The sequence below is a fragment of the Salmo salar genome, chromosome ssa01 (assembly GCF_905237065.1).
Source record: "Salmo salar chromosome ssa01, Ssal_v3.1, whole genome shotgun sequence".
NCBI classification, from domain to species: domain Eukaryota; kingdom Metazoa; phylum Chordata; class Actinopteri; order Salmoniformes; family Salmonidae; genus Salmo; species Salmo salar.
In genome coordinates this window covers 126,452,559-126,740,916 of record NC_059442.1, presented here as the reverse complement: position 1 = coordinate 126,740,916, position 288,358 = coordinate 126,452,559, and the positions used below count along the sequence as shown (strand labels likewise).

Genomic DNA, 288,358 nt, shown 5'->3' with positions numbered 1-288,358 from the left:
GGAGATATCCCTCCAGTGGTGTGGAGGCTGTGCTTTGGCAAAGTGGGTGGGGTTATATCCTACCTGTTTGGCCCTGTCCGGGGGTTTCATCGGATGGGGCCACAGTGTCTCCTGACCCCTCCTGTCTCAGCCTCCAGTATTTATGCTGCAGTAGTTTATGTGTCGGGGGGCTAGGGTCAGTCTGTCACATCTGGAGTATTTCTCTTGTCTTTTCCGGTGTCCTGTGTGAATTTAAATATGCTCCCTCTAATTCTCTCTCTCTCTCTCTCTCTCTCTCTCTCGGAGGACCTGAGCCCTAGGACCATGCCTCAGGACTACCTGGCTTGATGACTCCTTGCTGTCCCCAGTTCACCTGGCCGTGCTGCTGCTCCAGTTCCAACTGTTCTGCCTGCAGCTATGGAACCCTGACCTGTTCACCGGACGTGCTACCTGTCCCAGACCTGCTGTTTTCAACTCTCTAGGAGACAGCAGGAGCAGTAGAGATACTCTCAAAGATCGGCTATGAAAAAGCCAACTGACACTTACTCTTGTGTTACTGACTTGTTGCACCCTTGACAACTACTATGATTATTATTATTTGACAATGCTGGTCATTTATGAACATTTGAACATCTAGGCCATGTGCTGTTATAATCTCCACCCGGCACAGCCAGAAGAGGACTGGCCACCCCTCATAGCCTGGTTCCTCTCTAGGTTTCTTCCTAGGTTTTGGCCTTTCTAGGGAGTTTTTCCTAGCCACCGTGCTTCTACACCTGCATTGCTTGCTGTTTGGGGTTTTGGGCTGGGTTTCTGTACAGCACTTTGTGATATCAGCTGATGTAAGAAGGGCTATATAAATACATTTGATTTGATTTGACATGATAATACACAAACACAGAGCTAGGCCCTTAAAATGTAGTGTTGACATGATGATGCACACACGGCACTAGACCTTTGCTCAAGAATACACCTGTACTGTCATTACACTATGATACACAAAACACATGGAGCTAGAAAGACCAGCATTTCACACCCCATCACTAAGCTGGAACACACCCTTACTGAGGGCTGCCATACTTGGACCAGCAGTGAAGAGTGTGGCGCTGCTTACAGAGAACAATGAACACTCAGAGGAGAAACGTGCCAGAGACCTACTTTTGGCAGAGTGACCACCTGCCTGTACGATGGAGTTTAGAGTGGACTTTGTTATTGGGGAGGTCAATAATTGAGGAAGCCAAGACAGCAAAAAAATTCAAACATTTGACACTGGAATTCCTTGTTTTGAGAGGAAGCATCAAGAGGATGTACTGAGGATTTGATTCATTTAAAAACACATAACATTCAAGATATGGGGACATTAGACTACAATCAGACTTGAAGTAATAGGTCAAAGTGCTTTTAGTGAGGGGTGTAAGAAAAGTCGTGACGACATTTGAAGTTGAAGAGTGTGGGAAAGAAGATTGTTGCTTATCTGGCCAAAAGTATGTTTTAACTGAATGCGCAGGAAGAGATGTGTGTGCGACTTACGTTCTCCTGGAAGACGAAGACGCTGAGTAGAGCGGTAACCTGTTCTGCAGACAGATCGTTGAACAGGCCGTTGAACACCATCTCAGTCAGTAGAAGTTCATCAGCACTGGATCAAACACAGGTCTCAGACCAGTCAGTGTTTTTTAATAACATGTTGATATAGATAACTGTTCTAAGAACAGCTGAACACCATCTCAGTCATCAGCAGACAGGGGTTAATGCAACAAAAAGAATCCCATGAGAAACTAAAGCTGATCGCAGATGGATTGTCTGGGGCCAAGTTGACGTCAAATTTCATGTAAGAAAGTCATGACCATCATTTATTTTTTGTGTGTATGAAACTGCGAGTTTGGCCAATTCCAGACCTCCACAGGAACATTTTTATATACATTTTTTTAACCTTTATTTAACCTTTATTTAACTAGGCAAGTCAGTTAAGAACAAATTCTTATTTTTAATGACAGCCTAGGAACGGTGGGTTAACTGCCTTGTTCAGGGACAGAACGACAGATTTGTACCATGTCAGCTTGGGGATTCGAACTTGCAACCTTTCGGTTACTAGTCAGACGCTCTAACCAATTGGTAGTTACAGTCTTGTCCCATCGCTGCAACTCTCTCGTACGTCCTCAGAAACACAACCCAGCCAAGTCGCACTGCTTCATGACACAATGCCCGCTTAACCCAGGAGCCAGCCGCAAAAACACCGTACACTTGGCGACCGAGTCAGCGTGCATGCGCCCGGCCCGCTACAGGAGTTGCTAGAGCGTGATGGGACAAGGACATCCCGGCCGGTCAAACCCTCCCCTAACCTGGACAACGCTGGGTCAATTGTGCGGTGCCCCATGGGTCTCCTGGTCGTGGCCGGCTGCGACAGAGCCTGGATATCTAGTGACACAGCTAGCACTGCCTTAGACCACTGCGTCACTCAGGAGGCCCCAGATAATGTTTATATAATTTAATCTCCAGATAATCGATGTCCCGAATTCAAAAAGCAATAGTAACAGTATTCAAATTAGGGAGCCAGATGAACGGCTCTTTAAAATATGCAATTCGGTTACCGACGTTCAAAAATGACTCATGGTTTGTGAACAACCAGTGTTGCCAACTCATTTTCAGGGTAAGTTGCTAGAGGCAGGTTGATTTGTTGCTAAATGACGTTGTGATGTCATTGCGTAATAACGTAAAACTGCGTCATTACGTAGAATACACAGTAACGTTACTCAAATTGACTGGCCATCTCGGCGAAAAATATGATTTGACATTTGTTCAGGTACAGTCTCCCACTCTTATCTGTACAATTTTGATTGAGACATGTTGATTGCTGTAAGTTCTGTTCAAGATCAAACATTCGTGACCAACTATATTAATTGGGTTTGGCTCGTCGAACCCGTACTACTGCAGTATTGATTTGCAATTTGCTGAAATTGCTGCTGCACGAGCTGAGCGCCTGCTGCTGACGTCACTCAATGCACTTTTGCATCCAGGCACGTGTGTTGTGACAGTGTGTGACAGAGAAAATCGGTTGTGTGTCATTTAGAGGGGAAAATGCGTGCATTTTAGCGTTTGAGTCACTTTTCAAAAGTTGCTAAAAGTTCAAAATACATTTTTAAAAGTAGATAAATTTGTTGCTAGGTGCTGTTTGACAAAAAAGTTGCCAGGGTAGTCTGAAAAGTTACTAAATCGGCATCACTGCGAACAACCCGTCACTACTGTTGCACAGCTGCTCCACCATGCTTGAAACTGCTTTCTAACTGCAGTTGTAAAACGATGCCACTCGTGCAATTGAAGGACTAAAAAAATTACATGGTAGCAATGGAAAACTGGGATCCCTTTTTAACAAACACCAAAACTGCTTTCAAACGCGTTTTCCCACGATTGAATTAAGAATTGTGCATTGACTGCTTGTCATAACAAATTCCCTCTCTATGGCTCTCGCAATTTGAAAGCGCCTGCATAGAACACACATCAACAAGCCGACTAGGTAACTCTACTACGAGGTTGTCTGCTTCTGTTTTAATAACATTACATGGCAAAAATAGTAGCTTGAACGCCAAGGTGGTGCGCAGAATAGACTATTTAATTCACTTCATCTGAACATCGGAGTGTCAGCAACAATCCTGCAAGTCAGTTCATTTAACAGCTTAACAGAGAAAATAAAATGTTTGAGAATACATTTGGGGATACAGTAAATGCCAATATATGATATTTATGCATCTAACTTTCTCACTCATTATTATTCAGGATTATCCATAATCACGGTAGCGTCCACATTAATGTAGAACTGAGTATAAACATTATATTCCTATTTACAATAAAAGTGACTCCAAAATGACAATTCTTTATTTACCATTCATTTCTATTGGGCACAAAATAATCTGGAACAACCAAAACGAAGAGCAAACGCATCCAACAAATGTGTTGAGTCAAAAGCGTGATGTAGTCATTGTGTGCTAGGAATATGGGACCAAATTAGAGGTTGACCGATTATGATTTTTCAACGTCGATATGATACGGATTATTAGAGGCCCAAAAACCAGCCGATACCGATTAAATCGGGCTTTTTTTCCCTCTTTTTTTTTGCAATGGCGACAATTACAACAATACTGAATGAACACTTATTTTAACTTAATATATATTTTTTCGCAAATGCGCTTTTGTTAAATCATCCCCCGTTTGGCGAAGTTGGCTGTCTTTGTTAGGAAGAAATAGTCTTCACAGTTCGCAACGAGCCAGGCGGCCCAAACTGCTGCATATACCCTGACTCTGTTGCAGAGGTGACACATTTTCCCTAGTTAAAAGAAATTCATGTTAGCAGGCAATATTAACTAAATATGCAGGTTTAAAAATATATACTTGCGTACTGATTTTAAGAAAAACATATGTTTATGGTTAGGTACAAGTTGGAGCAAGGACAGTCCTTTTTCGCGAATGCGCACCGCATCGATTACATGCAACGCAGGACAGGCTAGATAAACTAGTAATATCATCAACCATGTGTAGTTAACTAGTGATTATGATTGATTGTTTTTTATAAGATAAGTTTAATGCTAGCTAGCAACTTCTACTAAGTTAATCATAAGACACTTAAAATGCATCAGTGATTTAGTTTCCTGCAACTTTCTGACACACAAGAATGCCCCGGTATGTGTGTGCGGTGCGGTGCATGTCTACACTGTGTAGCTGTTAGCAATTACGCTAACTATAACCACCTGGTAGAGATGTTAAGGCTTTCCCAAAAACATTCAATTAAATGTAAACTACAAAGTAGCCTATGCCTACCTGGCAGAATATGATTATTTGCATTAGTCGAGTGACCATTTGCTTTGCAAACTCTGCAATCACATCGCTAACCAAACAATGGTCTCTTACTGGTGTACACTTGAATTAAAAAGGGTAACTCCACAAAATTCTTATATTTTTTCCCAGACCTGAAAAGTAGTCTCTTGATGTGTTTTAAGCATTGCTGTGGATTTTTTTTCTATATAAAAAAAATATTGAGAGAGAAAACATGGAGAAGCAAAAAAAATAAAACCAATTTTATAGGGCCCTATTTGGGTAAAGTGTTACTGGTGGCTTTTCCTTACCTGCTGATCTCACAGGCCACCCGGCCCTTCATTTCGATGACATCCGAGGAAGAGGCGAACCCGAGACGCCTCAGGACGCGCTTCCTGCACTTGAGCTCGTCCATCTGCAGCACGGTTCGAGCCTTCTTCAGCTCCCGCTTGGCCCCTTTGATATCCCCCGCAATCTGACATAGACACAGGATAACATGACACTTAAAACCCATTGCGCCCTAGTAAGGAACCATATGAAGAAAATATGACATCTCAGTGCTAACAACCAGACCATAGACCGCTTTCAAGGAAACAAATATGTACATTTGTCATTAGGCTGAACAATCCATTTAAAATGTACCATTTTATTCATATCATAAGATTTGTCGTGCATGACTGAAGCTGCAAACTGTGGCATTCAGCTCAGCCATAGCCAAGACTGACAGCCGAGACGGAGATAGTGTTGGTTAACAGTCTTGGTCTGTTACAGGCAGTTGTTTTCCTCTCGGCCACACACACTGCCCAACTGTCCCTGCTTAAAACCATTATCCAATTACAGGCTCACCCAACACCATTATATCATGCTGCAGGGAGAGTGACTGACAACACGAGGCAACACCAGTATTAGGCAACCTCAGTTGGCACAGCTCTAGAGTAAGATTTTTTTTTTTTTTAACATATGTTGTGGAGTATACAGGTTACGAGATGTGGGCTCCGAGTGATATCACTTAGTAATGTAAAAGTGTGTGTACGGTACAGATGGGTTTTGAAAAATCTGGATATTCGAAATAGGCCTACATGTTTTTTTTTCCAATGTACGTTTTTAACCGGAGCATTGCAGCTTTGATTAACCAACATTTAAATTTGTCATTTAGCAGATGCTTTTATTCGAAGAGATTCAGGGTGTTCACACTATGTCCCTTAGACAATTTTTGTGAACTCAGTGCGGTACGCTTCATTTTTTTGTGCAGTGTGAACACTCCAAAGGAACTCAGACCTCTCAAAAGTGCCCCGAAGCGAACCAAACTGCGACCAATCTCGAGAGATGGTCCGAGTTCAGTTTGCTTGAATTCCGTGGTCCGGTTCCCTTTTTTAAGGACAATGTGAACACAAAGCTCCCTAGGTTCACTTGTCATTATTCCCACACCACACACTAGACTGCAATAACACCATTGGTGCCATAAATGAGAAGATGAGCAGGTTCGTGGGAAAAAAAGCTTTGGATATTGATTAGCGATTGTCAAGGATGCACAGAAAGAAAGTTTTGGGTTCAGATTATTTGTTTGCAATATGTGATCTATAGGCTAAGAGAGCGTCATAAGTTGTTCATTCAATTGTGGGGTTTGAATAGTGTGCAAAGACAACATATTTGGCGAGAATTACAACATAGGGTACAAAATCAATTCTAGGGGCAGTAGCCTACATTGGGTGTACAATTTTCTATTACAGCATTAACTAATCTGCAGTTATTCTTCTGTTATTTATTCAGTTACCAATAATATTAAATGTTAATATTATCTTCTGATGACAATTATGTATAATCTTTTAACTAAATGCAATCTATCAGCTTCCAAATGCAAGTGGGCATATCTAGCTGTCCAATAACACATTGATGGAATGGCAGAGTGCATTGAGTGAATGTTAGAAAAATATCTTGGTTTCTTCTAAACAAAGCAATGTGAATGCAAAGAGGACTCGGACCACGAAATAGGTGAAGTGAACTGGCAAAAGAGTTGAGTCCTCATTCAAAGGCAAGGGCAGTGTGTCTACAAAGAGAACTTTGCTTTTTCTATTTTTTTTCACCTCAGTTCACTTTAAAGGGGACTGAGATCAGTACTTATAAAGAGGCCTGTGTGTGAAAACAGTCTTACAGTAGTTAATGCATATATTTTCATACCCCCCAATATACTGGTCCCCCATGGGAGTCGAACCCACAGCCGTGGTGTTACAAGCGCCATGCTCTACCAACCGAGCCAGACAGGACCCATACACATAAACAACAAGCTACACACGTGAAGGACACCGGTCGGCTACCAGTCTTTCTCTGGGGCACACGTCATAAAATCTACATTGAAAGGTATGTTGTTTTATTCAATTGAAATGTCATGGTATATCCTTGTAGTATGTAACAAAGTCAAACTGATATTTCGATAAAAAAAAAAAAAGCCTGTGTTAAAACAGGCATTTCATTTTTTGGGGTGTAAAAATGAACACCCACAAGTTTCCAATACTAAACGTCCGTTCGGACATTCAAATAACCATGCACATCCCTAGAGTAAGGTTATGCCTATGCATTTTATTCAAGCCCAAGTCACCCAGAAAAAACACAATAGAACCAGCTTTGTGTTACTAGTGAAAGTGTACGTCTGTCCGTCTTTCCTTCTGTAGCTGGCCGATCAGTTGTGCAGTGGCCCAATCCCAGAGGCCAGGCCGAGGATTGGAGATCTTTTTCGAGCAGGTATAAATCTCACGTCATGCCTAATCAAACATGGTGTGTGTGTAATCTGGTTTATAGGGCTTTATCCCTTCCCATGCGCAGACATGCAATACATCCCACACACAGAGATAACAGAGGTCACGACCTAGGTCAGTTGTAGGAGCAGGGAATGGAAAATATAAATAACCAACCCAGCACAGTACAGGTCGGGACTTAAAAGATTCACCCATTTTGAATGCCATATTGCTTTTGTACATCTCTGAGCAATGTTCAATCGATTCCAGGGTCATTTCTTGTGTATCTGAGTAATTGCCATTCAAGCAGGCAGAAATCCGCCTGGTATTACGTAGCACTGTGATAAAGTCGCTCTCACTACATCGGAAGTTAATAGGAATACGAGTTTTGGATCATGAAAACGTCTATCATACATGTCAGATTTCAATACTGGCCGGAGGTTGTCTTCTCTGGAATGAGGGCCCAACACATTTCTCCTATTTGTCTAACTCTTCGGTCCAGGGTGCATTGCATGGTGCCTTAGCATTGCCGCTGTGAACATCAGACTCCACTCTGCGAGTAGCTATGTAGCTACCCAGCAAGCCCATAGACAGCATTACATGGGTTTTGTAGTCGACTTGAGCCGCAACAGATTTCCACATGTTGCTATCAACATTATGACAAATTGAAACATTTGTTCACAAAAAATATTGTTTTCACATGTTATTTAACACTGTACATTACAGGAATGGGTGGTTCTGAATATGTTTTTCATTTAAAGCTGCAATATGTAACTTTTTGGGCTTCCCAACCAAATTCACATAGAAAGGTGTTATAAATCTCATTGAAACAAGTCTAAGAAGCAGATCTGTTCTGTGTGTGCTATTTCTATGATTCCCATTCTTAAGTTTTGTTTTTGTGTCTGACTTTCGGTTTTGTACATCAGCTTCAAACATGTGAAAATACAATATTTCTGGTTATGAAAAATATATTTCCCAGCGGTTTACATGGTACAATGATTCTATATGCCGGTACTATATTTGGTTGTTTTGTCAAACTGAAATTAGGCGAATTCTTAATTTTTGCAAACAGGAAATAGCGGAGCAATTACTCCATAGTGCTTCTTCAACACTCATCCTCTCACAGGTACTTGGCCACGCAAATATTAATTTTTCTCCGATTTTCATAAATATCTCCCTCCTTGGCATTTCAGAGCTAGCCAATTAAAAGAGGCACAGTCGATTGGTGCTGAATGTTCTGCCAAAATTAGATGAATGAATGAGAGCGATCTCATTTCCATCGGATATTGTACTTTACCACACCCTATGCCTGTTTCTGTCAGTAAACGACCGTTTCCAGCTTAGACGGACAGGAAGAGACCAAAAACAATTGTTCTGATTTAGGCTAGATCTACGTAAGTGACAGAAAAAAACAAGCCTTGGGGTGTGGGCGCTTGTAGGATTTAGTACAGAACCTTTGATTTACGTCGACAGAAAAAAACCTGTTCAAAATCATTCAAATATTTTTCGTTAAAGTGAATGTTTCTTGAACCCCAACCTATCCACAAAACATAATACTCATCATAGCCCCACTGACAAGCATATCAATCATTACTTACTGACAGAACATATGGCAATACACTGGGCAGAGTGGCCCTACAGGACATGAACCAACCATCCCAAATACCACCACCCCGCCCATCCTCACCAGGGCTTTCCTCTCGCAGAGGGAGTAGACGGCCTCCAGGCTGGGGTCAGAGTGCATGGGGTGGGAGTACATCCTGTGTTCGAATGCCTCCACCTTCTGGATGACCTTCTTTAGGCCCGGGTCCTTAATGCCCATGTCATCGATGGGGTCCAGAAGGGGAACGCCGTCCGGGAACCTCTTCTGCACCTCCTGTGTGGTGGAGACGGGACCAGAGAATGATCCATGAGAAAGCCTTTGATCACCGTTAACAAATAGATTTATTCTATCTACAGTACCAGTCAAAAATGTGGACACCTACACCTTTTTATTTTTACTATTGTCTACATTGTAAAATCAAAACTCAAAACTATGAAATAACATTAGGAATCATGTCGTAACCAAAATGTTTATGATAAATGTTTCTCATGGTGTTGTGTCCTCCAGGAATGCAAACTGGTGAGGGCCCAAAAAGGTGACCATTTGTTTTGCACAGATTTTTAATTTTTTTAAATATTGGTGTAAACTGCAAGAAAATGTGCCTATTTTCCAGAGTTGGGTTGTCACAATACCAACATTTTACTAATGATGTGATACCAGGCCAAGTATCACGATACCGAGAAGTATTTTGATACCACAGGGTTCTCACCTGTATGGATTTGAGCATGCTCTGTCTGTTGTCATAAGGCCGCAGGTCTTTGGGGCTGTAGAGACGAACTGAACTGATGGAGGTCAGGAGGTGGAGCATCACAGGAACCACCTGATCAGAAGCAATACAAATTATAAAGTATATTATGCATACAGTTACTATACAAACATATATGTATCTATTGACTTAGTATCAAACATTGTAGCTATCATCATTGACTGAGGCAAGAGATCCTGAACACTAACTAATGGGGTTTTAAATGCATATACAGAACTAAGATGCAATCCTGTCTGCCACTATGTCTACAAGTCTATGGGACCTGTATATTGGCACAAACTGCAGAACACCTGATTCAACTTGTCAACCTCTCCATTTAAATCAAATTTGATCCCCTAGTCTGTACTTTTTAATGCCAGAAAGGCCACTGGATATTGGTCTGCAGATCCCTCCAGTCCACACACTGCCAGATAGACGACACAGGCTACAGAGGAGCTAGAAGAGCTTGGGGAGAGAGGGACTTTGCCGTACTTTGACAGTGAAGGGGAAGATATGAGGGAGAGAGTGGGGAGAGAAAGAGAGGCTTTGCTTTGACAGAGGGATTGATCGTAACGCGTTTAACAGGAGCGAGCCCAGAAGGCAGGGCCAGGCAGCATTTCAGCTAGAGTTTAAAGGCTCCTCTGAGATATGGAAGAATAATACGAGACAAGAGACAGGCAGGCAGCTAAAGTCATCTAGACAGAGCTCACAGAGGAGTTTAGGACAGGAGGTCTGCACTAAATAACAAGACAGACTAAAAGGACTAGTGCAAAATGGAGGAAATGTGCACAGGCAGCAAAATAAGCAGCAGTTTTAATGCATGGTTCTTGGCAAACTTGGGTTCAAATACTATTTGAAGTCTTTCAAATACTTTGTGCGTTCAATTTAGCCTGCCTGGAGTGCCAGGCGGGCGAGTGTTGTAGTTGAGAGTTCTCTATTTGGTTCCATTGCAACAGGCAAGCTCAATCATGCACAGATACAGCATTTGAAATTATTCAAACCGTATTAGAACCCAGGTCTGGTGGTATTTGGGTAGAAAACAGCCAATATAGTGAGAAGGTGAGACAGAGAGAGCAAGGGGGATATGGGATATATATGAGAGAGGGAGAGAGAAAGAGGGATGAAATCAGATTTTTAAAAAGTCTCTGTGCCCATATGAAGATAAACTAAGACAGAGAGTGAGTGTGTGTGTGTGTGTCTGGATATGAACCTAAACTGAGAGAAGTCTCAGTTTAAAATGGTGTTTATATTATATGGAGGGTTACAAAACCAAAGGAAAATAAATAAATGTTTTAAACGAGGGGCATCGATCCCGACAACACCATTCACGGTGTTTCAATGTGAGCATGAAGATACTGTAAGACAACTAATGACATAGCATATAAGCTAATTTCTCTTGAAAACATAGATATAATATGTGTTCCATTTCATTACGTGGTTGTTGCTTTAAGTTAAAGGGAAGCTCCAGGAGAAAGCACAGCAGCCGTTTCACCATTAACGACTTGGCCATGTTTGATTTCCTTCAGTCTCAAGGACAGTTACAGTGTTGTAACCCATCCATTAAATGACTTGTGTGTGGTCTACATTCTAGAAAGAACCACTTCAATGTTGGATTCCATCCTGCGGCAGACCACCAAAATCAGGAGTACATAGTGTCCAGTGGTATTATTGTATCCCAGCATTCCATTGGCTATGTCTGAATTAGCAACCCATCAGGTCTTTTGACTCTGTGTGAGGCCATATAGGGTCAAAAGTAGTGCACTAGGGCAGTGATTCCCTCCTTCCATCATTGGGGAACATCCCACGCCTTTTCCCCCCCTGCAATTCTATACATTTCACCATGGGGTGGATTAGTTTTTTTTGTTGTTGCCATTTTAAAGCCAATTTCCTGCAATTCTACACATTTTGCCATGTCTAATGTGATGTCGGAGTGACTCAAACATTACAATATCTATGGGCAAAAAAAAAAAAAAATAGCTAAAAAAACTTGAAGCTGACATGGGCTAGATCTGGGCATTTTTGACAAGTTATAACTAGCATTGCAATTCCCAATAAAGGTCTACAATACCCAATTTCAAAATTCTACTAAATTCTACTTGTATTCTACTATTACAACTTAAGAGTAAGTTGAAAGCCTGAGTTCCCTAAAAAAAATTACAAAATAATTTAAAAAAGGAACCACCGCAATAGGGAACCATTTCTGACAGAGCCACGTCGTCCCCCATCATATGTACCCACCTGCATTTCACCCTTCTCCCCAGCGGCAGCAGGTTTGGCAGCCTCTGTAGCTGTGTTCTTCACACTCTCCTTACTGCAGTGGACCAGCACCTCTACCACGTATAGAGGGTCTGCATCACCCGTAATGGCCTGGAGGGAAACAATCACATACCCTCAACATGGGTGCGACACTTAAGCATTATTGGGTAACCTGAAGGACAACAAATGCATAAACACAGAGCCCCAAAACACATGCTATAAAAACACAAGCTATATCTACATTGTATTTAGTTTTAATATAAAACAAAGGTTGTGTTTTCACAGATCCTTTCTGATAACATTCAACATATCAAAATTACCTTGACATTTGACTTCTTTGAGAAATTAACAACCACGCCCCACCCAAAGTCAGCATCTTCATTTTTGACCTGGAAAATAGTTCAACATTATAGGCACGTCTGTATGTACAACAAACACTCATATTGTTTCTTATCTCAGAAAAACTACGTTGAAAAAAATAATAAATAAATCATTTTTTATCTGCGTAAGCCCTTTTGAACAGCACATGAAGACTAAAGAACGGTGGTGTACATTTTGTCTTTGGGCTGTGCTACATAGTAAGTATTTGAGTTGGTGGTATGAGTGGTATTTGGGTCTCTAACCTTGACCAGTCTTCCAGGCTGGAGGAAGGGAAGGCAGTATTTTGGTTTGTGGATGAACTCCTCTATCTCCTTGCTCAGTTTGGCCAGCTGTTGGCGGATCTTATAGTAGGTCACCACACTCTCCTCGTTGGGGATCTCTATGGCGTTGTACATCTCTTCCAGCTTCGCCATATCTGTGGACATCAGAAGAAAGGCAGTCATACACAGAGAAATAGAATTACTAGAATGGGAACGCACATCATTAGATTGGGGATTCCCGTTCTGGTAATTCCGGTCACACGGTATGGAACGAAGAGCTAAAAATAGCAGCTCACACCGTTGAATGATATACACAAACATTCTAATAAATATATGCCATCGCTAAAATTACTGTGTGTCGCAAGTTCGCGGAATCGCGGTGATTCTGCCCAAAGTTTTATTTTAAAATAGAGCTCACGGGGTCATTTTTGTTGTTTGGCAAGGATAGGGGATTTTGAATCAGAATCTGCTATTCTTGATACTATACAGACATCAAAACGTCTTACCTGCCTGTGACTAAGAGTTACTTTTTGGCACTCCGTTTACCTGCCTCTGTGTCAATTCCAAGGTGCACTGCTAATCAGATTCTTTACATACAATTTGACAATTGACACTATTCTCACCCATCAGACTACTGTCAATTTAAGCTCGTTTTTAGGCTAACTATTATTATAGATGTGTGTGAAATTAGTTTTGATATAGTTTAGGTGTCGTTTCAAGCCGACTGCCAGTGAATGACTTGCTGTGAATGACGGGCAGGGGGAGAAATGACATGTTCTCTTAAACTGCTTGTAACATTATTTTTGTCATATTAAGATTCAAACAATGACAGTGTTTTAAACAGACGTGTTCAGGAAAAGTCAAGAACGGGCGGGAGACATGACTTAAAATGGTAGAGTAATTAAAAAAAGTAAATTTGGCTTGAGTCGACATGACACTCTCCTAAAGTTAAGAGGATCAATAATACACCAGCAACATCAAAACAGGTCTTTATAAAGCTTTACTTGTACTATATTTGGCCAAACCAAATCAACAGAACAGTCTACCGAATGAATCTGATCTATTCTCTTGAATAAAGCACGACTAGTGAGGGGGAATTCCCAACCAGTGGAGAGGTTGAGAACCAAATACAGGACTGGAGTAGGTAGGCCTGTATTCTGTACTCACTCTCTACGACCCCGGGTACAGCCCTGTAGTGCTGAAACTGGTAGAAAGACTTCTCCAGCATGTACTCCGGGTTGATCTCCTCCACTCGCAGCAGGTTGAGAACCATGTTGTAGGTGAGATGAAAGGCACTGTTCAGAGGGTCTGCCGAGCCCTGGGGAGAGAAAGGAGAAGACAGGAGAGAGGTGGTTAGGTTTAGACAGATCGAACGTATTCAGCAGGGTAGCTCAGGTGGAGCAGGGGAGAGGACGATGGTCATTCAGCTGATTATTCAAAAAGACACACTGTCACGTCATAAGGAAAGCTAAGTAACTCAGTGAATGTATGGGACCCAAGTTATGCTTTTCAATGAAGAACATTGGAATTTCAGATTACTTCAATTGAGTGAATTGAAATGGAGTGTTTGGATAACCCTGTCATAAAGACAGCTGAGCAACTCATGGAACAGTTTAAACTTAACAGACCTTGAATCAGTCAAAAACATTGTCATCACATCTTACTCTGACAAGTCCTATAGTTAGGGACTGAAACATAAACATGGAGTTTGGAGCTCCCATTAAAATCAACACAAGCTGATGGTGAGTGACTAAATGAACCAAATTGTGAAATCACATTACGACAGAAAAGATATCCATTATCCAAGGAAATGTTTGAGACCACTTGACTACGAAGCCAAGGGCAGTTGGAGTTTCTTAGAATCTTTCGCAATCAAAACCTATCCTTCAGTTGTGTTTTCCAGAAAGCGATTACAACAGTACAGTAAGAAGATAAATGATATCTACACAAGAGCAGCCAGATGTCTCATTAAAATACATTTCTGCCATTAATCTGTCATGTGTTAGCCAATAATTTCCACAAACACATGAAGTTGCCAGCCAAATAGAAAAAGTAGCCAGCCAGGACCCCCCGGGCAGTAAGCCCCCCCCAAGTGTGTTAAAGAATTGTTTGCTACAACTATTTTTGGTGGCCTCTGGTACCTTCTAATGCCTTGATTCCATCCGAAATACAGAGCAAAATTATTGAATACTTTTGAGTTGACCTCAGACTGGACACATTTTTTGTAGTATTGTTTACAATTTCAAATAGTGACAATGTATGAATTCAGTGTATTGTTAGCTTTTTTGGATTTGTCTTGGCCTATATGATAAGGACTATTTTCTAAGTAAGAAAAAAAGTAAACTTTTTTTTTTTTTTGATTTAACCTGTCGTCTCTTGAAATTAAAGCATTTTACCGCAAGGTATGAATTGCCACAATGTTTGTTCTTCAAATTATGCATTTTATTAAAACAGAATAGCCCAAACTATATTCAAAAAATAAAAAGTTACAATTGAAAAAATACAATTGTGTGATGGCCACTTTTTCTAATGGAAAAATGGGTCTCTAAAATAAACAGAGCAGATTTTCAATTAAGTTCTGGGTCCATACATGTTAAGAGATAGAACGACATCAGTTAAATTAGTGAAAGAATTTCAACTAGTGTGCGCAACTTTGGGAATGGCAGAATGTCATTTATAAAAAATAAAAAATATATATATATTTTTAAATGTAAGAATCTTGTAAGAGTTTGCTGACTTCCCCAGGCTTTGAGCTTCCTTTCAAGAGGCGTTTTCTCAACTATCTGCAATACTGGTATGTTTGAAGAACGAAGCAGGTGTTAATCATGAGCTTCGCTACACAGAAAGCAGCAGTTGACTACTCCGACACAGATTAAATGAATTAGATAGATCAATTATCTTTGAAAATACCATATAACAAATATTTGCTTTTAACACAATTCAATCCATTTTCTTTTATCATGTTTTGGACCAGAGTGAGGCTATTGCTCTACTTGCCTAACAATTTATCTGCGGATAATCGCCAAAAAGCCTACCAGTATGCAAATTAGGGAACCAAATAAATGGCTCTCTTACCAATGCGATTCGGTAGACTACTGACAAGTCACTCACTTTAACGTCACTGCCTGGCAAGTCCTGATGGACTTCAGATCGAAAATACAAAACGAGATCTTAGGTTGACTTGTCCCGATGCGATACCATGGACATGTAAACTAAGTTAAATGATTTATAAATGGCAAGGATATGACATCGACCTCCGTCAGTTCGACACCTTTTACAAACTAGTCAAGCTTGCTGTTCGTCCAAGTACAGCAATAGCCTACGCACCAGCACTTGGTGGCTGCATATGAAATACACGAAAGAAAATAAATGAATGTGCCAGAAAATAGGCTAAGTGGATTTCGACTCATCGTTCAAACATTATATGGGACGTGCAAATTGACTCACAGACGAAGGAGCATCATGCTCTCCCCCTCCGTGTAAAGAAATTAGACTTCAACCACCACAGCGTCAACACACACACCCAGGTACCAGGAGGAACAGACAGCAGACTGTCAAACCATCAGTGTTTCCCCGTCATCGCTCACTTTGTGACTGACAGGCGCCTGTCCCATCTATAAATCACATATCGCTCATTCTCGCAGGAGAGGGCTCTGCAGATTTATTTTCTAACATGAATTAACTAGGCTACTTTTCAATTCGCATCACTTATTTTAGCAGGAGGTGGCTCAGTTGAGTTATTTTCTGACTTGCGAATTGTAAAACAAAAAAGCCTACTTAATTTAAGATGAAAAAGTATCCGGCCGAAAATGATTGTGTAACCGGCTGTATAGCCGACAGTGGAAAGGAGGAAAACACTGGTTAAGACCAAGATTAACTGCCCTTTTGTCTGTGAAAGATGGTGTTGTGCAAGCCTTAATGGGCCTCAACCCAGGACCAACGACACAAGGGACCAGGAAGAGATGGAGGACAGACTGTACCCCAGAGAGAACCTCTAAACTACAGGACCACCTAAATGGAAAGAAAGGTTTGCGCTTTGGGGTTTCAGGCTTGCAAGCCAGTTAACCAAACCAAGGGTCCAGAGGGTCCCTGATTGTATTAAGACTCCAAAGACTTGAGGTTTGAACGTGAGAGTCAGTTAATCAAACCAAGAGCCGATAGATCCTGATTATATCAAGACTAAGGACTCCCTATAGGTTAGGAGAAGTGTTTGGCTGCAGCTGAGTGAGTGTGTCCTTGCAAATGACCTAAAGGTCAGGAATGAGCTACAGTTTCGGAGAAGTGTTTTTCTACACAGGCATGTCTATCTGTCCTTGTCTCGCTCTCTGTGTGTGTGCGTGCGTGTAAATGACCCGAGGGTCGGGAAGTAGCTCTGTGACCCAGTAGAGAACCCCAAAACGACCGACTCACTCCATTACTGCGGCTCAGGAGAATATTAGGGTTCTTGGCTCAGGTTGTGCTTGTAAACCCCTGCCCTCTCTACCCCCGCTCTGTGCAATCATTCATAGAGCCTGTACGTCACTCGGACAGTGTGTGGAGGGGAGGACTGCGTCGTTTTAAAAACACTAGGGGAGATGTCTTGGCCCGAGAACCATTGTGAGATCATCCCAGCAGGGGGTTAGGATTAGTGCAAGATTCAAGAGTAACTGATCTGGTGCTGAAAGTGTTTTACAACTGGACTACTAGGTGTTCTGGGACTCATATAGTGTACATACTAAGACGCGTTATATAACCTCTAAAAAATAAAAATAAAAGATATCAGATCAATGCCAACACTGCAGGCATCCCAATCATCCATGCGTGTATTGACATACTGTACACACACGGAGAAAAGCTATGAGGATGATCCTTCTGGATGAAAACGGCACACATACAGCTGTTATTCAAAGCCCCAGTGTGCAGTCTGTGTTTATTCAGTACCTTAAGCAGCTGTTTCCCAACTGCAGGGCTCATCTTCTCATCCGCCATGAAGATGACGATACCCCTCTCATCCATCCCTCTCCTGCCAGCTCGACCGGACATCTGGATGTACTCACCAGACGTGATCTAACAGAGAGAGAGGGAGAGCACAGCACATTAATATTGTCACTAATAATAGTCACAGCTGTCAAAACACACATGCTTGCTCGCTCACAGGCACACAAATAGCAGCCACGTCAATATTCACACATGCATGGACATCTTTTGCGTGGGAGAAGTAGTTCAGAAATGTGGAGCTAGTACCAATGACAGACGGTAAATTATTTGGCCTAATCGTCATTAGAAATGTGTACGGAATCAGATTCATTTACTCAAATAAGGCCGATTCTCTTTTAGATGTCAAATGCATTCCTCTGAAACAGAGATTGGAGGTTTGTTCCTAAAGCTAGACTGTTTAGTGTAGATGAAGGGGAGGAAACATACTAAAGAAGGATTTGTATGCCTTGAGACAATTGAGACATGGATTGTGTGTGCGCCATTCAGAGGGTGAATGGGCAAGACAAAAGATTTAAGTGGGGGTATGGTAGTAGGTGCCAGGAGCACCGGTTTGTGTCAAGAACTGCACCGCTGCTGGGTTGTTTAAACGCAACAGTTTTCCATGTGGGGCGGCAGGTAGCCTAGAGGTTAGAGCGTTGGGCGAGTAACCGAAAGGTTGCTGGATTGAATCCCAGAGCTGACGAGGTAAAAATCTGTTCTGCCCCTGAACAAGGCAGTTAACCCACTGTTCCCCGGTAAGCTGTCATCATTGTAAATAAGAATTTGTTCTTAACTGACTTGCTTAGTTAAGTAAAGGTTAAATACATTAATAAAATATAATAATCAGCAATGGTCCGCCACCGAAAGGACATCAAGCCAACTTGACAACTGTGGGAAGCATTGGACATAACATGGGCCAGCATCCCTGTGGAACAGGTAACCTGGAATGCATTTACATTAACAGGTGTGCTTTGTTAAAAGTTAGAGGAACTGCTTTCCTTCTTAATGCGTTTGAGCCAATCAGTTGTCGGGGTGGTATACAGAAGACAGCCCTATTTGGTAAAAGACCAAGTCCATATTATGGCAAGAAGAGCTCAAATTAGCAAAGAGAAACAACAGGCCATAATTACTTTAACACATGAAGGTCAATCAATACAGAACATTTCAAGAACTTTAAAAATTTCTTCAAGTGCAGTTGCAAAAACCATCAAGCGGTATGATGAAACTGGCTCTCATGAGGACCGCCACAGGAAAGGAAGACCCAGAGTTACCTCTGCTGCAGAGAATAAGTTCATTAGAGCTAACTCCACCTCAGAAATTGCAGCCCAAATAAATTCTTCAGAGTTCAAGTAACACACATCAACTGTTCAAAGGAGACTGGGTGAATCAGGCTTCATGGTCGAATTGTTGCAAAGAAACCACTACTAAAGGACACCAATTAGAAGAGACTTGCTTGGGCCAAGAAACACGAGCGATGGACATTTGACCGGTGGAAATCTGGCCTTTTGTATGCTTAGCCCACATTTTTGGTTTCAATCGCCGTGTCTTTGTGAGATGCAGAGTAGGTGAAGGGATGATATCCGTATCTGTGATTACCACCGTGAAGCATGGAGGTGGTGTGATGGTGCTTTCCTGGTGACAGTCTGATTTATTTAGAATTCAAGGCACACGTAACCAGCATGGCTACCACAGCATTCTGCAGAGATACGCCATCCCATCTGGTTTGCGCTTAGCGTGACTATCATTCGTTTTCTTCAACAGGACAATGACCCAACACACCTCCAGGCTGCGTAAGGGCTATTTGACCAAGAAGGATCACCTTCCAACAGGACAACGACCCTAAGCACACAGCAAAGACAACTCAGGAGTGGTGTCCTTGAGTGGCCCAGCCAGAGCCCAGACTTAAACCCGATCAAACATCTCTGGAGGGACTGAAAAATAGATGCAGCAACGCTCCCCATCCAACCTGACAGAGCTTGAGAGGATCTGCAGAGAATAAAGTACTGAGTAAAGGGTCTGAACGCTTATGCAAATCGGTTTTTTTTTTATTATACATTTGCGGGGTATTGTGTGTACATTAAGGGAAAAAAACAATACATTTTAGAATAAGGCTGTAATGTAACAAAATGTGGAAAAAGTAAAAGGGTCTGAATACTTTCCGAATGCATTGGTGTGTGTGTGTGTGTGTGTGTGTGTGTGTGTGTGTGTGTGTGTGTGTGTGTGTGTGTGTGTAATTATTCATATAAAAAAATGTAAACCGGTTATTATGGTAATTTTATTTTCATGACGGTCATCATCCATAACCGTAGGTTATACGGTAATTGTGCCAGCACTAGTTGCAACGTGCACTAACACCTCTTCAGAACATTAACATGGAGAAGAGCTGCAACGGCTTGATTTGCCACTTGGTTTATAAACCCTCTGCTTTACTAAAGCTGCCTGCCACACATGGCCCTGATTAAAATCGCCAGATTCCATTTGGTCTCGGACTTCTAAACATTACTGGCTCTGCCACGAACGAGCTAATCCAAACACTTCCTTTTATGCCTTTGTCAAGCAGATTCAATTCTAATCTCTTGGGCATTGTTGGTGCTCGACAACATTTGGTCCCGAGTTTAACACTGGCACGGGGCTCTACTCTCTCCTTATATCTCTGAGAGACTCACGCGCACACACCATGACAGAGCCAGAAGAGAGCTAAGAGGGGGCAGTCACCCCATGAAGGGGCCCTGGATCTCTCCCTTTTGCTTTGTGATGGAGGGAGAGGAGGAAGGAAGGCCTTGACTGCATGCGTGGTGTTCTGGCATCAGCTCTCCCACACCAGATGTTCCTCGTAAGCCTCTTGGACAACTGTTTCCTTTCTCTCTCTCCCGCCCTCTATCTAGCGAGCAATCGCTCTCCTCTCTCTCTCTCCCCATCCCCGAGCCAAAGGGGTAATAATCTAGCCTTTTTATTCCCAACAGCTTGATTCACGACCAGCCCTGTGTCCCCCAGCTCCTCACAAACAATACGTGGCCGTTTATCTTTTGTCAGAGCTTCCCTGGCTCCCGCCGTGGCTTTATAAAGGTGTCACACAAACACGCAGCGGAAATGATGAGGAAGCCTCAAAATGAAAAAGTCAGAGAGCGCTCTGCACTACATCAAGTTAACCCTGGGTTCATCTGTCGGTCTGGTTGCAACATAACAGGGATTACCCAGCTTGAGACACGTGTACTGTGTTTATCTAAACCTAATGATGGCTATTAATCATTCCAGGGAGTGATGAAACTAGGGCTGTGGCGGAAATTAAATTGTCAGCCGGTGATTGTCAAGCAAATAACTGTCTCAAACACATTTAGCATCCCCTGGCTTCCACGTATAGCCTACAAGCCACTGATTCAGACCTTTGAAACATCTACATTTTAAAAAGTCTAATAAATTAAATCCATCACAATAAATCCATAATTTATTTTAGACAGATCTAAAGAAACATGATATGAAGAAAATGTAGTCTACTTCAGAAGAACAGACTCTGCGTTGTCAGGTCCTGATCTGGCTATGGGCTACACTAATTTAGCAGACAAGATGTGCTTAGAATTCTGTGGCATTATTTTATAGTATGAAGAATACAATTGAATATAGCTCAATAAAACAGGATATTTTCTCCAAAGTATTTGAGGGAGTGCGCACATGCGGCTATTTTGTGTTGAGCGATTAACTTCTTTGGGATTGGGGGGCAGTATTGAGTAGCTTGGATGAATAAGGTGCCCAGAGTAAACTGCCTGCTACTCAGGCCCAAAAGCTAGAATATGCATATAATTAGTAGATTTGGATAGAAAACACTGAAGTTTCTAAAACTGTTTAAATGACGTCTGAGTATAACAGAACTCATATGGCAGGCATAAACCTGAGAAAAAATCCAACCAGGAAGTCGGAAATCTGAGGTTTATAGTTTTTCAAGTGATTGCCTATCCAATATACAGTGTCTATGGGGTCATATTGCACTTCCTAAGGCTTCCACTAGATGTCAACAGTCTTTAGAACCTTGTTTCAGGCTTCTACTGTGAAGGGGGAGAGAATAAGAGCTGTTTGAACCAGGTGTCTGGCAGAATGCCTTGAGCTAAGTCACGCGCGCGGTCGTGAGAGCGAGCTGCGTTCCCTTTCATTTCTAAAGACAAAGGAATTATCCGGTTGGAATATTATTGAAGATTTATGATAAAAACATCCTAAAGATTGATTCTATACATCGTTTGACATCTTTCTACAAACTGTAATGGAACGTTTTTGGACTTTTCGTCTGGGCTTTGTGCTCGCGCCTTGCGCATTTGGATTAGTGTACTAGACGCGCGAACAAAAAGGAGGTATTTGGACATAAATATGGACTTTATTGAACAAAACGAACATTTATTGTGGAACTGGGATTCCTGGGAGTGCATTCCGATGAAGATTATCAAAGGTAAGTGAATATTTATAATGCTATTTCTGACTTTTGTTGACTCCACAACATGGCGGGTATCTGTATGGCTTGTTTTGGTGGCTGAGCGCTGTACTCAGATTATCGCATGGTGTGCTTTTGCCGTAAAGCTTTTTTGAAATCTGACACAGCAGTTGCATTAAGGAGAAGTCCATCTTCAATTCTATGTAAAACATTTGTATCTTTCATCAACATTTATGATGAGTATTTCTGTAAATTGATGTGGCTCACTGCAAAATCACTGGATGTTTTAGAGGCAAAACTTACTGAACATAACGCGCCAATGTAAACTGAGATTTTTGGATACAAATATGAACTTTATCGAACAAAACATACATGTATTGTGTAACATGAAGTCCCATGAGTGCCATCTGATGAAGATCAAAGGTTAGTGATTAATTTTCTCTCCATTTCTGCTTTTTGTGACTCCTCTCTTTGGCTGGAAAATGGCTGTATGTTTTTGTGACGGCGCTGACCTAACATATGGTGTGCTTTCGCTGTAAAGCCTTTTTGAAATCGGACACTGTGGTTGGATTAACAAGAGGTTTCTTTAAAATGGTGTATAATACTTGTATGTTTGAGGAATTTTAATTATGGAGATTTCTGTTTGAATTTGTTGCCCTGCACTTTCACTGGCTGTTGTCAAATCAATCCCGTTAACGGGATTTGAGCCCTACGAAGTTTTAACCTGTTGGGTCTAGGGGGCAGCATTTGCACGTCTGGATAAAAAAAATGTACCCGATTTAATCTGGTTACTAATCCTACCCAGTAACTAGAATATGCATATACTTATTATATATGGATAGAAAACACTCTAAAGTTTCTAAAACTGTTTGAATGGTGTCTGTGAGTATAACAGAACTCATTTGGCAGGCAAAACCCTGAGACATTTTCTGACAGGAAGTGGATACCTGATGTGTTGTATTGACTTTAAACCTATCCCATTGAAAAACACAGGGGCTTAGGAATATTTTGGCACTTCCTATTGCTTCCACTAGATGTCACCAGCCTTTACAAAGTGTTTTGAGTCTTCTGGAGGGAGATCTGACCGAACAAGAGCCATGGAACGATGATGTCCCATTAGACACCTGGCGCGCGAGTTCATGTTGGGTACCCTCGTTCCAATACGTTATAAAAGAGTATGCATTCGTCCACCTTGAATATTATTCATGTTCTGGTTAAAAAAGGCCCTAATGATTTATGCTATACAACGTTTGACATGTTTGAACGAACGGAAATATATTTTTTCCCCTCGTTCATGACGAGAAGTCCGGCTGGCTTACATCATGTGCTAACGAGACGGAGATTTTTGGACATAAATGATGAGCTTTTTTGAACAAAACTACATTCGTTATGGACCTGTGATACCTGGAAGTGACATCTGATGAAGAGAATCAAAGGTAATGGATTATTTACATAGTATTTTCGATTTTAGATCTCCCCAACATGACGTCTAGTCTGTATCGCAACGCGTATTTTTCTGGGCGCAGTGCTCAGATTATTGCAAAGTGTGATTTCCCAGTAAGGTTATTTTTAAATCTGGCAAGTTGATTGCGTTCAAGAGATGTAAATCTATAATTCTTTAAATGACAATATAATATTTTACCAATGTTTTCTAATTTTAATTATTTAATTTGTGATGCTGACTTGACTGCCGGTTATTGGAGGGAAACGATTTCCTCAACATCAATGCCATAGTAAAACGCTGTTTTTGGATATAAATATGAACTTGATAGAACTAAAAATGCATGCATTGTCTAACATAATGTCCTAGGAGTGTCATCTGATGGAGATTGTAAAAGGTTAGTGCATCATTTTAGCTGGTTTTATGGTTTTGGTGACCCTGTCTTTGACTTGACAAAACATTACACACAACTCTTGTAAATGTACTGTCCTAACATACTCTAAATTTATGCTTTCGCCGTAAAACCTTTTTGAAATTGTAAAACGTGGTTAGATTAAGGAGATGTTTATCTTTCAAATGGTGTAAAATAGTTGTATTTTTGAAAAATTTGAATTTTGACATTTATTTGGATTCAAATTTGCCGCTCTTGAAATGCACCTGCTGTTGATGGAGTGCACCACGGGTGGCACGCTAGCGTCCCACCTAGCCCCAAGAGGTTAACAAAGAAACAGGTTCTCCTTTAGGCTTAATTTGGAGTTACTCCCGGCTGGGCACACCGAAGCACAACTCTTACATGGCTCTCAGTCACGTGACCGAGTCTCTCTCACAGGCTACAAGTGAAGTCACACCGCTCCTCCGCACACTCCACTGGCTTCCAGTTGAAGCTCGCATCTGCTACAAGACCTTCAGGCTCTGATCAGTCCCTACACCCAAAGAAGGGCACTGCGTTCATCCACCTCTGGCCTGCTCGCCTCCCTACCTCTGCGGAAGCACAGCTCCCGCTCAGCCCAGTCAAAACTGTTCGCTGCTCTGGCACCCCAATGGTGGAACAAGCTCCCTCACGACGCCAGGACAGCGGAGTCAATCACCACCTTCCGGAGACACCTGAAACCCCACCTCTTTAAGGAATACCTGGGATAGGATTAAGTAATCCTTCTCTGGTCTGATGAAACCAAGATTGAACTCTTTCGCCTAAAGTGTCACGTCTGGAGGAAACCTGGCACCATCCCTATGGTGAAGCATGGCGGTGGCAGCATCTTGCTGTGGGTATGTTTTTCAGCAGCAGGGACTGGGAGAATAGTCAGGATCGAGGGAAAAATTAACGGAGCAAAGTACAGAGAGATCCTTGATGAAAACCTGCTCCAGAGCGCTCAGGACCTCAGACTGGGGCGAAGGTTCACCTTCCAACAGGACAACGACCCTAAGCACACAGCCAAGACAACGCAGGAGTGGCTTCGGGACAAGTCTCTGAATATCCTTGAGTGGCCCAGCCAGAACCCGGACTTGAACACGATTTAACGTCTCTGGAGAGACCTGAAAATAGCTGTGCAGCAATGCTCCCCATCCAACCTGACAGCGCTTGAGATGATCTGCAGAGAAGAACAGGAGAAACTCCCCAAATACAGGTGTGCCAAGCTTGTAGCGTCACACCCAAGAATAATTGAAGCTGTAATTGCTGCCAAAGGTACTTCAACAAAGTACTGAGGGTCTGAATGTGATCCGTTTATTTATTTTTCTAAATTAGAAAAAAAGAGCAGTTTTTGCTTTGTCATTATGGGGTATTGTGTGTAGATTGATGAGGAAAAAAAACAATTAACAACAACTTTAGAATAAGGCTGTAACCTAACAAAAAGTGGAAAAAGTTAAGGGCACTTTCCACACACACTGTGTGAAATTTGTTTTGATTTAGAATGAACTATTATCATACACCTTTCTCAAAATGGGGGCAGGGGAAAAAAATACATGTCATCTATGCACTTAAATAGCGATTGGACGACGCTTTTCCTGTGGTTCAATTTCATGCCAGCCAGGTAGGCTATACCCGTTGCAAAGAGAACCAATGTGATTAACATTAGGAAAGTTGAGAAATATAATAGACCTAGCCTATAGAAAGCTCATGGGATCCTCCTCTTTTTAATAGAGGCCATCACTCTGTTTTCTCCCGCAATTCCAAAGCCTACAGAAATGTTCCACAACATGAGCTCATGGGCTCTCATGAAGTGTTTGATTAGATTTTCGATAGCATTTGCATTGATGTCAGAGTGATTAGAAGGACAATAGAGTGCTGAGTCCCAGGCAGTTAGCAAGTTTGGTAGGCTACTAATGACCAACAGCAGCATCAGAGCTTTTTTTTTTTAACCTTTACTTAACTAGGCAAGTCAGTTAAGAACAAATTCTTATTTACAGTGACGGCCTAGGAACAGCGGGTTAACTGCCTTGTTCAGGGGCAGAATGACAGATTTTTACCTTGTCAGCTCGGGGATTCGCTCTAGCAACCTGGCGGTTACTGGACCAACGCTCTAACCACTAGGCTTCCTGCCGCCCCTTATTACCGTGACTAAACGGTCACGTGGAATTTGACTGCCATCATGACCTCCGGTGTGGCGGTAATAAGGTCACCGTAACAGCCCTAGATGAAACTGTGTAATGAATAAAATGCCCCCATGAGTCAGTCAGTCAGTCACTAACATAATGATATGACCCTGTCTTTACTAACGTGACACAATCACAGTCCTGGGTTTAGCCAAGTCAAACAGGTGGGATTGAGAACTTTGGAAGATCAACTGGACACTTCATTGACTGGAAGGGGAATACTATGACCGTACAGTGGGCTATGTTCCTCCATGAACTAAGATTATCAATAGAGATGTGCATCGTTCCCTTTCAAAACCATTTGATACATATCTACATACACGGGCTCCGACTCGATACAGGAACAATACGTTTTAGTTTGAAACGATCCAGTGTAATTCGGTTTGATTAGAAGAACGAATTGATGAGATTAGGTTCGATATGATTCAACGCGCTAACATTTTCCATTCTACATTAAAATCTGCTACTGATGGAGATGAGTTGCCCCAATTAGCATGTAGGCTATAACCAGATGAGAGTTGTCTCCCCGGCGGTAGCTAAGGTTACTTTCATTCAGGTAAAACAATTTAACAGCGTATTTGATTCCAAAACATTACTTAGCAAATAACATTGTTGTCACTCAACTAATAAAGCCTAATATTGCGCAACCATTTAACAAACATTTGTATACAAGATACGGAATAGGCCAACCTCATTGGTCAGCGAGAGAAGCTGCTCACAGCGCGCAGTTTGACTAGGCCTGGGGTTGTTTGGCATGCAAAATGATTTGTAGATCAACAAGTGTCAACACAATTACATGCTTAGTTCCACACTGAAGGAGAGGATGCAGTTGAGGTATTTCCCGAAGGTATAGTAATATGTGCAAAACATTACAGTGAACTAGCGATTAAAACGTTTGAATCGATTTCTTAACCGATGGCTTGTGGTCCCGAGGACAGATGCACTCATAACCCTCATAACCGGGACCGATGTATATCTGTGAATCTTTAAATCCCTAATGATAAAGTAGTAGCTAAGTAAGTAACAGTAGGCTTTTTAAAAAAAGGAGTATTACCCAGCGGAAGTCTTTGCCATCAAACTTGCGTGCGTTGGTGAACAGGACAGTGCGGGCGGGCATGTTGATGCCCATGGCAAAGGTCTCTGTGGCGAACAAGGCCTGTGGAGAGAGGATAATATCACATTCAGCATACTTACTCCTATTGAAACACAAAGCAAGGCCTTCGGGTTATAGCCTTTTCACACTACAGAGCTGAGATGAGCAGAGCTGTACTGGCCTTGTGATGCATCCATAATAGTTGCTGGAACGACGATATCCGAGCCAGCACAGAATGGTGAGTGACAACGCTTGGTATAATTCAAAGAGAGATCCATGTGAGCTCCAGACAGGCCTACCTTGAGTAGCCCCTCAGAGAACAGGATCTCGATGGTTTCCTTTAGGATGGGGAGCAGTCCTCCGTGATGAATCCCTATACCTCTCTTCAATAGAGGCAGGACGTGCTCCACCTGGAAACGCATAGCAAGAATAATAAGACATTTGATTAATAACACATTTCTTGTCAATGATAGCACCAAGATATGCCAAAGATAGCAGAACAAAGCCAAAGCTGGCACAGTCTACAATAGAAATCAAAGTGAAGCCATACAACAATCAAGTAAGATCAAATGTATACAAAAGCTGCTCACACTAGAATGAGGCAGCAATCCATCTCAAGGACAATAGAAAGAATGTGCCTGTCCTCCTCTGACCCTAGCAGAGCCACGATCCCACATGGTCGTGACCGTGAACAAGCCTGCGGAGCCGGCTTTCATAGCATAGCAGCCTTCTCCTGACATCTGTACTACTCTACAAAATAACGACCACCGCTGAATCTAACGAAACTACACTATGAGAAATAACCGCAGAGAAGAACAAATCCAATACAGCCTGAACTTACGGCATTAAGGGAAACGAAAATACTGTGTGTGCGCGTGCGTGTAATCAAAGCCACCAGAAGGAGCCACACAAAGAGAGTGTGGAAACTTTTACAGTGCCCTCTTAAAAAGCTACTTTTAGAACCTCCAAAATAAACTGAGGAAAAAAATGAAATGTCCCTTTTTCAGGACCCTGTCTTTCAAAGATAATTCGTAAAAATCCAAATAACTTCACAGATCTTCATTGTAAAGGGTTTAAACACCGTTTCCCATGCTTGTTCAATGAACCATAAACAATTAATGAACATGCACCCTTGGAACGGTCGTTAAGACACTAACAGCTTACAGACGGTAGGCAATTAAGGTCACAGTTATGAAAACTTAGGGCACTAAAGAGGCCTTTCTACTGACTCTGAAGAACACCAAAAGATAGCTGCCCAGGGTCCCTGCTCATCTGCGTGAATGTGCCTTAGGCATGCTTCAAAGAGGCATGAGGACTGCAGTTGTGGCCAGGGCAATAAATTGCAATGTCCGTACTGTGAGACGCCTAAGACAGCACTACAGGGAGACAGGACAGACAGCTGATCATCCTCGCAGTGGCAGACCACGTGTAACACCTTCACAGGATCGGTACAACCAAACATCACACCTGCGGGACTGGTACAGGATGGCAACAACTGCCCGAGTTACACCAGGAATGTACAATCCCTCCATCAGTGCTCAGACTGTCAGCAATAGGCTGAGAGAGGCTGGACTGAGGGCTTGTAGGCCTGTTGTAAGGCAGGTCCTCACCACAAAACCACCGTCGCTGGACCAGACAGGACTGGAAAAAGTGCTCTTCACTGACGAGTCGTGGTTTTGTCTCAACAGGGGTGATGGTCAGATTCGCATTTACCGTCGAAGGAATGAGCGTTACACCGAGGCTTGTAATCTGGAGCGGGATCGATTTGGAGGTGGAGGGTCCGTCATGGTCTGGGGCAGTGTGTCACAGCATCATCAGACTGAGCTTGTTGTCATTGCAGGCAATCTCAACACTGTGCGTAACAGGGAAAACATCCTCCTCCCTCATGTGGTACCCTTGCTGCAGGCTCATCCTGACATGACCCTCCAGCATGACAATGCCACCAGCCATACTGTTCGTTCTGTGCGTGATTTCCTGCAAGACAGGAATGTCAGTGTTCTGCCACGGCCAGCGAAGAGCCCGGATCTCAATCCTATTGAGCACGTCTGGGACCTGTCGGATCGGAGGGTGAGGGCTAGGGCCATTCCCCCCAGAAATGTCCGGGAACTTGCAGGTGCCTTGATGGAAGAGTGAGGTAACATCTCACAGCAAGAACTGGCAAATCTGGTGCAGTCCATGAGGAGATGCACTGCAGTACTTAGTATCTGGTGTGGCCACCAGCTGCATTGACTGTTACTTTTGATTTTGACCCCCCCTTTGTTCAGGGACACATTATTCCATTTGTTAGTCACATGTCTGTGGAACTTGTTCAGTTTATGTCTCAATCTTGTTATGTTCATACAAATATTTACACATGTTAAGTTTGCTGAAAATAAACGCAGTTGACAGTGGGAGGACTTTTTTTTGCTGAGTTTCTCACCATTTCGGAACAAGCGCTCACATTCAGGCTGCTCTTTGCTGTGTCTTAAGTGGTGGAGTTATGATATCCACAGACAACCATAAACATCGCGACCGAATTTTCAGACTTCTTTATTAGTGCCGTTCAACGCGATGGAGATGCATTCCTGGTGCCTCTATTGACATTGTGTTGTACGTATAAAATGATTGTGTTGCGTGTATGAAATAGTGACGCTTCACAGCATTTCAAAGCTTAGCGTGATGAGAGCGTCATTTTAGAGAATTTGGCAGTACGTCCAACTGGCCTCACAACAGCAAACCCCGTGTACCCACGCCAGCCCAGGACCTCCACACCTGGCTTCTTCACCTGCAGGATCGTCTGAGACTAGCCACCAGGACAGGTGGTGAAACTGACAAGTATTTACGTCTGTAATAAAGCCTTTTTGTGGGGAAAAACTCCCCAGTGGGTAGGCCTGGCTCCTAAGTAGGTGGGCGTACACCCTCCCAGGCCCATCCATGGCTGTGCCGCTGCCCAGTCATGAGAAATCCATAGATCAGGGCCTAAAGAATTTATTTCAATTGACTTATTTCCTTGTATGAACTATAACTCAGTAAAATAGTTGAAATTGTTGCGTTTATATTTTTGTTCAGTATATTTTCAAATCAATCAATGAGAAGTACTCACCTGAGGCAGCTTCTTGTCATCGTCAGACAGACAGTCTATGGCATTGTTGAACACCTCCTCCACCAGCTTCTTCTCCTCATCTGGAAAAACAAACGAACAGATTTACATATTCATTCACACATTTAGTTAAATCAGACTTGTGCCTTCTGCCACCTGACCGATGGAAGAGTCACTCAAATGCTAAAAGTTATCCTTCTGTCAGAGCAGAGAGTGTGTTTTGTTCTGTCTGAGGCCAATGTTGAATACTTTGTAGAAATACAGAAAAGCACTCATGCTTGATATGGATCCAACGTCATTGGTAGACAAAGTTGTTTGGATGTGATAAGAGTGCGTTTTAGCTTCTCAACCGTCAGCCAACCACAATGCAATGGTGTAATAGAAATCAACTGAGAAAGAGATGCAGAATTCAGCCCCATTCTGTGTGAATCATGCAGGCTTTGTAGGTCTGATGCAGATCTGATTATCATTTCCATATATTCCACACCACAAAGACTAAGCCACAGGTGTCAAAATCATTCCACGGAGGGCTGTCTGCACTTGTACCCTTGTACTTAATTGACCAACCAAGGACACTCATTTGTAGGAACTCCCCTCACCTGGTTGCCTAGGTGTTAATTGGACAGGAAATAAACAAGCAGACACTCTGCCCTCAATGGAACGAGTTTGGTGTAAGCTAATGTGCATCAGAGTGTGCCTCTCCTCACCCTCCACCCAGCTGCCTGTCACAGATGTAGGCCTAACCAGGGCTGGCTCTCTAGTTGAGTAATGGTTTCTCAGGTTATTGCTAGAGGTCGACCGATTAATTACGGCCGATTTCAAGTTTTCATAACCGTCTGTAAATCGGCCTTTTTGGATGCTAATTGTGGCCAATTACATTGTAATCGATGAGGAAACTACGTGGCAGGCTGACCACCTGTTACGTGAGTGCAGCGTCAAAAGGACCCTGTGGCTGCAATGAGCCAAGGTAAGTTGCTAGCTAGCATTAAACTTATCTTATAAAAAAAACAATCAATCTTCACATAATCACTAGTTAACTACACATGGTTGATGATATTACTAGGTTAACTAGCTTGTCCTGCGTTACATATAAATCAATGCGGTGCATGTTAATTGATCATCGAACCACAGCCTAATTCAACTTCACCAAACGGATGATGATTTAACAAAAAGCGCATTCGCAAAAAAAGCACATTCGTTGCACAAATATACCTAACCATAAACATCAATGCCTTTCTTAAAATCAATACAGAAGTATATTATTTTAAACCTGCATATTTAGTTATAATAAATGCATGTTAGCAGGCAATATTAACTAGGGAAATTGTGTCACTTCTCTTGCATTCAATGCAAGCAGAGTAAGGGTATATGCAACAGTTTGGGCCGCCTGGCTCATTGCGAACTGTGTTTCTTCCTAACAAAGACCATAATTAATTTGCCAGAATTTTACATAATTATGACATAACATTGAAGGTTGTGCAATGTAACAGCAATATTTAGACTTAGGGTTGCCACCCGATCGACAAAATATGGAACGGTTCCGTATTTCACTGAAAGAATAAACGTTTTGTTTCGAAATTATAGTTTCCAGATTTGACCATATTAATGACCAAAAAGCTTGTATTTCTGTGTGTTTATTATAATTAAGTCTATGATTTGATATTTGATAGAGCAGTCTGACTGAGCGGTGGTAGGCAGGAGCAGGCTCGTAAGCATTCATTCAAACAGCACTTTGCGAGCAGCTCTTAGCAATGCTTGAGGCACAGCGCCGTTTATGACTTCAAGCCAATAATTCCCAAGATTAGGCTGGCAATACTAAAGTGCCTATAAGAACATCCAATAGTCAAAGGTATATGAATTACAAATGGTATAGAGAGAAATAGTCCTATAATAACTACAACCTAAACTTTTTAACTGGGAATATTGAACCACCAGCTTTCTCATGTTCTGAAACGTTAGCTTTTTTACATGGCACATATTGCACTTTTACTTTCTTCTCCAACACTGTGTTTTCCATTATTTAAAACAAATTGAACATGTTTCATTATTTATTTGAGACTAAATAGATTTTATATATTATCTTAAGTTAAAATAATAGGGTTCATTGTTCATTCAGTATTGTTGTAATTGTCATTATTACAAAGACATATAAAAAAAAAATCAGCCGATTAATCGGTATTGGCTTTTTTGGTCCTCCAATAAATCGGTATTGGCATTGAAAAATCCTAATCGGTCGACCTCTAGTTATTGCTGCAAGTGGCCATAGTAAGGCTGTGCCACGGTCCACTGCTCCCCGAGAAGGCGTACACTGCAGAGTGAGGACAGTCCCAGGGCAGCAGTAAAAACACATGGACAGAACAAGAGAGAAAACAAACAAACCACAGCCTACAGGCAGGCCACTGGCTTACGTCAGCTCTCTGGCACTGGGCCCAAACGTAAACACTTTAAATACACACACACACGTAGGCCTACACATACACACAAACTAGTTTCCATCACATAGAGAAACTCATCTCAAGAGTAATTTAATATACACATGGATACCGTTTTGGCTCGGAGATCTCATAACAGAAACAGTCACATGTTAAACTCTAAACACAACCACATAACTGCCATGCGACTACGGGCACAAGAGGCGCCTGAGTAGTGTGTAACGTAGAGCTAGCGGTGTCAGCATGACCACACCAGCAATCCATAGTAACCAGGTCAGCACCAGAAAATAATTATCATTTATTATAAAGCCCACCTGTCTGATATACTATTTATATAACAGTGTGACTTCATCAGATGATAACCATTATATACTGAACACAAATATAAACCGCAACATGTAAAGTGTTGGTCCCATGTTTCATGAGCTGAAATAAATCACCTCCGAAATGTTCCATTTCTCACATTTTGTGCACAAATTTGTTGCCAAGATAATCCATCTACCTGACAGGTGTGGCATATCAAGAAGCTGATTAAACAGCATGATCATTACACAGGTGCACCTTGTGCTGGGGACAGTTGAAGGCCACTAAAATGTGCAGTTTTGTCACAACACAATGCCACAGATGTCAAGTTGAGAGCGTGTGCAATTGGTATGCTGAATGCAGGAATGTCCACCAGAGCTGTTGTCAGAGAATTGAATGTTCATTTCTCTACCATAAGATGCATCCAACGTTTTATAGAATTTGGCAGTACGTCCAACCAGCTTCACAACCACGCCAGCCCATACTTTACATTAGCGGCAGGGATATAGAATTTTTTTTCTCTCCGGTGCAAAGTAAGACAACAGACGGTAACCTATGATTAAAAAAGCAAGCTATTTCATATTCATGAAATGCATGACTGATATTTTGATGTGCAACCTGGCTCCTCAGAGAATTTGACGACATCTTCGTGCATATTGGGCTAAAGGCTATAATATGGATAAGGTCCTACAAAAACTTTACAGCGCTACTTGATGCAGGCATATCCACTGCAAATGGCGCGCCCTGCACGGGTCTGACTACAGCCTACTCCGGTTGTAAAGTGGTGCTATGAACTCAATATAAAAAGGTGAAAAATAGATAATATACTCACAGAAAGCTGTAAGTCGCCTAACTAAAACAATGTTATTTGCTTTAAAAATATATATGTTTTCCTACAATAGCATTTTGAGCAACGGTTATATGCTTGTGTGTCTCAGAATGCATCTCCACCACCTCTGTACGCACAGCGGGGAGAGAGAGCGAAAGTCCGCAGCTGACAGCGAAACAAGCACAGGCAAATACTTTCATAGCCTATGCAATATGTTGATTCGTGCTATTATTGTTGACCAAATAATGGTTTTAGAACAATCTACCGGAATATTGTGTCGCAAAAAACACAGAAAAATCACAGACGGGTAAGAGAGGAAGAAAATGTTGGTAATTTTCAGGTTTATCGTCCAAGCTCTAGTCCAGAGCCAAGCGGCCCGATCCAGTGTCACACAGCTGCCTTGCATGCAGAGTAAGCCATGCAGGCACCATAAGCCGCATAGTAAGCCATGACTGACAGTTCCATAAACACAGCCTAGAAACAAAAGATTAAACCCCAGTCAGTTTATTAAAGGAAGACAGCGAGAGAGATGGAGAGAGAGAGAGAGACAGAGATGGAGTCAGGAGGGGGAGCGGAACATGGCTCCAATTAGGCTACTACCACCCTCTTACACCACAGAGACATAATAGCTAGCCTAAACCTGAAGACTGGCCAGCAGCAGGGCTGCTGCTTATTAAAAAGAAAAATGCTCATGTATTAAGTAATGTGATAAAACAGGCTTTAGGTTCAGAAGAGAGCAAGACGGAGCACCAAAGTATTTGACTTTCCATAACATAGCCACTTCACTCAAACGAGAGCACTAGCACCGTCTAGATAGGTCTTGAGGAATTCTCAGAAAATCTTCAGTATAAATCACACACCGTGTAGTCAAATAGTTTGTTTGTGTAAATGGAATATCTTACACAAGATGTGTCAGTGTGTTGCAAAGCAAAAACCAAACCAAGTGAGCGAGAAACGCACAACGTCAAAAATATTTGCTCGGGAACTGGAGCGCATGCTGAAGTGAACTCCATTACAAACAGAATCCTCCTGTGGTCAGGATGGGGGGGGGATAGAAATCTCTGTTGCCAAGGGCCTGGCTCCAGTCAAGCCAAGATAAATCTGCTCCATCTTTAGCAATACACTGTCATCTCTCCTCCCTCCAGAGACCGACTGGGCAGTATCGCCATAAGTGGATCAGCGAACATCTACAAACAGCTGAGGAAGTACAACACCCATATTCATATCAACTCGATGGAGAGATCGTTCACATAATCCCCAGTGGAAAGAGAGCATTGTGTTCTTGGACGTTAACTGACTTCATCGAGAGCGCACACAAAAGCGTGTAGATTCGCCAGCTATGCAGGGCGGACTCTGACACGTGTGTTCTTCACAGTTAGGCCTAACCAATTAAATCTGCAGCCCAGATTCATCCTGCTGCTCAGGGTCATCTTGCAACGAAACAGCACAGGCTGCATAACCTACTGGCACAGAGTGTGTAGTCAAGTATTGGGTGGCAAACCTATGGCAGCGTCTGAAGTGGCACCCTATTCCCTATATAATGCACTACTTTTGGTGGCTGTCTGAAGTGGCACCCTATTCCCTATATAATGCACTCCTTTTAGTGGCTGTCTGAGGTTGCACCCTATTCCCTATATAATGCACTACCTTCAGTGGCTATGTCTGAAATGGCACTATATAGGGAATAGGGTGCTATATTGACAGATGCTATGCATTTCTGAGTGGCATGTGCGTTCACATCAGTGGATTTAGTTAGCATCATCAGTCACCCCCAAGGAGAGAGAACATTGAGATGTGTAGTTAATAAAAAACATAACATTGAATGACTTGAGTGATGCCGATGATTAAAAACACCCGTAGCAAACTTCATGACTTATAACTGCCCCACCTTTCGAGGGAGTACATGGTTGGATTCATTAGGCACCAAACGGGAGAAAACCGACTGAAACAGGGAGGATTCTACCTGAACTTCTCCAATAAGGAACACCCTTTTCCGTTGAAAAGCGCTTTGCTACGGTGTGCCCTAATGAATTTCCATTAGGGCACGGTGTTACCCATATCACTCATTGAAGGAGTAGCTACCGCTATTGAAGTCAAGCTTGGACACCTGCAGGGAGTATCGTTAAAGTTAGGCTATTAAACTGTAGATCATTATGTCGATAACCATACCTGTGTTGAAGTCGAGCTTGGACACCTGCAGGGCATAGGCCTCACACTCCTTCTTACTGAAGCTAAAGATGATGACGGGCTGGAAGTTCCGCTCCATGATCATTTTAACAATCTTAAACACGTTGGACGGCCCTAAAGAGAAACAACCACGTTGGGGAAAAAAGCAACCATTTTGAAACCCTAATTTAGATGACACTGAATCTCCTGACAAAACCACTCACATAAATACTTCCGCTATTCTAAAATAGCATCATGGTTTATCGGTCTTAGTCACACACACACCTCGTGTCCCTCCTTTGCGCCCCTTGGGGTCCCATTTGCTCCCTCCGCTGCTGCCTCCAGAGTCACCAGTGTCTCTCAGCACCTGCATGGCCGTGTTGAAGTTGTCCTCCCTGAACTCTCCCTGGAGGAGACAAGTCAAGCAAAGGATCAACAGCCAACCTTAACCCTACAGTACACCAGGCAGACAAACTGGCCTCATTTCACATTCTGTAACAAACTGACTAAGATCTAACCACAACTCAGGTGGGTCTTGTGTGGTGAAGGATAAAACATGCTTGTAAATAAGTGTTATTCCCAGTACCCTTGGTAGTGAGATTGTTGTGTGTTTAGTACCTAATGAGCGTCAACTCTCGCCACATTTTATTTGTTGAAAATGTGAAATATGTCAGTGATGCGGGATGCATTCTAATCACGAGTCTGGAATCTTGGGATATTATGCACCTGGACCCATTACTCAACACATCAGTTATTCCTGGAAGTGTGACTGGTCCGCACTCTAAGCTACTAATTGTATGTGTAGCCTAATACCATGTTTAGTCACTGACCGACATTGTAAACCAAACCTAAATAATGAAATGAGAGGATTTCTGTTTGTTCCCGGCACAGTAAAGCATCTGTGCTGGGTTTCCAATCAGCATGGTAGCACTAAGATTATTTCAATTCTACTGAAACTAAATTGACTAAAGATTATCTTAGTGCTATGATGCTTTTTGGAAACCCAGCCCTGGTCAACAGAATGAGGCAAGCAATGCTCAACACAGCACTAGATTATCTTTATGGCTACATCTATAAAATTATTGTACAAGGAACCGAATGAAGTATATTTCCACTGACAGGCTGTGCATTATCTCGGTGTGTGTGTGTGTAGTAAATGCAGAATGTAATGTATTATCATCCTAGTCAAGACTGAGGAAACCTCTAGCTGTGTGTATTTCCTTACGTTCTCATCCACAACAAGGTGAAGTCCGTCGCCACCTGCTGGGAAGATGTAGTGCTGCAGGGGGGTGGGCCGGAAGTCAGTGTACACCACGTGACAGGGCTGCATGGGGACAGGAGGAAGTCAACAGCATGAGCACCAAATGACAATCCCTGAAATTCTTTAAACCATCTCATTAAAACAATTACGCTTGATGCATGTCTATACAGTTAAAACACAAATACGCTTACAGGAGACAAGAACAAGTTAATTGTATGAGCACCTGATGCTTGAGACACATGTAAGCAGACAAGGGACATTTTTGGCTGTGTTTTCTCAGCCTTCATGGCCCTGCCTTTCTGCTGACTGAAGTTGATCTGGCAATGGAAGGAGACTGGACAGCAGCTGATCACTAGACAGGGCATGGGGTAAGGGAAATGCATTGTAGGGTAGTCCCAACCAGGTCTTGATGAACCTGGGACCCTTAAACCGTCATCCCGACACCTTAGCCCAAGCGATTCAAACCCCTTGACGAGGTCTCTAGTTGTTGGGTTAAGGTCGCTCCATGGTTGCCCACACACATCGATAAAAGTAAACATTTTTTTTCTTTACCTGTTTGTGGAGGTGGCAGATCCATTCGGCGAACTGCTTGGCGTTTGGGATGGTGGCGGACAGGAAGACATAGTGGACGTTGTCAGGAAGCAGGATGATGGTCTCCTCCCAGACCACGCCACGCTCGGCATCTCTCATGTAATGGATCTCATCAAAGATGACCCAGGCCACCTCCCTCATGACCTCTGACCCTCGGTACAACATGCTCCTCAGGATCTGAAACACAGAAACAAATGAAAATGTCAACATATTCGATCATTTTCAAACTAGACATAGTAGTAACACTAGAGAAAAATGTAAGTACAAGTTAGTCATATTCTAGCTCAGCCCACAAGACACAGTGGAGATTGTTGGCGAAAATAATGTAATTATAACAGGAAGCTGTAACGTCATACTTCGGTAGTCATAATGAGGCAGGAGGCAGTGGGGTTGATGGTGACATCACCGGTCATCAGGCCAACATCCTGGAACTCTTCGTACATCTCTCTGTACTTCTGGTTACTCAGGGCTTTGATGGGGCTGGTGAAGATGACCCTCTGCTTCTCCCTCAGAGCTAGAGCTATGGCATACCTGGATGAGGAAGGGAGAGGGAGGGAAAGTGAGTAAGAGGCTTTTTCTGGTGGGGGCGAAGCCAATGGCGCAGTCACCGACCTAACATTTTAGAGGTCCTCCTGTTGGCTGCAGTGACAATTTAGCTGTTTTAAAGCTAATTTCATGCAATTCTACACATTTTGCAATTGCTTATGCTATATAAGCGGAACATTAGAACAAAAGCGATGGGGGGCTATGACAAAAATACCCCTGAATGCATCATTTTGATTCTCCCCGACTTTAAAATTGTATTTAGTGATTGTCAATTCTCAAAGATGATCTTACAAAAAAATGCATTCATACTTAATATCTTGTTTTAGTTGTTTAAGTTCACACTGAAAATACCGTTTTGGATGGAAAAATGTTCTTAAAAACCCTGCTGAAAAACAATCCAGTATTTCACTCATCACAAACACGCAAAACATCTGAACACACTCGTACTCTATTCCCACCATCTTGCTAACCCGATACATACTGTGCTGCACAGTACATTGCAGCTCGGCTTAGATCAGCCAAACTCAGTAGTGTTAAAACTGAAAGGGTATCAGCATATCAAACTCACTCTGCACAGACAGTCTTTCCTGCAGAGGTGTGGGCAGACACAAGCACTGACTGGTTGTTATCGATACACAGAATGGCCTCACGTTGGAAGGGATCCAGAATGAAGGGGTACTCCTGCAAAAAGAGATCAGTTTGATGTTAGCAGGAACACAGATGGGTGGACTGGAGTCATTTGACAAGGCAATGCTGAAGGCCATGAGTTTCAGACTACGCTCTCAAAGTATCCCTATCCAATCAGTGGACTGATGTACCGTTACAGTACCTTGGCTGCTTTCCCCACACGAGGCTTAAGCTGTGTGTAATCCTCATTGGCTGGTAGGGCCACCTGTTCAGGTAAAGAAAGCAGATTTTCCATAAAGGGAACCAAGTTGTAAAATTCAAATATGAAACCTAGGTAGGCCTATATTTGAATTTTAAAAAATGAAGTCATTAAATTCATATTTCAAAAGTCCTGTGAGCGCCCTTACCTCGTGGTTGCATCCTTCCACTGTCTCAACCGGCTCCACCCTCACTTTGGGCATGCAGTCGGCAAGACTGAAAATGGGAGTTTCACATTCATCAGTATTCAATCCATTAACCAACCATGAGAATAATTCACATTCCTTTGCAGATCATATAGTCATGAAGCTAATTGTGTTTATAACAAGACAATAACACCAGACAATAATACTAATCTTGCCTCGCCGTATTGTTCTTTTTCCTAAGGAGTGTGGCAGTCGGTAGAGATGAAAGATAGCGAGTGTGCAGAAATAGCAGTGGGCTGGATTAGAACCCGTGCTGCAGCGGTAGCTATATTTAATCCAGAGGTAGCCGTTGATCATGACTCAGTTCCATTACACATAAGATCAATGGACGGACGAAGGCGTATTCTGTAAAAGGGGGGGGGGGTTTAAGAGCCGCAACACTCGGTCTTAACATTAACACGCATCACTTGCGATAAAGTTTTGGAAGCATAAGGGTCTTATCTTATTGAAAAAAATAAAATAAAAAGTTCAATTGATACACACATTGGTAGGGTTTCCATGTTACAGCATTATTTTACAGAAAACAGACAAAAGATAAGAGTGGATTACATTTGCTAATTAGCTATGTGTCCAAACACCTATGTGCAAATAGAATTGATTAACTACTCATGGTGTAATCATAACGGCATACAGGAACGCAAGTCCTTTTGTTCACCTGAGCTAGAATTCCTTACAATCAAATGCCGACCGCATTATCTCCCAAGAGACTTCTCTTCGATTGTAGTCACAGCCGTGTATATCCCCCCCAAGCAGATACCTCGACGGCCCTAAAATAACTTAACTGGACTACTTAAACTGGAAACCATATATCCTGAGGCTGCATTTATTGTAACTGGGGATTTTAACATCGACGTATACGCTGACTCTGAGTGAGTTTATTAGGAAGTGCATTTGAGATTTTGTACCCACTGTGACTACTAAAACCTTCCCTAACCCGAAACCGTGGATTAATGGCAGCATTCAAGCAAAACTGAAAGCGCAAACCACCGCATTAAATCATGGCAAGGGGACTGGAAACATGAACGAATACAAACAGTGTAGCTATTCCCTCTGCAAGGCAATCAAACAAGCAAAGCGTCAGTAGAGACAAAGTAGAGTCCCACTTCAACATCTCAAACACGAGAAGTATGTGGCAGGGTCTACAGACAATCACGGATTACAAAAAGAAAACCAGGCCCGTCGCAGACATCGACCTCTTGCTCCCAGACAAATTAAACAACTTCTTTGTGCGCTTTGAGTACAACACAGTGCCAATGACACGGCCTGCTACCAAATACTGTGGGCTCTCCTTCTCCGTGGCCGACGTGAGTAAGACATTTAAGCGTTTTAATCCTCGCTAGGCTGCCGGCCCAGACGGCATCCCTAGCCGCGTCCTCAGAGCATGTGCAAACCAGCTGGCTGGTGTGTTTACGGACATATTCAATCAATCAGTATCCCAGTCTGCTGTCCCCAAATGCTTCAAGATGGCCACCATTGTTCCTATTGCCAAGAAAGCAAACGTAACTGAACTAAATGACTAACACACCGTAGCACTCACTCCTGTCATGAAGTGCTTTGAGAGACTAGTCAAGGATCATATCAACTCCACCTTACCTGATACCCTAGATCCACTCCAATTTGCTTACCACAATCGCCATCACACTGCCCTATCCCATCTGAACAAGAGGAATACCTACGTAAGAATTCTGTTCATTGACTACAACTCAGCATTCAACACCATAGTACCCTCCAAGCTCATCATTAAGCTTGAGACCTTGGGTCTCAACCCCGCCCTTTGCAATTGGGTCCTGGACATTCTGACGGGCCGCCCCCAGGTGGTGAAGGTAGGAAACAACATCTCCACCCCGCTGATCCTCAACACGGGGGCCCCACAAGGGTGCGTTCTCAGCCCTCTCCTGTACTCCCTGTTCACCTATGATTGCGTGGCCATGCACGCCTCCAACTCAATCATCAAGTTTGCAGACGACACTACAGCGGTAGGCTTGATTACCACCAACGACGAGACAGCCTACAGGGATGAGGTGAGGGCCCTCGGAGTGTGGTGTCAGGAAAATAATCTCTCACTCAACGGCAACAAAAAAAATTATCGTGGACTTAAGGAAACTGCAGAGGGAGCACCCCCCTATCCACATCGACGGGACAGTAGTGGAGAAGGTGTTAATAATGTTTACATATGAGATGAGTAATGTATTTTATACCACTTATTACATCTTGCCTATGCCGCACAGCCATCGCGCATCCATATTATATGTACATATTCTTATTCCATCCCCTTACACTGTGTGTATAAGGTAGTCATTGTGAATTTGTTATATTACTTGTTAGATATCACTGCACTGTCGGAACTAGAAGTACAAGCATTTCACTACACTCGCATGAACATCTGCTAACCATGTGTACATGACCAATAAAATTGGATTTTAAGACGTACACCACAAAACATGTTGTCACCAAAAAAATACTGTCGGCTGCAACTGTTAAAACCATTGAATTGTTAGGTACTACTCCACCGTTGGAACTATGAACACAAGCATTTGGCTACACCCACAATAAAATATGCTAAAAATGTGTATGTGACCAATAAAATGTTATTTGATCAGGTTACAGTAAGTGTGTATTTTGCATTTGTGAAATTATTTTTATGTGATATGAAAGGTATTTATGTTTCAAGAATCGTACCATTTAAACAGAACATGTAAGGTCCTTGGACTAAGGAGTAAAGTTTGGCTCCATTAGTCCAATATTGGGCTAAGACCACCCTAGCCCAAAAATCTAGCCTTGTTTAAAGTCAATCTTACTTGATCTCCTCTGTAGAAAGAGTCTCCAGCTTGGACCTCTTCCCAAACACCACCTCATCTGTCCCGTTGTTGTCTGCTTCCCGCTTACTCTTGGCTGCATAGAACTCATCCTTTCCTCCTTTGCCATTTTTACTGGTCGATTTCCTAGTGGAAGGGAATATTTTATGGTACTGTTACTTTAAGACAGAAACAAGTAGACTTACAGCCCCATATGTTGGTAGGTATTATTCCTCTGCCATTTCTGGCTGATATTTGAATATTTAAATGTAATGGCATCTAGCTAAGGAACATAGACCTGCCCATCAAAATTATCAGATATGAAATCAAGGACAATACCACCACTTAAAAAATATTCAAATAGCTAAATCACTACATATGACTATGGAGAGTATGGAGGGCCAAATAAAATAAATAGTTGACACACTGTACTGCATCCTACATGACTAACATAGTTCACATTTTCAACAAATAAAATGTTGCGAGAGCTTATTCTCATCAGCTAGGTAATAAACACACAACAATCTAACTACCAAGGGTCTGGGATGAAACAAACACAATGCCGGTGTAAACGTGGGCAATGTGCTGTAGCTAGCTAGATACTGTAGCATTACCATTGAGGTCTAACGTTTAGCCCCGATTCCTGCCTGCGCGTGTTCTCATTTTATAGTTGTTTAGTTCAAGTAGTGACATAGACATCTCCCTAACTGAGTTAACACCCATAACATACATACCCCTTTTCAGGTACCGCTAGTTTCTTTTTAGTTGAAGTTGTTTGTTCTTCATCAAACACGCTGAACAAATCGTCACCAAAGGCATCCGCCATGATTGCAAGAGGAAAGCACACAAATCCCACAATGCAAATGTATCAGTAATATCACTTCCTGTACAGCATCCGGAAACGATCAAGTCATAACACGGGAAAAAATATTTTAGACTCGTTTTACTATTCATAAAACTAGCCACAGCATTATCAAAGACAGTACAGTATGACGATAGGATAAAACTGCTTCTCCAACAAAAATCCCCTTTCACACTTTTCGGTCATCGGGTGTCTCACGCCGAACTGCGCATGTGCAGGCTGTCAAATCAAAGGCACTCCTTCGATATAATGTTGTTTTTGACGATAATAAAAACGTGTCAGTTTGTCACTCTCGCAAGATTGGAGTAATAACATGTTAAGCAATTTAATACATTGGCTTATATCTAGGTTTTGCCTTTAGATTTCGAGAAAATTAACAACTCAGGAACAATTTTTGCTTCTCTCATTGACTTCTCAAACCCCGGTCAGATCTGTTTGTCTGTTTCGCAAGCTTTCTCAAAAGTCTCGCAATGTGCGCATCTGGTTTTCTTCTTCTATGATATAACTGCAGTCCGCAAACCAATGTTAGAAGTGCATGCCGCCACCTACTGTGTTGGAGTGTGTGGTCAATCACTGTTTACAACATTTCTAAATCCTCCTACCTAACTCAGTACACCTGAGAAAATAAAAAACAGTCCAACTAACTTGTAATAGAGCCTTCCCCATCCCCCAAATCCCTTCCAAACCCCCCTCCCCCAACCCCATTCAACCCCAATGACCGCACACTTCAATCTTCCATCACTTCAGCATACTTACAACAATAGAACAACACATGCTCCACCGTTTCATCGACCATACACTCCATACGCAACCCATTCATATGCTTGCCAACCAGATGTAATGACGAGTTCAATGTACAATGTCCTAAGCGCAATCAAGCAAACACCAACTCTTCCTTCCTAATCTTACCTTTGAATCTTGGTCCACCAACATTTCTTTGGAGGGCATATGAATGCCGGCCCTTGTGCTCGGAGTCCCGTCTCTTCTGCCGCACATCTATCAAAATGGCTCTGATCTTACATTTGGCCTCATCTCTACCCAGTGGAACATTAATATCAATCATATCTCATTTCAAAGCTCTTTTGGCTAACTGGTCTACAATTTCATTCCCTTCCACACCTAAAAGTGCTGGCACCCAGAAGAATCTCACTACTACACCCATTTTCTCAATTCTCCATAATAACATTAATACCTCCAATAGAAGGTCACTCCTATTAGATTTACCAGATGATAAACTATTCAATATAGACAGAGAATCTGAGCATACTATAATTCTAACAGGTTGTAAATCCTCCGCCCATTGGAGGGCAACTATTATCGCCGACAGTTCAACTGAGTATACTGACAGTTCATCTGTTAGTCTTCTACATATCTGCACATCAAATTCAGGAACGTATATGCCTGCTCCTGTGTGCCCACTATCTGGGTCCTGGGATCCATCTGTGAAAAGCAGTAAAAAAAAGCATAAAAACTTCTACCGATGTAATTGTCAACCAGTTTCCCTATATCACTGACTTCTGACCAATCTTTCCTCTTCTCTACCAAGGTTAGATGAACAACAGGATCTGGTAGCAACCATGGAGGAACATCCCCTATCACCACAGAAGGGCCAAGCTCTAACTCCCTCAAACCATTCTCATCAGCAAGCTTTCCAACTGTCCAACCAAAACCACTGCCTTGTCTACTAGTATATTCCCAACAGTCATCTAGAACAGTAGCAGTGGGATGCTCAACCTAACAGCTTTTCAATCTAACCCAACAAGCTAATGACAATGTTTTACACCGTATATCCAAAGGCCTCTCACCTGCCTCCACTAGTAAGGCACATACAGATGTTGATTTAAATACACCAATACATATCCTCATTTATATTTAACCTTTAATTAACAAGGCAAGTCAGTTACGAATAAATTCTTATTTACAATGACGGCCTACCCCGGCCAAATCCTAACCCGGAAGACGCTGGGCCAATTGTGTGCCACCCTATGGGATGCCCAATCACAGCCAGTTGTGATACAGTCTGGAATCAAACCAGGGTCTGTAGTGACGCCTCTAGCACTGAGATGCGGTGCCTTAGGCCGCTGCGCCACTCGGGAGCCCTTAAAAGCTATATACTGGATTTTGTACAGCTTCTGTTCCATAAACTATACACCCATAATCAATTGTGATCCTGATTGGAGCTCTATTAATATCTATCAACGATTGTCTGTCAGCACCGCATTCATAACCAGAGACTGAGCGCATACACTGCATTCAGAAAGTATTCACACCCCTTGACTTTTTCCACATTTTGGTACGTTACAGCCTTGTTCTAAAATGGATTAAATCATTTAATCCCCTCATCAATCTACACACAAGACCCAATAATGACAAAGCAAATACAGATTTTTTGAAATTTTTGCAAATGTATTAAAAATAAAAACGGAAATATCAAATTTACATAAGTATTCAGACCCTTTACTCAGTACTTTGTTGAAGCATGTTTGGCAGCAATTACAGACTCGAGTCTTCTTGGGTATGACGCTACAAGCTTGGCACACCTGTCACGACTTCCATCGAAGTCGGTCCCTCTCCTTGTTCGGGCGGCGTTTGGTGGCCGACGTCACCGGCCTTCTAGCCACCGCCGATCCACTTTTCATTTTCCATTTGTTTTGTCTTTGATTTCAATCCCACAATTACTGTTTCATTAGTTAACCCTCTGTTCCCTGTTGTCTGTACCATCTACATCACAGATACAACCTGTACTCAGGGGTAGACCAAAATCGATGACTTGCTCTCTCATAATCAGTCGCATTGACCCCAAAACGCATTTGGAAAGAGGAGAATGTTAGCTTTCTAATGAGACCAACATACAAGGTGTGTCACCAAACCATGTTTTTGAGAAAAACACAGTCAAAGTTTGCATTTACTTTAAAGACATTTCTTCAAATAATTAATAACAACTTAATACAAAATGAAATACATGAAATCCATTGGCATGAGTGTCCATGTTCTTCTTTCTCTCACTCACTAATGCTCATTTATATACTAACTCAAGCACACATGCACGCACGCACGCACACACACACACACACACACACACACACACACACACACACACACACACAAGCTACATATAAATAACATCTTGCTCTAACTATAGAGTCTGCATCGTTGTTGCGCATACACGTGCACGTATATGTATATGTGCACACGTACACTACCAGTCAAAAGTTTTAGAACACTGTCACGTCCTGACCATAGAGTGCTCTTATTTTCTATGGTAGAGTAGGTCAGGGCGTGACTGGGGGTTTTATCTAGTTAATTTTTTCTATGTTGTGTTCTAGTTTCTTTTTTCTATGTTGGGGTTTTTGTATGATTCTCAATTAGAGGCAGCTGTTCATCATTGTCTGTAATTGGGGATCATATTTAAGTAGTTGTTTTTCCCACTTGTGTTTGTGGGAGATAATTGTTTGAGTTAATGCATGTTGCACCGCTGTCGTCACGGTTTGTGTTTTGTTTATAGTTTATTGTTTGTATTGCAAAGTTTCACATTTAAATAAAAGATGTGGAACGATACTCACGCTGCGCCTTGGTCCGTTCCTACACACAAGCGTGACAAACACCTACTCATTCAATGGTTTTTCTTTATTTTCACTATTTTCTAGTAGAACAATAAAGGGTGGCTACTTTGAAGAATCTCAAATTGTAAATATATTTAGATTTGTTTAACACTTTTATGGTTACTACATGATTCCATATGTGTTATTTCATAGTGTTGATGTCTTCACTATTATTCTGCAATGTAGAAAATAGTAAAAATAAATAAAAACCCTTGAATGAGTAGGTGTTCTAAAACTTTGGACCGGTAGTGTATATGTGCAGGTATATACAGTACGTGCATACATTTGTACACATACAGTACATTTGTACATATACAAAAAAGAGAATGTATTGGCTACATTCAATTATTTTCACACATGCTTGTGCAAAGCTGTCATTATGGCAAAGGGTGGCTACTTTGAAGAATTTCAAATATAAAATATATTTTGATTTGCTTAACACTTTTTGGGTTATTACATGATTCCATATGTGTTATTTCGTAGTTATTCTACAATGTAGAAAATAGTGAAAAATAAAGAAAAACCCTGGAATGAGTATGTGTGTCCAAACTTTTAGCTGGTACTGTATGACAGCGAAACACTCTCTCACACTGCACATGTTCACGCCGTGATACGTTCGAGGACTACATGTGATGTCCACGAATATATCATGGTTGTGGCCCATAGTTTATCATGGTCGTGGCCCATAGGCTTGCACGGATAAACAATGAATAAATTACCATGTTAAATAACATCTTCTATAAATCCATGTCACAGAGAATGTGTACAGGCTATACTCAAACAAATGTTTTCCGTCTGACACGTCCCTGGGCACAGCACACAAAACATGAAGATGTGCCCAAGTAACCCTCTGACAAAACCAGGACCTGAATTTTTATGACAGTCTGGGAGGAGATCCCTCAGGAGACCATCCGCCACCTCATCAGGAGCACGCCCAGGCATTGTAGGGAGGTCATACAGGCACGTGGAGGCCACACACACTACTGAGCCTCATTTTGACTTGTTTTAAGGACATTACATCAAAGTTGGATCAGCCTGTAGTGTGGTTTTCCACTTTAATTTTGAGTGTGACTCCAAATCCAGACCTCCATGGGTTGATAAATTGGATTTCCATTGATTATTTCTGTGTGATTATGTTGTCAGCACATTCAACTATGTAAAGAAAAAAGTATTTAATAAGATTATTTCTTTCATTCAGATCTAGGATGTGTTGTTTAAGTGTTCCCTTTATTTTTTTGAGCAGTGTATATAGCTAGTTAGCTAGTTTGCAATTCATTCATGATTTCAGAATCGGGGAGGGTTTTGATAGTGCTGCGAAAGCCTGATGTGATGTGTTACAAGTTAGCATTCATCGAACCGATGTGAAAGTGCGCCGTTGCTAGATTTCATCCTACGTTTGTAAGATTAAAAACTATATTTGTACTCCGAATTTGGCAATAATACATACAGATATGAAACCAAAGACATTGTTTTGTCAACCCTTTGATGTGTACGACCACGTATTTGTGATCATTGTTGAGTGGTCCATGCAGCTTATGATCTCAAATATGTGTTTGGAACAGTAGCAACAGAACATATGATGCAACAAACTCTTCTAAACACCATTGTTGTCTGAACAGCATCTAAATATTTTTTTGTACTGATGGAAAACAAAGGTCTTGAACTTTATTCCTCAGTTATAGCTTTTATTGTAAAAGATAAATGCAAACTTCATCATCCAAGCATCACACGGAACACATCCAGAGCCAAACTCATTCCATAAACCAGTCTAAATAACAGGTTGTGCTGACAACAAACAAAACATATGTTAGCAACCTAACAGCTAGACTAGTTTACAATGTACCACATCTCTGGTGAGCACAAGAGACTAATGTAATGTTGTTTAGAAAATAAATGCGTGTCAGCTAAGCTAACAGCAGCTACATTCTTTATTATGGCAGCCATGTTTGTTTATGTTTGACTTGGCACAAACTTCCTAATCCCAGAATGCCATTTACAATAAGATGCAAATAAACAAAGTCAAAGATGGCTGCGCTCATTGCCTGAAAAATATTAACTTAGTTTAGCCACTTTTAAGCACATTACAAATCGTCAATGTACTTGTTACAGTGTATACAAAAACCGGAGCACATGACTTGACTAGTCGTTTACCGTTTTTGACAAATTGTTCTATTCATTTTAACTATATGGTCAGAACACATCAGCCCCTTTCAGGTCCAAAATGTCCCCTTTCAGGTCAGAAATTCAAAAATGGGTGGACTGGCAGCCATTTTGAGTGTCGCCATAGCAGTAAAGCAGGAAGTATAACTCTATTTCCATGGCTCTGAAGTGATCTGTCCTCCATCGTCAGGTGTTCCATCTGGAGGACAGAAAAGACGGGCTATGTGCTGGAGAAGGACTGAATACAGCCAGAAGATCCTGGAGGAAGGAGGAGGAGGTCAACATCAACGTCACTCTGAAAGGAGGGAAGAAGATGCATCACCAGGTGAGATGGGGTACTATGACAGACAGGGGTGAGATTTCTGGGTAAGAGGGGCCTTGTTATAGTACCTGCTGAATTGGGTCTCAGGGTCAGATAGCCAAGTAACTGATTTGTCTCTGAAAACACTATGGAAATGGGAGGCAGGTAGCCTAGCTGTTAAGAGTGTTGAGCTAGTAACCAAAAGGTTGCTGGTTTGAATCCCTGAGCCAACTAGGTGAAAAATCGGTCAATGTGCCCTTGAGCAAGTTACTTAACCCTAATTGCTTCTGTAATGTCACTCTGGATAAAAGCATCTGGTAAATGTAGAAATGCCTTGTTATTTCCTGTACTCAATCATTGTGCTATCCTATTCTACACTGCTGTAAATAATTCAGAACTGATCCATGATCTAGAACAGGAACCAATACGTAACTCATGGTGTTATGTGTGTTCTTCAGGAGTTCATAGTGAAAGTCTCAAGCTCTGTTGGAGCCTGGGTCCTGACCTAGTCCACTTTAGCTGTTATGGGGGATTTTCCGGCGCATGTGTCGTTTTGTCTCGGAGTGTTGAGCACAATCAATGTGGGCTTGGGGGGGAGGCCATTGTGTGTGTGTGTGACTGGGCCATTGTGGGCTTGAGGGAGACCGTTGTCTAGTCCTGTGGGTGTCCTTGGACATGCACCTGCATTATGAATGAATGTCTGTATTATTATTTGTATCATTGCTATGGTTACGCCACCAATATAATCTATGCCCTGCATTATGTGCCAAGAAGGGGAGGAGAAACCAAGTAAAGATGGTCGAAGACAGACTAGAAGTAAGATCAGGAAACAATAGTGGATGAGAATCATATACGTAAAGAGGAGTGACTGTGTATGTTGTGTCAGACTGAAACTGTACATAAAGAGATCTCTGAGTCTGGGACCGGCAGTTGCTCCATGGACCAGCTCGGCTTATTACTTTGTAATAAAGTCTATATTGAACTCACAAGCTCCGGTGTCTAAGAGATATTTTTAAGAAGTATTTCCACGACACTGTCGGAACCACCACGGCAAAAATGTATTGAATCCATTTTAGAATAAGGCTGTAACGTAACAAAATGTGGAAAAAGGGAAGGGGTCTGAATACTTCTCTGTAGCTGGTATAGCGTGGCGCTTGCAATGCCAAGATAGTGGGTTTGATTCCCAGGACCAGACGTATGGAAAACGTATGTACACATGACTGTAAGTCACTTTGGATAAAAGCGACTGCTAAATAGCATTGACAGATTGATTTATGTCTCCCTACTTAGGTTCAGACTGGTAGCTCGACACTGTCGTCCAAGGACCACAGGCAGCTAGCTGTGTTTACAGTGCCCTCTGCTGGAGTTAGGAAGGTACTGGGGTTTATTTCTCTAGTGCAGTGATGAACTGAGACACTGCTATGAATGAAAAAAGTGAAACAACAATTGCCTACATTACCCTGTCTCTATTTTAGATTGTGCTGTCCACAAACATAGCGGAAACTGGAGTCACCATACCTGATGTTGTGTTCGTTATTGATACCAGAAAGACCAAAGAAAACAGGTACCATGAGAGCAGCCAGATGAATTCCCTGGTGATGTTTGTCAGCAAGGCCAGTGCCCTCCAATGGCAAGACAGGGCAGGACACGTACGGAACGGGTTCTGCTTCCGACCTCTACCCCAAATCCAGTTCAGGTTCTCTCTGTGAACCACAGAACAAGTTACCCTCTACAGCCTTATTGAGGTCAGCAGCTCCACAAGTAACAGCCTGATTGTGAATGTTCCTTATAACAGGTTTCTGGCCTTCATGGATTTCTCCATACCAGAAATACTGAGGGTTCACTGGAGGATCTGTGACTTCATATCGTGGTACAGTAACAATTATTTTTAATCAGAGGCGCACAATTAAAAAAAACACACAAAGTAACCACAGACCCATACTCAAAAATAGCTACTTACACATGGGTATAGAATAATGACTGTCTTACCACTTAAACACAAACACATGATCTCACCCCAAACGACTTCCGTTTACGATTCTGTCCCCTCTACAGCAGTGTGAGTACGGCTCTCCATAGGAGTTCCTGTGCAGAGCCCTGGATGCGCCCCAGCCCCAGTCAGTGAGTAACGCTGTGTTCCTGTTCCAGGGGATTGGGGCGTGCTCCTCCCTCAGCCCTCTGGGTTGCCACCCTGCCCATGAATGGCAAGATGCTCATCTTCGGCACCATCTCGGGCTGCCTGGAACCAATTGTAAGTTACGTCCATCAACGGTGACATAAATTATGTCTGAATTGCAAAATGAGCAGTTATATGTTGTTACTTTCTCTGCAATACTGTGATATCTATAAAAATATGAAATTGTGTGTTGGAACTCATATCGGTAAAAACTGTATAGCTCAGGGTATAAAAGGTGCTCTTTGAACAGGGTAGTCTCCAGTGTATTCTCCATACTGAATGTAATTGTATATTCCAGGCAACTATAGAGGCAGCCATCTCGGAGAAGCTTCCCTTTGCCACACCCATGAACCAGAAGGATCTGATCACCTGGCCATCTACAACGCTTACTTGGAGAGGTAGCACTTTTAATAACAGTATGAATGACCAAAATCAGAGGCAGGCACATGTTGATTAGGGCACACGGTAGCAAAACATTTTGCAACGGCGGATGAAAACAAGCGTGTCTTACTCGACAGGTTCACTCAGTACCTCTACATTTCAATCCGTTTTCTTCCATTTTGTGCCTAATGAACAGGACCCTGTTTTCTCTAATATAGTAATATAGTCTAACTGAATGAGTGGATTGTTTCTATGCCCTTCCAACTGTTCAGCCAGCATCTCGGTTCCTTATAACATATAATATATGCCATTTAGCAGACGCTTTTATCCAAACAATTGTCTTGCTAACAGGTGGAAGATCATACGCAGGTGGAAGAACATACGCAGTGAGAGATATTGAGCCGAGACAACCTACTACAGGAAACACTTCCTGAATCGCACTGCCCTTATCACCATAAAGGTACTCTACTCAATCAATATATCAAATCAATCAAATTTATTTTATAAACCCCTTTTTACATCAGCAGATGTCACTAAGTGCTATACAGATACTCATTCCTAAAACCCCAGAGAGCAAGCAATGCAGAAGTAGAGTGGCTAGGAAAAACTCCCTGAAAGGCAGGAATCTAGGAAGAAACCTAGAGAGGAACCAAGGTGGCCAGTCCTTTTCTGGCTGTACACGGTGGAGATTTGAGGACAGATCATTATTCAAGACGTTAAAACGTTCATAGATTACCAGCAGGGTCAAATAATAACCAGTTCAACACCTCAGGAGTTAATGTCAATTGGCTTTATATAGGCAGGCATTCAAAGTTTCAAAGTGTCTCTCCGTGCAGCAGCAGGTAGGGAGGGGGGTCGAACAGCACGTCTACTCTACTCTATTCTCTCTCACACAAACCTGTGCATGTTTTTCTCATCTTGTATCTTACATCATCATGTATCTTGTAACAATGAGCATGTTTGTAACTGATACGGTATACAGTGTAAGTAGTGATCTGACCTTTAGAGTGGTTAGTCAGAACTTTACCAGAGATGGAGTCTAGTCTTGGTTTGGCTCTTGGTGGCTCCAGTCTTGACTCCGTCTCTGAAATTCACCTGGATCTCCTCCCCATCAGTACATCAAACAGGAGCTGATGAGGATGATGGACCAGGTCGTATTCTCTTCTTCCTCCGAGTCTGGTTGAGGACCAGCTTCCCGGGACCGGTCTGACCCGACGGGGCCCCAGGCTCCCCTCACCCCTTTGGGTAAGGCTCAGATCTGTGTACTGAACGCGGTGGTGACGGGAGGGCTGTGTGACAGTGTGGGGCGGATCCTCTACACGCCCTCTGTGGATGCGCTGGACCGGGTGGCCTGTTCTGTGGAAACCTCCCAGGGGAAGGCCCACGTCCACCCCTCCTCCTTCAACCACTACCTACTCTTCCAGGAGAAGGTCAGTTGGATAGAGATAACACTATCGCTCTTACTCTCTCTGTTTCTTTATCTCTCTGTATATCTATTAATAGACCATCAATACACTTTTTGTATCTGTCTCTATGGTGGGTCCATCTTACTCAGGGAGGCACTGAGGTAGAAGATGCCCTTAAGATTTAGGATCAGATTACCAAACTCCCTCAATCCTATCCATAATCATTTAGGAAGTGAAAAATCGGACCCTGTATCAGTGGTTAGGGGCAACCTCTAACTACTCCTAGGGAGGCCCCAATAAATTGAAGTACTAAATGTGTTTCCTAATCGGATGTAAAAGACTTGATGTTTTAATGTCATTTGGACTCGTCCTCTGATCTACCTGTGGGACACAACCCTGATATCTCCATTCCCCATGCTACTGTTTGGAGGGGACATCAACGTGCAGAACCGTGAACGACTCATATCTCTGGTCGAATGGATCCACTTCCAGGTCAGAGTTCATCTCTGAGCCAGCTGTATTAAATGTGTATTATTATACTGTACGTGTCATGCATGACTAGAGGGCTGTTACTGGAGACTTACATTTCCCTCACTAACTTTAAACATCAGCTATCTGAGCAGCTAACCGATCGCTGCAACTGTACATAGTCCATCTGTAAATAGCTCACCCAATCTACCTACCTCATCCCCATATTGTTTTTATTTACTTTGCTGCTCTTTTGCACACCAGTATCACTACTTACACATCATCATCTACTCATCATTATCTGCTCATCTATCTCCAGTGTTAATCTGCTAAATTGTAATTACTTGTAATTACTATGGCCTATTTATTGCCATACCTCCCAATGCCATTTGCACACACTGTATATAGACTTTCTTTTTTTTCTATTGTGTTGACTGTACGCTTGTTTATTCCATGTAACTCTGTGTTGTTGTTTCTGTCGCACTGCTTTGCTTTATCTTGGCCAGGTCGCAGTTGTAAATGAGAACTTTTTCTCAACTAGCTTACCTGGTTAAATAAAGGTGAAATAAAATAAAAAATAAAACAAAACAGCAGAGACAATAGGATAGACAAAGATAAAGAAAATCAAACTATTGTAGCCAATTTCCCAGACCCAGATTAAGCCTACTTCTGAACTGAAAATGAGTGTTCAAAAGAGAATCTCCATTGTAAGTGTTCTTTAGTCCAATACTAGGCTTAACCTGGGTCCAAGAAACTGACCCTTGTAGTTGTTGAGCATACTGTAGCAAGCAAGGCTCTGTTTGATCTCGGCTCCTCCCTGTCCCCTCCCCCAGGCCCCAGTGAGGATTGGAGTGATCTTTAAACACCTGAGGAAGCTCTTAGACTCACTACTGGAGAAGATGCCGGAGAACCCAAGGATGAATCTAGAAAGTTATATTCTACCCTTTCTCTGTCTTTCCCCTTCCTTTTTAATCTTGTATCCTTTTCTCATTTTTTCATTTCAAATGCTGTATTTTTGTGTGTGTGTGTGTGTGTGTGTGTGTGTGTGTGTGTGTGTGTGTGTGTGTGTGTGTGTGTTCATGAAATGAAACATTTAGCTCTGTGTTTAGCACTGTGTAGTGGCTAATGGTATTATTTACTCTCTTTGTCTCTGAACTGTAGATGAGAAGACCATGCAGTTGATTAAAGAACTGATCAAGATGTTGTACGTCTCCTGACCCCTGTGACTTCTCATTGGAGACCTCAGTTATAGAGATGTCCCTGAGACAATATTGGGTGGATAGATGGATGACCTAAGGATAAGCGGGTGGTGGTGATTGTATAACAAAATGTAAATTATGAAACCAAATAGCATATTTCTTATCCAATGATGACTGTTGCCAAACATTAAATAAAACTATCATTGGTGTTCATGTTGAATATACGTTTTAGGAAAAAATGATTTATTCATGGCTCCCTCGCTCGGAATGTAACAGACATCCTTTGGTGAGTGTTTCATGTTTTTGTTTTCCAAAAGACAGAAACAGAAGCGCAATAGCTTTGTGTTTGCTTCTAGTAAACATCCTTGAAATATTCCTGCAATTATGCCACTGGTGCTGCCCAAACATTATTTCTTTAAGAATAGAATAGAACTTCTCCAAACAATAACGAACGAGAACAGCTGTGCCCAGTGCTGTAACCCAAGACTTTCTCTGTCTGTGACACAAACAAACAACATTGCTTTAATGACTATCAAGGGATCTACCCCCCCTAGCTAGCTTCATGTATTATGATGTAATTTACTTGACTTGACATTTAGAAACCACAGAAAAGAAGTGGCCATGCACACAGAGGGTATACAAATCTATTTCGATTTTACTCTGCACACTCTAAGAAAAAAGTGTTTCCTGAAAAGGGTTCTTCAGCTGTCCCCATAGGATAACCCTTTTTGGTTCCAGGTATAACCCTTTTGGGTTTCATGTTGAGCCCTCTGTGAAAAAGGTTCTGCATTGAACCCAAAAGGGTTCTCCTATGGGGACATCCGAATAACCCTTTTAGGTTCGAAGGTGCTAAGTGTACTGTGTACACATGCGAGTTCTGGCAGTGTGGTTACGTTTACACTTTGATTTTCTGAATTTATAATAAAGCTCTTTAGGGCCATGTTCATTAGGCACCAAATGGAAGAAAACGGACTGAAACAGGGAGGGATTACCTTGACTTCTAAAATATAAAACGCTTCAAACATTTTGAAAAATGTTCCCTTGTGTGCGCTAATGAACACAACCCAGGTTAGATACCTCTGCTTTAATAAAGTGCGGTCCCTCTGACCCCTCCATGACAACTTGCGTGACAAAACACATCAATATTTATGAACACCGACTGACCTCACACAGTGACTGGTCTCACTTGAAAATAATATTTAATCTCAATAAGATCACCATGCTAAACAAAGGACACATTTTTAAAAACATGGGGGTGACTCCATCATGATCTTCTCCTCCCCTGTGTGACAAAACACTCCCACACATCACAGTTAAGAAACAATTGTTATGCCGTTTTAACCACCAGTTGGCGTTTCGGACAGTAGTGTGTTAAAAAATTATTTTGTGTCATTTCCAATTTCTGCTGATTCTATCACTGTGTTTTCTCAGGCCTTACCCACTTCTGTATTTGTGTGGCTGAGGCTCGCTCAAAACACAAAGGCCCAAATATGGACATTAATGTCTTTCAAGGATATGATGTGTATACTTGGTTTACTGCAATATTAGCTCTTAAGGGGACAAATTTAATTGAATGATTTGGGTGTTATCTGTCAGAGATCTGTCTCACTTTCTATGCATTTAAAAACAAAACACATGGTTTATTTGTGAATGACAGACTCTGACTCTCCACAGCTACATGCCATGCCACACTGAGCAGAAAACAGGAAGAGATCTTCAGTTGAAAACAGCAAAATACCCATCTCAAAGAGTTTGCCAGACAGCTGAACACTTTGCATCCATATTAGGGGCTCTATTTTAACAAACCTGACGCAATGTCAAATCTTAGCACCGGCAGTAGTGTTATATGTTCAGGAGTGTGTCAGAAATATTTGTGCTATTTTCAGAACCGGAATTATGGGCGCATTAGCTGGCGGTGGTGCAAAAAGGCTGGGTTTTGATGAATAAACAAGTTATTGATGTGTCGAGGCTTGGCCCCTCACTGGCCATCAGAATGTGCTCCATGGCTAAATATGTGGCTGCTTCTAGTTGTGCATTTAAGGTCTGTTAGTCCGTTATAGCCTAGTTTGTTAAATAGCCTGCACCATATTTGCTAAATATGTTGAACATGTTTTCAGTCCACATTGTTGTAATTGCATTGCTTCAATATGGAAATACATTGTTAAACATAGGCTATAGCATGCACACTGATATAGGGGCTAGGTCTACTGTAAATTACAGTCTGGACATGGACATACTGTGCCAAACTGTCACGTCCTGACCATTGTAGGAGGTCATTTGCCATAGTGGAGTGGTCAGGGCGTGACAGGTGGTTGTTTTGGGTGGTTTTGGGGTTTTCTGTTTCTAGGTGAGATCGTGCTAGAATTCTATTTCTATGTTTCGTTTTCCATGTTTTGGCCGGGTATGGTTTCCAATCAGAGGCAGGTGTCTTTCGTTGTCTCTGATTGGAAGCCATACTTAGACAGCCTGTTTTCTTTTGGGGTTTGTGGGTAGTTGTTTCCGTTTAGTGTACCTGACGGGACTGTTGTTGGTCGTTTTGTTGTTTTGTTGTTAAAGTGTATTCATTAAAGACAAAGAATGAGCACTAAGAATGAGCACTATACACGCTGCGCCTTGGTCTCCATTCAACGACCCCTATGACACAAACGTTATCAATAAGCAAGATTAAATTCACTAGGCTATTGATAAGGCCTAAAAATACATTGTATAATTCTAATCAAATTCTAAGAAAAATGAAACAACTTGTTTTAATTAAATAGGCTATATCTAAATACAGTTCCAGGCACCTTAAATTGCTTCCTGTGGATGTCTAATACACACAAGGCAACTTAGACTATGGAGGGTTTTACGCACATCCAAACTTTTCACAGGAGCTTGATAAGGATCCAATATAAAGAGAAAGGGGGATTGTCCAGTCACCGTTATACTGCTCATGAATGTAATGTGTTATAAACATCATGGAACCATCTGACAGATCATATTTGCACTTCTCCAGAAATAGCAGACGAAGTTGCATCACATTCGAGAATCTTTCCAATAAATGTGTTTTTTAATCAAATTAAAACGAAAAACAATCAATCAATAAATTAACAACAATATTACGAAATAGGATCGGGTCAGAAGCATGATATCATAAATCGCTTCTCGCATTCCATGGTACTGTGTACACACTTATGCCTAAATGTCTTTATGCATAGGCTCCTGTTAATTGTAACATTGCCGATGAGGCAGATTATCAAAACAAGTGTCTGTTAATATGGCATTATATGAGGACAATAGTTTGGAGGAGCATGTCTTTGGTAATCGGATGACAGGCGCTCATTGAAAATTGGGATGGATCAGAGGAGGCTGGTGGAAGGAGCTATAGGAGGATGGGCTCATTGTAATGGCTGGAATGGAATAGTTGTATTAATGTTTCTAAATACCAGATTCACTGGCATCTTTCTCCTTCCATGAGCACTGTGCGTCCTGGCTGAATGGGCTGAGCTTCAGCTCTAAAAATCCTTGCCATTATCAACTGTGTTTCTGTTAAAACCTGCATTTTATGAGTCTTAAAACTTCGCAGGTTGAAATGAGTTGTCATGAATCTTACCCTGGAGGCAGAACTGAGCTATTTCCACGAGATGTGCAAGCTGCAAAGTCAAAATTGGCTATATTGTGAAAATTCATAAAAACAAACATTTTAATTTAAGGTGAGGGTTAGGCATTAGGGTTAGCAGTGAGGTTAAGGTTAGGGTTAGGTTTAAAATCAGATTTGATGACTTTCTGTGCCAGCTAGTGATCACTCTGCAGAGCTGTCTCCAGGGCAAGATTTATGACAATAAATGCAAGCCTGCTAAAACTTCCCATTAGTGATGCATGAAATTGACACTTTCACACTTGTTTTGAAGGACACACCTCAAACATTGCCACACCTCCCACCACAGCGCAAGAGAGCTAATGTTATATAGGTACGGTGCTGAATCTGACATTAGGACTACAAAAGAAATGCCAGTGCGGCAGTTTTTACGTAACAAAATTGCAAAATAAAGTGCGTTTGACACAGCCAAAAATAGATCCCTAGACGTCAAGCGTGTCAGGTTCCTGTGCACCCACTCATTTGTTCCTCAATTTGATTGTATGAGGTGTCATGACGTTGCCCTGTTGGTGAGGTTTATGACCCCCATAAATACCTTTTCCCCTTTTCTCTCTCTACTCTACAGATTGGACTCTTAGAAAGCCCTTTGTTAACATGGAGAGAGTGGTAACATCAAAAAGTTGGGGAACGGAACCATATTTCGGTAATCCAACCAGTTGAAAATATCTGTTGGTACTTAAAGAATATGATGTCAGATCAGTTGTCGTCTGAGACATAATTACTGCTTATAGGACGACATAAACTGTATCTTGGAAAGTCGACACATTCTAGTTATCAGATTCACATGGAATTGTTGTGCAATTTAAATGTTTAAATATGAAACTTTGTGAAACGATGAAATGTAATTTTAGCTTCTAAATGAGAGAATTGTTTTAATAAGTGAACTATGCTCACTCAGTGGCCCCGCCCAAGTGAACAGACATTGGTTGTGAACAATGAAACACGCCCTTCTCTCCACCACTACAAAAGCCCATTGATGAAAGTCAACCTTGGGTTCCCGATGACGTGAGGACTGCTGTCCATACGTTTAAAAGGGCTAATATCAACTACAGAACTAAGCCAACCTCAGCGTGAGCTCTGGTTGCGAATGGTTGAACGACTACAACCTAACGAAATTAACATTGTGTTCCCGAGGACGTGAGGACTGATGTCCATACGTTTAAAAGGGCTAATTTCAACGTGGAGGTGACAATTGACACACTGGAAGGATGAATTTCGACTATACCAGCCAGAATATAGCATGAGCTTATAGTATGGTAACTTGGTATGAACTTTGAACTCTTATTCACTAAAGAAGTGATACATCCTAGACGTCGAGTTAGCAGCAGCAGCTGTAAACGTGGGCTAGGAAAGGACGGACAATCTCTTCAGAAAGACAGGGTACTACAACGTATCCGTTCTACCACACGACGACGGTACTACAACGTATCCGTTCTACCACAATACATATTCTTCAAAGGACAAGGGAGATCTCTGCTGGGCAACCCAGCCTTCCATCTTCGACCAATCTATCGAAGCGCAGCTCAGAGTAAATATTTCTTGCATTTTCCTTTTCCAAATGGGCGGTTATCTAGAATGCATAAGATTCTGTATTTACGATAGCATAGCTTCATAAGGTCCGATAGAGACCCAATCTTTTTGTTCCTCAGTCTTCCCGTGCTTTCATTCAAACCCAACCCCCTTTCTTTGTGTAACCAGCCGTCATATCAGTTCCGGCCGCTAGGGACGTTTTCTTGTATGACATAATTAGTTATCAATGTATGATCCATCCTGTGTATATGTAATTCTGTGTGATTATTTAGGTATTTAGTAAATAAATAATTAAACCAAATGTTGTATTGCTGATTCAACTTGTTAGCCAGGGTTCGTGAAGATAACCAAGAATTTTACGACATTCAGAAGAGACTGAATAAGGTGACGATTAATAATTGACTGCTATTGATGTAAAAAATGAACAGGTCTTTATGGGTTTATTCGGAAGACAACAGCTCTATAAACATTCTTCCGTGGTGCCCCGACTTCCTAGTTAATTACATTTACATGATTAGTTTAATCAGGTAATATTAATTACAGAGAAACGATTTTATAAATAGCATGTCATATATCACTTAATCCGTAGCAAAGACACGACAGGGGAAAAACCAAGAGTACTTGAAGGTACCCACCCCTCATAACAAGCAAGTCTGTCAGGGTTTCAAAACATAATTTATGAATGTGCAAAATCAAATCAAAATATAAATGTAATATGCGCCGAATACAACAGGTGTTGACCTTACTGTGAAATGCTTACTAATGGAGCCAACTAAAGGAAAAATAGTAACAAAATAAAATAACAATAAGGAGGCTATACACAAGGGGTGCCGATGTGTAGCCCGTGCTTCCTAGCTAGATATGTAGCTTGTGTGTGTGTGTGTGCGTGCGTGCGTGCGTGCGTAATTAATTAATTAATTAATTAATTAATTAATTAATTGAGTGAGTGAGTGAGTGAGTGAGTGAGTGAGTGAGTGAGTGAGTGATTGTGTTAGGGTGTGTTACATAAATGCATGAAATGGCCGTCTATAAAGTTATTACATACCTTTATATCAAATATGACACATTTACAATACTAACAAAAGTGTGTGTGTGTGTGTGTGTGTGTGTGTGTGTGTGTGTGTGTGTGTGTGTGTGTGTGTGTGTGTGCACTTGATTTCCTACATTATCAAGACCCCAATGTCCTAACATTTCACCTTAATTTCCTGAAAAGGTAGGAAAACAATAACTTTTCAGGTCCTGAATTTGTTCTAATGATATTTTAAGCTTAAGGGTTAGGTTTAGTGTTTTGGGGTTAGGTATAGGTTTAGGGTTTTGGGGGTTAGGGTTAGGTTAAGGGTTAGGTTTAGGGGTTAGGGAAAATAGGATATTTTTACACTCCAAAAAGTCCTGACATTTCACGAAAACACGGCTGTGTGTGTGTGTGTGTGTGTGTGTGTGTGTGTGTGTGTGTGTGTGTGTGTGTGTGTGTGTGTGTGTGTGTGTGTGGCATCAATATGCACGTGTGTGTTTTGTGTGAGTGTCAGTGTGTGTCGTTAGAGTCCAGTGAGTGTCCATCGAGCCTGTGCAAAAGACTAATTTTATTGATCGTATACACATATTTAGCAGATGTTATTACGGGTGTAGTGAAATGCTTGTGTTCCTAGCTCCAACATTGCAGTAATATCTAACAAGACACAACAATGCACACGAAAAAAGTAAAATAATGGAATTAAGAAATATAGAAATATTAGGAGGAGCAATGTCGGAGTCCGGAGTATAAATATACTGCATGTATACAGTGCATTCAGAAAGTATTCAGGCCCTTGACTTTTTCCACATTTTGTTACGTTACAGCCTTTTTCTAAAATTGATTCAAATTGTTTTCCCCCTCATCAATCTACGCACAATACCCCATAATGACAAAGCAAAAACAGGTTTTTAGAAATTGATGCAAATGTATTTTTAAAAAACAACTGAAATATCCCATTTACATAAGTATTCAGACCCTTTTGTCACGTCTACTCCAGCTCTGCCTCTCTGGCACTCATTGTCGCCAGTTTACTTATTATTACGCACACCTGCCACCATCGTTATGCGCACCTGCGCCTCATGAGACTCACCTGGACTCCATCACTTCTATGATTACCTCCCCTATATCTGTCACTCCCTTTGGTTCCTTCCCCAGGCAGTATTAGTTGTGTTTCTCATGTCCAGACGCTACTCCTGTTTTGTATTGTTCCATGTTTTTTGTATTATTAAATTCACCCCCTGTACTTGCTTCCTGACTCCGAGAGTCTAAGTTACACCTTTACTCAGTACTTTGTTGATGCACTTTTGGCAACAATTACAGCCTCGAGTCTTCTTGGGTATGACGCTACAAGCTTGGCACACCTGTATTTGGGGAGTTTCTCCCATTCTTCTCTGCAGATCCTCTCAAGCTCTGTCAAGTTGGATGGGGAGCGTCATTGCACAGCCATTTTCAGGTCTCTCCAGAGATGTTTGATTGGGTTCAAGTCCGGGCTCTGGCTGGGCCTCTCAAGGACATTCAGAGACATGTCCCGAAGCCACTCCTGCGTTGTCTTGGCTGTGTGCTTAGGGTTGTTGTCCTTTTGGAAGGTGAACCTTGGCCCCAGTCTGAGGTCCTGAGCGCTCTGGAGAAGTTTTGGTGCACCTGTACTGACCTCTCTTTCTGGATGATAACAGGGTGAACAGGCTGTGGCTCGGGTGGCTGAGGTCCTTTTTTGGCCTTCCTGTGACACCAGGTGTGGTGTGACAATACAAATATTCAGGTAGACATTTGATTAACTGTTCAGCAGTCATGGCTTGGGGGTAGAAGCTGTTAAGGAGCCTTCTGGTCCAAGACTTGGCGTTCTGGTACCACTTGCCATGCAGTAGCAGAGAGAACAATCTATGACTTGGGTGGCTGGAGTCTTTGACAGTTTTTAAGGCCTTCCTCTAACACCGCCTGGTATAGAGGTCATGGATGGCAGGAAGCTCGTTCCCAGTGATGTACTGGGCCGTACGGACTATCCTCTCTAGCGCTTTGCCAAGCAGTCACCATACCAGGTCACCACCTGCAACCAGTCAGGATGCTCTCAATGGTGCATCCTGACTGGTTGCAGAACTTTTGGAGGATCTGAGGTCCCATGCCAAATCTTTTCAGCCTCCTGAGAGGGAGGCAGTCTCTTCACGACTGTGTTGGTGTGTTTGGACCATGATAGATCCAAGGAACTTGAAGATCTCGACCCGCTCCACTACAGCCCCGGCGATATGTGTGTCCTCCACGATGTGCAATAATACCACTTGAGAGCAATGTTACCTCTAGACTATTCACTTGTCTATGCAACCTTAATCTGACGTTTATTAGTTTGTCTCCACAAGATCTGTTGGCAATCACCAACACGAAACTAGCCTGCGTCACAAAGTACAGTGTCCCAATACAGACCGTGAGATTACCATAGACCACAACCAGAAACAACTACGTTGTAACGGCTATCAAATGGAGTAGAACAAGGCGCAGGTGGTTAATGCGCATCATGTATTTATTTTACCGAGAACACATAAACAGAAACCGACAGCCACACAGTTCTGTCAGGTAAGCAATACAAAACAGAAATTAACCACCCACAAAACCCAAAGGAAAATACGCTACCTAAGTATGGCTCCCAATCAGCGACAACGATGTACAGCTGTCCCTGATTGAGAGCCATAGCAGGCCAAAACAAAAGAAATACAAAACATAGAAAAAAGGACATAGAATGCCCACCCTAGTCACACCCTGGCCTAACCAAAATAGAGAACAAAACCCTCTCTATGGCCAGGGCGTGATAGTACCCCCCCCCCAAAGGTGCGGAATCCGGCCGCAAAACCTGACTCTAAAGGGGAGGGTTCGGGTGCGCCTTCTTACGGCGGCGGCTCTGGTGCGGGACGTGGACCCCGCTCCACCTCTTTGGCTTGGCCCACTTAGGTGGTGCCTCTGGAGTGGGGACCCTCACCGCCGACCCCGGACTGGGGACCCTCGCAGCGGGCCCCAGACAGGCGGGCGACTCTGGCGGCGCCGGTCGGGCGGGCGACTCTGGCGGCGCCGGACAGGCGGGCGACTCTGGCGGCGCCGGACAGGCGGGCGACTCTGGCGCAGGCACAGGACTCACCAGGCTGGGGAGACATGCAGGAGGCCTGGCTCTGGGAGCAGGCACAGGACTCACCAGGCTGGGGAGACTTGCAGGAGGCCTGACTCTGGGAGCAGGCACAGGACTCACAAGGCTGGCGAGACATGCAGGAGGCCTGGCTCTGGGAGCAGGCACAGGATAGACCGGGTCTTGAAGACGCACTGGAGGTCTGGAGCGCACGGCCTGCACAACCCGTCCTGGCTGAGTTGTTACTGTAGCCCGGCACGGGCGGAGTGCTGGCACAGGGCGAACTGGGCTGTGCTGAGGACTGATGGCTGCCGTGCGTAGAGCAGGCGCAGGGTAGCCTGGGCCTAGGAGACGCACTGGTGGCCAGATGTGCTGCGCCGGCGCACTTCTCCCTGGCTGGATGCCCACTCTAGCACGGCACTTGCGGGGGGCTGGTATCGACCGCACCGGACTGTGCGTGCGGATGGGCAAGACCGTGCGCACTTCCGCATAGCACGGTGCTCTCCACGCCAAACGCTCCCCATAATAAGCACGAGGAGTTGGCTCAGGTCTATTGCCTGACTTACCCCAACTCCCCATGTGCCCCCCCCAAAAAAAAATTCTGGGGCTGCCTCTCAGGTTCCCGTAGCTCCCTTAACTTGTCCTCCCAGAACCGACGTTCCGACTCCCATGTCCATCCTTCTCCCCGATGCTCCAATCCACGCTGCTTGGTCTTCTTGTGGTGGGTGGTTCTGTAACGGCTGTCAAATGGAGTAGACCAAGGCGCAGCGTGGTTAGTGCTCATCATGTATTTATTTTACAGAGAACACATAAACAGAGAAACAGAAACCGACAGCCAAACAGTTCTGTCAGGTAAGCAATACAAAACAGAAATTAACCACCCACAAAACCCAAAGGAAAACAGGCTACCTAAGTATGGCTCCCAATCAGCGACAATGATGTACAGCTGTCCCTGATTGAGAGCCATACCAGGCAAAAACAAAGAAATACAAAACATAGAAAAAAGGACATAGAATGCCCACCCTAGTCACACCCTGGCCTAACCAAAATAGAGAACAAAACCCTCTCTATGGCCAGGGCGTGACATACGTGCTACACAGACGGTTGTTAAATAAATTAAGTGACTGTCACAAAAATATTTATTGATCCACAACAAATATTTAGATGAACTAATACATAAGTCATTCTGACTTTATCAAGCAACTTTAAGACTTTTAGATCATGCACCTGTTTTGTTCTATATTCATGTACAAATCAACAAACACAATTAGCCTTCTTGTATTGAAAAGCTGCAATATGCTTTGGACAGTCTGGTGTCATGTCTGGTGTCAAAGCTCTTCTCTGTCCACCCCAATGGTGGAACCAGCTTCCCCCTGAAGCTAGGAGAGCAGTGTCCCTGCCCATCTACTGGAAACATCTGAAACCCTAGGTCTTCAAAGAATATCTTAAATAATCCCACAGCACCAACCCCTCCCCCATCCCAACAAAATCCCTTTCGTAATCTATGTCACTTGTTACATTCACTTCAATCAGTGTAGATGAAGGGGAGGAGAAAGGTTAAAGAAGGATTTGTAAGCTTTGAGACAATTGAGATATGGATTGTGTATATGTGCCATTCAGGGAGTGAATCGGCAAGACAAAAGATTTGAGTTCCTTTGAACAGGCTATGGTAGTTGGTGCCAGGCGCACCAGTTTGAGTGTGACAAGAACAGCAACGATGCTGGGTTTTTCACGCTCAACAGTTTCACATGTGTATCAAGAATGGTCCACCACACAAAGGACATCAGGCCAACTTGACACAACTGTGGAAAGCATTGGAGTCAACATGGGCCAGCATCCCTGTGGAACGCTTTCAACACCAGGAAGAGTAGCTGCTGAATGTGAACTTTAAAAAGAAAGTTAGCAAAAACAGATAAGATCTTGCTACCATGGAAAGTTAAATGCCTGACTATTTGTGGAAAAAATCACCCTGATTAATTCTTTAGTCATATTCCAGTTTACCTATTTGCTTATGGCCCTGCCTACACCGAACTATTTGTTTTTTAAATGATATGAGCAAAACATATTTCACTTCATTTGGAATGGCAAGCCAGACAACATTTTACTTGCTTATTTATACATTGCTCAAAAAAATAAAGGGAACACTTAAACAACACAATGTAACTCCAAGTCAATCACACTTCTGTGAAATCAAACTGTCCACTTAGGAAGCAACACTGATTGACAATACATTTCACATGCTATTGTGCAAATGGAATAGACAACAGGTGGAAATTATAGACAATTAGCAAGACACCCCCAATAAAGGAGTGGTTCTGCAGGTGGGGACCACAGACCACTTCTCAGTTCCTATGCTTCCTGGCTGATGTTTTGGTCACTTTTGAATGCTGGCGGTGCTTTCACTCTAGTGGTAGCATGAGACGGAGTCTACAACCCACACAAGTGGCTCAGGTATTGCAGCTCATCCAGGATGGCACATCAATGCGAGCTGTGGCAAGAAGGTTTGCTGTGTCTGTCAGCGTAGTGTCCAGAGCATGGAGGCGCTACCAGGAGACAGGCCAGTACATCAGGAGACGTGGAGGAGGCCGTAGGAGGGCAACAACCCAGCAGCAGGACCGCTACCTCCGCCTTTGTGCAAGGAGGAGTAGGAGAAGCACTGCCAGAGCCCTGCAAAATGACCTCCAGCAGGCCACAAATGTGCATGTGTCTGCTCAAACGGTCAGAAACAGACTCCATGAGGGTGGTATGAGGGCCCGACGTCCACAGGTGGGGGTTGTGCTTACAGCCCAACACCGTGCAGGACGTTTGGCATTTGCCAGCGAACACCAAGATTGGCAAATTCGCCACTGGCGCCCTGTGCTCTTCACAGATGAAAGCAGGTTCACACAGCACATGTGACAGACGTGACAGAGTCTGGAGACGCCGTGGAGAACGTTCTGCTGCCTGCAACATCCTCCAGCATGACCGGTTTGGCGGTGGGTCAGTCATGGTGTGGGGTGGCATTTCTTTGGGGGGCCGCACAGCCCTCCATGTGCTCGCCAGAGGTAGCCTGACTGCCATTAGGTACCGAGATGAGATCCTCAGACCAGATTATTTCTTTCATTCAGATCTAGGATGTGTTGTTTAAGTGTTCCCTTTATTTTTTTGAGCAGTATATAATGAATATGAGTTTGGGGGGCAAAAATTATTACATTTTAAAGCAATGAACCTTTGACTAACGGCATCAGTCATACAAAAGTTATACCCAAACTGGTTCTCCAGTAGATTAATAAGAATATCTCACCCCTTCCTCAAAAATTGACATTTTCCCTGTATACAGATTACAACCTCTCACTTTCAGTTAATTGAAAATGGAGCACAATGACCCTGAGCTGCCGAGGAGAGCCCCAGATAACAACATGGGCTACACATTCAGTCTCTACTGAGGACATCTGTAAGCCATTCAAACGTGTTAACCTTCGCAAGGCTGCCGGCCCAGATAACATGTCTAGCAGTGCCCTCAGAGCATATGCAGACCAGCCAGCTGTTGTATTCTCTGACATTTTCAATCTTTCCCTAGCTGAGGCCTCTATCACCCACCTGCCTGAAGATGTCCACTATCATCCCTATGCCCAAGAAAGGGAAAGTAACTGAACTGAATTACTACCGACCAGTAGCACTCATTATCGTCATCATGAAGTGCTTCGACAGGCTGGTCAAAGACCATATCACCTCCTCCCTCCCTCCCACCTCCTCTTCAACTCGCCTACTGCCCTGACAGATCCATGGACGACGCAATCGCCATTGCACTGCACACTGCTCTTACCCACCTGGACAAAAGGAATGCATATGTGAGGATGCTGTTCATCAACTACAGCTCATCCTTCAATACCATAGTTTCCTATTAGCTCATTACAAAGCTCACGGCCCTGGGTCTGAACTCCTCCCTATGTCCCGGCTTCCTGACGGCCGCTCCCAAGTGGTGAAGGTAGGCAACATTACCTCCTCGACACTGATCCTCAACACGCGGGCCCCACAAGGATGCGTCCTCAGTCCCCTCCTGTATTCTCTGTATACCCATGACTGCGTGGCCTCACACAGTTCCAACTCCATCATCAAGTTCGCTGACAACACCAACAATGACGAGACAGCTTACAGGGAGGCGGTAGGCACTCTGGCGGCATGGTGCCGGGTAAACAACATCTCCCTCAACATTAGCAAAGAAAAAAAGCTGATTGTGGACTTCAGGACGAACCAGGCTGGACACTCCCTCATCCTCCTCAACGGGGACACCGAAGAGACGGTCAATAACTTCAAATTCCTAGGCCTACACATCTCAGAAGCTGAAATGGTCTAGCGTAGAAAGCACGACAGCGACTCTTCAACCTCAGGATGCTGAAGAAATTTGGCCTGTCCCCCTCAACCACCACAAGCGATGCCCTGTTCTCCCCGCTTCAATCACAGACACAGCCAGGACAGGAGCACCATGGCAATAACTGAAAGACTGGCCAATAGTTTCTACCCTCAGACCATCAGGCTGCTGAATAGCCACCACTAGACAGCTACATGCTCCCCCTCCCTACTCCCCCTATGGACATTCCCACACCCTCAATTCTCATTTACCTAACCTGCTGCTCCATGTTACAACAAATATTATGGTTAAACTGAAATATACTAATTGATACAAATTTAAATGATTTATAGAAAAAAAAGGAATGATCTTTGTTATCGTAATTTCCGGACTATTAACCGCACCTGAGTATAAGCCGCACCCACTGAATTAAAAAATAAATAATATTTTGAACATAAATAAGCCGCACATGTCTATAAGCCGCAGGTGCCTACCGGTACATTGAAACAAATGAACTTTACACAGGCTTTAACGAAACACGGCTTGTAACAAAAATAAATAGGCTTTAACGAAACACGGCTTGTAACAAAAATAAATAGGCTTTAACGAAACACGGCTTGTAACAAAAAATTAAAAATTAGCAGTAAGCTTTAGTTGTCTTTTTGCACTGAGTCAATTCCTCACGCTGCTGTTTCCAATGTCTTATCATCGACTCATTAAGACCAAGCTCCCGTGCAGCAGCTCTATTTCCTTTTCCAACAGCCAGATCAATCGCCTTCAACTTGAAAGCTGCATCATATGCATTTCTCCGTGTCTTTCCCATGATAAGGGTGACAAAATGACTACCGTAATCAGAATGATGGGAAGTTTGAGAGCGCTCGATTTAATCTAAACAGTAAACAAAAAAGTTGTTTGACCTTAACCCGTTCGGCAATTTCATTGGTCTAATGAAAGCTTCATGCCGCCAAAAAACTGAGCACGTCACAGAATGTGTATTTTTTGGAGAAAAAAAAAATTTGAAAGCGGGAAAAATCCATATATTAGCCGCGTCATTGTTTAAGCCGCGAGGTTCAAAGCCTGGGAAAAAAGTTGCGGCTTATAGTCAGGAATTTACGGTAATTATATTATGAATAGGAAAGGTGGAGTTATTTCACATATGCAGCTAACAAAAATGTTTGCGCCATCCAAAATTACAACCAACTGATTGCAGCATTACTGCAAAAAATTAAGGAGGCAAGTGGAAGAAGGTAGGGAACTTCCAAAAAACATTCCTTACACCAGTATACTTCAACTGGTGACTATCCGGGAGAATAAAGAAAAAGGAGCACTCTGTTTTTGCGTAAATCATATAGATTTATTGATGAAACAAACAAAAAATAAGCTAACATTTCGTCATGAATCGCCTTCATCAGAGCCTTGAGCAGGAAATGTGTGGGAGGCACCTACTGTATATGCCCTCGTAGGGGAGTGTCCCTGCTCATCATGTCAATCAAACATGTCAATAATGTCAGTACAATAGTAGTAGCAGGTTATTCAAACAAGAGTATGATCATCATTCAAGATTCCTACACACACATTCGGGAAATTGTTTTGTTTGCCCTTTATTAAAGACCAAAATTGGCCAAAACAATCCTCATAAATATAAAAATATTCCTGTTTCATTTGAGGACCAAAATGTTGACAGCAGCCCCATACAGGTTCCAAAATAGTTGAGAAGAGATTTTCAATGTGCCAATTCCAACAGATACAAAAAAACAACGCTTGATTCAAACATTTTTCCAATTATTCCAATTCCATTATTGTACAAAATTCTTGCCACCAACAGAATGTTATGTCTATGGGGCCTACAACCATCTCAGCTCTGCAGAGTTTGCTTCGAAGAGACAGAATCATTAGATCACTTATTCTAGTATTGCCCCTGTGTAGCTTGTTTCTGGTCACAGGTTCAGGAATGGCAGAAAAATCTCAACATTTACCTCAAATTAACCCTACAAATAGCACTGTTGGGAGATTTGGAAATCAATAGTAAATCTATCAACAACATAATACTTTTAGTAAAAATATTCATCTTTAACTTACAATCTGTAGATACTATGCGATTAGAAAATTCTGAACCTTTGTGAAACATCACAGCACAGTTGAAAAATATATGGCACATGGAAATCATAAGAGGGCAATTTATGGAAATAGCTGGGATGGACTGAGAGTAGCTGAGGGGTGGGTTTAAAGCTCATGTTTAAAAGCTCATGTTCTATAATATTTATGACTAAAAACACAATATATAATGTATACCGTATGCGTTTGGGTACCTTCTATCCAAATGTGATGTATGTCAACTATGTAACTACTGTGAAGAAAAGAAAGAGAGATGTGCCATGTATGAAAGATGTGTGTACAGTAGATGTACATTTAAGCTTTATTTTGGTCCAATTATTTTGGTCCTCCGAAGAGGGGAGGTGGTGGATGGGCCAATAAAAAAATTAAAAATAATAACAAATAAAGTGATTACTTTTATTTTTGCTTTAACAATATTTCCTGGTTTAGACTGTACAAAACGAAATATATTACCAATTGATATATATTGTATATGAGCTATGACACTTAATCTTACTGTTTATAACACAGCTATAAAACCACAATGATGACATAATCAAACATGCTGTACTAACGTCAGCGTTGGTGGTATTTCTTAATTAGTTTGTCAGGTGTCACTGTTGAATGCACAAAGCACAAAGTCCACTCTTTATATCCATCATTGAAGGGATCCACACTCAGCATTCCACCAGGCAGTCAATATCAATATCCATAGATAACTGGAAATGAATAGTAAAAAATTAAAAATACAAATAATAATAAAACCATGGTTTTAGGTGGGCTCCAACTTAATGTGATGGCAATGGTCATTTGACCGAAGCTGTAATACTGAAGAATACACTACTTACCAGTGTGCTAGTATTGTATGACACTGTAGGCTCGATCTGGATCTAATGCAGTTGAGTTGATCAAATCACCTACAGCAGAGGAAGTCAAAACACAAATAAATAAACAAACAGACAGTGGCATGTCATTAAAAGGAAAACAAAGAACAGTTTATTAATATTTTCAATGATGGATTATATCTGACAACTTTGTCATAATATCTATATATCTCAGTAAGTTTTTAACATATACCTCTGGTATTGGTTGGATTAGGCAATGGTCTCCTGATTTTCACAAAACAGACAAAATAGAAATCGACACGACATGATGAAAATTATTATGAAAAATAATATTTTTGTGGTAAAGGGGAAAATCATCATCTGCTGTGTGTGTGTTGTTCCCCTTTCAATATATTATTGGTCCCCCCCCTCCAAAAAAAACATTTATTGATAAAATCGCTCTCACCTGGTGATAGATGGAGCTATTTGGGTGGCTGATGGTGCTACGGGGACCCTCTGACTGCTGTAGAAGTTCTCATACAGAATAGGAGCTGAGAAGTGAGGACAGAGCAGGTCAGGGGGTGAGTAGTGAGTACAACTACAATAAACAACTAGACTGTCAAGGAGGGGGACCCGGACACACATAACAAGGCTAATGCCTACATAAAAGCATCAAGGATGACACAAAAAAAGTCTGATTTTCATTGTAGCCCTTGGATGACCTATAATGTATTGTATGTGCCTGTTGTTTTCTTTGGATGACAAATGCAATCTGTGAAGAGTGAGGAACTGTACCTGGTGGTTTGTCCCCAGTCCGTCTGAGGTTCACAAAGTGTTCAATGTCCTCCTGTATGTCACAATGTTCAAGAGACTTCCTCACTTCCTCATATAGCTGAACACGCAGACAAACAAGTTAGAAACAAGCAATATGGAAGGTCACTTACAGCCACAATCCTTCATGCTATTCTTTGGGTATCATTTACTAAAAAATTAACATTGAATACCAGTAACTACTGCAGATTGCATCTTGATGAGTCGCTAGGAAATAAAGCATTTGAAGTGTGACTTTACCTCATCGCTGGTGACACACTGCTGGGAGAGCTGGTTGAGATGAGTCCACACCATGTTCCTTAGAGTGTTGATCCTCTCAACTTCCTGCTTCTCAAATACCTGGATGTAACAGAGCACTAAATGATATACAGTGACTTCAAAAAGTATTCATTCCCCCACGTTTTGTTGTTCCAGCCTGAATTCAAGATGGATTAAATATGTTTTTTCTCACCGATCTACACGCAATACCCCTAACGACAAAGTGTAAACATGTTTTTATAAATGTTAGCAAATTTATTGAAAATAAAATACATAAATATCTCGTTTACATAAGTATTTACAAGCCTGAGACAATACTTGGTAGAAGCCCCTTTGGCAGCGATTACAGCAGTGAGTCTTTCTGGGTAAGTCTCTAAGAGCTTTCCACACCTGGATTGTTCAACATTTGCCCATTATTCTTTAAAAAATTCTTCAAGCACGGTCAAATTGGTTGTTGATCATTGCTAGACAACCATTTTCAGGTCTTGCCATACATTTTCAGGTAGATTTAAGTCAAAACTGTAACTCATCTTCTTGGTAAGCAACTCCAGTGTAGATTTGGCCTTGTGTTTTAGGTTATTGTCCTGCTAGAAGGGGAATTCATCTCCCAGTGTCTGGTGGAAAGCAGACTGAACCAGGTTTTCCTCTAGGATTTTGCCTGTGCTTAGCTCCATTCCATTTCATTTTTATCCTGAAAAACTCCCCAGTCCTTAAAGATTACAAGCGTACCCATAACATGATGCAGCCACCACTATGCTTGAAAATATAGAGTGGTACTCAGTACTGTGTTGTATTGGATTTTCCCCAAACATAACACTTTGTATTCAGAACAAAAAGTGAATTGCATAACCACATTTTTTTGCAGTATTACTTTAGTGCCTTGTTATAAAGAGGATACATGTTTTGGAAACTTTTTATTCTGTACAGCAGGGTTTCCCAAACTCGGTCCTTGGGACTCCAAGGGTTGCACGTTTTGATTTTTGCCCTAGCACTATACAGCTGATTCAAATAATCATCTAATCATTAAGCATTGATAATTTGAATCAGCTGTGTAGAGTTAGGGCCGAGTTTAGGAAACACTGCTGTACAGGCTTCCTTTTTTCCCCTCAGTCAATTAGGTTAGTATTGTGGAGTAACTACAATGTTGTTGATCCATCCTCAGTTTTCTCCTATCACAGTCAATAAACTCTGTAACTGTTGCCATTGGCCTCATGGTGAAATCCCTGAGCGGTTTCCTTCTTGTCCGGCATAGTAAAAATATTACAAATAATATACAAGTAATACAGTATTTAACTAACAAACCAACAAAATACTATGATGCTTTCTGGCCCTTACCTCACATGCTTTGACATGCTCTTTCTGCCAGTCCTCCCTGATTTTCTCCAGCGCAGTCACATTCTGCATGTATAGCCTGTCTGGGATTCCAATCAGAGAATATACATCTTTGGAGACCATACTATCAGTGCATAACCTAGATGATGATTTGTGGTTTTCCCTGTTTATGGTGGATACGAGCCAAAAGGATAATAGGTTGTCATTCTTACCAGCTACCTCTGCATTCATTTTTGCTTGATTTGTTCTTGCAAATAGCTGAAAGTGATAAAGAAGAAAAACACTGAGGACATATTCGGTACTTTATGTAACCCTTCCTTGTGTTCAGGTCGTTACTTTAGTTATTTTTGTTTAAGTATACAGTAAAAGTACGACGTCTTTTTGAAAAATGTCCACTTCATAAACAGTACAAGATAGATAGCCTTGTTCATCCTGTGGTCAATGTAGGCCTAATTCTTGTGGTCTAATTCCTGTGGTCAAAATAGGCCTGCTGTTTCCTTAGCTCAAAAGATTCTCATAGCTCACTCAGCTAATTTAGTGTCACTAGCGTTTTTGTTTATTTTTAAAGCCCCCAAGCAGTCTTTTCAATGACATGTTTAAATCATCACTATATGTCTAATAAATCCCTGTGTGTATTTATTTCATGAAAATAACACAAAATATACTTTTTATCATTTATTTCCCTGAGCCTCCTTTTGGCATTGAAATGCTCAGTCTGATTGTGTGGGAGTGTTGATACAAATGTAAATACAATATATTTACATACCGAGCCCTGTTTGGAGGATAGGATCGTCTAGACTCTAGACTAGAGCCTACCCCACTTATCCCTTCAAAGTAGGAGGATACATGTAAGGGATAATTAATGTGGGGCTATGCGTTCTATGGAAAATAATGAATGACGAATCGTATTAAACAATGCCAATAAGGTTTTTTAATTTGACTTTAGCTTTCAAAAGCAGTCCAAACATAGAACATGTAAGAATTAAATACAGCCATTGAATTCTACCGTGTTGATATACCGTGCGTTATAGGAAAATAATGCACGGTCTAGAATGCCCTTCAAGCCAATCACAAACGAGTATTCAACAATGCATTGGTATAAATGCAAATAAAAAATGACTGCTCATTGGTCAGAATAATCAGATCAGATTGTGATGACATGCTGTGGGACAAAAATTCCATCCCACCTGTGGAGGCTGAAATTTCAAATGTTTTTTTTTCTTTCAAAAAGCACTAAGAGCATGATCATTATTTTCACAATTTTAGTGTTATTTCGACCCCATAGTGTTGAAAAATTGTTTAAAAAAAAACAGGAAAACCACAATTTTGACTGCACTGTCTGTCACGTCCTGACCTTAGAAAGCTGTTATTTTCTATGGTAGAGTAGGTCAGGGCGTGACAGGGGAGTTTTTCTATGTTGTCAGGTTCTAGTTTTGTATTTCTCTGTTGGGTTTTGTTTGGGATGATCTCCAATTAGAGGCAGCTGGTCCTCGTTGTTTCTAATTGGAGATCATACATAAGTAGGTTTTCTTTTCCACCTGGGTTTGTGGGAGATTGTTTCTGAGTTAGTGTATGTGTCTACTCTGCGTCACGGTTTGTTGTTTTTGTTCGTTCAGTTTATTGTGTATGTATTGCAAAGTTTCACAGTGAAAATCAAATGTGGAACGACACACACGCTGCACTTTGGTCCGCTCCTTCCTACGACAACTGTCACTTTCATGTTTTTTTGTTGTTGTTTTTTTAATACAGTGAATAAGTTATGATGGGGGAGATAGAGGAGAAGGACATATAATGGAAAGTGGTGCAGTCAGGGTTTGAAACTTTGCCTCTGGGACAATGTGTGGTCCGTTTCTCTGAAGCTTACCTTTTCCTGCTGCTTGGCGTTACTGGTGCTTGCATTTCGGTTCATGTTCTGTTCTGCTTCCTCTTTGTCTCGACACTTTTGCTCATATGTCTTCTTTGACTGGTTAACAACATGGAATTATATTTACATTTTAGTCATTTAGCAGACGCTCTTATCCAGAGCGACTTACAATGCATACATTTCATACATTTTTTTTTTCGTGAAATAACAGGGGAAGTGGGGTTACACGTGTGAATGTGTGAAAACGCTTGACTGACTATGCTATTCTTCACTGAATGACTGATAACATGAAAGTCTCTAAAACATTCATGTCATTTGTTTGAAGTCAACGACCACAGTGTTGGTTCTGTCAATTGCTGCTACCTTAGGACAAAAAATAACTGAGGTCTGATATGATGGTGTTAAAGAACTTGAGTGCTGAAGTCTCACAAATCATAGAACCCATTTAACAACCTGTGTTCATACCGCAGCAATATTCCCCACCACCAAGCAGAGAACAGGATAACACGACAACGCATTATAAAGCACAAGGCCCCACGCAGCAGCACTGGCCAGCTCGTGGTCTAAGACGGATGAGAGAAACCGTCCAGTTACATCAACAGCGATATGAACCACAGGTAAAGTATCCCAGCCGAGATACAAACCAAGGGTGAGAAAACAGCACAGTTCCAGCAGAGATATGCACCACAGCGATACTATGCAACCCCAAACCGTGTCCGTATGAGAAGGTGCTTCCACTGTCATCAGAGCAGATCAGAGGAGTACTGCCAGCACTGCTACAGATGTGGGAGCAGCGACCACTTCCTGGCAGGTTGTCGGTTTAGAAAAACAAGGCCAACCAAAGAGGTTCCTATAAAACGAAGACAGGTTGCCCCTGTGGAACAGGGAGTAATCAGTCACACAGACACGTCCCAACACTGTACAACCTGTGGAATGAGAGAAAAGGGCCATGCACTGAAACAGTGCTCATCCTGTAAGAAAGCACTCTACTGTTCGAGAGAATGGCAAAATGAACACTGGGCTGAACACCGAAAATACTGCACACGGAGACGAATGTAACAAAATAATACTTCTGCTAAGGTAAACCCACCTTCTACTGTAACTGCCTTAGTAGGAAAACAGTGCCTTGTTGAACGCTGTCTACAGGGTCAGAGAACTCAAGCCTTGTGGGACACTGGGTCTCAGGTGTGTATCATTGATGAACTGTGGAAAGATGAAAACCTACCTGGTGTTACGCCGAGAAATGTTTCAGATATAATTGACTCACCTGACTCACTGCAGATGATAGCTGCCAATGGAATGAATATGCCTTATGTAAGTTGGATAGAAGTGACTTTCAAACTGGCATCAGAGGCGACATCCCAGCGCTCGCGATGAAGGGCTTTAAACGTGATTGAGCAAATCATCAACAACAGTGAACAGTCAGCAGGCACATGCACAAAACAGTTAAATGAGACGGTGAGAATGGCCTTTCCTAGTCTAATGAAAAACAACGTCCAGCCGTTAATAGAGTTGGCGCTAGCGAGTGCTGCATCGTCATACAAGTACCTGGTGAAAACCACAAAAGAGAAGATCGACATACCAAAAGGCACCTCTGTTCAGGTTCAATGTCGAGTGCAGACAAAGCCTGTTAAAGAGGACACCACACTGATCTTTGAGCCTGCTGTAAACCCTCAGTGGGCAGAATGACTTCTGTGAGACTCTAGTAAAGCTAAGAAAAGACGCATCTCCACATGTCTTCATTGATGTTCAGAACGTCACAGACCACGACATCATGTTAACAGGGCAACTGTAAAGTCAGTCTATCCCGCCACCATGCTGGAAAACTGTAATCAACCCCCCCCCCCATCCCCCATTGTCAACAGAGTTCAAACAGAGTGAAAATACTGAAGACTTATGGGATCTTCCTGTTGATCTGAGCCACCTCAACACACAGCAGCAACAAATCATTCACCAACTATTGAGAGAGGAATCAAGCTCATTTTCCAAATCAGACAGTGACATCGGCTGCAATGACAATCTGAATCTACGCATTTAATTAAATTACAGTGATCCTGTTGCACGAACCTACCTGTCTGTGCCGAAGCCATTATAAAGAGAGATGAAAGACTACTTGCATGACCTGATAGCACAGGGTTGGGTGGAGAAGTCCAACTCTCCTTACTCTTCCCCAGTCGTATGTGTAAGGAAAAAGGACGGTAGCTTACAACTGTGCATAGACTACAGGGAGCTGAACAGGAAGACTCACCCTGACCGCCAGCCAATACCCAGAGTACAGGATATCATGGACAGCCTTGGAGGACATTCCTGATTTTCACTCTTGGATCAGGGAAAAGCATATCACCAAGGGTTCATTGCAAAGGAAAGCAAGCCCATGACAGCCTTTGTGACCCCCTGGGGATTGTATGAGTGGGTTCGGATTCCGTTTGGACTCATGAATGCACCAGCAGCCTTCCAGCGCTGTATGGAGGAATGTTTGGATGGCTTGAAAGATGAGATCTGTATCCTGTATCTGGACGACACCCTTGTCTTCAGCAAGACCTTTGAGAACCATATCAACATATTTCGAAAAGTACTACAGAGCCTAAGAGAATATGGGATAAAGCTGAAGCCCAGAAAGTGTGAGATATTCACAGCGGAGGGATCGCTCTTTAGGGAGAATAGTGTCTGCCAAGGGAAGCAAAATCGATCCTGCTGATACTGCAGCAGTCAGAGCTCTGAAGGACAAAAGACCAAGTACAGTAGAAGGGCTCAGAGGAACCATGGGGCTGCTGAGCTACTATAGGCAATACATCAAAGACTTCTCACGCATTGCTAGCCCGCTCTACAACCTGCTCACAATGTCTCCTGAAGAAGTTACAGGTACACGCAAAGCAAAAAAATGGCAGACAAAGGGGAAAACAAGGGGATTTCACTCTCACAAATCAATGACGTGGACAGATACGCATCAACAGTTAACGGAGCGGCTGATAGATCGCTTAGTACAGCCTCCTGTACACGGTTTCCCAGACTTCTCAAAGCCGTTTATCCTTCACACAGACGTGTCAAACAAAGGTTAAGGAGCTGTGTTGTATCAGAAACAAGACAAAAAACTGAGTATGATAGCCTATGCATCTCAGACCTTGACTGCACCTGAGAAAAACTACCATCTCCACTCAGGAAAATGTGAGTTTCTAGCCCTGTACTGGTCAATCACAGTAAAGTTCCGCGACTACTTGTACTATGCACCGACCTTTACAGCCTAGAGTGACAACAATCCCCTTACCTACATCTGATCGACCGCCAAGCTGAACGCAACAGAGTGCAGATGGGTTGCAGAACTCGCCAATTTCCATTTCACTATCAGATATTGTCCAGGCAAAGAGAACATTGGCGCTGACAGTTTGTCCAGAATGCCAATAGACATCGAAACACTGATGAGAGAATGTTCAGAGGAGTTGAAATCGGACTCATTAGGAGCAACTCAAACATATCCTGGTCAATGGCAGTCTCCGCTGTGTATGCAGCAACAACAGAAACCAGATCCATCACGCCTTTCTCAAAAGCAGAGATACCGACAGGCACAAAGAGAAGGTGAGAGTATCGACCCAGTGATGGAACACAAACTGTCAAGTTCAAAACCAAAAGGGCAAGAACTGAAAACATTCAACATGAAAAGCAGATGTCTTCTTCAAGAGTGAGACAAGCTCAACTTGGATGAGAGTGGTATCCTCCATCGCAAGACACTATGGGGTATTGTGTGTAGGCCAGTGACAAAAAAAATCTCAGTTTAATCCATTTTAAATTCAGGCTGTAACACAACAACATGTGGAACAAGTCGAGGGGTGTGAATACTTTCTGAAGGCACTGTATGTAATAATAAAATGTACTAACTTATAATAACTTCCCATTCATTCGAGATGCCCCAGTACATATAATGTAACTTCCTATTTATTTGAGAGGATCCCCCCCTTATTAACTTCTCATGGCTGTTGATGAATTTCCCACTTTTTAGAGGAAGGATTACTTGTTTCACATTTTGGTAACATGATGACTGAAACTAGACATGACTTTAGATAACAGATGGGATGATAACTGGTGGTTTGATTAATAATATAGGAAAGTTTTCCAGCTTACCTCCATGGTTTTCTTGAACTGTGTGGCCCTCTGTTTGTGTAGGACATCCATCTGTTGTTCTGCCTGCAAATAAGAAGTGTCAAAGATATTATATGGTACCCAAGACAATAGAGATGATATATCCATGATTTGCAATTACAGTGTGCATTATCACATCCATGCAGGACGCTTTGATATAAGCAGTTATAAGTGGTTGATCACTATAAACGCATTCACTATTAAGCAGAGTGCACTGTATTAGCAATGCATTATTAGGTCTATAAGTAATGAAAGATTTAAAAAATGTCCTACATTTATTTCAGGGGTTTAAGTAGTTGATAGAATGCAACGGTACCTTTTTCCTTGTCTCTTTCTGTCTCTCCCTGAAGTCCTCCAGTTTTTTTGCCTCATCCCTCATTGTTTGTGCCAGTTGTAGGTGTGACAAACTCACATGTTCAGTCTCTATGTTGTAAAAGAGGGTTTGAGTGAATGAGTCAATTATGTGGACGACACAACACACATCACATGGAAATACCAACTCATAGCACGGTCATCATCGTATATCATCAGGCACATTGTTGTGACTGCAACACTTACGCAGTTTGAACACATCCAGCGATCTCTTCAGTGTGCTAAACAAACACACAAATAACGTAAAATGATGAAATGTAATTTATGCAAAACAACCTGACCTCACATAACAAAGAATCATTAAGAATGAAGAAAATTAGCTGTTTGATGAATCGGTTTAAGATCCCCTCCCCCCTTCCCCCTCCCACCTTACCGGAAAAGGCCTTAACCACAAAACCATTTGAAGCATGTGACCAAACTGAAACAGGATGGACACTCAAACCACTGGCAGAATCCTTCTCAACAGAAAAAGGCCCCAACAGTAATTCAATCGTGTAACACAAATGCACTAATAACGCTCATGCATTAATGCATACTTTTATCTCGCTGTGTAGTGCTGCATGGTCAATGAGCCGTTGAAGCGTGCAGACCATCTTACAACGCGCCAAAAAATGGGTTTGGTCAACTTCAGACAGTGCTGTCAGTGGGCAGATCCACAGCCTTCTAGTGTGCCATCTGAAGGCTGCATGCCAGGCAATATCAACAACCCAAACATTAAAAAAAAAAAAAAAATTATAACTGTTTTTGCTTCGTCATTATCGGGTATTGTCTATAGATTGACGAGGAAAACAAATATTTAATCCATTTTTAGAATAAAGGCTTTATTGTGGAAAAAGGCGTCTGAAAACTTTCTGAATTCACTGTAAGTTTGCATTTACTTGTCTTGTTTGAGACAGACTGGCACCAGGGTAATAACAAGGCTATTAAACATGTTATGTGATGCTTTTAAGGGCTTCAACAAAGCCCATTACAAGGGCATCTCTACCTTCAATAGCAGGCCTTTCAAATTATGTCTGTATACATTTTTACAGTGTCTGACTGATGGCAAGCAATATCGACTAGAGCATGAATAACATCGGCAACAACAGACTGACTTACTTCATCTCATTGCACCCACACATCTTCTTGGAGAGGCCCAGTAGCTCTTTGGCATACTTCTCCTCTATGGATGCTCTGAAAGATGACCAAACACATCTCTTCAGAGGTGCATTCAACAAGGTAAACCGTTCACAAATGTTATCTACAATATGTGCATGAGAGAACATTCGGCTATAGTGTGAAGATTTGCACCACAGAAGGTGTCCATGAGATAAAGAAAATTTAAATATAGACAACTTTCACCATAACTGCTTTTTTTCCCTACATATGACTGCAATATATTTGCAAAACCACACTTTATATCTTTCAATATGACAGTGTTATAATGGGCTGTGTCCTGATTGCACAGTCTGTATTGTGCTTTGATTAATGATTACACAGTACAGTATACCAGGGAGAAAGAAGGAATTAATTTTGTCCCCCTACACCAAACACGATCACGACACGCAGATTAAAATATCAAAACAAACTCTGAACCAATTACATTAATTTGGGAACAGGTCGAAAAGCATTAAACATTTATGGCAATTTAGCTAGTTAGCTTGCACTTGCTAGCTAATTTGTCCTATTTAGCTAGCTTGCTGTTGCTAGCTAATTTGATAGCTGTTGCTAGCTAAACATTGAGTTGTTATTTTACCTGAAATGAACAAGGTCCTCTACTCCAACAATTAATCCACACATAAAACGGTCAACCGAATCGTTCCTAGTCATCTCTCCTCCTTCCAGGCTTTTTCATCTTTGAACTTATATGGTGATTGGCATCTACACTTTCATAGCATTACCACGAAAACCGGCAAAACAGTTCGTCTTTCAATCACCCATGTGGGTTTAACCAATGAGGAGATGGCAAGTGGGTACCTGCTTCTATAAACCAATGAGGAGATGGGAGAGGCAGGACTTACAGCACAATCTGGGTGAGAAATAGAAAGGAGTTCTATTTTAGCCTTTGGCAACGCAGACGCTCGTTGACGCGCGCGAGCAGTGTGGGTGCAATAATTGAATAACATAGATTTCAAAATGTATTTTGCAACGCTCACAGTGTGGTCAGCCTATAACACGGGACACGTCAGGGAGTGTTTTTTGTGTGTCAGTGTAAATAACGTCGGGTCCGGGAGCCGCAACAGGTTCCCCTGCCTCCGCCAGCTCGTCAGGCTCCCCTGCCTCCGCCAGCTCGTCAGGCTCCCCTGCCTCCACCGGCTCGTCAGGCTCCCCTGCCTCCGCCGGCTCGTCAGGCTCCCCTGCCTCCGCCGGCTCGTCAGGCTCCCCTGCCTCCGCCGGCTCGTCAGGCTCCCCTGCCTCCGCCGGCTCGTCAGGCTCCTCTGCTTCCACCGGCTCGTCAGGCTCTCATGCCTCCGCCGGCTCGTCAGGCTCCCCTGCCTCCACCGGCTCGTCAGGCTCCCCTGCCTCCGCCAGCTCGTCAGGCTCCTCTGCTTCCACCGGCTCGTCAGGCTCTCATGCCTCAGCCAGATTGCCAGGCTCCCCTGCCTCAGCCAGTCTGGCAGGTTCCCGCGCCCCAGCTGGCTCAACAGGCTCCCGCGCCTCAGCAGGGGTGACTGGTCCACTCCTGATCCTCGGGTTCGTCCCCTTTGTCGGCGTCCTGCGGCTGGAGCCGCACGTCGGGGAGGGGGTACTGTCACGTATACTCCCTCTCCGGCCTCTAGGTCATCAGGCTGCTGATTATCCCGCACATCTATCACCATCGTCAGGCGCACCAGCGCCTCATGACACTCACCTGGATTCCATCACCTCCTTGATTATCTTCCCTATATCTGTCTCTCCCCTTGGTTCTTTCCTCAGGTGTTATTGACTCTGTTTCATGTCGGTGCGTTGTTTGCGTTTCGTGTTAATTGTTTTGTTTGTTTGTTTATTTATTAAAACACTCACTCCCTGTACTTGCTTCCCGACTCTCAGGGCACTCGTTACAGAGACAATAAAATCAAACATAGAAATTATTCATAATATGAACTTTGATGAACTATGCTGTAACAGTTGGTCAGGAAAGGTTTCTATTTAGATTAGGAGGAAATTCTCCCCCTTCAAATCTTGTGGTGTATTACATAGTAACGAGGTACTATCTAGAACCTTAAAGGGTTCTTTGGCTATCCCCATAGGATAACCCCTTGAAGAACCCTTTGTGGTTGCAGGTAGAACCCTTCTCTACAGAGGGTTCCACCTAGAACCCCAAATAGTTCTACTTGGAACCACTTCATCTTGGGCCTAACAACACACGTGCCAATATATCCTCCAAAACCGGCTTCTCTGGCATTACCACTTAAATGACTTTCTTATCTTACTTCTGTATCGTGGAACGAATCCTCATGCCCTTTGAAAAGGTCGGCCCACAACAAAACATTGCTGATTTTCAGTGAAAATAAACAAACAACAACAAGAACAACATGGCAGCAGAACCTGTGGGCGCTGTCACCTATAACAGAATGATAGCATTCATAGTCTCTTTTTCATAGTATATTCTCTGTAGTACACTGTTGATAAAATAGAAAAAAAACAAACACCATTGTGTCGTAAAACCGTGAAAAGTAGTGCACCTATGCTGATATCTGGTGTTCGGAGGGTGTTTAAACGTAGACCCAAGTGTTATGATACACTGATTGAATTTCTAAACGGAAGTACTCTGAAGTGGTTCTTTAATCTGAATAATTGTGTTTTAAGTGAGTGTTGTAAAAACACTTTTTTTCACATCCTGACCATAGTAAGTTGTTATTTTCTATGGTAGAGTAGGTCAGGGCGTGACAGGGGGTTTTTCTAGTTTAGTTTTTCTATGTTGTTATGTTCTAGTTTTGTACTTCTATGTTGGGCTTTGTTTGAGATGATCTCCAATTAGAGGCAGCTGGTCATCATTGTCTCTAATTGGAGGTCATATTTAAGTTGCTGTTTGTCCCACCTGGGTTTGTGGGAGATTCATTTTGAGTAGTGTATGTTTCACCTCTGCGTCACGGTTTGTTGTTTTGTCATTCAGTTTATTTATGCATTGCATAGTTTCACAGTATAAATAAAATGTGGAACGACACAGGCTGCACTTTGGTCCGCTCATTCCTACGACAGCCGTGACACTTTTTGATGTTTCAGTGCATGTAAAAGGCAGCATCAACACATAAAAAGTATGTTTTGACAGACTGTCTCGCATCCAATCTGATGGTTTTAAATTGCAAATGGTTTATAGCATAAATATTGATTGATGATGATTTTCAGTCAATATTTGATTGATGATGTTCAGTCAATATTTTAATCAACATTTTAAAGAAGACACTGGGAACTGAATACTTTTCCTAGGATAGACCGTGGCACTAATTATAGGCTACTTTGCTAGGACCCATTGTAAGATGATAAATATTGTTACAATCAAAATGTTTAGGGCAATCTAAGTTATAGCAGAGGTACCATGAAGTAATGTGTAAAATGGGCCTTCATCACTGGTATTCATGTGAGGTGGATGTGAACCCAGGTCCTGCTTGTCAAAACACTGTCTTAATGCTCTCAGCCAGTCTTCAGGAATAAACGGTTGTGCTGAACCACCCTTGTTATACTGAGCACATGTGGCCCGATTCAGACTTGAGATAAGTAGACCTAGCATGGACTCCATAAAACATGGATTCAAGTAATGTTGAATCAACTTATCTCAAGTCTGAATAGGGCCTAGGAAGATTTTTTTGGGGGGGCGAAATTCCATCTTTATTATGGCGTGAAAGTTGGAAAGGCAGAAGCAGGAATTGAACCCTCAAACCTCCAATTTCTTTGGATTTTACCCACTCAACCACAGTCACTTACCGTATGATGAACTTGGGCCCCCTATTTAAAGGCAAAGGTTTAGATTAAAGGCAAAATGTGAACTTCAAACTCTCACACCATGATCTGTTTCACCTGTTTTGTGCTTGTCTCCACCCCCCCACCAGGTGTCGCCCATTTTCCCCTGTGCATTTATACCTGTGTTTTCTGTTTGTCTGTTGCCAGTTCATCTTGTCTCGTCAAGCCTACCAGCGTGTTTTTTTTCACATACTCCTGTTCTCTCTAGTCCCTGTTTTCTAGTTCTTCCGGGTTTTGATCATTCTGCCTGCCCTGACCCTGCCTGCCATTCTGTACCTTACTGACTCTGGCTTGTTTACTGACCTCTGCCTACCCTGAGCCTGCCTGCTGTTCTGTACCTTACTGACTCTGCCTACCCTGAACCTGCCTGCTGTTCTGTACCTTACTGACTCGGCCCTGGATTACTGACCTCAGCCTGCCCTTGACCTGTAGATTGCCTGCCCTCTGTTTTGTTATTAAACATCTGTGATTCAAACTGTCTGCATCTGGGTCTTATCCTGAGTCCTGATACAGACATTGTGCTGCCGTACTGTTCAGAATTCTCCCAGTTAGAGGCATGGAGGTGGAGAGGGGGCATTCGTGGAAGATGTGCCCTCCAGCAAACTCTATGGTCGAGTAAAAAAAACTGCCATGTTTGTTGGTCGTTCACGAACTCAGGTGAAAGCACACCAGATGCTCAGATTAAACTCTCCATAACAATCCAAGGAAGTATGTGTCAATGAAAATGTGAGTACAAAATGTTATCACATTAAGGAAGGAAACAGAAAAGTAATTCACTCAATAAAAACATGGGTTTTGTGTAGAATTTCAGCCACTAATGCTTAGTAGTCAAAGTCGAACAGCAATTTTGATGAATTGATCAGTTTTCATGATGCCACATGTCATTGTTTGCAGTTTTGCATCTTTCGTGCACTTGTTTTAAATTTAGGCAGGCTTTTCAGTTAATACTGCTGGCTTGTTTGCCTGGTAACTTTATGAGCTTTGTCTATTATTTGATGTATGACCCACATGTTATGTGCTACAGTAAATAGCCACAGCAAATTTAGCCTGCTCTAGCATTGGCCTACCCCATTCATAGATGCTAACTGCTTTAGCGCCGATTGACGATCCTTACCAAAGCCAGTGAAGACAAGAATCACAAACTAATGCCAACTGAATTGTCAGCTGTCAATCATATCATCATCTCAACTCTACTGTCATTCAATCCATGTGAACAACTTTCCATGACATGTACCATCATCTGAACAGAAAGACTCTGGTCTGAGACATTAAGGTAATGGATGACTTGAGCCCTGGGCTGAAGGTTTGTACAAGGTTTGTTTAAGTGCTACTGCTCACATAAGCAGTCATTGCATGTCTTTTTCCCCATTGATATACAATATAATTCTATATTTCTGAAGAATATTAATATGATAAATAGCTTCGAAGATCTTTGAACTGTCTTTATGAATATAAAAATATGAAAGACCTGTTCAAGTTGTCATTTGATCGTTTGCAAAGAAAATAAAACATTTGAAGCTTCAGAATCATGTCTTGAATAAGTAATTTTGTACTATTTAATTATCGTTCTGGACTAACGTATTCATTTGTTCTTTCACAAAACAATCTTGTGTCCTATGTTAAAGTGGAATGTACATTTGACCTTTTGGAATTACTGTAGAGTTTGTCAACATGCCATATAAGAGCAGTGAATAAACACTTAGAAAAGGGATAACCATTTACAGTATTTGGAAACTAATTCTGCACTAGACAGTAGGCTTAGGTGGTATATCGTATATACCGTATACTGAGGTATTTGGAAATAGCCATTGGATTGTTTTTCAATACTGTTTAAACTATTTATTTGAAGTTTTTCAATACATTTGTATATTTTAAAAGTTTTTAACCGGAGAAAAGTAGGCTGGCTACACCGAGAAAAGTATTGGAGAAAAGTAGCTACACATCAGTCAGAGCTAGGGTGACCACATGTCCCGGATTGTGTGGGACAGTCCCACATTTTGTCCCTTTGTCCCGCAACAAAAACAATTATGTGCCACATTTTATCAACAAATGAAAACACCACTAATTTAGACAAAAGGTCGATTTGTTCCGTATTTCATTCAGACTTCCTATTAATTCGATGACAATTTACATTCCAACCTCTCTTTTGTGGTCACTTTGCGCTTATGACATGATATTACATCATAAGGATGTGGTGTTGTGTCACGCCCTGATCTGAGAGAGACGTTTTTCTCTGTTTAGTTAGGTCAGGGTGTGATATGGGGTGGGCATTCTATGAATTTTATTTCTATGTTTTGGCCAGGTATGGTTTCCAATCAGAGGCAGCTGTCTATCGTTGTCTCTGATTGGGAACCATACTTAAGCAGCTCTTTTTCCCTCCTTGAGTTGTGGGATCTTGTTTTTGGGTAGCTGCCTTTGAGCAGCCCCAGAATGTCACGTTTATTCTGTTTATTGTTTTGTTCGGTTTCACTTCTAAATAAAGGATGTGGAATTACCGGCACGCTGCGCCTTGGCTTATTTATGACTGGGAGTTCGAGGACAGTGATTGTGACATGCTGGTGATAAATACTTCTCCAATCATTGTTGAGATCTGATATTAACATAGACCAATGTCATATCGTCAACCAATCACATTTGTCAAATCCTTTTAGGCTAAATTCCAGCTAAACTTGGAGAGGACAGTTAACTACCGGTACTTACAAAAACTGCATCTAACGAAAAGCTTCAAAAAGTAAGTAAATAGCCATATTAGACTGAATGATAAGATAATTTCATCAAACCCTCAATGCTCATTAGTTGCTCATTCAACATATTTGCTGATACTTCACTCAAGCCCGTTTTAAAAGTCTCCCTAACTAAGACCAACCAGAAATGTTTCCTTGGCCACATATTCCCAGATTGTCATAAAACTGCCAGTCTCTCATTTATGGATCACAACATTTTGTGGGAGGCTTGCTCGTTGCAGCGGGAGGGAGATTTTTGTGTATGTGAAAAACATATTCAGGTGTAGGCTACACTATACTGCAAATGTCCCACTAAATCTTCCCGTTGTCCCGCATTAGGGTATTTTAAATGTGGTCACCCTAGTCAGAACGCTGTCTGCTGACAGAAAGCCCGTTTGTGAATTCTCATCCGAGTGGAAAGTGCAACTGAAGCACAAAATTAGTCTGATGCCGAGCAGAAATTACAGGAAGCATTCTAGATCTTCGTTTATAAAACGCAGCAAGATATTTCTTATGAGTAACAAAAAAAATCTTTCGTGAAATATGCAAAATTCTGCATTAATGCGACCCCTAATTTATAGTGTTCGCTTTCTTAATTGTTTGAGAAGTCAAAGCCTTTTGGGTGAGTTATCTGTACAGCTGCCACTGCTCGATTTCCTTGCGTTTTTTCTCCTCTCCGTTCTTGGCCTGTCTGCTCTGAGCAGAGTACAGTGTGTACACATGCTGCTTCAGAGTCAGTACTGTTCTTCCTTCAGACAAGCATGTGTCAAAAGTTTGTTCATTTGCACAATGTCTCTCATTCACATTCGCTTGTAAATGTCCAAACTCACCATAAAATAACATTCGGTAGCTCTTACCTATATATTGATAACTTTATGAGCTGGATTGACTGTCTTTGCAATTAGTTTACTTTCATTTGTGCTTGTTAGCATATTTAGCTATCAGCCTCCAAGGAAATTCGCAATTACTTGTGCTAATTTCGTTAGCATTCTGGTACTAGACGATTAATGGGCTTTTTTGCATTCTTGACTCCACTTACTAAGCCAGTAATACTCTAAATCCCAGTATGAGCGAAGGACTGTATAACCTTATGAATATCTGGATACCACACAACCCTACTAGACAGGATTTGAAACACCACAATAGTGTTTTAGAAGTTTTAGAGAAAGGAAACGACACCAAAAGAGATGTAATCTAATTCTTTACCACATAGGACTAGAAACGCCATAATTTCAACCTTTTCCGGGATAGTGCTCCCAGGCCATGGCAAGGTGTTGCACAACTCTTGATTATGTGGTGCTACAACATGCCACGTCATACTCCATAACACCTCAGGATGAATGTTTCAGTACCCTCACAACCATGTTTCAATAGCAGCAAAATGAAGATTTTCTTTAAGGTGGTGGCAGTTCAGTTGGGCACTAGTTAGTGTTACAAAGCACTTCATTTGTAACAGTGTAATCTGAGGATTCAATGCATGGTTTCTATTGGACGATATCTTACATGATTTCTCACCTGGCTTTCATGAAGTCTTCTATCTCCTTGCATGTCTTCTTGCCATTGTTGAGGTGCTGGATGATACGGTCATAACCCCCAGTGTCGGTGAAATCCCCGTTCTGGCAATTTGGGGAATGTGGAAAAGCAATACATAATCACGGAACACCATGGAGTGCCTCTCACACCCTCCCAGTAGTAGTCATTCCAACCCCAATACACCTCACTGCATTGCCTTTTAATAGTCTATCAAAAAGGAAACAACTCATTCCAAAAATTCAGAGAGAAGACCCCCAAGTGCTCCAACCAAAATTATCCATAATGTAAAAGGTCCCCAATAGGCTACAGCACACAAGACATCAAACAATGGAAACAATAAAGAAAAGAGTAATGAAGCAATATAAGTATTTTGTGAGCCTGAATAAATTGGTGTTTTGTGTGCTAAACTGCAGTTGAAGTTACCTGTAATGTATGTCTGCATGAGAGAATGACATAATAATTTTAACCACATGTGATTTGAGAGGTACAGTAGGCCTACAGATGTAGAATATTTAAATTTGAGCCAGTTCGCTACAGCAGGAAAATAATCCTGCAGCAAGAGCATATGCGAATTATAAAGGGGATTACAATTAATGGACAGTTTGTCAGTTTACGTATGGTAAAATCAAATGAGATGAAATGACCAACTACAGAAGACTTTTTAAACCTCAAATACATTACAAGTTTTACATTTCCTGCATTGATATAGCCTACACTGTAGCGGTATACTCCTAAACCCTGCCATTCTGATTTGCATCTAGACATTACGTTTTCAAAAGGACCAGAACCAAATCCATGCAGTATGTAATATTCTAAAAAAGTTAAATTACGAAACAAATAGACATAGCTAGACCTGTTCCATTATTGTGTAGGCGTATGTTGTTTACAACCTTATAAATGAAAGAACACATTTGCAAAACGTATTACATGAAAATCATATTTAGATCTCTAAAAACAAATAGCTCTGCAATCACATTTGTACTCACCCAAAAGCAATCCTTAAAGTGAAGTTCTCTCATTGTAGACAAGAATAACGGCAGTAGAACTCTTCAAATTCCGCAGCTTGTTACCGTGCGAGCGACTGACGAACTTCTCAATGGAGGGTGCGTTTACGACTCATACCGCAACGGAGCACTAAACTCCTTCTCTGGGTCCTGACGACCGGGGAGAGACTCCTACCGACCTACGAGCACAATAGATTCTGTTGGATTTGGTGCCACTTGGTGGTCACATGCAGATGAGCAGGAAGGACCTCTATGAGTCTGCCAATTCATGTTATATTGGCTCTTGGTTCTTATTTTATCTGTATTTATACCATTCTCTTGTAAATATGCTTTTAATAGATATGATGAAATCGAGATATATCTGGATAACAGTCAAACATCCTCATTTACAAGCTGACATACAGAAGTGATACAAACTACTGTAATAATAAAAACATTTCAACAAAATGTTGTCCCTTTAAATGGCTTTTATTGATTACTTATTATAGCAAACCCAATAAGACAAACACACACATACGGCTACATCTGAAGCACTCAACAAGCATAACATACATTGGGTTTTCAAACACAGCACAAGAAGAAGTAAACAGAAACTTAAAGCTTAAAATATACACAATGTTGTCTTGGTCGGTCACTTAAAAAATGTGGGTCTCTTCCTTTAAAAATGTTTCAATAACAATATAAAAAATGGTGGGAAAGTTAACAACAAAAACAGAATGTATGGTTGTGGATGGTAAATCCCAGGCAGCCAGAGGCCTCCCTCTTATATCGCCTTCACAGCGTCGTCTATCTCAGAGATTTGATCCTTCAGCTGGTTCCACTGCTCTGGGTTTAGTGAGATACCTGGGCACGGAACAGAGGAAAGTTGGACAGAGGAAAGTAAACTGACCTAGGTTCAGTTAATGAATCCAGAAAAGTAGCATCACTGGGCTTAATGTCAAACATGACATCTGGGTACCACTGTGTGCAGTGTGTCTCGGTATAGAGGTGGAAAAATACACATAGAAATTATGATTACACTTAACATTTGTTATCCTTTTAAAATGTTTGTAAAGGGCTTATGGAGCTGATAAATCATTAATAAAACAGTTTTAACTCATTCTTTGAAGCACCGAAACAACGATAAAACTATTTCAAACAATGATTCATCATTCCAAATCCATATGTGTGTTTGCAGAGTGACAGCATGACGGTGGGCTCAGGGGCCAGGGTCCTGCTGTGACAGATCTTACTTACCTTTCCTGCCCGGCTTCATCTCTCCCTCCTGGTCCATCCAGTACTCACGGATGTCAATCAGACACTTCCCTTTGAATTCACGAACACTCACATACCTCATCTTCCCAATCTGAAATTAAAAACAAAGATGCACGTGAAGACAACCATATCGCAGACCTTCCAACTTTGAACCATTTTTACGAGTATCAGCGCAACGGCGGCCCCCACCAGCCCCCATGCGCGCAACACCCACACTCCTAAAATCATAGGCAAATGCACTCTTTTCTTATTGACCTAATAATGATATTGGCAGAAGACTGTCTCAGCAGGAACGATAGCCTACAAGGTGTCCGTATTACCGCCACATTGGCAGTCAGGAGTCACGACCTCAGTCAAATTCCATGTGACCGTTGTGACACCGTAGAACTCGCTCGGATGCCTCTGATGGTCATTAGTAGAATACCAAACGTGCTAACGGCCAGTTGCTAATGGCCTGGTACTCAGCAATCCATTGTCCCTGTAATCACTCTGGCATCAATGCAAATGCGACCGGAAAATCCTATCAAACTCTTCATGAGAGCCTTGGCTTTCAAAGTTGGAGCGGAATAGGATCACCTGTGGCGCAGGTAGAGCCAGCTCCTCATAGCTGGTTGATGCAATGGTCCTGTTGTGCAACATATCTATAAGGCTATGCCATGCAATTGAGTGACAAAAGAGTTTTGCTGGCCTCTATTAAAAAGAGGGTGCCATCAGCTTTCGATAGGACAGGACAATATTTATTTCTCAACTTTCCATATGCTAAGCACTTTACAACCGGAGTAGCCTACCTGGCTGAGAAAAGCATCCTCCATTTGTTATTGAAGTGCATAAGGGTGACATGTATTTTTTTCCCCCCTGCCCCTGTTCCAACAAGTGCATGACAATGGTCCATTCTAAATCAAAACTAACTTCACAGATATTATTTGGTATATGTAAAGACAGGATTAAATTGAGAATTGTCTTAATGGTGAGAATATTATCACTTGTGATTGATGCACAGCGCAATTTTTGGGGGGGCGACTTTAAAAAAAAGAAAATCAGTCTCATTCATCATGTAGCCTAGACCATAGGCCTAGATGTTTTGTATCACAACTGAAGTGGCCAAGTAACTCTAAACGTATCCTATAGGCCTAGGACCCCTGGAACATGGTTGGAGAGCCCATAGCCTACAGAGCCTAGTGAAACATGTGTTCTTATAAACCCTGTCATTGCGCAATCCAGTTTGAAAACAGAGTTCCGACAGGCCACTATTTAATAAAAGCATATCCCAGCTTTCTCGTGCTGCTTTATTTATTGCTAAATTCGTACAAATTAAGCACATTAATCTGCTTTACAAACAGTGTAGCCTATTAGGCATATTAAAAAAATTACATTCGCTATGCGAGTGCAGGTTATGGACATATTTTTTTTGTGGGCAATTCTAACTAAAAAATAATTCCACACATACTGTGTATTGGGCTCCCGAGTGGCGCAGTGGCCAAAGACACTGCACCTCAAGAGGTGTCTGCAGTACAAGAGGTGTCACTGCCATACCTGGTTCAAATCCAGGCTGTATAACACCTGGCCGTGATTGGGAATCCCATAGGGCGGCACGCATTTGTTCCATATATTATTATTTTGTAAATATTTTATTTAACCTTTATTTAACTAGGCAAGTCAGTTAAGAACAAATTCTTATTTACAATGACGGCCTACACCGGCCTAACCCGGACGAAGCTGGGCCAATTGTGCACCGCCCTATGGGACTCCCAATCACAGCCAGTTGTTATACAGCCTGGATTTGAACCAGGGTGTCTGAAGTGTCATCTCAAGCACTAAGATGCAGTGCCTTAGACCGCTGCGCAACTCAGGAGCCCGTAAAGACCAGATTGTTATGTAAAGACCAGATTCAATTGAGAAAATTGCGTGTGAATATTATCAAGTGCTTGCCAAATTGTGAATGGGACTGACGAAGTGTGTGCAGCCTGCACAAGAAACAGAGCAGAGCAGTTCCCTTTCCTGAAACCTTTTTTTTTTTATCATAAATTTGTTGCATCATGCAGCCTTGGAATGTATTACAAATCCAAACATATAGCCTAACGTTTGTATCACAACAAAAGTTTCATAAAAAAAACTAAATTAAGCACATATGAGCACAATGAAGCACCTGTTTGTTAACCGCTCAACACAGAATAGCCACGTGCGCACACTCCCTCAGAAATCATTTGGGGGGGGGGAAATATCCTTTCTATTTTATTCAGCTATGTTCATTGTATTTTTCTTATTATAAAATATAAAGTAATGCCACAGGAATTATAAGCAAATCGTGTCTGCTAAATGAACTAGTGTAGCCCACAGCATGGCCAGATCAGGACCTAACATAAATGACAACTCAAGAATATGCTATTCTGTTCTTCTAAATTAGGCTACATTTTTTTCATATCATAAAGTTTCTTTATCCCTGCCTAAAATAAAGATTGGATTTACTGTGATGGTGTAGGCTATATTACATGGATCTATTAGACTTGTTTTTTTTAATTGATGTAGGCTTGATGTTCCAAAAGGTTTGCATCGGTGGCTCGTAGGCTATGCGTGGAAGCCGGAGAAGCTAAACATGTTTATGTTAGTTAACGGTCAACTGCCGTGAGACGGGCAGTTATTTGAATGACAAATCACCGGCTGACAAAATTTCATGACCGCCCCAGCCCTGGGCTACACTCTTAGGAAAAAAAGGTTCCAAAAGAGTTCTTCAGCTGTACCCATAGGAAAAGACAACTAGTTTCAAAGAGTCATCTTTTCCAACATGCTGAAACTTTAAAGTCACTTGTTGTGATTTCAGTTGACGAACAACTTTGTTTGCCTCTAACTCCTCTAGCTCCACAATGAAATAGGCTGCAGGCCAGGCAGCAGGCTGTTAGCCAGCCTGCCAGTTTAGTGGAGTCTGCCACTAGCACAGTCAGCGTAGTCAGCTCAGCTTTCCCCATTGAGACTGTGTCTGTGCCTTGATCTAGGTTGGGCAAAATTAAAGATGGCGGTGTTCGCTTTAGCAATCTCACTAGTATAAAGACCTCCTCCATTCCTGCCATTATTGAAAGAGATTGTGATACCTCACATCTCAAAATAGGACTACTTAATGTTAGATCCCTCACTTCAAAGGCAGTTATAGTCAATGAACTAATCACTGATCATGATCTTGATGTGATTGGCCTGACTGAAACATGGCTTAAGCCTGATGAATTTACTGTGTTAAATGAGGCCTCACCCCCTGGTTACACTAGTGACCATATCCCCCGCGCATCCCGCAAAGGCGGAAGTGTTGCTAACATTTATGATAGCAAATTTAAATTTACCCCCAAAAAAACAACAACGACGTTTTCGTCTTTTGAGCTTCTAGTCATGAAATCTATGCAGCCTACTCACTCACTTTTTATAGCTACTGTTAACAGGCCTCCTGGGCCATATGCAGCGTTCCTCACGGAGTTCCCTGAATTCCTATCGGACCTTGTAGTCATCGCAGATAATATTCAAATTTTTGGTGACTTTAATATTCACATGGAAAAGTCCACAGACCCACTCCAAAAGGCTTTCAGAGCCATCATCGGCTCAGTGGGTTTTGTCCAACATGTCTCTGGACCTACTCACTGCCACAGTCATACTCTGGACCTAGTTTTGTCCCATGGAATAAATGTTGTGGATCTTAATGTTTTTCCTCATAATCCTGGACTATCGGACTAGCATTTTATTACGTTCGCAATCGCAACAAATAATCTGCTCAGACCCCAACCAAGAAGTATTAAAAGTCGTGCTATAAATTCTCAGACAACCCAAAGATTCCTTGATGCCCTTCCAGACTCCCTCTGCCTACCCAAGGACATCAGAGGACAAAAATCAGTTAACCACCTAACCGAGGAACTCAATTTAACCTTGTGCAATACCCTAGATGCAGTTGCACCCCTAAAAACATTTGTCATAAGAAACTAGCTCCCTGGTATACAGAAAATACACGAGCTCTGAAGCAAGCTTGCAGAAAATTGGAACGGAAATGGCGCCACACCAAACTGGAAGTCTTCCGACTAGCTTGGAAAGACAGTACCGTGCAGTATCGAAGAGCCCTCACTGCTGCTCGATCATCCTATTTTTCCAACATAATTGAGGAAAATAAGAACAATCCGAAATTTCTTTTTGATACTGTCGCAAAGCTAACTAAAAAGCAGCATTCCCCAGGAGAGGATGGCTCTCACTTCAGCAGTGATGAATTCATGAACTTCTTTGAGGAAAAGATCATGATCATTAGAAAGCAAATTACGGACTCCTCTTTAAATCTGCGTATTCCTCCAAAGCTCCGTTGTCCCGAGTCTGCACAACCCTGCCAGGACCTAGGATCAAGGGAGACACTAAAGTGTTTTAGTACTATATCTCTTGACACAATGATGAAAATAATCATGGCCTCTAAACCTTCAAGCTGCATACCGGACCCTATTCCAAATAAACTACTGAAAGAGCTGCTTTCTGTGCTTGGCCCTCCTATGTTGAACATAATAAACGGCTCTCTATCCACCAGATGTGTACCAAACTCACTAAAAGTGGCAGTAATAAAGCCTCTCTTGAAAAAGCCAAATCTTGACCCAGAAATTATAAAAAACTAATCGGCCTATATCGAATCTTCCATTCCTCTCAAAAAAAATTGAAAAAGCTGTTGCGCAGCAACTCACTGCCTTCCTGAAGACAAACAATGTACACGAAACGCTTCAGTCTGGTTTTAGACCCCATCATAGCACTGAGACTGCACTTGTGAAGGTGGTAAATGACCTTTTAATGACGTCAGACCGAGGTTCTGCGTCTGTCCTCGTGCTCCTAGATCTTAGTGCTGCTTTTGATACCATCGATTAGCACATTCTTTTGGAGAGATTGGAAACCCAAATTGGTCTACATGGACAAGTTCTGGCCTGGTTTAGGTCTTATCTGTCGGAAAGATATCAGTTTGTCTCTGTGAATGGTTTGTCCTCTGTCAAATCAACTGTAAATTTCGGTGTTCCTCAAGGTTCCGTTTTAGGACCACTATTGTTTTCACTATATATTTTACCTCTTGGGAATGTCATTCGAAAACATAATGTTAAATTTCACTGCTATGCGGATGACACACAGCTGTACATTTCAATGAAACATGGTGAAGCCCCAAAATTGCCCTCGCTAGAAGCCTGTCTCTCAGACATAAGGAAGTGGATGGCTGCAAACTTTCTACTCTTAAACTCGGACAAAACAGAGATGCTTGTTCTAGGTCCCAAGAAAAAAAGAGATCTTCTGTTGAATCTGACAATTAATCTGGATGGTTGTACAGTCGTCTCAAATAAAACTGAAGGACCTCGGCGTTACTCTGGACCCTGATCTCTCTTTTGAAGAACATATCAAGACTGTTTCAAGGACAGCTTTTTTCCATCTACGAAACATTGCAAAAATCAGAAACTTTCTGTCCAAAAATGACGCAGAAAAATTAATCCATGCCTTTGTTACTTCTAGGTTGGACTACTGCAATGCTCTACTTTCCGGCTACCCGGATAAAGCACTAAATCAACTTCAGTTAGTGCTAAATAAGGCTGCTAGAATCCTGACTAGAACCAAAAAATTTGATCATATTACTCCAGTGCTAGCCTCCCTACACTGGCTTCCTGTTAAGGCAAGGGCTGATTTCAAGGTTTTACTGCTAACCTACAAAGCATTACATGGGCTTGCTCCTACCTATCTTTCCGATTTGGTCCTGCCGTACATACCTACACGTACGCTACGGTCACAAGACGCGGGCCTCCTAATTGTTCCTAGAATTTCTAAGCAAACAGCTGGAGGCAGGGCTTTCACCTATAGAGATCCATTTTTATGGAATAGTCTGCCTACTCATGTGAGAGACGCAGACTCAGTCTCATACTTTAAGTCTTTACTGAAGACATATCTCTTCAGTAGGTCCTATGATTAAGTGTAGTCTGGCCCAGGGGTGTGAAGGTGAACGGAAAGGCTGGAGCAACGAACCGCCCTTGCTGTCTCTGCCTGGCCGGTTTCCCCTCTTTCCACTGGGATTCTCTGCCTCTACCCCTATTACGGGGGCTGAGTCACTGGCTTACTGGTGTTCTTCCATGCCGTCCCTGGGAGGGGTGCGTCACTTGAGTGGGTTGAGTCACTGACGTGGTCTTCCTGTCTGGGTTGGCGCCCCCCGTGGGGCTGTGCCGTGGCGGAGATCTTTGTGGGCTATACTCGGCCTTGTCCCGGGATGGTATGTTGGTGGTTGGAGATATCCCTCCAGTGGTGTGGAGGCTGTGCTTTGGCAAAGTGGGTGGGGTTATATCCTACCTGTTTGGCCCTGTCCGGGGGTTTCATCGGATGGGGCCACAGTGTCTGCTGACCCCTCCTGTCTCAGCCTCCAGTATTTATGCTGCAGTAGTTTATGTGTCGGGGGGCTAGGGTCAGTCTGTCACATCTGGAGTATTTCTCTTGTCTTTTCCGGTGTCCTGTGTGAATTTAAATATGCTCTCTTTCTTTTTCTTTCTTTCTTTCTTTCTTTCTTTCTTTCTTTCTTTCTTTCTTTCTTTCTTTCTTTCTCTCTCTCACGGAGGACCTGAGCCCTAGGACCATGCCTCAGGACTACCTGGCTTGATGACTCCTTGCTGTCCCCAGTTCACCTGGCCGTGCTGCTGCTCCAGTTCCAACTGTTCTGCCTGCAGCTATGGAACCCTGACCTGTTCACCGGACGTGCTACCTGTTCCAGACCTGTTGTCCCAGACCTGCTAGAACCCTGACCTATTCACTGGACGTGCTACCTGTCCCAGACCTGCTGTTTTCAACTCTCTAGAGACAGCAGGAGCGGTAGAGATACTCTCAAAGATCGGCTATGAAAAAGCCAACTGACACTTACTCTTGTGTTACTGACTTGTTGCACCCTCGACAACTACTATGATTATTATTATTTGACAATGCTGGTCATTTATGAACATTTGAACATCTAGGCCATGTGCTGTTATAATCTCCACCCGGCACAGCCAGAAGAGGACTGGCCACCCCTCATAGCCTGGTTCCTCTCTAGGTTTCTTCCTAGGTTTTGGCCTTTCTAGGGAGTTTTTCCTAGCCACCGTGCTTCTACACCTGCATTGCTTGCTGTTTGGGGTTTTAGGCTGGGTTTCTCTACAGCACTTTGTGATATCAGCTGATGTAAGAAGGGCTATATAAATACATTTGATGAATGGTTTGTACAGTGGCAGGTTTTGTGTTAGATGCTAAGTTGCAACCATCAGGTCTACTCTGTCTAGCAACCCATCAAATTTGTCCTATCTTTGACCTCAATTGATCAGCTTCAATTCCACAGAGGGGAATTCCTTTGTACGGCTCTTGAAGAATCCATGTGGATGGGTTGAAGATTCTTGATATAGCTCTCCTGTTGCATCAGTATTGTCCCATCAACTGTAATAAACTCTATGCCAACATAACAAAAATGATCATGCTCCTCACGGCCTACCTGGAAAACAGCTTTGAGGTTTGGAATCACAGTTGTAGCAAAGGTCTGTGAGCCACCCCAGATAAAGTCATCAACATGACAGGCAAGTACTCCAGTCACATTGCAGTCTTGATCAAGCCAATAGAAGACTTCAGGATCCACTTGTGACATTTTTCCACCTGTATTCAGCATTGTTGCTTTGACTTTGTTGTACCAGTAGAGTGATGCATCTGCCAGGCCATACACACACTTTTAGTTTCCACAGTGTTCCTTCGCTCTTAGCTTCATGCGGAGGTCGGATATGAATGTCCCTTGACAGCTCTGTTCCCTGCAAAAATGCAGATTTGTTGTCTATGATAGGACAAATTCTATGGGTTGCTTGACAGAGTAGACCTGATGGTTGCAACTTTGCATCTAACCCAAAACACGCCACTGTACAAACCATTCATGAGGCAAAGTTGTTCGTCAACTGAAATCACAACAAGTGACTTTAAAGTTTCATCATGTTGGAAAAGATGACTCTTTGAAACTAGTTGTCTTCAGTGATGCTTCCCTAGGGAACCTTACACATGGAGGCACACAACTAGTTTCAAAGAGTCATCTTTTCCAACATGATGAAACTTTAAAGTCACTTGTTGTGATTTCAGTTGACGAACAACTTTGCCTCATGAATGGTTTGTACAGTGGCGTGTTTTGTGTTAGATGACAAGTTGTTTTGTGTTAGATGCACAGTTACAACCATCAGGTCGACTGTCTCTGGAATTAAGTTTCCATTTTTTCTGGCAGATCACTGTCATCAGCAATCTGAGTGACTCTGAGGCGTATGTCAGTGAGTCTTTTGGGAGTTCTTTAGCAGCCAGCTCCTCAAAACCTCTAGATTTGCTTTAGGCACTATTCCAGTTAAGGATTCTTTAAGGGTACACACCCACCTTGTTGAGACACATTTTTGGCCAATGTCTTTGACTTCCTCAAACACTAAATTTTTCCTCCAATTACTGAGCTCATCTAGCTTAGCTGAGTCAAATGACACGTCCTTTGTTTCAAGTACATCATCATTTTGAATGTCATTCTATTTTTCTCGATTTTCCATTGGTTCAATTCTGAGATGATCTACAAGTGACAGGTCAGCTGACCCTGTTGTACCAGAAAGTGTAGCTGGTTCAGAGTACTGCAAGTTGTACCAGTTCTGGTGTTTTCCTTTTGCTTTTCCTGCTCGTCCAATGACGGTTGCTGTATGTGGAATACCACTTTCTCTGTCCATGTATTTAACAGCTTGTCCAGTTTTCTGATTAGAACAAACAACCATGTTGTCTTAACCTCTATGGGCTGCGTCCCACCCGTGGTGCACTCCATCAACAGCAGGTGCATTTCAAGAGCGGCAAATTTGAATCCAAATAAATGTCAAAATTCAAATTTTTCAAACATACAACTATTTTACACCCTTTGAAAGATAAACATCTCCTTAATCTAACCACGTTTTACGATTTCAAAAAGGTTTTACGGCGAAAGCATAAATTTAGAGTATGTTAGGACAGTACATTTACAAGAGTTGTGTGTAATGTTTTGTCAATTCAAAGACAGGGTCACCAAAACCATAAAACCAGCTAAAATGATGCACTAACCTTTTACAATCTCCATCAGATGACACTCCTAGGACATTATGTTAGACAATGCATGCATTTTTAGTTCTATCAAGTTCATATTTATATCCAAAAACAGCGTTTTACTATGGCATTGATGTTGAGGAAATCGTTTCCCTCCAATAACCGGCAGTCAAGTCAGCATCACAAATTAAATAATTAAAATTAGAAAACATTGGTAAAATATTATATTGTCATTTAAAGAATTATAGATTTACATCTCTTGAACGCAATCAACTTGCCAGATTTAAAAATAATCTTACTGGGAAATCACACTTTGCAATAATCTGAGCACTGCGCCCAGAAAAATACGCGTTGCGAATCAGACTAGTCGTCATGTTGGGGAGATCTAAAATCGAAAATACTATGTAAATAATCCATTACCTTTGATTCTCTTCATCAGATGTCACTTCCAGGTATCACAGGTCCATAACGAATGTAGTTTTGTTCAAAAAAGCTCATCATTTATGTCCAAAAATCTCCGTCTTGTTAGCACATGATCTAAGCCCGCCGGACTTCACTTCATGAACGAGGGGAAAAAATATATTTACGTTCGTTCAAACATGTCAAACGTTGTATAGCATAAATCATTAGGGCCTTTTTTAACCAGAACATGAATAATATTCAAGGTGGACGAATGCATACTCTTTTATAACGTATTGGAACGAGGGTACCCAACATGAACTCGCGCGCCAGGTGTCTAATGGGCCATCATCGTTCCATGGCTCTTGTTCGGTCAGATCTCCCTCCAGAAGACTCAAAACACTTTGTAAAGGCTGGTGACATCTAGTGGAAGCAATAGGAAGTGCCAAAATATTCCTCAGCCCCTGTGTTTTTCAATGGCATAGGTTTAAAGGTAATACAACACATCAGGTATCCACTTCCTGTCAGAAAATGTCTCAGGGTTTTGCCTGCCAAATGAGTTCTGTTATACTCACAGACACCATTCAAACAGTTTTAGAAACTTTAGAGTGTTTTCTATCCATATATAATAAGTATATGCATATTCTAGTTACTGGGTAGGATTAGTAACCAGATTAAATCGGGTACATTTTTTTATCCAGCCGTGCAAATACTGCCCCCTAGCCCTAACAGGTTAACACATGTGGCTGTTATTGAATGGTTTCCTCATTTGAACGCTCAACAGTATTATCTGTGGCATGGTTGAAGGTCTCTGCTCAATTTCCTGTGTCAGTTTCAGTGTCCATATCATTGGATGCGTCATCTGGTAGGTTTGTGTCTGTTACTGTGTCCTTTTCATTAGGAGACTGATTCTCAGCAACAGCCCCTCTATCTTGTTGATCATTTACTTTCCGCAATCTTGAGTGATGCACCCTGACCATGGTGCCTCTGTGCCTCACAAATGACAGTCAACTTGTTTGTAGTACACTTTGTTTCCAGTTTCGTACTTCTCATCGGTGGGTCATAGCTGTTTACGCAGAGCCCTGCGAATTCTTTCTGAGCACTCTGCTTCAGTGAACGCTTTTCTCGCTGCATGTAGTGCTGAAAGGTGCTGTCCCACCCATGCACTCACACTGGTCCCTTCTAGTGCTGGTGGCTTGTCAACCAGTACAGAGGGAAGATTAGGGTTCTGCCCGAACACTAGTTGGTATGGGCTGTAATCATGAACATTGTGCAGCGAGTTTTTTGCCATCAAAGCCCAATCTATGGCTGTTTTCCAGTCACATTCATTGCCTTGCTTCACTTTCAACATGATCTCTGTGAGTGTTTGATTGTGTCTCTCCAGAAGTCCATTGCTCCATGGACTGTATGCAGCAGTTGTCTTTACTTCCATGTTGAAGTTCTCTGCCATTTCTCTTATTTCATTATTATTGAATTCTCCTCCATTGTCACTGTACAATTTCTGGGGCGGGCCATGCACACTTACCCAGGAATGCATGAAGTGCCTGACGATGTCACTGGGTTTCTTTGTATTCACAATGCTTCCAGCGCTGAAGCATGTGAAGTGGTTGATTATGTGAAGGTACCACACACTTGGTCCTAGCTCATGTAGATCTACAGCCACTGTTTCATTGTACTTGGAAGCCAGTGGCTAACCAACAGCTGGTTTGGGCTTAGGTTTACTGTATTTTTGACATGTCTCACAACTGTTAAATATCTGCTGTAGAATGGAAATACTCTCATCATCATTATTCCCTGAACCGCTGAGTAATTTCTGAAGTCTGTCAACTGTAGAATGTCCAAACTGTTTGTGAAGCTTTAACAATACTTTGTGTTTTTCTTTTGTGTTTATGTTCTCTGTGACTGTCAGAATCTCCATGTGCTCTGTGTCCATTAGAATCTCATTTTTACATGGACTCTCTGTGATGTCTTTGTCTAAAATGTTCACACAATAGTGGCCTGAGGTAGTAAGTTCAAGAGTCACTGGTTGTTTAAACATCACTGCCTTGTCATTTTTTATGTCTAGTACAGCCCCTGCCTTCTTGAGGGAAGCTTTGCTTAATAGTAAGGGGATATCTGTAGGGACCACCTCTGTTTCAATGTGACACTTAGTCTGACCAATGTTTGCTGGTATCTTAACTCTCTTGGTAGAATGGACGATTCTCCCATCTCCAAATTTCAAAGCGCTGTTGCTTGGTGTGTCAATCATATTTTGTACTTCTTTCATATTTAGTTCACTGACATGGCTATCAAGCCATTTTGCACCACACACTGTCCGTGTACATGCAGTATCAATCACAGCAGATCCTAAGGATTCAACTATAAAAATCTCAGTATCAGAAGCAGATTCGTTTGAAAACACTGCTCTATCTCTGTGTTCACATTTTCCTCTGTTAGTTTAACTTGTTCATTTTTATGAGGACAGTCTTTAACCCAATGGTAAGTACTTTGACAAATAGCACATTTTGATCTCCTTCCATATTTGTCCAGTGGATTTGTGCCGGGCAATGGCACCCTCTTCTGGTTGTCTTGAGAACGTGACTTGTTGGCCCCCTTTTCTCTGCTGCTCAGTGTAATATGCTGCGTTACTCACTTGCATTCCATCTGTTATTGGCGCGACAGACATCAATAACATTATTATTTAGTGCCGACCTCATTTACGCAAAAGTCAGCACAGTACAAGCAGTCAAAGCCAACTGTTTTTCTCTACCATCTAGCCAGGCAGTATCTAGCAACTTGAAAGCTAACACTGCATCCGGGAGAACCATGTCGTACTTGCGCATCCTATTGTACCTCTGTCCGAAATCCATGATGTAGTCCGTCATTGCAACCAAAATATCTCCCGTAACACTGTCAAAGTTTGAATATGCCTCGTAGGCACGGTCTTTCTCTTCTTTAAGAAATACAGAATCCAGTGCTCTGATCAAAGTTCCCATACCGTCATCCTTGTTCAAATCCTCAACGGATATTTCCAGTGCTGTATCTCTCGCTCTTCCCTCGAGCGATAATACCACCGCAAGTGCTTGCTTTTTCGCGTCCAGATTAGTAACCCGTGTCCAGATTCCAAGTTCATTTTCCCAACTTTCGTACGACCTCTTCTCGTCGAAGCGAGGTGGCGCATTGTAGTTATTCAACATCCTCTGCTACCAATGTTAACTCGAAATGACACAACGACAAGGTTCCAGTTTAACAAAGTTTACTATACCGTATGAACACACTACAAGGTAGCCATCGCACACCAGGCTAGGTCCATCAACAGCAAGCCTTCCCGCGCAGGCGCACTCTTGACAGAGTGGTAGCCCCGTAATAACAGAAATATAGGGATACTTAAAACATGAACTTAACAAATAGTACTGCGACTACGGGGCGGACGGAGCGGAGAGCTAGAGATGTTTCTCCTTGCCCGTCCTCCAATTGTCTCAGCTCCAACTTCAGACAGTTGAGTCAAAAACCACAACGTGCAAACTAGAAGCCTATTTTTTGTGTTTTAGGGTCATTTTTCATACCAGCATGCTTTGACCTCAAATTTCATCCATGGTATGCAAAAGGTCTGATATCGACATGCAACTAATGTTGCATCTTTTGTACTGGGGATGGACTGACACGGTGTCCTTCTGTGCTGGAGTCTGGTCGAGCAGCAACACAGAGCTCGGATCTCCTTACCTGAAACTTGTTGTCATCCTTGTCCTTGTTGCCGCTTCCCTTGGAGGTTCCACCAGGTTTGGAACTCTCCCCCCCTTTCGGTTTCTTAGCGGCTGGTTTCTCTGGTGCTGCTTGCTTTCTCTTCTTGGCCTACAACAGGGGTTCATTTCGACACATATAAAAATTGACTTTCTCTTCTGAGAGTACAAAAGGCAACCTCTGATTATAATACGAACTGTAGCAGGTTAACGTTTTTTGTCATGAATCTTGTTCTGGAGGCAGCTCTGCAGTGGTCACTAGCTGGCAAGGCCACAAAGTCATGAAATCTGAATTTAAACTTTACCCAAGCTTTAACCCTAACCACACTGCTCACCCTAACACCTAACCATAACCTTAAATTATGACCAAAAGGCACATTTTTGTTTTCATGAATTTTTACAATATAGCCCTTTTTTTTTTACTTTGCAGATGGCCCATCTAGCGGATATCGCTCAGTTCTGCCTCAAGGACAGGACTCATCCCAATAAACGTCAACCTGCTTTGTGCTCCCGAGTGGCGCAGCGGGATAAGGCACTGCATCTCAGTGTGAGAGGCGTCATTACAGATACCCTAGTTTGAATCCAGGCTATATCACAACAGGCCGTGATTGGGAGTCACATAGGGCGACGCACAATTGGCCCAGCGTCGTCCGTGTTTGGCCGGCATTGTAAATAAGAATTTGTTCTTAACTGACTTGCCTAGTTAAATAAAGGATTAATTTAAAAAATCTAACATATGCAGCTATACAAAAACACAGCTTTGAATCTACGTACACTACCGTTTGAAAGTATGGGGTGACTTAGAAATGTCCTTGTTCTTGAAAGAAAAGCACATTTTTTTTTGCTATTAAAATAACATCAAATTGATCAGAAATACAGTGTAGACATTGTTAATGTTGTAAATGACTATTGTAGCTGGAAACAGCTGATTTTTGATGGAATATCTACATATGCGTAGAGGCCATTATCAGCAACCATCACTCCTGTGTTCCAATGACACAGTGTTAGCTAATCCAAGTTTATCATTTTAAAAGGCTAGTTGATCATTAGAAAACCCTTTTGCAATTATGTTAGCACAGCTGAAAACAGTTGTTCTCATTAAAGAGGCAATAAAACTGGCATTCTTTAGACTAGTTGAGTATCTGGAGCATGAGCATTTGTGGGTTCGATTACAGGCTCAAAATGTCCAGAAACAAAGTACTTTCTTCTGAAACTCGTCAGTCTATTCTTGTTCTGAGAAATGAAAGCTATTCCATGTGAGAAATTGCCACGAAACTGAAGATCTCGTACAATGCTGTGTACTACTCTCTTCACAGAACAGCGCAAACTAGCTCTAACCAGAATAGAAAGAGGATTACAAGAGGCCCCGGTGCAAGAGGACAAGTACATTAGTGTCTAGTTTGAGAAACAGACGCCTTACAAGTCCTCAACTAACAGCTTCATTAAATAGTACCCGCAAAACACCAGTCTTAACGTCAACAGTAAAGAGGTGACTCCGGGACGCTGGCCTTCTAGTCAGAGATCCTCTGTCCAGTGTCTGTGTTCTTTTGCCCATCTTAATCTTTTATTTTTTATTGGCCAGTCTGAGATATGGATTTTTCTTCGCAACTCTGCCTAGAAGGCCAGCATCCCGGAGTCGCCTCTTCGCTGTTGACGTTGAGACTAGTGCTTTCCAGTTACTATTTAATGAAGCTGCCAGTTGAGGACTTGTGAGGCGTCTGTTTCTCAAACTAGACACTCTAATGTACTTGTCCTCTTGCTCAGTTGTGCACCGGGGCCTCCCACACCTCTTTCTATTCTGGTTAGAGCCAGTTTGCACTGTTCTGTGAAGAGAGTAGTACACAGCGTTGTACGAGATCTTCAGTTTCGTGGCAATTTCTCGCATGGAATAGCCTTCATTTCTCAGAACAAGAATAGACTGACGAGTTTCAGAAGAAAGTACTTTGTTTCTGGCCATTTTGAGCCTGTAATCGAACCCACAAATGCTGATACTCCAGATACTCAACTAGCCTAAAGAATGCCAGTTTTAGTGCTTCTTTAATGAGAACAACAGTTTTCAGCTGTGCTAACATAATTGCAAAAGGGTTTTATAATGATCATCTAGCCTTTGGATTAGCTAACAGAATGTGCCATTGGAACACAGGAGTGATGGTTGCTGATAATGGGCCTCTGTAAGCCTATGTAGATATTCCATTAAAAAACAGCCGTTTCCAGCTACAATAGTCATTTACAACATTAACAATGTCTACACTGTATTTCTGATCAATTTCATGCTATTTTAATTGACTCTTTTTTTTGCTTTTCTTTCAAAAACAAGGACATTTGTAAGTGAACCCAAACTTTTGAACGGTAGTGTATATCTGAGCATTTTGAAATATTTGTGTCCTTTTCAGTTCTTTTGACGAAAACACAATGTCTTTACTTTGTGGCTTTGGATACAACACAGGAGCAGGGGGTGTCTGTTTACCTTGGTCTCAGTCTCACTGTCTGAGTCACTGGCACTGGCACTGCCAGAAGTAGATGACAGAACTTCCTTTGACTTGGGCATCCTGGAAAAAGATGATGCAATGACTGAATGAATACCATATTTTCGTAAGACTTCAATGCACAACGTTATCAAAATAAATCTACATTCCGAAGTGCATGAATATGTTCTATTGCAGTGTAACCTCTGATAATCTGCTTTATTATGTCTGTTTGTTACTGTGTGCAATGCATTATACAATAATTAGCAGATTAATGATAATCAGTGACCTAGTCTATAATGCACTCTTAGAAAAAAGGTGCTAAGTGGAACCATACAGGGTTCTTCGGTTTGTCCCCATAGGGGAACCCTTTTTAGTGCTGGGTAGAACCCTAGCTAGAACCCTCTAAGTACGGTTCCTCAAAGAGCCCCCTGTATATGGTTCTACCTAGAACAATAACCATTTTGTAATCTAAAGGTTCTTCCTAGAACCGTCTATGAATGATTCCACCAGCTTTACTAGCCTTTAAAATGGTATTATTTAGGACAAAACATTACATTTATCATCAGGCCTTTCTTTGAGGACGTAGTCAAAGATTTGTATAACTTAACCAAGATAAACCACACCCTGTCGTTTCAAATGGGAACAAATGAGCCATAGTGGGCAGAACAAGCAAGGAGATTGGCAGAGTCAAGCACGAGCTAGCGAAATCCTATTGGCGCATTCTAGCATGCATTTGCATATTTCCGTTGGGGAACGCCTACTCTGTAAAGTGCATGTGTGTAATAACTCAATTTTCCTTTGAACTCCTTCTAAACAACCCAACTTCGGCAAAGGATAAAGTCTACAAAACTTTGTCCACTCTGTTCGTAACAGATTGTAGTTTTGGGGACCGAAAACTGTATTGAGATCAAATGCTTAATCGATGAGTAAATTAACAGAATGTCGGCCAAAATCCCTCTCGTTCCATCACTGCCGGCCCCTGGCTTCTTCTTGCTACTATATTTGACGGTGAGTGGAAACGCCAACCGGGTGCTTCACATTTATACATCCGGTGAAATATCTGTCTTATTGTTCTATCCGTGGCCTAGTTATACTCTGACACAGTGGTGTCAGGAATCTCCTGGTTTACAGGCCACATCAGGCCTTCAGGTCACATTATGCGGGTTTGCAAAGTGATGTGTAATTCCTATTGGAATCCAGCCGGAGTTAGCATATCCAGTAAGTGGAATTGTTAATCAATTGCAACCTGCATTCAGAATGACTGCCAGGGTAGGGAAAACTGAATACTGAGACTACCTCAATCATCTAAACTGGAACAACCATCTAAGTAACGGGTGCAATAAAACCAACAGATTGGATTAGTTTAGAAAACGGTATGTTATTTATCTTTGTGTAGCATAAAATGTATTAGCCAATCATGTAGGGAGATTTTCAGAATTGTTTGTTTTACTGTAAAATATGTTTTTGCATGCAAAACATATTTTACAGTAAAACAAACAATTCTGAAAATCTCCCTACATGCTGGGAAACATAGATGGTTCTATGTAGAACCCTTCATGCCTTCCAAAAAAACATCCAAGAACCCTTTCTTCCAAAAACGGTTCTTAGGATGTTAAATGTTTCAGATAGAACACTTTGCCTAACAAAGCATCCTTGTCTTCCAAAAGGGGGTCTCATCAAAATGGTTATTGATTGAACCCTATCCCTCCGCAATGAACCCTTTACTACAGGTAGATAGATAGATGATGCAAAACAACTGATGTCGATATATACAGAAATCTATAACATTTCCACTGGACATTTTCCTACCTAAAAAAATTGTTACACGGTTCCCTCACGCTGATCCAGATGTAGTCCACGTGACCACCGAATATGTAAGTTCAAGTAATTTTATGTTTATTATTTCCATTTGCAATCTAGGACTGATTCGCTCGAATTATTGCACAGCTCGTCGAGCTGCTGTAGAAAATAGCACGCGCATACTCTGGTTAGGTAGGCCTGAATTAACCAATAATCCAACAATGTATCACGATCAATCGAGTTTGTAAAGTTCTTGCAGCACGGTTACAATGTTGCATTTAGGTTTGCACCATTGTTTGCTGCAGGTAGGAAATCTACATAGTAACAACAATACAGTACTTACGTGCAATATTTCACTGTATTGAGCTCGAGTGTCGTGAACGCGGATACTGTGAAGGCGCGAGATTAAGGCCTGCAAATCAATAATTTGTTGTCTTGTCAGAACCTGCGCTGTTTACCAAATCTTCCTTTCAAATGAACTGGACGAAGTAAAATCAGCACGAGGCTTTCTTCCTGTTCATGTGATCTAGAAATCAGTGGCGCAAATTTACTGCAGCTTCGATGCATCCGGAGGTAAACGGTAGTTGTGGGAAATGGTGTTCCCTGATTGTGCTCCTGCTTACAGTTAAAGGCGCTGCATGGTCAATTAGATGTTTTTATTTTACAAGGCAGTTAAGAACAAAATCTTATTTACAATGACGGTCTAGGAATAGAGGCAGAACGACAGAATTTTACCATGTCAGCTCAGGGATTCGATCTAGCAACCTTTCAGTTACTGGCCCAACGCTCTAACCACCAGGTTAGCTGCCGCCCCATGTGTCTGCATTTACTGTGATATGGCCTCTGCATAAATCAGGGCATTCATGCTTCTTGCGATTCTCCGATCAGCGCAGAGCTGTCGTAAAGGAAGTTGACAAGGAAGTGAGTGTGTGTTTATACAGGACCTGCCGCACTCACCTACCGTCAACCAATCATGTCAATGGAGAGCTATTCGGAGACCTCCGCATTGTTACAACATTTGAGACGGTACAGAGCTAAATTTGGCCTCTGCGTGCTACATGTACAGTCTTTATGCCATTACATAAAAAGTATGTCTACAGAAAGTCTCTGCACTGTCAGAAAGGATACATTTGGTAACAGTTAAAAAAAAAAAAGCATACATTTTGGCAATCACTATGAAAGTAATAGGGCCTGAATTATTCTATCAATGACCTTGTAATAGACTTGTAGTAGCAGCACATAATAAATAATAATTTGGTGGGTGCTTATATTTATCAAATTTCACACACGTATAATATACATGTGTGAATTGAAAATGTTTTTTTTGCATATTCCAACTCGCTCCTACGACACATTCAGAGAGTGAGGTCACAGCCAGAGTCAGCAATTATCATTGGCGACCCTGGAGCAATTAGGGTTAAATGCCTTGCTCAAGGGCACATCAACAGAATTTTCACCTTATCAGCTCTGGGGTTTGAACTAGCGACCTTTCGGTTAGTGACCCAAAGTTCTAACTGCTAGGCTACCTGCCATGTTCTGTGAAGTATAGTATATAATGTGATACAGTATACTGTGTGATAGCCTTATATTCACTAAAAACACATTTCCTTTGCATCAGTTCATTATAAAACTAAAGGTAAAAAAATTCTAGCATTTAAAAAAAATTATTCATAAGCAGAAGCATGTTTGCTCCACCTCTAATGTGAAACGGCGCAGGTCCTAATCCAGGCACTTGTCATCTCCCATCTGGATTACTGCAACTCCCTGTTGGCGGGGCTCCCTGCCTGTGCCATTAAACCCCTACAACTCATCCAGAACGCCGCAGCCCGTCTGGTGTTCAACCTTCCCAAGTTCTCTCATGTCACCCCGCTCCTCCGCATCTGCTACATGACCATGGTGCTTGCCTACGGAGCTGTGAGGGGAACGGCACCTCCGTACCTTCAGGCTCTGATCAGGCCCTACACCCAAACAAGGGCACTGCGTTCATCCACCTCTGGCCTGCTGGTCCCCCTACCTCTGCTGAAGCACAGTTCCCGCTCAGCCCAGTCAAAACTGTTCGCTGCTCTGGCACCCCAATGGTGGAACAAGCTCCCTCACGATGCCAGGACAGCGGAGTCAATCACCACCTTCCGTAGACACCTGAAACCCCACCTCTTTAAGGAATACCTGGGATAGGATAAAGCAATCCTTCTAACCCCCCCCCCTCCCCCCCCAAAAAAGATATAGATGTACTATTGTAAGTGGTTGTTCCACTGGATATCATAAGGTGAATCCACCAATTTGTAAGTCGCTCTGGATAAGAGTGTCTGCTAAATGACGTAAATGTAAATGTAAACAACCTCTAAAATCTTCCTTGATACACTGTTTAGGATGTGTCATAAAGTACACGTAGTTGACCTTAAGGAAAGATAAGATGATTCTGCTAAGTGCCTTGGAACAATGGTTTATTGGGCCTCTGGGTTCAACCAAGGGTCATATTCTTTAGGCACCAAATGGAAAGAAAACAAACTGAAACAGGGAGGGACTACCTGAACTTGTCCAATAAGAAACTCTTGTTTTCATTTTCTGTTGCAAAACGTTTTGCTACAGTGTGCATCAATGAATATGACACAGGAGTCAGCTGACAACAGGTGCACTCATTGCAGACACTGTAGAACTGTACAGTACTTCCCCACATCTGATAGGCACGCCCACAATACAGGACAAACCATAACATGTTAGTCACTGCTATTACTGTTGTGACCAGGGATATGAGAACACTCATGATAGGAGGGAAATTATGTCCACATCAGTTCTGAATTTGGTGCAAGTGCAGGCCTTTGAAACATATGTAATATTGTTTGAAAACCCATAAGCAGTGAGTGCCCTGGCCTGAAATAAACCTAAACAAAATTACATATTTGGGGAACTAGCCTAGGGTCAAATATGCTCTGTAATGTTCATTAGAAACAACCTGCCAATCAATATTGCACAATCTAGCCTTATCAATCATCGTTTGACATTTTATCAATTGAGGTATGTTCCAATCACAGGTGAACTGTTTCATAAGACATGGACAGATGCTCCTGTCCTGTGTTGTTATTCCGTCTATCAATGAGTACATCGAGCAAACCAATTCATTTTAACAACTGTTTTACGTAAGTGTGCAAGCTTTCTCCCAGTGATATCAATCAAATAACATGTTGTGTCCTAACCCAGCATGCTATTGATTGCAGGTGTGGTGTTTCTAACATACGCAGCGTCACTTTTGACAGATTATGTTGACAGATTTTATGGACTGTCGCTTGCTGCGGTGGAAAGTGTACTGTGCCAATCAACTTTCAAGTGGAGACCAAGAGAATATCCCTAATTTACATTTTCCAATATTCCATTTAATTTGGTAACTGTCTAGTATTTTATGAATCAATATTTCAGATATTTATGAGTATCTTTTTGTTCCACAAAATAATATAAAATAGTGTAACTATCTATAGTCCTTAATTCATCTTTACTTGGGTAATTGGGCACCCATGGTCAGTGAGGGCCAAAGGAATATCCAGAATTAGTTTATGGATAGTGTAATGTATGATTTTTTCTAGGCCCACCCCACAAACTTCCAAGTGAATTAGCCTACAATGATAATCAGCTGCCTATTTGATTGCAAAGTAATCTTTGAGGAAACACAGCACACAACATTGTAATAAAAAAGAGGACTGAGCATAACTGTAAAACAGCAGCTGATTAGGAGGCGAGACTTGCACAAGGGATCCACAATTTACGTCACCAAGGCTATATAACGAAGTTAACTTCTGACTTTAGCAGAAACCTCACTGCTGACTGATAAGCCTTACAGAGCTTCATAAATTCAGATACTCAATCGACTCTGTACCACAAGCACAACATAACTCTGGAAGAGCTCAACAAAGAAACAGAACGCAAGTCCAATCAATATGACCGGAAAAGGTACTTCATATTTCTGCCATTTCATTTTGTACAAATGAGACATTATCCTATGCTAAACTGACCGACTAAACGATTACTTTCTTTTCTCTCCAGATCTAACTGCCGTTCTGGACTGTGCGCATCAGCTGCGTAAAGTTGGAGACGGCCTCACTAGTGACGTCCTGGACTGGAGATCCAAATTGTTGGAAATATTGACAACCCATTACAAGAACATAATCAAAGTGAAGTGAGGAACTTCAACCCACTCACTGAAGATCACGGAAACAAGAAGACGGAATACTAACTCGTGCCTGAGGGCAACGGTTTTGTTAACCATGCTGTGGGCAGGATGGAGGGTTCCAGTTCACCCTCTGTGATTCAGGGGTGCATTTGCAGCCACCTAAGGTGAAGTCAAGAGGATACTCTGCCTGGACCTGGCCCACAATCAATGCCAAGGTGGCTGGTGCTCCCCACGAAGTCATGGAGAGACTGAACAGTGAACCTGTGACATTGTAATGGCAAAACCAGTGGACCACCATGTGTTGTTTGACATTTGGCCAGTGGTGGAAAAAGTACCCAATTATCATACTTGAGTAAAAGTAAAGATACCTTAAAAGAAAATGACTCTAGTAAAAGTGAAAGTCACCCAGTGAAATACTACTTGAGTAAAACTTCAAAAGTATTTGGTTTTAAATATACTTAAGTATCAAAAGTAAATGGAATTGCTCAAATGTAAAATAGTATCAAAAGTAAAAGTATAAATAATTTAGAATTCATTATATTAAGCAAACCGATTTTGTTTTTTAAATGTACAGATAGCCAGCGGCACACTCTAACACTCAGACATAATTTACAAACTAAGCATTTGTGTTTATTGAGTCTGCCAGATCAGAGGCACTAGGGATGACCAGGGATGTTCTCTTGATAAGTGTGTGAATTGAACCATTTTCCTGTCCTGCTAAGCATGCAAAATGTACTTCTGGGTGTATGGAGTAAAAAAAACATCATTTTCTTTAGGAATGTAGTAAGGTAAAAGTTGTCAAAAATATAATTAGCAAAGCAGATACCCCAAAAAACAACTTTCAAGTATTTTTACACCACTGCATTTGGCAGACCTGTGGCCAGTCATATGGACGAGCCGACTCAAAAAGGAGGTCCAGAGCCAAAAAAAACTATCATACAAAGTGTGATGAAACAAATTATTATCTGTTGTTGGGGACAAGTGTCCTATCATGTTCAACTACATGGAGACCAGAGTGGCCTTCAAAGTGCTTTAATGTGTTGTGTTATGTGAGGCCAGAGGCCTAGGAGTTATTTTTGCTTCCATTAATTACTACATGTGCCACTAAAAGCTGTGTTCAAAAACTGCATCTTGTGAAGTTAGTTATCCATTGTTAGTGTTTTTGATTTTCATGTTAAAAGAAGAAGAAAAAAAGTCAGACAACAGTCCTTTTTACACTTTGTTGTAGTACAATCAATCTGGAGGCGTCTGTTTTGAGTACTGGTAATTCATTCAAGGAATTATCATACAAAGGCGGCAGATAAAGACAGGGGCGCTACACAGTGCTAAATTCAGGCACTTAAAAGATCCATCCTTTATTGTGTGGTAAAAAAAAAAAAAAAAAGCTTACAGAAGATCCCTTTCATTACGCTGTACATTAACTGATCAAATTTGATATTATAGTCAGTTCCTCTCAGGAAATCCATACTATATAATCATCCCCATCCAATCCCTCCACCATACTTTGTCTGTACACCCTCCAGATGAGTCAAATGCTCAAGGTAGAAGTTAACCCTAACCACAGATCTAGGATCAGATAACCCTTCCCCCTGTCCTAACCTTTAGGCAGATCAAATAGAAATCTGACCCTGTATCAGTAGTTAGGGCCAACTCCTAGTGATGAATAGTACAACCAACTAGCAGGCATTAAAGAGAAAATAAAAAAGCCCAAACCATGAATGAAGACCAACTAAATATGAATGTAATCATGTGAATTATATTAAAGCAATAGAAATTGTCTCAGTAGAAAATAAAATACACATATTATGGCATAAAATCAAAAGCGTTAAGATTATACTGCCAGAGAGGGACACATATAAAATACAATTAGCCCGTTTTAGATATTTCTTCTACCCAGTCATATGCCACAATATCTTTTTTTTTCTCAATACACTAACTAAATGACATAGATATTTAGCCAATTTGAGAGAATTTATTTCTTGGAAACTGTACCTCTTCAAAACATGACTTTGCACACATGTACACCCGAAACCAGTTTGCCTGCAAAGAGGAGACGTGCAATGTCTGGAATAGGATGATAGAGTTGCAGAGAATAGTCTCCCATCTGAAACGGATGGTAAGCACAAGCTACGATTCTTTAGTACATGGAGAGGGGGACATAAAGTAAAACTGAACAGGAATAAAGCATGCACTGGTTGGTACCCTGAACAAAATAAATGGTGCTCGGAATTCAACTTCAATGTTTTTTCTGTTTGTTTTTACAAATAGTAAACTCTTCTATATCCCGTGTTGAATGTGCAAAATGGTTTGGAGATGGTTAACATTTATTAACAACAAACAGACGTGAGATCTATAGGCCCGTGAGATCTATAGGTCATGTCTAAAAACCTCCTCAAAGTGACTAAACGCAAAAGAAAAGACAAAAAGAATTACTTATGTTCTGTATGGTCATATCAGCTCATCATGGTAGGTCTGGGCCATGATGGTCAAGCAAAACCTGGCGGTTTTAAAAGTTCCTCCTAAAAGGAAGGACACAGACCTGGGTGGATGCCAGCTACTGACGCAAGTGCTTAAAGTTACACTAGGTCTCACAGTGAACAGAAAGGCCACAACCCAAATGGCACCCCATTTCCTATGTAGTGCCTACTTTTGATCAGAGCCATTAGGGCCCTGCTCAAAAAGTGCCCTATATTAGGGAACAGGGTGCCATTTGGGACGAACCCACAGGGTACTTGATGTCAACCAACTGGCCAGGAGATAACAGGACAGTGACTCCGAGAGGTCAGGGGTCACAGCACTGCCAATACAGAGGGAGAGCCGTGCTTTATGATCTTCATCGTCGTCTTCATCACTGCCAACACCATCATCATCATCCTCGTTGTCGTCATATCAGAACATGGGAGATCTGAGAGCTCTGAGCCCCAGAGGTCTGTAGTGTTTTTTAAAGTTCCGTCTCACGTTGGTTTCCGGTAGGGCTTCATTTGGTGAAGGCGGCAACCACAGCCCACAGCAGCTCGTTAGCGTTGGCCTTGGTGCTCTCCGCCTCTGGCTCCAGGTCTAGCAGCAGACGTACCCTCTTCATGGCCAGGTCATACTGTTCGTCCAGCAGCGGGGCGAAGGCGTTCTCTAGCACGTCTGACGAGTGGGCCAGGAAGATCAGGGCCAGCACGCGCTTGTCGAAGCGCCCCGGATCGTTCACCCACTTGTCCAGGACGGACTCCTGGACCTTCTTGACCAGCCGCTGTTTAATGGTGTCGTTGGTCAGTGGGTGTGTGGTCATGTCGAAGAGGAGGAAGTTCTGTTTCTCTGTGGTCAGAACGCCTTTCTCGACCAGGTTCTTGGCCAGACGTTCACGGACATTCCTCAGCTGGTAGTGCAGCTTCAATGGGTTCCACGTCTCACCTGGACAACAAAACAAATTACGGGTAATTTCTGTACAATTTTACTTGGAAACCTAATAGGCTAGCTATTGTTTAAAAATAATATCAAGACAAACACATTTCATTTCAAACAGGACTGGGATGGGGAGGGGGCACCGTGTGGTAATATCAAATAATCATGATGATAATAAAGAACAAAACACTAAGAACGGAAGACAGGCAGATATAGCACAAAAAATACAGTAGTTTAAAATAGGGGGAGTAATGGCTTCTCACCGCTCAGCAGCTCTATCCAGCTCTGGACTGTCTCTGGGGGCTGGGTGTCTTTGACATGCTTCAGAGCCTCGTCCAGCAACATGTCTCCTGTAGGGGCGGCTGACTTACAGATAACCTGACAAAATAGATATCAGTTTTTATTTTTTTTTAAAGGTTGATTTCACACACACAACAAAACCTTACTGTAACATTGGGATACACACACATAAGTATAAACTGCTAGAGTTGGCAGACTCTACTGGTCTACCACATTACAATACCACACACAAACGGCAGGTAGCCTAGCGGTTAAAACCATGGATGATGAAAGCATTCCACTGGGATGCTGGCCTATGTTGACTCCAAAGCTTCCCACAGTTGTGTCAGGTTGGCTGGATGTCCTTTGGGTGGTGGACCATTCTTGATACACACGGGAAACGGTTGAGCATGAAAAACCCAGCCGCATTGCAGTTCTTGACACAAACCTGGTACCTTCTACCATACCCCGTACAAAAGGCACTTAAAATCCTTTGTCTTGCCCATTCACCCTCTGAATGGCACACATACAAAATCTGTGTCAAAATTTTCTCAAGGCTTAAAAATCCTTCTTTAACCCATCTCCTCACCTTTATCTACACTGATTGAAGTGGATTTAACATATGATTTCCATAATGGATCATAGCTTTCACCTGGATTCACCTGGTTAGTCTTGGAAAGAGCAAGTGTTCTTAATGTTATGTACAATCAGTGTATAAGCAAGTGGGTTTGTAGGCTGTTGACACTTGAGAGAGAGAGGTGGAAGAGGATGTTCTGTGTGAAACAGACAGCTGTGGAGACGGCACGTTGGAAGAAGATAAGGAGTGTGTTAGACTGGCGAAAAAGGAAATAAGAGAAGTAAGGTTCCGGTGGAATCTTGTAAAACCAAGTATAGTTCTGCCTCGTTTTTAGTCCGAGTGAGGGTTTTGGACTGATGGAGTTTCCCGGGACATCTGATCAACATCTCAATACAAATCATGGATGCATTGGGTAATGTGGCATCAGTTAGGGTAACAAGAAGGTACGGTCCCTTCACATAGTATTCACGCCCCTTTACTTTTTCCACATTTTGTTGTGTTACAGCCTGAATTTGACATGGATTTTTAACAAATTGTGTCACTTATCTACACACAATAGCCCATACATTTTCAATTGGAATTTTGTTTGTAGATTTTCTTAAAAAAAAAAAAAATTAAGCACTTTTGGTGGTGATTACAGCTGGGAGACTTTTGGGGTAAGTCTAAGAGCTTTGCACACCTGGATTGTACAATATTTGCCCATTATTGTTAAAATTATTCAAGATCTGTTGTTGATCATTGCTCTGGGGGTGTGAATTCTTATGTAAATGGAATATTTCTGTATTTCATTTTCAATAAATGTGATAACATTCCTAAAAACATGTTTTCCCATTGTCATTAGTGTGTAGATGGGTGATTAAACAAATCTATTTAATACATTTTGAATTCAGACTGTAACACAACAAAAATGTGGAATGAGTCAAGGGCCAAGAACACTTCCTGAATGTACTGTAGCTGCTTAACTAACAAACCCTTGACCTGCCCATTCTGGTGTGCTGGTGTAGGAGTGGATAGGTATGGGGAGTGGCCGGTCTGCGAGACACTGTCAAAGACTATTAAATAACTCTGCATTTTATTGAATAAAAGACAATGATGTCAGATGAAACTACTTAGGAAAGAATAGTGATAAATAAATTTAAAAATGAACTGAAATGTACGACTAAATCAAATCTAATTTTATTTGTCACATGCGCCGAATACAACAGGTGTAGACCTTCCCGTGAAAAGCTTACTTACAAGTCCTTAACCAACAATGTGGTTCAAGAAATAAGAGTTAAGAAAATATTTACTAAATAAACTAAAGTAATTTTTTTTTAAAGTAACAATAAAAGCACATAACAATAATGAGGCTATGTACAGGGTGTACCGGTACTGAGTCAATGTGCGGGTGCACAGGTTAGTCAAGGTAGTTTGTACATGTAGGTAGGGGTAAAGTGACTATGCATAGATAATAAACAGTGAGGAGCAGCAGTGTAAAAACCAAGGGGTGGGGTGGGTTAACGTAAATAGTCTGGGTGGCCATTTTACTAATTGTTCAGCAGTCTTATAGATTGGGGGTAGAAGCTGTTAAGGAGCCTTTTGGACCTAGACTTGGCGGTACGGTACCGCTTGCAGAGAGAGCAGTTTATGACTCGGGTGACTGGAGTCTTTGACAATTTTTGGGGCCTTCCTCTGACACCGCCTAGTATATAGGTCCTGGATGACAGGAAGTTTGGCCCCAGTGATGTACCGGGCCGTACGCACTCCCCTCTGTAGCGCCTTACGGTCGGATGCCGAGCAATTGCCATACCAGGCGGTGACGCTACCGGTCAGGATGCTCTCGATGGTGCAGCTGTAGAACTTTGAGGATCTGGGGACCCATGCCAAATCTTTTTAGTCTCCTGTCTGGGAGAAGGTGTTGTCATGCCCTCTTCACGACTGTCTTGGTGTGTTTGGACCATGATAGTTTGTTGGTGATGTGGACACCAAGGAACTTGAAAAACTCAACATGCTCTACTACAGCCCCGTCGATGTTAATGGGGGCCTGTTCAGCACGCCTTTACCTGTCGTCCACGATAATCTCCTTTGTCTTGCTCACATTGAGGGAGAAGTTGTTTTCCTGGCACCACACTGCCAGGTCTCTGACCTCCCTATGGGCTGTCTCATCATTGTCGGTGATCAGGCCTACCACTTGTGTCGTCAGCAAACTTAATGATGGTGTTGGAGTCGTGCTTAGCCACGCAGTCGTGGGTGAACAGGGAGTAAAGGAGGGGACTAAGCGCACACCCGAGGGCCCCCGGTGTTGAGGATCAGCGTGGCAGATGTGTTGTTGCCTACCCTTACCACCCTGGTGGAGGCCCGTCAGGAAGTCCAGCATCGACTTGCAGAGGGAGGTGTTTAGTCCCAGGGTCCTTAGCGTAGTGAAGAGCTTTGTGGGCACTACGGTGTTCAACGCTGAGCTGTAGTCTATGAACAGCATTCTCACATAGGTGTTCCTTTTGTCCAGGTAGGAAAGGGCAGTGTGGAGTGCGATTGAGATTGCATCATCTGTGGATCTGTTGGGGCAGTATGCGAATTAGAGTGGGTCTAGGGTTTCCGGGATGATGGTGTTAATGTGAGCCATGACCAGCCTTTCAAAAGCACTTCATGGCTACCGATGTGAGTGCTACGGGGCGGAGGCCATTGAGGCAGGTTACCGTCGCTCTCTTGGGCACAGGGACCATGGTGGTCTACTTGAAACGTGGATATTACAGACTCGGTCAGCGACAGATTGAAAATGTCAGTGAAGACACGCCAGTTGGTCCGTGCATGCTCCGAGTACACGCCCTGGTAATACATCTGGCCCCACGGCCTTGTAAATGTTGACCTGTTTAAGAGGTCTTGCTCACATCAGCTACGGAGCACGTGATCACAGAGTTATCCGGAACAGCTGGTGATCTCATGCATGCTTCAGTGTTGCTTGCCTCGAAGCGAGCATACAATGCATTTAGCTCGTCTGGTAGGCTCGCGCCACTGGGCAGCTCGTGGCTGGGTTTCTCATTATAGTTTGCAAGCACTGCCACATCCTACGAGCGTCAGAGCCGGTGTAGTAGGATTCAATCTTTGTCCTGTATTGATGCTTTGCCTGTTCGATGGTTCGTCTGAGGGCATAGCGGGATTTCTTATAAGCATCCGGATTAGTGTCCCGCTCCTTGAAGGCGGCAGCTCTAGCCTTTACCTCGGTGCGGATGTGGCCTGTAATCCATGGCTTCTAGTTTGGATATGTACGTAAGGTCACTGTCAGGACGATGTCGTCAATGCACTTATTGATGAAGCCGGTGACTGAGGTGGTATACTCCTCAATGCCATTGGATGAATCCCAGAACATATTCCAGTCTGCGCTAGCAAAACAGCCCTGTAGCGTAGCATCCACGTCCATATAGAGCGAGTCACTGGTGCTTCATGCTTTTGTTTTTGCTTGTAAGCAGGAATCAAGAGGATAGAATTATGGTCAGATTTGCCAAATGGGGGGCGAGGGAGATCTTTGTACATGTCTCTGTGTGTGGAGTAAAGGTGATCTACAGTTTCCCCCCCCTTCGGTTTGCACATGTGACATGCTGGTAGAAATGAGGTAAACCGGGTTTAAGTTTTCATGCATTAAAGTCCCCGGCCACTAGGAGCACCACTTCTGGATGAGCATTTTCTTGTATGCTTTATGGGCTTATACAGCTCGTTGAGTGCGGTCTTAGTGCCAGCATCAGTTTGTGGTGGTAAATAGACAGCTATGAATGATATAGATAAACTCTTGGTAGATAGTGTGGTCTACAGCTTATCATGAGGTACTCTACCGCAGGCGAGTAATACGTTGAGACTTCTTTAATATTAGACATTGTGCATCAGCTGTTATTGACAAATAGACACACAACTCCACCCTGTCTTACCAGACGTAGCTGCTCTGTCCTGCCGCAACTTTATGTACAAAATAAGTTAAACAAATAGCACAGTTGGGTAGGAGTCCGTAAAACGGTAGCCATCCCTTCCAGCGCCATTATCAATGTAGACCAATAAGTGTACTTCAACAACCTATTTAATACCAATGTTTGTACCTTATTTTTACGGTTGCTTTTATAATTATTTATGTTTATGACTTTTTTATTATGGTTTTGTCTCTTTTCCCAGCCATAGGCAAGAGATGGGTTGGTGGGGTTGTGGGGGAGAGGGTAGATGGAAAATTGGGTGAGGGGTGAGGTTAAAAGTGGGTGGGTAATTAAAAAAAATCCTGTAGGATGAATTACTATTACGTCACTGTGCGGGAATAATTGTGAAAACATAATAGCATTTTTTTGTTTTTGTTTTATTTGGGGGTTTGTGTGTACGTGGAGCCGAAGAAATGTGCTTTGTTCCTCAAAAAGATATCAGAATGTAATGTGCCGTGTGTGGCTCTTCAATGCAAGGCGCCAATCAAGGGGGATTATCTCTGGGGTGGTGCTGGAAGTGAATGCAGATGTCGACTGACCAGTATAGTGGATGGAGTGAAGAAGTTTACTCCTTCCATACTAGAGGTCGACCGATTAATCGGAATGGCCGATTAATTAGGGACGATTTCATGTTTTCATAACAATCGATAATCGTTATTGTTGGCCACCGATCTGCCAAATGTTTTATTTTTTATTTTATAAATATTTTTTAACTAGGCAAGTCAGTTAAGAACACATTCTTATTTTCAATGACGGCCTAGGAACGGTGGGTTAACTGCCTTGTTCAGGGGCATAACGACAGATTTTTACCTTGTCAGCTCGGGGATTCAATCTTGCAACCTTACGATTAACTAGTCCAACGCTCTAACCACCTGCTTTACATTGCACTCCACGAGGAGCCTGCCTGTTACACGAATGCAGTAAGAAGCCAAGGTAAGTTGCTAGCTAGCATTAAACTTATCTTATAAAAAACAATCAATCATAATCACTAGTTAACTACACATGGTTGATGATATTACTAGTTTATCTAGCCTATCCTGCATTGCATATAATCGATGCGGTGCGCATTCGCGAAAAAGGACTGTCTTTGCTCCAACTTGTACCTAACCATAAACATCAATGTCTTTCTTAAAATCAATACACAAGTATATATTTTTAAACCTGCATATTTAGTTAATATTGCCTGCTAACATGAATTTATTTTAACTAGGGAAAATGTGTCACCTCTGCAACAGAGTCAGGGTATATGCAGCAGTTTGGGCCGCCTGGCTCGTTGCGAACTGTGTGAATACTATTTCTTCCTAACAAAGACATCCAACTTCGCCAAACGGGGGATGATTTAACAAAAGCGCATTTGCGAAAAAAGCACAATCGTTGCACGACTGTACCTAACCATAAACATCAAAGCCTTTCTTAAAATCAATACACAGAAGTATATATTTTTAAACCTGCATATTTAGCTAAAAGAAATCCAGGTTAGCAGGCAATATTAACCAGGTGAAATTGTGTCACTTATCTTCTGTTCATTGCACGCAGAGTCAGGGTATATGCAACGGTTTTGGCCGCCTGGCTCGTTGCGAACTAATTTGCCCGAATTTTACGTAATTATGACATAACATTGAAGGTTGTGCAATGTAACAGGAATATTTAGACTTATGGATGCCACCCGTTAGATAAAATACGGAACGGTTCCGTATTTCACTGAAAGAATAAACGTGATAGTTTCCAGATTCTACCATATTAATGACCTAAGGCTCGTGTTTCTGTGTGTTATGTTATAATTAAGTCTATGATTTGATAGAGCAGTTTGACTGAGCGATGGTAGGCACCAGCAGGCTCGTAAGCATTCATTCAAAACAGCACTTTCATGCGTTTTGCCAGCAGCTCTTCGCAATGCATTGCGCTGTTTATGAGTTCAAGCCTATCAACTGCCAAGATTAGGCTGGTGTAACCGATATGAAATGGCTTGCTAGTTAGCGGGTGCGCACTAATAGCGTTTCAAACGTCACTCGCTCTGAGACTTGGAGTAGTTGTTTCCCTTGCTCTACATGGGTAACGCTGCTTCGAGGGTGGCTGTTGTCGATGTGTTCCTGGTTTGAGCCCAGGTAGGAGCGAGGAGAGGGACGGAAGCTATACTGTTACACTGGCAATACTAAAGTGCCTATAAGAACATCCAATAGTCAAAGGTATATAAAATACAAATCGTATAGAGAGAAATAGTCCTAGAATTCCTATAATAACTACAACCTAAAACTTCTTACCTGGGAATATTGAAGACTCATGTTAAAAGGAACCACCAGCTTTCATATGTTCTCATGTTCTGAGCAAGGAACTTAAACGTTAGCTTTCTTACATGGCACATAATGCACTTTTACTTTCTTCTCCAACACTTTGTTTTGCATTATTTAAACCAAATTGAACATGTTTCATTATTTATTTGAGGCTAAATTGATTTTATTGATGTATTATATTAAGTTAAAATAAGTGTTCATTCAGTATTGTTGTAATTGTCATTATTACAAATAAATAAAAATCGTCCAATTAATCGGTATCGGCTTTTTTTGGTCCTCCAATAATTGGTATCGGCGTTGAAAAATCATAAATCGGTCGACCTCTATTCCATACTATTGTTCTTTGATGAACAGTCTCTCCCTTCACATATAAAGTTAGGCTTTATGAGATATTCTGTAAGAGCTTTCGTGCCAAATTGCTTCAAGTATGATAAATGCAAAATATTTGGTCATGTGGTAAGTGTATGCAGATGGGAAGAGTATTGTATGCCAGAGGTGAAATGTGGTGATGAATATGCTTCCGTTCAGCCAGGGGCCATCCCCAAACTGTTTCCACAAAGTTGGAAGCACAGAATCATCTAGATTCTGGAATGTCATTATATGCTGTAGCGTTAAGATTTCCCTTCACTGGAACTAAGGGGCCTCGCTGAACCATGAAAAACAGCCCCAGACCATTATTCCTCCTCCACCAAACTTTACAGTTGGCACTATGCATTCGGACAGGTAGCGTTCTTACCCTAGAGAACACGTTCCCAATGCTCCAGAGTCCAATGGTGGCGAGCTTTACACCACTCCAGCCAACGTTTGGCATTGCGCATGGTGATCTTAAGCTTGTGGCTGCTCGGCCATGGAAACCTATTTCTTGAAGCGCCCGATGAACAGTTATTGTGCTGACGTTACTTCCAGAAGCAGTTTGGAACTTGGTAATGAGTGTTGCAACTGAAGACAGACAATTTTTACGCGCTGTGCGGTTCAGCACTCGGCGGTCCCGTTCTGTTAGCTTGTGTGGCCTATCACTTCACGGCAGAGCCATTGTTGCTCCTAGATGTTTCCACTTCACAATAACAGCACTTACAGTTGACCAGGGCAGCCATTTAACGAACTGACTTGTTCGAAAGGTGGCATCCTATGACGGTGCCACGTTGAAAAAGTCACTGAGCTCTTCAGTAAGGCCATTCTACTGCCAATATTTGTCTATGGAGATTGCATGGCCGTGTGCTCGATTTTATACACCTGTCAGCAAAGGGTTTGGCTGAAATAGCCGAATCCAATCATCTGAAGGGATGTCCACATACTTTTGTATATATAGTGTATTACATGTTAAAAAGGTGGACTTTGTATAATGTATTGCAATGGTCATAAACTGTACAGCGGAGATGTGGAGAAGGAGAAGGAATCTGAGAAAATGTGCATCATTGTGAGTGCGGCTGAATGTTTTTGGACATTGTGATTTCAGAACTGAGGCCTTCGAAGGAATCCTGCTGAAGACTGTTCCACCCTCACAAGACCCTGAGCCTGTGTAGGGTTTGTGTGTTTTGGATTGGACTGTGACTGAAGGAGTTGGATGGGTTTTGTTTGAAGAAATGGCCCACCACCCCCTTTTCCCGCAATGGATAAAAGAAATAAACAAAAAAATGACTACTCCGTACAGCAGGTGGCGGCAATACACCGTATAGGTTGTAGTCTGCCAATAAGACTCAAATAATAAGAAAAAGACGCAAGCACAGTTAGAACAATGAGCCAGAACAATGAGCCAGATCTTTCACTGGATGCGAAGCATCCGGTTGGCATTACCGCTGACGAGAGGAAACCCAGTGGCAAAAGATGGAGCGAGATGGATTTTGGCCGACATTCTGGAAATGTTCTCATCGACGAAACATCTGATCTCAATACAGTTCTCTGTTAACAAAACTAGAATCTATTACAAAGAGAGTGGACTAAGTTTCATGGACTACTGCCTTTGCCGAAGTAAAAAATAAAATAAATGGTGTTGTTTAGAAGGAGTGCAAGGGCGAATTGAGTTATTGCACACGCGCACTTCAGAGTAGGCATTGCCTAACAGAAATATACAAATACTCGCTAGCTCATGCTTTGCTATGCCCACTTCCTTGCTTGTTCTGCTTTTTAATGATTCATACTCCCTTTGGAAACAACAGGCTGTGGTGGGGAGCAATGGCAGAAGCATTGTGTGATTCTGGGGCGCGAGTAAAATTGGTGAGAATGAGTGTGGACGACGGTGAAGAGTGCAGTAAAAAGGCCTCAAGTTGGAAATGAGCAGAAGTTTGTTGGAGTGCGATTCACCAGCATGTTTTTTTTTGGGTGACCCGTTTGCGGTCTCAGAGATCGTGAAGGACGAATTGGGAAAAGTGGAATTGGTCAGAGTGACCAGGCGCGGTATGATGTTGATTTTGTGTGTGTCAAAAGAACAAAAGCTCTATCGACCTATGATGTGGAAAGCCATGATTTTCTGAGTAGAGCACTGATTAAAAAGGTGTCATCTCGGGTGTCTCGTTGGATAGAGGCTTCATGGTTTAGGGAGAACATTCCAGGAGTGGTAGGCGCATGTCGCTTGACCCGAATGATAGACCGGTAGAAGGTGGAAAGTCTATCGGCTTTACTGTCGTTTGATGAAGTGATTCTCCCGACTCAAGTAAAACTTAGGTATGTGAGATATGCGGTGAGACCGTATGTACAAAAACCACTGCAGTGTTACAATTGTAAAAGGTTTGCAGAAGGAATTACATGTCATTGGTGAAGAGTCTGAGAAAGCATGGTGCTGCAATTGTGGTGGGAACCACATTCCCAAGTTCCTGGAGTGCCCTGTAAGGGTGAAGAAGGTCGCAGTATCTAGGATCAGGGCATGCTCCAGAAGGTCTCCTTTGTGGAGGCAGTACAAATAGCTGAAGGAGCGAGTGGAGATTAAATGGTTGTGGATGCCCCACAGCCTGTAGTGAGATGGTGTTCATCAGAGGGATCCTGAAATACTAATAGTGAAGAAAGTGGACTGTTGCATTTTTGCACAATTGATAAATTGCACTGGACAAACTAATATATATAAAAAAATATATGAAACTAGGCATCATTGTTTAGGTGGCAAAAATATTTTGGGATCTCCAGGACCCCAGGACTGAAACGGTGCAGGGAATGTTGAATGTAGATGTTCCCCCGTCTCAGGCTCCCGGGCCTGTGTAGGGATCTGAGTAGACATTTGAGTCTGACTGAAGGAGTACATTTTTTTTCCTTTTAGAATACTAGGAGTATGTTTTATTTTCACCTATTATTTCTGTTTGAAAGTTTCTCAGTTTTCAACCTATCCAGTAGGTGGCGGCATGCACATCTAATACTTGTTTGCGAATCACCATAATACCATGGAAGAAGATGACAGGCTGTGGTCTATCTTGGGTTAGTTAAAATCTATATTTGACACAAGTGTGGTAACCAAGTTAATCAGTGTGTATTACTCACCTTTCTGGCCAGTAGGCTTTTCCTCCTCATGCCACACGCCTCTAGCTGCAGTCTCCCTCTCAAAGCCAGTTCGATGAGCATACAACCTCGGAGACCAGAAGAAATGCAGTCATTCCAGAATGAAGTGTAGCCCTGTTGGAGGAAAAAAAAAAAGTCAAGCATTTGGTGAATGCTTCACATGACGGCACGTCCTGGTTAAATTAAGCAAACATCCTGCTGATGACAGAAGTGACACGCACAAAGTGACACGTTTGAAAACCTTTATACCACGTCAAAACAACTGGGAACGCGGAAATCTCCAACTTCGAAGAGTTCAAGACAACTGGGAACTCGGGAAAAAACGAGCTTCGAATGGAAAACAATAGTTTTAAACGGTCATCCAACTCGGAAATTCGGGCATTTTTCTAGGGTTCCGACTTCCCGACCACTGACGTTATGATTTTACCTCGTTCCCGCCCCCAAGTTCCCAGTTGTATTGAAAGCACTATTAGTTTGCTATGTTGAATAGACATATGACATGACGGTAAAGCTAGCTAGCTAACGTAGGAAAAGCGCATTAGCTTAGCTAGCTATGTTAGCACATAACGTAAGCTGGTTGGAACGTAAATAAACAGCTACTGTAGCTAGCTAACGTTATAGCAACATGCTAACGACGATAACACCATACCTCTCGATCTTTCAATCCCAATAGCAACACTTCTTCCATCAACGTCAGTCGAGTTTCTTTGGAGTCTCCTTTCTCATCCTCTTCCTCTTGACGTGGCTCGTAGTCCTCATCATCAGACCCCCTCTCCTTATCGGCAGCTGCATTGCGAGAGGCCTCGGTCCTCCTCTGCACCAGGCCCGAACTTCGCTGTGTTAGGGAAGTCATACTCTGGATGCACGTCCCAACAACAGGTAAATACAAATTATTTGGTATCTCCTGAAGGTTTTAGTGTTTCCGATGCATAAATAAAACCCAGTCGATCGTAAAATTGGGTGTATATTGAATGAATATTCGAATAACTACAACAGCAAACCTGCAACAGATTTCCACTTCAATACTTTCCACTTCCTGACCCAATATGGCGACACGTGATGAATGGATACACGTGATGACGTCAGATGAGGATGTGCCTCTAGCTTTCTCTCTCTCTCTCTCTCTCTCTCTTCCACACACACACAAGGCATAAACATGGTTGAGTGGGCATACTAAAGTCCATAGACTATTGTAGGTTGTAATACATGATGTTGATTGTACAGGCAGTAGGTCCTTGTTTTTCATGTTGTGATGCAAACTCCATTGTCTTCTGAGCTCTCAACATTCTGCAAAACATGTATTACTGATGCATTCACCCATGTCTTTTTATTTTAGTTCCATTCGTGCTGTCTAATTGAGAAGCACTGTCTGATGAGAGAAGACTTGTCATAATCCCTCCACAGTAAACAAGATTCATTCAGCCGATTCTGTTGCAAAACGTTTCTTAAACGGAAGCAAACGGAACGAAGTGGGGAGGGACCTACCTGAATTTGACTTCCATTTTGTTCTGAAACGGTAAAGGGCTTTCTGTAACGAATACACCCTTGCTATTTCTCCATGCATGACAGCTCTTATCGTGGATGCTTTCACCTCTGGCCTACATAGGCAACTTAAAGTAAGATTAAATTGACCCAAACATATAGATTAGATGACCTAACCCTTTTAGATGGGTTCACTTACAAGGTTTTAAATGATGGGGGGGAAAAAACTATGATCTTCTTCTTCCCAAACCACTTCTTCTGTGACAAACCACTCTACTCAGAGACAAAGATCAGTGTCTTTGTTCATGTGTCTGTTTACCATATGAACAGCAGAAAGAAGAGTTCAAACCAGATAGCTTTGATGATAACAGTCCTTTATTGTCTGAGTCTGACCGTGGCTCCCCATCGCTGCTTGCTGGTCTCGCAATTCTTATTCTTGCTGTTTCAACTCCTCTTAAGTGTATTCCGGCTGAAATGAATAGGGCTGTATGTCCCTATGTAAAAAAAACAAAAAAAACATCCAAAACATGTTTGTCCTCCGTCAGGCTATAGTCTTAACAAAGCCAGATTAAATGTGTCAACCTAAATGTCCTGCAATAGCTCTATTGAACAAGGACAATTATAGCTACTTGCTGCTAGGAAGCGTGATTGTGCAATCGGCAAAACAAAAAGGCCACAATAATTGCTACAAAACATGACCCCATACATTTTTTTGATCAGACAACAGGCTCAATCAACCAATGACATCAACCAATGTGTGTGTGTGTGTGGCCTGCAAATCTGGAACAGCATTGATCTTTATTGCTCCCTGTTGGGGAACACGAACCTTCATGTTTTCTTCTTTGGGAAATAACAGGACGAAATACACATTCAGTCTGCCCGCTGTGAGTCATCTGTGTGTAATACACAATTCATACCGCAAGATGGCAGACTAAAAGCAAGTAATAAGATGACACCTTTTCAATTACTTGCTGTACTGTACTGATACTGGTAGCACTGTTGTTGTAGAAGCTGTTAGTAGTTGTAGTCAGCATTTATCTTTTCAACTGTTTGTCTTCTACTAGCCAGAAAAACGAACATGTGAAATTAAACTTTTGACATACCAATCTAAAAAGGAAATGTATTTGATTTTCATTACAAAAAACAACCCTGGAAATTGCTCCCTTTATAAATCCCATTTATTTCCCCTGCAAACAGAGATGTCTTAGTCTTAATAATGTCAGTTTGGGAACTTCAGGGAATCAACAAGTAGCAACGTATATGACACATGTCCTCGGGTGGCACAGTGGTCTAAGGCACTGCATCTTGAGGTGTCACGACAGACACCCTGGTACAAATCCAGGCTGTATCACAACCGGCTGTGATTGGGAGTCCCATAGGGCGGCGCACAATTGGCCCGGTGTCGTCGGGTTTCGCCGGTGTAGGCCGTCATTGTAAATAAGAATTTGTTCTTAACTGACTTTCCTAGTTAAATAAAGGTAAAAACATTTATAAATGGCCCTTGATTCCCATTGTGAGCAGAAAAGCTGCCCTTTCATGCTCACAGTAAAATGAGATAGCTTCAGCACTCTTGTGAGAAAACGGTAGAGAAGCTTCGGCCCAGTATTAGAGTACACTCTCAATTCCCAGCGTTCAGATTCAGAAAGAATTTCTGGAAAGGAAAACTGTGTTTTAGGGACATGAGGATGATGACTATGAATGTTTATTTTTCTTTTTGTGTACAGCAAATTCTCCAGCGTTAAATCAACACAGAATGTTAGAACACTGAAGGCGTGGACCCATATAGACGTTGGAACAGTATTGAATTAACACACTGCTTGGTGTAAAGCCCAATTTCCCAGAGTGCCATGCCTTTCGAGTGAATTGTAGAGTTACCACCCATGACTGTATTTGTTAGTGACAGAGATGGTTATTGCATTCATCTATTTTCAGTCCTAGGGACTTCACCAAGTGAAATCCTGAGCTAATATATCATCATTAAAATGTAATTGTTTAACACTATACAATATGCATTTCTTAAGTCAGGGGTATTCAACTCTTACCCTACGAGGGATGGAACCTGCTGGTATTCTGTTCTACCTAATTAATTGCACACACCTGGTGTCCCAGGGGAACAATGAAAAAATGCAGTGGAACTGGCTTCAATGTCCAGAGTTGAGTTTGAAGGTCGTAAGGCCTTATTTTTGAGGGCCTACACTCTAAACATAACAATTCACTCTAAGTGTTGAATTAACCCTCATTGGTCTAAAATAACCCCAGTGTTTCCATCATGCTCTATTGCAGGTTAATTTTAACAATTGATTATTTTAATGTCTATGTTTTTGCATGTACATTGATTGATGAATTAATCTTATGATTCTCAAATATAAATTACATACATTTTCTAAACTAATCCAATATGTTACTTGTACTTATTGCTCCCGTTACTGAAATGGTTGTTCCAGTTTAGATGCTTTAGGTAGTCTAATAATTCAGTTTTACCAACCCAGGCACTCATTCTGAATCCACGTGATTAAAAATATATGTTAGATATCCCCACTCCGGCTGGATTTCACTTGGAATTAACATCACTTTGCAAGCCAGCTTAATGTCACAGGTTGTGTCAATAACCTGAAATGTTGGTTGTTTGGGTTACCCAAACATGAGTAAATGTAACCATCAATTGAGGTTTTATTCACTTTCATGCTGCGTTGACCAAGCAGCTGTTTTTAAAAATGTAATCCAAAGATTATTTTCAGGAGGCGTGGCTTATTAGAGGAATGGCTTTTATATAGTTACCTTTGGCCACCCGTGAGAGTAAATGTCAATCCTGTTAAGTTTGTACACTGCAATGTTACATTTCACTTGAATATTATTGCACATTACACATATATTTACATATTGCAACAAAGTGGTTAGTATCACATTGGAATTTGCATAGGCTTTTAAGGAACACATACACTTCTGTAAAAGGTCATTTTATTTGGCTATTCCAAAATGTATCATAGTTTAAAATCTTCTACAAGTTCAAATTCATCATTCATTAAAAATGCCAAATAATAAACAATTCAAACACTAAGTAATCAATTCAAATTAGGCAAAGACAAATGGTCATCCAATAAAACAAAAGCAATCAATTAACAAAAAATGATCTGAAAGAAATGTCAGTCCATCCAGTCAGTCAATTAGTCAGTCAGTCCACAATGTGTCTTTGTGATGGGGGAGGGGAATGGGTGGGTTCTGGGCTGGCAGTAGCTAAAAGAAATTGGCAGTTGTGGTAGTTCGGTGCTGTGTCCAGGGTTGGTGCTGGCGTGGGGCCGGGACTGGAAGTTGTGCTGGGACCGGGACTGGAGTCCAAGGGTTGTTGCTGAGTCTGGTGCTAGGGACAAAAAACAGGAACCGGGAACTGGGGCTGCTGCAGGTGCTTGGTCGGGATCTGGGTCTGTACAGGGGAGGAAGGACAACCTGAGGAACAAGCAGACACACCTGGAAGCACAAGACCCGGAGGTCAGTGGTGGTACTCCCCTGTGGTATGCTCGCTCCAGGCATAGGTCTAGAGCTTTAGTCCTTCCTCCGCGCCTCTTTTGGTGTGGTGATGAATGGTTCCTGGTCCTGGTGTGGTTCTGTGTGGCAGAAGTGTAGAGGGAGGAAGGGGGAAAGGGATGTAGAGGGAGAAGGGGGATGGGGGTGGGTATGTCCATAGGCCTGGGCTGGTTGGTGTTGGGGCAGCAGCGATGCGGCAGCAAGGCTGGACGCTGGAAGCTGGAAGATAGAGGGAGCAAACAGGGCCCAGACTCACCTGGCCAAGGAGCACTCACAAATAGTTGGTAGGTGTGTTCAGTGGGTGTGCCTCCATAGGGGCAGCTCTCTATATGTACAATGAGCCATCTATAGATGGATTCCCTTGAGGGGAGGCAACCATGAACAGCCGTCTAGAGAAAATCCTTCTGTTTGGAGTGTGTTGTTATGGTCTTGATGATGGATTTTTGGGGGGAGGTTGGTGTTGGCCATGTCTTTGCATATTTGGATGAGGGCATCTAGTGGGTTGTTTGTGTTAGCTGGTTCTTGGCTGTTCCTTGATCTTGGTATGCCTCCCAACTGACTGCCTGGTGAAACCCTGCACTGTCTTGGTGATGGTATGGGGGATGCTGGGAGGGGTGAAGGTGGTTTGGAGGGTTCGAGAAGTCTGGACTGAGGCAGCCTGGTTTGATGCTGTGCGGGCTCAGGGGCCGAGAGGGATAAGGGGTGTGGATCTGGGTTGCTAAGGAGCAGGTGGAAGAGTCAGGGGCAGTACGGGGTATGGTAGGAGGGTCAGGGGCCATTGGTGGTGGGAGTGAGGATTCAGGACAGTAAGGGATAGGGAGGAGCGATCAGAGGGCATCTCAGTTTGGGTTCTGGGGTAGTCTTCTGGTCTCTTGTTGGTCTTTTCTATTTGGTAAATTTTGTCCAATTTGGGTCATCGTCGTCATCTAAGAACTGGAGTTGTGTGGTCAGGGGTTCTTCCGGTTGTATGACCTCTCTCGAAACCAGCGCCTCTTTGACCAGGGGTTTGGAGGGGGCTAGGAAGGGATTTGTTGGGAGTGTAACGGTGGAGGGGCCAGCAGGGGTGGGGGCTGTGTCTGGGGCGTCTAGTGTGGTGACAGGGATGAGGGCCATTTTTTAGACATATTGGGTGGTTGGTTGGGTGTTGCCTGTGGATAGGTCTGGGTCTTCGTTGTTGTTGTCTGATGGAGGGAGTTGGGGAATGGTGGGTTTGGGATTTGGGTTGATGACGTTGATGTTGGCACTTGCTCTGCCGGCGTAGGAACTGGGGAAGGTTCTGATGAAATGGCCCCCTTTCCCTCACAGGTTGCAGGGGCGTGTGGAGGTACAGTCTGAGGTAGGGTGGTTGTCTTTACAGATCTTGCAGATGATGGCTGTGTAGGCTGCGGCCAGAAGGCCCAGTTGGCCGCAGTTCCTTCACAGTTTGGGCATGGAGCCTCTGTTTCCCAGCGTGATGGTGCTAGGGAGGTGTTCATTCCGCCCACTCCGGTTGCATCTGGTCATAACAGTACCAGCCATTTTCTTGCCCCAGTCCAGACGTTGTCTTTGTCCAGGACCCTCCTAGCCACTGACTTGAGGTGGCAAACCTGCTTAACCAAACTTGTATTTTGTAGTCCTGAATGCATTCGTTGTGAAACTGTACTGTAACTATCTTGGATTCTGGGGGGGTATGCTCGGGGTTTGTTTAACAGGAATGTATCTTTGCACTTTCTGAATGATCAAAACTGTTCTAGTAACTGGGGGGGGGGGGGGGGTCTTGAAACTGGCTTCAAATGATTCCTGTGGCCCTGGGGGTTTCACCAGGCAGTTTAGGTCAGATGGCACAAAGCCCATATCTCTCTGGAGAACTGCCCTGCTGACCTCCAGGCGGGTCATGGTTTCAGGTCTGACGGTTGTTGTTGCTGCTCCCCGGCGATTAGCGGCTCCGTCCTCAGCAGCCTCCTCATTGGGGATTAGCGCCAGCCTCACCGTGTTGTAGCGGCACATCACTCCTGGGTTCATCCCGGTCATCTTGTTCAGGTAGGTGGTGCTGGTTTTTGGGTCTGCTCCGGTCCTGCAGAGGAAGGAAGGACAAACCTCAGAGCGGGCAGACAAACCTGAAAGCCCATGACCCGTAGGTCAATGGAGGGACTCCTCTGTGGTCTGCTTGCTCCAGGCTTAGGTTGGCGTCTTTGGTCCTTCCTCCTCGCCTCTGGTTCTGGTGGTTGGCAGTCTGCTGGTCCTGGTCTGGTTGGTGGTGGCCTGAGGAGGGTAGATGGAAGAAAAAAGAAAGGCAGGGGAGGAGGGCTGCAGGTCAAGGGTAGAGGGCTCGCCTCGGCAGCACTGTACTCGCCTCAAGGCCTGCAGTCCGTCGTCTCCCCTCAGGTAGCTAGTTTGTTGCTGGGTCTGGATTCTGGGGCGGTTCCGGGTGATCGCTGGACTGGGGAGTAAGTTGCGGTCAAGCCACTGTTACCCTTCCATCTTCCCCAGTACTTCAGGCTTTCCCGGACTTTCCCGCTGGACCAGAAAGGCAGTGCCAGCTGTGGTCAAGCCACTGTTACTGTTGCTGCCTCCTGGTGCATGCAAAGGAAATGATAGAAGAGAAAGAGAGTAGAGAAAGGGATACAACCAAAGAAAATCTCCACCATGCAGTGTTGTGTATAATGACGAAAAACCAGCGTCAGCTTACAATTCTGTAAGCTTTATTAAAGCTACAAAAGTATTGGTGTTCACCCATTACATGGGATAACAATTCAACAGAACATTTTAATTAGTGACATTTACTCTCACGGGTGGCCAAAAAAACCACTTAAGCTACGCCCCTACTAAGCCAAGCCTCCAGTCTTCTCATCTGACCCGCTGGGTCATATCTCAATAACCCAGCATCAACAAACCAACCTTGCTCTTTTTTTAAAAACAACCCAACTAAGTGGCCCAATGCCTGCAACATGGCAGTTTTTTAAAATAAAAAACAACAATAGAAACAACCATGAATAAAAGTACTTTTTCTTGTAAAGCATCCAATCTGTAAATGCCATTTAAAATGTGTACGAATGATTTAACAAAAGTTAAACATTTTTAAAACATGAAAACATATAAAAAAGTCACTTTGTTAAAAAGCTGTCTTCAGTCGTTTGTACAGGAATGGGCTGAGTCCTTATCAAACTCGCCTCCTCCTGCTCTTCCGAATCAATAACCATCCTGTCTTTCAGGGGCCATTGGAGGTCCCTCCCCTAGGTGCATCGCCCTAGGCGCCACAGCGCTGTCAGGCCGTGGCCGCCGAGACCTTGGGTCAGACAAACAACCCAGTATTTTTTTAGTGTAAGCCCTCAAAACAAGAACTGAAAATAGATGAATGCAACAGTCATGTCTCTGTCACTAACAAATTCAGTCATGGGTGGTAACTCTACATTTCACTTGAAAGGCAACACACTCTGGGAAATATGCAAATAAAGCTTTACACTAAGCAGGGTCTTAAGTCCAACACTTCAGTGTATATACGGGTCCACATTTTCAGTGTTCATTTAACACTGAGGAATTTGCTGTATGAGAAAGAGTTGGCTAAAACATTCAGATGTTTATTTTAACTAGGCAAGTCAGTTAAGAACAAATTCTTATTTACAATGACAGCCTACCCCAGCCAAACCCAGACAACACTGGGCCAATTGTGCACGGCCCTATGGGACTCCCAATCACGGCCAGATGTGATGCAGCCTGGATTTGAACCAGGGATTGCAGTGACACCTCTTGCACTGAGAAGCAGTGCCTTAGACTGCTGTGCCACTCAGGAGCAGAGATGTACCTCTGTTCATTTAAAAATCTCATAAGAAACCACTTCTAAGATCCTATCATCACGCCTTAGTTTAGTTCCTAGACTGTTTCACCCACGTCTGCAGTCAGAGTCAAAGCTGAAGCAAAGCTCAGCTGTGTTGTACAACGGGGAGGCCCAATGGCTGAGAGAAGCCTCAGAAGCTCTCAAAGAAATTATCCCCAAAAGGTATTGAACTATGTCCAGTTTAGACAAAACGCCTCCTGTAGACTATCTCAGCCAAGCGCATGCAGCTCGTCTCTCTGACCATGTAAGTAACATATTTGCACACTATCCAAGATGACAAGATACACAAGCAATGCTCTCTGGAGAGAATCTGTTTTATGTAAGAGTAGCTGTCTATGTCCCAAAGGGCAGCCTATTCCCTATATTTTAACCAAGCCCCATAGGGTTCTTTTCAAAAGTAGTGCACTATATAGGGAATAGGGTGACATTTGAGACACAGAATCTGACTCCTAGCTTTATCTTCACACACAAAAAAAGCCAACTGTTGTAAACTGAAATTGTTGCCAGTTTTCTATATTTGCAGCAGGTATTAATCAGAGGAGGCTGATGGGAGCAGCTGTAGGAGGATGGGCTCATTGTAATGGCTGGAATGGAATTAATGGAACTGTTTCAAACACATACAATGAACCTGTCCTCCTATACAATGAACCTGTCCTCCTATACAATGAACCTGTCCTCCTATACAATGAACCTGTCCTCCTATACAATGAACCTGTCCTCCTATACAATGTACCTGTCCTCCTATACAATTAACCTGCCCTCCTATAATCTTAACTTCAATTTCAAATATTTAAAATGTTGCTTTATTTATTTCCATCGTGATTGTTTTCTCAGCGTAAAAGGATACATGGATATGACATTGGATATTTTGTGACACAACATTTCCCCTAATTAAACTAATCCTAATGAACAACTTCCCTTAAAATATTTACAATATTTTCTGTTTGAGATCTCTTCCCCAAAACAAACTCTCAGAAAATATATATCATCGTTTACAATCTATTTTTGAATTAGATAATAACAAGGTCCTAGGTGTTCTTCTCCAAAACGATTGTTTGGCTTGTATGTATGACTCAATAAAAGCGAAGCACAATTTTTCACTTGCTGAACCAGAGTTCCATAGCCTGACAAGAGCCTTAAAATCACTCCCTGTGGTTTTAAGAGAGCCACACTCTGGCCCATATTTGGGCCATTTCCTGTCTCTTGAGTAGGCGAGAGGGGGTGACCTGGACCCCCAGACCCAACACCCAGAGCCCAGGGCTCAGGGCACGCAGTGCACCCCTCTTTTAAGTCAACACCCCCACACTGAGAAACAGGGGAGCCATTTTCCAGAACAGAAGAACAGAACCCAACTGCAGATAGGAAATATCTGAATAGTTCACACAGATCACTGAGGTCACAGGATATGTCTTACAAATAATTAATGGGTGTTAGAAAAATGCCATCTTTAAAAGGTAATTATATTGCTAAATTTTAAAAGCACAGTGAGGAGATCTAAGTGAATAGAGGACTGACAAAAAGCAGAATCACAGTTTATGGTCTGTGGAACTCTCCAATGACTTCACAAAGACGTTTCTTGCTCCCTGTTACAGTAATAGAGATGTGGGCTATTCTCTAGTAAAGGTGCATGGAAACATCTGAGATCGGAGATGAGAGAATTAGTGCCCAATATATCCATATCCAGGAGTTAGTTTCTCTCTACAGGATTCAGTTACTTGGCTGATCTTGCAGAACGTTGGTCTGGTGGTGTGAACCTGACGCGCGCAGTGAAACAGAAGCCTGTTGGTTTTCTGCTGCTGTGGCTCAATCATGGTCCTATTATGGTAAGAGTCGAGGACGCATTATTGTTATTATGAGTCCACGTTCCGGATGGACTTAATAAGGCCCTGCCATCGCTTCACTAACGTGGCACTAAAACACTAGACACATGAGAAAACTAGGAGAATAAGAGAGAGAGGGAGGTGGGGGAGAGTAGATTGAGTTGAATTTAAAGAATGAGAAAGATGTAGAGAGAGAGAGAGAGGAGAAGAACGAGGAACGAAAGAAAGTGATGGCACGTTTCAACATCTGCTCTTTGCCTTGACAATGGTAGGAAGTGGTGTTCTGTAGCTTCCCATCGGTAGAGTGTACTGTACCATACCAATAACGTTATGGGGAATTTGTGAGGGAGAGACAACAATAACACTGATGCAATCTCTACTTATGGCCATTCAGTAAGAGGAAGTCACTTAGTCAATCGGTGTTTGTTAGAATGTTATGTCATTGTGACTTTTCATATCGGTGTTAAGTGTTACATTCATTAAGGCGATACTGATTGCCCATAAATATGATTTTCATCTTCTCCCATGCTTAGCTAGAGCATGATTTTCTCCAGGGTTGGGGTCAATTCCATTTCAAAAGCAAATTCCTTAATGTCATTTCCACATTTTTCACATTGAAAATCATTGAAGAGAATTGGAATATGAATTTCAGTGTACTTCCTGAAATGACTGGAATTTAAATGGAATTGACCCTAACCATGGTTTTCTCCATAGCATTCAAGCCTTTAATGGCATGTAGTTCTTAAAAATTCTAAAGACTGGAACAAATTCTCAAGGCAAAAGAAAACGTATGCTACACCTTGGAATATCTCCAGAATATCGACTGTTTGTTTTATTCTCACTTGGGGAGGAGGGGTAGTCTTATTGTTCAGCGTAAGTAGGCTACTGTGCGGCTTGCAGCTTGCTGCCAAACACTGAACAGTGAACTACATGATCCTCCCTTTCCTCCACCCCCAGGGGATCTGCTCAGGAAACACTTAACAATAGAACCCCACTGCCTCATAACCCTTCTGAAACCCTTCCCACTCCGCTTTGAAGAAAACACAGTGAGGGGGAGAAACCTACAGATAGTCCCCTGTGTGCCAGCATCCAGTCACTTCATAGGAAGTCACGTGTTCTACTCTCTATTACCTCTACTATAAGGTTGCTTCCCGACTTTCTAGCCTTCTCCCAGATTTTAGTGTAAGCATTGACTGGAGGGAGGTGGGAGTTTCCATCTTTGCTAAATCCATGACAGTGAGTGTGCAAATGTGTCTCAAACACAGAGAGGGAGAGAAGGCTAGCACTCAGTCCCTTTATAAACTGCAATAGAGCATGCTGGGAATATGATAATGATGAGCGTGATTTTACAGACCAGTTTGACCGGCTAGCTAGATCATGCTGGACCAGTATACACAAAGTTACTGAGGGGTTCGTTGTCAGGAGTGAGGGCAATACAGCATGTGTAACACATTTTTTTGGGGGGGCATATCAGGAAGGGTTCTTTACTGCTGTGATGGTTGTGAAGAATCATCCTGTTCTTTCCCTCTCCACCATGTTTTCCTTTTATCAATTAAATGCTACACCGTTAAAAAGTTCCTGGAAATTTACGAGACACTACTGGTTGCAGTGAAAGTATGGTAAATTAAGGTGTTATTGCTGTAAAAGGACAGTATGCTGCTGAATGCTGGTTACTTGAAAATATGCCTCACTTGAGATTCTGGACTCACGACCTCTTGGTTGATAATAACCGGAAATTCCTCTTACGCCAACATGTCTGTGGGCATGACAGCGATTGCATAGTGACTATGCATAGATAATAAACAGTGAGTAGCAGCAGTTTACAAAACAAATGGAATGGGGGATCTGCAAACCACTCCCGTTGTTGTCATTTTTCCCAGCATGCTCTATTGCAGTTAGATCTTTAGAATTGCTTGTTTCAATAGCTGTGTTTTTGCATGTTCATTGATTGATGGATTAATGTCACGTTCGTCCGAAGGATGAGACCAAAGCGCAGCGTGGGTATCGTTCCACATCTTTTATTTTAATGTGAAACTTTGCAAAACAAACAATAAACTACAAACAAAACACAAACCGTGACGAAAGCGGTGCAACAGGCACTAACTCAAAATAATCTCCCACAAACACAGGTGGGAAAAACAACTACTTAAATATGATTCCCAATTAGAGACAACGATGACCAGCTGCCTCTAATTGGGGATCATACAAAAATCCCAACATAGAAAACAGAAACTAGAACCAAAACAACATAGAATTAAATAAACTAGATAAACCCCCCCCCCAGTCACGCCCTGACCTACTCTACCATAGAAAATAAGAGCTTTCTATGGTCAGGACGTGACAATTAATTTATCTACACAAAGATAAATAACATAACATTTTCTACACTAATCCAATCTATTAGTTGGGTTTATTGCACCCATTACTGAAATAGTTGTTCCAGTTTACAAGGTTTAGGTAGTCTCATTCATTTTCCTTTCAAACACTGGCAGTCATTCTGAATGCAGATTGTGAGACTCCACTCTGGCTGGATTCCATTAGGATTTACATGTCACTTTTCAAGCCAGCATAATGTGACTTGATGTTGGTTTTGCTTATGCTGGTCACCAGTGTTAAAAATACAGTGAATGCTGGTCACCATCGAAAACAAAATGAAGGCTGTTCTGCTAGCATAACCAGCTAGACCATGGTAACTGGCCAGCAGAACCAGCTACACCATGCTGGTCAGACTTACTTGGCCAGCTAGACCATGCTGGTCAGATCAGCTTGACCAGCATCCAACCATCATTGACAAGCATGGAACATCATAGACCATTATGGACTGGCTTGACATTTATGCTGGTCTATGCTGTTTCTTTCAGCAAGTTTGATTCCTCATTCTCTACGCTTCTCCTGAAGTATTGAGTTCTACCGAAGTATGACTGATTCCCTGTCACGAATTTACAGTAAACACATTGGATTGGTGTAATTATTGGCTGGAGGTGGAGTTTCCACCATTGGGAAACCATGAGAGGGAGCACACTTCAGGAGAAGGCTAGAGAATCTGGAACGCACCCTAATTTACAAAACAGAGGAGTCACTGTCAGTCCTTTTGAGTTTCGAGTCTCTCCCAGACAAAGTCGTTAGGATATATCAGTTATCCTGTTTAAGCTTTTGCGCAGAATCCACTGTGCTGTTTTAGGTGCAATGTTTATAGTCATGTTGCAGCAGTGTGTAGGAGGGAGATTCCAAGTTGTGGGAAGTGTGCAGGAGGACATGGGACAGAGGATTGTGTCGTTTCGGTGGATGTGTATCAACTGTAGGGGTGCTCATGTTGTTGGGGAACAGAAGTATCGTGTGCGAGAGAGGCCGGTTGATGTGGCCAGAGTCTGAGTAGTGCAGAGGGTGTCGTATGCTGAGTCAGTGAAGAAAGTGGAGGAGGATGGGTCAAGGGTGAGGGTTCCTGAGAGGATCCCGGTGAGTAGTAGATTTGTGTCAGCACAGAGAGATAGGGCAACGAGTGAGTTATGCTTCAGTAAGGTTGGCTTCTTAGCATTCATAGTAATGGTGATCAACTATACAGCAGAAATGGAACGTAAATAGATGTTGTGGTGGCAGCTGCAGACAAGTATTTGGGAATCAGAGATTTGACGTCAGAAGAGTTACAGGGTGTGTTGAGGGGTGGTGTCCCGTCCTCCCAGGCCGTTGGCATGGTGCAGGAGCAGATAGGGTCAAAGTAGTGGAATGGGGTAGTGGATTTTAATGAGTCTAGGTGGCAGCAGCAGAGAAGCACCTGGGTGTATGAGATTTTACTGCAGAAGAGTTAATGGGGTGATGATGTTTATTTTTATGAAATAGTGGTATATATTTGTAGGTTTAGTTGGTGGTGCAATCTTTCCCTTTTAGAAACAGGAATAATGAAGAGAATTTAATGTAGGTTAGCTGTGACTAGACTCACACTTTAGTACAGTAGGTGGCGTTGTATGCACCTTTGAGTTGGATGCGATCCGCCAACCCAATCCCATAGAAGATGAAGATAAAGAACCTAACCTAGACCTGCTTGCTAAACCAAAAAGACAGTAAATGAAAACCAGTGACAGATGATACAATGAGAACAGAACAACAGTGCTAAGATAAGCCAGTCTTGTTCTATTTCATCTCTACCATGATTACTCTGCCTTTGGCTGCCTTCTATCCACGGCGAACCTGCCCTCCAGCCTATAGGCTATCTATCAATGGTCAAAAGGCTAACTTGTGTTTCAATCTAAAATGAACGTGTTTGAGGGTTAGAAGTCTTCTCAATGTGAGCACCACAAGAGAGCATAGCTACCCGAGTATAGGCAATTTAGCATGGGTCAACTCAGCCTCTACAACATGGTTCAACTCCCCATCACCGGAGAGCAATATTGCAGACACTTGAGGAGATTTGACTCCCCTGAAGTGTACCAATTTTAATGCCACATAGCCCTGGGTAGATTGAACTCACCATGGCCAAAGGAAATCTTTCAAACTAGAAGTAACTAAACGATAAAAGTACAGTTTAGACTGCCATACTGGTCCCGCATGAGAGATGTTGTTTGACAATCAAACGTGTCACAAAATGAAAGCAAGCAGCATCACTGGTCCTTTAGTTGTTGTTGTTGTTGATGCTGTCGGCTTTGTTGTTATCGCTGTGCTTTACAAAGGGCCACCCATGTCCACATGAATAATTGAAATGCCATGCTGAAGGGGGTGTAGATCCTAGAAGCCTGACATTTGTTGGAATTGACCTTGCAAGTCTGATCCCCGGACCACTTGGCTACAGCACTCTGGCATGCCATATGTCACACTTGGGACTTCTCCTGTTCAGAACTGCAGAGGGGCAGAATCTGATATCCTCCAATCACACTGAGCGACGGAAATGTGCGCAATGTGATGTCACATGTGGTAGACTGGGAGTCGTAAAAAGAAAAGAGAAACAGTCTGAGTTCCTCAGACGATATTCTCACAGGACCACTGCTGGCATGCTGTAACCTGGGGAAAGCACTGCGGTGTAGCTTGGCATTCATTACAATTTTAATGGTTCACGCCACTTACTGAGGGAACACAACTAATTATTGCAGGAGCTGATTTTTTAAAATGTTTTTTATGGGTGCCGGTAGAAGTAGCTTTCATAAAAACATAAGAGTTCACTTTTGACTCTGCTTTTCAGATCTAAGTTGACAATGTAGTGCATTGAATTACATAATGGCTTCTAACTTTTGAACTCTCCCTTCACAACAATACAGTTTAGCCCCATCAAATATGTCAACGGTGAACGAATCGCAGAGAAAATATGTTTCACAACACCAAAAGTAACTGGACCATGGGAGAGAGGTCATGACCTTGCTGTAACCTCCAGCTTTGAGCCATTGTTGATAGAGCCAAAAGGCCAGGGCACCCTGATGGCCTAGGCATGGTTGTGAAGACATGAGACGAGGGACGAAAGACTATGTTTGAGCCATTAAGAGAGAGAGATGAAAGACGATGTTTGAGCCATTGTTGACAGAGCCAAAAGGCCACAGCACCCTGATGGCCTAGGCATGGCCATTAGGACTGAGGGGAAGATAGGGCATCCAGGGGCCTCAGGAAGGTACATGGGGGAACCAGAGTGTTTACTTGGCCCTACGTGGCCAAGATAAGGTTGTCTCATCAAACCCAGAAAGTTTCAAGTTTCAACGTTTATTTGCCACGTGCACAGGATATAACAGGTGTAAAACAGCACATTGAAATTCTTACCTTGAGAGCTCTTTCCCAACAATGCAGTGACAATAATAACAATAGAAAAAAAACTCTGGAAGTACGATATAGGTTAAAGAAACATGAAAAATGTGAGTATATACAAGTCAGTGCCAGTACCTTATTCAATGTGCAGCGGTACTAGAGTGGTTGATGTACACTCTTAGAAAAAAGGGTTCCAAAAGGGTTATCCGGCTGTCCTCGTAGGATAACCCTTTTTAGTAAAAGGTAAAAAAGAGTTCTACCTGAAACCAAAATGTTTCTACCTTGAACCAAAAAGGGTTATTCAAAGGGTTCTCCTATGGGGACAGCCAAATAAGCCTTTTAGGTTCTAGATAGCACCTTGTGTAGGTTTATCATAAGCATGTAGGCTGGAGCCTTTGGCAATTTTTTGGGCCTTCTCAGACACCGCCTGACATGTATGTCCTGGATGTTGCCCCCTGTGATGTGTTGGGCAGTCCGCACCTCCCTCTGTAGGGCCTTCCGGTAATGGGCGGTGGAGTTCTCATACCAGACGGTGATACAACTAGTCAGGATGCTCTCGATGGTGCAGCAGTTTCTGAGGGGACATGCCAAATCTTTTCAGCCTCCTGAGGGAGAAGAGGCTCTGCTGTGTCTTCTTCAGGACTGTGCTGGTGTGAGAGGACCATGTTAAGTCCTCAGTGATGTGGATACTGAGGAACCTGAAGCTATTGACCCTCTCCACTGCGGCCCCGTTGATGTGGATGGAGGTGTGCACCTCCGTTTCCTGTAGTCCAAGATCAGCTCCTTGGGCTTGCTGACGGTGAGGGAGAGGTTGTTGTCCTAGCACCACACTGCCAGGTCTCTGACCTCCTCCCTGTAGGCTGTCTTGTCGCCGTTTGTGATCAGACCTACCACCATAGTGTCATCAACAAACTTGATGATGTAGTTGGAGTCGTGCATGGCAACACAGTCATGTGTAAACAGGGAGTACAGGAGGGGGCTAAGAACACATCCCAGGAGGGGTCCCTTGTTGAGGGTCAGCGTGGCGGAGGTGTGGTTGCCTACTCTCACCACCTGGGGTCAGCCCGTCAGGATCCAGTTGCAGAGGGAGATGTTCAGTCCCAGGGTCCCGAGCTTGGTGACGAGCTTGGAGGGCACTATGGTCTTGAACACTGAGCTGTAGTCGATTATCAGTATTCTCACATACTGTAGGTATTGCTTGTCTCCGTAGAGTGATGTTGGTGATTCATTCCCTAAAAGATGGTTCCTGTTTATTTTGTATGAACAGTGTGTTTTAAACAAACTGTCTAAATACCATTCCTAAAGGACAAAGAGAGAAGCATACAAAGGTGAGAATTTTTTTTAATCTGGAAATGGTCTCAAAGGACATTCAGTAGGAATCTCTCTGCTTTATTTCATACTGAGTTGTCAGAACGTAGATTGAAGTCTTTACAATCCATCTCCCCTGTGTAGTAAAAGGTCAGTGACTCAACATCCATCTTGAGCTGAACAGGGTTTCCCTGGCTGTGCTATTCGCCTGTAGCAGGGGATGGATGGAGGGTTTCAACAACGGTCAGAGAGAGAGAGACATGAAAGCATTAAATCAGTTTTAAAAATGAATGAATAGACTCTGACAAAGCAGACTTCTTACTGTCTTTTCTCCTTCCTTGTCATGACTAATTCGATTATTTGATTCAGAGAAGGGAACTTCCTCTGTTCTATCTATCTTCCGTCTTTAGTTATTCACATTAACTATCAGTTTATTGTTTTATGAGTGAGATTCTGATTGACTTCTTCCGTAACAGGCTAGTATAATCGGCTATTAACTCACCACCAAATGACAGCTTAAAAGCTTTTCTTTGAAGATTAGATCATTGGTTTCTAAGAGTTTAACATGGGAATGGATGGGAACATTTGTAAGTTGGGGGTGAATACGTCAAGAGAACATTATAAACATATAACCATAAATAGCTCCAAAACAATAATCAAAGAGGAGCATTGGAGCAAGTCTGTAAGTCAAAGTAGTTTAGAAAAAGATACCACTATGAAGTATGAAGAAAATTATTTCATATAGTTTACATTCAAATTGTATCACTTAGATAATACAGGTAAGGTGTGTGTATTTGGTATTCTCTCCAAATATCCATGAGATTTGGTTCTGGGTTCCAAAATGAGTATTTTGAGAATATGAAAACACCACTGAGTTTAGTGTTAAGTGGTGAGTTAAATGGTGAGATGCACATAGACTATATAAAACAAAAGTATGTGGACACCTCTTCAAATTAGTGGATTCGGCTATTTTAGCAACACCCGTTGCTGACAGCTGTATAAAATTGAGCACACAGCCATTCAATCTCCATAGACAAACATTGGCTGTAGAATGGCCTTACTGATGAGCTCAATGACTTTCAACGTGGCACCGTTATAGGATGCCACCTTTCCAACAAGTCAGTTCATAAAATTTCTGCCCTGCTAGAGCTGCCCCGGTCAACTGTAAGTGCTGTTATTGTGAAGTGGAAACGTCTAGGAGCAACAACGGCTCAGCCGCGAAGTGGTAGGCCACACAAGCTCACAGAATGGGACCGCCGAGAGCTGAAGCGCGTAGAACGTAAATATCGTCTGTCCTCGGTTGCAACACTCACTACCGAGTTCCACTGGAAGTGGCACAGGAAGAACTAAACTGTTTGTCGGAAGCTTCATGAAATGGGTTTCCATGGCCAAGCAGCCGCACACAGCCTAAGATCACCATGTGCAATGCCAAGTGTCGGCTGGATGGCGTAACCTCAACTAACCTGTACCCCCGCACATTGACTCGGTACTGGTACCCCCTGCTTTTCATGGCTCGGGCTAGGCCCCTTAGTTCTAGTGAAGGGAAATCATAACGCTACAGCATACAATGACATTCTAGACGATTCTGTGCTACCAACTTTGTGGCAACAGTTTGGGGAAGGCCCTTTCCTGTTTTAGTATGACAATGCCCCTGTGCATAAAGCGAGGTCCATACAGAAATGGTTTGTCGAGATCGGTGTGGAAGAACTTGATTGGCCTGCTCTGTGCACCTTTTGGATGAATTGGAAGGCCGACTGCGAGCCAGGCATAATCGCCCAACACCAGTGCCCGACCTCACTAATGCTCTTGTGGCAGAATGGAAGCAATTCCACGCAACAATGTTCCAAAAATGTTGCGGAAAGCCTGAAGAGTGGAGGTTGTTATAGCGGCAAAGGCGGGACCACTCTATATTAACGGAATGAGATGTTCGACGAGCAGGTGTCCACATACTTTTAGTCATGTAGTGTATATAATGTACACTAATGTACACTGGCTTTTGGCTAATTCGATGACCAATATTGTTATGTCACACAATCCAAAAGAATTTCATTCATTTTAAAGGATTTGCTCAGGATATGCATCTTCGATAAGATGTCTGTAGCATGTACACTTCCAATATCACGATCCACATTCTCCATTCTGCCATCACAGGCAGTGACAGTGGGAAGGGAAGTGGAAAACATGGACACTAATCAGTGTCTTTCTTAGAATGTAGTCATGGAAGATATCTGGCGGGCTGAAGACACAGGAAATACTTGTGTGTGTGCGTGTGTGTGTGTGTGTGTGTTGTGCAGGCACGTGTGTGTGTGTGTGTGTGTGTGTGTGTATATGCCTGAGTGCATGTGTTTGAGTTACAGGATCCATTAACAGTAAATAACAGTCATCTGTAATGTGTTAACTAACAGATGCAGTGAAACCCCAGCGAATTACATCCCAGCGTGTATGAAACATTAGAAATATTTATTATACGGTACTGAAATGGACACATAGTGTTCATGCCACTGAGTGAGTGTAGAAACAGAGACAGGTAGGTATATGCTAAGGCATTACCTCCCAAATGGAAAATGACGTCAAGGTAAATAGGAACACATCTCATGTAACCAGCATCCAAAACCACACACACGCACACAGTCTCAATCTGTCTCAATTTGAAATGGAAACCTTCAGGAAAAAGAGGGCTAACAAGAAGAATGTCAACAATGGCGATGGGTCAGTTGTGACATCTGCTATTTCAGTTGTGACTTCTGCTATTTCTGTGGCTGCATTGTTCTCTTACTTATTATGAGATTTTAACAACAGGAGGTAATCACAATCTAGCCTGGAATCCAAACTGATATACTCCAAAAGAGAACATATCAGTTTGGGTTCCAGGCTAATCCCAAACCCCTCATACAACTACTTTATGGATGTAGTTCCCTGTCTACCATGTAAAATGTGTCCACGCATGACTGTAAATTGCTTTGGACAAAAGCGTCTTGCTAAATGGCATATATTATTATATATTTTTTTTCAACTCTCTTCTCCAGAACAGGTGTAGTGAATTAACTGTCAGTAGGGTTGTGAAAGTCAACCATACTGTGTACATGCTTGTCATAACCCCATAAGCCAGGAGCACGCCCCAACACCTAAATCTAAAGCTAATGTTATCCTGTAATTACATCGCAGAAAGTACAGAAATGGTTACTCGTCCAGATAGTGTTTATCGATAAGGTGGTGGTAAATGGGATGTTCTTTAAACAACAATGATAGAGCTATTTCCTCAAAACCAAACCAAAGCATGACTGAAGGATGATTATAGCTGGCAAAATATTCTGAGGGACATGGTTCCGTCATTTGAGCTCCGTTGCTTTTCTTACTGTCAATTCGTTTTCTTTGACATTATCATTTTAGTAATGCTGTATATTTAAACATGACATATCAGGGAAAGGTATAGAAAGGTTGAAATCACCTGCTATTTTTTTCATCACTTTACAAGACGTGGCAAGGAAATGTCTTTTGAAATATATATTGGCTATGGATTACACTGATGGTGGTGGAACACTCACAGAAAAAGTGGACATTTCCAAAGTAATTTGGGTTGGTGGTGATTCCCGATTCCAAAGTAACTACTCTTATATACAGAGTCAGACCTCGCTGTGATTGTTTTTTTTTGCATGATAAGATTTGCCCATGGGTTGGCTTGGCAAGCCAACTCCCACAAACTTGTTCTCCCTGCCCTGTCCACTCCACGCAGTAGCCAACGCAGCAGCAGAGGATATGGAGCGGTGACGAATAACACTTATTTTTAAAAACGGAATAAACGCCCTAGTCTTTTTAGTGGCACTTACAAGGTTCCTCTTGTACTTCAAACACAGATGCTAGAATACAGGAAATGTCAGGAGAATTTTCAGAGTAGTTCAGTCACCCCTCGCACCTATAGAGAGATCTGTCTTTAGTTGAATATTGCGCGTCAGACGGGAAGGGTCGAAGAATACCGTTCCTGCCGCTCTGGAGACCGATGATACCAAGATGCTCGGGCGAATGCAGTATATTAAATTAACGACAGCACTCGGTAAGTGAGCTTTACTCGAATATGCATGTTATTACAAGCGAACAGTCCATCGTGCCGTGCGCGCATGGTTTACCTTATTGGGTCTATGTTCTATTGGACACATCTGACAGGCACAAATCATTAGGGGTGTTCTATATTATTTATGAGTAATCGTGACCCATTAAAGCATCCATTAGGTGTAAGTGACTTTTGGAGAGGATTGACCCCTTTTTAACCTGAAGGATATTAAGCAAGTTCATCATGTGCACTACCATGGTTTATTTGAATAGACCTGAGAATCTAACGGTTTTGAAATGGTCCTTTTCGGCCGGTATAAATGTTTCTCTGGTGAATGTGATAGTGGGACACGTACAGTTATGTACCCATATGCAATTCATTCCCAAGTCTAGCTATGGAAACCCACTGCAATTAGACCCTAATTTTGTCAGCTCTGTTTGGGACATTTTAAGAGAGAATAACAATAACTCTGGACACAGAAGTTAAGTCATCATGAGTGATGATCAGATCAAGTCAAATCAAAATGTTTTTGTCACACGCGCCGAATACAACCTTACAGTGAAATGCTTACATACAAGCCATTAACCAACCATGCAGTTTTAAGAAAAATAGCTACAAAAAAGATGAAATAAAAGTAATAAATAATTAAAGAGCAGCAGTAAACTAACAATAGCGAGGCTATATGCAGGGTGTACCAGTACAGAGTCGATGTGCGGGTGCACTGGTTTGTCGAGGTAATTGAGGTAATATGTACATGTAGGTAGAGTTATTAAAGTGACTATGCATAGATAATAAACAGAGTAGCAGCAGCGTAAAAAAAGGGGTGGGGGGCAATGCAGATAGTCTGGGTAGCCATTTGATTAGCTGTTCAGGAGTCTTATGGCTTGGGGGTAGAAGCTGTTTAGAAGCCTCTTGGACCTAGACATGGCGCTCCGGTACCGCTTTCCGTGCGGTAGCAGATAGAACAGTCTATGACTAGGGTGGCTGGAGTCTATGACAATTTTTAGGGCCTTCCTCTTACACCGGCTGGTATAGAGGTCCTGGATAGCAGGAAGCTTGGCCCCAGTGATGCACTGAGCCGTACGCACTACCCTCTGTAGCGCCTTGCGGTCAGAGGCCAAGCAGTTGCCATACTAGGCAGTGATGCAACCAGTCAGGATGTTCCTATGGTGAAGCTGTATAACCTTTTGAGGATCTGAGGACCCATGCCAAATCTTTTCAGTCTCCTGAGGGGGAATAAGTTGTCGTGCCCTCTTCACGACTGTCTTGGTGTGACAGTTTGTTGGTGATGTGGGCACCAAGGAACTTGAAGCTCTCAACCTGCTCCACTACAGCCCCGTCGATGAGAATGGGGGCGTGCTCGGTCCTCCTTTTCCTGTAGTCCACAATCATCTCCTTTGTCTTGATCACATTGAGGGAGAGGTTGTTGTCCTGGCACCACACGACCAGGTCTCTGACCTCCTCCCTATAGGCTGTCTCATTGTTGTCAGTGATCAGGCCTACCACTGTTATGTCATCGGCAAACTTAATGATGATGTTGGAGTCGTGCCTGGCCATGCAGTCATGAGTGAACAGGGAGTACAGGAGGGGACTGAGCATGCACCCCTGAGGGGCCTCCGTGTTGAGGATCAGCATGGCGGCTGTGTTGTTACCTCCCCTTACCACTTGGGGGCGGCCCGTCAGAAAGTCCAGGATCCAGTTGCACAGGGAGGTGTTTAGTCCCAGGGTCTTTAGCTTAGTGATGAGCTTTGCGGGCACTATGGTGTTGAACGCTGAGCTGTAGTCGATGAATAGCATTCTCACATATGTGTTCCTTTTGTCCAGGTGTGAAAGGGCAGTGTGGAGTGCAACAGAGATTGCATCATCTGTGGATCTGTTGGGCCGGTATGCAAATTGGACTGGGTCTAGGGTTTCTGGGATAATGGTGTTGATGTGAGCTATGACCAGCCTTTCAAAGCACGTCATGGCAACAGATGTGAGTGCTACGGGTCGGTAGTCATTTAGGCAGGTTACCTTAGTCCCTGTGCCCAAGAACACTATGGTGGTCTGCTTGAAACATGTTGGTATTACAGACTCAGACAGGGCAAGGTTGAAAACATCAGTGAAGACACTTGCCAGTTGGTCAGAGCATGCTCGGAGTACACGTCCTGGTAATCCGTCTGGCCCTGCGGCCTTGTGAATGTTGACCTGTTTTAAGGTCTTACTCACATAGGCTACGTAGAGCGTGATCACACAGTCGTCCGGAACAGCTGATGCTCTCATGCATGTTTCAGTGTTACTTGCCTCGAAGCAAGCATAGAAGTAATTTAGCTCATCTGGTAGGCTCGTGTCACTGGGCAGCTCGCGGCTGTGTTTCCCTTTGTAGTCTGTAATAGTTTGCAAGCCCTGCCACATCTGACGAGCGGGTACAGCTGCCACTCCTTGAAAGCGGCAGCTGTACCCTTTAGCTCAGTGCGGATGTTGCCTGTAATCCATGGCTTCTGGTTGGGGCATATACATACAGTCACTATGGGGACGACGTCATCAATGCACTTATTGATGAAGCCAGTAACTGATGTGGTGTACCCCTCAATGCGATCGGAAGAATCCCGGAACATATTTCATTTAACCACTTTTTTATTGACCCAGTCACTGGTGCTTCCTGCTTTAGTTTTTGCTTGTAAGCAGGAATCAGGAGGATAGAATTATGGTCACATTTGCCAAATGGAGGGTAAGGGAGAGCTTTGTATGCGTCTCTGTGTGTGGACTAAAGGTGGTCTAGAGTCTCTGGTTGCACATTTAACATGCTGGTAGAAATGAGGTAAAACGGATTTAGGTTTCCCTGCATTGAAGTCCCCGGCCACTAGTAGCACCGCCTCTGGATGAGCGTTTTCCTGTTTGCTCATTGAGTGCGGTCTTAGTGCCAGCATCGGTTTGTGGTGGTAAATAGACAGATACGAAGAATATAGATGAAAACTCTCTTGGTAGATAGTGTGGTGCCTAATTGAGCAGTTGAGTCAGTGGTGCAACTGACTGTGAGAAACAGTGAACCTGCAGGAGTGTAGCTTCTAGAACTGTCCTGGTTCTTATTAACTGTTATTATGACTTAGGAAAGAATATTGATATAATACACTTTTTTGCCAAAATGATGATGGCCTTTATTTTCGAGTACAAACGGTTTACTGTGTATGATAACTATGAAAAATTGGGAACGCACCTACAATAAATAATCTGAAGTGAATTAAATTCAGTTCCTCTGTGATGTTAGTCCACAGCCAGACCTCATGTCATGCAACCAGGTGTGGGGGTTTCTGACACTGCCAGTGAAGACCAATTATTGAACGTTTTTGGAAATAGATATGCCTGTTACTGGTATTGGGAAGTCCCTCAGTGACTGAGCACTCAGTTATAAATCCAGCAGTACTGAATTAACTTCTCAGGTCATGTTCTTGTAGTTCAAAAAGGGAGGAAAGTACCAACAACATATTGGAGACTTGGTCTGCCTCCCTGGCACCTACTGTATATGTTCCCTATATCGTGCCCTACTTTTGACCAGAGCCATATGGGCCTTGGTCAAATGTAGTGCACTATATAGGGAAGACGGCACCATTTGGGACACAACCTGGAACTGGGTCTGAAACCCTGAAACGCTCCTCTGTTTCTGTAAAGCCAACGGTCCCTCTGACTCTCAGATTCCTACGCTCACATGTGATGCAGGCCCGTGACCATCATTAGAGAATTGAGTTAGAGATGCAGCTGGAGATAGCTACTAATGTGAGCCTCTATCGCATCACACCAAGGCTGAGTCCCAAATGGCACCCTATTCCCCATGGGCCCTGGTCAAAAGTAGTACCCTATATAGAGAATAGAGTGCCATTTGGGACAGGGACACGGACTAAGAGTTTCCCTATAACCTCTGGGTCCCATCCCCACTGACCACCTACTACACACCCAGACAGCCTCAGTCCATGTATTACAGCCTGGGGAGAGCTAGAAATGCTCATTCAAATGTTCTGTTGCAAAACGTTTCCCATTCCATGCTTTAATGAAACTGACCCTAGACTGCTATAGTCCAGACGGAACACAGCCATATCCACAGCTATAGTAGTGGGAAAACATCTTCCATACATGCCCTCACATCGACTCGGTACTGGTACCCCATGTATATAGCCAAGTTATCGTCACTCATTGTGTATTTATAATTACATTTATTTTGACAGGTTTTACTTTTCTATTATTTCTCTATTTTCTTTCTCTCTGCATTGTTGGGAAGGGCCCGTAAGTAAGCATTTCACTGTTACTCTACACCTGTTGTTTACAAAGTGTGTGACAAATAACGTTTTTTACATTTTTATTTGATACCTCTCCTTCTTGGAATAATAACCTTGTGAGGAGCTTTGTTTAATGGTTACTGTCCTAGCTACTCTTCCTGAGTATTGGCCTCGTCTATGGCCTTCTCCCCCTCTGTGAGCTGCCTGATTGTTTATGAATGAGGGGGGCTGGGCAGGATCATGCTGGTTGGGTGTCACGTCCTGACCAGTAAAAGGGGTTATTTGTTATAGTAGTTTGGTCAGGGCGTGGCAGGGGGTGTTTGTTTTGTGTGGTTCGGGGTTTTGATGTATGTTCTATATTTTCTATTTCTATGTTCATTCTATGTTCCCTATCTATGTTTTGTATTTCTGTGTTTTGGCCTGGTATGGCTCTCAATCAGGGACAGCTGTACATCGTTGTCGCTGATTGGGAGCCATACTGAGGTAGCCCTTTTTCCACCTGTCTGGGGTGGGAAGTTGTTTTTGCATTGCTGTGAGTAGCCTGCGAAACTGTTCGTTCAGTGTGTTGCTTCTTGTTTTGGTTTTTGCTGGTTCACCGTTTATATTAAAGTATGATGAAGCCAACCCACGCTGCGCCTTGGTCTCATTCCAACAACGGACATTATATTGGGACCATACTGACAAATCTCATGTTGTACAAGGAGAGCTGTTCCAGCATGGCTCAGGGGCCCACATCTGGTTACTGTGGTGGTGGCATTTAAACCTAATGCTAACAGAGATGGGAGTACAGGTGTTTGGTTTAGGACCTGGAGGAGAGCTCATCTGGCTTCAATGAGAGGTGTGTGAGACTGGAACAAGTGAACTTACTCTGGATACTTGAAAGCACACACACACACACACACACACACGACATTCATGTGGGAGGGTGAACTCTATATTGAAAGCAAGCGCTTTGCACATACTATTCTTTATGGGCCTAATAATAAAGACGTAATTTAAACTGTGAACAATTATTACCTTTTAATGTGGCGTGAACACAACCCACTCATGGTATTTTAATTTGATTGTCAAACAAATCACTTTAAAAAAGTAGGCTACCTGTTCATGTTCATCCACTCCAAAATAATTCCAGCATCCAAACTGCATGTATACTCGCGCCATTTGATGAATGGATCTTTTACAAAACACCAAAAAGTATGCCTAATGACATTCAGCGATTGCCATTGATTAGGCCTGCATTAATTGATGCGTCTTGCTGACAAATGTACCTTTTTGTTGTAGCCTGAAAAGTTTGGACACCTGAAATGGGGCTGAAACTGTCCCGGAAAAAACGGGATGGTCACCCTAACACACATGGTCAACTTACTAGACTAGGCTACAATTGTTAATCGACTAGCTGGGCTGTAATCGACTAGCTGGGCTGTTCCCCCGGACCCCGTATGTAGGGGGGTGTCCAATGCTTGAAGAAGGCTATTGAACTTGACATTTGTGTCTGTCTTTATTCTTTTGTCCAATATATCGTACTGAGACATGGTATCAGAGGTGGCTCGAAACCCACACATTTGTTATTTTTGTAGCTGTTGTATCTGTGATCTACATCTGTTTATATTAGTTGTTATGCTGTTACTAAGCAGTAATGTATTACGGCAGTATTACAGCAGTATTACTTGGAATTGCAAATGAGGACACGCGCCGGCATCTACTAAGAGTGAGAGGCTTAACATTAGTAACTGCCATTGAAATGTGCCGCACTGCTGAAGTCACTGACATGAGAATGAGAGCAATGGAAATCGAAACCCCACACACCGACTTTGATACTGTTCACGCTGTTGCCAGGCAGACATTGTCAAAACCAATCAAACGGTGAACACAGACTGCCCCATATCATACAAATACTTTGGAAATGCATACGCACGAGGCAAAGAGCACTGCCCTGCCTACGGAAAAACCATGCAGAGCTTGTGGAACTAATAATAACTTTGCAAAAGTGTGTCGCAAAAGAAGAGGGAGTGAAGGCAAGATTCACTGTGTTGATGATGTCACTCAGTGAAAGTGACATTTACATGCATGAATCCATTGGGGCTGTACACTCGAGGGAAGAAATGGTTTGTGACACTACGATTACACAACAAGATGCAACAATGTCAACTGGATTCTGGTGCTACGTGCAATGTAATGATCTAGAAAGACAAATCTTTTGCCCAGCGATACTAGACTAAAGCTGTACTCAGGAGAACTAATGAGCTCTATGGGCACCTTTGAGACCGAATGTGTTATTCGGGGACACAAACACAAGCTGGAGTTTGAGATCGTGAAAACCAGTCAACATCCTCTCCTCTCAGGCTCTACATGTGAATGCCTGGGACTGATGCAGTTCACCGTAGCGAATGACCTGCACATCGTGGAGCATGTCCAGCATGGACCCCTGTCCAAAGAACAGCTACTCAGCAGATATGACAATGTATTCAACGGGCCCGTTGAATCAGTACCTGTGGAGGTACACTTTGAATTGGATGAGACCGTCACTCCAGTCCACTGTGCTCTCCTTGCAATGTGCCCATTGCAATGAAAGTGGCCTTGAAGGCCCAGCTGGACAAGTATGAGGCCGATGGCCACATGACATCTATGACTGAACCAACTGACTGAATCAGCAATATGGTCATAGTGAAAAAGCCAGAGAAGATGTGGGTCTGCATTGACCCAAAGCATCTGAACCAAGCACTGAAACGCTCCCACTACATCATGCCAACACTGGAGGATGTCCTCCACAAGCTTCCCAAGGCCAGGATTTTCACCTTGGTGGATGCCGAGATGCATTCCTTCAATGCAAGCTGGACGAAGAAAGCAGCTTCATGACTACCTTCTGGACCTCCTGTGGTCTGAAACGCTGGCTCAAGCTCCCGTTTGGTGTCTCGGTGGCGCCTGAGGTATACCAATGCAAGCAGCATGAGTTACTGGCTGGGCTCAAGGGCATTGAACCCATCGCTGATGATGTCCTAACTGTAGGCTGTGGAGACAGAGACGAGGAAGCAGAATGCGACCACGATGTGAAGCTCCTGGCACTGATGGAACGTTGCCGATCAGTTAAGCTGCGCCTTGGATTGAAGAAGCTGCAGTTCAAGGTGAAAGATGTCCACTTCCATGGCCACATTCTCTCGGCCAAAGGCCTGAAGCCGGACCCAGACAAAGTCAGAGCGATCCTCGACATGCCAAACCCGTCTGATGCAAAAGGAGAGCAGCGTCTCATCGGCTTTGCAAACTATCTTGCAAATTTCATGCCACACCTATCAGCAGTCTATGAGCTTTTGCGCTGGTTGCTGGACAAAGACATACCATGGAACTGGCTATCCAAACCCAGACTATTGTAACGACTGCCGTGAGAGAGAGTGGACCAAAACGCAGCGGAGTTAGTGTTCATCATATTTAATTATTAAATGGAACACTATACAACTACAAAATAAGAAACTGACAGCCAAACAGTCCTGTCAGGTGAAACACAATGACAGAAACAATTACCCACAAAACCCCAACGGAAAAACATGCACTTATGTGTGACTCCCAATCAACAACAACGAACTTCAGCTGTGCCTGGTTGGGAGCCACACACGGCCCAAAACAAAGAAATACCAAAAACATAGAAAAAGAACATAGAACGCCCACCCAATGTAACACCCTGGCCTAACCAAAATAAAGAACAAAAAAAAACCTCTATGGCCAGGGCGTTACAACTATTTGCATTCCCCCCCTCTACGCTGCTGCTACTCTCTATTATTATCAATGGATAGTCACTTTAATAACTCTACCTACATGTGCATATTACCTCAGTTACCATGACGCCGGTGCCCCCGCACATTGAGTCTGTACCGGTAGCCCCTGTATATAGCCCCACTATTGTTATTTACTGCTGCTCTTTCACTAATTATTTGTTATTCTTATCTCTTACTTTTCTTTTGTATTTTCTTAACTGCATTGTTGGTTAAGGGTTTGTAAGTAAGCATTTCACTGTTGTATTTGGCGCATGTGACAAATAAAATTTGATTTGATTTTGATTTGATTTGAAACACGAGGCTGCAGTGCAGGACATGAAATCTCTGGCATCATCCATGCCAGTGTTGCGCTAATACGACGTCACGAAGCCTGTCAGAATTCAGAGCGACTCCAGCCAAAGTAGACTTGTATGCTGCCTTATGCAGGAATGCCAGCCTGTTGCATTTGCAGCAAGAGCACTCACCCCCACCGAACAAAACTATGCACAAATTGAGAAAGAGTGCCTCAGCATTGTCTTCTCCTGCAAGCGCTTCCATCACTACTTATATGGTTGAGAGCTGGTCACTGCTGAAACTGACCACAAACCACTCATTGACATATTCAGTAAACCTCTCCTCAACGCGCCCAAAAGGCTTCAAAGCATGCTCCTGACTCTGCAAAACTACAGCCTGAAGGTCATCTACAAGCCAGGACCAGAGATGTACATCAGTGAGACACTGAGCAGGACAACAGCACAATGTACAGGCACAGACACTGCCTATCAGCGGCATGCCATCTGTTCGCAACAGCAGGAACAACAAGATGTTCAACAAATCAATCAGGCAGACTACTTAAACTTGACAGATCACTGCCTAGCCCAGATCAGGCAGCACACTGACAAGGACATATACCTACAGTCACTGAAGTCCATGGTTCTCACAGGTTGGCCGTACCTGAAATAGGAGACACCTTTCACAGTGAGAGATTACTGGACCTTTCGAGATGAGATCAGCGTGCAAAATGGCATCTTGTTCGGAGGTCAGAAGGTCATTATTCCCAAATCACTACATCCAGAGATGCTTACCCGCATACACTCCAGTCACGTTGGAGGTGACGCATGCTACCGCCAGACATGTGAAACATTATACTGGCCAAACATTCAAGCAGAAATGAAAGACTTTGTCAGCAGCTGTAACACATGCAATGAGTACGCTCATGAACAGCCAAAGGAAACCATGATGTCACAAACTGCCCACAAGGGCCTGGCAAATTGTCAGCATGGACTTACTCAGCCACGGACAAAAGGACTATCTTGTCATTGTTGATCACTACTCTGACTTTTAAGAAATTGAACTGCTCCCTTGTCTACAGAGATGAAGAAGGTCATCACGGACAATGGCCCGCAATTCACTAACAGTTCAAGCGTTTCGCCTCAGAATGGGAGTTTGACCACATGACCACCTCTCCAAGACACCCAAAGGCAAATGCAAAGCAGAGTCAGCTATCAAGATTGCAAAACAAAAAACCTGTTACACAGGGGCTTGCATGACAGCAACGACCCCTGGAAAGTTATCTTACAGTGGAGGAACACACCCACCAAAAACATGGACAGCAACCGAGCGCAACGCCTTCTGTGGACTACCATCCCCGTAGCTAACAAGCTACTTGAGCCCTGCGACATGGTTGGCGTCACGGACAAACTGCACCACAGAAAGCAGCTCGCTAAGTGCTTCTACGACCGGACTGCTCGAGACCTACCAGAGCTGGAGGTGGGTGAAACGATAAGGATGAACCCGCTGCCGGGAGACCACACAGAACTTTGGAGGCTGGGCAAGTGCTTATAGAGAGTTGCACCACGTTCTTACCGGGTGGATGTTGGTGGCTCCCTCTATCGTCGCAATTGGGTGGACCTGCGCGTAGCAGAGCAGACAACAAACCATATGTCTGTCAACTGAAATTTGATGGAACATATAATGAGTCTATGCAAAGAGAATCCTCAGCATTCTTTAGAGGAGTGACATTTTCCCTTCGCCATATTTCAGCCTGTGTACATAGGCACTACAGTGTATCTATCTCTACTCCCTTAGATAAAATGGACAGTCTACATTTATTTCACTGTCTGAAGGCTGATTTATGTATGGAACGCTGCTGCAGCTGATTTGATTAAATTACTAATTCACTGGCTGTTTGAAGATAAGTGGGGTGGAAGCTGGTCAGTTTGTCTTTAGACATTAGTGCTCTGGCTGAATTTATGAGTCTGGAGAAAAGGAGACTGGCTGAATCCACAGACCCACAGCAAATGATTGCAACCGCTGCTAATTTGATATGCACTGTATATGCCAAAAATAGGATAATATCATTTATTTTAATCTGGTGAACTCCACTCCATTGCCTCATGCAATGGAACCAAGGAAGTAGTCCCAAAGGTTGAAATCGCCCATCTGGTACTCTAGGCAGGTTCAACAAAGGTATTTGAAAGAATTTCAACCCAGGTCAGGGTATAATAGAAGAGGGGGAAAAGGAACGATAGTCAAGCTTTGTCCAACAGAAAAACGGCCAATCCCTCACCCTAACCATGGCCCTGGTATTGGGAGTCCCTCCTCTGCCCTCAGCCAGCACTCCAGACAGGCCAAATCAAACTATATACAGTTGAAGTCGGAGGTTTACATACACCTTAGCCAAATACATTTAAATTCAGTGTTTTCAAAACTCCTGACATTTAGTCCTTGTAAAATTCCCTGTCTTAGGTCAGTTAGGATCACCAGTTTATTTTAAGAATGTGAAATGTCAGAATAATAGTAGAGAGAATGATTTATTTCAGCTTTTATTTCTTTCATCACATTCCCAGTGGGTCAGAAGTTTACATACACTCAATTAGTATTTGGTAGCATTGCCTTTAAATTGTTTAACTTGGGTCAAACGTTTCGGGTAGCCTTCCACAAGCTTCCCACAATAAGTTGGGTGAATTTTGGCCCATTCCTTCTGACAGAGCTGGTGTAACTGAGTCAGGTTTGTAGGCCTCCTTGCTCGCATATGCTTTTTCAGTTCTGCCCACACATTTTCTATAGGATTGAGGTCAAGGCTTTGTGATGGCCACTCCAATACCTTGACTTTGTTGTCCTTAAGCCATTTTGCCACAACTTTGGAAGTATGCTTTGGGTCATTGTCCATTTGGAAGACCCATTTGCGACCAAGCTTTAACTTCCTGACTGATGTTTTGAGATCTTGCTTCAATATATCCACATAATTTTTCTTCCTCATATGCCATCTATTTTGTGAAGTGCACCAGTCCCTCCTGCAGCAAAGCAGCCCCACAACATGATGCTGCCACCCCCGTGCTTCACGGTTGGGATGGTGTTCTTCAGCTTACAAGCGTCCCCCTTTTTCCTCCAAACATAACGATGGTCATTTTGGCCAAACAGTTCTATTTTTGTTTCATCAGACTAGAGGATATTTCTCCAAAAAGTACGATCTTTGTCCCCATGTGCAGTTTGGCTTTTTTATGGCGGTTTTGGAGCAGTGGCTTCTTCCTTGCTGTGCGGCCTTTCAGGTTATATTGATATAGGACTAGTTTTACTGTGGATATAGTGTAATGGTTTTCTTAGAGAAGTGGAGGAGTCAGGCGCAGGACACAGGGATAAAGGTAAACAAAACGTGTTTACTAAAATTATCAATCAATCTTCTCATCAAAATACATAGTTTGGAGAAACACCTCCAACTACACAAAACAGACAAACAATCACCGACAAGACAAACAGGAAATGCAGAGGTTTAAATAATGAACATAATTAGGGAAAATCAAAACAGGTGTACACAATAAAGACAAAACCAAACGAACAGTGAAACATCGATCGGTGGCAACTAGTAAGCCAGTGACGTCGACCGCCGAACGCCGCCCGAACAAGGAGAGGGGTCGACTTCGGCGGGAGTCGTGACATATAGATACTTTTGTACCTGTTTCCTCCAGCATCTTCACAAGGTCCTTTGCTGTTGTTCCTGAACAGTATGATGGCTGTGTGGTCCCATGGTGTATATACCTACGTACTATTGTTTGTACAGATAAACGTGGTACCTTTAGGCCTTTGGAAATTGTTCCCAAGGATGAACCAGACTTGTGGAGGTCTACCATTTTTTTCTGAGGTCTTGGCTGATTTATTTTGATTCTCCCATGATGTCAAGCAAAGAGGCACTGGGTTTGAAGGTAGCCCTTGAAATACATCCACAGGTACACCTCCAATTGACTCAAATGATGTCAATTAGCCTATCAGAAGCTTCTAAAGCCATGATATCATTTTCTGGAATTTTCCAAGCTGTTTAAAGGCACAGTCAACTTAGTATATGGACACTTCTGAACCACTGGAATTGTGATAAAGTGAAAGTGAAATAATCTGTCTGTAAACAATTGTTGGAAAAATTACATGTATCATGCACGTGTCATGCACAAAGTAGTCCTAACTGACTTGCCAAAACTATAGTTTGTTAACAAGACATATGTGGAGTGGTTGAAAAACGAGTTTTAATGACTCCAACCTAAGTGTATGTAAACTTCTGACTTCAACCGTAACTACTTGAAAGAAAGCAAATAGTATTTGAACCCAGGTCTGATGAGAGGGAGTAATGGTCAAGCTTTGTCCAACAGGCAGACGTCCACTCCCTTCCCTTACCCTAACCAGGACATTGGCAGTCTCCCCTCTCTCCCCTCTGAGTGGTCGGTCGTAAATCCAGAGCATCCCCTGACGGATGCTCCAGATCTCCCAGAAGACCTCACTCTGAACCGTCTCTCTCCATACTTGGAGCAAACAAAATACATTCCTTTACTGTCCGTTTGACGGGCCGAACCACTGTCTTCTGTCTTCTCTTTTATCGGCCTAAATGAAACAATGGAAGCAAGAAGCTTATTGTTTCTTACAACAAGTGTTGTTTTTTTGTTGTTGTGAGAACCAGAAACTCGATATCAGGAAGGTTTTATTTGTGAGGTTACATCAATATGGTGTAGTAGTCACAGAAACAAAATATGAGAACTGAAATATCAGAATAAATATGACTTGATGTGATCTATAACCAGTAAACAAAGAACATGTAAATAGTGAAACAAGACATCGGGTAAAATAACCAAGAAAATGTCCATCCAGGGGATAGTATCTACTGTAACAAGCATGGAGTTTGACTGCTGGAAGCAGATCCCATGTATTCACAGATCTCATATACAGCTGGTGTTTGCAAAGCTTTTAAGAGCCCAGAATAGCGATGTTTCCCATTAAGAAAAATTACCTTGTGGAAGTGTTCAGCTTTGGAATATCAAACACCAAATGACCTCTATCAAACATCACTGTTAGTATATGCCAACATACACAAGTACTGGCTTGGAAAGCAGCTAACTATAATACTTGTAGGAATTTCATGTCTATACACATAATTGATTCTGGACTATCAAAACGTTTGTGTTGAATGCAAAATATAACAATCTTGCTGTCAAGAAACCTAAACCTCAAGTGAGTTGTTAGGTGAACATCTGTTTTTGTGTATCACGATGTTGATATACTGTTACTTTATGTTCATTGACAGTGATGGTTAGTAGATAGAAGATCAAGAAAAGTGCTTCTGTCACTTCCTATTGCTGAGATGGCTATAAATAAGGCTATCAAGCAAAGGAAGAATTCTGAGTGCAAGCAGTATGTTTATGTACACAGTTCTAATGGTTTGGTTGTTTTGCTGGCAGATTGTGGGTAGTAGGCATATCAGATATGGCAGGGGCACAAGTTTCCATCAAGTTAACAAATACACACTGCAGTTTGGCAGTAGACACACGCAGGAGCATCACTTACTCACACCATAAAAATAATTGCCTATCCATATATTTTTTGGGATAAATCTCATCAAACCCTTGTTTAAGGCTAACCGAGAGCATTTCCTAAGTTTGTTGATCAGTTTGTTAGTGTTGGCCTCTCTATTTCGTAGTGTTGGCACTACGAAATTAAACATTTAAGATTCTTAGTGTTCAACTTTTCAGCTATGTTGTCTACTTCAGTGTTTTGTTTCTTGTTTGTTCCTTTGATGCTGAGTTGCAGCCAGGAGAGGAAGTGTTTAGCAGGATGCATGAATGTGTGAGAAAGCTGCAGGATGCTCTGTCTGAGAAACGGTTTGAAAACGTATTGAAGCTGCAGGGGAGGCTGGCGCTGAAATCGTGTGTCATCATGTTTCTTACGAATCTGTGCTCATATGCACGCTGTCAAGCCATGTCTAGATAATCACACCTCGTAGTCTGTGGTCGACGCTAGATATCGACTCTGTAGCCAAATGTATTTCCTCTTACACACGCTGATGTTCTGGGAAGTATGCAACAGCAGCATGGACACACAATGCTCTTGGACATGTAAACTCCGCTATGTAGTCACAGTTCCTCTCTCTCTCACACTCTGTTCTAAGAATCTTCCAGGTGTCCATGCTGGATAATTCTTAGAAACTCATTGTGTGTGAGACTATGACTGGATATATCATGGCATTGTTGAATACTTGTTTTTGATTGGCTTGAAGGTCATTCTAGAGTGTGCATTATTTCCCTTCATGCAACTGGTGGGTCAAATCCTGGACGCTGATTGGTTAAAACCGAATTCCAGCCGGTGTCTATTCCACAAGTTACCACCAGCTAATGCTATAATGTTGAAATACCTATTTACTCTGTTCCATCTCACTGCACAATCCAGTGTCTCATCAGCCCAGCCAAACAATTTATAAACTTGATCTCCACTCTAAAAAGCATCTAGACATTATCTCCCATTTATTTTAGACTAGCAATTGGTTTTCAATAGCACACATTTGTATAAACCTTGCTGTCTCTCTGACATTTGCAAAATTGTTTCAATATTCAGATTCGATCTCCAGCTGTCCCATAGTAATGAACGTGTCGGAATGAGACAGACAGACAGGCAGCTTCACTCAGCCAGGCGAAATCATGAATCAGCATCATTTCTAATGATATATACAAAGAAATGTCAATAGAAAACAGGTCAAATAAAATTAAGTGCAGCTTGTTTACAGCCTATCCAGCTTCAGTTTTAAGTGATTGTGTTAGCTGTGTTTTTGGCTAGCTCCTCCTCAACAACGGTGTCCTATGGCAGGTGAAATCAAACACATCATTAGTTCATTGTTATGGATGTATTCAAATAAATGTCTCTGGAAAACAGCTTAAACAAATGCAAATGCAACTACTATGTTGTTATTCTGGCTGCACTGTTTGACATGACTGTACGTTAGCCGTAGTTTGGCGAACTAGCAAGCAAGGGATAAGAACGTTGCCAGCCAGTATGGCAATAGAACATTAAGAATGAACGAATGGGTCGCATACATAGATACAGAACAAAAAGACTTAACGACTGGATCACGTCTCTGGCAACCGAACCGATAGAACTAACGAACGCCAGCCAGCTTTGGCAGCTATATTTATGTGTGTGCGTGTGTCTTGTGGAAGGATGAAATAGTATGAATAAATTCAGCAAAATAACATTTTTAATGAAAATATGTAAATCATTATTTGAATATGTTGGTAACCCGTGATAATGACCTTGAAGCCTCGAAGTGTTTGGAGGACATATTGGCATGGTTTGCCGGCCCTCTACGTGCCAATATATCCTCCGAACATCGGCTTCTCGATCATTATCACTTAAATAACGCACAGTATTTAAGTATTTACACCAATTCAATGGCTATAGTGCATTCTTACATGTTCTATGTTTGAGCTGTTTTTGAAAGCAAAAGTTGAACTAAATACATTATTGGCATTGTTGAATTTGATTTTCATAATGGCAAGCTAGGACTGATGACTTGGTTAGCTACTAGCAAGTCTGTTTGGTTACCTGGCAACTACTGTAGCTACAGTTGAAGTCAGAAGTTTACATACACCTTAGCCAAATACATTTAAACTCAGTTTTTCACAATTCCTGACATTTAATCCTAGTAAAAATTCCCTGTTTTAGGTCAGTTAGGATCACCACTTTATTTTAAGAATGTGGAATGTCAGAATACTAAAAGAGAATGATTTATTTCAGCTTTTATTTCTTTCATCACATTCCCAGTGGGTCAGAAGTTTACATACACTCAATTAGTAGTTGGTAGCATTGCCTTTAAATTGTTTAACTTGGGTCAAACGTTTTGGGTAGCCTTCCACAAGCTTCCCACAATAAGTTGGGTGAATTTTGGCCCATTCCTCCTGACAGAGCTGGTGTAACTGAGTCAGGTTTGTAGGCCTCCTTGCTTGCACACACTTTTCCAGTTCTGCCCACAAATTTTCTATAGGATTGAGGTCAGGCCTTTGTTATGGCCACTCCAATAGCTTGACTATGTTGTCCTTAAGCCATCAGACCAGAGGACATTTCTTCAAAAAGTATGATCTTTGTCCCCATCTGCAGTTGCAAACCGTAGTCTGGCTTTTTTATGGCGGTTTTGGAGCAGTAGCTTCTTCCTTGCTGAGTGGCCTTTCAGGTTATGTCAAAATAGGACTCGTTTTACTGTGGACATAGATACTTTTGTACCCGTTTCTTCCAGCATCTTCACAAGGTCCTTTGCTGTTGTTCTGGGATTGATTTGCACTTTTCACACCAAAGTATGTTCATTTCTAGGAGACAGAACGCGTCTCCTTCCTGAGCAGTATGACGGCTGCGTGGTCCCATGGTGTTCATACTTGCGTACTATTGTTTGTACAGATGAACGTGGTACCTTCAGGCATTTGGAAATTGCTCCCAAGCATGAACCAGACTTGTGGAGATCTACAAAAAATATTCTGAAGTCTTTGCTGTTTTCTATTGATTTTCCCTTGATGTCTTGCAAAGAATCACTGAGTTTGAAGGTAGGCCTTGAAATACATCCACAGCTACACCTCCAATTGACTCAAATGATGTCAATTAGCCTATCAGAAGCTTTTAAAGCCATGACATCATTTTCTGGAACTTTCCAAGCTGTTTAAAGGCTCAGTCAACTTAGTGTATGGAAACTTCTGACCCACTGGAATTGTGATCCAGTGAATGATAATTTAAATAATCTGTCTGTAAACAATTGTTGGAAAAATTACTTGTGTCATGCACAAAGTAGATGTCCTAACCGACTTGCCAAAACTATAGTTTGTTAACAAGAAATTTGTGGAGTGGTTGAAAAATGAGTTTTAATGACTCCAACCAAAGTGTATGTAAACTTCTGACTTCAACTGTATCTATTAAACTTAGTAGCTACTTCAGTGGATGTTGAACACATTTCAAGCGGCAAATATGTTCAATTTTAGCTATGGTATCAAAGGGATAATTAACTCAGGGCTCTATGCCTTCTCTGGAAAATAATAGATTTCTTTGGAAGGTCAGTTCCACTCCGCTAGCGTGTCGTGGAACATCTCGGCGTTCATTATTTTCCATAGAACGCATCGCCCCTCGGCTTTGGATATATACTGACCAAAAATATAAACGCATCATGTAAAGTGTTGGTCCCATGTTTCATGAGCTGAAATAAAAGATCCCAGAAATGTTCCATATGCACAAAAAGCTTATTTCTTTAAAATGTTGTGCACAGATTTGTTTACATCCCTGTTAGTGAGCATTTTATCCTTTGACAAGATAATCCATCCACCTGACAGATGTGGCATATCAAGAAGCGGATTAAACAGCATGATCATTACCCAAGTGAACCTTGTGCTGGGGACAATAAAAGGCCACTCTAAAATGTGCAGTTTTGTCACACAACACAATGCCACAGATGTCTCAAGTTTTGAGGGAGCATGCAATGGGCATGCTGACTGCGGGAATGTCCACCAGAGCTTTTGCCAGAGAATTGAATGTTCATTTTTCTACCAATGTCATTTTAGATAAATTGGCAGTATGTCCAACCGGCCTCACAACCGCAGACCATGTGTATCCACACCACCCCAGGACCCCCACATCCGGCTTCTTCACCTGCAGGGTTGTCTGAGGCCGTCCACCCAGACAGTTGATGAAACTGTGGTTTTGCACTCCCGGAGAACTTCTGCAAAAACAGTCAGAAACTGTCTCAGGGCAGCACATCTGCGTGCTTGTCGTACTCACCAGAGTCTTGACCTGACTGCAGTTCTGCATTGTAACAACGAACACAATTGCATTTTATCAATGGCAATTTGAATGCACAGAGATACCGTGAAGAGATCCTGAGGCCCATTTTTTTCAATTGACTGATTTCCTTATCTGAACTGTAACTCAGTAAAACCTTTGAAATTGTTGTATTTATATTTTTGTTCAGTGTACATGGCTCTTGGACCTGCAGACTGTGTTAGACTCTGCCATGTAGTCATAGTTCCTCTCAAGTTCCTCAGAGTTGGATAGTGCGTGCAGACCAAGGCCATGTGAAGACATTAATCACTGTACTGTAGTCACAAGGGCTTTGCAAACCCAGCAATGAAGGAAATGTCTGTCTGGAATTCACATAAAAACACACTATGGCACAATTCACATGGTTCACCCACTTCAAACAATCTGACAAACCCACATCCACATAAGTTTGACTTGAACCACACACACACACACACACACACACACACACACACACACACACACACACAGCGAGCAGATGCCAATATATCCTCCAAACACCAGCTTCGAGGGCATTATCACTTTTATACAACGGGTTACTCAGTGGTGTAAAGTACTTAAGTAAAAATATTTAAAGTACTACTTAAGTCGTTTTTTGTTGGGGTATCTGTACTTTACTTTGCTATTTATATTTTTGACAACTTTTACTTTTACTTCACTACATTCCTAAAGAAAATAATGTATTTTTTACTCCATACATTTTCCCTGACACCCAAAAGTACTTGTTACATTTTGAATGCTTTAGCAGGACAGAACTTCCCTTGTCATCCCCACTGCCTTTGATATGGCAGTCTCAGTAAACACAAATGCTTTGTTTGTAAATGGTGTATTATCCGTAAATTAAAAAAAACAAGACAATTGTGCCGTCTGGTTTGCTTAATATAAGGACTGTTTTATTATTCGTACTTTAACTTTTACTTGTGATACTTAAGTATATTTTAGCAATTACATGTACTTTTTATACTTAAGTATATTTAAAACCAAATACTTTTACTTTTACTCAAGTTGGATTTTACTGGGTGATTTTCACTTTTACTTGACATTTTCTATTAAGGTATCTTTACTTTTACTCAAGAATGACAATTCGGTACTTTTTCCACCACTGGGGTTACCAACATATTCAAATAATGATTTACATATTTTCATATTTTTTTTTATTTTGATCAGATCGTGTGGCTTGCCTGAGTTTTCCTCTGTGTTCAACTTGACCAAGAAAACAATGATTTCTATTTGATTAGCCCTGTTGTACTGCCCTGGTTTGTTTTGAGGGAGAGAGAAACATCTTACTTCCTGGCAGTAGCTTTTGAGCTCCTGGTGTATTGTGTTGGAATAATCCCCATGTAATGAAACATAATAGGGAAAAAAGCCAAGTTTCGCCCATTAAAATGTTCTCAATAACAGCCGGGACTCTCTGGTGGGGCTGGAGCAGGTGTGACGGCACATTTCGCGTCAGCTCATCTAGCGACCCCAAGGTCCCAGGTGTTAAAGCTGTATCTGTTGAGGTTTTCTGATAGATGACTGTTCTGTTCCGTTCACTTCAATAATTGCAGGATGATGATTTATTCTGCAGAGGTTTCATACACAGACTCATACACAGAATGAGTGTTAAAGTGATGTCGCCTTGTCCCCTTAATAATCAAATCAAATTGTATTTGACACGTGCGCCGAATGCAACAGGCGTAGACCTTACAGTGAAATGATTACTTACAAGCCCTTAATAATGAATCCAAGTGTGTGACATGGGGTAGGGGACCAGTGACTTTATGATCAAACTTTATCAATGTAGAAGCAACAGTCATTTTTCATACTTTGGTCATCGTACTTTCATCTGGTTTCCTTCAAATATCATCCAATCATGAAAAACAGGATTTTGTTTGTTTAAAAATACTTTTAAAAATACCTTTAAAAATACTATATGATCATTGGTGCAAGCTACATACCCTTCCTAGTGTTAAAAATGCTATATGACGTGTTATTGCATAACACAAAGTGTTAATTCCCTAACATTGACAAAGTGTAACAGCATCAGCACTAAGCACAGTGTTAATTTAACACCGTCAGTTTTGATTTAACACTGGAGAATTTGCTGCGTATAAACAATGCCTTACATTTTTACACGTAATATACCACATCTTCTGTCTGAAATGGGTATGAGGAACTTTAGTGGAGAGTATTTTTCCATCATGTGACCTGACAGTGTGCCGTGTGCAGTTGTTGTGGGGCATCAGGAAGGAGCAGAGGGGAAGTGGGGTGAGGGAGAGAGGGGAAGGGGTGGGCAGGAGATCTAGGATTGTTGGGGTGAGAAGAGGGAGGAGGATGGTGGGAGGAGGAGGTGAAGGAGGAACGAGGAAGTAGGTGGATGGGGTAGATTACATTATCTTCCCTTTAGCACAACAACATGAACAACAACAGTGGGGAAAAGAGGTTAAAGAGAGGCTAAAGCGAGGCCAGACACCAGTTAGAGCAGCCAGGGCCGTTAGGTTCACAAATAAGTAGCTCTGCTCAGAGGAAAGTCGAGCTCTTCAAAAGGCAACACATATGCTGGTGGATACTGGGTAAAACAAATGTGTTTGTTGTTTACATGTGGTATTTATGGAATTCTTATGGAATTTTCAGATGAAATGTAATTATATGGTTATGGAAAATTGTTGTTCTGGTGTGCCTCTTGATGGTGTTAAAGTAATCCTTTTTAACACAATGCTTTGAAAACAGAGAACACAGTCCATGGTATTTTCTCTGGTGTTCCAGATGTCATATCAACACCCCACCATTGCGCACACACACACACACACACACACACACACACACACACACACACACACACACACACACACACACACACACAGGTCAGGATCAGAGGTAGTCAGCAGATTCTCAAGACCCCTGAGTGGTGACAAAGTGTGTGTGCGCATGGGTGTGCGTGTGTGCACCCATGTTTTGTGCATCCGGCCGTGTGTTTCTGTGTGTGCTTCAGCCTTGCATCATCTGTTCATCAGACTACACCAGAGCAGTGATCAGACCAAACCCTATATCCTCTCACCACCCAGCAGGCTAGGCTAGGGCCCATCAATCACCCTGGCATCACACCGAGATGATGTGCAGACTGCACGGGGCACCTCGTTCACATTAACCACAGTCCTCAGCTATAGCAGGGCAACACGCAATGCTCTACAGAGCCTCCACTGTATTGCCATGTTGTTCTCCTCCAAGACATGCTTTTTTTCCCACAAAATGTTCTTCTGTTCTAGGCCAGGAGGGCAACAAGCTTGATGTTTTTCTTAAGGACAAATGCTTTTTTTCTCTTAGAAATTTGCGTTTTAACCAGGGAACGTTAGAAACCTGTAAAGCACTTAATCATTTTCTACGATGCAATTTAAGCCAGAAGGGCAACACACCATGCACTGCGTGCTCATGCTTTTCTTCAAGACAAATATTTTTTTCTTCGAGTTTCGCTTTTGAACTAGGAACCTACCTGGAAAGTACTTAGAAGTACTTTGTGAGGGATCAACCTGGCTTATGTTTGTGACCCTGAACTGTGGCCCATGGAACCCTAGAAGTTCACACAGCTCCTACATTGAGTTATTTCTGGACGTAGCGATGTCACTTACAGTAATAAGCTAACTGAATACACACACCAATTGTTCAAATAAAATGAAGGACAAAACTGGATTCTATCCCAGCCACCCCAACGACATCCGACAGATGATTATCATATCAAATCCAAGTTTATTTGTCACATGCGCCGAATACAACAGGTGTAGGCCTTACAGTGAAATGCTTATTTACAAACCCTTAACCAACAATGCAGTTGTAAGAAAAATAAGTGTTAAGTAAAAAATAGAGGCTATATACAGGTACCGGTACAGAGTCAATGTGCGGGGGCACCGGTTAGTCAAGATAATTGAGGTAATATGTACATGTAGGTAGAGTTATTAAAGTGACTATGCATAGATAGAAAACAGAGAGTAGCAGCAGCGTAAAAGAAGGGGCGGTAGGGAGGGGGTGGCAATGAAAATAGTCTAGGTAGCCATTTGATTAGCTTTTCAGGAGTCTTATGGCTTGGGGATAGAAGTTGTTAAGATGCCTTTTGGATCTAGACTTGGCGCTCCGGTACCGCTTGCCGTGCGGTAGCAGAGAGAGCAGTCTATGACTAGGGTGGCTGGAGTCTTTGACAATTTTTAGGGCCTTCCTCTGACACCGCCTGGTATAGAAGCTTGGCCCCAGTGATGTACTGGGCCGTATGCACTACCCTCTGTTGTGTCTTGCGGTTGGAGGCCGAGCAGTTGCCATACCAGGCAGTGATGCAACCAGTCAGGATGCTCTCGATGGTGCAGCTGTAGAACTTTTTGAGATCTGAGGACCCATGCCAAATCTTTTCAGTCTCCTGAGGGGGAATAGGCTTTGTCATGCCCTCTTCATGACTGCAAGGAACTTGAAGCTCTCAACCTGCTACGCTACAGCCTGTCAAATAAAATACAATTTTATTAGTCACATACACATGGTTAGTAGATGCTAATGCGAGTGTAGCGAAATGCTTGTGCATTCTAGTTTCCGACAGTGCAGTAATATCTAACAAGTAATCAATTCAACAACAACTACCTAATACACACACATCTAAAGGGACGGAATAAGAATATATTCATGAATATATATATGGGTGAGCAATGACCGAGCAGAATAGGCAAGATGCAATAGATGGTATAAAATACAGTATATACATATAAGATGAGTAATGTAAGATATGTAAACATTATTAAAGTGCCAGTATTTAAAGTGACTAGTGATCCATTTATTTTAGTGGCCAATGATTTGAGTCTGTATGTGGGCAGCAGCCTCTTTGTGTTAGTGATGGCTGTTTAACACTCTGATGGCCTTGAGATAGAAGCTGTTTTTCAGTCTCTCGGTCCCAGCTTTGATGCACCTGTACTGACCTCGCCTTCTGGATGATAGCGGGGTGAACAGGCAGTGGCTCGGGTGTTTGTTGTCCTTGGTTATCTTTTTGGCCTTCCTGTGACATCGGGTGCTGTAGGTGTCCTGGAGGGCAGGTCGTTTGCACCCGGTGATGCGTTGTGCAGACCGCACCACCCTCTGGAGAGCCTTGCGGTTGAGGGCGGTGCAGTTGCCGTACCAGGCGGTGATACAGCCCAACAGGATGCTCTCAATTGTGCATCTGTAAAAGTTTGTGATAGCTTTAGGTGACAAGCCAAATTTCTTCAGCCTCCTGAGGTTGGAACGGCGCCTTCTTCACCATGCTGTCTCTGTGGGTGGACTTTTTCAGTTTGTTCGTGATGTGTACGCCGAGGAACTTAAAACTTTCCACCTTCTCCACTGCTGTCCCGTCAATGTGGATAGGGGGTACTCCCTCTGCTGTTTCCTGAAGTCCACAATCATCTCCTTTGTTGACGTTGAGTGAGAGGTTGTTTTCCTGACACCACATTCCGAGTGCCCTCACCTCCTCCCTGTAGGCTGTCTTGTCGTTGTTGGTAATCAAGCCCACTACTGTTGTGTCATCTGCAAACTTGATGATTGAGTTGGAGGCATGCATGGCCACGCAGTCATGGGTGAACAGGGAGTACAGGAGGGGGCTGAGCACACACCCTTGTGGGGCCCCATTGTTGAGGATCAGCGAAGTGGAGATGTTGTTTCCTACCTTCACCGCCTGGCCACCTGGGGGCGGCCCGCCAGAAAGTCCAGGACGCAATTGCACAGGGCGGAATTGAGACACAGAGCCTCAAGCTTAATGATGAGCTTGGAGGGTACTATGGTGGTGAATGCTGAGCTGTAGTCAATGAACGGCATTCTTACATAGGTATTCCTCTTGTCCAGATGGGATAGGGCATTGTGCAGTGTGATGGCGATTGCATCGTCTGTGGACCTGTTGGGGCAGTATGCAAACTGAAGTGGGTCTAGGGTGGCAGGTAAGGTGGAGGTGATATAATCCTTGACTAGTCTCTCAAAGCACTTCATGATAACAGAAGTGAGTGCTCCGGGGCAATAGTCATTTAGTTCAGTTATGTTTGCCTTCTTCGGTACAGGAACAATGGTGGCCATCTTGAAGCATGTGGGGACAGCAGACTGGGATAGGGAGTGATTGAATATGTCAGTAAACACATCAGCCAGCTGGTCTGCGCATGCTCAGAGGATGCAGCTAGTGTTAACATGTTTAAATGTCTTACTCACGTCTGCCACGGAGAAGGAGAGGAGGGGCCCGCAGTCCTTGGTAGCGGACCGCGTCGGTCGCACTGTATTATCTTCAAAGCAGGCAAAAAAGGTGTTTAGTTTGTCTGGAAGCAAGACGTCTGTGTCCGTGACATGGCTGGTTTTCTTTTTGTAGTCTGTAATTGCCTGCAGACCCTGCCACATATGTCTTGTGTCTGAGCCGTTGTATTGCGACTACACTTTGTCTTTATACCGACATTTCACTTGTTTGATTGCCTTGTGGAGGGAATAGCTACACTGTTTATATTCAGCCATATTCCCAGTCATCTTTCCATGGTTAAATGCGGTGGTTCGCGCTTTCAGTTTTGCGCGAATAACGCCATCTACCCACGGTTTCTGGTTAGGGTAGGTTTTAATAGTCACAGTGGGTACAAAATCTCCAAAGCACTTCCTATTAAACTCACTCACCAAATCAGTGTATAAACCGTCAATGAGAATGGTGGTGTGCTTGGTCCTCCTTTTCCTGTAGTCCACAATCATCTCCTTTTGTCTTGATCACGTTGAGGGAAAGGTTCTTATCCTGGCACCACACGGCCAGGGCTCTGACCTCCTCCCTAAAGGCTGTCTCATCGTTGTCGGTGATCAGGCCTACCACTGTTGTGTCATCGGCAAACTTAATAATGGTGTTGGAGTCGTGCCTGGCCATGCAGTCATGAGTGGACAGTGAGTACAGGAGGGGACTGAGCACGCACCCCTGAGGGGCCTTCGTGTTGAGGATCAGCATGGCGGCTGTGTTGTTACCTCCCTTTACCACTTGGGGGTGGCCCGTCAGAAAGTCCAGGATCCAGTTGCGGAGGGAGGTGTTTAGTCCCAGCTTAGTGATGAGCTTTGCGGGCACTATGGTGTTGAACGCTGAGCTGTAGTCAATGAATAGTATTCTCACATATGTGTTCCTTTTGTCCAGGTGGGAAAGGGCAGTGTGGAGTGCAATGGAGATTGCATCATCTGTGGATCTGTTTGGCCGGTATGCAAATTGGAGTGGGTCTAGGGTTTCTGGGATAATATTGGTGATGTGGGCCTTGACCAGCCTTTCAAAGCATTTCATGGCTACAGATGTGAGTGCTACGGGTCAGTAGTCATTTAGACAGGTTACCTTAGTGTTCTTGGGCACAGGGACTGTGGTGGTCTGCTTGAAACATGTTGGTATTACAGACTCAGTCAGGGAGAGGTTGAAAATGTCAGTGAAGACACTTGCCAGTTGGTCAGCGCATGCTCGGAGTACAAGTCCTGGTAATCCGTCTGGCCCTGCGGCCTTGTGAACGTTGACCTGTTTGAAGGTCTTACGTAGTGCATCCCAAGTGGCGTTTTGTTTGTGTGTGTGTGTGTGTGTGTGTGTGTGTGTGTGTGTGTGTGTGTGTGTGTGTGTGTGTGTGTGTGTGTGTGTGTGTGTGTGTGTGTGTGTGTGTGTGTGTGTGTGGGATTCTAAAATGTAAGCATCTTCTCATTCTCCTTTGGCACATCCGTTTCCAATCCAATTTCAGCGTTGGGAAGTGAGCTGGATAATGTCCTGAGCCGAGATCAGGGCTGCTGTGAAATATTCCGGTTAGCCCAGGAGGATTTGGGGGTTCTCTCTCCCTCTCTCCTCTCTCTCTCTCTCTCATGTGAGAAAGCCCTGACATTTCCATATCGAGTATCAGGGCAGAAACTGGACATCCGATGCCTTCTGATACACTCTCTTCTGAGAAAATTCATCCCATTGTCTGTCTATATGCTGTGCTTAGCAATGTTACTGTGTAGAACAGAACATCATGCAGTGTGTTGTACAGATCATTACAACGTATTTCAGTGTAGCAGGAAAAGGAAACAGCTTAGTGCATCCCAAGTGGGTTGTTATGCTCTGAGGCTTATGAAACGGACCATAAAAATGGACAAGGTATGAAATCAAAAACGGCTTGTGAAATGTTACTATATAATTCAATAAAAGGATAAAGAATAAGTATGTTAGTTAGTTATTGTTTATTACATGTAATCCCCTTTATCTGCCATCGCCACGCAGAAATGATAACTGTTCTTCTCTTTCCTCATCCCTTGTTGTCCGTCAAACCTTGATAAGCCCACTGCAATATTGTATATGCAGAGATAACAAAGCTTATACAGTATATTGTTTTATAGTCTACACATTGGCACCACATATAGGATGATCTGCTACAGTATGGGCATGCTTTATAAATCAATTGACAGTCGACAGTTTATTGTGAACCATGGACCGTTTACTCGCAAACTATGCTGCCCACTGACTCTCTCAAATTACACTCATGACTATTTGCTTTAGGTTGCCTAAGGGGAGAAAGAGGATGTGAAGCCTGTGACCTCATGAAGGGATGTATTTTTAGTCTCTCCGTGAAATGTCTAATCAAGCCCAGCTCCCTTTAGACTGCCTAGGGCCCAGCTGTGTGCTGTAAGTTAGGTCCGCTAATCAGCACTTTTTGAGCATGCATCTGTTGTTAATGTTTGGATCTGGGTTTGGAATAGGGTGTGGGTGTGTGATAGAACATAATTGGGGATGGATGGGGAGTTTGGAGTCGACCAAGGGGGGATTCTGGGATGAAAGCCTTGACAACCGGCAGGGAGTATTATGTCATTCCGTGGGCGGCGACATGTATTCCTATTCCTTGTTCCGGGCCAATAAAAATCAGCACTCCAAGGAATACATCTGGAAGTTCCAGTTCCAATATGGAATCGGATATGGCAGGCAGCTCTATGGACTCGATATACATTCACATCCACACACAGTGAATGAATGGGAATAGTCCCAATTGAATGAATAAGTAAATCGGAGATGTTTCAATTGACATTCAATTGAGGCATTATGTTACGGTATGGTTTCCATTGTTGTCCATGTTTAATGTACAGCATCCACTGGACTTGACCCACAGGAGTCAGCTTATGTTTACTCAGCCCCGTCTTCATTGTATATTAAAACGGATAGTACAACCTACACACACATCCAATTACTTTACTTAGAGATTGATGAGGAGGGCCTATAAATAAATAGCCACATCTATGAGTAGAGATGACTTTGTAGCTTAATTATATAACAATCAAACAGTGACTAAGCAAATAGATTAATTGCTGACAACGTAAGGAAGTGAGCGCAGCAGAAGTTGAAGCCACTCCATGCCAACAAATGGAACAGAGTCCGGCTGAGACGGAATCCATCTCATTAGAGAGCAGAGCAGAGCAGTGCGCTGCTGACGTATCTGAATCCTTTCACTGGTCGGAAGGGTCAAACACTAGCCAACTGATTTAGTATCAGTTTTATCACATCAGTCTTTCTTAGCCTGAACTGAGTTAGTGACCATCATCTGCTTAGGAGGGTGAAATGCCAGACATTGAAAAGTTTGACTGCTCCATATGTTGGAATGGACCAGCAGCACCTCTGCCAGACGACTGATTTAGGATACGTTTTATCCAATTATCAAGGCACACCTTACCGCTAGACTGAACTGATTTGGTGACCAGAGAGAGCTACCTGGGAGGGTCAAATGTCAGATGCTAATATAGGATCAGTTTTAACATGGCCCACCATCCTCTTGACTTTTTCCACATGTTGTTACGTTACAGCCTTACTCTAAAATTAATTTAAAATGTATTTCTTCAACAATCAACAGTACACACAATACCCCATAATGACAAAGCAAAAACTTTTTTTAGAAATATTTACAAATGTATTACAAATAAAAAACTGAAATAACATTTACATAAGTATTCAGACCCTTCACTCAGTACTTTGTTGAAGCACCTTTGGCAGCGATTACAGCATCGAGTCTTCTTGGGTATGACGCTACAAGCTTGGCACACCTGTATTTGGGGAGTTTCTCAAATTCTTCTCTGCAGATCCTCTCAAGCTCTGTCAGGTTGAATGGGGAGCGTTGCTGCACAGCTATTTTCAGGTATCTCCAGAGATGTTCGATTGGGTTCAAGTCCGGGCTCTGGCTGGACCACTCAATGACATTTAGTTGTCCCAAAGCCACTCCTGCGTTGTCTTGGCTGTGTGCTTAGGGTTGTTGTCCTGTTGGAAGGTGAACCTTCTCACCCAGTCGGAGGTCCTGAGAGTTTTCATTAATGATCTCTCTGTACTTTGCTTCGTTCATCTTTACCTCAATCCCAAACTTGTTCTCAACTAGCCTACCTGGTTAAATAAAGGTTAAATAAAAATTAAATTAAATAACAAAGATAAAGTTAACCCACATTTTACAATGATACCAAATATAGTTTTCAATTTATATGTCAAAACTGTGTAAAAATGTCTGTCTTGAGAATTTCATACAAATGTTGGCATGAATGATGTTCTCATTATTTTCTACACATTGAGACTAACATGAATTGTAAATGTAATAATTGTGTATTCATTTCAGTACAAATTAAGCTCGTAACAGGGTTGACACTTAGATAACAGGGTTGATGGAACAACATATTTTGCCATGTCATCTGTGTAGCTTTTCAAATTAAGGTATAAACATCCCCATGAAATAAGAAACATAGGCCTAAGGAACATAGATATTATGTTTGCTGAAAAAAATTGTATTTGCCAATGAAACAGTTGTTTTGTGTAATGTTTATTAATGTTCACTGTCCCTGAGTAAGAAAACAACTAAAAACAACTGTTATTTCCCCCTCATAATTAAAAAAAAAAGTTGAAGCTCATTTACTTTATTTCTAAACAATAAAAAAAAAATGTACAAATGATATTTGGAGAACAACAAAAACAAGCAAAGATTTCCCTAGCCATTATCATCTTGGCTGCTGTAGGTTCATTCACCTCAGTCGATCTACAAACACATTGCCTATTGGCTGTAGCTGTTCAGTCAGTTGTGATGATGAATTGCATAAAATCATCGACTCTTTTCTCAAATCACATAGCGTTCACATTTGTATTCCTAGGCATTACTAATCAAGCTCCGCACACAGAGGATTGTATTATCACATTCACGTGAAATGTTAGAATATTACTTGTATTAATATCAGTGATGTAGTGGTAAAAAAGGTGGGTATAATGGGTAAACTATAAACTCTGGCGATCGAGGTAAGACGAACAATGTTAATAACTGTATTTTTTGAATGCATTTTAATGTAGGCCTATAGGGGAAAGCTGTTCATATTGGGGGAGATGTTCATATTGAAACATGTATTTTCTTAGTTCCTAACTTGTTTGGTAAGACTAGTACAGGTTTTCTCAGGGAACACCACATGGTGCCCCGACCCCAGGTTTGGGAACCACTGTACTAACCTATGCTGGTAGACAGGATCATGGGACGGTTTTAAAAAGGGCCTTTTGTCTGGCATCTCGCAAACACACTGTCAGCAGCGTCTCTAGTTGCCTACTTGAGCCGACTCCTAGCTGGGGTGGTTTGTTTCACGTCTCAGGCCCTCGGCCTCTGTCGCGAGAGGGCGGAGTTAGCCGTTTGAGAGAGAGTGGTGAATGTGCTTGTAAAAATGCAAATCCGGGAGGCAAATCTGGGGGGGACAGGCGAACATAACGAACAAACCACTGTTCATGATTCCAATTATTCGCAAAGAGGCAGGCGGATTAGAACTCAGTCAGATCAAGAATATAAGCGTTCTGAGCTTTGATCCAACCTGGAAGAATTATTTAGATGTTGACCCGTAATTGACTTTCTTTATTGTGTACAACATACATTTGTTTATTTTAAAATGACCGAGGTCCGGACTTCGGGGGCCTCATATGTAGTTACGTCCCAGCCTGTGTGTCTTCTACTTTTTAAAGCTTTCACTCAATCAAGAGCATTGTTATCCACAAATGTCCTCAAATGTTATCCACCATATTATCCACTGCATATGTCTTTCATTTGGTTAAGATCTGTTAGTGAGCTTGGGGGTAGCACTAGGCTGTTAGGCCCTATCACCGTGTAACCTGCATCACCGTGTCTTATTTGATTATGGGATGTGTAATTACTTACTCCTCCATCCTGTGCTCAGTGTCCAGAGACGATGGATATGAGATTGGTTATTCTGGGAGCCACCTTAGGGTATATCTGTGCCTTTTGGCCGTCTTTGGCCGACGATTTGGGAGCTAGATACACAAGCTGAGCTTCCTCTGCAGTCTCCGATGTGGCTTGTAAACAGACATCGCTTGCGTCCCAAATGGCACCCTATTCCCTATGTAGTGCAATACTTTTGACTAGAGTCCTTTGGGCCCTGTTCAAAAGTAGGGCACTATGTAGGTAATAGGGTGTCATTTGGGATGCCGCCGATGTCTGTTGTTTACAAGCCACATCGGAGATTGCAGGGGAAGCTCATCATGTGTATCCAGCTCCCAAATCATTGCATACCCCCCAAATAAAACGTCTGCTCCCAAAGACAACAGACATGTCCGTGCTGATGTTCACAGAGGCATTCAGTTCAGACAGGGGTGGTGCAAAGAACAGCTCCCTAGCAAAAGAGTGACTGATGACCATACACATCCATGATGGCTACAGACAGGGACATAGGGCCATTCAAACTGTTCTCCTCGTCCCCAGGCTAAATGCGTACAGAACCGACTTGCTTCCGAGCTACAGTATGGGAGGAAGTGTCTGGTTTTGTGAGACTAGGACAGAGGTGATGCCAAGAAAACAGAGCCTGATTATAAGACCAACCATGTCCAGTCGTGTCTTAGGTATGTACTGTATTCACAGAGGTGATGCAAAGAAAACAGAGGCTGATGACCATCCATGTCCTGTCTGGTGTCCTGTCCACAACATACTGAATGACAGGATAGACTTAGGACAGAACAAAGCTGGTGCAAAGTACAGATCCTTCTCATAAAAGTTGCTTCCTAAGATAACCACTCAAACTCAGGACAGAGGTGGTGGTGGTGATGATGCAAAGAAAAACGGAGACTGATGAACAACCATGTCTAGTTTGGTCTCAGGGAGTTGGGAGCATTCACACTCAGGAAAGAGAAGAGCTGATGCAAAGAGAATGACTCGTTTGGAGGAAGGGCCATGGTGTCCAAGTGGTTGCAGTGTACAGACCACTTAATATGTTTAATAAGAGGCCTCTATAAAGGCTTGTTTGACAGAATGTGCGCCACCAAAGTAGATGAAGCACTGGAACTGGAGAGTGGCCTGGAAATGGGAACACTTACAGTACATACCGTGAGCTTTGTAAGGAAGGCCTGTGGCCTGCACATGAACCATTCATATTGACCATGTCTGCTCTGCTCTCTGACACACGCTACAGTAGAGTGCAGTACAGTACACTGATCTCTTTATTTGCTTCTGTTTGTCTGTTACAAATACATCATGGACTAACCCAGCAAACCAAAATTGGTTCTGTGAATGTTCACAGAACATTCATTAGGTTGCCCCAAAAGTTATAATAACATAACAACTGTCCAGTTGTGCTGATGATTATATAATGTTTGTATAAAACATTTGCCTGATGTTACAAGAATGTTTCCAGAACACATTTTATCTGTTCTTTAAAGATTCCCAGACTATTTCAAGGTTGTGGGAACATTAGGAGAACATTCCTGTAATGTTTTCTCAGAACTATTGCTCCCACATTTTATTTTGCGGCAGTATGTTCTAAAACCATTACTAGGGACATTGTGTTATTACATTACCTGGAAACCTAATAAGAACCATAGGGAAATGTTCTGTGGTGGTTGTTACAGATGCTGTGCATAACATATTAGTGAATGTTAGGAGAACTTTCCAAGAATATTTCGTTTTCTGAAAAAAACACATTTTGTTATGAAAAATATTATTTGAATGTTTTGGGATGTTATCATCTAAATGTTAGATAAAACCCTAACTAGAACGTAATGTGAATGTCAACTAACGTCCAGGGAATGTTCCGGGTTTGCTGGGAAGGCTTCCTGCATGGATCTGTGTTTAACTCCAAGCGTTGTATAAAGTGAATATGAACTCCCACAGCTGATCTCCATATACTGTAGGCTGCTACAGTATGTTATTGGTATGTTTGGCTGTGGGATGTTCAATCATACTCATTAGAGGACAAGTGTCCTCTGTGTGTTACTGTGTTTGGTCTTTGTGTTTTGTCACCCCTACTACCCTGTTTCTTGGCCCATGTTCTTGGCCCAAGTCTCCCTCACGAATCCGGGAATTTAATACAATACTCTGGGAAATTCCAAAAATTAAAAGGCTCCTTGTTGGCAGAAGCACAATGAGATGTCGTTGAGGACTATATTTTGATATTTAGCGACTATGTATTGTAGTTCAGTAGCTCAGTAGCAGACTGAGGATGGGGTCTGGAGAAGAAGTCATTGTGCTAGAGCAGGGGTATTCAACTCGTGCCCTACGAGGTCCGGATCCTGCTGGTTTTCTGTTCTACCTGTTAATTGCACCCACCTGGTGTCCTTGGTCTAAATCAGTCCCAATGAAAAAATGCAGTGGAACTGGCTTCGAGATCCAGAGTTGAGTTTGAGGGTCCTAGAAAGTCAGATGGTAATGGTCAATGGAGGTAGAGGGGGTCTCTGACAGACATAATTCTCTTAGCATTCTATGATGACATTTCTCTGGCTTTTTTTGACACTGGAAGGGCACTCTCTGTACAGTAGATATGGCTATGATTTCCATATTTGACTCCCATCCTCACCACCTTTTGTATTCTATATAATTCAATGCACAATGCTTTATTTGCATGACAAACATTACATTCGTATCGCCATAGCAACAATATACAAAGAAAAAAAAACGTTTAGAAAATGTTTTGATAAACCCACGGAACATGTTTTATAAAGCAAATTGTGCTGAAAGTGGGGAAAGTAAGCGGTTCATCATCCTGTATTTGCGCAACTGGCTTTTTATTGCTTCTTGTTTGTTTCCTGAAACATATTGTATAATTATTTATGCATATCATTTCTTTCTGCTTGCCAATAACTTCTCTGTGAATATGAAGGAAGTTCATTGACACTGCAATATTTGTACAAAATTACACAATTTGTTAACATGATTCTTGTTAAAAGCATATAGCTCTTTTCTCCAATATTTTTTTTTGATTGCTCTATATTAACAAAAGTTTTATTTTCTTGCAGCGTTGCTACCGTGTGTGTTCTCGTTTAACGTGGATGACAAGAATGGACTGAATTTCAATGGTTCGCTGGAGGACATGTTTGGATACTCAGTCCAGCAGTTTGAGAACAGTGAAGGGAAATGGTGAGTCAACTCGTGTTATCATCCACCAGACCTGGGTTCACATAGTGATAGTTTTCTTTGAAATACTTAAGCTGCCCTTGATTTAGCTTGGTTCCATGGAACCAATGGAATCGTCCCAAACCCCGCCCATCTGGCACTCCAGGCAGGCTCAAGGAAACGCTCAAAGTATGTAAGGGGCAATCAGTTGCTACATGCATTTTTGGACTTGTAATGACATGCAATGCAAATTCCAATTCTCTTCAATTAGTAGCATTTCAAATTGGAATTTGGTTTACTTTCTGAATTGACTGGAATTTAAATGGAATTGACCCCAACAGTAGTTTGGTTTCCTGTTAACTAGACAACTTCAACATTGAGGTATCTTGCAATACTGACTGCAATCATGACATGACTGATGGGTCCCTCCCTGTAACGTTGACTGTTTCTACTATTTTCAAACGTCTTTACCAAAATCAGAAAAAAATGTTATTTGTAAGGCACATGGTTTTATCTAGAACCTTTAACATCATAAGAACCGTTTTTGGAAGGAAGGGTTATTTTGATTATTCTTTGCAAGGCAAGAAGGGTTCTAAATAGAACCATATAATACTTGGTTTAGAGTGTCGGATATATTTTTACTCGGTCTCGGACAATTTGGACACGTCATTTCTTCTCGAGACCAGCAGAGTAAATCATACAGCTTCCATTCAACCAGCATATAAAACCACTTCGCCAGGCCAAATACTGTATGTACGCTCCTTTCACGAAACATGAATATCTTATCGCCTATTGAAACCTGCGCCTCCTACTTTACTCGTAACATTACTGTTCTTTACTTTCGTTGAAAAACATCCTAAACCTTCGTCGCGCTCGTCAGAATTTCCTTGGTTCGCTGGTAGGGAAGAGTGGGGGGTGGTTGTTTGAAAGTTGCACACTCACTATTAATAAGGGACATAGGCACCTACACGGATAATGCTACCAACAACCATAACCACACTGCTTACACAACCTATGGTAGCCTACAAAAACACAACCATTAGTCTAAGCATTTCCCACTCGAAATGTACAACTACTACCACCATGATACTCAGTATAAAGCACTTCAATTCGGCAGGCAGACCAGTGCACTGGTCGCCGGCTTATCGACTCGTCCTGCAGCCCAATCAGCCACTCAAAACGTTCTTGATCGGCAACAAATCTGCTCAATTAGCTGATTTGCTTTCCATACACCCACTCCTTCGGACAAACCCGCTTATACATACTCCTGTCGCTCTATTGGGCTGCATCTACCCATACTTGACAAAAAGTGATTGGTTGATTCCACTGTCACTCCAAAATTCTGCCCTAATACAGTTGAATGGCAGAGGCCTTCTATCTAGCTTCTGATGGCTTAGCTAATGGCTGATTTAGCTAGCTATACTAAACAAAAATATAAACGCAACATGTAAAGTGTTGGTCCCATGATTTCATGAGCTGAAATAACATTTCCCAGAAATGTTCCATACACACAAAAAGCTTATTTCTCTCAAATGTTCTTGTACAAATTTGTTTACATCCCTGTTAGTGAGCATTTCTCAATTGGCAAGATAATCCATCGACCTGACAGGTGTGGCATATCAAGAAGCTGATTAAACAGCATGATCATTACACAGGTGCACCTTGTGCTGCAGACAATAAAAGGCCACTCTAAAATGTGCAGTTTTCTCACTCAAGTTTTGAGGGAGCGTGGAATTGGCATGCTGACTGCAGGAATGTCCAACAGAGCTGTTGCCAGATAATTGAACGTTCATTTCTCTATCATAAGCCAATGTCATTTTAGAGAATTTGGCAGTACGACCATGTGTAACCATGCCAGCTCAGGACATCCACATCTGGCTTCTTCACCAGATTGTCTGAGACCAGCCATCCGGATAGCTGATTAAACTGAGGACTATTTCTGTATGTATTAAAACCCTTTTGTGGGGAAAACCTAATTCTGATTGACTGGGCCTTGCTCCCCAGTGGGTGGGCCAGTCTGGATGGGCCTATGCCCACCCATGGCTGCGCCCCTACCCAGTCATGTGAAATCCAATGATTAGGGCCTAATGAATGTATTTCAATTGACTGATTTCCTTAGATGAACTGTAACTCGGTAAAAAAATAGAAATTGTTGCATAATGCGTTTATATTTTTGTTCAATGTATTGCTTTCCAACAAAAACTGAAGAGATTCAATCAGAACATAATTGAAAAGAATAATGTAATAATAATAATAATTATTATTAGACTAATAAGGCTGGTGGAACAATTCATAGAGGGTTCTAGGAAGAACCCTCCAAAGATAAAATGGTTCTTGGTAGGACCCTTCATAGACGGTTCTTGGAAGAACCTTTAGATGTTAAAATGGTTCTCGGCAAAACCCTTCATAGTGGGTTCTAGCTAGAACCATATACAGGCAGTTCTTTGAAGAACCCTACATAGATGGTTCTATGTAGAACCCTTTGCAAAGGCTTCTACCCAGCACCAAAAAGGGTTCCCCAATGGGGACAAACTGAAGAAGCCTGTATGGTTCCACTTAGCACCTTTTTTTTCTAAGAGTGTAGTCCTGTGGTCAAGACACTAGCTCAAATAAAGAGTCCCTCCCTCCGTCCCTCCAAGTGTATCAGTTAGGCCTGCAGGTTAACACAGTCTGTCTCATAAAGAGTCCCCCCTCCCTCCGCCTGTTAAGTGGAAACAACCCACCAGAGTATGCACCCAGTCTGCCAGTAAAGGCACCGTGAAACCACACGTCTGTGGCCCCTCTCTTAATTGGTGAAGGAGCACGTTTTTACATGCTAGTAAACTCAGTCTGCCTCCCTTTAGAGAAAGATAGTCTCCCTCAGACAGAGAGACAGCCGATCCCTATACTACGCCACTAGAGGCTCATACAGTGTGATCCCGGCCCCTAAATAACTAGCTCACTATCCCCCCCTTTTTTTTTTTACATGCTAGTAAACTACATCTGCCTCGTTTAGAGAAATGAACAGTCCTCCTCAGACAGAGAGACAGCCGGTCTGTATAGTTCTCTACTGGAGTCCCTTACAGTGTGACCCCGGGCCCCTAACTAACTAGCTCACTATCCCCATACATTCAGCTGGAATGGGCTTGTAAAGCTCATATGGGATCAGTTCCAGTGATTTAGTCCTTCTCAATCAGCAGGAGCAACTGTGATGAGGAACGATGAACGATCCCACAGCTTTCTCGTGTAGAGAAGGCTCCTATAGGCCCAGTTGCTCTCACTTATACACAGATACCATTGTGTAAGAGTGACAAGGGCTATATGTTCCGATATCCATACTTGCATACCACTTTAAGGCATTTTCACACTGTCAATTTCACACAGAGATAATGTAAAGAAAGACCTGATCGTTCCAGTTACATTCTATTAACCAGATACCTATGTATACGATTGATGAAGATATGATCCTTCCATTATCCATCCATACCACACCTTAGAATATATGGTCATATCATAGCTTCATTCTAAGAAAAGTATGCTAGTAGTATGTATGTGTGGATATTGGAACGGAGCCTTATTTGGGTTGGTAATTCACAGAAACCTCCATTGGAGACAAAGGGAGAGAGAGATTGTGTCTAGATGCCTATGTTACTTAACCTGGGTTACTGTAGATGTGAGGTGAGTTATCATTCACAGATGGCATGGCTCCATTTGAAGGCTCTCATTTAGAGTGAGTGCTGTTGCTGGAAGTGAGCCAGGCCGGTGTGGATCAGGCACAGATGTCTGTTCTCTGTGCAGTGTGTCACTTAGCGGTGAGATTTGATAGGATGACTGCGTTCTCTCTCTCTCAGATGGCTGTGATTCCAGAGAGCCGACTGTGTTCCCGCTGGTTGCACCCTCTTTAGTTGATCAGCGGTCATTAGGAGAGTGGCATGTTGATTAGGCAAACTGTTTACGTGCTAGCAGATAACTAGCTCATTTAGCATTATATCGTACCCACAAGATTTCGGCTGAGAGAGAACCAGCACTGGACCACACAGATTACACTCACAACAACAGAGCCCAGCTAACAAGCTGTATTCCGATGTAGAGCATGAGTTACTCACTCAGAAATACATAAACAATGTTAGGACGAGTAAACATAGTAGGGGTAAGTGCTAAATTGTGTACTTTCCACTGCACAACAAGCATTTTAGATCATTTTTGTTATAAAATGAAATGGACTTTTTCGTGGGTAAAACACAAAACCCAACAATAGGTCACTGAGAGGAACTCTAGTTGTTGCTTCTTTGTTTATGGTGGGTGGGTATGGAATACTAACCTCTTCCCTTGTTTCTGTCTTTAAAGGGTACTTATAGGTTCTCCCCTGGCCGGCCAGCCAGCCAAACGGACTGGAGATGTCTACAAATGCCCTGTGGATCAAGGACCAAACCCTAAATGTATCAAACTGGAGCTGCCTGGTGAGCACTCGTTTATAGTGTGTGTATGTGTTTGCATATGTGGGTGCAGGTGATTGTTATTGATACTCCCTCTATTAGCTGCGTCTGAGTTGAGGTTTTAGCCCCTAACACACAGCCTCGTATCGTCCAGTGTGCTGGTCTGGGACTCCCTGCGTTGTGTGCTGGACAGGACGTGAGCCAAAGCAGGAGCACAGGAAGACACTACATAAACAGGATTTTAATGTCTCATCTCATTCACTCATAATTATATCATGCTAACCAGATAACCAGCATGCCTCCTCTGCTGCATGCGCTTCATTCACCATGCCTCAGGGCTTCTGATGGCGCTGACTCGATACTGAACAGGGCTGGGGTCAATACCATTTCAATGAAGTCGATTAAGGAAGTAAACTGAATTGACTGAATTGAAATGGCATTCACCCCCACCCCTGATACTGACTCACTTCCAAAAGGCAGGGTGGAGATGAATTAGGATCACTAAAATCAATTTAGTAGAACTAAATCAATTAATTTTGGGGATACATTAAAACATTCTGCAACAAATTCTGTTGACATTATCTGTTGTTTTGTTAAGTATTTTGATGTTTATACCTATTGTTTATGTATTTTTTTTATACAGTTTATCTTTTGTAATGTTCTCCGGTAAAATGATAAGAATATTTGTCCACCATACATTCTGGTCATATACGGTGTGAGCCTGACAATGGCTGTATTATCCTACAGCTTGACAGGGCGGTGCGTTGTTCTGCGGTCACTGGACGTGACGTGAATTATGAGTGCAGAGAGAGTACATTATGAGAGTAGCCTACATGATTCCTCATAAGACGTCTTTGAAAAATGCTTCTTGACAGAGAGCACATTTAATTATACATAGAATGCCATTTAGCAGACACTTTTAGCCAAAGAGACTTCCAACGGTGTATTCACATACATTTTAGTATTTGTGACCCCCAGTCGGAATTGAACCCACAACCCCCGGTGTAGCTAGAGCCCTTCTCTTACAACCACACAGGACAAATTCAGCACACACTGCTAACTACGCTACAGTATTTATGCTGGAAAACAAAAGATGCGTGTATGCTTTTATCGGTAAAGACTGTAGAAATAGCCCATAGCCTTATGCATAATTATCTGAGGTAGATAACTATCCTATAAATAGCTACATGTCAGTAATGCACATCGTGATAAGTGGGGTCCGGAGAGTTCCATGGTTCTGGAAGGGTAGTCTGTCTTTCTGCCTATGGGAAAATGGACAGAGGAATTTGACCAGCTGTTCATTCTCTTCAAGGACTCTTTCTTTCTTTCTTTCTTTCTTTCTTTCACTGACTTTATTTATTTATTCCATATTTTCCCAGAAAACACAACAATTCCTAACTTACACGAAGTCAAGGAAAACATGACCATGGGAACGACGTTGGTTACCAACCCTCAAGGAGGCTTTCTGGTAAGAGGCCATGTGGGAATCTAGACGTCAGCTCTGGATTGCAAGAGCCAGTACGGTTGTTACTATATGTAGAGCTGACATATATATCACATACGCACGCCAGTGGAGGCTGCTGAGGGGAGGACGGCTCATAATAATGGCTGGAAAGGATCGAATGGCATCAAACACATGGAACCCATGTATTCGATGTATTTGATGAATTCGACGCCATTCCACCTATTCCACTCCAGCCATTACCACAAGCCCGTCCTCCCCAATTAAGGTGCCACCAACCTCCTGTGACGCACGCACCCTCTCTCTCTCTCTCTCTCTCTCTCTCTCTCTCTCTCTCTCTTCACTGGGCTTGTACCTCACTGCTCATATAAGGACTGTTGACTAGAGAGTCCTAGCCTATCAGATCCTGTGCTTCGGAGAGTCAGTTACTTTGAGTCCAGGTTAACCCAGTGTGCATGTGTGTGTGTGGCGTTCATGGCCTCATGATGAGGTAACGTCAGCGCTGCGTCTTCAAAAAGTTTCAGAGGGAATGTCCTAATGACCTTATTTCAGATTCCGCCGTGACGCGTGCGTGTGTGTGTGTGTTTACTACTTTCGTCTAGGCTTGTGGTCCCCAGTACGGCTACATGTGTGGTCAGCAGATGTACATCTCTGGGGTCTGTACCAACGTCAGCTCAAACTTCCAGGTACTCAACTCCATCGGCCCGCAAGTGCAAGGTACAGGACAACAAACACACACACACACACACACACACACACACACACACACCGATAACTACAGTCAGACCAGAGCTGCATGATCCCTCGCCTTGGTGTTCCTTTTACATCCTACCCCAGATAGGACTAGAGCAGAGGTTTCTCTCTCTACATCCTCCCCCCCCAACCCATTCCTCTCTTCACCCCCTAACCAACCAACCCCTAGAGCCACGTGGCCCCAGAGAGAAACATTGCTTGTGTACATAAGAGAATTCCACTTAGTGTAAACTACTCTCCAGTCTCTTGCTGCCATGCATGCCCAAGTTAGGACAGATTTTCGAGAGACTTGTCATCGCTGTCTTAACACTGCACATTGACAGCAACAATCCCGAACAGATGTAATATTTGACGAAAACATAATCATTTCAAACCTTGTATACGATCACATTGCAGTATGTCTCTCCATTATGCGTGGGAATACTTTGGAACAGATTTCCAGAAGTACAATCCCTTGGAGCTGATTTGCTGGTGTTTTTATGGTATTTTATGTCCAACAAGTAAAAACAAATATTTGGTCAGAAAACTTGGGGGGGCCAAATAAAATCACCCGCAGGCCGCCAGTTGGGCAACCCTGGTGTAGACTATTAAGCCTCAGCATAGATGACATACAGCTTTCCACCTCTGTGTACTCTCACTATCAGACACTGTATTGGACATGCATTCTAAGCACATTATAGTGTAGTCTGTGGCTGTGTTCCAATATCCATGCTGGCATACTGTACCACTTAGAATGCATGTCCAATAGAATGCATGTCCACTGCTTCATTCTAAGTGGTATTCCAAGTAGTATACTCTGGTAGTGTGGATATTGGAACGAGGCCTTTTTAACGAGACTCAAGAGGGTCTACTGTAGATGGGAGAGCTTCTTGGTATTGTAGTGTTTCTCCCTCTCTTCACCTCTCTCCACTGCACAAACCAACTGTTTAATGCATTTATTGTATAAAAACGGTTGGCAACTGTGGCTATAATAGTTTAAACGTTGACGTACAAAACACGTCTAATGTTTTCCCAACTAAATTTTTACTTTGCGTGTAATATGTGATATGTTGGTTGTGTTACACAGATCATAACGGCCACATTATTTGAATCCCTCTTGTATTCCAGAGTGTGCCAAAGAGCTTGACATTGTCATGGTGCTCGACGGCTCCAATAGCATATGGCCGTGGAACAGCATCATTGAGTTCCTGGTCAAGTTTCTGAAAAATATCGAAATTGGACCTAAACTGTCCCAGGTGATTTCTCCTTTCTGTATACTAGAAGAAAAAAAATGGGTAACACTTTAGATGAAGGTACCTGTAGAAGAACCCTGTAGAAGAACCTTTTATGGTTCCAGCCAGGTAAAACAGTTTCACCAAAGGACCCTTTAAGAACACAATATCAACTCTGGGACATGACTGAGAGAGGGATAGAAGGGAGAGATGGATAGAGAAAAGAGGAGGGATAGGGAATAGAAAGATGCCTGCAGCATCAATTGCAATTCACTGTCTTTTAATTATGTAACAGCACAATATAATAATAATATGTCGTTGCCTTGCCTTTGAGTTGCATGCATACTATGATCATCTATTCATTACAGTCACAAGTCTCAGAACCACTGTTAAATCATCACTCATACTGTTATTAGTTTAACGTTCAAGTGCATTATGTGTTAAATAAAGGTTACCGGAGAGTCCTTTTTAAAATACCCCTGCCTCTGGAGAGGAGCTGGTTCACAGTGGTTTAGCTTAATGGTGAAATTACAGTTTTCCTCTGTGCTGCACTGGAAAATATTGTCCTACAAAGTTCTCCCTTTATAGATCCCATATTCCGTAGCCGGATAAGTACCCTGCATGCTATATAAACAGAATGACATCACATTAGACTCACCAGACCAAACCACATAGCCTTCCTTATAAGACTGTGTTGGAGTGTGCCACAGGATGGGACAGTTAGAAAAGAGGGAACTGGAAGAGAAGGGCAGAGAGTGAGATGTGGGTAAAGGAGGTTAAAAGGGAAGGGAGCGAGTGAGATGAGGGTGAATTTGTACGTTTGAGTGACTGTCGGTCTGTCTGAATCCCGTCTTTTTGTTCCAGGTGGGCATTGTGTCGTACGGAGAGCAAGTCATTCACAATGTGAACCTCAGCCAGTTTAATAACACTCAATCCCTCCTGGACAAAGTGATGAATCTTGAACAGCAACAGGGTGTCAGGACCATGACCTTCCTGGGTATTGACACGGCAAGGTGCAGTACAAGACTATGGTCCTGCTCAGTTTACAAAAAATGTACTTCATTTAATTGAGTTCAGTTGAATTTAGTGTTCCACTCAGTTAAGTGCGTCTATTTCTTGTACAGCGTGTGAAGTGAGTTAAAAATGATTTATGATATTCAGGAAAGAGGCCTTCACGGTGGAGCGAGGGGCGCGGCCCGGGGTCAAGAAGGTCATGATAATCGTGACGGATGGAGAGTCACATGACTCGCATAACCTCAAAAGTGTCACCGCAGAATGCGAGAAAGACGACATTGAGAGGTTCGGTATTGCTGTGAGTATAAGGCCACCGAAACCATAATACCTCAATATTAATACCACAATAGCCTCACCACAGTAAAAGCTGTAACATACCTTTCAGTCAGGACAAGATCACAGTCACATCCCTAACAGACCTCAAATAAACACACCATCTATCACGTAGTTTAGATGGTTTGGTATGAGGGTTGCAAAATCCCGGGAACTTTCCAAAAATTCTCAGATTTTCCAGAAATCCTGGTTAGAGGCTTCTATGAATCAGGAGAGAATAAGCAGTAAGTGAATCCTCCAACTGGGAGTCTGCAACTGGGAATCTTCCAGCCCAGGCAGGCCAAGAGTTATGGGTTCAATTCCTGTTTCCTACATGGACCACAGTCTGTATATAGAGGACTGTTTTTCAGACTTGATATCGTCATTGCGAATATGATTCTGTTCTTAGTTGACTTACCAGTATAAATAACGGTTAGTTAAATAAATAAAATAAAAACTACACTATTTGTTTCTCTTCAGGTGCTCGGGGATTACAACAGGAACAACAGAAGCATCAATGAGGTGAAAAAGTTCATTGAGGAGATCAAGAACATCTCCAGCGATCCTGTGGGAGATCACTTCTTCAATGTGTCCGATGAGTTTGCCTTGCTTACCATCGTCGACGCTCTGGGAAGCAGGATCTTTGCCTTGGAGGGTAGGCTGAGCTAGTTTCTTCTATTTAAATCATGAAGATATGCTTTGTGTTACTTTGATCTCAGTGATAACAGTTCTTCTCTACATAGTGAAATAAAAAGAGATGAGATGAGATTGTATTTTATTCATCCCCAAGGGGAAGTGAGTTATCATCCAAACAGCCACACAGTCGTACAATTTAAAACAATAACGACATTAAAAACAGTCCGTAGACAGTTCCAATGAAAATGGATCAGTGGGAGTGACCGTATAGTAATGGATCAATGTGAACAACCTTTCCACAGCAACGTCAGGTAACTACACCTCGTCGTTTAAGATGGAGATGTCCCAGGCAGGTTTTAGTGCCCACACCTCTAAGGTGAGTCCACATTACCTACTGTTGTTTCTTTCTACTCCTGGGACGTATTCATTACGCCGATTCTGTTGCAAAACGTTTCTTAAACGGAAGCAAACTTGAAGGGAGGAGGGACCTACATACATTTGTCCAATAGAAGCTCTTGTTTTGCTCTGCTTGCTTCCGTTTGGTTCTTAAACGGTAAACGGTGTTCGTAATAAACACACCCCTGCTTTCTTTTCCCCTTTCCTACCAACTAACTCCTACCCCTGCTTTCCTTTCCTCTTTCCTACCAACTAACTCCTACCCCTGCTTTCCTTTCCTCTTTCCTACCAACTAACTCCTACCCCTGCTTTCCTTTCCTCTTTCCTACCAACTAACTCCTTGAGTTGAGTTTATTTATTTTATTTTTACAGGGACAGTGCACATTAATCAACGTTTCAGTAAAAGTGCCGGTTTTAGCCAGCCGGCTAATTTTCAACCGCAGTCCCTGGGCAGGTTATTAAAAACAATTACAATATAGACAATCATTGAACAGTGAGCACACGCAGAGTAACATAGGACAAGCAAGACATAGCATACAGACAGAGCAACATAGGACAAGCAAGATGTAGCATACAGACAGAGCAACATAGAACAAAAAGCAACAAGACAAAATCCATAAAAACAACAAAGTGTTTCCACACCTCACAAGCTACAGACAACAGACAACATGGAATGCGGCAATACACTGCTAGGGATTATGTTCACAAGTCTGATTGACCTTTAGCCATGTCTTCATGCATTTTGTGAAAGTGTGATATGTGGTGCAGTTATGTGTGTCTGATGGCAGTGTATTCCAGACATGGGAAGCTCTCACAGAGAAAGCAGATTTACTAAAGGTGCTTTTCCTTAAGGGAACTATACAGTCACCTCTCATGGCAGACCTTGTGGATATGCTACCATATGTTTGGGTTTTCTGTATTAACAAAAATACTGAGTGGAGGGGGAGCTAGGCCATTTAGGATCTTGAATACAAGACATGCGTCGGTGTATTGCACAAGATTTTCCCAACTCAGGAGCTCATGCTTTCTGAGGATGTAACAGTGATGATGGCTATTGGGCTTTCTATCGAGCACTTTGAGAGCCTGTTTGTAGACAGACTGAATAGGTTTTAATGTTGTATAGCAAGCTTGGGTCCAACTAGTCAAGCAGTATGTTAAGTGGGGGAGTATAATCGATTTGAAATACAGTTTTGCTACCTCTGTGGTCAAACAATTTCGTATAAATCGGAAATTAGCTAGGTTGAATTTGGTTATTTGAATTACCTTTTTCACATGCTTTTTAAAGAGAGGTTGGAATCAAGTATGATTCCAAGGTACTTAAAATCAGATACCACCTGGAGCTTCTCCCCTGACACATAGACATCTGGCTCAGTAGCATCTGTTGCCCTCTTTGTGAAGAACATGCAAACTGTTTTTTTCACATTGAGATGCAAACACGAGTCACTGAGCCACTTTGTAACCTGGACCATTACAGTAGTGAGTTCTTGTGCAGCTTGTTGTTTGCTCTTTGCATGCACATATATCACTGTATCATCTGCATACATTTGAACTTCAGACCCAGTGCAGACGGAAGGCAGATCATTAATGTACAGGCTGAACAGGAGGGGCCCCAGTATTGACCCTTGGGGCACGCCCACATCATAGCTAAGAAATTATGCCTTCAAGGTATGATTTCATCCATCTCAAGGCATCGGGGGAAAAGTTGAACTTGGACAATTTTGTGATGAGAATCTCATGGTTAACAGTATCGAAAGCCTTCCTTAGGTCCAGAAACACAGCCCCAACAACGCCCCCTTTGTCCATCTTGGACTTCACATTTTCCAGAAGAAAGCAGTTGGCCGTTTCTGTGGAGTGTTTCGCTCTGAAGCCAAACTGCATGGAGTGTAATGTGAAGGGGCTGTTGTTGAGGTGGGAAATCAGTTGTTCTGCTACACACTTTTCAACAACCTTCGACACTACAGGTAGTATACTAATGGGCCTGTAGTTACTCACATCAGCAGGGTCGCCCGATTTAAAGATGGCCGTTATTATGGCTGACTTCCATACCCTTGGAAACACCCCCAGACCAATAGATGTGTTGGTGACCTTAGTAATGGGGCCAATGAGTGACTCTTTGTAGTTTTTAAGAAAGGTAGAGTCCAGCCCAAACACATTTTTGGATTTAGAGTTCTTTAGTGAGCTGTTCACCTTTGACTCAGAAACCTCCCTTATGATGAAGACAGGTTGAGCGTCATTCACTAGCACTGAGCCCAATAAACCGGTGGAGGGGTTCTGTGTCAGTACCTTGACAGAGTCAATAAAGTAGGAATTGAAGGCTATTGCTATTTCGACTCCATCCTGTGTTAGATTGTTATTCACCAGGATTTCTAGTCTTTTTGCATTATTACTATGGTCTTTCCCTGTTAACTTTTTTAGATTCTCCCAGATCAATTTAGAATTTCCCTTTGCCTCACCAATTATGTTAATAAAAAAGTTTGCCTTGGCCTGTCTGATTTCTTTCATCACCTTATTTCTCAACATGGTAAACCTACGTCTGTCATGCTCTAATTTGGATTTTAGGGCTGTTTTTAGAGCATAATCTCGTTCTTTCATCAATTTCCAAATTTCTCCATTTAGCCAAGGAAGAGTGCTCTTTTGGCCAGGTTTGGATTTGATTTTCTTTAGGAAACCATTTATTGTAGCCTGGATTGTGGATAGAAAAACCTCACTATCAGCTTCCACGTCTGTATAGGACAAGAGATCATTCCAGTTAATTCCATTAATTGCTTTTTCAAAATAGTTTAATTCACTCTTAGGTATTCTTAGTTGATCCGGCTTTCTAACAGTAGAGAGCTTCTACCCCTTCTACCCCTGCTTTCCTTTCCTCTTTCCTACCAACTAACTCCTTCTACCCCTGCTTTCCTTTCCTCTTTCCTACCAACTAACTCCTTCTACCCCTGCTTTCCTTTCCTCTTTCCTACCAACTAACTCCTTCTACCCCTGCTTTCCTTTCCTCTTTCCTACCAACTAACTCCTTCTACCCCTGCTTTCCTTTCCTCTTTCCTACCAACTAACTCCTTCTACCCCTGCTTTCCTTTCCTCTTTCCTACCAACTAACTCCTTCTACCCCTGCTTTCCTTTCCTCTTTCCTACCAACTAACTCCTTCTACCCCTGCTTCCCTTTCCTCTTTCCTACCAACTAACTGCTTCTACCCCTGCTTTCCTTTCCTCTTTCCTACCAACTAACTCCTTCTACCCCTGCTTCCCTTTCCTCTTTCCTACCAACTAACTCCTTCTACCCCTGCTTCCCTTTCCTCTTTCCTACCAACTAACTCCTTCTACCCCTGCTTTCCTTTCCTCTTTCCTACCAACTAACTCCTTCTACCCCTGCTTTCCTTTCCTCTTTCCTACCAACTAACTCCTTCTACCCCTGCTTTCCTTTCCTCTTTCCTACCAACTAACTCCTTCTACCCCTGCTTTCCTTTCCTCTTTCCTACCAACTAACTCCTTCTACCCCTGCTTCCCTTTCCCCTTTCCTACCAACTAACTCCTTCTACCCCTGCTTTCCACTGTCCTACACTGTTAAAAGAAACAGTTTGAAATATGCAGCTAGGCTTTCCCAACACCCAATGGCAACTAATTGCATAAATCTATCAAATGTTTCAAAATACTCTCTTTTAATAGTGTACTCCCACTGTCCTAGCCCACTGGGCTAAAGGGTACAGCATATTGCCGTGGGGATCGGTTTCTAGGATATCATGTTTGTGAATCTGTGACTGCCCGCTGATTGGCCCCAGTCAGATACAGTACAGAACGACGGTGGGTGTTGTGTTATTCACTGGGCACAGACATCAATTCAACGTCTATTCCACGTTGGTCCAACGTTATTTCATCGAAATGAATTTCATTGAAATGACGTGGAAACAATATGGGTTCGACCGGTGTGTGGCCAGTGAGATCTTTCATTCACCATCTCGTCTATCCCTGTGCTGGTTCGCCATGATCCAACTAAAGTTCTGGAGACAGAGGGACCCTCTGTCCTCTCTTTCCTCTCCTCTCTCAGCCCAGAGAGACCTGTGCTGTGGGGGAGAGGAGAACTAACAAGAGATGTCTTTTCCGTGAGAGGATGTTCACTTTGAACAAACAAATAGCTTTTTTTCTCCCAAACCTTTATGTGCATTCATCAGGCATTTCCCCTCTGTAGATGAGTTGGAGTGAACATGCTCTACACTCTTACAAAAAAGGGTTCCAAAAGGATTATTCCGTTGTCCCCATAGGAGATCCCTTTTTGGTGGAAAGGGTTCTACCAGGAACCAAAAGGGTTCTACTTAAACTTTTGGTTTCACTTAATTTTTACATTCTGTCATAAAGAACACATGTGCAACTTAATAAAAAGCATGTTTTCCCATCTCAAAAGGTAAAATAAAATAAAAATGACTATAGTAAGTGCATATTAAGTGCCAAATAAAGTAACAAGGTTGACTGTAAAAGGGTTGACAATTTCTTCTTAAATCAGCCATAAATCCCCTTGTGACAGTGCTAATAGAAGCGTATTGTGTGCAACAGAGGGTGACAATTGAATGCAAGCTTCACAACAACAAAAAATGTAACCGTTAAAACATTCATAGCTTGTTTATCTATGGGCAACAGGGTTGACATGTTATTTTCAACCCGCTCAGTTTTCCACCACATAACACCAGCTCAGCTGCTTTTACTGAATTGACTATTAGATGTTCACTGTTTCTTTTGAAAAACATTTTTTAAGGAATAGTTTCACCATATTAAAACAAATGGACGCAAAAGGCACTTATTTTGTGGAACGACCCAGTTCCATCTTGTGAAATACTTTACCCTGTCCTGTCTTCCTGTATTCATGAAGCAGGGTCTTCTTCTTCATGTTCTGTGGGGGAAATGGCTACATGACACAGTGCATTGTGACAGTGGTCTTTCTCACTGTGGTCACTGGTTCAGCCTTCACTCAAAGCTTTCTAGTATCTCTATGAGCTGTTGTCTCATCTGACTCTTTCATTTTTTTATGTGTGCATTGTTGTATTAGGAACAATGTCCTCTTGTCCAGACCTGCTTTTTTCGGCCCTCTCTCTCTCTCGCTCTCTCCCTCCCTCTACCACACCTGCTGTCTCGACCTCTGAATGCTCGGCTATGAAAAGCCAACTGACATTTACTCCTGAGGTGCTGACCCGTTGCACCCTCTACAACCACTGTGATTATTATTTGACCCTGCTGTTTATCAGTGAACGTTTTAACATCTTGAAGAACGATCTGGCCTTAATGACCACGTACTCTTATAATCTCCACCCAACACAGCCAGAAGAGGACTGGCCACCCCTCAGAGCCTGGTTCCTCTCTAGGTTTCTTCCTAGGTTCCTTCCTTTCTAGGGAGTTTTTTCTAGCCACCGTGCTTCTACATCTGCATTGCTTGCTGTTTGGGGTTCTAGGCTGGGTTTCTGTATAGCACTTTGTGACATCTGCTGATGTAAAAAGGGCTATATAAATACATTTTATTAAAGTCCTTAATACAAAATTATGTCTGTCACAGATGTGTAATTTTCGAAAAACAGGATTATTGAAAAGACAGATACTGTACATATTGTTGTACTCACATGGCTGAGGCAAATGTATTTTATAGTTGTTAAATACAATTAATTCATTCATTCATAGGAGGTTGTGATGCTGGGAGCAGTGGGGGCGTATGAGTGGAACGGGACAGTAGTGATGCACATAGGTCAGAGTACCATGGTTCCCCTAAACGCAGACTTCCATGACCCCCTGGACGAGAGGAAGGAGAGCCTGGCGGGGTATGTGGGTAAGTACAAACGACACACACATACACACAGCCTGGTGGGGTACGTGGGTAAAGTCCAGACCCGACCAGACAAACCACCCGCATGGATTACATTGTATTTATTTACCCTTTAAACCTTTATTTAACCATACATGGCTGTCGTATGACGTTGAATTCCGTCCCTGTCCTCTGTTGCTGTAGTTATCTATGTGTAAGTCTAGACCTACTGTTTTATATGAGCCACTCCACACATGGCATTCCCTCAAGGGAAAATATATATATATAGTATATATTTGAATTGAAGACAGTTAAGAAGAACAGCTTCTTATTTAGATTACGGTACAATGACAACCTGTACAATAACAACCTGTACTGACACTTTGGAAACTGGACGGTGGGCTAAGTCCTTAGTGCCTTCCAGCTCCTGTATAAACAGCCCAGGGTAGCATGGTGGACTACCAGCCCATTACTCTACAATAGACAGAAACATGGCCTACATCCCAACTGGCACCCTATTCCCTCTATAGTGCACTTTTTTTTGACCAGGGCCCGTAGGGCTCTAGTTAAGAGTGGCGCACTATGTAGGGAATAGGGTGCCATTTGGGACACAGCTATGCTTATACTCTAACTGAAATAACAGACCCACAGGGCTTACAGTAGCCTACATCTCCCCTCATACTACCTTTTACGGGCTGTAGGGAAGACGCTGTGTGGGATTAAAGAATAATGTTATTTAATAAAGGTGTCACGGAGAACAATCTGGGTGGCTGTTCGTCTCAGACCAGACAAACACAAACACTGAGTATGTCTGACCTATGAACTGTCTGTGGTACAGTGTTCTTCAGAAAAACGAATCACGCACACACACTCATGCAGGCACACGCACACATGCACATACACACTCCTCTCTGTTCTCCAGTGTTTTACTGCTTCCTCTTAACAATGAGACTAAACTAAAGTAATGCCAGGAGACCAATGTACTCAAATAACCCTCTAATAGAGACTCTGTGTCCTTATGCTGTGGTCCTGAACTGTGTGTGTGTGTGTGTGTGTGTGTGTGTGTGTGTGTGTGTGTGTGTGTGTGTGTGTGTGTGTGTGTGTGTGTGTGTGTGTGTGTGTCTGCCCACCGTGCAGGTTATGATGTGCAGTCGGCATCAACCCCTAATGGTGTATTATACATCACGGGGGCACCGCGGTACAACCACACAGGCAGAGTCATTGTGTACAAACTGGATGAGAACCACATCACAGTCACACAAGTGCTGAAAGGAGAGCAGGTGACCAATCGTCAAACCATCCTTCATCAATCTCCCACCACCATCATCACGATACATTACAAGCAACATCTTTACGTTATGTACTGTAGTTGCTTTGTCAAACGCATGGGTTATGTGGTTAGACACAGCAGGTGTGGGAAGAAACTACATTTTTTTAACCAATGCAACAAAATATAGTTTTAGGACATCATTGGTATGCATTAGATAGAAATGAGATACTGCAAAGTGAGCAGAAAATAAAGTACTCTAATTTCTGGAATTCACAAGAGTTCACTTATGTCAAGGCATTAGATCATACAGTATTTCTACTACATTTTGAGCATGGAATTCAGAGAGGGCTAAGTTAAGGATATATTAAAGCATGTATTTGGACTTAACGGTTGAGTGGATTATAATGTAGTTTGACCCGTAGAATATAGAATCCGGGATTAGAAGTTCCAAGCCCGTTCTATGGATTCTGTCTGTCTCCTGTAGATTGGCTCCTACTTTGGCAGCGTTCTCCAGACGGTGGATGTTGACCAGGACTCGTACACAGACATCCTGCTGGTGGGAGCTCCTATGTACATGGGCCCAGAGAGGGAGGAACAGGGAAAAGTGTACGTTTTCAAACTCAATGAGGTATGTGGTGTACTGTTTGTGTCTTTGACCTGTCATAGTAAATTAAGTTCAATGAAAATTCATTTCCGTGAAGGTCAATAAGTGAATGTTACGATCTAGTTGGAGATCACACTTCAGGGATATTTGTCTGTTACAGTACGAAGTCTCATTAGAAAAAGCTGGCATTGGATTAGAACAAGGGTCTGATGACGCTCAATAAACATTTCTCTCCCCCCTTCCTTCCTTCTTTCTTTCTCTCTCTCGCTCTCTCCATCACCCCGCCCCACACCTCCAGAAGGGCATGTTTGAGCACCAGGCCACGCTGAAGCCCGACAACCAGACGTGTTGTACCTCGGCCCACTCCCATGGCTGCACCAACGTTAGTAATAATGACCCGTGTGGCGCCCGTTTCGGCACCGCCATCGCAGAGGTCAGCGACCTGGACCTGGACGGGAACCGGGACGTGGCCATCGGGGCACCGTTCGAGAATGACCACAGAGGAGCCGTCTACGTCTACCATGGAGCCAAGAAGACTATCAAGGAGAAATATGTCCAGGTGAAGAAAGAAAAGACCATGTGATCCGACTGTTCCCGTCTGTGGAGGCTGGTGTCACCAGAAGTCAAAGGACGGGCTCATTCTAATGGCAGGAATGGAATGAATGGAACACATGTAAACCATATCCTCAGATTTCTCCCTCCACCAGCCAACACTGGTCCTCATCTGTAATCAATATGTGGGATAGTGGTTTGTGTACGGACACTCTGCAGTAGATATGCAGTTACAGTAGGAGTAGATGCCGTAGAAGTAGTCTGAATGTGTGTGTGCTGGTGTGGTTTCAGCGTATCCCAGGTCCTGGAGACGGGGTGAAGACTAAGTTCTTTGGCCAGTCAATCCATGGAGTCATGGACCTGAACGGAGATGGAATCATAGACATTACCATTGGAGGTCTGGGAGGCGCTTCTCTGTTCTGGTGAGTGTTCAGTGCTTCTGCGTTTAGAGTCAAAAATAAAATTCATGCCGCACACGCATATAAGCAGGAACACACACACACACACACACACACACACACACACACACACACACACACACACACACACACACCACTTGAACTATTAGTAATAGCAGTAACCTCATATCATCTCACATAACTTTATTATTATATCTTTAGCTCATTTATCAAAGACTGTCACTCTGGTTTACACAGCTGTGTCCCTCTTGGGATTTGAACCAACAACCCCCTCCTCAAACCCCCTGGCCCTCCTCTCCTCATAGAGTTCATGGAGCTGAACCCTCTTCACTCCTTTCCTCTCATCTCATATAATGGAATTGAGCTCTCTACACACCACAGGGCCCCCAGCCAGGGATCCCTCACACCCACTCAGTTTCTGCTGGAACGAGCCTAGCTGACCAGGGCCGACCAGGGCTGTGTGAAAAACTCCAACTCCCAGCAGGCAAAGATTTTAAAACAGGATTTGGCAGCTCTTCCTCCTGGGCTCTTGGACCTCTGCTTAACAGAGTGTGGCTGTAGACCGTTGGAGAGTCACTCCCTAATTCCAGAGCGTCCATGACAGTGGACCTAACTGTGGCGCTAACAGTTTGATACTGCAGCTGTAGAACTCAGTTACGCCACGGAAACCAGTGACCTCCGCCATAATGGATTCCTTTGTAGAGCTGCCATGGCCCGCGATGTGATTTAGAGCGCGGTCGCAAACATCTTTTCATGAAGACATGAATAATGTGCTTCATATGTTCTATTTGGGGGTGACTTAAAAGGAATGGAAGCAGTATACCTTTTGGCTTCTGCTGTTTTCCTTTTTTGGAAACGTGTATTTATTAAGTTTAATTCACAGGTCATTCACTTATGTAACTTGAATATGCCAGTTCCATGTGCTAATGTCGTGTTGAAAACAACTGGGAACTGGGAAATCTCCGACTTCAGTGCGTTCAAAACAACTGGGAACTAGGAAAAAAATGTGCACCAACTGGGATAAATCGATTTGACTGGTCATCCAACTCGGAATTCCAAGTCGGGAACTTGGGCCTATTTCTAGAGCTCCGACCTGAAGATCACCGACGTCATTATTTTTCAGAGTTCCCAGTTGGTTTTGAACGCTGCATAAATCTGGTGTTTGTCATCCAGGTCCAAGGATGTTGCTGAGCTTTATGCCAACATGACCTTTGACCCGAGCAAGATCAACCTACAGCAGCCCTCTAAAGGCTGTATGTTGGGCGGGAGGGAAACTGTGTGTGTGAAGACCAGGGTCTGCTTTAGCTACAGCGTCAAGTCTGAGAAGGATGGCACTAATTTGGGCACAGGTGAGAGTCTGATTGACCCCTTTCCTTTCATACAGTATGTTTACATGTTTACAGTGTAAACCTCCTTCAATACTATGCAACGATTAAAAGTGGACTCTCGATAAGAACAGTAAAAACGAGTAAAATAGAAAGAAAGCTTTCATTTTGTGGTTGCTGTAGCTAACCCTAACCAGGATTTCTAGAAAAACTAGGCATTTTGGGAAAGCTACTGGAATTTTGCCACCCTAATCATGACTGGTGTTTGCTGTGTTTCAGCCATTAAGTACACCCTGACGCTGGACTCTCTGAGGGCGAAGTCGAGGGCTGCGTTTCTCAACATAGACGAGAAAAGTGAGAAGAAGGCCCAGGCCACCGCCAAGATCATAGACAATCTGTGTGTGGAGCATTTATTCGCCATGAAGGCAAGTAAATCCTTCCTCACCCAGCCTGGTCAACATGGAGAGAGAGAGAAAGAGAGGCAGATGGAAGTGAGAGAGAGAGAGAGGGGGGGAGATGGAGAAAGATAACAGCACCATAGAAAAACAGCCTTTCTTACATAGTTTAGTAGAACATTGCTAAATGGGTTATGGGCTTCAGTTTTTAATTGTGATGGCGTCAGATAAAGCGCAGTGAAAGACAAGTGCCTTACCGTAATCAGCCTGGTTCGAGAACTTTTTATGCTTTATAGCCAACTTCTATCAACTATCATATGTTTGGCATGACAATGACCATTACACTTGGGTAAAACAGCACAAACAGATTTGGGCCCAGCCTAAAGGGCCATTAGTATCTCAGTTTGACATTAGTTTATCAGTAGACCTCCTCAAGAGACTGGCTAGTGGATGTAGTGGATGGATGTATAGGATGGAGCCTAGTTGCTCTGGTATTTATTCATTGTAGGACAGCCTGGCCTCAAAAAGATGTAACATATTAAACGTAAATCTGTGATTCACCTATGTTACACTCTTAGAAAAAAGGGTTCCAGAAGGGTTCTTCGGCTGTCCCCATAGGAGAACCCTTTTTGGTTCCAGGTAGAACCTTTTTGGTTCCAGGTAGAACCAAAAGGGTTCTACCTGGAACCCAAAAGGGTTCTACCTGCAACCAAAAATGTTTTTTCGAAGGGTTTTCCTATGGGGAAAGCCGAAGAACCCTTTAAGGTTCTAGATAGAAGAAATGGTGCTAAGAGTGTACATTTGGTATGGTTACTTATTACATAAGACGGAAGGTTACTTAAGTCAAAAATGAAAGGAAGGAAGTTGGTCGGGGAGGATGGATGTGTGGGCGTATAATGCAAAAGTCTAGCAACCCAAAGGTTGCGTGTTCGAGTCACATCCCAGACAGCTTTAGTATTTTAGCTAATTAGCTACTTTGCAACTACTTAGCATGTTAGCTAACCCTTTCCCTAACCCCTAAACCTAACTCATCGCCTTAATCCCTAACCTTAACTCCTAACCCTAATCCCTAGCCTAGCTAATGTTAGCCACCAAGCTAACGTTAACCACAACAAAGTGGAATTCGGAACATATCATACATTTTGCAAATTCATAACTTATTGTACGAATTGCAATTCGTAACATGTCATACAAATTGTAATTCGTAACATATTATACGAAGTGGAGGGATACCGTTTACATTTACTACGTCTATCCCTGAGTCCAGGTTGGGTAGGAACGCTCTTAACATGAAAGTGGAGAAAGATCTCCCTCCCTTGATCAAAGGGAAAGCATTTTCATGAAAACAACCACTTACAAAAGGCCCATTACTGTACATACACACATTTCAGCTTAAAAGTGGCCTAGAAATAGATTTACTTTACATTGATTGTTAATTGTTCTATTGGTTGTTTTGTATCAGATAGTTGTACATTATAAGGTTTTCGTAAGGAGGCCAGATGAAAAGAAGAGAGCTTTTAAATGACTGAAGACCTTGACTGTAATGGGAACCAGAACCAGAGCTTTACTGATCAAAGCAAGGTGAAGAGAATGCCCTGACGATGACTGTTAAACTACCCGCAGGACCTCTGAGAAAGGGAGCGAGAGAGAGAGAGAGAAGGGAGGTCTAGAGAGAGAGAGGTAGGGAGAGGAGGAGATGGAGGGGAGAGAGAGACGAAGAAAGAGGTAGAGGGAGAGCGGGTGAGAGATAAGCGTAAGAAAGTGAGAGTGAAAGAGGGAGGGAGAGAAATAGGAGAAAGAGAAAGCGGATGAGATAGCAAGGGAGATAGGCATGTTAGAGAGAGAGGGGTAGAGGGGCATATTTGAGAGAGGAGAGGACTTTGAAAGAGAGACAAAAGAGAAGAGAGAAAGAGAGGGAATGAGGGAGAGCTAATGGATGGTTGGAGGGTGCCGATAGAATTACAGGAAATTAAAAACTCTCCTCTGTCAGGAAGGGGGTTGCTAAAATGTTTTGAATGCAAGTTGTTGGGAGGGTCCACCCAACAACATTTCGCTTAGGGCCACCCAAAAGGCTAGGGCCAGCTCTGACTGCATATGTGGGTATGGATGTGGGTACACAGACCTGCTAGTCTACTGCGGCCCCTCATGATGAGTTCAGATTTTTGGTGGCCCCCACCCCTATCAAAGATGCCCATCCCTGCTCTAGTGCATACAGTATCTTCAGTGGAGGAGTGTGGAGTGACACACACTGCATTTGATTCGATTTGTGGCAGCCGGTGAAGGGCAGGAGGTAGGCTTGATGAATAAATAAACCAAAAATATTTTGTTGCTTCTCTGTAATACTAGCCACCTAGCAATTTTATAAAGTTAGCTTTAGCTAGCCAGATAGATAGGTTCCCAATCTCCCAACCTCATAACTAGCCACCAAGCCATTTCAGGCTATCGATCAAGTTAGATTAGCTTGTCTAACTATTTTAGCTGACATGCCTGCTGGAAATGTTGCTAGACTTTAGAAATTATTATTAAAATGGCAATTGAACAGGTATAAAGAGGTATACTTAGATAACCTATGCAGAGAAATAGACACATATATATATATATATTTACATAGAATGAGGCATAATGAAAATGTCTCTAGCTTACAGGAAAAGCTGTTTCAGATGTTTGAAAAATGCCAAATTATCCCAGATTCTCCAACCACCACCCCTCTCTCCTCATCTACATCACGCTGCCTCTAAAATAAATGGTGCTTGATGCCCCTGGATACATTGTACATGTAATTACATTAGCCCGTCCTCCCTTTAGGCTGAATTGGACTTCAGAGACCCGATCATGGTCTCCCTAGAGTTTGGCCTGGCTGAGGACACGGGTCCCGTCCTGGATGGAGATCTACCAACGTCAATTAACAAAACGGTAAAATGAACCACACTGTGCCCGATTTTACACACACACACACACACACACACACACACACACACACACACACACACCAGTAACTTTTGGCTTGCAATGAATTTTATATACCTTGGCTTGCTTCCCTCTTTAGCCACTAGAGGCCCTCATTGGCTAACAATATGTGTGCACACATTGATTTCCTACCTTACTGATTGGTTTAGACCTCAGCTATCACATAATACAGTACAATGGTGAATATGCAATGTGTGGGCAGAGACGTCAGTAATCAGTAGTTTACACAATCATGCAGTCATGCTCTCTGCAGCACTTATCATCAGCAACAGCTGTCCTCCATCGTTCACTAGTTCATATCAGAGGCTTATAAGCTTTAAAACACTGACAGGCAGTTATCCTGTTTCCATAGTGGAGCTCCCACACACGCATAGTTCTTATGAGCTATTTGCCAGACGGACGGAGAGCCAAATTCCTTGAAGCCTCAAATTCCTCAACACAAAACAGAGTGTGATTACATCCAAGTTACATGTCTGTTTAGCAAAGTTAGCACGTGTTCACTGGTTCTCAGGCCTGAGTTCTCATGCTATCAACACACCGCACCACTCTCCGTACAACCAGAGAGGAAGCAGTGAAGTGAGAGGGTCCACTCCTGTCAACATCTGTCCACACAGGAATACACCGATAAACTGACCGATAAGCTGACCGATAAGCTGACCGATAAGCTGACCGATAAGCTGACCGATAAGCTGGCCACCTGCCTTCCCGTCTTTGGGACGACTCCTATTATTACGGCGGAGACAATACCATCTCGTCAACCACAGGAGGTTGGTGGCACCTTAATTAGGGAGGACGGGCTCGTGGTAATGGCTGGAGCGAAATGAGTGGAATGGTATCAATTACGTCAAACATGGTTTCCATGTGTTTGATGCCGTTCCATTCGCTCCTTTCCAGCCATTTTTCTGAGCCGTCCTCCCCTCAGCAACCTCCACTGTTATATACAGTGTCTCTGCTACAACGTGCTACTCAGGGTCATGGAGGATACTCTTCTGTTACAGTAGAGGAGTGGTCCTGTTACTGTATAGTGAGGGCAGAGGTGTTGGAACAAGAGGGCAGAGGTGTTGGAACAAATAGACAAGTGCACGACACACACACACACACACACACACACACACACACACACACATAAAGCGCTACCTTTTCTCTAAGACATTGTATAAAATCCCAGATTGTCATTCTTGGGAGCAGACACTTGATCTTGTCATCATTCCAATGCCACTGGGAACCAATGGGGTCTCATGTCCCAAACGTTAGGAATGCATTTCACTATTTCAGTCAAAAACAAACAAGAACACAGACAATTCACTGTCTCTTGGTGCAACTACTAAGCTAGTGAATTCGTTTTTTGACTGCTTTCTTGCTAGTTCTGTCTTGTACACGGTTTAAATTTCTTGTAACCATGCACATGTCATTCAGATTCCTTTGGTGGACTGTGGGACCGATGACAAGTGCATAGCTGACCTATCACTGAAGGCTGTGCCAAGTATACAAAGGTATTATCACAATGATTGTATTCCTTCAGTCCATCAAACTGTCAACGGTTGTGACAGTTCAGTAGCAGTTATGTTGCCCTTGAATTGTACTTTGGCGCCCCCTTGTGTTGCTTCAGTTGAAATGCCCAAATTACATTTACCCTGCTGCGGTAGTAACTTTCCCATTCTTTGCAGTCTTGTGATCAAAGCGAACAAGGAGAAGTTCCACGTTCTGATCACCACTAGAAACAGCAAAGACAATGCTTACAACACCAAAGTTATGCTGAGCTTTACTGAAAACATTAACTACGTCAAGGTCGAGGTGAGGTTCCTCTCTGTCTTTTATATATATATATATTCACCTTTATTCAACCAGGTAGGCTAGTTGAGAACAAGTTCTCATTTGCAACTGCGACCTGGCCAAGATAAAGCAAAGCAGTTCGACACATACAACAGAGTTACACATGGAAAAACAAAACATACAGTCAATAATACAGTAGAAAAAAAGAAAACAAAAAGTCTATATACAGTATATACAGAGTGCAAATGAGGTAAGATAAGGGAGTTAAGGCAATAAATAGGCCATGGTGGCGAAGTAATTACAATATAGCAATTAAACACTAGAATGGTAGATGTGCAGAAGATGAATGTGCAAGTAGAGATACTGGGGTGCAAAGGAGCAAGATAAGTAAATAAATACAGTATGGGGATGAGGTAGTTGTATGGGCTGTTTACAGATGGTGCGCAGTGATCTGTGAGCTGCTCTGACAGCTGGTGCTTAAAGCTAGTGAGGGAGATATCAATCTCCAGCTTCAGTGATTTTTGCAGTTCGTTCAACTTCTACTGTCTTGAACATCCAAATTTCATTTCACAGTCATAATTTCTGTCAGTATGTTTTGACATCTCTCCCTTTACTCCTCAGCCCAAAGAAAAATACTGCAGTCTAAATAATACCAAAATTGAGTGTGCTGTGGGATATCCATTCCTCAAAAGCAATGTAGAGGTAAGACGTTTCTGTATTATTATATATTGTTTTATAAATATTTTTTTATTTTATTTATTGATAAAAAATATTTAAGGGGTAGATCAGCTTTAATATTGCAGATAGATTGTAGCTTCCATCAATGTAATTGTCTGCATGATTTCCAATCCTCCATATATTTTTTTGTAAATATATAGTACCAGTCAAAAGTTTGGACACACCTACACATTCAAAGGCTTTTCTTTATTTTTACTATTTTCTACATTGTAGAATAATAGTGAATACATCATAACTATGAAATAATACACATGGAATCATGTAGTAACCAAAAAGGTGTTAAACAAATCAAAATATATTTTTGGGATTCTTCAACGTAGACACCGTTTGCCTTGATGACAGCTTTGCACACTCTTGGCATTCTCTCAACCAGCTTCATGAGGAAAGCTTTTCTAACAGTCTTGAAGGAGTTCCCACATATGCTGAGCACTTGTTGGCTGCTTTTCCTTCACTCTGCAGTCCAACTAATCCTAAACCCTCTCAATTGGGTTGAGATCGGGTAATTGTAGAGGCCAGGTCATCTGATGCAGCATTCCATCGCTCTCCTTCTTGGTGAAATAGTCCTTACACAGACTGGAGGTGTGTTGGGTCATTGTCCTGTTGAAAAAGAAATGAGAGTCCCTCTAAGAGCAAACCAGATGGGACGGCGTATCGCTGGAGAATGCTGTGGTAGCAATGATGGTTAAGTGTGCCTTAAATTCTAAATTAATCACAGACAGTGTCACCAGCAAAGCACCCCCACACCATCACACCTCCTCCTCCATGCTTCACGGTGGGAACCACACATGCAGAGATCATCCATTCACCTACTCTGCATCTCACAAAGACACGATGGTTGGAACCAAAAATCTCAAATTTGGACTCATCAGACCAAAGGACAGATTTCCACCGGTCTAATGCTCATGTTTCTTGGCCCAAGCAAGTCTCTTCTTATTATTGATGTCCTTTAGTAGTGGTTTCTTTGCAGCAATTCCACCATGAATGCCTGATTGACGCAGTCTCCTCTGAACAGTTGATGTTGAGATGTGTCTGTTACTTGAACTCTGTGAAGCATTTATTTGGGCTGCCATTTCTGAGGCTGGTAACTCTAATGAACTTATCCTCTGCAGCAGAGGTAACTCTGGGTCTTCCTTTCCTGTGGCGGTCCTCATGAGAGCCAGTTTCATCATAGCGCTTGACAGTTTTTGAAAAGTTCTTGATATGTTCCGCATTGACTGACCTTCATGTCTTAAAGTAATGATGGACTGTTGTTTCTCTTTGTTTATTTGAGCTGTTCTTGCCATAATATGGACTTGGTCTTTTAGCAAATAGGGCTATCTTCTGTATACCACCCCGACCTGGTCAGAACACAACTGATTGGCTCAAACACATTAAGAAGGAAAGAAATTCCACAAGTTAACTTTTAACAAGGCACACCTGTTAATTGAAATGCATGAAGCTGGTTGAGAGAATGCCAGGAGTGTGCAAAGCTGTCATCAAGGCAGGGTGGCTAGAATCTCAACTATAAAATATATTTTTATTTGCTTAACAATTTTGGTTACTACATGATTCCATGTGTGTTATTTCATAGTTTTGATGTCTTCACTATTATTCTACAATGTAGAAAATAGTCAAAATAAAGAAAAACCCTGGAATGAGTAGGTGTGTCCAAACTTTTGACTGGTACTGTGTATATATATATATCTATATATATATATGCAAATTTTGCAATAATACATCTATTCTCAAACCATTAGACTCACTATGGACTTCAGGCCACTGATGCGTCTGCTTGTTCTCTCTCTGCAGGAGGTCTTTAAGATCCTGTTTGAAGTCAACCCTGCACATATCTGGAAGGAAATTCAGATCAACGTAACTGCAACCAGGTACAGTAAGCCATGGTGTCACACTAAATCTAAACAACAAAAAATAAATGAGCGATCAAAGAGGTATCGAAATGTCAAAATTCTAATGCATTGGCTTTCCCCTTACTACAGTGACAGTGATGAAATGAACGCCACCCTGTTTGATAACTCTGTGAAAATCTCCATCCCTGTGAAGTACGAGGCTGGACTTAGATTCACAGCGTGAGTACAGACAGCGCCTGCAACACATACAGCACATTCTTATTTCCACAGATAAAAAAATGAAAGTTCGACCATTTTCCAAATCTTTCCAAATCTCCTTTCTCATTCCTCCATCTCTCAGCGACAGGCACATGAAGGAGGACCACATCATAGTGAAAGAGGGAGAGCAGCACCCCAGCGTCTTCAACGCCACCAGTGTGATAGGAGAAGAGGTCAAGATCAGCTACACGGTAAGACATGCAGCACCAGTCAAAAGTTTGGACACACCTACGCATTCCAAAGTGTTTCTTTATCTTTAATATGCCAAGGATGTGCAAAATTGTCATCAAGGCAAAGGGTGGCTACTTTGAAGAATCTCACATCTCAAATATATTTTGGATCGTTTAACACTTTTTTGGTTACTACATGATTCCATGTGTGTTATTTCATAGTTTTGATGTCTTCAATATTATTCTACAATGTAGGAAATAGTAAAAATAAAGAAAATCCCTTGAATGCGTAGGTGTGTCCAAACCTTTGACTGGTACTGTACATACATACTGTATCATCCCAATCATACTCTAGTGAGACCTGGTTAGTCAGAGTCTGCTGAGAGACTAAGACCTGTTTAGATATGGGCAAGTGGTGTGCCAAAAAGTAAGATCTCTTACAAATATGTACCATGGTACTACTATTTACCTTGGTATTACATCTATTTATCACTTATTACCATGGTACTGCATCATATGTACCACGGTATAGATCTGAATCATGGAAATGTACCATGATTTTAGTTTTTACGTGTGATGGTACTGCCATGCACCTAAATAACACCATGGTATTGCCTCATTTTTACCATGGTATAGATGTGGATGATGGAAATGCCATGTTTCATACTATAGTGAGACCTGGTTAGCCGGAGCGCCCTGAGTCTAGTGAGAGACTAAGACCAGGTTAGTTGGAGCGCCCTGAGTCTAGTGAGAGACTAAGACCAGGTTAGTCGGAGCGCCCTGAGTCTGGTGAGAGACTAAGACCAGGTTAGTCGGAGCGCCCTGAGTTTAGCGAGAGACTAAGACCTGGTTAGATATGGCAAAGTGGTGTGCCCAAAAGTAAGACACGTATTCTGAGTTGCCTCAGCTTTTGAAGAAACTAAAATGGGATTCAATTGTGACTGAAAGACCTGTGACTTTACAGATTCTCTCTGACTAGGGTTTAATATTTTTCCAGAGAATTTAGCAATTTTCTTTCCCGAGAAAATTGCATGAAATTACTGGGCATCCCGGTATTCCTGTTCAAACCAGAAGTGCTAATTAAAAGCATAGCCTATAATCCCAGTGGAAAAAAATCTAACATGATTATACCACCATAAATGGAGAAATATACACGTGAATATAACATTTTCTTTTTGTACTTGTTGCAATTGAATCAACTCAAAGTTCTCTCAAAGTCACCACACTACTTTGTTGAGGAAGTTTAGTTATAGGCTACGTAGGTTATGGCCATCTTTTTTTGAGCGCCGATCTGTATAGCCTTTAGGCCTACTTCCTGTTTGCATGGCGTGGTCGCATGCAGCGTTTTGAATCCATGCCGACTTTGTGCAAGTAAATAGGCAACAGCACACACACACACACTCACAACCACACACTTGAGTGTTGACGATTGATCATGCAGATATCAGAGCAGAGAAGGCAGCAGAGAAGACAGATTTACACGTTACTTATCATTTAACAGCTCCATTTCACGTCACGCTGCTCATAGAAATCATTCATTATAATTGACCAGTTTCCTCAACATTATTTATCCCCTGGAACGAGAATGAGTTTGGGTGGGGAAATCTCGGTGAACCCGGCTCCCGCTATTAAACCGTATCTCTAATCTCCAGATTAATAGGGATGTGGATATGGCGACTCCTCCTCTGAAGCTAAGGGTGAAGTACCCGTACCTCTCACCCAGAGAGAACATCCTGCTTTACCTGACTCACGTCACCTCCTCACAGGTAAGGCCTCTCTCTCTCTCTCTCTCTCCATGTGGTACATGTGCTGTAGCATAGAGGTAGACTTTCTATCTGTACTCTGCACAGGGTTCTCTGCCGGTCAACAGATAATCCCGCTGTGAAGTCAACCAGACTGCAGGATTTTAGCGGTGTGGATCAACTCGATCCAATGTGATGGATTGACTGATGATTGATTTGTTGATGGATCGTGCCTGTCTCCCACAGGATGTGAGATGCCATCCCGGCCATCTGATTAACCCTTTGAAGATCAACCACAACAATGTCCACACTCTCAACCTTAAAAAAGAGACCCTCAGCGACTTCCTGGTGGTGAGTCAACAATGTGTGTGTGTGTGTGTGTGTGTGTGTGTGTGTGTGTGTGTGTGTGTGTGTGTGTGTGTGTGTGTCTCACAGTGTGTATCCTCTTCTTTGCAGGGCTGTAAGGACCACCCATGTAAGTTATTTGACTGCTCCATCCCTCACGTCAACAACAGCCAGGTCAATGTTACCTTCAGGGTGTGGAAGCCCACCTTTATCAAAGTGAGTATAGTGGAGTGATCGATAGATTGAATGATTGTGTTTTTTTGACTGATTCTGATTCACTCATCTGATTCAATTCTTTGCTGAGCAGGCAGAGTTCACCAGTCTTCATATGACAGTTCATGCCACCCTGGAGAACCAGAACACTGATCTCTTCATGTTGAGTACCGCTAATAACGCCAGGGATGTGAGTGCAATGATCTATACATTTTCATGTGATTGTTGTCCTTTGTTGGTTTTCTGGGCCATGTAACACTCTCGTTTCTATCTCAGGTGAAGATCCAGGTGTCTAAAGAGGCTTTGGGAGGTATACCGCTGTGGATCATTATAGTCAGTATCTTAATAGGACTTCTCATTCTGGCGCTGGTCATCTTCGCCCTATGGAAGGTATGTGGGTGTTCACGACCTTCTGTCTGCTTGTGTCAGTCGGGAAGAGATAACGTAGCACAGGCTTGCATTATAGAGTGGTTCAACATGTGTGGCCTTGTGTGCAATACACTTTCAAATCCATTCATCTTAAAATCAAACTTCAGACTTGAATTGAATTGTGTTTTCTTCTTTGCTCTGTTTTCCAGGCTGGATTTTTCAAAAGAAAATCCATGGAGGACATGGAGAAGGAGGACATGAAGAATTAACCCTTCCACCACCCTGTAGGTCTGTCTGTGCCCCACTGTCTTTAGGTCTGTTTTCAGGTCAGTCAGAGGAGATACCGTAGGAAATACCACAACAACCCATTCACCTGAATGCCATCAGGTCAGAGGAAAAGCCAGAGTTTATTTATGGCTTTGCACCAACGCATTCGCCTGAAAGTGATGTGGCCTATCTTTATGAACAACATGGTCTACCAGTCTTAATAACAACTTGGTCCGGTTCAGTGGAAAGAGAAGCCGTGGGAAACATTGAACTTGTACACTGTGGTCTTCCGCCTCTCCAACTTGGGCACCAAGACCTGGACCTTAAGGACCTAAGCTAGAAGAGACATCAGAAGACCTAGATGTATGGCATCCTGACTCAGAACTGATCATATGATGCCACAACCTCATCAGCTTTATACAACAGAACAAAACATTCTCAGGTTTACTTATAACATCCCAACGTCACTAAAAACACCTCAGACTATGGCATTAAACCAAAGTTGCCCAAGTCCGTGTGAACTCTGGTGGGTTTGCACAGACAATCTGCGATGGGTTCGAATCCTGTGTCCTAGTTGTTTGATACTTTTAACGAAACACTATCAATCTATGGTATATACTTAAAACGTGTTATTGATTCTATTTTGGCACATTCCTCATCTTCTAAACAGAATGTTTGCTTTTGACACACTGACATTTTCAAAATGTTCTAGTCTTACAAGCTCGATCTGTAAGTTAGATTTTTTTGTATGTTGAACAAAAATGTTCCTCCGAGTAATAAAGAGGTGTATGCGAGTGTACCCACCAAAATAATGTATTCTGTATAAAAGAAGAGGAGGAATAGATGCTATTGAGATAAATACTTTTATTCATCTTGTCATGACATGGGGGTAGAGAATTTACAGATTGCACCTTTACAGTATTAGGAAAACATTTGATTGTGCTGTTAATGTAAGTAAATGTAAAGCTTGTATATAAAGTTGTTTGCAATAATTCCTAGAATTTAAGATAAAATGGACATAAATCCAGCATGTATCAACAAGGCCCTACACTCTTAGAAAAAAGGGTACCAAAAGGGTTCTTTGCAGAGGGATAGGGTTTTTACCAAGAACCATTTTTGATCAGAAGAACCCTTTTTCAGAAGACAAGAGTTATTTGTAAGGCAAAGGGTTCTACCTAGAACCTTTCACATGCTAAGAACCGTTTTTGGAAGAAAGGCAAGAATGGTTGTACATAGAGCCATATATAATATTTCCCAGCATGCAGGGAGATTTTCATATATTTTTTTTTGACTGTAATATCCCTGTTTTTGCATGTACATTGATTGGCTAATACATTTTATGCTACACAAAGATAAATAACATACCGTTTTTTAAACTAATCCAATCTGTTAGTTTTATGGCACCCGTTACTTAGATGGTTGTTCCAGTTTAGATGATTGAGGTAGTCTCAGTATTCAGTTTTCCCTACCCTGGCAGTCATTCTGAATGCAGGTTGGGGCTGATTAATAATTCCACTTGTTGGCTATCCTAACTCTGGCTGGATTCCAATAGGAATTGCACAACACTTTGCAAGCCAGCATAATGTGACTTGCAGGCCTGATGTGGCATGTAAACCAGGAGATTCCTAACACCACTGTGTTCTGGTATAACTAGGCCCTTAAAGAAAGGCCTTATGATATATGTAATATATTGTCATAAATAATTAAAGGTTGAAGGCTAATAAGGCTGGTGGAACCATTCAAAAAGGGTACTAGGAAGAACCCTCCAAAGATCAAAGGATTCTTGGTAGAACCATTCATAGACGGTTCTAGGAAGAACCATCAGATGATAAAATGGTTCTTGGTAGAACCATATACAGGGGGTTCTTTGCACCAAAAGGGGTTCCCCTATGGGGACAAAGTGAAGAACCTGTATGGTTCTACTTAGCACCTTTTTTTGTAAGAGTGTATATGTCAGTAATGGAGAGAAAATAGCTAATTTGCTTCAACGTTTCTCAGGTGATACGTACTGTATGATAGTATGGTGATAGTATAATGAGTATGTTCGGCCTTAATAATATGGAGTATATGGAGCTTTGACGTCATCTGAATTAGATAAAACAAACAAACGTAGTATTTTAAAATAAAAATATTGGTCTTATATTTTGATCAAAATCGAAATGTCCAACAAATGTGTATTGGAACTAGATTCATTATGCATCCAATCCGCTAAGATTTTTGTTTTTTGACTCCTCTTTCTTTCTTTTCTGTCTTCTCTTTTTTGGGAGATTGATTCGTGAGGTAGCCTACAGTCACGTACAGTAATCCAGAAAGCCTCTCAGTGGAGTGTAACTTGATTCCTGATGTCTTAACTTGACAGTAGCACCGAACAAAAAGACGGTTGTCATGAAGACGGTCAGAATCTGGAAACTAGGTGATTGACGGTCACATACTGGGGGTGAATTGACAGTCTATGATGGACCGGTAGAGGTTTGAAATCACCCTCACCATGTGACACTCATGAATGTGAGTTGCATTTCCCCCCCTCTTTTGATATTTATGCACCTTGGCTTATTCTCCTGAATCGATCTGCATTTTGTTTCCATATTTTGCATACGTTGTATATAAGAGACACTCATCACTTTTGAAAGCACATGTAATAAAATAAAAACAAATGTCTGTAAAATGTGTAAGATAATGTTAAACACAGCGATCCTCCATCCTGTCCCCTTCTGGAGAACTTATTTGTCACAGCTCGGCAGTGATAAGAGTCAGCTGATGAAGGTGTTGAAGATTTGATTGCGGATGAGTTGAATCAGTACCCGTACTCTGAACCCAGAACCAAATGTGTGTTTGCTGACCAGCTTCTCGATTTGACATTGAATAACTTTCATGTCAACAGTCTGTCTCAAGAGATTGTTGTATCAGGTGTGATGGCGCTGAGGTTGGACAACTACCTGCGTTACTTTGACTCTCCAGGAGCAGGATTGAGGATCACTGATCTATCGTCTCAGTCCACTTTGACTGAGGGATGGAGGGGAGGGGGCTGAGACTGCATCTGACTGATATGGTCCTGTCATACACACTGCTGTGAAATGTCCACTTAATGCACTGGTTTGTTATACTGTATGTACTATCATTAGCACAGATTTGAAAGCATTTAGAAAGCATTGCACATGTTGTCAAGGATCTTATGCAACAACAACAAAAATAAAACCTTGTTTTTTAATGTTGGACATCAATGACCTAAATCATGCCATAAGACTGAATTAGTATAATTGTAGGCTGTAGCGGGTGAGTTAGTTGTATGCGTGCATACATGCCGCGTTCGTGTGTATGTTTGCGTGAGTTATTGTTGTGTGCTAAAACGCCAACGTTCTCTCTCTGAAGGGCAGGCAGCAAACCAGCTATTTTGTTGCAGACAGGTTGCTCATGCGTTTGGGATTACTGTACACATCAGTTAATCCTTTCAGCTGGATCTTGTTCACAGTCAGTGGGCAGTCTGGGCAATGCAGGCATACTGACCCCATTACCCACACAGGATGGGCTTCATGGTTTCAGATTGAAAGAAAAGAGGCAAGGCAGCTTCCATTATGATTATGCTTGTGTGTTCTAGGTGTTTGTGTCTTATAAAGAACAATAACTAAAGACAGACAGACAGACAGACTTTGTGTTTTCATCCTCCAGGAATTCATGACAATATTATTGTGAAACCTGCCACTTTACTGTAAATGCAGAAAGCTGTTGTTCTGTTAAATTGATCTCAGTCTCGGGTCAGGTGGGCTATACTCGGCCTTGTCTTAGGACGGTAAGTTGGTGGTTGGAGACATCCCTCTAGTGGTGTAGGGGCTGTGCTTTGGCAAAGTGGGTGGGGTTATATCCTGCCTGTTTGGCCCTGTCCGGGGGTATCATCGGATGGGGCCACAGTGTCTTCTGATCCCTCCTGTCTCAGCCTCCAGTATTTATGCTGCAGTAGTTTATGTGCCGGGGGGCTAGGGTCAGTCTGTTACATCTGGAGTATTTCTCTTGTCTTATCCGGTGTCCTGTGTGAATTTAAATATGCTCTCTCTAATTCTCTCTTTCTCTCTTTCTGTCTTTCTCTCGGAGGACCTGAGCCCTAGGACCATGCCTCAGGACTACCTGGTATGATGACTCCTTGCTGTCCCCAGTCCACCTGGCCGTGCTGCTGCTCCAGTTTCAACTGTTCTGCCTGCGGCTATGGAACCCTGACCTGTTCACCGGACGTGCTTGTTGCACCCTCGACAACTACTATGATTATTATTATTTGACCATGCTGGTCATTTATGAACATTTTAACATCTTGACCATGTTCTGTTATAATATCCACCCTGCACAGCCAGAAGAGGACTGGCCACCCCTCATAGCCTGGTTCCTCTCTAGGTTTCTTCCTAGGTTTTTGGCCTTTCTAGGGAGTATTTCCTAGGGAGTTTTTCCTAGCCACCGTGCTTCTTTCACATGCATTGCTTGCTGTTTGGGGTTTTAGGCTGGGTTTCTGTACAGCACTTTGAGATATCAGCTGATGTACGAAGGGCTATATAAATACATTTGATTTGATTTGATATAACAGCACATGGGTATTATTTGGGGATCTGTGGTGTGAGACAGAGAGAGAGAGAGCGACATCTACATTAATGAATTGTCAAAAACATTAGAAGAATCGGCAGCACCTGGTATCACCCTACACAACACTGAAATCAAGTGTCTGCTGTACGCAGATGACCTGGTGCTGCTGTCTCCCACTAAAGAGGGTCTGCTGTAGACAGATGACCTGGTGCTGCTGTCTCCCACTAAAGAGGGTCTGCTGTAGACAGATGACCTGGTGCTGCTGTCTCCTACTAAAGAGGGTCTGCTGTAGACAGATGACCTGGTGCTGCTGTCTCCCACTAAAGAGGGGTTACAGCAGCACCTAGATCGTCTTCACAGGTTCTGTCAGACCTGGGCTCTGACGTTAACCTAAAAAAAACAAATATAATGATATTCCAAAAAAGGTCCGGAAATCAGGATGACAAGTATAAATTCTATTTGGACACAGTTCTATTAGAACACACCAAAAACACATATATAGGACTAAATATCAGCAACACAGGTAGCTTTCACATGGCTGTGAATGAGCTGAGAGACAAAGCAAGAAGAGCATTCTATGCCATTAAAAGGAACATCAAAATTGAAATTCCAATTAGAATCTGGCTCAAAATGTTCCAATCAGTTATAGAACCAATTGCTCTATATGTCAGCGAAGTATTGGGCCCAATCTCTAACAATGAATTTACCAAATGGGACAAACATCCAATCGAAATACTGCATGCAGTGTTTTGCAAGACTGTATTGCAAGTGCAAAGAAAAACTCAAAATAATGCATGTAGAGCAGAATCGGGCCAATACCCCCTCCTCATTCAAATAGAAAAAAGGGCCATCACATTACAACCATCTAAAAACAAGTGACCCCAAAACATTCCATCACACAGCTCTACAATGTCAAGAGATGAAACAAGAGAAGGGTCCCCTCAGCCAGCTGGTTCTGAGGCTCAGTTCACTATCCCAAACCAACCCCATAGAGCCTCAGGACAGCACTCAGAAAATCTGGCCCAACCAAATCATCACAAAACAAAAATAAAAATATATCACCTATTGGAAAGACCACAAAAAATTAAAGTAAACTTCAATGCTATTTGGCTCTAAACAGACAGTACATGGTGGCAGACTATCTGACCACTGTGACTGATAGAAAACGGAGGAAAACACTGACTAGGTACAGACTCAGTGAGCACAGTCTGGCTATAGAGACCGGTCGTCACAGACAAACCTGGCTGCCCAGAGAGGACAGGCTGTGCACACTCTGCTCCAGGGGAGAGGTAGAGACAGAACTGCATTTACTATTACACTGTGACAAATACTCAGACCTAAGAGAATATTTCTTTCCCAAAATTATAATTCAATACAAAGAATTTGAAGCTATAGAAGATGAAGAAAAAATCTAATATTTATTGGGTGAAAAGCAAAAGGTGCAGTTTTGGCAGCCAAATATGTGTCTTCCTGTCACAACCTATGGGACAGCCAGTGAAAAGTGCAATGTAATGTTGATAATATTTCCCATCTTGTTTTGTTTTGTCTTTCATACCATGTCATGTGTCTTCTCAGTCATGTTGACACTGGTCTACTACCATTGCTTTAATGTATTGTTGTTCTGATTAATATTGTTGTTGTTGTTAATGGTAATCCCATGTCCACTACTACTATTATTATTGCTGTTGGTCCCACCAATTTTTTTTCTATATGTATACTTTGACAATGTAAGTAATAATGAACTTTCCATGTCAATAAAGTCAATTGAATTGAATTGAGAGAGCGAGAGAGAGAGAGAGAGAGCGAGAGAGAGAGAGAGAGAGAAAAGAGAGAGATAGAACCCTGACTACCCCTCTGCCTCTGGGCTCCCGTAGTACTGTTTACTACGTCTCTCATCCTCTTTTGATGTGAAGTGGGAAGACCAACAGTTTGTTCAATGAATAATATCTTAAACCCATTGTAAACAACACCCGTATTATCTCAGAAGGGTAGCTCCGAGGGTACGGTATCAGTCACTGTCCTAAGATCAAACGTATGGGTCAGAATGTTACTGTAGTACGGCTGGTATTGTCTCATGGTACAGTGGGGCAAAAAAGTATTTAGTCAGCCACCAATTGTGCAAGTTCTCCCACTTAAAAAGATGAGAGAAGCCTGTAATTTTCATCATAGGTACACTGCAACTATGACAGACAAAATGAGAAAAAAAATCCAGAAAATCACATTGTAGGATTTTTTAAAGAATTTATTTGCAAATTATGGTGGAAAATAAGTATTTGGTCAATAACAAAAGTTTATCTCAATACTTTGTTATATACCCTTTGTTGGCAATGACACAGGTCAAACGTTTTCTGTAAGTCTTCACAAGGTTTTCACACACTGTTGCTGGTATTTTGGCCCATTCCTCCATGCAGATATCCTCTAGAGCAGTGATGTTTTGGGGCTGTCGCTGGGCAACACGGACTTTCAACTCCCTCCAAAGATTTTCTATGGGGATGAGATCTGGAGACTGGCTAGGCCACTCCAGGACCTTGAAATGCTTCTTACGAAGCCACTCCTTCGTTGCCCGGGCGGTGTGTTTGGGATCATTGTCATGCTGAAAGACCCAGCCACGTTTCATCTTCAATGCCCTTGCTGATGGAAGGAGGTTTTCACTCAAAATCTCACGATACATGGCCCCATTCATTCTTTCCTTTACACGGATCAGTCGTCCTGGGCCCTTTGCAGAAAAACAGCCCCAAAGCATGATGTTTCCACCCCCATGCTTCACAGTAGGTATGGTGTTCTTTGGATGCAACTCAGCATTCTTTGTCCTCCAAACACGACGAGTTGAGTTTTTACCAACAAATTCTATTTTGGTTTCATCTGACCATATGACATTCTCCCAATCCTCTTCTGGATCATCCAAATGCTCTCTAGCAAACTTCAGACGGGCCTGGACATGTACTGGCTTAAGCAGGGGGACACGTCTGGCACTGCAGGATTGGAGTCCCTGGCGGCGTAGTGTGTTACTGATGGTAGGCTTTGTTACTTTGGTCCCAGCTCTCTGCAGGTCATTCACTAGGTCCCCCCGTGTGGTTCTGGGATTTTTGCTCACCGTTCTTGTGATCATTTTGACCCCCCGGGTGAGATCTTGCATGGAGCCCCAGATCGAGGGAGATTATCAGTGGTCTTGTATGTCTTCCATTTCCTAATAATTGCTCCCACAGTTGATTTCTTCAAACCAACCTGCTTACCTATTGCAGATTCAGTCTTCCCAGCCTGGTGCAGGTCTACAATTTTGTTTCTGGTGTCCTTTGACAGCTCTTTGGTCTTGGCCATAGTGGAGTTTGGAGTGTGACTGTTTGAGGTGTGGACAGGTGTCTTTTATACTGATAACAAGTTCAAACAGGTGCCATTAATACAGGTAACGAGTGGAGGACAGAGGAGCCTCTTAAAGAAAAAGTTACAGGTCTGTGAGAGCCAGAAATCTTGCTTGTTTGTGGGTGACCAAATACTTATTTTCCACCATAATTTGCAAATAAATTCATAAAAAATCCTACAATGTGATCTTCTGGATTTTTCTTTCTCATTTTGTCTGTCATAGTTGACGTGTACCTATGATGAAAATTACAGGCCTCTCTCATCTTTTTAAGTGGGAGAACTTGCACAATTGGTGGCTGACTAAATACTTTTTTGCCCCACTGTATGTCAGTTGCTGTAGAGGATTGTAACGAACACTCCCTGATACTCAGGTCCAAACAGGTTTGGAGAAACGTGTTCAGATTTACTACCTGACTGAATAGTTGGAGACTTTTTGAGAGCTTGAGGAAGTGGTGTATAATCTTTCAGGGAGGTAACTATGAAGGACGGGGGTCAGGGGCGGGGTGGGCTTGAGTAGCAAATAGTCCAAGAGACCCCTGTCAAACTTCTGTACCGTATTATCTGGAAACATATAGACTGCAGACATAGTGTAAATCCTAAATCAGACTACTGCATCATGATGATGACTCATTGGTGAATGTCCATATCTGTATTGAAATACAAAAATCGGTGTATCACTAAGCGCTTGAATTGTAGCATGTACTGCATTACTACGTTTTATTGTCATGTGCACAAGTACAGTGAAATGCCTTTCATGCAAACTCTTTCCCAACAATGCAGTAATCAATATTAGTAGTACTATGTAGTAGTACCCCCACCAGAAATAAAATAAGAAGAACATGAGAAAGTAAGTAAGCTACATACCGGGGATATACCGGGTCAGTTCCAGGGTCAGTGTCAATACCATGTTTAAGTTGTGCAGGGATACTGGAGTGGTAGGGGTAGATATGTATAGTGGTAAGGTGACTAGACATCAGGACAAATGATCAACAGAGTAGCAACAGTGTACATGATTGTGTGTGGAGTCAGTATGAATGTTATATGTATGAGCAAATTAAGTGTGTGTGTGTGTGCACGTGTGAGCAAAGGAGTGTGTAACGGCTGTCGTAGAGAGGGGACCAAAGCGCAGCGTGTTGATTGCTCATGATGAATATTTATTTTAACTCAGAACACTAAAGAAAAATTAACAAAGCGAAAACAAACGTGCACAGTTCTGTCAGTTACATAAACTAAACAGAAGACAACTACCCACAAACACAGGTGGGAAGAAAAAAAAAAACTACTTAAGTATGATCTCCAATTAGAGACAACGAGGACCAGCTGCCTCTAATTGGAGATCATCCCAAAAAACAACAACATAGAAATAGAAAACTAGAACCCAAACATAGAACTACAAAATATAGAAAAACACAAAACACCCCCTGTCACGCCTTGACCTACTCTACCATAGAAAATAACATCTTACTATGGTCAGGACGTGGCAGAGTGTGTACCGCTTGCCGTCCAGAAGCAGAGAGAACAGTCTACTGCTTAGGTGGCTGGAGTCTTGAACAATTCTCTGGGCCATTCTAACACACCGCCTGATATAGAGGTCATGGATGGGATGGTGCTCGGCCCCACCATGGTGCTGTCCACACCACCCTCTGTAGCACCATGCGATTGAGGGCGGTGCAGTTGCCATACCAAGCAGTGATGCAGCCTGTCAAGATGCTCTCAATGTTGCAGCTGTTAAACTTTTTGAGGATTTGAGGGCCTATGCCAAATATTTTCATCCTTCGGAGAGGGAAGAGGCGCTGTTGTGCCTTCTTCGCAACTATTTGTGAGTGTGTGGACCATTTTAAGTCCTTAGTGATTTGGACACAGAGGAACTTGAAGCTCGCGACCCGCTCCACTGCAGCCTAATCGATGCAGATTTTGGTATTTTATTCGGATCCCCATTAGCTGTTGCAAAGCAGCAGCTACTCTTCCTGGAGTCCACACAACATGAAACATGACATAATACAGAACATTAGTAGACAAGGACAGAACTACATCAACAAAACATTTTTTTAAAGGCACACATGTCAATACATACACACAAACTATCTAGGTCAAATAGGGGAGAGGTGTTGTGCCGTGAGGTGTTGCTTTATCTGTTTTTTTAAACAAGGTTTGCTGTTCGTTTGAGCAATATGAGATGGAACGGAGTTCCATGCAATAATGGCTCTATATAATACTCTACGCGTTCTTGAATTCGTTCTGGACCTGGGGAACTGTGAAAAGACCCCTGGTGGCATGTCTGGTGGGGTAAGTGTGTGTGTCAGAGCTGTGTGTAAGTTGACTATGCAAACAATGGGTTTTTCAACACATTAATGTTCCTTATAAAAAGAAGAAGTGATGCAATCAGTCTCTCCTCAACTCTTAACCAAGAGAGACTGGCATGCATAGTATTTATATCAGTCCTCTGACTACAATGAAGAGCAAGACGTGCCGCTCTGTCCTGGGCCAGCTGCAGCTTAACTAGGTCTTTCCTTGCAGAACTCGACCACACGACTGGACAATAATCAAGATAAGACAAAACTAGAGCCTGCATTACTTGCTTTTTGGAGACAGACCTCTCCCCATCTTTACAACTATTGAATCTATATGTTTCGGCCATGACAATTTACAATTTAAGGTAATGCCAAGTAATTTAGTCTCGTCAACTTGTTCAACAGCCACACCATTCATTACCAGATTCAGCTGAGATCTAGAACTTAGGGAATGGATGGGGGCGTGCTCGCCCCCCTGTTTCCTGTAGTCCACGATCAACTCCTTGGTCTTACTGACATTGAGGGATAGGTTGTTGTCCTACGTCAGCCTACGTACAGTATACAGCAGATAGTTATCTTGAATGGATGATCTTATAAGGAGTCTAAAGCAGATAAAGCACTTCCTGCCTGTATAGAATGGTTCCAGAGAACTTCACACACAGTCATACCACACATACCTCACCACATCCCACAGTGTGACTGTTGTAGGTGCAGTGTTATATTCTGAAGTCATCACGTGAGATGTGTCTTTGCTAGTAAACTTCAACTTTATTTTCTTAAAGACACAACCACAGTCTACAAAATTAGAAAGGGGTTTTGTGAAAGAAAATCCAATGTTGCTCCATTGTATCCAAAGTTTACAAAATGTAACAAAAAATGTTGCCTAGGGCCCCCAAAAGGCTAGGGCCGGCCCGAATTCATAGGTGCCTTTTCACTCATACAAGTTATATTAAAATGGGCTTGTTTATGTTGGTGTCATTCTCTCCACATAAAAGCGTAGTCCTGTATTTGTATGCTACTCCTTGAAATGTCAGTACCCTTCGTTGTCTCTGCCGTCTCAAGCCGTTACTAGTTCCCACAGCCACAAAGTCATAACTATGGCTAAACCCCACCTATTTCCAAAATGTATCTTCTAAAAAATCTGATGTTAAACCTAACCTTAACCACACTGCTAACCTTGTGCCTAACCACAACCTTATATTAAGACCAAAACTTTTTTTTTTCATACATTTTTATGATATCCATTTTTACTTTGTGGCTTTGATAACTAGTGACAACTGACCCGTGCGCCCCGTTCTGAACTTCAACAACAGTGAGAGAGGTCTGCTGAAGTTAAAACTGCACGGGGACCGAAGAGGCGCCCGCTTTCATCACCTAGTTTTTTCTCATTCTTGGAACGATGGAGTTTAATCCAAAGAGGACAGTTTTGACGTTGCTTTTGATCCAGTGTAAGTACTTTTGCACTTCTATGGATTTAGATTAAGATTAGAAAACGTTATTTTGCTAAACGTGTCAAGTGCCAGAGATATTCCAGTGCAATACAGGCTACTGATGCAATTGTATCAACGCTATGATTACGCTAGTTGGCTCTCTATGGAAAGTATACAAATGTTTCTAATGGCTCCCCTGAGATACCTGGCCACAAGATAACGTTGCTTCAATCTCTAAGTGACATTCCTTTGAAAACATGTCAGTACAGATGAGGCTGGAGGGGCACCAAATGATTTAAGATATTATGGATATCAGGAATAGAAGACTGCGTTTGGAGTATTGGAGTATTGTTATTTTAGGACTAGTTATCCGCTAGATTTAGGAAGAGAGTGTTTTCTGCAGTTGAACGTCAAGTGTTGGGAAAGCAGCACTATTGCAGGTTAGATCGGGCTCTATTGCATTTCCATGTGTTCTCAGGTGAGAGCTGGTTTGGCAACCCGGTGAGATATTCTGTTGCCTGAAGCAATGAAAATTATTGTCAGTCAGGCATGCTCATACACTACATAACCAAGAGTGTGTGGACATCTGCTCGTCGAACATGTCGTTCCAAAATCATGTGTTAATATGGAGTTGGTCCACCCTTTTGCCGCTATAACAGCCTCCACTCTTCTGGGAAGGCTTTCCACTAGATGTTGGAACATTGCTGCGGCGACTTGCTTCCATTCAGCCACCAGCATTAATGAGGTTGGGCACTGATGTTGGATGCTTAGGCCAGGCGCGCAGTTAGCGTTCCAATTCATCCCAAAGGTGTTCGATGGGGTCGAGGTCAGGACTCTGTGCAGACCAGTCAAGTTCTTCTACACCGATCTCGACAAACCATTTCTGTATGGACCTCGCTTTGTGCCTGAGGCCACTGTCATGCTGAAACAGGAAAGGGCCTTTCCCAAACTGTTGCTACAGAACTAAGGGGCCTCACTGGAACTAAGGGGCCTAGCCCGAACCATGAAAACCAGCCCCAGACCATTATTCATCCTCCACCAATTTTTACAGTTGGTACTATGCATTGGGGCAGGTAGCGTTCTCCTGGCATCCGCCAAACCCAGATTCTTCCGTCGGACTGCCAGATTATGAAGCGGGATTCATCACGCCAGAGAAAGCGTTTCCACTGCTCCAGAGTCCAATGGCGGTTGAGCTTTACACCACTCGGCGGTCCCATTCTGTGAGCTTGTGTGGCCTACCACTTCGCGCCTGAGCTGTTGTTGCTCCTAGACGTTTCCACTTCACAATAACAGCACTTACAGTTGACCAGGGCAGCTCTAGCAGGGCAGAAATTTGACAAAATTTTGCCACAATTGCATCAGTAGCCTGTATTGCACTGGAATATCTCTGGCACTTGACACGTTTAAGTCTATGATTTGATATCTGAGCGGTGGTAGGCAGCAGCAGGCTCGTAAGCATTCATTCAAACAGCACTTTACTGCGTTTGCGAGCAGCTCTTAGCAATGCTTGAAGCACAGCGCTGTTTATGACTTTAAGCCTATCAACTCCCGAGATTAGGCTGGCAATACTAAAGTACCTATTAGAACATCCAATAGTCAAAGGTATATGAAATACAAATGGTATAGAGAGAAATAGTCGACGCGTCATAATTCCTATAATAACTACAACCTAAAACTTCTTAACTGGGAATATTGAACCACCAGCTTTCATATGTTCTCATGTTCTGAAACGTTAGCTTTTTTACATGGCACATATTGCACTTTTACTTTCTTCTCCAACACTGTGTTTTTGCATTATTTAAACCAAATTGAACATGTTTCATTATTTATTTGAGACTAAATAGATTTTATTTATGTATTATATTTAGTTCAAATAAAAGGGTTCATTGTTCATTCAGTATTGTTGTAATTGTCATTATTACAAAGATATATAAAAATCGGCCGATTAATCGGCAGTGGCTTTTTTGGTCCTCCAATAATCGGTATCGGTATCGGCGTTGAAAAATCATGATCGGTCGACCTCTAATCAAGATGAGATAAAACTAGAGATCATCCTGGTCATGTCATTTGGTCAGTAAAATCTGTAGTTCCTGAACCAATCTATGCTGTCTTTTCACCATCTCTAACATTTCAAACAGCTGTATGACATGATAGCAAACATGGCTTGTTTTGGCGGTGAGAACTGTAGTCAGCATCTCTCTGAGGAAAAACAGGGAGGAACCATGTCGTACATTAATATATAGTTGCCTAACTATGTCATTTTAACTATACTTTGAAAGAATGAAGAAGGTGGCTTTTAGAATGTTGTTGCAGCACGCTCTTCTACACACCTCTACAAACCTCTGCCAGAGAAGTAGGTGTGTCCTCCTCCTTCGCACAGCTCATTGTAACCTCATCATGAGGATACACTATATATATAAAAGTATGTGGAAACCCCTTCAAATTAGTGGATTCGGCTATTTGAGCCACATCCCTTGTTGACAGGTATATCAAATCGAGCACACAGCCGTGCAATCTCCAAAGACAAACATTAGCAGTAGAATGGCCTTATTGAAGAGCTTAGTGACTTTCAACGTGGCACCGTCATAGGATGCCACCTTTCCAACAAGTCAGATCTGGAAAATTAATTACGGTCTTTGTTAGGAAGAAACGTAGTTGGCAACGAGCCAGGCGGCCCAAACTGTTGCATATACCCTGACTCTGCTTGCATTGAATGCAAGAGAAGTGACACAATTTCCCTAGTTAATCTTGATTATTGTCCAGTCATATGGTCATGTGCTACAAATAAAGACCTAGTTAAGATGCAGCTGGCCAAGAACTGAGTGGCACGTCTTGATCGTCAATGTAATCAGCGGGCTAATATTAATACTATGCATGTCAGTCTCTGTTGGCTAAGAGTTGAGGAAAGACTGACTGCGTCACTTCTTGCTTTTATAAGAAACATTAATGTGTTGAAATTCCAAATTGTTTGCATAGTCAACTTACACACAGCACTGACACACACACTTACCCCACCAGACATGCCACCAGGGGTCTTTTCACAGTTCCCCAGGTCCAGAACGAATTCAAGGAAACGTACAGTATTATACAGAGCCATGGGTGTTTGGAATTCCCTTCCATCTTATATAGCGCAAGTGAACAGCAAACCTGGTTTCAAAAAACAAATAAAGCAACACCTCACGGCACGCCTCTCCCCCATGTGACCTACTTGTTGTGTTTATGTACTGACATGTATGTGTAACTGATAGATGCACACACACTACATGTTCATATTTTTCAATGTGTGCAAATTGTAAAGTATTTTGTCTATAATGTCTTTCTCGTTATATGTCGAACCCCAGTAAGACTAGCTGTTGCCATTGGCGTCGGCTAATGGGGATCCTAATAAATCGAATCAAATAAACTCCCAATAGACATGGATTAACCAGAGCCCTCCGCTGCCCAGCCACTGTCCAATGAGGTCCTCAGTCAGTCACAGAGCAGGGATCTAAAGTGGGTTATCCAGCTTGCTGCACACAATGCACCCAGCCGACTGGAACCACATTGGGACAGAATCAGCAAGGTTTAGCCAGGGCCAGTGGGGACTCTCTCTCTCTCTCTCTCTCTCTCTCTCTCTCTCTCTCTCTCTCTCTGTCCTGTCACTCTCTGTCGGTCTGTATATACATGTACAGTACCAGTCAAAAGTTTGGATACACCTACTCATTCCAGAGTTTTTCTTGACTTCTACAATGTTCTACATTGTAGAATAACAGTGAAGACATCAAAACAATGAAATAACACATACGGAAATCATGTAGTAACCAAAAAAGATCCAACAGTGGGACCACAACTCACGCGTGTGAATAATAAGGTGATCGTCACCTCCTCACCTCCTGTTCTAAGATGTCTGCCCGCCACTTGTCTAACAGGTGGATTAAACTCAAAGTTGCATCCAAAATGGCATCCTTTTTCCTATGTAGTGCACTACTTTTGACCAGGGCCCATAGGGAATAGCCTTTGTCTAAAGTAGTGCACTACACAGGGAATATGGTGTCATTTGGTAGCCTTTGGCCCTCTCACAGCCCTGTTTTAGTGTTTGCATGTGACTCATTGAAGGCATGCTGAACCATGATAACACTTAAGTAACTATACTATCATATCTTAGCTGTCTAGTAGTATGGAGGAAAATGCTGCAATTACGAAACTGTGATCCCTATTTCTCCATTTGTTTGGAAGGGTAAAGTTCACCTGGCCTGTGTTAGGTTAGGGCTTGTATGGTATGTGAACTTAACCTGATTGTGGTGTCACCACCCTACTAAGCAAATTCTCTTTGTTGTTCTGCAGCATAAAATGCTCAGACCCCTTGGTTGGAATAAAGTTTATAAAAGCGCTTCATGGTGGCTCGCACAGCATATGTAAAAAGTAACATTCGATCACATTCTTTGTCACTGTCTCCAAGTAAGAAAAATGCATTATTGGGAAATGCTCAATTCTAACCCATTAATTCTTTCCGGGCTCGTCAATTGCTCACGTTTAAGTGTTAGTCATTTAGCAGACGCTCTTATCCAGAGCGACTTGTAGTTTTGTAAGACACCGGTCATAGTGAGTAAAACCTTTCCTCAATAAAGCAGCGATCAGCCAAGTCAGTGCTAGTAAGACAAGACAAGTGTAGTGCAAGAAAGGCAAGGGTGTTAGTTAAAAAAATGTTTCTATTCTTACTCATTGTCTCTTTGTTCAGTGTAGGCTCTGTTATAGACCTTATGGATGGTGCTGTGACGTGACCGTTGTTTTGTCGTCCTGAAAGGTCTTGCTAGTGGTGTGACATCACTCACACTCATCTCAATAGGCCCCTCGGTACTGTGTGTCCTCTATTAGCAGCCACTGCACTGACATGTCCACACCTTAGATCAGTAATCTGTACATATTGTCATGCTTCGACTTGTCCAGATTGGTGATCACACACAGCCAGATCCCTGTCTCTAGTTGAATCCATCTTCAGTACCTTTGGGAAATGTGAGGCTGTTGAAATTCTTACCTTTCTTTGCAATAGAACAATGAGAGTACTTCGGGCTGCTGTATGTATGAATTGTGATAAATACTAGCGAGGTCGTCTAAAAACAGAGTTGAGTATTATTATCATTGTCGTTATATTTTGACCTTCAGTTCACATGGTGGAAAAATACTTTATGTTTCACTATGAATGCCTTAGGTGTTATGCCTTGATGGATGTGTTTGAATGTCTCTGACATCTTTATTATCGCAAGACCTGACACTGCGTAGTACTGCATTGTTGTTGGTATTAGGAATTTGTTGTTATTCCTGGTACAACCATAGTATCCTGGGAACAAGGATAACACACACACACACACACACACACACACACACTTACATGCACACACACATAAAAGCTAAGCACTTCATAGCACATATCACAGACGAAGAAGGTGTGGTGGTTTTTTGTCATTCAATTCATCTCCCCGTCTTACACAACCCTGAACCTCGCTGCTGCAGCATATTTGTGAGAGTGTTATTTATGATAGCAGTGTGATCTCTCTCTCTCTCTTGCTCTCCCTCTCTCCCTCTCTCCCTCTGCAGGTTGGAGCATCCCCCGATCCCTATCCTTTAATGTGGGGACGGCAGGAGCCAAGGTATTCTCTGGACCTGCCGTAGAGGAGTTTGGATACACTGTGAAACAGTTCAGAAATCACCAGGGAAAATGGTGAGACTAGACTACTGAGTCATGCATAGGCCGCCATAACAGAAGCAGTACAGAGTGGTAGAAAGTGCTAGGCAGTGTTAAGTTCTGACATGGTAAGAACAGCATCTCAGCACATTCACAGATGCACACTTGTACTACACTGTGCTTATGTACAGTTACTACAGTAGTACTGTGTCCAATCACTCTCACACACAGTATAGAGCCCAGGAGAACTGAAACAAGCCCTAGCTTCGTTTGGGTCTAAGAGATCCAGAACTGTTGTGTAGCTGCTGGATTTGGAACCCCTGCTGTGAGCATCCGTTCTCTCAAGCTAATGTTGTTCCTGTTCTTACAGTAGGTCACATGACCCTCAGCAGGGTTGGCAACGGAGCAAGATCCAGGCACTTCAAACACTATACTGGCACCTACATACACACACACACACACACACACACACACACACACACACACACACACACACACACACACACACACACACACACACACACACATGCCCACACACTCACATTATACAGTTATACTGCTGATCAGCAGACATCACAGACAGGGCTCACACACACACTTCCTGTAGTCCGTAGTGCCGTCTGTCTGCATCCGGGAGATCTCAGAGGAGACATTTTCCTTTTGAATACATCTCTCCAGGGTCATAACTGCCTTCCTTTCATTCCCATCATAAGCAAACATGGAGACTGAGCCTGGGTTAACCTATGGCATATTAACGATGTGTGGATGGACACATTGTTAACAAAGGAAAGGGCCCTGAAGAAGCTGTTATGTCTCCACAAGACTAGATTAACATTTAACATTTAACCTCATCCTTTCAGTAGAGGATGCCTGGTTATTTTTTTTAAATGCCTTCCTCACCATCTTAAATAAGCATGCCCCATTCAAGATATTTAGAACCAGAAACAGATATAGCCCTTGGTTCTCCCCAGACCTGACTGCCCTTAACCAACACAAAAACATCCTGTGGCGTTCTGCATTAGCATCGAACAGCCCCCGTGATATGCAACTTTTCAGGGAAGTTAGAAACCAATATACACAGGCAGTTAGAAAAGCCAAGGGTAGCTTTTTCAAGCAGAAATTTACTTCCTGCAACACAAACTCAAAAAAGTTATGGGACACTGTAAAGTCCTTGGAGAATAAGAGCACCTCCTTCCAGCTGCCCACTGCACTGAGGATAGGAAACTCTGTCACCACCGACAAATCCACTATAATTGAGAATTTCAATAAGCATTTTTCTACGTCTGGCCATGCTTTCCACCTGGCTACCCCTACCCCGGTCAACAGCACTGCACCCCCCACAGCAACTCGCCCAAGCCTTCCCCATTTCTCCTTCTCCCAAATCCAGTCAGCTGATGTTCTGAAAGAGCTGCAAAGTCTGGACCCCAACAAATCAGCCGAGCTAAACAATCTGGACCCTTTCTTTCTAAAATTATCTGCAGAAATTGTTGCAACCCCTATTACTAGATTCCCAAAGATTGGAAAGCAGCTTCCGGGCATCCCCCTCTTCAAAGGGGGGGGACACTCTTGACCCAAACTGCTACAGACCTATATCTATCCTACCCTGCCTTTCTAAAGTCTTCGAAAGCCAAGTCAACAAACAGATTACCGACCATTTTGAATCCCACCGCACCTTCTCCGCTATGCAATCTGGTTTCAGAGCTGGTCATGGGTGCACCTCAGCCACGCTCAAGGTCCTAAATGATATCTTAACCGCCATCGGTTAAGGACGGCCTGTTGTCCGGGCCTCTGGCAGTCTCTATGGGGGTGCCACAGGGTTCAATTCTTGGGCCGACTGTTTTCTCTGTATACATCAATGATGTCGCTCTTGCTGCTGGTGAGTCTCTGATCCACTTCTACGCAGACGACACCATTGTGTATATTTCTGGCCCTTCTTTAGACACTGTGTTAACTACCCTCCAGACGAGCTTCAATGCCATACAACTCTCCTTCCGTGGCCTCCAACTGCTCTTAAATACAAGTAAAACTAAATGCATGCTCTTCAACCAATCGCTGCCTGCACCTGCCCGCCCCTCCAGCATCCCTACTCTGGACGGTTCTGACTTAGAATATGTGGACAAATACAAATACCTAGGTGTCTGGTTAGACTGTAAACTCTCCTTCCAGACTCCCATCAAACATCTCCAATCCAAAGTTAAATCTAGGATTGGCTTCCTATTTCGCAACAAAGCATCTTTCACTCATGCTGCCAAACATACCCTCGTAAAACTGACCATCCTACCGATCCTCGACTTCGGCGATGTCATTTACAAAATAGCCTCCAATATCCTACTCAATAAACTGGATGCAGTCTATCACAGTGCCATCCGTTTTGTCACCAAGGCCCCATATACTACCCACCAATGCGACCTGTACGCTCTCGTTGGCTGGCCCTTGCTTCATACTTGTCGCCAAACCCACTGGCTCCAGGTCATCTAGAAGACCCTGCTAGGTAAAGTTCCCCCTTATCTCAGCTCGCTGGTCACCATAGCAGCACCCACCTGTAGCACGTGCTCCAGCAGGTATATCTCTCTGGTCACCCCCAAAGCCAATTCCTCTTTCGGCCACCTCTCCTTCCAGTTCTCTGCTGCCAATGACTGGAACGAACTACAAAAATCTCTAAAACTGGAAACACTTATCTCCCTCACTAGCTTTAACCACCAGCTGTCAGAGCAGCTCACAGATTACTGCACCTGTACATAGCCCATGTATAATTTAGCCCAAACAACTACCTCTTCCCCTACTTTATTTATTTATTTATTTATTTTGCTCCTTTGCACCCCATTATTTTTATTTCTACTTTGCACTTTCTTCCACTGCAAATCTACTATTCCAGTGTTTTACTTGCTATATTGTATTTACTTCATCACCATGGCCTTTTTTGCCTTATCTCACCTCATTTGCTCACTTTGTATATAGACTTATTTGTTGCTTTCAATGAGTGTATGACATCACAGAGATGGCCAGCTGAAAGTTCACTCCCTTTGTCTAATTGGCTGCCTCCTGTCTCAGAAAGTGGGCTTTGGCTCTAACACAAAGTCAATAGGGGCGTAGGGGAGTTTTGGGATATTCTTAGAAACCACACCGAAACATGAATGCCAACCATTGGCAAACGTGTACCAAGTTCATAATGTTTCTTTAGTTGTCATCCATCACCATGGGAAAAGGCGTCGAACTCACAAATTAAAGGAGACTAATGGTTGTTGACTTTCAGAAATTAGGCAATGGGTACAACAACAAAAAACTCTAAACCAAATACACCGCTTACTACTATTATGGCAAAATGAGGACGTTTAAAACCACTGGAACAGTGGTAAACTTGCCTGGTATCTTGTCCTGACACGCAGTGAGGGTTTTGGCTCTAACACAAAGTCAGTAGGGGTGTAGGGGAGTTTGGGGATATTCAGAGAAACCACACCGAAACACGAATGCCAACCATTGGCAAACATGTACCAAGTTCATAATGGAACTGAAATGTTTCTTTAGCTGTAACCAGTGGAATACATGTTTATATCTGTGGTTTAGAAACTAGCATGGCGAGGAAGTGCTATTTTCCTGCATACTACTGATACCAGAGGTCATGCTTTGGGCTTCTATTCTGTCTTTATTAGGTTTAATATCACACCAACACACTGTGTCCTGGCCAAAAAGATATACAGTCATGACTGAAATTATAGGCACCCTTGATAAATATGAGCAAAAAAAGACTGTATAAAATAAACAATACAAATACTGAGCTATATTGTACACTCAAAATAATGGAGAAAAAAATTGTTGGCACCCCTAACGGTAAATAAAATCAAACAAAATTTAATCTGCATTAAAATTCAACTTTTAAGTTAATCTCAGTTTAATGAAGTGGCCTTTCATGACATTCTGTTTCACTGGGGTATAAAAATGAGAACACGCGTGTAAAATCCATTTGTCATCCGTCACCATGGGAAAAGGCATAGAACTCCCAAATTAAAAGAGACAAATGGTTGTTGACTTACAGAAATCAGGCAATGTGTAAAAAAAATAAAAAAATAGAAACCAAATACACCGCTTACCGCTATTATGGCCAAAATCAGGACATTTAAAACCACTGGAACAGTGGTAAACTTGCCTGGTAGCGGACCCAAGTGTATCTTGTCCCGACGTGCAGTGAGAAAGATGGTTTGGGAGGCAAAGAAAAGAACAAGGGCCATCTCCAAATCTACAATTAGAAGCCACCTTCAGGCCAATAAGCTATTTGGAAGGGTTGCCATAAAAAAAAGCCTTTATTGAAAGCAACCAACAATTGTAAATGTCTGGAGTTTGCTAAACGGCATTGGCACTTGGATTTGTACCGGGTAGTATGGTCAAATAAGACGAAAAAAGAGCTCTTTGGCTACGCACACCAGTGGTGGGTTTGGCCTCGGATGCATATGCAGAAAAGAACCTCATACCTACTGTAAAATATGGTGGTGGATCTGTGATATTATGGGCCTATTTAGCTTCCACTGGTCCTGGGGCCCTTGTTAAGGTCAACAGCATCATGAAATATACTGAGTACCAGGACATTCATCTGGTTGCCTCTGCCAGGAGGCTGAAACTTGGCTGCAAGTGGTTCTTCCAGCACACATCGAAATCCACAAAGAAATGGTTAATTGACCACAAAAATCAGCATTTTATAATTGCCATCTCTGTCTCCGGACATGAACCCCATTGAAGACCTGTGGTTTGAATTGAAGAGTGCAGTTCATAAGCGCAGACCGAAGGATATCAAGGATCTGGAAAGATTCTGTATGGAGGAATCAAACATTACAGAAAAAGGCTAAGTGCAATTATCTTCGCAAGGAGAGAGTGCACAAAGTTTTGAAAACAGGGTTGCCGATCATTTTTTTATAATTTTTTTATTACTTGTTTAATGAAATATTTACAATTTAAATGTTTTTGGAGCATACAGTATTTAAGCGGTAAAGCACTATAAACCAGGATTATTGTGTTATCTCCCGACTAAGACCTGTTATTATCACACGATAATGCCTGGGTTCGAGGGCCTTATTGCTTTTCTAAAATGGTTGCCAACATATTTTTAAAAAGATGAATGACATTAAAAACATTAGTAAAAACATTATTTTAATGAGTAAATTCGTTTTATTTCACCCTTCCACCAGATAATATAGTCCCGGTCGAAAAACCCAGTTGTTAGTTCTGAGGTTCTGAAGTTGGTAACCAAACAGGCTGGTCGTTTATTCTATTCTCATGTTTTGACCCAGTCCTTCATTCTCTTTATTCCACGTTACTATGCTAAATAAATCATTGGCATGTAGCTAGCTATAATAGAGGATCAATGATTACAAGAGAACTTCAATAAATAATGATCTAATACAGAATTTATAAATAGGCAGCAACCAGCTGATTGTCGAGCCAATAAGAAAGTCATGGAGGATAGCTAGGCTAACTTTACTTCTCCTTTGCTAGCTAGCTAGCCAACTACAGCTGTCACATCAAGCAGCTGAAAGGACAGCAAACTATGTGCATTTTCATTTGTTTAAACTTCGTTTCTATTGCCATTTCTTTGGATATATCCATTATAATGATCCTGATAAATTAATTTGCCTGGATCAGATAAACTGTCAGTCTGGTGACGTTCTGCACAGTGGAGATCGCAATTCCCAGGTTGGGTATGCACACAACGAGGCTTATTAACCCCAACTGTACCAAACCAAACATTAGGCTAGTAGCATGGGGAAATACTTTCTAGATGCTTTTTCCAGGTGAGATTAAGTTTATACACCGAATAAAAATATAAACGCAACATGCAACAATTTCAAAGATTTTACTGAGTTACAGTCAGGGGCGCAACTTTGATTTTAGAAGTGGGGCGGACATATTATTATTTTTATTTTATTTTGTCGGATAAACACTCCAAACAGCCTACCCGACCACTCGGAGACGTCCGCATGGTCCTAAAGCACACCGCTGCCTCGTTTGTATCACATTCCAATGATACAATTGTGGTGGGGGAGTGAAAATGCACCCCTGGTTACAGTTAATATAAGGAAATCAGTCAATTTGAATAAATTCGTTAATCAATGGATTTCACATGACTGGGAATACAGATATTCATCTGTTGGTCACAGATACCTTAAAAAAAAGGTAGGGGTGAGGATCAGGAAACCAGTCAGTATCTGATGTGACCACCACTTGCCTCATGCAGCGTGACACATCTCCTTCTCATAGAGTTAATCAGGCTGTTGATTGTGGCTTGTGGAATGTTGTCCCACTCCTCTTCAATGGCTGTGCGAAGTTGCTGGATGCTGGTGGGAACTGGAACATGCTGTCGTACACGTTCCTCCAGAGCATCCCAAACATGCTCAATGGGTGACATGTCTGGTGAGTCTGCAGGCCATAGAAGAACTGGGATATTTTCAGCTTCCAGGAATTGGGTACAGATCCTTGTGACATGGGGCCGTGCATTATCATGCTGAAACATGAGGGGATGGCAGGGGATGAATGGCGCAACAATGAGCCTCAGGATCTTGTCATGGTATCTCTGTGCATTCAAATTGCCAACGATAAAATGCAATTGTGTTCATTGTCCATAGCTTATGCCTGCCCATACCATAACCCCACCGCCACCATGGGGCACTCTGTTTACAACGTTGACATCAGCAAACCGCTCGCCCAGACGACGCCATACACGCTGTCAGCCACCTGCCCGGTACAGTTGAAACCAGGATTCATCCGTGAGGAGCACACTTCTCCAGCATGCCAGTGGACATCGAAGGTGAAGTCGGTTACGACACCGAACTGCAGTCAGGTCAAGAACCTGGTGAAGATGACGAGCACACAAATGAGCATCCCTGAGATGGTATCTGATAGTTTGTCCAAAAATTATTTGGTTCTGCAAACACAGTTTCATCAGCTGTCTGGGTGGCTGGTCTCAGACCATCCCGCAGGTGAAAAGCGAGATGTGGAGGTCGTGGGCTGGCATGTTTACACATGGTCTGCAGTTGTGAGGCCGGGTGGATGTACTGACAAATTCTCTAAAACAACATTGGAGGCGGCTTATGGTAGAGTAATGAACATTCAATTATCTGGCAACATCTCTGGTGGACATCCCTGCAGTCAGCATGCCAATTGCACGCTCCCTTAAAACTTAAAACATCTGTGGCATTGTCTTGTGTGACAAAACTGCACATTTTAGAGTGGCCTTTTATTGTCCCCAGCACAAGGTGCACCTGTGTAATAATCATGCCGTTTTAAGCAGCTTCTTGATATGCCACACCTGTCAAGTGGATGGATTATCTTGGCATAGGAGAAATGCTCACTAACATGGATGTAAACAAATTTGTGCACAAAATCTGAGAGAAAAAAGCTATTTGTGTGTATGGAACATTTCTGGGTTCTTTTATTTCAGCTGATGGGATCAACACTTTACATGATGTGTGTATATTTTTGTTCAGTATAAATTGACTGGCTGGGTTGTGATAAATCTAATGGAACTGTTAACAGGCATTACACATGGAATGTGGGGATTGTGGTGCTATAACTATCAACTAATCAGCATCCAGGATCCAAACAACCCATTTTATAAAGCTCAGTAATTGTACTATTTATTTTATACTGCCTTTTTTTGCTCTCCTTTATCAAGGGTACCGATAATTTCAGTCATGACTGAAGATTCAAAGCCAGCAGAATATGAAATAATTTACAGATCAACTGCTGAGTGGTCTCTCTGTTCACACTGTAGTTGGTGGCAGGTAGCCTAGTGGTTAGTGTGTTGGGCCAGTAACTGAAAGGTTGCTAGATTGAATCCCTGAGCTGACAAGGTAAAAATCTATTGTTCTGCCCCTGAACAAGGCAGTTAACCCACTGTTCCTAGGCCGTCATTGTAAATAAGAATTTGTTCTTAACTGACTTCCCTAATTAAAAAAAATAAAAGTAGTCTAGCAAGGTGGGGCTTTCCTCAGTGATGTGTAATGGAGTGGGCTTGGTTTTTCTATGTGTGTGTGTGTGTGTGTGTGTGTGTGTGTGTGTGTGTGTGTGTGTGTTAGGTCATCAAGAAAGGATAATGAGTGTGACTTGTTTCTAGTGTGGTAGGCTGGTCTGATGTCACACTGTGTAATATAGTGGCCGTGTATGTCCTGACTGATTGACTCACATGGCAGTAACACCATGGATACCAAGCCCCTGAGCCACCAACAGCACTGGTCAATATGGCTCTCTCCTTCTCATGCAACAGGCAGAGTCTGAAAACATGCTTTCACTGTAAATGTCGCTGTACTCTGCCCTTCAGGGTTAAGGTGTTTATTATACTTTTCCCCCTAAGGTTAACTGTTAATGATGACCTTGGTAGAGTATGTGTTTACCTTCCACACCTGTAGATAATGAAAAACTCTAACTGTCATTGTGTTGTTGTGAATGTATGTACTGTATCCAAATATGGGTACATATACAGTCTATGTTGTACAAGGACAGTAACATCAGTGTATTCCCTAACAATGGTATGAGCTACCAATAATTGTGTGTAATTTAGACATGCATGCCATTGTAATTATTATGTAATCAGTATGCAAATGTCTGTCTGTCTGCCTGCCTGCTTGTCTGTGTGCGTGCATGTGTGTTTGTTCCCCCAGGTTGCTGGTTGGTTCTCCCTGGAGTGGATACAACCAGGACAGGAAAGGAGACATCTACAAGTGTGAGATCAGAGGGTCCAGTTCAGGCTGCCAGAGACTCAACCTGCAGAGTAAGTCATACTTCATACTCTTCATATTGTATATACTTTATACTCAACCTGCAGAGAAAGACATACTTCGTACTCTTCATACATACTTTATACTCAACCTGGAGAGTAAGACATACTTCATTCTCTTCATATATACACTTCATACTCAACCTACAGAGTAAGACATACTTCATACATACTTCATACTCAACTTACAGAGTAAGACATACTTCATTCTCTTCATATATACTTCATACTCAACCTACAGAGTAAGACATACTTCATACTCAACTTACAGAGTAAGACATACTTCATACATACTTCTTACTCAACCTGCAGAGTAAGACATTTATACTTTTCATACAACATTCAAACAGCTCCAGCTATTCATTAGCCTGGTCCCAGATCTGTTTGTGCTCTTGCCAACTCCATTGCTCTTATTGTCAAACCAAACATGGAATTGGTATTACATTCCATAAAGAGTTGGCAAGGGAGCAGAAACAGGCTAGCATCCAGGCTAGCTATTCCTTCTCCCCTTCTTTATTTCTATAAAATCCTGCCCTTTTTTAGCAGTCGTTGTATCGCCTAGCATTAGCTTGTGTTTCACCACAATATTCCATTTAAATCCGGTCAAATCTGTCTGAAAGTCAGAGTGATGGCCACAGTAGTTAGAAAATGAACTGTGTTCTTCGGAGTGTTGCAAGATCTCATTGTGTGTTTTCATGGATGTTAAGCACTGTAATTGCACCATGAGAATGTATTCGTTACCCCTGTAACAATATATTTTCTCTCTCCTATATTTCAGACTCAGTCAGCATATCAACAGTGAAGAACATCAATGTCAACATGAGTCTGGGGCTAACCCTCACCCACACAGCTACAGAAGATAAATTCATGGTAAACAGTTTTTATACACCACTACATCTGTATAGAACTTTTAGCTATCCTAACCCTAATCCTCACCCGCACACCTACACATGATACATTCATGGTGAACTTGGAATGATTACATCTGATTCTTTATAGCCACACAAGATAGATTCATAGTTAACAGGTTTGGAATCATTACATCTGATTCTTTACAGCCACACAAGATAGATTCATAGTTAACCGGTTTGGAATCATTACATCTGATTCTTTACAGCCACACAAGATAGATTCATAGTTAACAGGTTTGGAATCATTACATCTGATTCTTTACAGCCACACAAGATAGATTCATCATGATCAACAGCTTTAACATCACTGCAGCTGGAGAGTTCATATAAGATCTTAGCAGTCAATCAATCCCACATGTTTAGGGACTTGGGATTGATAGCCTAAATGTAATGTTGTTTTGGATGTTTTACCTTATATCTTGTGTGTTGTCTTCTTCTCCTGGTAGACATGTGGACCTCTGTGGGCTCAGAAGTGTGGCAGTCAGTATTATTACCCAGGGATCTGTGCGGAAGTTAACCCTCTCTTCAACCCCCTGTCTTCGTTCTCACCTGCCCTTCAAAGTAAGAGTCCTTCATCATTTTAAATATCCTTAGCATACGAGTTATGTATTGTTTTCACCTTTGATTAAAAATATAAATTAAAGCTAGAATCCTTATTTGAAACAATAACAAAGCGTCCTCCCAACCCCTGTTTTGCTAAAAAGCTAAGGGAGGGGGCTAGAGAAAGGTCACTCAAATTCCTAGAAAGAGCTGTGGATGTACGTTTGCAGCCACATTCTGAGGCTATATATTGTTTATTTGCATTTATGTTGTATACAAATGTACACATTGCCGTAAAACAAGCTTATATTTTGTGTTCTGATAGGGTGCAAAAGTTGAACTTAGCTCATGAGGCATTTCTAAGTTATATTCTTCAAGAACCAATGGGTACACAGCTGTATAAAAATGGATGTAGCAACTAAGGATTCTAGCTTTAAGTCCTACTGTATATCATATTTAACGCCCCTTTTGTGATTGGAGTTCTGAATGATTTACCATGGAAAATGCACGTGTTGACATGAACTCAATTCTCATCTTGTCTTTCTAGCTTGTGGGGGTCCAATGGATATTGCTATTATTGTGGATGGATCCAACAGTATATATCCCTGGCCACCAGTTGTGGCTTTCCTCAAGAAACTGTTGGAGAATTTAGATATTGGACCGGATAATACTCAGGTAAGTGTGCTCACAGTTATCGATGTATAACATTTGCCATTTGTCGAGGTTATTGACAATGCGTCTTTTAAAGGCAATGTTCCCGCATCCGCAGAGATCTCATTCATGGTAAGCACTGCATACAGTGGGGGAAAAAAGTATTTGATCCCCTGCTGATTTTGTATGTTTGCCCACTGACAAAGAAAGAATCAGTCTATAATTTTAATGGTAGGTTTATTTGAACAGTGAGAGACAGAATAACAACAAAAATATCCAGAAAAACGCATGTCAAAAATGTTATAAATTGATTTGCATTTTAATGAGGGAAATAAATATTTGACCCCCTCTCAATCAGAAAGATTTCTGGCTCCCATGTGTCTTTTATACAGGTAACGAGCTGAGATTAGGAGCACACTCTTAAAGGGAGTGCTCCTAACCGCAGCTTGTTACATGTAAAAAAAGACACCTGTCCACAGAAGCAATCAATCAATCAGATTCCAAACTCTCCACCATGGCCAAGACCAAAGAGCTCTCCAAGGATGTCAGGGACAAGATTGTAGACGTACACAAGGCTGGAATGGGCTACAAGACCATCGCCAAGCAGCTTGGTGAGAAGGTGACAACATTTGGTGCAATTATTCGCAAATGGATGAAACAAAAGAACTGTCAATCTCCCTCGGCCTGGGGCTCCATGCAAGATCTCACCTCGTGGAGTTGCAATGATCATGAGAACGGTGAGGAATCAGCCCAGAACTACACGGGAGGATCTTGTCAATGATCTCAAGGCAGCTGGGACCATAGTCACCAAGAAAACAATTGGTAACACACTATGCCGTGAAGGACTGAAATCCTGCAGCGCCCGCAAGGTCCCCCTGCTCAAGAATACATATACATGCACATCTGAAGTTTGCCAATGAACATCTGAATGACTCAGAGGACAACTGGTGAAAGTGTTGTGGTCAGATGAGACCAAAATGGAGCTCTTTGACATCAACTCAACTCGCCGTGTTTGGAGGAGGAGGAATGCTGCCTATGACCCCAAGAACACCATCTCCATCGTCAAACATGGAGGTGGAAACATTATGCTTTGGGGGTGTTTTTCTGCTAAGGGGACAGGACAACTTCACAGCATCAAAGGGACGATGGACGGGCCATGTAATGTCAAATCTTGGGTGAGAACCTCCTTCCCTCAGCCAGGGCATTGAAAATGGGTCGTGGATGGGTATTCCAGCATGACAATGACCCAAAACACACGGCCAAGGCAACAAAGGAGTGGCTCAAGAAGAAGCACATTAAGGTCCTGGAGTGGCCTAGCCAGTCTCCAGACCTTAATCCCATAGAAAATCTGTGGAGGGAGCTGAAGGTTGGAGTTGCCAAACGTCAGCCTTGAAACCTTAATGACTTGGAGAAGATCTGCAAAGAGGAGTGGGACAAAATCCCTCCTGAGATGTGTGCAAACCTGGTGGCCAACTACAAGAAACGTCTGACCTCTGTGATTGCCAGCAAGGGTTTTTCCACCAAGTACTAAGTCATGATTTGCAGAGGGGTCAAATACTTATTTCCCTCATTAAAATGCAAATCATTTTATAACATTTTTGACATGCGTTTTTCTGGATTTTTTAGTTGTTATTCTGTCTCTCACTGTTCAAATAAACCTACCATTAAAATTATAGAATGATCATTTCTTTGTAAGTGGGCAAACATACAAATTTGGCAGGGGATCAAATACTTTTTTCCCCCGCTGTATATCAGCTCAGTCGGAAATTGCCTTTAAAAGCTGCATTGTGGACAACCCGCAGTCAGACTGAATCTTGGCCCAAGTAAATGATCTATCCCTATCTGTTTTTGTTGACTTTATGTTAATGTATTCAGGCAAGTATTATACAGTACGGGGTTGAGCCATTCGTTGAATTCCGTCTGAACGCCTACAAAACCAAAGACTCGATCATTGCGGCTGCAGCGAACATTCCCCAGAGGGAAGGCCTGGAGACAAACACCTTCCGGGCCATTGAATTTGCTAGGTGTGTCTCAGTCTACAACACTTTCTATTCTTGCAGTGCCAACATAGTCTAAATTCTGCACCCCAAATGGCACCCTATTCCCTACATAGTGCACTACTTTTGGCCAGAAATAGTACACTATGTGGGTGCCATTAGGGAGGCAAGCCTAAGGCATTTCCTCCTGTTCTCTGCTAGTCAATGGTTCCTTAGGATCATTCTTTTGTTGCTGCAAATTTTCCTGTACAGCAGGAAATGCAAACTTGTAGTCTATTCAAGGTTTAAAAAGGCTTCTAATGTTTGTAATTTCCATTTTAAAATGTCAGACTTTCCACTTTAAAATGTCAGATCAAGCCCTACAAAAAAAATGTAATTATAAGCCAGATAATAATTCACATTTTCTGTTGCTGCAGGATTATTTGCTGTAGAAAAGTGGCTCAAATGAAGATCCGATGCAGACAATTACATTGATGAAAGCAACAATCATTCCACAATATTAAAGCTGATCCACCCACAAAAACATTTTTTTATATATATAGATTTTTTTTTTAAATACAAAAATATCCTACATCTGTAAGTGATCGTGACCCTCATGTAATTTAAATATATATATCCTGACTCTGTTGAAAAAGAACAAAAGGATTAGAATCTCTCTGTTCATACTGAAACCCCCCCAAATGGGTTTAGAATTGAGCACTTGAATGGAATAGAATGGAATACAACACAATGAAATGTGTTCAGAACAAACGTTTTAGAAGCTTTTTCTTTACGTTGGTATTGAATTGGGTTGGAATATGTTGAGATTTGACACTTTTTGACCGTGTCTCTCAGACAGAACGCGTTCCTGCCCGGGAACGGGGCTCGACCCGGAGCCAGCAAAGTGATGGTGGTGGTGACGGACGGAGAGTCTCACGACAAGAACCTCCGAGACGACGTCATCAGGAAGTGTGAGAGTGAGAAGATCACCCGCTTTGGTATTGCTGTGAGTAAATAGCCCACTTATTTGGTTGAACCTTTATTTATCCAGGTTAGTCTCGTTGACATAAAATCTCTTTAGCAAAAGACACCTGGATATACAGTACGTACAGTGTTGACTGTGAGGTATTAACATTTACTGTTTGTGACCTTTGATACCTTTATAAAATTGCATTATTATTATTATGTTACATCAATCTTCCTTTTTATTCTAATATCAATTATTTTAAAATGTATTCTTTATTATGTTTTTCTAGGTCCTTGGGTATTACATAAGGAATGACATTGACACTAAGAACCTGATTGCTGAGATCAAGTCCATCGCCAGTACCCCGACAGATAGGTATTTCTTCAATGTATCAGCTGAGGAGGCTCTGCTCGAGATCGCTGGATCTCTGGGAGACCGCATCTTCAACATTGAGGGTAAAGTTGTGCTTTAAGTAACGCTGAATTTGTATCATGGTCCATTCTAACAATAATGAGTTACCATTTACAAAACTAGAAATAGTAACACAACCACTTTATTGCACTTAACCTAACCTGTTCATTGTGTTTTCTGGGGTTAGGTACTGGGAAAGGGGGTGACTTTCAGATGGAGATGTCCCAAGTGGGATTCAGTGCCCACCAAACCAAGAAGCAGGTATGGGATACAAACCCCAACTATTACTTTAAATCAGTTAGCCTATTTGGTACCATTTTATTTCACGGGTGTCTACGTAACACATTCCTAACACATTCATAAGCAGTACCTGAACATTTCTAAGTGTGTTTTTAACAGGTACTTTTCTCGCTCTCATTACAGAACATGATTATGCTGGGTGCAGTGGGGGCCTATGGCTGGAGTGGTACTGTGGTTCACTACACTACCCAGAAATCGGACATCTTCCCCAAGACGGCCTTTGAGAAAATCCTAGAGGACAGAAACCATAGCTCACTATTAGGTAAGTGAGCTTGCAATCATCTACGAGTCAATATTGTCTCCTTTATCTTCATTTTATGTTGTGCTATTGTATTATGAGTTAATCAACACCAAGCCATTCTAAGGCCTCTTGCTTTTCCAACAATTTCTAACTTCCTTTGAATGTGTATTGAAGCTCAAACAATAGATATCTTGATTTACAGTGTGACTGGCAGTAAGACTACTAGCACTGGACATTGTTACAGATCAGTCCATAATATCCTGTTTGGCTGTTCTGCTCAGGCTACTCTGTGACGACGCTGAATGATGGCAGCATAGAGTACTATGTGGCTGGCGCTCCTCGGTCCAACCACACTGGACAGGTCATAGTGTACATCATCAACGGCAAGGGACAACCCACCGTCATCGACTCCCAGAGAGGAGACCAGGTAAGGCTCTCTGATTAAAATGGAAGAGAAGTGCGGTTAACAATGGGGACAGTTCTGTAAGTCGCTTTGGATGAAAGTGTTTGCTAAATTAACCATATTGAGAAGAAGAGCATGTCAATTGGTGTGTTAGATGTTATGGCTCTCTACTATCTCTATCGATCATACAGTATATCTCTCTCTCCTGCTTTGTAAACGTTGTTATCCTTTGTTTCTGCTCATTGATTCAAAAGATATGTGCTTCTTAATAGTTTGCTGTATACGCTTTCGATTCTGTAGATAGGCTCCTACTACGGCAGCGTACTCTGTCCTCTGGATGTGGATAAAGATGGTGTGTCTGATCTACTATTGGTTGGAGCTCCCATGTTCATGAACGAACAGCAGAAGGAGATTGGGAAAGTCCATCTCCTCTCCTTCACTAAGGTAAGCCACACATCTTTTTATTCCACCTTTATTTAACCAGGTAGGCCAGTTGAGAACAAGTTCTCATTTACAACTGCGGCCTGGCCAAGATAAAGCAAAGCAGTGCGACACAAACAACAACACAGAGTTACACATGGGATAAACTAACGTACAGTCAATAACACAATAGAAAAAGTCTATATACAGTGTGTGCAAATGGAGTAAGGAGGTAAGGCAATAAATAGGCCGTAGTAGCGAAGTAATTACAATTTAGCAAATTAACACTGGAGTGATAGATGTGCAGATGATGATGTGCAAGTAGAAATACTGGTGTGCAAAAGAGCAAAAAAGTAAATAAAAACAATATGGGGATGAGGTAGGTAGTTGGATGGGCTATTTACAGATGGGCTGTGTGCAGCTGCAGCGATCGGTTAGCTGCTCAGATAGCTGATGTTTAAAGTTAGTGAGGGAGATATAAGTCTCCAAATTCAGCGATTTTTGCAATTCGTTCCCGTCATTGGCTGACTTGGTGTACTGTACACCAAGTCAGCCAGACAGATCTTCCTAAAACGGTTTATATTTTTTGAGTGCAGACCCACTATTGTACATTTCATCTAATGGTTTAACGTTGGTGTACACACGGCATGCTCTGAGCGCAGTGGTTTCAAGATCTTTTGAAAGTCACATCTTCCTAAAGTACACTAACATTCATTGTTTGTTTTCCATTGGTGTTTCTAGGGCATCCTAAGTGTCCAGGGGTTCCTGAAGGGTCCGTCCCCAGTGGAGAACGCTCGTTTTGGGATGTGTATCTCAGCGGTGCCTGACCTCAACATGGATGGCTACAGTGATGTGTTGGTGGGAGCTCCACTGGAAGACAACAATAAAGGTGTAATCTATGTCTTCAACGGGGACAAGAAGAGACTCAGGACACAGTATTCCCAGGTAGCTGCAGGTTGCAGATTGTGCTCAGTGCTATCACTCAACGCAACCTTATCCTAACTCTTGTCACTCGCTAGCACGGGTGGGCAAACTACGGGCCGCGAGACCATTCAATCCGGCCCACGGGAGGTTTTAGTAAAAAAAAAACGAAAATAACTTTTATGGGGGGGGGTTATTTTGGGTTGAAAAAAACCTCCAGGCCACACCTTAACGTCTAAAACTAGATAGAAAGTATGTAAAAATTACAATAGATCTATATATTTTTAATAACTGACATTTTTCTGGCCTGCAAAAAAAGAAATCATCTGTGCGGCCGTTGAGTTTCTAAATCTCGATGTGGCCTTCGAGCCAAGACGTTTTCTCACTCCTGCACTACCGCCATGTCACAGCTGAACCTGTTGTGTCATCATAGAATTATCTGATGCTTTGGGATTCAATAGAAGTGCTTCTCAATCGGATGGAATTCAGCCAACGTGAGCATCTAATGTGAGATCGAGTGTAAAATCATGTTTTATCCTGTTCATTTCAGAGAATCCTGGGCTCCAAGCTGGACCCTGCATTGCGGTACTTCGGGAGGTCCATGGACGCCAGCTCCGACTTAAACGATGACACCATACCAGATGTCTCAGTGGGGGCTTATGGGATGGTGGTCCAGCTCTGGTGAGACTCGCTCAGTCGTTTCTTTCTCTTTTTTCAAATATTTTCTTTTTCTTAAGCCTGCTTTTTCGGAGGACAACGAAATCATTTGGTTTCCCGCAATTCACACGCGTCTCACACGTTATCTACTCGAGTTACAGTGTTTACTTTAAAGACTTGATATCAGCAAATTGGCAGCTGTGCTTTGCAGCTGAACAACTTGTTTTGGTTTACAATAACTCCAAACCGAAGAAATGAAATTACTGTAGGCTCTTACTGTATCAGTAGGCTCTTACTGTATCTCCTCAAGTTTCAGTTGACTGAGTGAGATGTGCTGTCTCATGGAAAGCCTTCTCTTACATAACTGTGGGAAGGCATTTCATCTTGTGACCTCCTCCCACTCCATCTAGAGAGCAAAACAGCTGGGTGGATTTGGTTTAAAGAGGTTGGATTATGCTGACCATTCCCATCTGGGTCTGACGCTGCTGCTAACCGCTCCTACGTAGTTGCTGATGTCACTTATACAATCAATACATTAATCAATTAATCGGTCAACCAATGAACCAATCAATGAATCAATACAATAGCCAATCTGAAGTTGACTCGTGACTCATGAAGTTGCCTTGTGATTGAAGCATCTCTCAGTAGATGTAGTCATTCAAACATCAAAGAGCTAGTTAGCTTGATATATGATTATGACTCACTGATTATGACCTCTCCCAGGTCTCGGGGTCTGGCCGTGGTGACAGCGAGGGCAACCTTCAACCCTGACACGGTCAGCATCCTGAGTAAGACGTGCAGGGTCAGTGGGAGGCTGGTGTCCTGCTTCAACACCTCAGTCTGTTTCAGCGCCACCTTCAGGCCCAAGATACCTGTAGGACCTGTGGGTAAGCCCTGCTTTCTTCTGTCTCTATCCCTCTCTCTCTCTCTCTCTCTGTCTCTCTCTGTCTCTCTGTCTCTCTGTTTCTCTTCATCTTCCCCTGTCTCCCACTTCACAGTGTCACTGTCAAATCAGTGGACGCGCTCAGTATAACAGGGGCTTATAGTATCTCCCTCTAATTGTGTCTTGCTGCCTGTGTTACTTCTCACCTCAGCTGTCAGGTTCAACCTGACCCTGGATGCTGAGCTCCAGTCGTCTCGTGTCACCTCCAGAGGTCAGTTCAGGAACTCAGAGAGAGTCATGCAGAAAGACATCAGGGTTTCCACCGGGGAGGTCTGTGAGACACTAGAGGTCTTTGTTCAGGTAAAGATAGATAATATGAAAAGGTTTGATGCTGATTTGCTGAATGAAGTGTGTCTGGTTTTTCTCCTTTATCCGGCCTTATTGAATTACTGTGTTTATTTATAATGGACGAAACATCCTTTTAACAAACTCTTAAATATCAATCAATTTATTTTATTTGAGGAACATTACCAAGACTAATGTTTACTTGTATGTACAGTACCAGTCAAACGTTTGGACACACCTACTCATTGAGGGGTTTTTCTTTAGTTTGACTATTTTCTGTATTGTATAATAATAGTGAATACATCAACATTATTACATAACACATATGGACTCATGTAGTAATCAAAAAAGTGTTAAACAAATCAAAATATATTCTAGATTTTAGATTCTTTGAAGTAGCCACCCTTTGCCTTGATGACAGCTTTGCACACTCTTGGCATTCTCTTAACCAGCTTTACCTGGAATGCTTTTCCAACAGTCTTGAAGGAGTTCCCACATATGCTGAGCACTTGTTGGCTGCTTTTCCTTCACTCTGCAGTCCAACTCATCCTAAACCATCTCAATTGGGTTGAGGTCGGGTGATTGTGGATGCCAGGTCATCTGATGCAGCACTCCATCACTCTCCTGCTTGGTCAAATAGCTCTTACACAGTCTGGAGGTGTGTTGGGTCATTGTCCTGTTGAAAAACAAATGATAGTCCCACAAAGTGCCAACCAGATGGGATGGCCTATCGCTGCAGAATGCTGTGGTAGCCATGCTGGTTAAGTGTGCCTTGAATTCTAAATAAATCACAGACAGTGTCACCAGAAAAACACCCCCACACCATCACACCTCCTCCATGCTTCACGGTGGGAACCACACATGCGGAGATCATCGTTCACCTACTCTGCATCTCATAAATACACGGCGGTTGGAACAAAGGGACAGATTTCCACCGGTCATATGTCCATTGCTCGTGTTTCTTGGCCCAAGCAAGTCTCTTCTTCTTATTGGTGTTCTTTAGTAGTGGTTTCTTTGCAACAATTCAACCATGAAGGCCTGATTCACACAGTCTCCTCTGAACAGTTGACGTTGAGATGTGTCTGTTACTTGAACTCTGTGAAGCATTTATTTGGGCTGCAATTTCTGAGACTGGTAACTCTATTGAACTTATCTTCTGCAGCAGAGGTAACTCTGGGTCTTCCTTTCCTGTGTCGGTCCTCATGAGAGACAGTTTCATCATAGCGCTTGATGGTTTTTGCGACTGCACAAAGTTCTGGATTGACTGACCTTCATGCCTTAAAGTAATGATGGACTGTCATTTCTCTTTGCTTATTTGAGCTGTTCTTGCCATAATATGGACTTGGTATTTTACCAAATAGGGCTATCATCTGTATACCACCCCTACCTTGTCACAACACAACTGATTGGCTCAAACGCATTAAGGAAATTAATTCCACAAATGAACTTTAAACAAGGCACACCTGTTAATGGAAATGCATTCCAGATGACTACCTGGAATGCCAAAAGTGTGCAAAGCTGTCATCAAGGCAAAGGGTGGCTATTAGAAGAATCTCAAATATAAAATATATTTTGATTTGTTTAACACTTGTTTGCTTACTACATGATTCCATATGTGTTATTTCATAGTTTTGATGTCTACACTATTATTCTACAATGTAGAAAATAGTCAAAAATAAAGAAAACCTTGGAATGAGTAGGTGTGTCCAAACTTTTTACTGGCACTGTATGTATGTATGATGATGAAGAAAAAAAACAATGTTCACTACTTTGCTGTATTATCTTGTGGTTTCCTTTTCGATACTTATACAATTCCAATACGTTAATTGAGTTCTGATCCTGCTGATGAGAATTAGCTTTGTAGTCAAATTAATGAAACGAATACATAAAATCCTATCTTTTGCTTACTGTCTGACAGGAGGCCCCTGACTTTGTGAGCTCCATCGGTCTGCGTGTGGACATCACTCTGCAGGACCCAGACTCCAGTCCTGTTCTGGATGTTCTCAGTCCCACTGCCTGGGAGTTCTTTGTGAGTTACCACTCAATTAAAATATCAATAATATGGGATGTACATTAAATATATGTTGATGTTGCAATTGCTTGCGGTTGTGTGTCTATAGAAATAATATGTGCTTTATGTGTTAGTGATTCTCCTTTTTGATGTTAGTAGGAATGAAAATCTTGTAGTTTTAGACTATTATTTGATATCAAAGTGTCATGATTAGGCCTAGTCATGATCAAAGTTGAACCAGGATGTAGACATGAATCTAGGGTTAGGGTTGTGGTTGAGGCTAGGATATAGACATGAAGTTAGGGTTGTGGTTGTGGTTGAGGCTAGGATATAGACATGAAGTTAGGGTTGTGGTTGTGGTTGAGGCTAGGATATAGACATGAAGTTGTGGTTGTGGTTGAGGCTAGGATATAGACATGAAGTTAGGGTTGTGGTTGAGGTTGAGGCTAGGATATAGACATGAAGTTAGGGTTGTGGTTGAGGCTAGGATATAGACATGAAGTTAGGGTTAGGGTTGTGGTTGAGGCTAGGATATAGACATGAAGTTAGGGTTAGGGTTGTGGTTGAGGCTAGGATATAGACATGAAGTTAGGGTTGTGGTTGAGGCTAGGATATAGACATGAAGTTAGGGTTGTGGTTGAGGCTAGGATATAGACATGAATCTAGGGTTAGGGTTGTGGTTGTGGTTGAGGCTAGGATATAGACATGAAGCTAGGGTTGTGGTTGAGGCTAGGATATAGACATGAAGTTAGGGTTGTGGTTGAGGCTAGGATATAGACATAAAGCTAGGGTTAGGGTTAGGGTTGAGGCTAGGATATAGACATGAAGTTAGGGTTAGGGTTGTGGTTGAGGCTAGGATATAGACATGAAGTTAGGGTTAGGGTTGTGGTTGAGGCTAGGATATAGACATGAAGTTAGGGTTAGGGTTGTGGTTGAGGCTAGGATATAGACATGAAGTTAGGGTTAGGGTTGTGGTTGAGGCTAGGATATAGACATGAAGTTAGGGTTAGGGTTGTGGTTGAGGCTAGGATATAGACATGAAGTTAGGGTTAGGGTTGTGGTTGAGGCTAGGATATAGACATGAAGTTAGGGTTAGGGTTGTGGTTGAGGCTAGGATATAGACATGAAGTTGTGGTTGTGGTTGAGGCTAGGATATAGACATGAAGTTAGGGTTGTGGTTGTGGTTGAGGCTAGGATATAGACATGAAGTTAGGGTTAGGGTTGTGGTTGAGGCTAGGATATAGACATGAAGTTAGGGTTAGGGTTGTGGTTGAGGCTAGGATATAGACATGAAGTTAGGGTTAGAGTTGTGGTTGTGGTTGAGGCTAGGATATAGACATGAAGTTAGGGTTAGGGTTGAGGCTAGGATATAGACATGAAGTTAGGGTTAGGGTTGTGGTTGAGGCTAGGATATAGACATGAAGTTAGGGTTGTGGTTGAGGCTAGGATATAGACATGAAGCTAGGGTTGTGGTTGAGGCTAGGATATAGACATGAAGCTAGGGTTGTGGTTGTGGTTGAGGCTAGGATATAGACATGAAGTTAGGGTTAGGGTTGTGGTTGAGGCTAGGATATAGACATGAAGTTAGGGTTAGGGTTAGGGTTGAGGCTAGGATATAGACATGAAGTTAGGGTTAGGGTTGTGGTTGGAGCTAGGATATAGACATGAAGTTAGGGTTGTGGTTGTGGTTGAGGCTAGGATATAGACATGAAGTTAGGGTTGTGGTTGTGGTTGAGGCTAGGATATAGACATGAAGTTAGGGTTGTGGTTGAGGCTAGGATATAGACATGAAGTTAGGGTTGTGGTTGTGGTTGAGGCTAGGATATAGACATGAAGTTAGGGTTGTGGTTGAGGCTAGGATATAGACATGAAGTTAGGGTTAGGGTTGTGGTTGAGGCTAGGATATAGACATGAAGTTAGGGTTGTGGTTGTGGTTGAGGCTAGGATATAGACATGAAGTTAGGGTTGTGGTTGTGGTTGAGGTTAGGATATAGACATGAAGTTAGGGTTGTGGTTGTGGTTGAGGCTAGGATATAGACATGAAGTTAGGGTTAGGGTTGTGGTTGAGGCTAGGATATAGATATGAAGTTAGGGTTAGGGTTGTGGTTGAGGCTAGGATATAGACATGAAGTTAGGGTTGTGGTTGAGGCTAGGATATAGACATGAAGTTAGGGTTGTGGTTGAGGCTAGGATATAGACATGAAGTTAGGGTTGTGGTTGAGGCTAGGATATAGACATGAACTTAGGGTTAGAGTTGTGGTTGTGGTTGAGGCTAGGATATAGACATGAAGTTAGGGTTAGGGTTGTGGTTGAGGCTAGGATATAGACATGAAGTTAGGGTTGTGGTTGAGGCTAGGATATAGACATGAAGTTAGGGTTAGGGTTGTGGTTGAGGCTAGGATATAGACATGAAGTTGTGGTTGTGGTTGTGGTTGAGGCTAGGATATAGACATGAAGTTAGGGTTGTGGTTGAGGCTAGGATATAGACATGAAGTTAGGGTTAGGGTTGTGGTTGAGGCTAGGATATAGACATGAAGTTAGGGTTGTGGTTGTGGTTGAGGCTAGGATATAGACATGAAGTTAGGGTTGTGGTTGTGGTTGAGGCTAGGATATAGACATGAAGTTAGGGTTAGGGTTGTGGTTGAGGCTAGGATATAGATATGAAGTTAGGGTTAGGGTTGTGGTTGAGGCTAGGATATAGACATGAAGTTAGGGTTGTGGTTGAGGCTAGGATATAGACATGAAGTTAGGGTTGTGGTTGAGGCTAGGATATAGACATGAAGTTAGGGTTGTGGTTGAGGCTAGGATATAGACATGAAGTTAGGGTTAGAGTTGTGGTTGTGGTTGAGGCTAGGATATAGACATGAAGTTAGGGTTAGGGTTGTGGTTGAGGCTAGGATATAGACATGAAGTTAGGGTTAGGGTTGTGGTTGAGGCTAGGATATAGACATGAAGTTAGGGTTAGGGTTGTGGTTGAGGCTAGGATATAGACATGAAGTTGTGGTTGTGGTTGAGGCTAGGATATAGACATGAAGTTAGGGTTGTGGTTGTGGTTGAGGCTAGGATATAGACATGAAGTTAGGGTTAGGGTTGTGGTTGAGGCTAGGATATAGACATGAAGTTAGGGTTAGGGTTGTGGTTGAGGCTAGGATATAGACATGAAGTTAGGGTTAGAGTTGTGGTTGTGGTTGAGGCTAGGATATAGACATGAAGTTAGGGTTAGGGTTGAGGCTAGGATATAGACATGAAGTTAGGGTTAGGGTTGTGGTTGAGGCTAGGATATAGACATGAAGTTAGGGTTGTGGTTGAGGCTAGGATATAGACATGAAGCTAGGGTTGTGGTTGAGGCTAGGATATAGACATGAAGCTAGGGTTGTGGTTGTGGTTGAGGCTAGGATATAGACATGAAGTTAGGGTTAGGGTTGTGGTTGAGGCTAGGATATAGACATGAAGTTAGGGTTAGGGTTAGGGTTGAGGCTAGGATATAGACATGAAGTTAGGGTTAGGGTTGTGGTTGGAGCTAGGATATAGACATGAAGTTAGGGTTGTGGTTGTGGTTGAGGCTAGGATATAGACATGAAGTTAGGGTTGTGGTTGTGGTTGAGGCTAGGATATAGACATGAAGTTAGGGTTGTGGTTGAGGCTAGGATATAGACATGAAGTTAGGGTTGTGGTTGTGGTTGAGGCTAGGATATAGACATGAAGTTAGGGTTGTGGTTGAGGCTAGGATATAGACATGAAGTTAGGGTTAGGGTTGTGGTTGAGGCTAGGATATAGACATGAAGTTAGGGTTGTGGTTGTGGTTGAGGCTAGGATATAGACATGAAGTTAGGGTTGTGGTTGTGGTTGAGGTTAGGATATAGACATGAAGTTAGGGTTGTGGTTGTGGTTGAGGCTAGGATATAGACATGAAGTTAGGGTTAGGGTTGTGGTTGAGGCTAGGATATAGATATGAAGTTAGGGTTAGGGTTGTGGTTGAGGCTAGGATATAGACATGAAGTTAGGGTTGTGGTTGAGGCTAGGATATAGACATGAAGTTAGGGTTGTGGTTGAGGCTAGGATATAGACATGAAGTTAGGGTTGTGGTTGAGGCTAGGATATAGACATGAAGTTAGGGTTAGAGTTGTGGTTGTGGTTGAGGCTAGGATATAGACATGAAGTTAGGGTTAGGGTTAGGGTTGAGGCTAGGATATAGACATGAAGTTAGGGTTAGGGTTGTGGTTGAGGCTAGGATATAGACATGAAGTTAGGGTTGTGGTTGAGGCTAGGATATAGACATGAAGCTAGGGTTGTGGTTGAGGCTAGGATATAGACATGAAGCTAGGGTTAGGGTTGTGGTTGTGGTTGAGGCTAGGATATAGACATGAAGTTAGGGTTAGGGTTGAGGCTAGGATATAGACATGAAGTTAGGGTTAGGGTTAGGGTTGAGGCTAGGATATAGACATGAAGTTAGGGTTAGGGTTGTGGTTGAGGCTAGGATATAGACATGAAGTTAGGGTTAGGGTTGTGGTTGAGGCTAGGATATAGACATGAAGTTAGGGTTAGGGTTGTGGTTGAGGCTAGGATATAGACATGAAGTTAGGGTTGTGGTTGAGGCTAGGATATAGACATGAAGTTGTGGTTGTGGTTGAGGCTAGGATATAGACATGAAGTTAGGGTTAGGGTTGTGGTTGAGGCTAGGATATAGACATGAAGTTAGGGTTGTGGTTGAGGCTAGGATATAGACATGAAGTTAGGGTTAGGGTTGTGGTTGAGGCTAGGATATAGACATGAAGTTAGGGTTAGGGTTGTGGTTGAGGCTAGGATATAGACATGAAGTTAGGGTTAGGGTTGTGGTTGAGGCTAGGATATAGACATGAAGTTAGGGTTAGGGTTGTGGTTGAGGCTAGGATATAGACATGAAGTTAGGGTTAGGGTTGTGGTTGAGGCTAGGATATAGACATGAAGTTAGGGCTGTGGTTGTGGTTGAGGCTAGGATATAGACATGAAGTTAGGGTTAGGGTTGTGGTTGAGGCTAGGATATAGACATGAAGTTAGGGTTAGGGTTGAGGCTAGGATATAGACATGAAGTTAGGGTTAGGGTTGTGGTTGAGGCTAGGATATAGACATGAAGTTAGGGTTAGAGTTGTGGTTGTGGTTGAGGCTAGGATATAGACATGAAGTTAGGGTTAGGGTTGAGGCTAGGATATAGACATGAAGTTAGGGTTAGGGTTGTGGTTGAGGCTAGGATATAGACATGAAGCTAGGGTTGTGGTTGAGGCTAGGATATAGACATGAAGCTAGGGTTGTGGTTGAGGCTAGGATATAGACATGAAGCTAGGGTTGTGGTTGAGGCTAGGATATAGACATGAAGCTAGGGTTAGGGTTGTGGTTGAGGCTAGGATATAGACATGAAGTTAGGGTTAGGGTTGTGGTTGAGGCTAGGATATAGACATGAAGTTAGGGTTGTGGTTGTGGTTGAGGCTAGGATATAGACATGAAGTTAGGGTTGTGGTTGAGGCTAGGATATAGACATGAACTTAGGGTTAGAGTTGTGGTTGTGGTTGAGGCTAGGATATAGACATGAAGTTAGGGTTAGGGTTGTGGTTGAGGCTAGGATATAGACATGAAGCTAGGGTTAGGGTTGTGGTTGTGGTTGAGGCTAGGATATAGACATGAAGTTAGGGTTAGGGTTGTGGTTGAGGCTAGGATATAGACATGAAGTTAGGGTTAGGGTTGTGGTTGAGGCTAGGATATAGACATGAAGTTAGGGTTAGGGTTGTGGTTGAGGCTAGGATATAGACATGAAGTTAGGGTTAGGGTTGTGGTTGAGGCTAGGATATAGACATGAAGTTAGGGTTAGGGTTGTGGTTGAGGCTAGGATATAGACATGACGTTAGGGTTGTGGTTGTGGTTGAGGCTAGGATATAGACATGAAGTTAGGGTTGTGGTTGAGGCTAGGATATAGACATGAAGTTAGGGTTAGGGTTGTGGTTGAGGCTAGGATATAGACATGAAGTTAGGGTTAGGGTTGTGGTTGAGGCTAGGATATAGACATGAAGTTAGGGTTAGGGTTGTGGTTGAGGCTAGGATATAGACATGAAGTTAGGGTTAGGGTTGTGGTTGAGGCTAGGATATAGACATGAAGTTAGGGTTAGGGTTGTGGTTGAGGCTAGGATATAGACATGAAGTTAGGGTTAGGGTTGTGGTTGAGGCTAGGATATAGACATGAAGTTAGGGTTAGGGTTGTGGTTGAGGCTAGGATATAGACATGAAGTTAGGGCTGTGGTTGTGGTTGAGGCTAGGATATAGACATGAAGTTAGGGTTAGGGTTGTGGTTGAGGCTAGGATATAGACATGAAGTTAGGGTTAGGGTTGTGGTTGAGGCTAGGATATAGACATGAAGTTAGGGTTAGAGTTGTGGTTGTGGTTGAGGCTAGGATATAGACATGAAGTTAGGGTTAGGGTTAGGGTTGAGGCTAGGATATAGACATGAAGTTAGGGTTAGGGTTGTGGTTGAGGCTAGGATATAGACATGAAGCTAGGGTTGTGGTTGAGGCTAGGATATAGACATGAAGCTAGGGTTGTGGTTGAGGCTAGGATATAGACATGAAGCTAGGGTTGTGGTTGAGGCTAGGATATAGACATGAAGCTAGGGTTAGGGTTGTGGTTGAGGCTAGGATATAGACATGAAGTTAGGGTTAGGGTTGTGGTTGAGGCTAGGATATAGACATGAAGTTAGGGTTGTGGTTGTGGTTGAGGCTAGGATATAGACATGAAGTTAGGGTTGTGGTTGAGGCTAGGATATAGACATGAAGTTAGGGTTAGGGTTGTGGTTGAGGCTAGGATATAGACATGAAGTTAGGGTTGTGGTTGTGGTTGAGGCAAGGATATAGACATGAAGTTAGGGTTAGGGTTGTGGTTGAGGCTAGGATATAGACATGAAGCTAGGGTTAGGGTTGTGGTTGTGGTTGAGGCTAGGATATAGACATGAAGTTAGGGTTAGGGTTGTGGTTGAGGCTAGGATATAGACATGAAGTTAGGGTTAGGGTTGTGGTTGAGGCTAGGATATAGACATGAAGTTAGGGTTAGGGTTGTGGTTGAGGCTAGGATATAGACATGAAGTTAGGGTTAGGGTTGTGGTTGAGGCTAGGATATAGACATGAAGTTAGGGTTAGGGTTGTGGTTGAGGCTAGGATATAGACATGACGTTAGGGTTGTGGTTGTGGTTGAGGCTAGGATATAGACATGAAGTTAGGGTTGTGGTTGAGGCTAGGATATAGACATGAAGTTAGGGTTAGGGTTGTGGTTGAGGCTAGGATATAGACATGAAGTTAGGGTTAGGGTTGTGGTTGAGGCTAGGATATAGACATGAAGTTAGGGTTGTGGTTGTGGTTGAGGCTAGGATATAGACATGAAGTTAGGGTTGTGGTTGAGGCTAGGATATAGACATGAAGTTAGGGTTAGGGTTGTGGTTGAGGCTAAGATATAGACATGAAGTTAGGGTTAGGGTTGTGGTTGAGGCTAGGATATAGACATGAAGTTAGGGTTAGGGCTGTGGTTGAGGCTAGGATATAGACATGAAGTTAGGGTTAGGGTTGTGGTTGAGGCTAGGATATAGACATGAAGTTAGGGTTAGGGTTGTGGTTGAGGCTAGGATATAGACATGAAGTTAGGGTTAGGGTTGTGGTTGAGGCTAGGATATATATACATGAATTTAGGGTTAGGGTAAATTCTTGTGTTCTTTTATTATATATTGTATTACCTCGTCTGTGTTTATCAACTATTGTGCTCTTGTTATTTTATTACTATTTGTATTATTTGTATTAATCTACTTTGTATAGTGATAGTTTTGCTACTTTACATTTATTCTGCACTGTTTAGGAAAAGCTGCAAGTAAGCATTTAATTGTACTGTTACACTCGCTGTATTCTGTGTGTCTGACAAATAATTGTTGATTTTATTTTATTTGGCATGTAGGTAGGGTTAGGGTTGTGGAGGAGGCTATGGTTATGGTTGCACCAGTATGTGGACATGAAGCTAGGGTTAGAGTTACGGTTGTGGTTGTGGTTAGGGCTAGGGTTAGGGTTGAACTGGACGTGGACGTGAAGCTGGGATTAGGTTTTGGGTTGTGGTTGAGTGTTAGGGTTGACGTGGGATGTGGACATGAAGCCATAGTTAGTGTTACAGTTGTGGTTGAGGCTAGGGTTGGGGTTGAACTGGGATGTTGAACAGGGATAAGGCTCCTCCACAATTCCCAATACAACAGAATGTTGGGACTAAACACCTACCTCTGCAACTGGATCCTGGACTTCCTGACAGGCTGCCCCCTGGTGGTAAGAGTAGGTAGCAAAACCTACGCCACGCTGAGCCTCAACACAGGGGCCCCTCAGGGGTGCGTGCTCAGTCCCCTCCTGTACTCCCTGTTCACTCATCATTAAGTTTGCCGATGACACAGTGGTAGGCCTGATCACCGACAACGACGAGACAGCCTATAGGGAGGAAGTCAGAGACCTGGCCATGTCGTGCCAGGACAACAACCTCTCCCTCAATGTGATCAGAGGGGCTGTAGTGTAGCAGGTTGAGAGTTTCAAGTTCCTTGGCGTCCACATCACAGGAAACTGAAAGGATTTGGCATTGGTCCTCAGATCCTCAAAATGTTCTACAGCTGCACCATCGAGAGCATCCTGACGGGTTGCATCACTGCCTGGTATGGCAACTGCTCAGCCTCCGACCGTAAGGCACTATAGAGGGTAGTGCATATGGCCCAGTACATCACCGGGGCCAAGCTTCCTGCCATCCAGGACTTCTATACCAGGCGGTGTCAAAAGAAGGCCCTAAAAATTGTCAAAGACTCCAGCCACCCTAGTCATAGACTGTTCTCTCTGCTACCGCACGGCAAGCGGTACCAAGTCTAGGTCCAAGAGGCTTCTAAACAGCTTCTACCCCCAAACCATAGACTCCTGAACATCTATTCAAATGGCTACCCAGACTATTTGCATTTCCCCCCCAACCCCTCTTCTACACTGCTGCTACTCTCTGTTATTATCTATGCATAGTCACTTTAATAACTCTACCTACATGTACATATTACCTCAATTACCCTCGACTAACCGGTGCCCTCGCACATTGACTCTGTACTGGTACCCTCTGTATATAGCCTCGCTATTGTTATCTTACTGCTGCTCTGTAATTATTTGTTACTTTTATTTCATACATTTTTGGGGTATTTTCTTAAAACTGCATTGTTGGTTAAGGACTTGTAAGAAAGCATTTCACTGTAAGGTTGTATTCGGCACATGTAACAAATAAAATGTGATTTCATGTCATGTGAACTCTTACAACAGATCCCATTCTCCAAAGACTGTGGCTCTGACGAGGTGTGTTTGAGTGACCTGCTCTTGAAGTTGAAGAAAGGAGAGATGATTCCCAGGTGAACTCTGACACTCTCTCAACCTAGCCTAGTAAAACCAGACTGAACACTGGGCTCAATGTTGAGCACAGCATTCAGTCTGACTAAACCAGGCTACTCTCAACCTACACTCTTCCTCCATGAGCTCAGGAATAACGGACATGTCTCGTATTATTAGACAAGTATTCCCATATGTTTTTCTATGGGAACAGACAAATAAGTCCTGTTCTGTTCTGTTGGTCTGGTTTAGTGGGAATACACTTTCTCTATTAAGCCTTGCTGGTTAAAGAAAATACATAAAAACTTGTTTCATAAGTTGAATGACACAGACCGGGATTCAAACAAACCCCAATGTGCCGACATTGCACTGTACTTGACTTTCAAAAGCAATTTCCTTGACTTTCACGGAGATAGCATTCGCGGTAAACACTACAGATGCGGCTCAAACATAAATAACCTTTAACAGTCAAATGCAGTGTGGTTTGTTTGAATCCCAACCGCTATATGATACACATTAGACAGGCAGACAGGCAGACAGACAGACAGACAGACAGGCAGGCAGGCAGGCAGGCAGGCAGGCAGGCAGGCAGGCAGGCAGGCAGGCAGGCAGGCAGGCAGACAGACAGACAGACAGACAGACAGACAGACAGACACTCTTAAAGTGAGTGGTAAGGTCGTCAACCTTGGCCAGTCAGAGGGACATATGTTATTTTCACTGTTCCAGTGAATGGTGACAACTTACATGGCCCCATGAGATCTGTTCATGGATTCCCCCATCAAACTGGTGGTGTCTTCATTCTACAGCATTCCATTTTCCCCATGCACATACAGGTAGAATTATATGTTCATTCTTGCCCCCCGCTGTATTGTTCTGAGTAAAACGAGTGTTGTGTTTTGCAGCTCGTCTAGGATGCTGGTCAGCTTTAAGGACAAGAGGCTCTCCTTCACTGTGTCTGTGACCAACAAGAAGGAGAATGCGTACAACACCCAAGTCACGGCCACATACTCCAAAAACCTCTTCTACGCCTCCATCAATCCTCCAGTATGCATCAGCATCTTTGCTTTTTACACATACACATGCACTAGAGGAGGACTATTTTGATATTTATCAGTAAGCATTTACCTAACATTGTTTCATTTCAGAGTGATGGAACAGAGGTGAAGTGCACCTCCACCAAAGAGTCTCTTACCCTCTCATGCCAGGTGGGATACCCAGCTTTAAGGCAGAACCAAGAGGTAAGACCTGACAACAAACAGCAAGACAGCCGTCGTGTGTGTAGGTCTATGTCTCTGTCAGCCGGGGTTGCCGTTCCTAAACAATACACTGTTCCCTATTCCCTGCAGGTGACATTTGGAATCAACTTTGACTTCAACCTGAATCAACTGCAGACCGAAGCCGATGTGAGCTTTGAAGCTCTAAGGTAGTGCTTGTTTGCTTGTTTGTGTACCAACCATAGTATAGTGTTCTCTGTTAGGACTATGGGTCTTCTTCTGTTGCACGAGCTTACTTCTCCTCTCTACAGTGACAGCACAGAGGAGAACCCGTCAGACAACCAAGCCTCTATCTCCATCCCTGTCCACTATGACGCAGAGATCTCCCTCTCCAGGGAATCAAATCTCAATTTCTATGTGGTTGACATGGACAATGAAGCGAAGACCGCAGTTAATACCTTCAATGACATCGGTCCTGAGTTCAAATTCTCTATGAAGGTGAGAAATGGTCATTTGAGTACTTTACAGTGTACAGTTTATGGTAAAATACTTCCTTTCCCCTTGTGGCAGAAATGGTAAGAGAAGTACGATGCGTCAATGATAAGTGTTTTCTCTTCTGTTTAGGTCTCTACAGGGAACTTCCCAGTCAGTCTGGCCTACCTCACAGTCTCACTGCCCAGTGCTACAGCAAGAGGGAACCCATTGCTGTATGTGACAGGAGTCAAAACGGAACCTGTGAGTATTAATAACCAGTCAACCTGTCTTGTCTCCAAATAACTAGCGTTTGGCAGAGTTTGTGCCCTCGCATTCTGTCTCAATAGTCTTTGCTGCCAGATCCCGTGCCGGTGTTGTTTTGGAATACAGCTGGGCTGTGTTCAGGAGAGAGAAAACAGAGCAAAACACATTAAGCGCAACGCCGGGCTCTATTCAATCCGTAGTGCTGAAGATCCGCTTTAGAGTGCGATTGGCAATTAAAGGCAATGTTCCCGCAGTCGGACACTGCATTCCCGTTCCCGCGGTCGGACACTGCATTCCCGTTCCCGCGGTCGGACACTGCATTCCCGTTCCCGCGGTCGGACACTGCGTTCCCAGTAAACAGTGCATATTTCAGCTCAATCGGAAATTACCTTTACATTTTAACACATATCTTCCGCGATACTTCAGTGTGTCACGAACCGGCTCGTAGCCCGTAACAAAAAGGGAGACAATGTGGAGATCAAGGAATAACCAAAATATATTTATTCACTAAAGTAAACTATAAACAAGTAACAATGGTGTGTGTAGTCGGTAGTATAAGTGGTTGCGTGCATACATGCAATAATGAGGGGTGTTGAATGGTGCCAAACAAACAAACAAACAAACAAACAAAACAGCCACGACCAAAATCTAACAGTGTGTCCGCGTGGAGAGCGTCCCATTTCGCTGACGACCCTCCACACCCCGACATCCTATTAAGGAAAACAAGAGCAAAGAGAAAGAATTCGGCAGACAGAGTGGGAGGGTCGTCACACAGTGAAACGGATTGGTTCCAGCCCGAGGACGTACCACCTGACCAATACAAATACAAATGTTGTTGCTGTTCTGCAGGCTGGCGAAGTGAGCTGTGAAGTAACCAGCCTCGTCGACCCTCTGAAGATCAGTGAGAAGCCTTACACAGCATCCTTCTCCAAGGAGAACCTTATGAGCACAGAGGATCTGGTGCGTGCGTGTGTGTGTTTTTGCGTGCGTGCGTGTGTTTTTTTGACAGACAGAGACAAAGATAGAGTCACAGTTTATATCTAATGATCACCTCTGAATACATGTCTATTGTTTTCTGATGTTTCCAGAACTGTAAGACAGTCAAGTGCCAGCCTATGAATTGTGTCCTGAAAGACATGGGGATAAAGAGCGATTTCTTTGTGAATGTGACCACGCGGATATGGAACGGTACCTTTGCTGCTGTACGTATAGATAGCACACTCACCTACTCCTCGTCATTTACATGCTCGCTTCTCCTCCTCTGGAACGGCGTCTTCTCATTACCTCATTCATTCTCCTCCTGTCTCGTCTCTGAGCAGTCATCCTTCCAGTCCACTGTGCTGACTGTGAGCACAGAGATAGAGACCTCCGAGCCTGAACTGTTGGTCATCGCTCACAAGCACCTGACGGTACTGGAATAATACATCAAAGACATTTGAATACAGCCTAACCTAATATCTTTGAAACCCAGAGAGAAGCTGTAAAAAAAGTGCCTTTGTTTTGTTGTTTTGTACAAGTTAACATCTACACTGCCCTCTCCTGGATCTGGGATGAACAGCATATTAACAGCTACAATACTTGTATTGCCTGACCGTTCGTTCGTAAGTGTGATACATCCCGTCTCCTGTCCTGTCCTGTCCTGTCCTGTCTGCAGGTTGGCGTCACCATCAGTAAACCAGGGGTGAAAGGAGAGGTGCCTGTAGGCGTTATTGCGGGCAGTGTGATTGGAGGCCTGCTTCTATTGGCTCTGGTCATTGGCCTGCTTTGGAAGGTACTGTATGCGCCAGTCTTTTGTCGACTTTACTGCTGTAAAACTCTCTTAACAGCAGATGCTCTGAGCTTATCCTACCAAGACCAAGAAGTACTACCATGTCATTTCTTACGTCTGTGTGCCTCGCTCTCTCCCTCCCTCTCTGTCTGTCTCTCTCTTTCTCTCTCTTCCTCTCCCCCAGTTTGGCTTCTTCCGGAGAAAGTACAAGCAGCTGATGCAGAACACTGAGGAGGATGAGGCAGAGACCGAGGTACTGGAGAACACAGCAGCGTGAGAACCAGGCACGGGAAAGAACCCATCTCGGAAACAACAATGTGCCTACAGACTGAGAACACATAATGACCAACGGACCACAACCACACACAAAACAATAACTGAACAAACATGAATTGTACATACATATTGAACCAAGGGCTTGTTAGTGGAAAGGGCTGTCTGGTTGGGTTGGTGGCTTTAAAATGGTTTTGGGTTGTGAAGTGAACGGAGTGTTTTGAGTGAGCAGAAAGACATTGACCCTCTGACCATCGAACACATCCAAACAAAGACCCCATTATGTCTGCCATCTTGGACCCTTTATAGGAAAGTAAATAATCTACGGTGCATTTTTACATGCTGAATTCATACTTGGGTACTGGTTGATTTTTGTTGAAATAATTGTTGCTTTTAAGTCATAGGCTTAGGCCTATTGTTGGATAAGAAGCTTGTGTATAGTCATTTGTCATATCTATGGATGTTACTGTGCAATGTACTGTGCAATTGGTTGGAAAGCACAGTAGTATATTATAAATAGCCTACGCATAAGAGATTATAGACAATCGGCATGGTTATCATATGTTGGCATGTGGCATTCTCAGTGTTTTACTTTGCAATGGGAGGGGTTTGACGTTATACTGATGCTGAGGCATCCTTTTTTTATTTGTGTACTTAATATGAACATTTTAACAGAATCCACAACCCTTCTTTCCTACTTTCACTGATGCACTTCCTGCCTCTGAGTATCTCAGTCACTGTTTTACAGAGACAACACTGTATAGTTACCCCAGCCATACAACTGTGAAGACACTGTCTTTAGAATATACACTGTATTCAGATCAGATTAATATAAAAATGGATGTATTTACTATTTGTAAAAAATGTTGTGATATCAGAGCAAAAGGCAGTTATTGAATGTGTAGAAAATGAGAATATTTATTGTGCGATTTAAATATGAATTATGTATCATTCAGATACATTATCATCAATTTAAAAAAAGTGTTTTACTTATTCCCTACATAGCAAAAGTATAAATACAATATTAGAAGCGGGTACTGGTTAATTTGTTTATTTGTAAAGTTACTGTATCGTGATTGAGAGAAAAGAGAAGCTCAGTGTAAGATACGCACAGTAGCAAAGACTAAACTCTGAGAGAATGTTCATGAGAAGAAATGTTGCACTGATATTTTTCCAGATATATTTTCAATGGGTACATGCCACTTCTTTCATGAACATTTTATAGCATTCAAAAGTTTGAAAGTACTGATGGTACATTTTATTTCATTAAAACTTTACGTAGATAAAAGGTGGGACTGACTTTATTTTTGTATTAGGGACCGCTTTAAAAAACTGATACAGTGTGTATTACCTAATATTTGGCATAAAAAAGCTCCTAGATGAGGTTACAAGTCAACTCTGTCATGTCCACTGGCACTCTTTGTTCTCTTTCCAACAGGACTCGTCAGCTTCATACACCTCCTACCAAAGACAGAAAACATCCCCCAGCATTAGCTTCCTGTGGAACTAATTGCAGTAACTCAAACTGTGTCTTCAGACAGGCTCTGCAGCCATGTGACTGAGTCACTTGACAATGATTAGTTTAGTTGTGGAAGTTCGCACAACTCTTTCTTAAAGTTAAACTTCGGGATTTTGGCAGTGAGGTATAGTAATTACATTGTTACTGCACAGGTATATGAGCAACTTAATTGAAAGTGTTTACTAAATGTATGTATGGGTACAATGTAGTATAGAATGGTCACAAGACATATGGTCATCATTGAAGGGACACTTCAGAATTTTGGCAACGAGTCAGATGATCTCATGGATACCATTTTTATGTCTCTGCATCCAGTATGAAGGAAGTTAGAGGTAGTTTTGCGAGCAAATGCTAACCAGTGTTAGCGCAATGACTGGAAGCCTATGGTATTCCCACAGGGGACCAGTACGGAGAAAAATAAATGTATGAAATGTATGCATTCACTACTGTAAGTCGCTCTGGATAAGAGCGTCTGATAAATGACTAAAATGTAAAATGTATCTACTAATATGCTAACAGTTACCATAGACTTCCAGTCATTGAGCTAACACTAGTTAGCAATCAACTTCCATCAAACTGCACACAGAGACATAAAAATGGTATCCACAAGTTCATCTGACTCTGGGAAGATAGATAAAGTACTTCATTGCCAAAATCCTGAAGTGTCCCTTCAATGATTACCATAAGTCTTGTGACCATTCTGTACTACATTGTACCCATACATACATTTAGTAAACACTTTAAAATAACAATAATGACTACGGAAACAACATTGTGTTCATGGAACATTTCAGTAATAACAATAGGAAACCTTTGCTTATCCGTCTCTAACCTACATGATCAGGTCCTGCTTACCTTCTTCCATATGGGCACGGTGCCTTTCAGGGTATCTATACAGTACTGCACTGCCTCCAGAGAGTCCCGTCGGTGAGGAGATGAGATGCCGATGATCACACTGGCCTCAGTCACAGGCACCACCCTGGGGAAAAAAAAGAAGAAATGTCTTATAGCATAGTTATCCTATAGTTAGTGTTACAGTTCCCCCACCCATAGTCCGACAGGTAGGTAGGTAGGTAGGTAGGTAGGTAGGTAGGTAGGTAGGTAGGTGGTAGGTAGGTAGGTAGGTAGGTAGGTAGGAAGGAAGGGAGTAAGAGATTTATGAATCTCACCCCAGTCGATGATGAACACAGATGTGCCTGACAGTCGGCCATCTTGCCCTGATGTCAGCGTATATCTTCCTGAGTTCTGATTCGGCCATGGGGATGTAGGCTTCATACTCCAGCTGCACCACTTTCATCCCTTCGAAACTGTTCCTCGTCGTCCCTGAAATAATGAATCACAATCATCACTGGCATTATGGCCTCAGCTTGGACTGAACATACTATGTGCCACAGCTCTGTGTTAGCCTGCTGAACTAAAATCTAGGCATTCATCGAACCACCTCCATTAAACATGTCAAATCAAATGTTATTGGTCACATGCACATGGTTAGCAGATGTTAATGCGAGTGTAGCAAAATGCTTGTGCTTCTAGTTCCGACCGCGCAGTAATATCTAACTAATCTAACAATTTCACAACAACTACCTTCAGCCTCCTGAGGTTGAAGGTGCACTGTTGCTCCTTCTTCACCACACTGTCTGTGTGGGTGGACCATTTCAGTTTGTCCGTGATGTGTACACTGAGGAACTTAAAACTTTCCACCTTCTCCACTACTGTCCCGTCGATGTGGATAGGGGGGTGCTCCCTCTGCTGTTTCCTGAAGTCCACGATCATCTCCTTTGTTTTACTGATGTTATTTTCCTGACACCACACTCCGAGGGCCCTCACCTCCTCCCTGTAGGCCGCCTCGTAGTTGTTGGTAATCACGCCTACCACTGTAGTGTCGTCTGCAAACTTGATGATTGAGTTGGAGGCGTGCATTGTTTCCTACCTTCACCACCTGGGGGCGGCCCGTCAGAAAGTCCAGGACCCAGTTGCACAGGGCGGGGTCGAGACCCAGGGTCTCGAGCTTAATGACGAGTTTGGAGGGTACTATGGTGTTAAATGCTGAGCTGTAATCGATGAACAGCATTCTTACATAGGTATTCCTCTTGTCCAGATGGGTTAGCGCAGTGTGATTGCGATTGCGTCGTCTGTGGACTTATTGGGGCAGTAAGCAAATTGGAGTGGGTCTAGTGTGTCAGGTAGGGTGGAGGTGATATGGTCCTTGGCTAGTCTCTCAAAGCACTTCGTGATGACGGAAGTGAGTGCTACGGGGCGGTAGTCGTTTAGCTCAGTTACCTTCGCTTTCTTAGGAACAATGGCGGCCCTCTTGAAGCATGTGGGGACAACAGACTGCGATCGGGATTGGTTGAATATGTCCGTAAACACACCAGCCAGCTGGTCTGCGCATACTCTGAGGACACGGCTAGGGATGCCGTCTGTTGTGATATAACAGTAGACATAAAACAGTAGTTGAGCTGAGCTGTGTGTAGTCCCTACCCACCTATGAAGATGGAGATGGCTCCACAGGAAGGGCAGGTGACAGAGTCGGACACTGTGTCCACAGAGAGTTTGTCATGTGTCAGTTTAACGAGATCCCTGGGATCCCCTTCCGCCTCAGCCATCTGGGTTAGGAACGAGGGATGAGGGATCTAAAAGAAGCAGACATTTGACATTAAATTGAAATTGGTGGAGATGGTGAAAAAGTAGTCGAATTTACCGCAGGGGACAAAAAGCTGAACCTAAAGGAAAAGTCATTCAAATGGTCAATACTACATATGCAATGTGAATTTGTCTTTCATGATTAAGCGAGTTAATGTTAATTCATTTTTTACCTAAATTATGTTTAATTTATCCTCCACTCAATGGCGGAATGACAGCAACCTCATCCCCGTCCCTAAGGCTCACACGCACGTCCCCAAGGGCCAGGTACTCCTGTCGCACAGCCAAAACAACTGAATCGCGCACAGCAGATAGTCTTGGGAATAAAGAAAATACATTACATTAATAAAGTAATGAGTTAAATTACTAGATATCTTCTAATTGAACTTGTAGGGTCTCGTATTTACCTGGGGTGTCTGCTGACAAGGTCTTGCCACAGCTCGACGGTCGTCAGTTCTGAGGCGACCCTGATCGTCTCTGATTTGAGTCCCGTCAACTCGGCACTTTTGGCGAAATAGAACACTGACACCTATTGAACACGTAAAAACACATGCACTGCTGTAGGCCTACCTTTGACAGATATGAAGACACTGACAGTTCAGATTAATATTGAAATAATTCTGCATCCCACTTGTTTCTTTTGGCAAATACAAACTCTTGAACCGTCAACTGCGCTTACCTCGGTAGTCATGAATTAAGTTGTATCCGCAACATTGATAAATTAATGTAGACTGCTATGTTACTACTGCAGGACTCCAGACCCGTAGACTACCAAGGGAGAATCTCAATTGCATCCTCCTGGCGTCCTCTCTCCTCGACTCCTTCTCAAAACCCATTGGATAAGATAGCCATAGATCCCGCCCCTCTGATCTTCTCCTCCAATGGGGTTTTGAGAAGGAGGCAGGAGCGAGACCGCGAGGTAAAATCAATTGAGATCTCCCATGCATATTTTCGTTACACTCACGCCTCCTTGCAGTCAGCTGACTAGAAGGCAGGAAATAGGAGGAGTGTACATTCACTCCAAAACTAACAGACAGGCCACCAGATGTCCCCATAACACATTACAAATGTAGGATAGACCCAAATAAACCGAAATGATGCCGTAAAGAAAATCTAAAACCACATTTTTTCCCCTATCATTCACAGCTGTTATGCCATACTCTCTACTTCGATGTCTCTCTGGTATTGCTATTTGAGGTTTAACCTATGCAAACTAGTATTAATATGTGTCGGTTTCAAAAGGTTATACATTTCAAATTAACCATTTAAAGGGGCAATCTTCAGTTGCCACATCCATTTTTGGACTTAGAAATTAATGACATGTACCTTGATGATATGATTCTTGAAGAATAGAACATATAAATGCCTCGTGAGCTTAGTTCAACTGTCGTACCCCATCAGAACCCACAATATAAGCTTGTTTACTCAAATGTTTGTAAACAAAGTAAATGTAAACGAACACTGTATAGCCTCAAATTAGGATTAATATAATGTTGATATCGATGTTGATATCATGGATGGAAAAAAGTAATTGCATCCATAGCAGCTGTCTCTTAATTTGAGAGTGGTTACATTTCTCCAGCCCCCATAGAAATATAAAGGTCATTTCCGATTGGGAAGAGATTCTCCATCGTTTACCTTGAATGCAAAGTGAGATGCCACCTGTTGACGCGTTGAGACATGGGGAAGAGCCATATACAAGCAACACTAAGGCTGTTCAGCAGGCAGCTAAACTTTTACGTTTATCTTTAAAAGCCTCTTTGGAGACGGGATTGGACAGCCTATATTTATATATTTGACCCCAGCGAGTGAGGGCCAAACAACTGTCCAATCTATTATTGGAATGGTGGTATTCTAACAGCTATTATTATCATCTGTTAGTCGCTATCTATCCACACTGCAATGGAGCACTTAAAAAGATTAACGCATCAAAACTGGAACTGAGGCCACAGCCTATGCATGGGGGTACTAGCCCACTGGAAAATAATTCTGCACATTCCAGTAACTCTATTTGCATTTGTATTTCTCGCTGGACATGAAATCACTCTTGTAATATTTTTTGTTGTTGCATCAAATGAATTTCAATGACAATTTAAAACTGAGCTGGTTGTATGACATTTTACTCAACACATCTTTTGAGCAAACAACAGCAAATGAGCTGTGAAACATATACGTCATATGGTGTTCAAGTATCTGTACAGTTCATGACACAGGTAGCCTACAATTTATGAAATCTGAATAAAAGGCTCGAGTCCCACCATAAAGCCTGCACGTTTTGGACTTCTAACCTCTTTTAAACCTTGTGTGTTTGAGCAACAGACTTCCGGGTTGTACCATTGGATTGGTATATTTATTCTACATCTGTCGATGTCAACCATTAGTCTGTGTGATTAACAGGGACTGAGCTAGAGCGGTGTTTGAGAGAGTCCCGAAGGCGCCGGTGTCTTGGTCTTTTTACAACAAAAAAATGTGTGTGGAGTCCGAATGGTTTGAGCTGCAAACAATTCAAATCTATTCATGAAAAGATGATACTCTCACTACCACATGTTTCGCTCTATGACGCTACGCAAGCGTGATTAGAAGGGGTGCTTCTACATAGAAGGTCACAGAAAGTCTTAGGACATAATGTCTATAATACTGTAATAAGCTCACTTGGTTGCTGTCACAAACTCAAACAAACTCACACACAGTTGTCACTGACTAGTTGGATATTCATTTCCCAGTGAGCTGGCAATTTCTGTACACATAGAATTCATATTCATTCATACTTTATTTTATCAGGTATTTGCTTTGTCAGACCTTATTTTTGTATTGACATTTGTACAACTCATGAATGCAACTATTTATATCAAATTGTTTTGTGTTCTACTTGTAGCCATGGTTGGTCCTGAAAAGAAAAAGGTAAAACACTTAATTGTGAGGCTAAATCTAAGGGCTGGACATGCAGATAAATGAAAGTCAGATAACTGAAAAGCCGATATTTTCTGGGATTTCGGGACTGATATTAATGCCCTCTCTGGTCAACATTGTGGTTTTGCCAATATCTATACGCACCACAACCGTCAATACTCCTGCCCCAAAGCAGTCTTTAATGCACGCTCAATATTGAGTTGCTCTTCAGTAGGCTACCTGATGAAGGGGAAGCTATTATAAAATATATCTCTCTCTCCACCCCCCACCAATTTGAAGACCGCCCACTTCAGATATTTTGCTTGAGGAGACCCCCTTAAAGATTTAAAAAGAGAGACGGAGTCGGACAGTTTGACAGTCACTCACTGAGGGTTGGCATTGCGTGCGCACAGACACAACTTCTCCGCTGCGCGTCTAGTCGCTCACGCCAGTCCGCCTTCTGTCCTCATGTTTAGGATGCTACAAACACCGCAGCTCCGCCAAGGCGTGATTGCGCTTTTCATGTGGTTCACTCACTTTATGGAGGACCACAAAGTCCAGGGTGAGTATGCTATGATTAATAATGTGATACGGCATAACTTTTTAAGGTCAAGTTGTAGGCGACATTGGTGCATCAGTCCATGGGAACCTTCATTCAACCTTGTGTCTTATTTCATACAAAATAGAAAGGCGACTGCATGGGTGTGTAACTTTGAGTTATATCTTTGTTTCTGACTTTCTGGACTGAATTCAGTTGTAGTTATGTACTTTCATGTTTTTTCCACTTCCAAATTAACACATTTTCTAAGAAAACGCGGTACCAAGCCCAGTAAAGGCATCTTTTAAATACGTCATAAGAACATATGGGTGATTTTGTATTAAACAATTGGTGATTGTGTCTAATGGAGTTCATGGCAAAATGTTATGCATCATAAAATGACGCGTGGGTAGTCTGAAGAAGGAATCTATTGCACATGGAGATTGGTCAACATGACTCCCTATACCTTTACAAGTGGGTCAATGTCCTACGAGCTGAGCTGAGACAGATGGACTGGTGAGTCCCAAGGAGGAGTTACGCGCGGCTCCTCTCGTGCGTCCTTTGGTGAAATCCCGCTGCGTTGGGATTTATTGGTCTTTACGCAACCAGACACATTTGGCACAGCCTGTATTGTAGAACTTTGCTCTAAACACACACACACACACACACACACACACACACACACACACACACACACACACACACACACACACACACACACACACACACACACACACACACACACACACACACACACACACACACACACACACACACACACACACATACTGTATATGTATCCATTTATACTTTTTTGTTTAGAGCAAAGTTCGAGGGTGGTATAGGGGGAAATGTGGTGTTGTTTAAGATGTAGCCTGCTCAAATAAGGCTCTAACCATTATACCTGTGATATGAGACGTTAATTGGACATGGGCTGTCTCTCTCCAGCCGGTAACTGCTGGTTGCAGCAGGGTAAGAACGGCCGGTGCCAGGTGCTCTACATGTCCGGGATGACCCGGGAGGACTGCTGCCGGAGTGGTCGTCTGGGCACGGCATGGACCGAGGAAGACGTGCCCAACAGCACGCTGTTCCGGTGGATGATCTTCAATGGAGGCGCGCCTAATTGCATACCTTGTAAAGGTGAGTGAAAGTGTGTGGTAATGATGAATGTCCTCATTGCAAGCGGTGCAACATTATTCTGAAACTTGGTGGAACTTCTTGCAGAAAACTCCAACATGTTATAAAGTGTGTGGCATGTAATGTTAAGTAATGACTCCCACATAGTATCCTGTAATAATGGGTTTTGATAAAGGCATTTGTCCTTATATCAGACGGACCCATTATGTATGATGACCGGTTCATCCATCCATCCATCCATCCAACCAACCATCCATCCATCCATCCATTTCAGAAACATGCGACAGCGTCGACTGTGGTCCTGGGAAGAGATGCAAGATGAACAAGAGGAACAAGCCTAGGTGTGTGTGTGCTCCAGACTGCTCCAACATCACAGGGCAGGGGTCCGTCTGTGGGTCCGATGGAAAGTCCTACAGGGACGAGTGTACCATGCTCAGGGCCCGATGCAGAAACCATCCCAACCTGGAGGTCCAGTACCACGGGCGCTGCCGCAGTAAGTCCCTCTCAGGATTAGGGTAGCAAAAATCTGGAAACTTTGCCAAAATTCTTACGTTTTCCAGAGACAGTATCCCTGTTGTAGGATCCCTCCCTGCTTATTCCCTCTTGATTCTGGGAATTTTTGGAAACGTTTCAGGAATTTTGCAACCCAGCCAGTTCATTTAAACAGGGTCAATTGAGGACATGCTCTCACTTTGAGTGAGGAACTTTCAGCCAGACTTAGCTTCCATTTCCAGTCTTTCACTTATATGTATTATTTCGGAAAACAATTGTCTGACTTGTGAGACTATACCAGGCTTAGGTTAAAAGACTGTTTTCCCATGTATGGCACAAGGGGCTTACTGTACTTACTGTGTATGACCTGGAGGCAGTAGACTAGGCATTACTAGGCTCACTGCCTAAATTGGGCCAGGACTCACTCACTGGTAGACGGTGCACACACACTTCAACGTGTGTGAGGCTGAGTATCAACTATTGTAGACTAGTGTATCAACCTGATTCACAGCACATGTTCTGGTGCGTGGGCATAGAAACAGCTGGTTTAGACAACTTTAGAGTGATGCAGGTCCAAAAAAAGACCAGAAGTGTGAGGCGGAGTCTGTCATCTGATTTCACACATAGGCTAAGTCAAACTTGGGCAGTAAGGAAAGCTTATATATTACTGCTCTATAGCAGCAAGGGAAAAACAAACATCACACGTGAGTGAATCCTCTGAGATTGGTGAAGTGAAATGATCTAATTGTGTGTAATTGAAGGGTTCACATGTCATGAACAGTGTCACATATGTCAGTCGTGCCTCTAAATGGTTCTGTCTGTGTGCGCGTGTGCGTGTTTCCATCCACAGAGACATGTCATGGAGTCCGCTGTCCCGGTAGCGCGTCGTGTGTCGTGGACCAGACGAATAACGCCTACTGTGTGACATGTAATCACCAGTGTCCAGAGGTGACGTCACCAGACCAGTACCTGTGTGGGAACGATGGTGTTGTTTACGCCAGCTCCTGCCACCTGAGGAGAGCCACGTGCATCTTGGGAAGGTCCATTGGTGTGGCCTACGAAGGGAAATGCATTGGTAAGTACTAGAGCGTCAATATGTGGAGTTGCATGTGAAGTTGATACATCGATTGTAGAATGGAGTTTCTGTACACTTACAGAACCAGTCAAAAGTTTGGACACACCTGCTCATTCAAGGGTTTTTCTTTATTTTGACAATTTTCTACATTGTAGAATAATAGTAAGAACATCAAAACAAGAAATAGCACATATTGAATCATGTAGTAACCAAAAAAGTATTAAACAAATCAAAATATATTTTATATTTGAGATTCTTCAATGTAGCCACCTTTGCCTTGATGACAGCTTTGCACACTCTTGGCATTCTCTCAACCAGCTTCATGAGGTAGTCACCTGGAATGCATTTCAATTAACAGGTATGCCTTGTTAAAAGTTAATTAGTGGAATTTCTTTCCTTCAAAATGCGTTTGAGCCAATCAGTCGACAGTCAGTCATTACTTTAAGACAAGATGGTCAGTCAATCCGGAGTCACAAAAAACCTTCAAGCGCTATTATGAAACTGGCTCTCATGAGGACCGCCACAGGAAAGGAAGACAAAGAGTTACCTCTGCTGCAGCCCAAATAAATGCTTCACAGAGTTCAAGTAACAGATACATTTCAACATCAACTGTTCAGAGGAGACTGTGTGAATCAGTCCTTCATGGTCGACTTGCTGTAAAGAAACCACTACCAAAGGATTCCAGTAATAAGAAGAGACTTGCTTGAGCCAAGAAACACGAGCAATGGACATTAGACCGGTGGAAATCTGTCCTTTGGTCTGATGAGTCCAAATTTGAGATTTTTGGTTCTAACCGCCATGTCTTTGTGAGACATAGAGTAGATGAACGGATGATCTCCACATGTGTGGTTCCCACCGTGAAGCATGGAGGAGGAAGTGTGATGGTGTAGAGGTGTTTTGCTGGTGACTCTGTCTGTGATTTATTTAGAATTCAAGGCACACTTAACCAGCATGGCTACCACAGCATTCTGCAGTGATACACCATCCCATCTGGTTTGCGCTTAGTGGGACTATCATTTGTTTTTCAACAGGACAATGACCCAACACACCTCCAGGCTGTATAAGGGCTATTTGACCAAGAAGGAGAGTGATGGAGTGCTGCATCAGATGACCTGGCCTCCACAATCACCCAATCTCAACCCAATTGAGATGGTTTGGGATGAGTTGGACCGCAGAGTGAAGGAAAAGCAGCCAACAAGTGCTCAGCATATGTGGAAACTCCTTCAAGACTGTTGGAGAAGCATTCCAGGTGAAGCTGGTTGAGAGAAGGCCAAGAGTGTGCAAAGCTGTCATCAAGGCAAAGGGTGGCTATTTGAAGAATATAAAATCTAAAATATATTTAGATTTGTTTGACACTCTTTTGGTTACCACATGATTCCATATGTGTTATTTCATAGTTTTGATGTCTTTACTATTATTCAACATTGTAGATAATAGTAAAAAAATACTTGAATGAGTAGGTGTGTCCAAACTTTTGACTTGTACTGTAGATCGATGAAGATTTTAGTGCTTTGATGTGCCAAGCTTTCGGTCACAAAGACCTTTGTCAGATTATACTGGAGTAGTAGGTCTACTAAGCATCAGAAAATGTGTCTGTTCTGTCCGTTCTAATTCACACAGGCAGGGCACTAAGTCTATTGGCGCCATCACCAGAATCATGCTGTCTGTTTGAGTCAGAAATGGATCTGCACTGGCCTGGGCCTGTGAGGAAGTGTAACAATAGTGTCTGATGTTCTCTGTGTGTCTCCTCTCCAGACGCCAGGTCATGTGAGGACATTGTGTGTCGGGGAGCAAAGAGTTGTCTGTGGGATGAAGCGAGTGGCCGCGGACGCTGCTCCGTGTGTGACGAAGCGTGTCCAGATAGTCGGCAAGCCGAGAGTGTGTGCGCCAGTGACAACAACACCTACCCCAGCGAGTGTTCCATGAGGCAGGCCGCCTGTGCTCAGCAGCGCCTCCTGGAGGTCAAACACTCAGGATCCTGCAACTGTAAGTATACGGTTGCATTTGAAATAGCACCCTATTCTCTATGTAGTGCACTACTTTCGACCAGAGCGACGCATCCACTGAGAACTTAGGAGAAAGTGGCTCCAACTCCAATACATGCGTTTCCCCAGTCAGTTTACCCAAATGTTTACCCAAAGTTTACCCAAGGTCATCATTGAGGGGAAAATCCTAAGTGACATCAATGCATGACTAAGTTAACATTTTACTTAAGTGGAAGTTAGGATGAAAAATAACTCCAACCCATCCCTCATCGTATTTTCACAATGTGATGTTATGTTAAAGTTGTCTTAGTGTGCTGATTGTGGCAAAGTCACTTGCACAAAAATAACTTGCTTGTACAAGTATGATAATTCAGTCTTTATCTCTCTCTGTGGAAGAAATGAGCCTGGGGATGAGGTTAGATACAATGTATAGGCAAACCTTATGACCGACCACCTCATAAAGTGACTGTTATTCTATTGTTCCCGTGATGTTTGATTAATTCAAAACATGGATGAATGTCTCTCAGTGTATCCTTCCTATAATTACCACAATGCCTTGTATTTCTCCTGTAAACAGTAAACAGTAATGTTGCTGTGATTAAATGATTTCAGCATGTGGATTATGAGGACTGGGTTTTGGATGGGTTGTTTTTTGGATGGGGTTTTGACTACATCTGCCTGTGGATGTTTGTTTTGAAGATAAATATTTTTAAAGGGCAAATACCACACTAACAGGGTGGTCCTTTGCAGAAATGAGATAGGTCCCAGTCCCGTCTTGTGCATCAGCTGAAAGCAGAGTTTCACAATACAGAAATTAAGTTGTATTATATTGTATTGTAAGGATGAGTATATGAGCTCTGTTCTGTTCTCTCTATTTCCAGGTTTAAACCAGATTTAAACCACTGAGCCAACTAAACCCTCATACACCACCGTGACCACCACTGCCCTGCCCAGCCCATCCAACACCCCAGCGTCTCAGCCTCCCAGGACCCAGCTTCTGTTATAACCAGAATCACCTTGCTTCATGTCCCGTACGGGAGAAGAAGACTGCCACCGAATCAAGTCAATGAAAAGAAGCTAAATGTTGCAGTGAGATTCTGTGCTGTTGTTATGTCCACTGACGCAACAGCAAGTGGACCGTTTGCTCTTCCATATATCCACCATCAGATACGGAACTTTGAGGAAGAGGAGGATGAAGAAGAGGAGGAAAAAGAGCAGGAATACTAAGGTTTTCTCAATCAATACGTCCTCCAACACAGACCGGATGATAAACATTCATAATAGCTGAACAGTATTTCAGTTCAGCCACAGAATACTGTTCATACTGTACATAAAGTGTATGATTATTTATTGTCCTGAGCCCAGTTTCCCAAATGCATCTTAAGGCTAAGATCCTATGGTTCTAACCATGAACTTAGCCTTAAGATGCTTTTGGGAAACCGGACCTAGGAAGAGAAAAGGAACTAAGCAATCGTATATTTCACAACTTCTGTGTGTTGTTTACTTGTATGTATTTATATATTTTGTTTATTATTATTTATACATTTACAGTGTCAGTCTGTCTTACTGTATACCCTTTGTCTCTTGCATTTTATCCAAAGAGAAAGTGTATTATTTATTTGAGGTGCAATGCTACCCACATTGATGTTCTTCTCATGTAAACTCCTGTAACGCAATTCTCTATCTGAGCTGTACACATCTGCTTGTCGTGGGCAAAGATTTGGATTTTTCCCATTTTACCGTGTTCCTCCATTGTGAAATGTTGGCTAGCTAGTTGTGTGTGTTCCAGTCTATTTTATTGCTAACTTTTTGCTCACTGATGTATATACCCTTGTGAGAGAAAGGCCCTGGTTTTGTTTACAACTCAAAGCTGACCAAAATGGCTTTGTCTAGTTTTTGTTGAACAAAAGTTACCCATCCTAGTCCCAGTACAGTGCATACCAATACTTTTAGTCAATTGTCTCTTTCCCTTCAGAAATGTAATATCTTTTGTGCATTATGGGGAAGAGGATGGAGAATACTGTGACTGAAACAATGTATGTATTATGTTTTATACAACATCTGAATAGGAATAATTTCATTTTTTCATTTTTGAGTTGACAATATTTTTGTTTTTCATATTTCATAATATGCCATTGATACTCTTGTACACTTTGAATTGCCAATGTTTTTAAGTGCGGTCAATCATTGAATTGATATCACTCCCTCTGAGCCAAGTAAATGCAATTTACCACACAATGTTCATCACATACAAAATATCAAACTTAAGCATGTTGTATTTCCTCACACTTTGGGGGATATTCATATGACTTAACTGCTGCGGTAAATTTACTACCTGTTTGTCCAAAACAGAAATCTGTTTTCAGAAGATAGCAGCTGCTAAATTTACAGTGGGGATAAATATCGATGAATTAACCTTGGTCTATTTTGTTATATTATGTTGAATAGAGATTCAGTCATAAATATATAGTTTTGTATTTTTTATGTGAATGTTAAATGTATATAATAGCTATGATGATGATATTTGTACAGGGCAAGAGAGTAAAGAATAAAATCATTTTTTCCCTCAAACTTTTTGCGCTTTGTCTACCATTTACACACACGACACAAAGCAAATACCTACTTTTCCTCTCCTGTGTACTCAATCCAGTCCAGTATTCTACATCATCATCATCAGATTTGCATTAATACAATCACAGCCAGAAAGTCAGTCAGTCATTTTCTCTCCTCAGTGCTCCATGTGCTCCTCCTCAGTCCTCAACTACCTGAGAGTTGTCTGTTACTTGTGCTGAAGGACCACATAGATAGATACTGTATTTATGTATTTATCTCCATGTGCAGGACAGAACTGTGTCACTCAGTCACAGCCATATTTAAACCGGTAGATAAAACTTGTGGCTGATCGACTGAAGCTTGTTCGGCATCGTTTCCCCAGCCGTGTGAAAAGCTGACTAAGCTTCTGTGCTAAGTTGTTGTGTTTGGTCTCTCTCTCTCTCTCTCTCTCTCTCTCTCAGTGTGTGTGTGTGTGTGTGTGTGTGTGTGTGTGTGTGTGTGTGTGTGTGTGTGTGTGTGTGTGTGTGTGTGTGTGTGTGTGTGTGTGTGTGTGTGTGTGTGTGTGTGTGTGTGAGAGAGAGAGAGAGAGAGAGAGAGAGAGAGATCGGGGGGATCAGGGTCCAGCAGACATGAACCAGCCCAGCAGCTCTCCTCCTCTCCATCCCTCTCCCTGCTCTGCCTTGGATCTGAACCCGAGACTCTCATCTAATCACATTTCAGCAGCAGTAAATGCGATCCTAATCGTACTGTGTGTGCCGTGACTGGTCCTTGTCTGTCGTTTTTGGAAAATGCTGCCTGGGCCTGGGAGTCCACACTGCTAATATAACAACATTATGGAAATGCTGATGCGACAGTCTGAGCCGAGGCTGAGCTGAGTGGGAGCATTTCCCATGGTGGCATCAGAGGTGAGGTTACTCTCTCTCTTCTCTCCTGTCCTGACCTTGGCATAGCATGAAAGACAAAACCTGGAAGGTTGCACTGAGAACCAGTGACTCATCACTAAAGTTACTTTCATAGATTATAAAGTCCTAGAAATTATCATAAACATATTTATATGGGGACTTCTATTTGGATTGTGCATACAGTAGACATTGTAAAAGGATTGCAGAATATCATGCCTGTTTTTAATAGGAGAAGAGGACATTTTGAGGGAGGGAGGGAGGGAGGGCGCGAGATAGAGAGGGGAGAAAGAGAGGCAGACAGAGAAAGAGACAGATAGCCAGAGAGACAGACAGGCATAGAGACAGAATAGAGGGAACCAATGACTCAAAAAAGGAGGTGTTGCGGAAGTTTCATACGAAAAGTGTTAGACGGTAACAGTGCTTGACGGGGTGCTCAAAGTGCTGCCCACACACAATGCCGTCTGCCAGAAACTGGGGACCTTTTTGGACTAGTCTAGTTAGACGGGCCGGATGAGTGTGTTATATGAATCCTTTCCTCTTTCCTGTTCACAGACAGACCCCTGTAGCCCTGACAGACAGACCCAACCGGACACGCTATAGACCCCTGCCGAGCTCCTCTTAGGAGTTCAATAGAAACGTGTGAAAATGTGTAGCTGTCTGTGGAAAAGGACTGTATCAGTCAGTCACAGCAGGTCCCCGCAGGGCAGGGGGCTGGCTGGGATCTGGGAGCACATCACAGCACAGAGTGTACGCTACCACTTATACACTCTGAAAAAGAAATGAACTAACACTGGGGATCTATTGAAATTGAAACAGTACTGTCCCACTGGGCACACACTGGTTGAATCAACGCAATTTGTCGACGTATTGTGAAATGGAATCAATGCGCGAATACACTGGATTTGAAAAAGTAATCAACTAGTACTGTTTTCATCTAATTTCAACCAGCGTTGTAAACATTGAAATTAGGGTAAAACTTCAACTTAATACTTTGACTTAACCTGACTAACAGGTTGTTACATCAATTTAATTTCAACATAATCATCAGATGTACACTATCGTTAAAAAGTTTGGGGTCACTAAGAAATGTCCTCGTTTTTGTCACGCGCTGATCTGTTTCCCCTGTCTCTGTGCTTGTCTCCACCCACCTCCAGGTGTCGCCCATCTTCCCCATTATTCCCTGTATATTTATACCTGCGTTTTCTGTCTGTCTGTGCCAGTTTGTCTTGTTTGCCAAGTCAACCAGCGGTTCTCTCTCTCAGCTCCTGCTTTTCCCCTGTCTCTCTTTTTCCTCGTCCTCCTGGTTTTGACCCTTGCCTGTCCTGACGCTGAGCCTGCCTGCCTGCCGTCCTGTGCCTTTGCCCCTACTCTGGATTACCGACCTCTGCCTGACCTGACCCTGGGCCTGCCTGCTGTCCTGTACCTTGGCCCCACTACTCTGGATTATCGACCCCTGCCTGCCTTGACCTGTCGTTTGCCTGCTGAGGTTGTTACAATAAACATTGTTACTTCAACACAGTCTGCACTTCGGTCTTAGCTGAAACCTGAGTTTTTTTTTAAAGAAAAGCACATATTTTGTCCATTATAATAACATAAAATTGATCAGAAATACAGTGTAGACATTTAATGTTATAAATGACTATTGCAGCTGGAAACGGCTGATTTTTTATGGAATATCTACATAGGAGTACAGAGGCCCATTATCAGCAACCATCACTCCTGTGTTCCAATGGCACGTTGTGTTAGCTAATCAAAGTTCATTTTAAAAGGCTAATTAATCATTAGAAAACCCTTTTGAAATTATGTTAGCACAGCTATAAACTGTTCTGATTAAAGAAGCAATAAAACTGGCCTTTAGACTAGTTGAGTATCTGGAGCATCAGCATTTGTGGGTTCGATTACAGGCTCAAAATAGCCAGATACAAAGACTTTCTTCTGAAACTCGTCAGTATTCTTGTTCTGAGAAATGAAGGCTATTCCATGCGAGAAATTGCCAAGAAACTGAAGATCTCGTACAACGCTGTGTACTACTCCCTTCACAGAACAGCACAAACTGTCTCTAACCAGAATAGAAAGAGGAGTGGGAGGCCCCGGTGCACAACTGAGCAAGAGGACAAGTACATTAGTGTCTAGTTTGAGAAACAGACGCCTCACAAGTCCTCAACTGGCAGCATCATTAAATAGTACCCGCAAAACACCAGTCTCAACGTCAACAGTGAAGTAAAGGCGACTCCGGGATGTTGGCCTTCTACATTTTACATTTTAGTCATTTAGCAGACGCTCTTATCCAGAGCGACTTACAGTAGTGAATGCATACATTTCATACAATTTCATACATTTTTTTTTGCTGGCCCCCCGTGGGAATCGAACCCACAACCCTGGCGTTGCAAACACCATGCTCTACCAACTGAGCTACAGGGAAGGCTGTAGGCAGAGTTCCTCTGTCCAGTATCTATTATTTTGTCCATCTTTGTAACGCTCCTCTTCGTCAGAAGATATAGAGAAATCTCTGTCGGAAAAGGTGGACCAATACGCAGCGGGTTGAGTGCTCATCTTTATATTTATTAAACAACGTGAACACGAAAAACAAGAAAATCAGAAACGACAGGTACAGTTTAGCAGGCTAACATAAAGCAGCAGTGCTAACGAAACAACCCACAAACCCAGATGACAAACACACTCCTAATATTTGACTCCCAATCAGGAACAACGATAACCAGCTGTCTCTGATCGGGAGCCACACAGACCAACATAGAAACAGACATCCCAGAACACACATACACAGACTTCTTCTGCCACGTCCTGACCAAAATACTACACAACTACTCCCTCTGCTGGTCAGGACGTGACAATCTTAATCTTTTATTTTTATTGGCCAGTCTGAGATATGGCTTTGTCTTTGCAACTCTGCCTCCAGCTGTGCTAACATAATTGCAAAAGGGTTTTCTAATGATCAATTAGACTTTTAAAATGATAAACTTGGATTAGCTAACACAATGTGCCATTGGAACACAGGAGTGATGGTTGCTGATAATGGGCCTCTGTACACCCATGTAGATATTCCATAAAAAATCTGCCGGTTCCAGCTACAATAGTCATTTGCAACATTAACAATGTCTACACTGTATTTCTGTTCGATTTGATGTTATTTTAATGGACAAAAAAAATGTGCTTTTCTTTCAAAAACAAGGACATTTCTAAGTAACCCCAAACTTTTGAACGGTAGTGTATATGTTAAAATTGCAATAAAAATTCCACGTAGAAATGTTAAAATCCTATATTCAATATACTGTACATTGGATGGTGGAATTTCATATTTGAGTAGACATATTTTATTTGACCTTGTGTCAATGTTGATAGTAAAATGGTATGTTTGAATCACTGTCATTGTTTCAGCGTAATGCTATCAGCCGAAATAAAGATAAATATTAAGTAAAATGAGAAGCCACAGTCCAACGAGTTCTACTTGAACAGTGACTCCTACTGGTATCTGAGGGGTAATACACTCTTCCTGCTTATGTTTCTAAACAATGTGTGTTCGTTTCAGCTGAGCTATCATCCCACCACATTTAGACATTGATCAGGTTCCATACTTATTTGCGTTGACAACCTAAATAGCACTGAATAGTTGAAAGTAAGTCCTTTAACTTTTCTTACACAAGCTGTATGTGAAAGTCAATTCGGCGTGAGGTTGGGTTGATGTAGGCTACATTGACATCTGATTTGCCCAATTGGACACCATCAACTCAAAGGGAAGCTAGGTATAATGTCATTCATCCATGGTTTGATTTGATCTTTGGAAGTTAAGTAGTTAGCATTAGCCCTTAGGATTCCAAATTCATTATATTAGTAATATCATTTTAGCTTTGGATATTGTCTTGTATATGGTTGGTTGATTTCAAATTTAATATACAAGTTATTAATATTATGGATTCACCTCTCAATCTCCACCAAAACTCTAACTTGAAGAATAGGACTAAATCAAATCAAACTTTATTTGAAGCGCATTTAAAGTTTGATTTGATTTAGTGCTGTTCTTTAACTTTAATGTTTGGTTGAGATGGAGACGTGAATGCAACAAATCAAGCATTAATTTGTAAACAAACTGGATATTGAATTATGAATGCAACCAAATATCAACAATTGAAGGAGGTGTATCTTCTGCTTGGATAGTGAATATTATGAATAACATATATAAAAGACAATGTCCAAAAGTAAAAGTGTATTATTAATATCATGAATTTGCATTATATTTATAGGGTTAATGTTAACTACCTCTTGACTTCCAAAGTTCCAATCAACTATGGATGAATGACAATATACCTAGCTTCACGTTGAAATGATGGTGTCCTTTGGGCAAATCAGATGTCAATGTAGCTTACATAAAGCCAACCTTACTCCAAATAAACTTTCACATACAACTTGTGGAAGAAAATTTTGAGGACTTACTTTCAACCAGTTAATGGATTTTAGGTAGTCTACGCAAATGAGTATGGAAGCTAAATGTGTTGACATGAAGTCAATGTTCAGGCAAGAATTGGTGGACTATGGCTTCACATTTTACACCAATATACCTCTTTATTTAGATTGATGGCATGACGTTGAAATAGTGACGTTTATAATAGTGAAGACATCAAAACTATGAAATAACACATATGGAATCATGTATTAACGAAAAAAAAAAGTGTTAAACAAATCAAACTACATTTCATATTTGAGATTCTTCAAAGTAGCCACCCTTTGCCTTGATGACAGCTTTACACACCCTTGGCATTCTCTCAAAAAGCTTCATCTGGTAGTCCTCTGGAATACATTTCAATTAACAGGAGTGCCTTGTTAAAAGTTAATGTGTAGAATTTCTTTCCTTCTTAATGCAATTGAGCCAATCAGTTGTGTTGTGATAAGGTAGGAGTGGTATACAGAAGATAGCCCTATTTGGTAAAAGACCAAGTCCATATTATGGAAAGAACAGCTCAAATAAGCAAAGAGAAACGACAGTCCATCATTACTTTAAGACATGAAGGTCAGTCAATACGGAACATTTCAAGAACTTTGAAAGTTTCTTCAAATGCAGTCACAAAAACTGTCAAGCGCTATGAAGAAACTAGCTGTCATGAGGACCACCACAGGAAAGGAAGACCCAGAGTCACCTCTGCTGCAAAGGATACGTTCATTAGAGTTACCAGCCTCAGAAATTGCAGCCCAAATAAATGCTTCTAAGAGTTCAAGTAACAGACACATCTCAACATCAACTGTTCAGAGGAGACTGTGTGAATCAGGCCTTCATGGTTGAATTTCTGCGAAGAAACCACTACTAAAGGTCACTAATAAGAAGAAGAGACTTGCTTGGGCCAAGAAACATGAGCAATGGACATTAGAACAGTGGAAATCTGTCCTTTGGTCTGATGAGTCCAAATTTGAGATTTTTGGTTCCAACCGTCGTGTCTTGGTGAGACGACGAGAGTAGGTGAACGGATGATGTCCGCATGTGTGGTTCCCTCCATGAAGCATGGAGGAGGAGGTGTGATGGTGTGGGGGTGCTTTGATGGTGACACTGCCTGTGATTTATTTAGAATTCAAGGCACACTTAACCAGCATGGCTACCACAGCATTCTGCAGCGATACGCCATCCCATCTGGTTTGTGCTTAGTGGGACTATCATTTGTTTTTCAACAGGACAATGACCCAACACACCTCCAGGCTGTATAAGGGCTATTTGACCAAGCAGGAGAGTGATGGAGTGCTGCATCCGATGACCTAGCCTCCACAATCATCCGACCTCAACCCAATTGAGATGGTTTGGGATGAGTTGGACCGCAGAGTGAAGGAAAAGCAGCCAACAAGTGCTCAGCATATGTGGGAACTCCTTTAAGACTGTTGGAAAAGCATTCCAGGTGAAGCTGGTTAAGAGAATGCCAAGAGTGTGCAAAACTGTCATCAAGGCAAAGGGTAGATACTTCTAAGAATCTAAAATCTAAAGTATATTTAGATTTGTTTGACACTTTTTTGGTTACTACATGATTCTATATGTGTTATTTCATAGTTTGATGTCTTCATTATTATTCTACAATGTAGAAAATAGTAAAAATAAAGAAAAACCCTTGAATGAGTAGGTGTGTTCAAACTTTTGACTGGTACTGTAGTTCTGATGAATATGTTGAAATTAGATTTATGTAACAACCTGTTAGTCCGGTTAACCTGTTGGGGGTAGGGGGCAGTATTTACACGGCCGGATAAAAAACGTACCCGATTTAATCTGGTTATTACTACTGCCCAGAAACTAGAATATGCATATAATTATTGGCTTTGGATAGAAAACACCCTAAAGTTTCTAAAACTGTTTGAATGGTGTCTGTGAGTATAACAGAACTCATATGGCAGGCAAAAACCTGAGAAGATTCCTTACAGGAAGTGCCTTCTCTGACCATTCCTTGAGCTTCTTGTCTCTGTTTATTGAAGACTGAGGATCTTTGCTGTAACGTGACACTTCCTACGGCTCCCATAGGCTCTCAGAGCCCGGGAAAAAGCTGAATGATATCGAGGCAGCCCCAGGCTGAAACACATTAGCGCTTTTGGCAAGTGGCCGATCAGAGGACAATGGGCTTAGGCGCGTGCACGAGTCGACCCCATGCTTTATTTTCTTTCGTCTTTTTACCTAAACGCAGATTCCCGGTCGGAATATTATCGCTTTTTTACGAGAAAAATGGCATAAAAATTGATTTTAAACAGCGGTTGACATGCTTCGAAGTACGGTTATGGAATATTTCGATTTTTTTTGTCACGAAATGCGTCGCGCTCGTCACCCTTCTTTACCATTCGGATAGTGTCTTGAACGCACGAACAAAACGCCGCTATTTGGATATAACTATGGATTATTTTGAACCAAACCAACATTTGTTATTGAAGTAGAAGTCCTGGGAGTGCATTCTGACGAAGAACACCAAAGGTAATAACATTTTTCTTATAGTAAATCGGACTTTGGTGAGTGCTAAACTTGCTGGGTGTCTAAATAGCTAGCCCTGTGATGCCGGGCTATCTACTCAGAATATTGCAAAATGTGCTTTCACCGAAAAGCTATTTTAAAATCGGACATATCGAGTGCATAGAGGAGTTCTGTATCTATAATTCTTAAAATAATTGTTATGCTTTTTGTGAACGTTTATCGTGAGTAATTTAGTAATTTTTTTGTAAATTCACCGGAAGTTTGCTAGTTCTGAACGTCACATGCTAATGTAAAAAGCTGGTTTTTGATATAAATATGAACTTTATTGAACAAAACATGCATGTATTGTATAACATAATGTCCTAGGGTTGTCATCTGATGAAGATCATCAAAGGTTAGTGCTGCATTTAGCTGTGGTTTGGGTTTATGTGACATTATATGCTAGCTTGAAAAATGGGTGTCTGATTATTTCTGTCTGGGTACTCTGCTGACATAATCTAATGTTTTGCTTTCGTTGTAAAGCCTTTTTGAAATTGGACAGTGTGGTTAGATTAACGAGAGTCTTGTCTTTAAAATGGTGTAAAATAGTCATATGTTTGAGAAATTGAAGTAATAGCATTTCTAAGGTATTTGAACAACGCGCCACAGGATTCCACTGGCTGTTACGTAGGTGGGACGATTTCGTCCCGCCCACCCTAGAGAGGTTAAATCAATATACACTGAATAAAATTATTTTACTGAGTTATAGTTCATTAAAGGAAATCAGTCAATTGAAATAGATGCCTTAAACTGTAATCTATGGATTTCACATGACTGGGATTACAGATATGCATCTGTTGGTCACAGATAACTTAAAAAAAAATAGTGGCGTGATTCAGAAAACCAGTCAATTTCTAGTGTGACCACCACTTGCCTCATGCAGCATGACACATCTCCTTCACATAGAGTTGATCAGGCTGTTGATCGTGGCCTGTAGAATGTTGTCCCACTCCTCTTCAATGGCTG

At 42.5% G+C, this 288,358-nt stretch overlaps 9 protein-coding genes and 1 pseudogene across 13 annotated transcripts in view; 4 read left to right on the top strand and 6 right to left on the bottom strand.

Moving 5' to 3' along the window:
• The window catches only part of LOC100380870 (exosome RNA helicase MTR4), a 53,648-nt gene extending 10,258 nt beyond the window's left edge, over positions 1-43,390 (bottom strand). The window contains exons 1-22 of the mRNA XM_014126103.2: positions 43,083-43,390; positions 42,352-42,495; positions 39,497-39,563; positions 39,292-39,354; positions 39,031-39,143; positions 38,273-38,447; positions 37,878-38,093; positions 37,290-37,388; positions 36,350-36,470; positions 36,068-36,199; positions 30,338-30,417; positions 27,555-27,665; positions 27,217-27,318; positions 17,677-17,802; positions 13,924-14,074; positions 12,739-12,911; positions 12,436-12,504; positions 12,098-12,226; positions 9,824-9,934; positions 9,199-9,387; positions 5,091-5,254; positions 1,507-1,612 (exon numbers count right to left, since the gene is read on the bottom strand). Of these exons, the coding sequence (XP_013981578.1) occupies positions 1,507-1,612; positions 5,091-5,254; positions 9,199-9,387; positions 9,824-9,934; positions 12,098-12,226; positions 12,436-12,504; positions 12,739-12,911; positions 13,924-14,074; positions 17,677-17,802; positions 27,217-27,318; positions 27,555-27,665; positions 30,338-30,417; positions 36,068-36,199; positions 36,350-36,470; positions 37,290-37,388; positions 37,878-38,093; positions 38,273-38,447; positions 39,031-39,143; positions 39,292-39,354; positions 39,497-39,563; positions 42,352-42,495; positions 43,083-43,174 (2,733 nt within the window). The 5' untranslated portion in view covers positions 43,175-43,390. The remainder of the gene's footprint in view (positions 1-1,506; positions 1,613-5,090; positions 5,255-9,198; positions 9,388-9,823; positions 9,935-12,097; positions 12,227-12,435; positions 12,505-12,738; positions 12,912-13,923; positions 14,075-17,676; positions 17,803-27,216; positions 27,319-27,554; positions 27,666-30,337; positions 30,418-36,067; positions 36,200-36,349; positions 36,471-37,289; positions 37,389-37,877; positions 38,094-38,272; positions 38,448-39,030; positions 39,144-39,291; positions 39,355-39,496; positions 39,564-42,351; positions 42,496-43,082) is intronic.
• A 5,672-nt stretch (positions 43,391-49,062) lies between these two features.
• Positions 49,063-55,073, top strand: LOC123728244 (ATP-dependent RNA helicase DHX29-like; annotated as a pseudogene).
• Positions 55,074-69,850: 14,777 nt separating this feature from the next.
• Positions 69,851-90,641, bottom strand: ppip2 (Proline-serine-threonine phosphatase-interacting protein 2). Of its 2 annotated transcripts, none has more exons than XM_014124482.2 (15): positions 90,390-90,641; positions 89,386-89,486; positions 81,326-81,400; positions 80,414-80,448; positions 80,172-80,278; positions 79,838-79,900; positions 75,722-75,820; positions 74,070-74,115; positions 73,861-73,940; positions 72,508-72,606; positions 72,232-72,283; positions 71,903-71,987; positions 71,690-71,721; positions 71,461-71,529; positions 69,851-71,331 (listed from the first exon to the last, which is right to left on the bottom strand). In XM_014124482.2, the coding sequence occupies exons 1-14, from the start codon at positions 90,420-90,422 to the stop codon at positions 71,468-71,470; spliced, it is 969 nt and encodes a 322-aa protein (XP_013979957.1). In that variant the 5' UTR covers positions 90,423-90,641; the 3' UTR covers positions 69,851-71,331; positions 71,461-71,467.
• Positions 90,642-90,859: 218 nt separating this feature from the next.
• Positions 90,860-109,520, bottom strand: tcp4 (Activated RNA polymerase II transcriptional coactivator p15). The gene is made up of 5 exons (NM_001141005.2): positions 109,451-109,520; positions 107,307-107,388; positions 104,823-104,951; positions 91,644-91,752; positions 90,860-91,250 (listed from the first exon to the last, which is right to left on the bottom strand). The coding sequence occupies exons 2-5, from the start codon at positions 107,385-107,387 to the stop codon at positions 91,171-91,173; spliced, it is 399 nt and encodes a 132-aa protein (NP_001134477.1). The 5' UTR covers position 107,388; positions 109,451-109,520; the 3' UTR covers positions 90,860-91,170.
• A 5,075-nt stretch (positions 109,521-114,595) lies between these two features.
• LOC106561827 (Golgi phosphoprotein 3) lies at positions 114,596-128,291 on the bottom strand. Of its 3 annotated transcripts, none has more exons than XR_006757103.1 (5): positions 127,877-128,291; positions 127,210-127,341; positions 116,926-117,040; positions 115,999-116,671; positions 114,596-115,890 (listed from the first exon to the last, which is right to left on the bottom strand). XR_006757103.1 is itself a non-coding variant. In XM_014126093.2 (4 exons), the coding sequence occupies exons 1-4, from the start codon at positions 128,078-128,080 to the stop codon at positions 116,247-116,249; spliced, it is 876 nt and encodes a 291-aa protein (XP_013981568.1). In that variant the 5' UTR covers positions 128,081-128,291; the 3' UTR covers positions 114,596-116,246. The 3 variants fall into 3 exon arrangements, 1 of the variants encoding a protein (XP_013981568.1); XR_006757102.1 differs by having other exon boundaries at positions 114,596-115,893; positions 116,002-116,671; XM_014126093.2 differs by having other exon boundaries at positions 114,596-116,671.
• Positions 128,292-148,610: 20,319 nt separating this feature from the next.
• On the top strand, positions 148,611-216,799 carry LOC106561820 (integrin alpha-1). Its single transcript, XM_014126079.2, has 30 exons — positions 148,611-148,945; positions 182,263-182,383; positions 186,686-186,798; positions 188,154-188,242; positions 188,839-188,953; positions 190,097-190,224; positions 191,065-191,213; positions 191,362-191,512; positions 192,007-192,181; positions 192,465-192,538; positions 198,217-198,361; positions 199,475-199,617; positions 200,092-200,235; positions 200,510-200,770; positions 201,055-201,185; positions 202,356-202,531; positions 202,787-202,932; positions 205,708-205,815; positions 207,286-207,362; positions 207,537-207,663; positions 208,264-208,344; positions 210,169-210,245; positions 210,357-210,446; positions 210,568-210,676; positions 212,308-212,421; positions 212,644-212,748; positions 212,854-212,958; positions 213,050-213,145; positions 213,232-213,345; positions 213,534-216,799. Exons 1-30 carry the CDS (start codon positions 148,903-148,905, stop codon positions 213,591-213,593), a joined length of 3,567 nt encoding a protein of 1,188 aa, XP_013981554.1. The 5' UTR covers positions 148,611-148,902; the 3' UTR covers positions 213,594-216,799.
• Positions 216,800-224,944: 8,145 nt separating this feature from the next.
• Positions 224,945-265,965, top strand: LOC106561807 (integrin alpha-2). The gene is made up of 29 exons (XM_014126056.2): positions 224,945-225,253; positions 230,810-230,933; positions 239,543-239,652; positions 240,437-240,528; positions 241,016-241,130; positions 241,657-241,784; positions 243,636-243,784; positions 244,592-244,742; positions 244,993-245,158; positions 245,302-245,375; positions 245,538-245,676; positions 245,937-246,082; positions 246,359-246,502; positions 247,220-247,423; positions 247,950-248,080; positions 248,780-248,943; positions 249,151-249,299; positions 251,203-251,313; positions 260,622-260,707; positions 261,587-261,728; positions 261,830-261,922; positions 262,031-262,107; positions 262,210-262,396; positions 262,523-262,633; positions 263,486-263,596; positions 263,725-263,838; positions 263,956-264,045; positions 264,291-264,407; positions 264,589-265,965. Exons 1-29 carry the CDS (start codon positions 225,205-225,207, stop codon positions 264,679-264,681), a joined length of 3,567 nt encoding a protein of 1,188 aa, XP_013981531.1. The 5' UTR covers positions 224,945-225,204; the 3' UTR covers positions 264,682-265,965.
• Positions 265,713-268,823, bottom strand: LOC106561814 (molybdopterin synthase catalytic subunit). The gene is made up of 4 exons (XM_014126065.2): positions 268,682-268,823; positions 267,366-267,519; positions 267,052-267,175; positions 265,713-266,138 (listed from the first exon to the last, which is right to left on the bottom strand). The coding sequence occupies exons 1-4, from the start codon at positions 268,800-268,802 to the stop codon at positions 266,079-266,081; spliced, it is 459 nt and encodes a 152-aa protein (XP_013981540.2). The 5' UTR covers positions 268,803-268,823; the 3' UTR covers positions 265,713-266,078.
• A 199-nt stretch (positions 268,824-269,022) lies between these two features.
• On the bottom strand, positions 269,023-269,664 carry mocs2 (molybdenum cofactor synthesis 2). The gene is made up of 3 exons (XM_045688457.1): positions 269,519-269,664; positions 269,247-269,368; positions 269,023-269,155 (listed from the first exon to the last, which is right to left on the bottom strand). Exons 1-3 carry the CDS (start codon positions 269,528-269,530, stop codon positions 269,029-269,031), a joined length of 261 nt encoding a protein of 86 aa, XP_045544413.1. The 5' UTR covers positions 269,531-269,664; the 3' UTR covers positions 269,023-269,028.
• Positions 269,665-272,092: 2,428 nt separating this feature from the next.
• LOC106561792 (follistatin-A) lies at positions 272,093-279,526 on the top strand. Of its 2 annotated transcripts, none has more exons than XM_014126042.2 (6): positions 272,093-272,290; positions 273,215-273,406; positions 273,678-273,896; positions 274,746-274,970; positions 276,726-276,956; positions 277,837-279,526. In XM_014126042.2, exons 1-6 carry the CDS (start codon positions 272,197-272,199, stop codon positions 277,851-277,853), a joined length of 978 nt encoding a protein of 325 aa, XP_013981517.1. In that variant the 5' UTR covers positions 272,093-272,196; the 3' UTR covers positions 277,854-279,526. The 2 variants fall into 2 exon arrangements, with proteins under 2 accessions (XP_013981517.1, XP_013981522.1); XM_014126047.2 differs by having other exon boundaries at positions 276,726-276,967; positions 278,123-279,526.
• Positions 279,527-288,358: the final 8,832 nt, after the last annotated feature.

Bases quoted from the DNA above. Each gene is read 5' to 3' on its own strand.
- LOC106561814 (XM_014126065.2), bottom strand. From the start codon at position 268,802: ATGGCTGAGGCGGAAGGGGATCCCAGGGATCTCGTTAAACTGACACAT. The intron at 267,176-267,365 runs GTGAGATTCATA...TTTTTTCCCCAG, and splicing joins TGTGTTCATCATCGACTGGG to GGTGGTGCCTGTGACTGAGG. The intron at 266,139-267,051 runs GTAAGCAGGACC...TGTCTTTGGTAG, and splicing joins CCGTGCCCATATGGAAGAAG to GAGGTGTATGAAGCTGACGA.
- LOC106561820 (XM_014126079.2), top strand. From the start codon at position 148,903: ATGCTCGGGCGAATGCAGTATATTAAATTAACGACAGCACTCG. The intron at 182,384-186,685 runs GTGAGTCAACTC...CTGTCTTTAAAG, and splicing joins GAGAACAGTGAAGGGAAATG to GGTACTTATAGGTTCTCCCC. The intron at 202,933-205,707 runs GCAAGTAAATCC...TCCTCCCTTTAG, and splicing joins AGCATTTATTCGCCATGAAG to GCTGAATTGGACTTCAGAGA.
- ppip2 (XM_014124482.2), bottom strand. From the start codon at position 90,422: ATGAGAGAACTTCACTTTAAGGATTGCTTTTGG. The intron at 80,279-80,413 runs GTAAGTGTTGCA...TTTACAACATAG, and splicing joins GCTGGATGTGTTCAAACTGC to AGACTGAACATGTGAGTTTG. The intron at 71,530-71,689 runs GTATATGTTAAA...CCTCTGCTGTAG, and splicing joins TAATCCAACCAATACCAGAG to GTGATTTGATCAACTCAACT.
- mocs2 (XM_045688457.1), bottom strand. The intron at 269,156-269,246 runs GTAAATACGAGA...TTTATTCCCAAG, and splicing joins CTTGTCAGCAGACACCCCAG to ACTATCTGCTGTGCGCGATT.
- tcp4 (NM_001141005.2), bottom strand. From the start codon at position 107,387: ATGCCCAAGTCAAAGGAAGTTCTGTCATCTACTTCTGGCAGTGCCAGT. The intron at 104,952-107,306 runs GTAAACAGACAC...CCCCTGTTGTAG, and splicing joins ACAGTGAGACTGAGACCAAG to GCCAAGAAGAGAAAGCAAGC. The intron at 91,753-104,822 runs GTAAGGAGATCC...TTTTAATTTCAG, and splicing joins AGGATGACAACAAGTTTCAG to ATTGGGAAGATGAGGTATGT.
- LOC106561827 (XM_014126093.2), bottom strand. From the start codon at position 128,080: ATGACTTCCCTAACACAGCGAAGTTCGGGCCTGGTGCAGAGGAGGACC. The intron at 127,342-127,876 runs GTATGGTGTTAT...TTCCTCCAACAG, and splicing joins TGGGATTGAAAGATCGAGAG to GGCTACACTTCATTCTGGAA. The intron at 117,041-127,209 runs GTGAGTAATACA...CTATTTTGTCAG, and splicing joins AAAGCCTACTGGCCAGAAAG to GTTATCTGTAAGTCAGCCGC.
- LOC106561807 (XM_014126056.2), top strand. From the start codon at position 225,205: ATGGAGTTTAATCCAAAGAGGACAGTTTTGACGTTGCTTTTGATCCAG. The intron at 239,653-240,436 runs GTAAGTCATACT...CCTATATTTCAG, and splicing joins CCAGAGACTCAACCTGCAGA to ACTCAGTCAGCATATCAACA. The intron at 245,159-245,301 runs GTAAAGTTGTGC...TTCTGGGGTTAG, and splicing joins CCGCATCTTCAACATTGAGG to GTACTGGGAAAGGGGGTGAC.
- LOC106561792 (XM_014126047.2), top strand. From the start codon at position 272,197: ATGTTTAGGATGCTACAAACACCGCAGCTCCGCCAAGGCGTGATTGCG. The intron at 273,407-273,677 runs GTGAGTGAAAGT...CATCCATTTCAG, and splicing joins TAATTGCATACCTTGTAAAG to AAACATGCGACAGCGTCGAC. The intron at 273,897-274,745 runs GTAAGTCCCTCT...TTCCATCCACAG, and splicing joins GTACCACGGGCGCTGCCGCA to AGACATGTCATGGAGTCCGC.